At 45.7% G+C, this 288358-nt stretch overlaps 2 protein-coding genes across 2 annotated transcripts; one reads left to right on the forward strand and one right to left on the reverse strand.

The window, feature by feature from the left end:
* Nucleotides 1-2560: 2560 nt before the first annotated feature.
* Polr1A (RNA polymerase I subunit RpI1) lies at nt 2561-236680 on the reverse strand. The gene is made up of 30 exons (XM_084576213.1): nt 236343-236680; nt 214927-215054; nt 213406-213869; nt 210842-211133; nt 206342-206506; nt 196715-196858; nt 166676-166896; nt 163410-163635; nt 158529-158782; nt 149994-150102; nt 144751-144834; nt 143818-143970; nt 116085-116204; nt 110937-111148; nt 97187-97271; nt 91356-91556; nt 91170-91298; nt 90014-90178; nt 83595-83758; nt 71009-71255; nt 70412-70636; nt 64770-64819; nt 61660-61827; nt 56311-56522; nt 43853-44004; nt 38052-38132; nt 35744-35911; nt 28370-28480; nt 14480-14672; nt 2561-2719 (listed from the first exon to the last, which is right to left on the reverse strand). Exons 1-30 carry the CDS (start codon nt 236503-236505, stop codon nt 2601-2603), a joined length of 5205 nt encoding a protein of 1734 aa, XP_084432339.1. The 5' UTR covers nt 236506-236680; the 3' UTR covers nt 2561-2600.
* A 15950-nt stretch (nt 236681-252630) lies between these two features.
* Dph2 (Diphthamide biosynthesis 2) lies at nt 252631-278609 on the forward strand. The gene is made up of 6 exons (XM_084576214.1): nt 252631-252955; nt 253914-254026; nt 262235-262452; nt 267873-268520; nt 271209-271400; nt 278368-278609. The coding sequence occupies exons 1-6, from the start codon at nt 252797-252799 to the stop codon at nt 278523-278525; spliced, it is 1488 nt and encodes a 495-aa protein (XP_084432340.1). The 5' UTR covers nt 252631-252796; the 3' UTR covers nt 278526-278609.
* Nucleotides 278610-288358: the final 9749 nt, after the last annotated feature.

Consider the following 288358-nt stretch of genomic DNA (forward strand, 5'->3'; position numbering starts at 1 on the left):
TTATATGAGGAATGCCTGAGGAAATTGGACAGTAACAGATTGGCAGCTAAAGTATTTAAATACCGACCTAAAAAGCGTTGACTCACAATGGAGGAAAAGAACTAGGAAACTAACCAGTAAGTATGCTGGTCACAAGGACGAAGAAATAAAGAGCGTTAAGCAACAGGTGAAAAACAGAAGGTAAAAAGTGGATAAATTCGATGGAAAAGAAACAGAGTGTGGAATTATACAGAAAGTGGAAAATGCAGATCAGGAAGGAAGATTTCTTTGATAGCTCAAGAGGCAGTGCCCTACTTTTTGAGGCTAGATCAGGGTGGCTTATAACGCGCAGTTACAAAAAGAAATTTAACAATGAAGATGACGCATGTGCTGTATGTAGTAACTTCAGTGAAACAATTGACCATATTATACTCGAATGTAATGGTATCCACCCGGAATTCGATGCAGGCGTAGTCACTCTTCCTGAAGCTCTGGGGTTTAGAGATACCAGTGGCCGGGTGTATAAACCGGCGGTGGAAGGTAGCGAAAGACTGGAAGATTGGTGGCTTAAAAGTAGAAAAGTGATATAATGTTAGTAACGCTAACAAAACTTCAATAAATAGAATGATGGCATAGTTAACCAATCTAAAACAATAATTAAGATATAGGGAAAAAAATGAGCATGATAGCTACTGCTACCACCCCTTTCAAAGGGGACGCTCCATCCTAGCCCCGCACCGCTGCCTCTGTGCTGCTTAGGGCAGTCGGAACTGTTCTCGGACCCCGTGCTCCAGACGGTCACTGCGTTTCGGTGTGGCTAGACGCGGCCTGCAGATGCGACCTGCTTGCGGACTTGGTCTGCGGATAGAAATCTGTGATCATAGCGAAATAATGCTTTCATATTAATAAATCGTCTCTTGCGTGCTGTCGGTCTGATTGTAGTGCTATGTAGTCCGTACTGAGTAGTACAATGTCGAAGAGGAAGACGGACTCTCATTGCTTTGAGCCGGGCTGCCGGAGCGGTTACCCAGCCGCTCCTAAGACAACTCCGTTCGCCGCTTCTAGAGACGATGACCTCAGGAAAAAGTGGGAGCGCACTCTTCATAGGGAGTACAAACCACTGACAGAATATTCAGCGGTTGCGAGCGCCACTTTGAGCACGAATGGATAATGCGGGACTATGTGCACGTGATAAACGGCTCCGAAGTGAGACTTCCTCGTGGAAAACCGTCTCTAGCACTTGGTGCGGTGCCTACACTCCTGCCTATAGTGAACTAGAATATTATCTGCAGGTAAACAAATTTAGCCTGAGAGGAGCATGTAAATAACACATCCACCAACAAACCAAGCATTTCGCACCGCCCCTTCATGGTAGCAGACAACACAGAACGACAAAATTTTTCACCACTGCTGAGCTAAGTTAAGCGACCAGCGACAGGCCCTGGGATGACATCATGATAGGTCAAAGTAGCGGCAACAGGTCTTGGAACGGCATCGGCTCAAGTCAGAGGAGCAGCGGCGACAATTGATGGTGGATGGACAGATGGAAGTGCCTCAGCAACCTGCTCCTGAATAGCCTGCCACAATGCTGGGGCCAAATGGTGTGGCTGCTCTTCAGGGCTAGGAAGTAGGGAAAGCTGACGAGCCACCTCTTTGATAAATGCTTTAATTTGCTGCCGCAACGATGGGTCGTTGTCTGCAGACGTCAGTCCAGCAAACGATTCAACCTGTACGTGGGGCTGATGTGTCAACACCCTCTGCTTGTGCAGCTCCTCGACGCTCTGGCAGAGCATGAAGACTTCAGTGACGGTTTGCAAGTCCCACGCTGACAACATTTGGAAGGCGTCATCATTAATTCCCTTCAAGATATGTTCGATCTTTTCAGCCTCTGACATGTTGGCGATCACACGTTTGCACAGGTCTACGACTTCTTCGATATAGCTTGTAAAGCTTTCGCCGACCTGCTGCGATTGTTCATGCAAGCTCTGCTCGGCGCGCAATTTCGAGACAGCTGGGCGACCAAAGACTTCTCTGAACATTGTTTTAAATGCAGCCCACGTACGGATGTCACTTTCATGGTTGCGGTAAATGTTAGCCACGCCGATGAGGCAAAATATTACGTGATTTAATTTCGTTTCGTCTTGCCATTTATTGTAGAGGCTCACCCATTTGTAAAAATCAAGCCAATCTTCAACATCATGCTCATCGGTACCACTGAAGACAAGCCGGGCCTCACTGGCGAAGGGAGCCGGCACAGATGACAGTTGGACCCACTGGCATGCCTTGATGTTGAACGCTGTCTGTGCGCTACTTCAGGTAGGAAGAATGCGAATACGGAGCTCCAAGGACTAACGTTTCTAACCCGCGACTCCTCCAAATGTAGGATGGGGGTTTATTAGTGGCACTGAGACTCGATCCAGAAGCACAGCAGGAACAGTCAACGTAAAGGTAGGTCCAGCGCACACATCGCAGGCGATACCACAGAAGACAGTGCGCAGAATCTGAATCTTTTCATGTACATCTTCATCTTTACAATATATATGTATGCCTTGCCACAACCTAAAAAGAAAGCAGCCAGCAAAAAGCGAAAACAATCCGTTTATTAGGGCTGTAGCGAGTTGCTAGCGCATACGCAACTTGAAGGCCTGGGGCTGTCTCAGTTGCATGCAGCCTGTGCCCAGGGGCACCACTCGACCGACCACGAGACGGGCAGAGGGCGAGTTCAGGTGATCTTCAGTACCTGCAGTGTCAATGAGGCAAGGGTTAGCTTTTTGTGCATGTTATGGTAAGGTGAGCCAGCTGGGTCACTTTGGCATAAAACACTGGGACCAATTGGAAAGTCCCTGCTTTCAATAGGTTATGACTGAGTCAAAAGAGAAACCAATGGTGTCCAATCGGACTGGCCAACTGCAATGACCTGGACCCAGTTACGACTCGAGATTAATTAGTAAATCACGGTCTCCAATTGGCTACAATTGTGTCATGGTCAAAGCCATCATCATTGTCAGCCTGACTACACCAACTGAAGGGCAAAAGCCTCTCCCATATCCCTCTAAATAACCCAGTCTTGTGCCAGCTCTGTCCTTTGATTCCCTCAACTTCCTAACCTCATCCACCCACTTAACTTTCTGCCAACCCAGCTAAACTTAATTTCCTTTCTTTGAAATCTAGTCTACCATCGTAAGGTACAATCTGTTATTTCACTTTCGCATTACATGACCTGCATATGCCCATTTCTGCTGGATTTCTATTAGAATGTGATTAACCTGCATTTCTCCCCTTACCCATTTGGCACGATTCTCCTTAATGTTACAATTACCATTTTTCGTGCTAAGTCCTGTGTAGTCATCAATTTCAGTTCAACACTTTTTGTTTGCTTCCACATTTCTGCTTCACAGGCGAGTACTGCCAAAATATGGCGGTTATATACTTTCCCCTTTAGGGTTACTAGTAACCTATTGTTCATGATCGCATGGTACTGGCCAAATAAATTCCAGACCATTTGATTCTTTGAATTCATGATTGTTATCTACAGACACTAAGTAGATGGCTGTATTCCCTTATTACTTCCAGCACATTGCTGCCTATTGCAAACTCTCATACACACCATCACCTTTGCCACTTGATTTTTTTCCCATGCTGCTGCAGACTGGAACTACCAAACCAACAACATTGCTGTCATCAGATGCTCAGCTACTTTCATAAAAAAATGTAAGCAATCGCCTTTCAGTGTGTTAACACTTGTTCTTTACAACATTTGTTCCTACCCTTCATGTACCGTATTTATTCGAATCTAGGCCGATAGTTTAAAAAAAAAAACGAGACATAAAACTCTGGCACCGGTTTAGATACAAGGATTTTGTCTCGGGGTCTCATTATATAATAGAAAAAAAAAAGTAGCAGCAGGTGGCACCTTCACGGAACGCAAACAAAAGACAAGTCTTAGCCGACGCCGGCCAAGTACACACAAGCACTGGCTGCCATTTTGGCCTTGTCTTCTCGTGTGCTCGTGTGGTATCCTGGGTGTGTTCCAGGAGTTTTTATATGTGCGGTTCCTTCATCGACACCATGGCACCAAGCAGGCAGTGTCACTTTACCGCCACCTTCAAGCGGAAAGTTATACTCGCTGCAGAAGAATCGTCAAATCATCAAGCCAGGTGGGACTTCAGTGTGGATGAAAAGAATGCTCGCCGTTGGAGGAAGCAGCGTGATGAAATATTTGCTTGCACTGAACGAGAAAGGAGCCCAGCGATAAGTCAGTGATGACGACGACTGAGCAGGATAATGTAAATAAATGTCGTTTGCGTACTGTACTTCTTGTTCGCAGTTTTTTCTGTCGGCCCACAATCGAGGTAAGTTTTTTTTTTTTTTTTCTGTGGACTTTCGGGTCTCGGCTTAGAATCGTGGCCGGCCTAGATTCGAGTAAATACGGTAATACCCCTCAGAAGGTCTTTAACGGGAAGCTGAAATATTTTTTGCAGAAAATGAGTTCTGTGCGGCATTTTTAGTTGTTGTTGTGGCTGTAGGAAGAAAGAAAAGAAAATGCACGGGCCTGCTACTGGCTCTGTAGCTGAGCCACCTGCGCTGCCTCGTGCAGACAGAAGAGAGAAAGTAGAGAAGAAAGAAAAAGAAGAGGGAGAGAAAGACGCACGCCACAACAGCCGTTGTCCACCACCGAAGCGGTGGCGGATGCAATGACGGCAACATTTTATAGTCTTTTGTCCGCAGAAATGGCAGAAATGAACGCAAACAGCAGTTTCTACAAGAAAACAAGCACCAGCGGGTCCGCCCTCCAAGCAAATGCCGCTGTTGTCCGTAATTGACCAGGCCCATCATGAAGTCATTCGCGGTATGCCAGGCCAGCACAGGCGGTGTTGCTGCATGCGCGTTACTTCAGGTGACTTGATAGCTCGATTTAAACTGTTCTTGATTATTCGAACAATGTAAAACACCTTGGACACTTACCGCCTGCGTTTGAGCAACCAGCAGTTCCAAAAAAAAAAAAAAAAAAAGAAACGCCGTTACGAAAGACGTTGTGGAGTACGTTGACAGCAAAAGTAGTGAGCACATTTGTGCGAGTTGAAAAGCGCAAGAGCTGGTCCGCTTTACAACTGCCCTTTACACAGTTCAGTTCAGTCGTTCAGTCGTGTCTGACTCTTCGTGACCCTATGGACCATGTCACGCCACGCCCTCCGGTCTCTCACTATCTTCCCAACATCACATAACTTCATCTGCAGTGCCTCGAGGATGCCATCTAACCATCGCATTCGCTGCCTACCCCTTCTCCGGCGACCCTCAACCTTTCCCAACATCAAATCTTTCTCCAGCGACTCCTCTCTTCTCATCAGAGCCTTTTACACACTAAAGCTCATTTCAGTAGCAACAAAAGGAATAGGCATTGTATATGATGCAATCCTAGTCCACAGCGCACTTATACAACCTTTGAGTATCACCTAACGGATCAGCGACTAATGCGCACATACTACAGCTGCAGCCCGTCCTGTGACGTCTTTGGAGCTTAGTTGGCGTGGTGTGCTGTTCAACGCAACGCCGAAAATGGTCCAGCTTCAGCCGCACTGTGAAATGAGACAGGTTCGCAGCACCTGTAGCACCAGATGAAGCGAGATTACCGGAACGGTGCCGGCAGTGAGCACGACAGATGGACGCTCTGGCCGAGCGCACTCCCTGGTCGTCGCTAGGCCTATATTATTTCGCATCGGCCCAACAGCAGACGACGCTTGGAAATTGAGCAGCACTGTAGTAAACAGGCTACTCGCAGAACTGCCTACTGTATATCACACTGTCTCACAATGAAATGAAGATATTAATTCCGGAGCCGCCTTAGCAGAGGAGCTAAATAATGTATACTAGATCAGATGAACCGTGACGCACTGCGGCAACTGCCGCTAGACAGCTGTCAAGAGAAACTTGCTTGTATCACAGTTATCACTCCTACCAACATCTAAGTATGGGTCAGCGATCCTCAATAGGGGTTAATCTTTGACATTCCATTATTTCTGGGCTCATAAACAATAAACTTGAGCATGCTTTCTTGATGCTAGTGCAAGGGATCCACGAACAGCTTGCAGCAGGTGTGGCCGGCGCGGCATATGGAGGCAATGCTGTCTTCGGACGATACTTCAGCACGCTGTTGTCGCGCGAGCAGCACGGCATTGCAGACACTGCATTATTTACGACTATTGTAAATGCAGCTTCGTTCTACCGGTATCCTTAGTTAAGTGTAACGACAGTAAAGTCAGCTGTGCAACAACGGTATTAACCTAATTAGGTGAGGGAACAATAAAAGAACGGCACCGGGCTTCAGTTGTGCTGATTTAATTGGGATCTGCAGTGGCAGCAATCGCTGCCAAGATTCGATGATCGTCATCGGCATAAAAATCATCCGGGCAAAACACAGCTGAGTTTTTCCTTTCATGACAGGGACCCACTGCGCTGAAAGTTTCTTATCCTATCGGAAACTATACAGTACTATGTCGCCTGGAGCACTAATGTTCGCACAACGGAAAGTCGTGCTGACAGCTACAAGTCACTTCAAGCACTCACAAGAATGTTTGTTTTAAGTGATACGAGGAAAATATTTTTCGAACGTTGAATGACGTTTATTTTACAATTGAGTAAAAGAGGCTCACAGTCAGAGGACACCAAAGGGCGCAGCGCACTACTCCACAACAGCTGCGTATTTGCTGGTTGACCCGGTGTAATCTTTTAACATGCAGAACCTTCAGTACAGAACGACCGAACTGGAGAAAACAAATGGCACTAATAGCAGACTGCGCTGATCCGTCGATCACTAAAGAGTGGGGTGGAGCGAAGGCAGCATGCAAAATGCGCAGTTGGCCTAGTCAGCCAGCCTGCATTCCACGATTGACGTCACATCCGCCTGTTCCCCAGTTTTGGCACCCCGCCCCCGCCACTCCTGGCGTGCCCGCGGCGCGTTTTTAACAAGCGATTTCGCCTTTTATTATCGACAAAATTCAGAAAAGATTGACACAGATGATTGTAAAGCCCCTTCTTCTTAATCACCGAACTTTATCAATTTGAAAACCGTTTCAGCTTCCTTTTAAGGCAATAAAATGAAAGAAATTAAAGAGCTGCTGTTCTTTTTCAAGGCTGTTAAGCATTACTTACCGTATTTACTCGAATCTAACGCGCCCTCGATTGTAACGCGCACCCGTTTTTCGTGACCCCCACCCCCGAAAAAAAAAAAAAACTCCGATTGTAACGCGCACCCGTTCTCCGCGAAAAAGAGTACCGCGCACCTAACGCTTTCATACAGCAATACAACTTTGTCTCGTTTGGAAAAGCAAATATTTAATCTCGGTGCACTAAAAAACACACACACAAAATGAAACGGCTTATCTTGCCAAGATTGTCACTATGCCGGCACAAGGTTCACTCGTCGTCGCTGTCAGACAACTCCTTGTCACTGCTGACGGACCAAAGCATCTCATCCTCGGTGCCGTCCATGGCATTCGATATGCCACATTTTTTAAAGGCCTTGATGACCATGGCAGACGGTATCGTGCACCACGCATCTTTCTGTTGCTGGGAGTGAATTCATGGCAGCCACTCACAAGCCATTCGGTGTAGAGCACCCGAATCCTATCTTTCACTGGCTTGTTCAAGCAAACATCGAGCGGCTGGAGCTGCGATGTCATGCCACCTGGTATCACGACAAGGTCGGTGTTGCACGCAGCGAGCTTGTCCTTGATGCGTTGGTTGAGATGGCACTTGAAAGCGCCGAGCACAAGCATCGCACGCAGGCCCAAACTGCCGCCGGGTCTCTTGCGCCAGACGTTATCGATCCAGTCGGCGACCAAGTCCGTTGTCATCCAACCTTTTTCATTGGCGTGCACAATCACGCCACTCGGAAACGCGATTCCTTTCGGGAGCGTCTTGCGCCTGAATATGAGATACGGGGGCAGCTTGTGTCCATCCGCGGTGCAACAAAGCATTGCGGTGACGCGTGTTTTTTCGTGGCTGGAAGACAACACGCGCACTTGCTTCGCCCCCTTCTTTTCAACGGTTGTGGTGGCAGGCATGTCAAAGTACAGCGGTGTCTGATCGGCATTTCCAATCTGGCCGAGGTGGTAGCCGTACTTGCGGCGCAAACTTAGAACGAACCGCTGAAAACTGTGCAGCTTTTCTTCGTACTCTTCAGGCAACTTCTGACATATCCCTGTCCGCCTTCGAAGAGAAAAGCCTTTTCTCTTCATAAAATTAGACAGCCAGCACCTGCTCGCTTTAAAGTCGCTCCGCGTTAGCCCTGTTTGTAGGGCTGCCTGCATCGCCCGGACTTTGAGCAGGTCCGTCGTCACTGGCCGCTGCGCCGCTCGCTGCTCTAGAACATATTCTGCGAGCCGCTCTTCTATTTCGGTGAACCGGCCCTGCTTCGGTCCACTGAAACCTTTTCGTGTAGCCTTGCTGCCGAAAATCTTTTCCTTCTGCTTGCGCCAGTCCCGCACGCATGTTTCCGGAACTCCGAATGCGCGTGATGCGGCCCGATTTCCGTCCGTCTCTGCACACACGATTACTTTCCTTTTAAATGCGGCATCATGATGAACTCGACGAATCTTCGGCACGTCCATACTGGTCGGTCAATCGCAGAAAACGGGTAGGCTAACCAAAGCACATGTACCAAAGCACACGAAGGACGCTACTGCAGCTAGGCATAGACAGCTAGACCAGCTAGTAGGCTCGAAGTGCATACCAGGTGGCCATTTTGAAATGCCGATGGCGATATGATATCGGAGATTTAGGGTCGTACTCGATTCTAACGCGCACCCAATTTTTGGACACGATATATCGGAAAAAAGGTGCGCGTTAGATTCGAGTAAATACGGTAAGTCTTCTGCATATTAAATTTTGGGCCTACTATAGACAAGTTGGCCCGTGACATCAGTGGATATGTAGCAGTGCTGGAGACAGCAGCGACTTTTGTGATGTAGGCAAAATGCTGAGTTGTCTGCATTCGATGTGCGGTGCTTGCTGTGTATATGCGCATAACTCCAGAAACTCCAGCAAGCTGTGGTGTGGTTGGTTGAACTGAGAGGCACAAAAAAGAAAACAACATTTGCTTTTACAAGTTTCTGCGGTCGAATAGAGATGACAGCAATGGGTAGCGACGTGGAGCGTAACAGTAGATCTTCGAATTTTTTTTAAATACCTCTGCAGATGGTCAAATTACTTTATTGCGGATTTTGAAAGTACAAAATGAGTAAAATCAGGGCAAGGTTGTAAAACAATATTAGGAACTGCATTCTGGAGCCAACATTTCTCCACACTGCAAACTCTGGAACCTCAGGAAACTCAGTAAACAAGGAGAGTGGGAATACCTCATGAGTGTCAATGATAAACAAGCTAATAGCACCCCTAATAAAGATGGAAATCAGTTTCTGTGGCCCCTGCACAGGAGTGGCCATAAAGATAAAAATCCAACTTCCCTGCCTCCCTTGCAATCACTGTGGAGAAGTGAAACCATGCAAGGCCACTGCCAACTAGGGGACACCTGGAGCTAGGAATCAGTTCTGTTTATCCCCTGCACCAAAGCGCCCACAAAGATACAAATCAAGTTTCGTGGGCCTCTGTCAGGCACGGAACTTGAGGAGAGTAGATGGCTAGTATTTCTTATACCTTCAGCTTTACCGCTTTAATGTCACTGTACATTAAACCTATTCCCCAGCCTATTGTGCTGCATCAGCGTCCTTCTCTGTGGCAGCAACAGCGCGGCATACCCTAGCCGAGCTGTTGCTGCCACGGAGAAGGAGGCTGATGCAGCACTCTGTCTGGCAATGTTACCTGGGGAATTGGAGAACAACTCTCCAGGCATAAAACAAAACATTTTTTAGCACAAGAGATATGCATGCTTTGAAATTTTCACACGTGTGATACAGTTTCTAAGGCAGTGTCGCTTTGTGCAGTGTAGGCCCACTGCATTTTTGTCTACACCCCCAAGTCGCTGAGGGCAGTGTCACCTTTGTTTACAAACATGATGCTTCTCTATACCATTAACCATTCTGTGCAGCTCCGTCACCTGAGTTACTCAGCAAGGCAATGTCATCGGCATATCTAAGATTACTGAGGTCTCCTCCATCAACAGTCATCTCTACATGTTCCCAATCTAGCTCTCTGAATACTTCTGCTAGGCAAACAATGAACAATACAATCAAACCCGGATATATCGAACCCGGATATATCGAATTTTGGTTATATCGAACTCACGGAATATCCCCTTGAAAATCCCATGCAAAAGTATAGGAAAGCCGCGTCATATATCGGACTCAATTTCACCGGTCGTTCGATATATCGAACTCCGCACCACGCACTGGAAAGTGTGCCTTCCCCAAAGATGATCGCATCACCCTCAGCTGTTTGCCACGTGATGTTCTCAAGCCACGCGCGGAAGGAATGAGAGGGGACAGTTCGGCGACGGCTGGTCTAGGGCAGGGCCGCGCCCATTTCTCAAAGGCGTGCGTATCTGCGTTATTGTTTCCCGCGCGCCAGCACGTAACGTTTGCAAGCCGTGTGCGTGAATGAACCAGAGAGAGCCGGTGGGAACGAGAGGGGAAAAACGCGATAGAGCGAAGCGCAAGGGTGTGACCATTCCATTGCCGAGCTATCTCTCCCCTTCCTCTCTTCCGGCCTTCGTTCGCAGTAGCACGCACTACGCATGCGCCAAGCCAGCTCAGCCTTTTTTCAGACATAACGTCGGACGCTTTCTCCAGCGCATGTTGCAAACCCTCTGCGCGCCGCGGCTAACATGGCTATGGGGCCGGCGGACGTTAAGAAGCAGCAGATCTCTCTCTCTCTCTATATCTTTTTTTTTTTTGCTAGAGTCGTTCATTCTTATAATTGTGCTGTACGCGCGGCGTAGCATAAGATATGGTGGCTGCGGGAAGTTAAGAAGCAGCAGTTTTTTTTTCTTTCTTTCTTTCTTTTTTTTTTGTGGGAGTCGTTTCTTGCATGTATGAGTCAACGAAAGCATGCGGTCAGCTGCGATCATGACACCGGCTTTTAGCATTTTTCGCTTCAAACAGCATTTAACTATCACGCTTTCCAATTATTTTGTGGCAGTGGACTATGCCCGCCCCAAGCACGGCGTGATAAATCGAACCAGGCTTGTGCAATCAGCCATAAGTTCGCTCCTCGCCACCGCAGGAGTGTGGATGAGACGACTGAAACGGAGTGACTCGCGCCATCGACATGCAAGCGAAAACGCCTCGCCGCGGCGACACAGAAGCCTTGTTTTGAGCTGCCGCGGTGGCTCGAGCGGCGAGAGGGACACAGTTCCAAGTTGGAAATTTTTCGCTCTGTCGCTGCCGCTTGTCGCTGAGATAGCTCAATCGCTTGTGAGCGAGCTGGCCTTAACGCTTTTTTTTTTGTTTTGTTTTCCAAATTCTTGGGTGCAAAAGTAGAGGGTGGGTTCATTATACCAGTGGGTTGATTACGCGACAAATACGGTATCGTTTTTTCGCATCGTAAGTGCCGTCCCAGGCTGATTTCTGTATATCGAATTATCAATATATTGAACTATTTCGCGATCCCCTTCGAGTTCGATATATCCTGGTTCTACTGTAGTAGAAAAATTGTGCCTCCTTGCCTAACACCTTTCCTAATGGGTATTTTATTATTTTCTTTATAAAAGACTATGGTTGCTGTTCAACCACTGTAGATATCTCCCAGTAACTTCACGCATGGCTTATGTACACCCTGGTTTTGCAATGTCCGAATGACTGCTGAGGTTTCAATTGACTCAAATGCTTTCTTGTAATCGATGAATGCTATGTATAAGGGCTTATGATATGAGGAATTATGACTAGCAGTTTACTGTTATAGTTCAAGAGGAAAGTATACAACAGTTGCACCTTATCTGTATATTTACTAATGGTGCTGAAACGTGGAGGCTTATAAAAAGGGTTCTACTTATTTTGAGGACAACGCAGAGGGCTATGGAACGAAAAATGGTAGGCATGCAGAGTGGGGTCAAAGAAATAATCGAGTTAATGACATTCTAGTGGAAATCAAGAAGAAGGAATGAGCATTAACAGGACATGTGCAATGAGCAGATAACCGACTGTCGCTAGCTTCATTCACCTACCGTATTTACACGATTGTAAGTCGACCCCTTTTCTAAAATTCGAAAATCCGAAGTTGGGGGGGTCGACTTACAATCGAAACCAAGCATGGCACTGTTAACAAAAGCAAGACAAAAAGCATATCATGGAGGCTATGGCGAATTTGTTTGCTCTACGCCTTTAAGTGCAACGTTCAGCTACTGTGTGTGCTTCTCGGGAATAATCTTTTTTTCTCAACATTTAATGCGCAGCACAAACTGCAGCAGCGGGAGTGTCGACAGTTTACGGAAGAGCTGCTGTTAGAATCGTGGCGACGCTCTCTTTTGGCACATTAGTCGTGTCGGGCCACGTGAAACGGCGGCACTTCAAGAGTGTCGATGGTTAATGGAAGAGCCGACATCGATCATTCGTTGAGTTCGCGCTTATTGCGCGTTCACACTTTTGCCTTTAAGACTGGCTACATGCTTTGTCACGAGCTCTCCAGTCCAAAAAGCATTCAGTGCTTGTTCCGTGCAGCGTTAAAGGAGGCAGCTATCATTTATGCTGAAGCAAAAACTGTGCTGTGGCCGCAAGTTCGAAGCTTCTAAACGGGTAATGTGGGTGTGGCGGTGGCAATGATACAAAATTTTCAAACTGTGATGCCAAGCGAAAATGCTTCCAAGGGATACAGTTGGTATGCCATCCAGAGCTGCAGGCCAAGCTTGTCGCGTATATCACCGAAATACATGATTTGAAGTGAAGACGAGTTGTACAGCCAGGAAATAAATCTTCGTTGTCGAGCGCATCCACCACGGTAAAATGAACCTACTTCATTAAAGGGACAAAACACTGGTCAAAATATGTCATGAGATTATGGTGGAGATGAAAAGACCTTGCCTCATATAGTACAGCTCAAGCACACTACAGTATCAAAGAAAAGAGGCTGTACAATTTCAATTTGACATTGAAAATCGCATAAAAACAACTGAGGCACTACCTTGCGCAGAAACCCTACTACTTTCACTGTAGGACCCCACATGAATACATCTCAGCAAAATATCGCCAGTTTTCATAAGTGCACACTGGTCTTTTTTCTTCTAGGAGTGCTTTTCATAAGTTATTACATTTTGCACTCTCTATACTACGTCCTGAAATAAAAGCCACTCCTCCTATCGCATCACGGGAGGCATGGTTACAGCTTTTGCCAAGAGGCGATATAGTGCTTTGAATTCCATGGACGAAGCGATAATGCCCACTTAATACTTTCGTCGACAAGGAGTACGTTATTGTGCTGTAACAGCCTTGGGAGTGGAAGCTGGAAAAGACACTACTCTATGCTAAACAAATGTCTAATTACTGTCTGGCGAGTGAAATCTATATTTGTTTTCGATACGTGTTTTTTGTCGACCACCAGTCGTCATTGTGGTAGCGGCTCATGGTTTCCAGCATCAGACTACATAAAAACAGGCGCATGCACTGATAAAAAAATTATCAGTAAAACATTTTTACAGCATTTCTACCAAAGCCACTATGGAAATGAGCATTTTAGATGAAAATCTTTCCATTGCGACAAAAAAAATTTATTGCCTAAATTCAGTGTTCAGTCCCTTTAAGAGAAAAATTGATGTCAGGTTGAAGGGATGGTTCAATATATAAGGAAGGGTCGACATATATTTTTCTTTTTTTTGCGAGTCGTCCATCCTTCCACCCATCAATTATTAAAGAAAGCATGTGGTCAGCCGCATTACTACACCTGCTTTTAGAATCGTTCACTCCAAAAGGCATTTGCTGCTATCATACTTCCAATAATTTTGTAGCAGTGGAGGCACCCATCCCAATCGCTGCGTGATAAAGACAACATACTGAAAACCAAGCTTGTGCAATCGGATGAGCCAAGCAATCCACTTTAACACCTGCGCCCCCCCTCTTAATGTGAATGGGAGAAAGGCAATGAAGCCTGATCCCTGACCCCTCTGACGAAAGCATGTATTCGCAATCCAGTAGGCATATAAGTGTTGTCCTTGTGGGTGTGCTTCACGCATGTGAGGGGCATGAAAGCTGCCAAACTTTGGTGTAGACTGAGGGACAGCGGACAGGCGACACAGTGCGTAGCGAATTCTGTAAACGCTTGCATCCTATTGTTTTTGTCTTTGCACATACTCAATGATTCTTTTTGTTCTGTTTTCAGATAATCGGGGCCAGAGGCCTGGCTATCTCTCAACCTCGAGGGCCGCTTGGAGTAGAAGTTCAAGTGAAGGGGCGCTTGTGAACATGGCCGAGTGAGTTGCACGTCAGCTGAGAGTTCAGCACATAAAACTTGCTGGGGCACCACCTACTCTCTTTTTAAATTTGGCCCTCACATTTCATGATCCTTGCATTGTTCCAAGCACCCTTGACGTGACCAGGGACAAGGGGAGAGTACGTACCGGCGAGCGTAGCAGACTTGAGGAAGTTCATGGTGGTCTCAAACGTCATCTGCTGCAGGGGAGATGCATTGTTCTCCATGGCGATGCGGTTGCATGCCCGATAGCTGCCGTCGAAGGTCATGTAGTCGGCCACAAGCAGCAGGTGCCGCGGGTCCACCTCGATGCCATACACAGCGAAGACATTGGCCACCTCCTGCACACACCAGCAAAACGGGGCCAAGTTGGTAGTACTAGCTGTGCGTTTTGTGACAGGGATAGCGACAGCCGCAACGTTCAGGAGTGAGAGAGAGGAGTCAGGGAATGAACTCCAGTTACCCCAATTCAAACCAAAAAAAAAAATGCAGGCATGTACTTTACGGCTGCCGCAACCTGCGAGACGTGCTTGTGATTACTCCAGCTTGGGCAACAAGCCAATGAAAGGATTAGGAGCGAAGGGGTGAGGGGCCAGTGTCGTGGCAACAGCCAGCCAGGCTCTTACGTGCAGCTTTGTGTGCGTCTTTGTCACATTCGCTGTGGCTGTTATGTTCTGTCTCATTGCACCACTCACTTCTATGGCAGCGTCTGGTTGCAAATGTTGGTTTGGATTTATTTTTCATTCTGGAGGATTAAATTACAGCATCAGTCTCAATTCTGGAGACAGCAATCAGCAGTTTTCGTGAGAGGGCATGGCCTTCAATATATACAGCAAAGGCAAAATAACCACTGGTCTGCAAACAGAGGTTTTTGAAACCAAACAATAAAACATAAGACAGGCCAAATGATGATTCATTGTGGAACGCGCTTTAAACAGTTATTGCTAGGATTTGCGTCAAAACATGTTGGCAGGCTGCTTGGTGAAACATCTTCCAAAGGAACAGCTCAAACAGACACACTAAACAAGAAGAGCAACAAACACAGCGCTGACAAGAAAATGAGTTTTCTGCTTCCTCAATCAAAATAATAATAATAAACATAGGCACAAAAAGCAAACAAAAAAAAGTTAAGAAAGAGAGGGTAAAATAGAAAGAAAAAAAAGTAAGAAAAAAGTAAATCCTGACAACAAGCAAACAGAGTACAGTCAGCAGGGATTAACAGTCCCCCAAAAGTGACAACTGTTTTTGTAGCAGCATACTAATCAAGAGGTGCTGACACATGCATTTTCCGGTTTCCATATTTTGAGAGCGTCAATTATCACCCTCGCAGTCTTTTGAGCATGCGTTTGTTATACTATTCTTTGGTTTGAGGAAACAAACTGTCAGTATCTAGTCAGCGCTGTGTTTGTCACTTTCCTTGTCTAGTGTGTCTGCCTGTGTTTGCGCTGTACTTTAGAAGATGCTAGGCTTGAAAGTCGTTTGATAACTCTTATAGCTGCGCTTTGTCAATTCCGAGAGATGTAGTTTGCTGTTTCTGGGCCGTTTGACACAGTCGTTACCTGCCATCAAAGAAAATAAATAATCTTGCCTTTGTCTCCATGACAGGTGATAGGGGAGCACGTGTAACCCCCCTAGAAAAAGAAAACCAAAGCATAAAGAGCTCGTGCCAAAGGTGCAACACAACCTTGACAGAGGTTCCAAGTTTGCAGTAGAGACTCGCGTCTACCAGCTGCTGGGTATGGTTCATAGCGCCTCAAGAAGAGTGGCTGAAAAGAACAAGGCTATAGAAGAAGGAGGGCAAACACCACACCACCTCTGACTGTATTTTCATCCTCAGCTGTCCTGCCCAGCAGTCATGGTGCTCAGTTCGCTTCGCGCACGCCCATTCCCAAACCTCGTCTTCCTCCTCCTCAGTCCACTTGCAGATGCCTGCGCCAATCTGCAACAAGGCTACATGCCTAACAGAAGGAGTGGAGTGCCCCAAGTCGTACGCCAAGCCAAGAAGAAATGTTGTCAATGTAGAAAGAATCACTGAATTCCTGAGAATGATTTGACTCTACAAGCTTCTGACAAAACAGGAAGGTTTGTTGTGATAAGAAGACAAGAGCATTGATGAAAAGCACCAAAAGCAAAGGAAAAAAAACTTCAACATAACTAATATTGTAACGTAACGTTACAGAGAAGGCTCTCTGGCACTCTGGCACCGAAGAACACCAATAGCCAGTCAAGGCAGCACAAAAGCGCAGCACCGTATTGCTTCGTCGTCTTTTTCCGAATCGCCTGTTCCAATCTTCGTCGTCTATGAATGGCATGTGTCATTGCCCCCCTTCTTGGCAGCATCGCCTCGATGCTGCAAATGCTGCTTGATGCGATGAGCTGACATAGTATGCTAGTTTGGTATGGGATACCACAGCACAAAACGGGGCGCCATCAGTCTGAAGATTAGTCAGCGGGGCGATCGTGGTAGGGTTTCATCCGGACAACGTGCACAACATCAGTGAACTGGCGTCGTCTGCGGCTTGAGGGATCTTGGGTCGCGGATTCAACTTCATAAGTAACGTCGCTGAGGCGGCGAAGGACACGGTATGGGCCGAAGTACCGACGCAGCAATTTTTCAGAGAGTCCACGATGACGAACGGGCGTCCAAATCCAGACATAGTCTCCAGGCTCGTAGGCAGCGAAGCGCCGTCCCTTGTTGTAACGATCAGCGTCTAGTTGCTGTTGTAGGTATATGCGCTGTCTTGCCAGCTGCCGCGCTTCTTCCGCACGCTGAGTAAAACTAGCAATGTCCAGGTCAAGCTCATGTTCGTCGTCGGTGTATACGGGCAGCATTGTATCCAGTGGAGTGGTCACTCGACGGCCGAAGACAAGCTCGAAGGGTGTGAGCCGCGTCGTCTCCTGAAGTGCCGTATTATATGCGAACGTGGCATATGGGAGGATTTGATCCCAGGTCTTATGCTCTATATCCACGTACATAGACAGCATGTCGGCCAGAGTTCTGTTTAGCCGTTCCACCAAGCCATTAGTTTGCGGGTGGTATGCCGTGGCCCGTCTATGGTTAGTATGTGTAAGGTTCAACACAGCCTTAGTCAGGCGGGCCGTAAAAGCTGCCCCGCGGTCGGTAATGATAACAGCCGGAGCGCCATGACGCAACACGATGTCGTGGACAAAAAACTCGGCTACTTCGGTGGCAGTTCCATTTGTGAGCGACGCGGTTTCAGCATATCGGGTCAAGTAGTCTGTCGCGACAACAATCCAACGCTTTCCATTAGTTGACTTCGGGAAAGGACCAAGAAGATCCATTCCCACTTGTTGGAATGGAGTTTGCGGTGGAGCGATCGGCTGAAGAAATCCAGCTGGTTTCACGGGTGGAGTCTTTCGGCGTTGACAGTCACGGCAGGTTTTAACGTAGGATCGTACTGAAGGTAATAATTTCGGCCAATAGTATTTATCCCGAATTCTTGCAAGCGTACGACTAACTCCCAAGTGGCCGGCGGACGGTTCGTCGTGACAAGCACTCAAGATGTCAGGCCGTAGGTGCGTAGGTACTACGAGTAGAAATGTCTCTCTTGATCTTTCAAAATTGCGCTTGTAGAGAACTCCACTTCGTAAAGCGTATGACTGCAAGCCACGACGAAAAACAAGCGGTACTCTACCACCGCGTCCTTCCAGATAATCGATGAGCGGCGCCAGCTCCGGGTCCTTGCGTTGAAGGTCAGCCATATGGGATTGAGTAATGGCCCCAATAAAGAGAAACTCGTCGGCGTTTTCTACTGCGGTGGAGTCCAATGGCGCGCGTGACAAGCAATCCGCATCTTGGTGTTTATGTCCCGACTTATAGACAACAGTAACGTCATACTCTTGAAGACGGAGGCTCCAACGAGCTAAGCGTCCAGACGGGTCTTTAAGGCTTGCCAGCCAGCACAAGGAATGATGGTCGCTGACAACACGGAAGGGTCGTCCGTACAAATATGGTCGAAACTTGCTGATGGCCCAGATTACCGCAAGGCACTCCTTCTCCGTTGTCGAATAGTTCGCCTCTGACCGTGAGAGTGTTTGGCTCGCGTAGGCGATAACCCGTTCTACTCCGCCTTGCCACTGAATGAGTACCGCGCCGAGGCCAACGTTGCTGGCATCAGTATGTACGTCTGTGGCGGCGTCTTCATCGAAATGGGCGAGTATTGGGGGTTTGTGTAGGCGGCTTCTAAGCTCCTGGAAGGCTTGCTCTTGATCGTCTCCCCACAGGAAGGGTATGTCATCTCTGGTTAGTGCTGTCAGTGGTTCAGCTATCTTAGAAAAATCTTGGACGAAGCGTCGATAGTACGAACAAAGACCTAGAAATCGTCGAAGTGCCTTTTTGTCGGTAGGGCGTGGAAAATTTGACACTGCGGTAGTCTTCTCGGGATCAGGGAGAACGCCCTGTGCACTGACAACATGGCCGAGGAAGCGTAGTTCTTTGAAAGCAAAGTGGCATTTCTCAGGCTTGATCGTTAGTTGCGCGCCTTTGAGTGCTTGAAGCACGATGCGCAACCTGTCCAAGTGTTGCTCGAAAGTAGGCGAGAAAATAACAACATCATCTAAGTACACCAAGCACGACTGCCACTTGAGACCTGATAAAACCGTGTCCATCATACGTTGGAACGTGGCCGGTGCAGAGCAAAGACCGAACGGAAGCACCTTAAACTCGTATAGGCCGTCGGGCGTCACAAATGCAGTCTTCTCTCTGTCTCTCTGATCCACTTCAATTTGCCAGTATCCGCTTTTGAGGTCTAATGAGGAGAAGTACCTGGCATCGCGTAGTCGGTCGAGGCCATCATCAATCCTGGGCAGCGGATAGACGTCCTTTTTGGTCACGTTATTTAACTTTCGGTAATCGACACAGAATCTCAAGGTGCCATCTTTCTTTTTGACAAGGACCACTGGCGACGCCCATGGGCTTGTCGAAGGCTGGATCACGTCGTCCGCAAGCATTTCATCCACTTGCGTTTTAATGGCGTCACGTTCCTTAGGAGAAACCCGGTACGGGCGCTGGCATACCGGTAACGTGGTCTCATCGGTGATGATGCGGTGCTTGGCGACAGGAGTACGACCGACCTTCGAGCCTGTGGCGAAGCAGTCTGCGAAATCGCTCAGAAGAGCCGAGAGAAGATTCCTTTGATCGGGCTTCAAGTCGGGGCTAATTTTAACGGTTTGCAGAGCATGACAGTGTGCGGCCTCTTCTTTAGGGTTCGTTCCGGCGGTGCATAAATGAGGTAAGGCAGTAACATCGTGAAGGACGGCAACAGCCGTGTCCTTGGCGAGATGCCGCATCTCCTTAGCAAAATTTGTCAGGAGGACAGTAGCACAACTGTTCTGGAGTTGTACGAGTCCTCGAGCAACAGCTAATTCCTTCTCGAGTAGTAGCGGAAGGTGCCCATCCGCGATGCCCTCATAATCGTGGAACAAATCATGCTTTACAAGAACCAGCACACTAGAACGTGCCGGAACCCTCACGTCATCGTCAACTATACGCAAAACGTTCAGACCCGGATCTTCGTTTTCAATGCGCGCCACGGCTCGTTTCGTCGAAAAGGAAACACGCGCTTCTTTCAGGTCAATGACAGCGCCGTTGGTCTGCAGGAAGTCTAGACCAAGGATCAAGTCTTTCGAACACTCAGGAAGCACGATAAATTCTCCGACATATACAAAACCACGGATGCCGACCCGCGCTGTGCACTTGCCTGCAGGTTCAATCAAATGACTTCCCGCCGTACGAATTTTCGGGCCGGACCAATTTGTCAAAACTTTCTTCAATTCTCGGGCGAGACCACGGCTCATTACAGAATAATCGGCACCAGTGTCGAGTAACGCGGTGACATCCACTCCATCAATCGTTACACACAAATCGGAGGTAGTATGCCGGATGCTGTCGCTACCTGACACAAGTGAAATCTCGTCGGGTCGGCCTGACGATGACGGAGGATCTTCACATTTCCCGACATCAGCGACCCTGCCTCCGAAGGCCGCTGGTATTAGTTTTCCCGACCAGGGCTGGGAGAGCGGCGTCGGGAAGAGTGGGGACTTGTCGAACGGTTGCTCGTCGGGGACGTAGACCGCCGCTCTTGGTAACCGGATGTGACGGGGTACTGTCGCGCTGCAAGGTCGCTTGCAATCTCAGTAGGCCGTTCTGCATTCCGAGGGTAGGGGCCCTCCGAGGCGAAACCCCGCATGTTGACGCGGCGGTACGGGCACGCCCGGTAAAGGTGACCGGCTTCACCGCAATGATAGCACAGGGGCCGACGATCCCGGGGCTGCCATACTTGACTTTTACGGGGTGGCTGGTAGATTGGCGGAGGGGAGTAGCGAGGCTGCATGCGGCTCCATGCGAGGTGCTCCATGCGGGGACCCTGCGGCTCCATTGCTGGAGCTGCAGCGTTGATACTATGGTCTGGCGGTGGAGCCTTACTCAGGACGGACGCGTAGGTGGGCCTCGCGTCAAACGTCTGGTGAGGAACGCGCTGCTGGGGAACAACGTCAGCAACTTGCTGAGCTGCCATACGCACCTCGTCCCGGACGACTTCAGCCAATGAAGGAAAAGATGCTGTGTTGCAAGGCATCCGGAGCGCTTGCAGTTCCTCCCGCACGACAGAACGGATCAGATTGCGTAGTGAGTCCATGTCACTGCCGACATGTACAGGGGGTGCGTCGGACCTAATGATGTTCACGTCACGGTTGTACTGACGGGCTCGGTGTTGCAGCGTTGTCTCCATGGTCGCTGCCTCGCTGAGAAACTCCGCCACAGTGCGTGGTGGACTGCGTACCAGTCCCGCGAAAAGTTCTTGTTTAACGCCCGCATCAGGTGACGCAGTTTCTTATCTTCTGGCATTTGTGGGTCTGCACGGTTGAAAAGGCGTGTCATGTCCTCAAAGAACATACGCACGCTCTCGTTCTGGCGCTGAATGCGCGAGTGTAGCGCAGCTTCTGCTCGCTCCCGGCGGTCGGCGCTAGGAAACGTGGCTTTGAAATCACGACAGAAGGCTGCCCAGGATGGGAAGGAAGCCTCATGGTTTTCAAACCATGTCCGTGCAGACTCTTCAAGAGCGAAGTACACGTTGTGGAGCTTACGCTCATCAGTCCACCCGTTGTAACGAGCAACTCGCTCGTAGTTCTCAAGCCAGTCCTCGCCGTCCTCGAACATGTCGCCATGAAAAGAGGGGGGTGTTCTCGGCTGATGACACAGAATGTGGGTGGGAAGCCCGCTCTCAGATGTCATTGCAGCAGGTTGTACGGCCGTCTGAGGGTGCGTCGTCCTGGTAGCGGCCGGAAGGGGTCCGAATTCAGGGGGCTCTCCACGTAGGCGGCGGCCGAGGCGTTGATGTACAGGGGTAAGCTCCGTATTGACCGGTTGATTATGCAGGACTGGATCGATACCTGGCTATTCCTCCACCAGATTTGTAACGTAACGTTACAGAGAAGGCTCTCTGGCACTCTGGCACCGAAGAACACCAATAGCCAGTCAAGGCAGCACAAAAGCGCAGCACCGTATTGCTTCGTCGTCTTTTTCCGAATCGCCCGTTCCAATCTTCGTCGTCTATGAATGGCATGTGTCAATATTGAGTTTTTGTGTTTATTTTGAAAGCATCGAGGCGATGTCTTTTTAAGGGGGGAGTAATGCCGCAAGTGATTCAATCTTTATTTGCTGTTTTACTGTTGCGAAAGCAATACTACTCTAGGTTTCAAGCCTTCAGCATAGCACGGGCGCACCCACATGACGCTGTGACGTCACACCCCATGTGACACTAGGGTGAGAGCTGGGCTACCAACTCAAGCGGTTGACGTAGTGCGGTCACAGTCACGGTGCAGCACGTGACGTCACACCTCACATGACACAAAAGCGGTCGGCGTGGTACGCTAGAGGCGCAGCTGGTGCTCACGTGATACCTGACGTCAGGCATGTTCGTACGGCTTGGTTAAAGTGGGGCTTCATATGTGGACTGGCAGGAGCTGCCAACCTGGGTCTCTCGTTTCACATGGGACGGTTATGTCAGAATCAGCCTGCTAGGACCCTGGCATTCACGTTACCCCTATAGGCCACTAAGGAACGTTCATATGGCTTGGTTAAAGCGGGGCTTTATATGTGGGCTGAGGAAGGAGAAAAGAGAAGAAGAAGAACGCTCGGTCACCTGCAGCTAATGCTTTCGCTTAATATTTGGTTCCCCCTTCATGGATCACTGCCTTGTCGTGGCGGAGGGGCTTGCGAAACTCGATGAAGTCGTGAGCTCTGCTGTGTAGGGCCACCCAAGATAGACAGGTCACGGCAGAGAGTTCTGACAAAATGTGATTCACTGGAGAAGGTAATGGCAACCCACTCCAGTATTTCCTGCCAAGAAAACCCTATGGCCAGTCACAATACCATTATCGATATAGCGCCGGAAAATGAGCCCCCAGGTTGGAAGGCGTCCCACATGTTACTGGAGATGAACAAAGGGCGGTTCCTAGTAGCTCCAGGACGAATGAAGCAGCTGGGCTAAAGCCAAAAGGACGCTCAGTTGTGGATGTGTCGGGAAGCGACCGGAAAGTCCGATGTTGCAAGGAGATATATCACATAGCAACATGGAATGTAAGATCTATGACGCAAGGTAAACTGGATATCGTCAAGCGAGAAATGGACAGATTGAAAATTGATATCTTGGGTATCAGCGAGCTCAAGTGGACCGGAATGGGAGAATTTAACTCCGGCGACCATTATGTCTTTTATTGTGGGCACGAATCCAAGAGAAGGAATGGGGTCGCTTTCATAGTAAACAGAAGAATGGGCAAAGCAGTGCTAGGGTACAACCCCAAAAACGACCGAATGATTTCACTTCGGATCCAAGGTCACCCTTTCAACATAACAGTTATCCAAGTCTATGCACCGACCACTGCTGCTGAAGAAGCTGACGTTGAGAGATTTTATGCGGACCTACAATGCCTTTTAGACCGCACCCCATCATCAGACGTCGTTTTTCTCATAGGAGACTGGAATGCTAAGGTCGGGAGTGAAGAAATATCCGGAATTACAGGCAAGTTCGGTCTTGGTGAGCCAAATGAAGCTGGGCAGAGGCTAGTAGAGTTCTGTCAAGAAAACAACCTGACCATAGCGAATACTCATTTTCAACAGCACAAGAGGCGCCTGTACACATGGATTTCACCGGACGGTCTGTACAGGAATCAGATCGATTATATTATTTGCCGGCAGAGATGGAGAAGCGCTATACAAGCAGTAAAAACAAGGCCTGGGGCCGATTGTGGCACCGATCATCAGCTTCTTGTTGCCAAAATTAAGCTTCGATTGAGGAAAACGCAGAAAACTAGAAGGCCTTTCAGGTATGATCTGGATCAGATTCCATTAGAATATGCTGTGGAAGTGAGCAATCGATTTCAAGAATTAGATCTAGAAGACAAAGAGCCCGAAGAGATGTGGACTGATGTTCGTGATATAATACAAGAAGTTGCTACTAAGGTAGTTCCAAAGCAAAAGAAATGCAAAAAAGCAAACTGGTTATCTGAAGAGGCTTTGCAAATAGCTGAGGAAAGGAGGATGGCAAAAGGTATGGGGGAAAGAGAAAGATACAAGGTTCTCAATGCGGATTTTCAGAAAATAGCAAGGAGAGATAAGAATGCCTTCTTGAACATACAGTGTCAAGCAGTTGAGGACAACAGCCAATTAAGGAACACAAGAGCTCTGTATAAGACAATCAAAGATATCAAAGGAAGCTTCTGTGCTAAGCTGGGCGTGATAAAGGACAAACGAGGCAAGGACCTCACTGAAGCCTCAGAGATAAAGAAGAGGTGGCAGGAATACACAGAAGAACTGTACAAGAAGGACCCGGATGTGCAAACCCAACATAGGACGGTTGTGATTACTGATCTCGAGCCGGGCATCCTGAAGAGTGAAGTTGAATGGGCCTTAGCCAGCCTTGCTAAGAACAAAGCTAGCGGAATTGATGGTATTCCAGCTGAGTTGCTTCAAAACCTCAACCACGACGCTGTTAACACACTGCATACATTATGTCAAAAGATTTGGACAACCCTGCAGTGGCCACAGGATTGGAGGAGGTCAGTTTACATCCCCATTCCAAAGAAAGGCAGTGCCAAAGATTGTTCCAACTACCGCACGATCGCGCTTATTTCGCATGCTAGCAAGGTGATGTTAAAAATCCTGCAAGGTAGGCTGCAGCAGTATGTGGATCGGGAGCTTCCGGACGTGCAAGCTGGGTTTCGCAAGGGCAGAGGAACTAGAGACCAAATTGCCAACCTTCGCTGGATCATGGAAAAAGCAAGAGAGTTCCAGAAACCCATTTACTTCTGCTTTATTGATTATGCGAAAGCGTTTGACTGCGTAGATCACAGCAGATTGTGGCAAGCTCTCCAAGAGATGGGAGTTCCAATTCACCTCATCTGTCTCCTCAGGAACCTTTATGAAGGGCAAGAGGCCACAGTCAGAACTGGGCATGGTCTTACTGATTGGTTTCCGATTGAGAAAGGGGTGAGGCAAGGCTGCATACTGTCGCCCTGCCTATTTAACCTATATGCAGAGTGCATCATGAGGAAGGCCGGTCTGGACGAGTCTTCAGCTGGAGTGAAGATCGCTGGAAAACGCATCAACAACCTTAGATATGCGGATGATACCACTTTAATGGCAGAAAGTGAATTGGATCTCAAGAGACTTCTGAAGCGCGTACAAGAAGAGAGTGAGAAGTTTGGGCTTAAACTGAACATTAAAAAGACGAAGATCATGGCGTCTTGCCCTATCAAGTCCTGGAGCATCAATGGACAAGAAGTGGAAGCTGTGACAGATTTTCTGTTCTTGGGCGCCAAGATTACCTCGGAAGGAGACTGCAGCCATGAAATTAGGAGACGCCTGCTTCTGGGAAAGAGAGCAATGGTTAGCCTTGACCGCCTAGTAAAGAGCAGAGACATTAGTCTGCCAACCAAGATTTGTATAACCCGTGCTATGGTCTTTCCAGTTGTGATGTATGGATGCGAGAGTTGGACTGTGAAAAAGGCTGACCGCCGAAGAATTGACGCGTTTGAATTGTGGTGCTGGCGAAGACTCTTAAGAGTTCCTTGGACTGCCAGAAGATCAAATCAGTCGATATTGTCGACCATAAACCCTGACTGCTCATTGGAGGGTCAAATTCTAAAGTTAAAGCTCAGCTACTTTGGTCATCTGATGAGAAGAGAGGAGTCGCTGGAGAAAGATTTGATGTTGGGAAAGGTTGAGGGTCGCCGGAGAAGGGGTAGGCAGCGATCGCGATGGTTAGATGGCATTCTCGAGGCATTGCAGATGAAGCTATGTGATGTTAAGAAGATAGTGAAAGACCGGAAAGCGTGGCGTGACATGGTCCATAGGGTCACGAAGAGTCGGACACGACTGAACGCCTGAACTGAACTGAATATTTGGTTCAGCAGCGTTGAACCCTTGCAATTTTTTTTTCAACAGCCACCGGCATGTGACCTTACCACTGTGATTCTAGCGCATAGATCAATTCTGTGGTCCTTGTTTGTTCATGCTCGTTGTCGCGATATGCTGCTTTATCATTTTCTTTGTTGCGCAAGATAAGGAGAGATTTATCCCGAAGGTTCCGGCCATTCACGTGAGTTTCTACAATGTCCCAGTTTGTGCTAGTCACCATTTGCAGCTTTATCTAGATACTTCCTCGCCGTCTATAAGTTGAGTGTTTGTCGGTGTGACAGAGTTAGTAATACGACGAACAGCAAGCACGTTTGCTGCTAATGCTGCCACCGAGTTGTTCAGTTAGTTTTAGAGCACAAGTCAATGCAACAAAGAATTTATTCCAGTGAACCTAAAGCCTCCTCATTGGTCGTCAACAAATTTTCACCAATACGTGACAATATGCAAGGAAAATGGCTTGAGAAAATCAAGCGGACAGGGTGCGTCTATGTGACATGTATGCGACAGACCTTAAAGTACCTTGAAAAAGAAGTTAGAGAAGGCATTGAGCTCGTTTTGAAACTATTTTTTTCGACAGAAACGCATAAAGTAGGTAACCCATTTGGGATGATATTTGAGGACAAGCAAATGTGGCAAAGGCCAACTTCAAGGTACATAAAGTCACATTTGTCAAAACTGAGGACAGAAGGCTCATATGTTGTCGAAGGGTCAAATAATGTGTTTTTAAAAGAAAAATTACATGCTTGTCTGCTGATGTAAACATGTATTTTAATAGCACAGACAGCCATCAGACAGTTTTAGAAAAGTGTACTAAATGATTTGGTTGCTGAGAGTTACAAAATTAGTGCAGAAAAAGCATGGGGAAAATCTGAACGTCTGCTGTTAGGATATATCTAAAAACTCTGTATGTAAAACTACGTGGCAAAATGTTTTGTATCGGCTTTTGTACTGCACCAGTTTTATGTCTAAAGGGAACCGCATATTGAAGACAGGGTTGGAACAACTGAGCATTTTAGTACGTGTTTTCACTTATGTGAGTGATTTCTTGCTGTGCTTTCTGGTAGAACAAAATTGGAACAATTAACTCCCCTGAAACACTGAAACTGTTTAAAAAAGTATTAAAGGAGTATAGTTTATCTGCAACCTGAAAAAGTCTAAGATAAGATTTTCAATGTGAAAATTTTTCACACATTCCAATAGACAATGCTGAAAGGAATACCTGCTGGTTTTACACAACAAAAGGTGGAAAAGGTTTCCTCTCTCTACGACTCTGACCATTTCAAACTTGCCTGTTGAAAGAAGCACGATGCAAAGGGTTCAGGAATAATGCCACCACAAGATTGAGGACAACTTGGCTGTGCAAATAGAAAGACTGAAGAAAAGCGGTCAGTAGCAGAAAAAGCACTAAAAAAAATAACACGAGGTAAAGCCACAAAACCGGAAAATGAGAAGAAGCGTCCCATTTCTTTACTGCGTATACAAAAGACATCCTGAAGATAAATCAACAAACGGTTGAGCAAACACTCGAGAAATTGTGGGCTGACTATGCAGCCAGGAGAATGTGTCAGTCTGCATATCACTAGTTACAAGCCCATTGCAATTACAGCATGACTGTGAGCTTGACGGTCTCACCACACTACTGCGATGCAAAGGTCTTGTTGCCAGCCTCCAGACCATGCAATGCGTTCCCGGCAAATACCTTGTTGCAAAAGCAATTATATCTATGAGAAATGGTGGGCCACATTGCAAACTAGTCAGAACTCGTTTTAGTGAGTTTTAGTGAGATGCCGTTAGCCGTGGTGCTTTAAATATATGCTGAAAACATTTTTCCCTGATTTCTAAAAACTGCCCTTTGACACATTCAGTATTTTGGACAACTGATACCTCTGGTTCTTTAGAATCTGTTATGTGAAAATGTACAACAGTAAAAATTTGGTGTAAATTTAGCCTATATAGAGGAGAAGTGTGCCTAAGAGGGGTGTACCCTCATTAAACTTAATTTTATCTTTAGTTGAAAGTTGCCAGGGATATCGTAGTGCCTCAAGCCAAAGCTATCATTCTTTAGTAATGTGGAGCTGAAGGTATAAGGACACAGAAGCCATATTTTTTTTCCAATTCTAAATTATTTTTCTTGTTCTGCCTCGTTCTTATTGTCCAATTGACATACTGCGACCACAAAGTTCAGTGGGTTGCTAGATCTGTAAAGAAAAAATTGCCAACTGCTTTCAGCAATGTACTCTTTACATATACTAGTATCTACCCATACATTAAAAATGAAATTCTGATGACCCCTTTTTTTTTTTACTGTTTTGTGTAGACAACAGCAAGAAATTTCTAATGTTTTGGGAACTTATTGACCTACAAGGTAAATGGCTGCATATTTGCAATAAGCAGAGGAAGCTTATCATCTCTATTCAGTTTCATTAAATTTAGACTGTAAACGAAGGAAGTCTTTCTAAACGCCACATTAAAGTAAAAGCACACGGCATCAATTCAGCCCCCAGTATCCCAAGCACAGCTAAGTGCGATGATGGGGTGTCGCATGCTACTTTGACACCTAATGCAAGGGGGAGTTAGTGACGAAGACAGTAAGCCACTCACTCTGGCAATGGCTGTTCTGGCAGCTTCAATGCCAAACGTTTGGGCCACCGTGTGGATGTCATTGCTGTAGATGCGCTTGAGATCTATCACCTCCCCATGTTGGAACATTTCCTGAAAGGATAAGAAAGATGAGGTCAGCATGGCATCACACGGACAGAGAAGGGGGAGGGCTCCCTAATGAAGCAGTCATGCAGAAGGTGCTGTCATGCTTCCCTGCATTGGGTGCAGAAAAAAAGTACATGAATGGAACATATTTAGTCACCATTTCATCAGGGTGAGGAGGCTATATACTATTACAAAAAGATTCCAACATGGGGAAACAGACATTGCCTTGCATGGTGCTGCTGCCAAGGGACCTAAAACAGAGCTGTGGCAGCCTCAGTGAGCTGTGCTCAGTTGCGAACACAATGTGCTGTGACTTTTCGAAGGGGCCACAGTTGGGGACTGTTTGCTTCATCTAAGCAATGCCCGCATGTGTAGTTGGGGAAGATTTGATCTGAATTTGATCCTTGTTGATCAACACAAAATCGAAAGCACTCCACACACTGGAAGGGCACAATATTGAAGGTGCCTCGACTGTGTCTCAACTCTTGAACTGCCTGGAAGGCGCATGACAAGCCTTGAATCGTGGGTCCAAGAACATAGGCTGCTCGATCAGACTCTGCAAGGCTTTTAGCGAAAATATGGTTGCCACCGGTAGAACCACTTTATAGATGTCTGATAATTAAATGCTTACTTACTAAACACATCTTGTTGCCTAACGAAAAAGAAAAAAATACTTTAAAATGCCTTTGATCTCTCTCTTATCACCTCTGCATGCCATTTTTTCAGTTAAAAGAATTTTTGTTTACACCTTGTACCTCTTAAGCATGAGTGTAATGTGGCTATGAGTACAACAGAGTTTGATTTCATGTGAAAACTGAAGCCTTACATGAACACGGTGTTGTCTTCCATTGTGTCTGCCTTCTAGAAGGCAATAGATGAGAAATGCGCGTAGCAGTCAAGCACTGCAAAATTGCACACGCCGCACCTCCAGTTCTTTGCTTCGTGTTGCACAGTGCTGCAAATGTTCGATCATTTCCTCCCTTCCCCATTTCTCACTGCACTTGTACTCTGTTTACTTTCTGAAATAACTGCACCGCTTTCTTCTCATGCTTATAGACAGCTTTTTTTTTTTTTTCCTACGCGCTACATGCTTTTTCTCACGGCTCCAAGATCTATGTAAAGCTGGATCCTCCTGAGTGCTGCTAAGCAAAGGGGTAAAGCAGTTTAATAAAAAAAAAAAAAAAAAAAGACACTCGCTGTTTTTCTTTTTTTCCCCGAAAAAAAAAAAAGAGCAAAATAATAATAATTTACCTCGCAATTCTAGGTAGTGTGCGTGCAGCAATGTCATTTTGTGGGAAGTCGCCATCGCGGACAGATGCACTTTACTATAACCAATTTTTACCAAAAAATTGTCTTTAGTTTAAAGGTAGAAAATGTGCAGTCGTCTATGAAAGATTAACTAGGACTTCAGTTTCACTTTACTATGCCGGGTTCTGCTGTATACAATCAACGGCAGTGCCAGGCAAGGCAAGACAGAGTGGGATGGCTTCTTTGATCTGAACCAACAGTGAAAGCACAACACGAAGCCCCGCCAGTCTTTCTTTGTGCTGCAGGACCGTGCTCATAAGGTCTCTTCGATATTGCTTGCACTGCCTGCACCAGTTCTGAAAAGTGCTGCAGCGGTGCCAGGCGTTCATGTGAGTGTGCAGTGCCAGTTCCGACTCTGGCGTACTACGGCAGCTGCCAAAACGAGTACGTGAGTGTAGGACTCTGCAACCTAGCAGACGCGTGCGCGCAGTATATACATTTCAATTTCATGCATCACGTCCAATTTTGTGACAGTGACGTTGACTGCGACCAAATGACTGATGTATGCGTGACTGCACGATCGTTATATCGGTCTGCAAAGATGCCATTCATTCGCATGGGTATGAGAGAATTAATGTTGTAAGCAGTTGCCACGAGTACATATTAGTTTAAATGCCTAATGAGATGCTTGACTGGTTCAGCAGTATAAATCCAAGGAATTCCAGTCTTCTGTCCAAAAGCACTGCTGCCGAAAAGACACACGTACCTCATTGCACAGTGTGTCGAACGTCTATGTACAGCCCAGCCCACTCTGGCAGTTGATGAGGAGCAAACTAGGTGGCCTCGCTTTAGGCGACGAACTCAGTAGTCACTTGCTGTCATACTGATAACGTTTCCCGAATATGTGAGCTGTGATAGAACGATACCACTGCGCAAACTGTGGCATGGAAGCACAAGCTAGTAAACAAAGAGAGCTTTAACCACTTGTGCTTTGGACTTGTATTTGGTAGCCATAGTTCGCAACGGCTATCGTCCATGTTGATGTTTCTGTTGGCCTGATTCTGTTAGCAGTCTTCTCTCCACCGACACACCCATTCCTCCTTTGACATTTCTACTAGACCTTCAAGAATTTTGCTCAGGTATGGTGCTCACTTCAGGATCAGCTGGATGAAAGTCAGCCATATTAGATCGCTGCCAAATATATAAAAACTTCAGAATATTCAGCAGTGTTCAAAGATTCGAAAATTTTTGGTACACTATGTCTAGTACTTTTAAAACAGTCGAACCCGGATATATCGAACTCGAAGGGGATCGCGAAATAGTTCGATATATTGATAATTCGATATACAGAAATCGGCTTGTGACGACACTTACGATGTGAAAAAATGATACCGTATTTGTCACGTAATCAACCCACTCGCATAATATACCCACCCTCCACTTTTGCACCCGAGAATTTGGAAAAAAAAAAAAAAGCGTTAAGGCCAGCTCCCTCACATGCAAGCGATTGAGCGATCTTAGCGACGATGCGGCAGCGACATAGTGAAAATTTGCAAACTTGGAACTGCGTCCCTCTCGCCGCTCGAGCCACCGCGGCAGCTCAAAACAAGGTTTCTGTGTCGCCGCGGCAGAAATCAGAAATCGCGAGCATTTTCGCTTGCATGTCGATGGCGCGCGTCCCTCCGTTTCGGTCCTCTCATCCACAGCTCATTTCTTGGCAGCGTGCCAAGATGCTGCGCAGCGATAACGTCAGGGCGCGTTTATCTTTTGATAGCTCCTGCGGTGACGGGGAGCGAACTTGGCAGAGTGCCCGTGATGGCTTGATTGCACAAGCTTGGTTCGATTTATCACGCCGCACTTGGAGCGAGCATCATGATCGCAGCAGCTGACCGTGCGCTTTCGCTGATTCATACATGCAAGGATAAACGACTCCCGCCAAATAAAAAAAAAAAAAAAAGAAAAAGCCCTGTCGCTTCTTAACGTCCGCAGCTGCCATATAAAAATGGATGACTCGCAAAAAAGAGAGAGAGCCACATCAGCTGCCGCGCGCAACACACGCTAAAGCGTCCAACTTCTGTCTAAAAACGGGCTGAGCTGGCTTGGCGCATGCGTAGCGCGTGCTGAAGGAGAGAGATAACTCGGCAAAAGAATGGGCACACCCATGCACATGGCTTGCAAACGTCATGTGCTGGTGCGCGGGAAACGATAACTGCGCATGCCTTTGGGGAATGGGCGCGGCGCTGCCCAGACCAGCCGTCGCCGAACTGTCCCCTCATTCCTTCCACGCGTGGCTTGAAAACGTCACGCGGCAAACGGCCAAGGGTGATGCGATCGTGTTTGGGGAAGGCCCACTTTCTACTGCGTGGTGCGGAGTTCGATATATCAACGACTGGTGAAATTGAGTTCGATATATGATGCGGCTTTCCTATACTTTTACATGGGATTTTCAAGGGGATATTCCGCAAGTTCGATATAACCAAAATTCGATATATCCGGATTCGATATAACCGGGTTCGACTGTATTCGTGAAACTCCAAATACCAATTTTTTGAATTGAATAAGAGTCATGTCGCAAAATTATCTGGTTCGTATTTGCAATTCTGAATATTTGCATGCTCCTAATATGCAACTATAAATCACAATACAACCAAGTCTGCAAAAACTGCCTCTTACTGCACTGAAAGTAGTCTCCTAACATGTGAATGACCTTTTAAAACATGTTAGGTGCACGCAAATAAAAAAAAGCCTCGTTTAGAGCGAGACTAACCTGCTAGTTGTATGCAATATTTGCTGCAAAAAACGATGTTCCACATCATTCGCATGTCCATAATGATTGCAATGTATCTTTCAAATAACCAAATTTTTTTATAATCCTCAGCACATTTGCTATGTTTTCAATGTAAAACTATTTCAGGATTATCAATTTCATAATAACGTACGTATCTTATTTCTTCTTCTATAATCTAGGAACACCAGTATTACGAACGCAGCTAAATTAACAGCGCCGCAGCTCGCAACTCACGCGTGAAACAGAAACCGCTGTTTCTATGTGTATGGTCCGTGGGCTGTAGCTATCATCATCGGCACATCTAGTGCCAACTCCTAGCCCCCCACAAAGCTGTGGTTTATTATACAGTAGCCAGCATGCCTGGCCGCCTGCCTTTTTTCTTCCTGTGTTGTGTGCCGTTCGCCACTCGATCGCTCAGGCCATTCGTGCACGCGGGACTTTTTTTGTTTTGTCGCGGATTATCTTATTGGAAAGTTTGTGCGACGTATCTTATTTCTTCTTCTATAATCTAGGAACACCAGTATTACGAACGCAGCTAAATTAACAGCGCCGCAGCTCGCAACTCACGCGTGAAACAGAAACCGCTGTTTCTATGTGTATGGTCCGTGGGCTGTAGCTATCATCATCGGCACATCTAGTGCCAACTCCTAGCCCCCCACAAAGCTGTGGTTTATTATACAGTAGCCAGCATGCCTGGCCGCCTGCCTTTTTTCTTCCTGTGTTGTGTGCCGTTCGCCACTCGATCGCTCAGGCCATTCGTGCACGCGGGACTTTTTTTGTTTTGTCGCGGATTATCTTATTGGAAAGTTTGTGCGAGATGAGACGATGACTGCAGCCAGCGAAGTGCCAAAAAGATAGGAACGCAGCTTTCCCTGCAAGAAATCGATACAGGAAAAAAGCGTATTGGCCTCTGCAGACAGCTAGCATTGCCCCATCGACTGCCGCGATCATTTTAAAAGACCGAGACAGTATTTTCAAACTTCAGAGAGCACTGATGATAAGATCACATCGAACTTTGACGTTTTTTTTTGCACATGAACAAAGTCCCTACTTTAATCGCTCTGTGCAATCACGCACCCGATGAGGAGGTGCGCAAAGTGGAAGATGTATTTACTGTAGTGGTGTGATGTAGTGCGTGGTAGTTTGCTGCACGCGGCAGAAGAAAAATAATTGATTTCTTTAAATAAATCAGGTTTGGATTCCTGCAACAGTTTTATTTGAGGCTTTGCTTGTCTACACACGTGTCTACTGGCAAGGAACGTTATTTTCATACCTAGGTTTGACCACTGACTTATAATCGCAGATTTCTCATTACAATATTTCAAAATAACGAATAATTTTTTTGCGGTTCCGAGAGATTCGTTATATTGAGATTTGACTGTACACCACATGGTTTCCTTGTCCTCGTTTGCAATGTAACAAAGGAAGCTATGTTCGGTCAGATGACAGGAAATTCAGTGTCACCCCATTTACCACCATGAGTGGTATGGCTATCAGCCAGGGGAGCCACGCACACACCTGTGCAATTTACAGTCGCCAAATGATTTTTCAGATGCTCGATTTTCTGGACCTGCCTAATTACTTGGACACTGCCATAGCACTGTCAGGCGCTCCATAGACTCCATGTATAACACCGGCCTAAATTTAGGACGTTTGAAACTTTTCTTGTTTAATTATCCGGACTTGTTCTTTGGGTTGCAGGTCAAAAGTTATGAAAAACTGCCATAACATGGCTGCCATTTTGTTTTTCCGCAACCTTGAACCCACGTTGAACACAAATGCATATGGATATCCTTTCAGTAGCAGGCACAAATTGCCGCGATTCTCTTTGCAGCCGCTGCAACAGCGCACGCCGCTTGCTGGATTCGAGCGGCGGCAGCACGTGCCGCTTGAGTCCAGCCGTGCCAGCTATGCTCGCAGCTACATGCAAGCCGTGACGTATAGTCATGTGACAGAAGCATGCTCGCGTTGGCTGGCCCGTACTCCGTGAGGCGGAGCTCTGTCGTCACCCCACCTCTGCCAGATGCCGGCACGATGGAGGTGACGGCAATCACGGAGGCACAAGTCTGACTGCAGATGGTGATGCGCAAGGACAGAGGGAAAAAAAAATGCGCGCCTGTATAGTGTACTGAGAAGCACCTCGCCCGCCATCGACTGACAACAGATGCTGGTTTTACTTCATTTTGCAATATACAGGTGTCCCAACTAAGCATGACATCTGAGAGAGCTTTGCATTCAAATCCAGATGGTTGCTAGAGCTTGTGAGAAATCACCACGCTTTTTTTTTCTTTCCTTGGAAGCCAACACAGTCAACGATGACTTCCACTGCTCCTGTGATGAAAGCCGCTACTGTCTCCCCTCCTCTCTTCCCTTTTTTTCATGCGGGAGGAAAAAACAAAAGGCCCTTACGTAGAGTCACGTGAAAGCAGCGAGGCTCCGCCCAACTGGTTTGCCCGTCAGCGCCTCTTTGGACATCGTCTGCTATTAACTACCACTGCGCAGTTTTCTCACAGAAAGACTGATGGTTTGTCAAGCTGGTCAGTAAGCGATGTTTTTAGTATGAATTTGTTTTTCCGAACTGCTTATCTGAAGGTATGAAAAATTTGTCGGCCACTGTATTCGACAGAGGGAAAAATTGGTGTGCTTTAAAGCCGATAAATAACCCCAGCATAGGGCCCAAATTTCTGCGAAAGACAGTGCTCAGCAAAGACTTGCGACACCTAAGTGTCATAGATGTTTGTGGGCACAAAATTCGTTTCTGGCTGTACTATGCACCACACTTAAAAGCAGCCTTTCATCGCGCATGCCAATCAGCCCACTGACTGAGATATGCCAACCGTGCCAATCGGCATCAGAACTTGGCCAAGACAACAGTGGCTCACAGGTGTCACATAAACAGCGCATGGTCTTTTTGCATGCTATTTCAGCAAAAATCGCAAGCTAGAAGTAAACCTTGTGGAAAGCAAGCAGGACATCACACGAGGCCTGGTTCATAGACTGCACTGTGTGATTTTTTGTTTACAACTACGCTTAATTGTTATACAAATAATTGTTCAGAACTTCTAGGGACGTTGCTAAATGTGCTCATTCTGAAGTTGCCTCCTATAAATGCCAAACTTTTCACTAACTGAATTAAAATTTACCTAAACCAACCATTAATCCCTTTGCACCCCTGCGTAATACTTGGTTGCTCTGTGTTGTTACCCTCCCAGGTACAAAGAAAAAGGGCTCACCACAAAGTTGACACCTTCGGTGCGAAGCATCTTGCCGCAGCCCGATTTATCCTGGGTGTCCTTGACAAGGAAGGCCCGTGCAATGTGGGGCACTGCATGGAACACAGCCCGGGCCGACTCTTCTTCCACCAGGGAGGCCAGGTCAAATCGGCTCCCTTCTAGGGCTAGCTGCAGAGCAAAGACAATCGAGTCAAACTACTACTTGTCTGCATGGGCTACGAGGCACACCACCCGGGGTTCTGTGAAGTGCATGGACATCACACAGTACATGGACTGTTTACCTCTTCAATATCACATGCACTACCGAATGTACTGATTTAGTTTAATTATTCAGATTTGTCAACAATGCTGTTAGACATGAGTGGGCATAACCATCACAAACAATCGGCCCTTTTCTGCCATGGAAGGTGGCCTCCTGGCTGTAATTGGATGGTCTAGCTTTTTGCACAAAAATGAACAAGAACATATTAGTACTGTACAAACTTTAAAGACACTACTCACGCTTTATCACTACAGTAAAAGCATGTTAGTGACAACTTCAAGAGACCAGAAAGAAGTCTGAATTATGCAAAGTTCAAATTATCGAATGACCCCCCCCCCCCCCAATGAAATGGACAAGCACCCAAAAGTGCCAGTAAATTTATTTGCTGCAAAACTGGGGAATGGTTGCCTGCTTTTAGAATGTTAGCTCTGCTACTGCCAATTGTGAAGATCACCTGATGCCAGGATTTATTGTTGTTCTCCTCTAAAGTGATGGAATCCTCAGGTGCCATGGAGGCGCTCGCTTCTTTTTTTTCATCCGACAACTTGCGCACACAAGTTTCTGCCAACAAACATCAGCACCATCGTTGCTGTATATATGATTGGTTGCATAATAATGATGATGATGATGATGATGAAGCATGACCACAGCCAAGAGTCCATGTTGAAGCACTTAAAAATTTTGTATATTTTAAGGCCTTGGGAGACAAATACACCACTGCTTTGAACAAGCTTGAAACTGCAGTCATAGAATGCGCGCTGAAAAGGCACACAACGATGACCGACGTTTTTTTTTTTTTTTTCCAATAAATTTTTCTTTTAATTGATGCCAATTTTTGTATGTGGTCCACATATCACAAACTTCTACATAGAATGAACAAGTTCTGCATAACGCTCATGTTCGTTATAAGCGGGCTTGACTGCATTCCAGAATTGCATAAAGCCTTTGCATAGCACAGCAGAAAAGGGCAAAATAAGCACTGTTTTTCATCCATCAAATTTTGATTCCAGAATGTAACAAGCATGCTTATTCTTCTCACCCGTTTTTGCACCAGCGAAATTTACGAGACAACGAAAAAAATTTCTTTCCCTGGTGGCTTCATTATTGCAAGGTTCGACTGTATGCAAGCCACATTTTCAAGAGTAAAACAGTACAGCCTCTTATATATTCTGAAAATTTTTGATTACCTTTTCTTTTTATAGTCATGGTTTTCTAAACATTTTAATTTTTTTTTGTTTTTCAAAACTTCGCACTATCAAATTTTTTTCTTGTTATGCCTAATGCTTAACTTTCACCTTACCATGACCCCTGCGCATCGTCAGCCGGCTACCGATATACTCGTACGACAGTATTGCAGCCTTCTGGGTTGTTTATGGATATGCTGTGCCATTTCACATACTATAACTAAACAACTTATGTTTAGGTGTAGTTCTCGGATTGTTTTCTTGCGGCGACTTTTTTTGAACATGCCTCGAAGATACGGAACATCTATAATTGTGCTAACAATGATTTCCACACCAATTTTGGAGTCTTACGGACATGCTGTGTTATCTCCAATGTAATCAGACAACTGATGTTTCATTTTCAATGTTTCAAAGTTGGACGCGTGTTGCGCTGCCATCCCGCCGAAAACTACAAAACAAGGTGCAACTGCGGGACAAAGCGGGGGTATGCACAGCACATTGTTACGAAATTTTTTGCTGTGTTGTGTTATTTCAAACACCCAGTTATCATAAATTTTTTTTTTTGCAATCCCACTGACTTGGAATTAACGATGTTTTACTGTGCATATAAGGGGTGAAAAGAAAGCAGAGACGAACAAAACAAAACGAATATGCATGCAATACATCAGAAAAAGTTATCATACTTCTTTTTTTTTTTCCAATCCCACTAATTTAAATTAACGATGTGTTACTGTGCATATCAGGGGTGAAAAGAAAGCAGACGAACAAAACGAAACGAATATGCATGCGATGCATCAGAAAAAAATTATTTCCCAAAGCAGGTCAACTGCCAAATCTGTGGAGAAGAGCCAGAAAAGCTGACCTGGAATGTGAAGGTGCACCACTCCTCCTTGGCGTCGTCATAGTCATACTCCAGCACCCAGCTGTTGTACTTCACCACCGCCTGTTGCAAAGGCCAACAGACACACAGACCATCCTTGAGTTGCTTTCAAGTGTAATTGCGTATTCACAGACCACCACACAAGTTTGGTTTAATCATAGCAAATAAAATACTGCTGCATTTTCGGTGTAATGCAATTTCCTGGCTTGGAATAAATGCAAAGAAATAAAAATAAATAATGTGCAATGCAAGCTCAAGGAGGTGAGTGGGAAATGAACGGGCATGGAAAATTGAAATTTACTAAGTTAAATCTCGTTTCAAGAGACACTGTTATAAGAGACACTCGGTTATAAGAGACAACGTTTTCCTATGTCTGCCATGTTAACAACACTGCATACAACAGACATGGTTACAAGAGACACTCGGTTACTAAGGACAACTTTTTCAGGTCCATGGAGCAAATTCTTCGCTATTTAGAAGAGACACAACCCAGGTGTGCTCATGCAATGCACCTGAAGCGTACCAACTCGTACATGATGCTCTTCAGATTCCCTTAGCTAAATTCTGTTCCATATCAGTGTCCTTTTTGTTGTATATGACAGGAACTGAGGAGTGTTTCCCCATGATTGTAAAGTCAAAACGGCATTGCATTACTGTTACCTAAGAAGCAAATCAAAATGCATGAATGACATCCAGCATTTTTAACTCCTCACTGTTAAAATTTGATCACAAGGTGAAAGCTTAGAATCCTGATGTCTTTCTCTTTGTGAATCATCTGAGGGTGATGAGCCTGTAAGCATCTGAGGTTGACAAGCATGTAAGAGTGCCTCAAAGGTATTAGAACAACAGGAAGGCTTGCAAAGTGAAGTGCTTTACCTCCAGAATTTGGGAAGGAATACACTCTGCACTCACAAAAATACATACTAGTATGAATAACTTCTTTAAGCTTTCCTGAACAATTTCCTGTTAATGCATGTGAATGCATTTACATACTAATGTGCAGTAAACTGATCAACACAGTGATTTTAGAATTTTTGGTTGCAAGAGACCTTGCTTACAAGAGACATGTTTTTCGGGTCCCTTGAGTGTCTCTTGTAACATGGTTTTACTGTATACGAAAATCGAATATTACCCAAAACAGGCTCCAGAGGGTTGCAAATTAAATGTACTTGGCACAGAAATTACTTTTATTACTGCAAATTGAATAACCTGTCATTCTGTGCAGGACTCTTTTTTTCTCAATGTCCAAGGCAAGCTTTACTGAAACTATTTTTCACCATTTAGCTCCGCACCCCATCAACGATGTGCAGGCTGAGCATGCTGCCACAAACTGCTCCCTGCACGTACAGCGTAACGGTAGATCACAAATCAGCAATGCATGGGCCATGCACCGTTCCGCATTGCGCGTTGCACGCACAGAGCGACTAGCAATCATAGAGTCAAGGATGTGTTGGTGGTGTGTCGCTGCTAACTGCTTGCAGTGCGTGTCATGAGACTGGCGATCAAGTTATTATTTTATTTCAGAGCAGTGTGCTAAAGCACTTCCTGCAGCACATGCAGAGCAACAGGAGATCGCAACGTTGGTGATGTCCTTTGCCACGAGCCTAACCTGCTGCTTGCGCATACAGCGTGACAGGCGAATATGATGGGGACAACGTCTGAGCACTCTGAATGAGGAATTTTATGAGCTTGCATCACAGGGATTGTACTGTATCACAGGGATTGTCTAAGTTGTTTGTGATGCCAGTACAGAGCAGTGTGCAGTTTACTTCGGGAAACGTAAGCTTTGCTCTGTCAAGATTAATGTTCTGGTATGCGAAGAATCTTCTTACATATTTTGCTGAACTTACATATTTTGCTTTTAGATGGGAAGCGCCGCAAGAAGAAGCCTTCGACGAACTTAAGCGCTGCCTGCACTGCCCTCCGGTACTTGGCCACTTTGATGAAAACGGCGAGACCGAAATTCATGCTGACGCGAGCATTGTGGGTCTAGGAGCCATTCTCGTCCAGAAGAGTGCCAGACAGGAGAAAGCAATTGCCTACGCTAGCAGGTCACTCAAAAAAGCCGAAGTCAATTACTCAACGACCGAGAAGGAGTGCCTCGTGATCATCTGGGTCACTTCTAAGTTTCGTCTATACCTATACGGTCGACCATTCAAGGTGGTAAGCGACCACCACGCGCTCTGCTGGCTGGCTAATTTGGAAGACCCCTCCAGCCGCCTTGCCCAATGGAGCCTACGACTTCAAGAATTTGACGTGACAGTAGTCTATAAGTCGGGCCGCAAGCATTCCGACGTAGACTGCTTATCCCGCGCTCCCATTGACACTCCCCCGAAAGACGATGACGACGACGCCTTTCTGGGGCCAGTACGCGCCAGCAGTTTTGCACAACAGCGATCAGATCCTCAGCTGAAAGACCTAGCCGATTACTTGGAAGGCAAGACCGCTTTCCCTCCTGGTGTGTTTAGGTGTCAGTTATCGTCATTCGCCTTAAGCAATGACGTCCTTGTAAAGAACTTCACTCCCAACAAGACCGATCTGCAGGTAACCCGCTACGTCGAAGCAAAAGCACTGCCCAATGGTACTGCGGCAGAAGTCGCTAAGTTTTTTGTTGAACAAATACCTTTGCGACACGGCACCCACGCAGTGCTCATCACGGACAGGGGAACGGCATTTACAGCAGAGCTGACGCAAGCCATTCTGGAATACAGTTATACAAGCCATCGACGAACTACTGCGTACCATCCCACGACAAATGGACTTATAGAGCGTCTCAACAAAACTATTGCGGACATGATTGCAATGTACATCGACGCCGAACACAAGACACCATTCTACCCTACGTCATCTTCGCTTATAATACCGCCGTCCGGGAGACAACCAGGTCGACCCCGTTCAGCCTTGTGTATGGCAGGGAGCCCACGACGACGCTTGACGCAATGCTGCCATACGTAACCGATGAGGAGAACCTGAACGTCGCCCCCTACCTTCAACTTGCAGAGGAAGCCCTAAGACTCGCCCAAATGCCCATAAAAGATCAGCAACGAACCAACGCCTGACGTTACAACAATGACGCGATGCTGAGTACAAGCTGGGAGATCAAGTCTGGGTTTGCATGCTGATTTGCTGCCGTGGACTGAGTGAAAAGCTTTTACGCCAATACTTCGGCCCGTACAAGGTGCTTCGCCGACTAGGACAATTGAACTACGAGGTCGTCCCCAATGGTGCGGCAGCATCGCAGCGGTGCCGAGTGCATCCAGAAATTGTGCATGTTGTACGCCTTAAGCCATATCATGCGCGCTAAAGGCTATTCATGTTTGCTTTGCAATGTTTATGTTACTTCATGTCTGTTTATTTTGAAACAAACATAAGGGGGGAGTAATGCCGCAAACTGTTTAAATATTTATTTGTTCCTGTTCGACAGCCACTGGCATGCATCCTTATCATTGTGATTCTGGCGCGCTTATCAATTCTGTATCCCGTGTTTGTTCATGCTCGTTGTCGCAATACGACGTGTTATCATTTTCTTTGTTGCGCCGAGATCTGTCTCGAAGATTCCGATCACTCGCGTATGTTTCTACAATGTTCCAGGTTGTGCTAGTGGCAGTTTGCGACGTTATCTAGATTGTTCTGAGCAGCCTTTAAATTGAGCATTGACGAGTGCGACGGGCATTCTTAGTTCGACGATTGATGAGCACGTTTGTTGCTATCACCACCACCGCCAAGTTGCTTAGTTCTTTTGCGGGCGCAAGTCAGCCCAATAAAGAGTTTCTTCAAATCACCGACTCTTCATTTGTGCCATCGACCTTGTCACCACCACGTGACAATATCGAACGACTCGGTGAAATTGAATTCAATATACGACGCAGCTTTCCTATACTTTTACATGGGATTTTCAAGGAGATATTTCGCGAGTTCGATATAACCAAAATTAGAATTATCCGGGTTCAACTGTATCTGAAAATCACACTAATATTGCGATGAGGTCTTGTACTGTTCGTGCATGCACAAAATCTACTGGCTTCATCACATTTTAAGTACCTACAAGGTGCAACCAGATTTATCTGGAATAATCGCAGCCACATCTCACTGCTTCCTCAATGTCCCCGTTGGTTTTGCTGTCTTGTCTCGAAGATGCCCAGCAAACGTTTATTGAGCACCGTCAAGAGTGGCAGTCGCTCTGTACTTCGATAACTGTCAAGAACTTTGTTGCTGTCGCCACCTCCCAGGATATGTTTCTTTGTGAGGGGGCAAGTACCATATTTTCCTGTGTAAAAGAAGCGTTTTATGACAAGAATTTCGGTAGTGTGTCCTATACAACGGTGTGTCTTAGGCATATTTTATATTTTTTGTTTCGTGAAATGTTGATAGGTGGACTTTATCGTGAAACAGTAGCGGTAGCAACTTCTTCCAAGCTGTAGCGCACACAAGACGAGGGACTGAGAACGAGAGTACACACACAGCGCTAACTTCCAACAACTTTATTTGGAAAAAGAAAAACCGGCACCTCTATATATACACAGTACATCGTCGTGATCTCACAAGTCATGCACGGAATCAGCAGGAACGAAGGTAATCTATTTCTTTCTTTGAAAGATTAACAGAGGGGGTACTCACGCATGCACTTCCTAATCTGGCTATCTTTTCCGCTTCAATTATTTCTCGGGTGCGCCTATCCTTACTTTTCCCGACAACAAAACACTTGTCAAGGAGCGGCATACAATCTTTGCAGGTCAGTGTGTTACTAGTTGTCCATCTCTATTTTTAACATTGCGATTATGCTCACGTAAAGATGATAGAGATGGACATTAGTAGCACATTGTAACACCTGCAAAGTTTGTGCGCCGCTCCTTGACAAGTGTTTTGTTGTCAGGAAAAGTAAGGATAGGCGCACCCAAGAAATAATCGAAGCGGAAAAGATAGCCAGATTAGGAAGTGCATGCTTGAGTACCCCCTCTGCTAATCTTTCAAAAAAAGAAATAGATCACCTTCGTTCCTGCTGATTCCGTGCATGACTTGTGAGATCACGACGATGTACTGTGTATATATAGAGGTGCCGTTTTTTTTTTTTTTTGTTTTGTTTTTGTTTTTCCAAATAAAGTTGTTGGAAGTTAGAGCTGTGTGTGTCCTCTCGTTCTCAGTCCCTCGTCTTGTGTGCGCTACAGCTTGGAAGTATGAACCAACAAGCCCAAATTTCGACATTATTGAAGCAACTTCTTCATTTACATTACCATTGAGGTGCACCTTATACAAGGCTACGTCTTATACAAAGGTGCACCTTGTACACCGAAAAACATGGCACCGGTTAAGGTTAGGAGCCAGCAGTGCTCTTTCTTCCTATAAGTGTCAACTGGCAGTCTGGTTTTCTGCAAGTCAGCTGATTATAAAAATCAGCTGGAATGCCCTTCTTTTGTTCTTTCATTTTTCATCTCACTGGCTTCTAACTGCTGATCTTGTGACTGCACCATTACCCATTTGCCACTTTATGCATGCGTGACAGGATCCTTGCCTGGGCCCAACTTTCTTTACTGCGATGGTTGATTTGAATATTTTTTGCAGTCTAGGGGCGTGCAAATATTTGAAATTTTAAAAAGAAATCAAAGGTGCTTGTTATTCGATTCATATTCGAAAAATGGTATTCGATATACATAAAATCTGTTTGATGGGATTTCTTTACTGCGCACTGCATGACTAGCAATAACATGTGGCGCTCGAGGAAGCAGTAGGAGTGAGTTGGGAACACCCAAAGTCCGCCCAGTGTGCACACAGTGGAAGCCACTTACGAATATCCTCGTCTGCCTGAGCTTCTCGGCCTCCTCTGAGCGAAACACCTCCTGGACAGAGGCGAGGATATCCTCGGAAGTCATGTCAGCGGTGCCCGCCTGTGTGGCACCTGCTGCTGTGTTCTCTTCCCCACCCAGTAGCTCTTCGTCATCTGCAAGGAGAGTAGACACATTCCTACAAGGAAAGGCCTCGGCCTGCAAGCTTGGCAGCACACCAAGATGCTGCAGTACAAAGGACTTCCTTAGAATAATACCTGCAACACCAAAGGAACACTCATTTGGGCTAGACACGTCAGAAACATCAGACTGCCCTTTTCATAGATTCTATCATTCACCTCTCAATCATTCCAATATCACCCCTATGCATCGTCACTCAGTCCATGTAAACAATCTAGAAGCTGTCCATTCCCCTTGAGCATCTACATCTGCACAGATGAAGTCTTTTGTTGAAACACTGGAACGGTTTGCCTGCCGAAGCTTTGATTCATCGCGAATGTACGAGTTTCAACTCAATCATTGGAGAAATAACGTTCCCCTCTTGTAAGCACAACCCTCATGTACTGCCCTTTGTGGGCCCTTGGGGTACTAATAAATAAATAAATAAATAAATAAATAAATAAAAAATGGCAGGTAAAGACGAAAAAAATACAACTCGGGACAAGCACCAACTTCTAACTTTATCTGCTTGGAAGCCAGCGAATATATTTATGTAACAGAGGCACGCACACAAAGAGAGACCAAATGGTTCAACACAAGAAGACATCACAGAAGTGTCACTTGTTTGCACAGTTTTTTCCTTTCTTTCTTATGCTTTGCTGACTGTGCCTTATTACTAAGTTTTTAAATGGAAAGGAAGTTCTGAAAGTAAAAGCGATAGTTTTTAAAAATATCAAGTGACTTGATCTACATGGATGCTGTAAGCACGGTGTTAAGACAGCTTTACTGAGAATGGGCGAAGTCTGTTTTCCACATATAGATTCCTATGAGGGCGCAATGTTTAGATCCTATGCGATGAGCAGGTGTGTTGGTGGTACGCACCATGGGCACACAAGGAGCTACTGCCTTACCTTTCAGCTCAGTATAAAGGGGTAAGGCGCGCCGCAGCTAGCCTTTCCTCTAGTCTTCGCTGATGAAGCCGTGTTGCCCTCCCATGCAGGCCAGTTTTGATAATCCATTTGAACGGCAAGGCTCCCATATTCTGCCATCAGAGTTATTGCTGAGGCCTTCCTGTGCGTCACATTTCAGAGGAGCAAACAAAGCAATTCCCCGTGTCGACATGATTGCTCATGGAAGCAAACGAAGGAAAGAAGAGCTGGTGGTGGTGGTCAGGTACCACTGATAATGGCCTCCGTGAGCAAATTGGGCAAATACTGGTCACTAAAAGAAGTGAGACGCACACATCTAGGGCTGCATTGCGCAACATGCATACATTCACTCCGTTAATGGCCTGCATTGCAAAAAATGCGTTTTGTAAGCATAAGAGACGAAAGGATGTTGCAGGTGATACTTCTGTGATACCTTGAACGGTTTGGACTTTCTGCATGTGTCCTACTGCTGGCTTCCCAGAGAGCAAAGTTACATGAACTTGGCCTTATCCTGTGTCACTTTTCCTGCATTCGTCTTTGTGGGTGCTATTCTTTCCTGCAGTACTAAACGTGATTCTAAAGAAATCAGGCCAATTCCACAATGCTGATAACGCTCAGACATTCGCCTTACATGCTCTTAGCCATTCTAAGACTTTTTCAGAGTCTGATAATTGAGATATAGCTGGGGAGCCATTAAAAACTTGCTTAGAATGTGCACACTCAGCAGTATATATTTAGGATGGTGTATTTAGGACCTAGACTAGAGTGAAGTTTTCAACCTAACAAATGACACATGTAGTCACAGTGCTAAGCATTGGTGCCAAAACCAAGTGAATGGACCAAATGTTACTTGGACAAGGGAATAAGTGCCTATTAGGTCGTTCATTCATCATGACACATTGCTGGGCAAGTTGATTCCTGGCAACATAAAGGTATGTTGACATTGTGCTTGCCCCGTCTTGTCTCCTCTCCTGATAGTCTCGCTCTGCGCGACCTACATTTCCAAACTCATTTATCCCTTGTGCTTGTCTTGCACAAATAATGCCCTTGCCTCGCGTGTTAGTCGGAATTTGCACAGCAACAGCACATAGTACTAGGGTGCGGTATTCCTCTGCACATAAAGATGCAAGGATGCAGCGAGCATTCGTTCGGTGGCAGTTTCAACAAATTGCCATATGCTTCGAAGCAGGTCAATAAAATGACCTTAGGAGAGGCTGAGCCTCAGGATGCCTTTCCATTGGTGCTATGTCCATGGCACACCCTGTGTAGCACATTCTAGTACTGGTGACCTTTCAAGGCTTGGTTCCAAAGTGGCCCCAAATGGTGCATCTCTAGGACAACAACAAGAGGAAGAGCTGTGAGGCCCCACAGTGGTGCATCATGACTACATGGTTGATTGTAGTGAATGAAGCTCCTACGAAAACCTGGATCAGATACAAGCCAACAGCGTTAATAGTATCACAGCCTGCTATTCTTGCAGCCTGCAAAATGGGCCGACCAGCCTGGTGGGTCCTTCTATTTAAAGTGTCTTGGGGTGTCTCTCACTATGATGGTGCACCAGAGGCACTCCTATGGTGCTGCTGCTCACACAATGGGAACTGTCCGTTTCCCCCCCACAGCAACAACCCCTCCCCCCCCCACCCGTAACTGGTGGCCATATGCTAACTGAGAAATAAAAAATGAAATTCCCCTGGGTGGGAGATTCCAACTGTGCCCCCACTGGAACTGGAGGTCCACCACACTGAAACAATGTGCCAGGAGACCGTAACTTTGGCTATGCTCAATTTGTCTTCTCGGGATCGTAAAACAGAGCATCTTTTAGCACATTCCGACTGGTTTCTAGCTCCATGACTCTAAAGAGTTTGTTTCAATGGGTGATTTCGATTCAGCCTGGAAGGCGATGAGCCCAGTTCTCGTGAATTCAATTGTGAGACACTTCAGATCCCCGAATGGAATGTGTCATTAATTAGTACACAATCAATTCGTCAATAAAACGTAAAGCCAGCCCGCATGGCCACATTGTGCGCAGTGTGGCTGCTGAGAATGTAGTGGCACTGATTCATTTTCCAGCCTCTGGAGGGTGACAGCGCTGCCACCAATGCAGTACTTCAACTCCACTAAAACCAATATGCAAGGGCTAAGCAAGCACCACGACATCGTGAGCCTGCCACGATGCCCCTTCGGGGCCTGGCTCACAACACAAAGGTCCCAGGTTCAATTCCCTACTCACCTCAGTTTTCCTTTTATAGTAGAGCCCCTTTATAGTAAAGTCACTGGGACCAGTAAACATCTTCACTAATATAAGGGTCTTTACTATAACAGTTGTTGGTGATGGCATAGTCCTGAAGATGCTGCCTGGTAATTAAACGGCTACTTACTAAATATCTCTTGTTGCTTAAAAAGCCCTCTAAAACACCTTTTAACTTTTTCATATTGTCTCTTCATGCCATAGTTATGAGACTTTTTGTTTACATCATGTGGAAGTACCTCTTAAGCATGAGTGCAACTTGGCTACGAATACAACCGAGTTGGATTTCAATTCAATTCAATTGTTTATTTCCATAAAATATATGAAGGAGGCCAAGGGAAAAAAATGCAGCTTTAGGGGTTCTTGGCTCCTTTACAAGCAACAGTGAAGGAGCGATGGATGCACAATCCCCATGCATGATTTCATGTGAAAACCAAAGCCTTGCATGTACACAGTGTCATCTTCCTTCCACTGTTTCTGTCACTTAAACGGCAGTAGATGAGAAATGCGTGCGGCAGGCAAGTGCTGCAAATCCGCACACGCCTTGCCCCTTGCCACCGCTTCTTCGTGCTTAAAATGTTCAGCCGTTTCGTCCCTTCCTTATTTCTCGCTGCACTTTTACTCTCGTTTAATTTCTGAATGGACCGCGCTGCCTTCCATGCTTGTAGACAACTTTAATTTTGTTTTTGTCCCCTACTCGCTGCATGCTTTCCCTCAAGGCTCCAAGGCCTATGAAAGTTGGCTTCTCCTGAGTGCTGCTAAGCGCAGTGGTAAAGCCATTAATAAAAAAAAAAATGCTTGGTGTTTTCTTTTTTTTTTTTATTTGCCTCGCAATTCTAGGTAGCGCACGTGCGGCGATGTCATTTCATGGGAGGTCATCGCCTCGGCCAGATACACTTCCAATTTTTACTAAAATTGTCTTTACTATAAAGGAGAAATGTACAGTCCTCTATGGAAGTTGAACTGGGACTTCAATTTCACTTTATCATATCCGAGTTTGTGCAGCGGTGGCGTAGCGGTAGAACATCCGCCTCGCATGCAAGAGGACCGGGGTTCAAATCCCGGTGCTGCGCAATTCTCCACCGGATAAAAAAAAAAAAAAAAAAAAATCCGCGTGTCGATGGAATTGCATACACAGGTTTGGGGTGCGACCTGATGCCGGTGAACACCTCCGGCAACGCACTCCCTCACCAGAACAGGAGTTGGCCACCCTGGTGCAGTAATTGGCCACAACCTCCTATGATAAGCTCCATAAAACCCCGGCCCTCAGTCACCAGCGGCTGCGGAACAACTGACCACGGCGGCAGTCAGACCTGTGACGCAGCAGGGGGTGCTAAAAAAGCCTGGCTCCGCTGGACAGGCCGCCATTGGAAACTGACCCTGGCAACGTTTAATGCTAGAACCCTAGCTAGTGAAGCTAGTTTAGCAGTGCTGTTAGAGGAACTAGAGGGCATGAAATGGGATGTCATAGGGCTTAGTGAGGTTAGGAGGCCGAATGAGGCATATACTGTACTGAAGGATGGGCATGTACTGTGTTATCGAGGTTTACCGGAGAGGCGACAACTAGGAGTAGGTTTCCTTGTCAATAAGTATATAGCGGGTAATATAGATGAATTTTATAGTATTAATGAGAGGGTTGCAGGCATCGTAATTAGGCTTAATAAGCGGTATAAACTGAAGGTTGTACAGGCCTATGCACCTACATGTAGTTATGATGACCAGGCAGTTGAAAGCTTCTATGAAGATGTAGAATCGGCAATGCGAAAAGTAAAAATGCAGTATACTGTACTAATGGGCGACTTCAATGCCAAGGTAGGGAAAAAACAGGCAGGAGACAAGGCAGTAGGTGACTATGGCATTGGTTCTAGGAATAGCAGGGGGGAGTTACTAGTTGAGTTTGCAGAGCGCAATAACTTACGAATCATGAATACCTTCTTCAGCAAACGGAAGAACCGGAAATGGACATGGAAAAGTCCTAACGGAGAGACTAAAAATGAAATCGACTTCATAATGTGTTCAACCCCCGCCATTGTGCAGGATGTAGAGGTAATCGGGAAAGTGCGATGCAGTGACCACAGGATGGTGAGGTCCCGAATTAGCCTAAATCTGAAGAAGGAACGCAATAGATTAGTAAGAAAGAAACCCATCAACGAATTAGCGGTGAGGGGGAGGGCAGAGGAGTTCAGGATCTCGCTACAGAATAGGTATTCAGCTCTAACTGAGGATGGCGACACTACCCTAGAGGCAAGGAACAATAATTTCAGAAATATCATTACTGAGTGCGCGGTAGAAGTAGGCGGTAGAATAGTTAGAGAGGATACCGGTAAGCTGTCTAAGGAGACGAAAGATTTGATTAAGAAACGCCAGAGTATGAAAGCTTCCAATCCAACAGACCAGATCGAATTGGCCGAGATATCAAAGCTAATCAATAAGCGCAAGGTGGCCGACATAAGGAAGTATAACATGGACAAAATTGAGCATGCTGTAAAAAACAAGGGAAGCCTTAAAGCGGCAAAGAAGAAATAGGGCATAGGCAAAAACCAGATGTATGCGATAAGGGACAAGGCGGGCAACGTCATCACTAATATGGACAAGATAGTCAAAGTAGCCGAGGAGTTCTATACAGATCTCTACAGTAGCCAAAGTAGTCAGGATCGTAATGAGATTGGCGGTAGGGAAAAACAGTCAGACGTTCCACCAGTGACGAAGGACGAGGTCAAGAAAGCACTAGAAACTATGAAAAGGGGAAAATCAGCTGGAGAGGATCAGATAACTACAGATTTGCTGAAGGACGGGGGGGATATCGTGCTAGAAAAACTGGCCACCCTGTATACGCAGTGCCTGGTGTCATCGACGGTACCGGAACCATGGAAGAACGCAAACATTATCCTCATTCACAAGAAAGGGGACTCTAAGGACCTTAAAAATTACAGACCAATCAGCTTACTGTCTGTTACGTATAAGGTATTTACTAAGGCAATCACTAATAGAATCAGGACAACCTTAGACTGCAATCAAGCAAAGGATCAAGCAGGGTTTCGGAAACGGTACTCTACTATCGATCATATCCATACCATCAATCAGGTGATAAAAAATGCTCGGAATATAACCAGCCCTTATACATAGCATTCATTGATTACGAAAAAGCATTTGACTCAGTTGAAACCTCGGCGGTGATGCAGGCATTGCGAAATCAGGGGGTAGACGAGCCGTACGTGAAAGTGCTGGAAGATATATATAGTGGCTGCACAGCAACCATAGTTTTGCATAAAGAAAGTAACAAAATTCCCATAAAGAAAGGTGTTAGGCAAGGAGACACAATCTCCTCAGTACTATTCACAGCTTGTTTAGAGGAAGTATTCAGAAACTTGGAATGGGAGCAGTTAGGGATAAGGGTAGATGGAGAATACCTCAGTAATCTGTGATTTGCTGATGACACTGCCTTGCTAAGCAACTAGGTGGATGAACAGCAAATAATGATTGATGACCTAGACAGAAAAAGTAGAAAGGTAGGCTTGAAAATCAATATGCAGAAGACTAAGGTAATGTTCAACAGCCTCGGGAAGGAACAGCAGTTTACATTAGGTAGCGAAATACTGGAAGTAGTAGGCGAATATGTCTACTTAGGACAGGTAGTAACCGCAGATCCGGACCATGAAAAGGAAATAAGAAGAATAAGATTGGGATGGAGCGCATTTGGCAAGCACTCGCAGATTATGTCTAGCAGCTTACCGGTATCACTCAAGAGGAAAGTATACAACAGTTGCATCTTGCCTGTACTCACCTATGGGGCTGAAACGTGGAGGCTAACCAAGAGAGTTCTACTTAAGTTGAGGACAACCCAGAGGGCTATGGAACGAAAAATGGTAGGGGTAACATTAAGAGATAGAAAGCGTGCAGAGTGGGTCAGAGAAATAACTCAAGTTACCGACATTCTAGTGGAAATTAAGAAGAAGAAATGGACATGGGCAGGACATGTAATGAGAAGAGAGGATAACCGATGGTCACTGAGGGTAACAAACTGGATTCCAAGGGAAGGAAAGCGTAGCAGGGGGCGGCAGAAAGTTAGGTGGGCGGATGAGATTAAGAAGTTTGCAGGGGTCAAGTGGATGCAGCTAGCACAGAACCGGGTTAAGTGGAGAAATATGGGAGAGGCCTTCGCCCTGCAGTGGGTATAATCAGACTGATGATGATGATGATGATGATTATATCCGAGTTTACTATTGTGGGGTTCTACTCAGTGATTTTCTTTCTTTCAAGACACACTGCAAAGGCGGTTATGTGACATCATGATCTGTCGAGTCACCACGTGTCCACCAATTGGAGATCATCATCAGGCTCCCGGAACTTACGGCCAACGAGTGCTCTAATAGTATCACACAGAAAATTGGATGTGCATTGCTCATCACACTGTGCTCTCGGTTATCGCATGTATGTTCAGTAAGTATGGTCACAGGCAACCTTTGCAAGTGATTCCATCGTTGTGACTTTGATCTTTACAATGGTGAATTTGTAAGTGGAAAGGAATTGGGGTACGTTCTGCCCAACTGTAGTCTGCCAATCACTGATTTTACCTGTTGTCAAACAATGTACACATAATTTTGACGAATGCGAATCAGCTGGTTGAACAATTTTCTCACAGAAAATCCTGTTGCCTTGTATGCCTCTTGGAGTGCATGCGTGATATCCTGTGCTAGGAATTTTTTTAATGAGCCAAATAAGGGGTGTGATGCTGCTGCATGCATGTGATACATTTATATTTTTCAGCATATCTCGAAGCATATTAGTCTTTTCACAGCACAAAACATTGGCTGGGGCTTAGCTATAGTTAAGCCTGGTAGGTTGCGAAAGCAATAAATCTCGGCTACGCCCTAGCACGGCTTGTGGTTCTTCACTGGTGAACGAACTGACAGAGTCAGCTTCGCTGTTCAGAGTATCCATCATGCTCCAGTCTGGATTATCGTCAGATGAGTAGGATTCACGAGAAGGTCGACGCGCTCTCCTAGCTGCATCTTGAACACGCTGTCGAGCGAGATGCTCTGCAGTTTATCTCTCTCCGTAGCTCGCCGTTCCTTTCTAGCAGCAGCGAGGCGACGTGTCTTCTCTTGTGGAGGCATAGCGACTGACTTGGCAGACGGTGAACGCGAGTATATACCCCCGGCTCCGCCCCGTACCTCTCTATTGTGACGTCAAAGTGAGCGCAGCGCCTACAACAGAAGGAAAGCAATGCGCCGCGTTTTCATGCGTGGCTACCGGCCGCCGCTACGAGACGACTCAACTTGCTAGCCCGTCTCTCGCTTCTGGTATGATGTCAGAGGTCTAGCACGCAGCGCCTCTAGCGGGAGGAGCACGGCGCACCATGGTACCGGCCCCCGCTACGCGGCGACTCGACTTGGTAGCCCGACTCTTACCGTGGTATGACGTCAGAGGTCATTCCAAAGGTCAAACGTGGCTACCGGCCGCCGTTACGCGAAAGGCTGTTCATGAGCGTAGTATTGCTTTCGCAATAAAACATAGAAGACTACACACTCGCATAATGCATGAGGGCGTGTGTCTGCCCGAGTGCGCGATAAAAATAAAAAAAGAACGAACACATCATAACTGGTGAGCGACACTGCTTCACCGGCTACCTAGCAAGCACAGCCGAGCATTAATGCCATGGAGAGCAGTTGTGGTTCTGAGCTACTGCGCCTAGCTTCTCTCTACATTGTCTGTTTTGCACTGTTTTAATTATACGACTTACTATTATTGGCTATGATCGCCTTACTACTTCTAGTCCTGAACATTTGAGTCTGGCTACAGTAAAACCTCGACAATTCGCACTCAGTTTATTCAAAACACCCAATAATCCGAAGCGGCGGCTTACACCAGCCTAGTTAATCTGAAAATTTTGGTGGTTATGTGGAAATGTCAGATCCAAATTTCATTGCAAACTTAGTGAAGCAACGATCAATTACTGCTATAGCAAACTATTCTCAATCTTCTCTGAGTTTCATATATCCAGGATCAACTGTATTTCAATGCAGTGATTCCCTACCAGGTTAGGTTAGCATGAAAACTACAGTAGACTCCCGTTAAGACGAACTCGCTTAAGATGAACTCTCGGTTAAGATGAACAGTGGAGGTCGTTTCGCATCGCGCCGGCTGTCTTGGTACGACCTCGGGAAAGGACGAAACAGAGCGCAGAGAGGAAGAGAGAGAGAGAAAAAAAAAGAGCATGCGCAGCCCGGCCAGCAAAACTAGCGAAACGCGGGAAAAAAAACGGTGAGAAGAAAAAGCAGCCAATGACGTTTCCCAATGGTGATCACATGATAGTGTCGTCATGCCAGTGCTACCGAGCTCCGCGCCTTTGCTGATCGCCAACGACGCCTACTACGCAGTGCACAGATCAATTGTTCGTGACGGGTGTGCGCGTCGTGTCCCGCAATTTTCTACCAGGCTGTACGCTGTCACCTCGTGGTGTGCGCTGTTTGTTTTCATGCGCGCCGTGTTCGCCGTGTTGCTACTATGGCTAGTCGGCCAACAACTCGAAAAAAGCCGCTTGAGCTTCGTGAGAAGGCCGAAGTTTTGACCGAAGTTCGCGCCGGCCGGCTTTTAAAGACTGAAATAGCGCGCAAGTTCAGCATCGCGAAAAGTACCGTGAGCGGTATCGTGAAGGACGAAGTGCAGATTACCAGTGTTTTGGAAGATAGTGAGTTTGCGCCGAAGCGGAAGAGGATGCGCACAGCTATGCACAAAGACCTTGAAGACGTTCTGCTTGCCTGGGTGAAGAGAGCGCGCAGTGTAATCATTAGTCCAATAAATGCTTGTATTGCAGTTTATTTTCCTGAAAGGCCATTTTATTCATTTGTTCTCATACAGTACGAGGTATTTGGACACACTCTGCATGCTCAAACATCATTTTTGGAAGCACTCCTGATTAGACGACCTTTTGATAAGACGAACAATTTTCATGGTCCCTTGGAGTTCGTCTTAAAGGGAGTCTACTGTATTTACATCCACGGTGGTGCCTTTCATGGTAGCCATCAAGTGATGGCGGCCAATAGGCAGTTAGTGGTGACAGTGGTGCCCTCTTCCCGGGCAGTGTGATTACAGTCCATTTTATAAAGAAATCCCACTTTCAGACTGCATGGAGCCTGAAATATATTGTGCATGTGTACACATTCCTTTCAGGTGCGTGACAGTTCCTCGATAAGTCTCTTATACACTGTGCAGGTCATAATAATTGGAGTCGGACACCTTGGCCGGCTACTAAGGATAATGAAGTGACTGCAATTTTCGAGTTACATACACGGTGGTATGAAATTCAGCTCTAACAAAAACAATTGTGAAAACTATTTTTTCGCATGCAACACAGTTAAATCTGATTATAATGAAAAAGAAAAATGAGTATGCTATTTCATTACACCCACGTTTTCGTTATATGCAGTTTTTGTGTGAAGATTCAAAACAACACATGCATAATGGAAGCCAAAATAACCCTCATTATTCAAAGAAATCAGCAGAAGCTTTGCGCAATTGCGCTGCTTGTGCGACTGCCGTAACCGCCTCTGCAACTGCGAGTAAGGTGGGGAAAATGGGTGAGGTGCAGCATGCATAGTTATGCTGTGACAACAAAATCTAGAAAGACCACTTTTTCACTCTCGTTCCCACTGTCGGTCCGGCTACCACTACTGCCACAAAATTCTTTGCGGGTGCGAGAGCTGTTGGCGCTGAAATCTCGTAAACAAACGCACAATGGTGATGAGCACGCACTGTTCCTCTCGTGTCTTCTCTCTTGGATGTCCTACTATTTCTTGCTGCTCTTCAGCATGGAGTACCATGTGGTACGATGTTTCAAAAGCAAAAGCAACAGAGGATGCTGTGCCCACCATACAGATAGATGGGCCAATGGCACAGGAGCAATGCACACTGTTAGATGCTCTTACATCAGTTCACGTTTTATTGTGATGCAACTTTCACATGGCTCGGCCAAATTTCTGAAAATTCATATAATCCTTCAACTAACCCGGTCCTGCCCTAGCTGCACCCACTTGACCACCGTAGACGTCTCAACCGCATCTGCTCGCCTACCTTTCTGCCACCCCCTGCAATGGTTTCTTTACCTTAGAATCCAATTTGTTACCCTTAGCGACCACTGGCTATTCTCTCTTTACACTACATGTCCTGCCCATTTCTTCTTGTTGATTTCCATATGAATGTCCTTAACTGTAATTCACTGACCCATTCTGCATGCTTCCTATTTCTTATTGTTACACCTACCATTTTCCATTCAATAGTTCTCTGCACTGTCCTCAACTTAATTACGATGCCTGCTATTGCAGATTCACACGCATCTGCAAGCGAAACGAAGAGGAATAGGAGGTTTGGGGACTGGGGGCGTGCGGTAGAGACTGAGCGCCATGTTGTGGTATTGATAGCAGGGGACAGCCGGGGATGAAACGCGGTTCAGAGGCGTCCTGGTGTCCGCCCTGCTTCTTCTATACCTACCACCCTCTCATTAATGTTATAGAACTCATCTTTGTTGCCAGCTAATGCTTACTGACAAGGTATGTTACTCCTAGTTCCCATCGCACTGGTAAACCTCGATAACACCGCACATTCGCCCTCCAGTACAGTATATGCCTCATTCGGCCTCCTAACCTCACTAAGCTATATATGATATCCCATTTCATGCCCGCTAGTTCCTCAAAGAGTGCTGCTAAACTAGCCTCATTAGCCAAGGTTCTAGAGTTAAAAGTTGTCAGGATCAGTTTCCAATGGCAGCCTGTCCAGAGACAGAGATTCTTAGCACCCTTTGCTGCGTTGCAGGCCTGACCGCTGCCGTGGTCAGTTGCTTCGCAGCCACTGGGGACTGAGGGCCAGGGGTTTGTTGGAGCATTCATAGGAAATTGACTGTGCACTGATTCATTAACGACAAAACTCACACTGTCAATGGAGCATGCCTAGCCTGGATGCGAAACCATTGTACATAAAAGCATGCTAAGACCTACGGTCTGTGAAACAGTTGGAGAGTGCCACAGTTATACTGTATAGGCTTGCTTTGGTTTGGCTTGAGTGCTTCAGCAAATGCACACCATAAAAATTACTCATCTTTTGGAAGGGGAACAAGCAACTGCACCCACCCGACTGGAAGGCCAGACGCTCTTCCTCTTCGGCCTCCTCGTACTCCCGCTCCTGGGTGTGGCGGGTGGCAGCCTGGCAGGCCACAGTGTCCCCATCACCTTCTTCCCCCTCGTCCGAACTCTCGGCCAAATCGTCTGCTGGCCGAGACGACGGCTCCCCACTTTCTGCGGCCTCGCCTCGCCGCTCACGGCTCTTGGCCACACGGGTCATCCTATGACAAGGCAGCTGGTCATGATATCCTTTTGGGAAAACAAACCAACCGGAGCCAGCCAAGGCCACAAGTGTATTTAGGCCCCGGGGGAGTAAGCTTCTTAACAAGACTAGAGGCAGTTTGTTTCCTGTCACGTACACAGTCGTCAGAAATAGTAACACCAGTAATGGCAACATACTCGGATTTACCCAAGTAATGGTGTAATGATTGCATTTCACAAGGCGCTAGGAATTGTGGGAAAAAAAAAAAATGATGGAGGACGATGCTTACGGTCTCACAAAATATTACCACAAAAACCAAGATATAGGTCAGACTAGAATTTAGGCTGACCTCTCAACTTAGCAATTCTAAACATGCAAAAAAAAAAAAGAAGACATGACTGAATGCCAAAAGCAGGAAAAGGCATCGTTATCATGAAATGAAATTATTTTTTCGAAGTACCGTACGACTGATTATCCGACAGCAATAATGAGACAACATGGCATTCAGACACTGCAAATTAAAAGAAAAATACAACGGCTGAAATTTCTTTTTCTTAAAAATAACCTCCTCGCCCTCACTCCTGAGCCTTATGTAACACCAATGGCAGCACGCCGAACACGTCATCATCATGCTGACTCTCCGACACCCTATAATGCCAGAACTAACATTTTTAAATATTCTTTTTTCCCACACACTATAACTGATTGGAATAATTTACTTCAGTCGCTACTAAACAGTACTGATTCCATTGGCCATTTGAATTACTGATTTCATTTTCTTGAGAATTAGTAATTCCTCCAATTGATCTTTGTGTTATATTCCTTCTCATTGCTTAAACTGTACTGATGGCTCATTTGTACATTTATTCTTCGCTTTTTGTTCTGGGAATGGTTTTGTTACAAGATCGAGTGTTCTTTTTACCTATTTTGTTCTCGCAGCTGGTAGGCTGCATTGGTATTATGTACACTATTAATTTGGTCCTTTTTTTTCTTACGTCTGCTGATGTAATCACTCTGTATTTTGTATGCCCCTCCTGCGTGGGCCGCAACGAGGCCTGCTGAATTGTATAAATAAATAAATAAAATATAAATAAATGGGTCTCAAGTGACTGCACACTGCTGACACTATTTATTTTAATTTAAAATGAAGTACAATTGTACAGTACAGGTGTTACAAGGCTACGGGTCGTCCAAGTAGTCTGAACTCAAGTCGGATGACTCACACTCTCACATGTGGTACTGCATTGGAACCACATATACTACAGACAGGCTGCAGCAGTCACAGCCAGTTGGCAACGGTTGTTTCCCACCATCTATCCACAGCAAAGCTTGCACAGCTCGATCATTACATGGGCACAACGTCCGCCTGTTTGCGCTGTTGATTTCAGCTGTCCACTATTATAAGACTCCCGTAATTTTTCAAAAATTGACCAGTACCTATGTAAGATGGGGATCATCGTGGCTTCTTTAAAAAAGTTCGAACTACATTCAGGTTTTGATGGTACCTGTGCATTTACTAAATAGAAAAAAAAAAAATATGAGTAAATGAATATTGAAATTTTTAAATATGAGTTGAATATGAATATGGGGGGAAAATGCCTCTAAATACTAAATCGATGATCTGATCAAAAAAAAAAAAAAAAACTACGAAAAATTGAAAAATAGCACACACTGTTTGTCTTGCTTATTTTAGAATTCACACTGTATTGTTAAACAAAATTAAAATAGAATTTCAAAGAAGTGTATAACTGAAAAATCTAGTATAAATTTTATACAGGATTCTATAGCCGGTTTCTATACAGAAAGGAGCTGCATGAAATCAGTTCGAGCTGTTATACTGGTGATGAATACAGTAAACTCTCATTAATTCGGTCTTATAGGGTAATGACAACAATTTTGGAATCCAGTCGAACCTCGTTATAACGAACACGGATACAGCGAATTATCGGATATAACGAAGTAAAAGCAAAGTTTGGCTGGCTGTGCTGTATTTCTATGGGAGTTCTTTCTATCTGTATAACGAAATGAAAAACTGAAAATTTGACACTAAATCGGTTATAACGAAGCATATTTCGTATTCACACGACTCAAAATTCGCAAAGAAGCAAAAAAAAAAAAAATTTTCTAAACGCTAAATTTCGGTTTTATCAATCGCCTCCACCTAAAATGTGTTTGAATCACCCGCGCTTTCGCACACCACGCCATCTAGGGACCGCGAGTGAATCTAGCATCAACGGCTGCCAGGCATGTGACCTGCACGTGATCGAACCACTGCCCGCGTGCCCTTGCCCCTACTTTTTGCCGACCCGCGCGTGTGCTCACTTTCCTCGAGGTCATGCTGTCGTCTTGCAGCATGGCGGCGCAGTCGACAATAAGAAATTGCTTTGTTGATGCTGGCCTAGCCCCATCCACCAGCGAGACTGAGCCCAACAACGCCCACGATTCTGAAGGTGAAGTGGACAATTTCGACGAGACGACATGGTGTCAACTGGCGGTTCTGAATGTTACGTTCGAGGACTTTATTGCTGCCGATGACAACTTGGCTGTGGCGCCCGAATTGACCGACCAAGAAATTGTCGATCAGCTGCTTCCTACAGATGATGCTACGAGCAGCGATGAGAGAAGAAGAAGGCACAGAGCGAGCTCTCAGCAGCACCGAGGCCGCCGATATGGCGAGGAAATTGAGAACCTACCTGTGGCCAAATCAGCTGACATTGGGAAAGCGCTGCACAGTGTCGATTTCGTTGAGAAATTTATTCTATCGAATAGTGTGAAGTGCCGCCAAATGAAGATTACGTCGTTTTTTAAATAAATCAGTTCTGCGTGGCCAAAATCCCGATTTGTGTGCTCATTTTTGCTTGGCAGTGCAAAATGAAAGGTAAGGTTTCGTGTGCTTATACCACGCTTTAAAAAAAAAAAATGCTTTTTTTTCAGCTCTGTGCTTTCCATTTTAGGGTAACCTTTACTTGGGTTTATGAACAGAATTTTTTTTTTGTAGGAATTTGTGTGTACTTTTACAACGAATATCGGATATAACGAACAAATTTCCGCGCAAAATGAGACTTCGTTATAACGAGGTTTGACTGTATAAACTGTTCATTGAATCTTATTCCCAATGTGCCAAGCAACTAAACCTCAATGTTTCAGCTCCATCGAAGCTGCAGATATCTTTAAAACTAGTACTTTCATTTCTTCGTGAACAGCTTGGACATAAACTGATGCCGCGCCATCTGCTGCATGTTTTGAGCACGAGCAGCGTCAACCGCAGTTATGCGAAGCTGATGTGGCGGACCAAACAGTACTCACGCCACTAACCACTGTTACCGCAAGCTGTTTTTCGATCTCTGTTAGCACTTTTAACCTAGGTAATAGCGCGGCACCTGTGGGCAGGATTAGATCAGGAGCAAGTCGGCGTCCGAGTACGAAAGCCGCCTGGGCTGGCCTGCTTAAACAACGTAAACACTGCACATTGAAACTTATCTCAAAGCAACACACAAAATGCGCATAGAGTGCCGTCCGACAGTGCTTTTGTACAATCTTTGAGTACCACCCGACAGCGCAGCAGCGTGGGTGCGCCATGTTACAAGGCATCCAATTATGGCGCTCTAGCCCAATACCCCATCCCATCTTAGCAACATCGTATGCTGCTCGTTGTAAGGCCCAAGTCTGGCCCCAGTCGCATTATGAAAGTAGACGACAAGCTCACGAGGCTTACAGCACAGGATACTACAAGCTTACAGCAATGGTGCCACCCACGAGCGTGGCGGATGACGGCGCTCAGGCATTCTGCTTCTCTCCAAACGTCGCTATGCCTACATTGCTTAGCATCGAAGCCACAGCAGACGGCACTCTGTAAGTGATCAGCGAGGTATTTTAGTAAAAGGGCCACTAGACATTTGAAACACACTCTCAACCCCATTTCCCTCAATACAAATTGAGGGAAATAATTATTTTTGGCAATGCCTTAGCAGCGGAGCTAGTGTACAAGAACACCACCACACTGGCGGAATGCTGTAAGCAAAAACTACCATCGTATGGTTCAACATTTCTCAAAAAGCATTTATTTTTTATATTCCCTTTTCTGGGGCCTAAAATAATAATGAGAAAAATTAATTTTAGCATGCTTTTCTAACACAAGCGCTAGGGATCTGCCATATCGCTGGCGCGGACGGCATGCAGAAGGCTCGAAGGGCACGGGCGGCGCGGCAGTGTTTACGACGGTGGGGCAGTGTTGCCACGGGCGATGGCGGCAGCCGCACTGGAGGTGGATGTGTGGGCAAGAAGCAAATTGCGCTTCACTACAGTCTGTGTTCCGCTTACAGAAACATGATGAGTACACATTGGGTGTCATGCTGGTCTTTGAGCAAGCACGAACCCAGCTTATCGGTGCCGGCACAACAGCAGATGATACGGAGTCAGTCTGTGACGTCCCGAATCATCTCAACATGACGGTCGCAGTCAGTGGGAGGAGCTTCGTTGTCTCAGCTTGTCACTTCATTTCAAACAAAGAATGAGTCTAGGGCTCTCAAATTTCGGAAATAAAATATTAAGGTTCAGCATTATCTGCCTGACTATAAAACTGCAATATATTGAATGACTGTGGCGTGACTGCTTTAAAAATATGTCCGAATAAACAGTAACCTTGACCTATCGAATGGGCCTGAAAAAATTGCCAAAGATAATTTGCATCACTTTAATTTACCTGATGAAAACCTGCGTAATGGTTGTAGCAGCCAACATAAAACCAAAGCGAGAATGACGTTTCTTCCTCGCTTCATCAAGTCCTTTGCTTTGTGCATATTGTCGGGGGGAAAGTCTTTTTTTCAAAAGCAAATATCCCTCTTCATAACTGCCCTGTCGCTTTTTGGGGATGGTAATCTGCACAGTCCACGTGGCCAAGCATTGTGGTGAAGCACGCAGTAGGGAAAAACTGCGGGGAATTAGAAAGGTATCGGTGTATACGACAATTTCCAAATATATTAGAAAAATTCCAAAGAATAGTTTTTCAAATACAAATCAAATAACAAACATATTCGATTAATATTTGAATATTTGCACACCTGTAAATAAAACAGATGCTACATAGACCAGAAAAAGCCACATGGGGTCACAGTTACAGCAGCAGTAGCAGCAGAAGCAGCAGCAGCTCAGCTCACCTCTCGGAGGAGATCTCCTCCATGCGGCGCTTGATGGCGTCAATGAGCCGCCTCAGGAACGTCGTCTCCATGTAACGCAGGATGCGAGCTGGCGTGGCATGCAGTGCCTTGCGGTAGGCCCGTCGTGGCAGGAACTGGAAATGGACCCGGTACCGTCGAAAGCGCTCCCTGGGTGGCACATGACACACCATTTGTAGGGACCACTTCATCCTCCACAGGAACACCGGGGAAACATATTTTCATACTTGGCTTGGCTTGTGTTGGGTCATAAACACAGATTCAATGGCAACAACACATTTTTTCTCAAAGTTGACTGCCCAAAAATGATTTGCCAATTAACATACAACCATGCATTTATGCTAAATTCAGCAAAGAAGAAGCAAAAGAATCCTCCACGGGAAGACGTTAATTTTCACAGAGCACAGTGGCAGCCTCTAATTAGATCTAGCTACCTCATTGCAGCACAACGACGTCTACAAGACAGAACCCACATTTCCAGCTGGATGCAAGACTAGGCAAATATCACATCTCCCTGATATTCCACCTAGGGGTGTGCGCCGTACCAATTTCGACTGGCAGCCGCTTGGTGGTCATATCTAGCCAGTGGTGTGGCACCAAATATTTTATCGCCCGCATTGCATGGTCATTTTCCAGTGGCAGCAGCGGAGTCAGTGACGTGGAAAATGAAACCAGAAACCTAAAAAGGTGTTTCACTACATCCTTGCTTGTAAATGTCACTTGGTTAAAATTCTGGGCTGCTTATACAGATGACTAAGAAGAGTACAGCATATGGGGGTTGAAAATGGAAGAGAAATGAAAAACTTCCAACTTTTGCAAAGTCATTCCTTGAACTGTTGATCAATCGAAATAATGAAACAATCCAGGCTGGGCAATAAGTGAAATCATCTACTCTTAATATAAACCCACCCTTTGCTTAAATAATAACCTTCAGACCTTTGTTTTCAAGAAGAAAAGCGACTCAAAGTACTCTCAGCGGTTTTTTTTTTTCGGAGCAGGTGAAGATTTTTTTTCATATGTTGATACTGTAGAACACAAATTGTCTTGTTTCGATCCCCAGGTTAAATGAATGAAATATAGAATAAAAATTCATGCTTTGCTTGAGTGCAGTTATTTGTGACAAAACATTTTCTTGAATTAAAAAAAAATGCACTTCAGCAGTGTAATAACGTATCACCTACGTAACTGAGTGGGTGCCGATCAGATCGAGTTTGATTTAGAAACTCTATAGGTACAAATTGCTGCTTTGAGGTTAATAAGAACATGCGTGCAAGGTGTGCTTGTGAGCCAGGAATAGCTAAAACTTTTCGCCAGATCCAAGAGTCATTTTTGCCATGGCAAAATTTTAACATGTTGTTGGCATTGTTCTGTCTTCCTTTGTTTAATTTCGTCACTGTGTTGGTCCATCACTCCCCTCCATGACAAAATGTATAATGATCATATTCTAGGCTTGAGACAGGGAAAAACTTAACAAAGGCACCAGAAAAGATTAAGCTCAAGTGGAACTGAAAAAATAATATACAGTCGAACCTCGATATAACGAAGTCCTACTTGCAGCTAAAAATTTCATTAAATCGCGAATTTCGTTACATCGAGGTTGCTATGTTTTAGCTGCCCAAATGAAGTAACAGGTTCGTGGAACACTGCTGGGAACATGTAAATTACGAATTCATGAAATAAGCAAGAAATTCTAGCAATAATAACGCTAACAAGGGCACCAGAAATTAGTTTGTATAACAGGAGCCCATAATGAGTGATAACAAATGGACGTGAATGCATAATTTTTCTCTGCGTGCACAAAGAGCGAGCGCAGTGCCTAGTACTCAAAGTCGCCGCCAGATGTCGCTATTGGTATCATCATCATCCAACATTTTAAAACGGAGACAAGAGGTAATAGGAGTCCCTAGATCAGCTGATCTAGAGACTTTAACGGGGACGCTGTCGTATTATAGTGAACTTGCTTCGTCGTATATCTGTATCGCCCACACCGACGCGGCTACCTTGGGTGCGGCATTCATTGTTCAGGCTTCAAGTACGTGTGCCATATTTACTTGCATAAGGACCCACCTCACTGTTTTGCCGCTGAGAACTTAAAAAAAAAAAAAAAAAGTTAGTGCGTCTCTCCGTTTCGCGCCGCCGCTGTTCAGTATATTTATTGGCAGCGCGCCAAGATGCTGCGCAGTGAGAACAGCACGGTGTGACTCTTAGCGTTAGCTTTAGAGATGGCAAGGAGGTGAGGGGTGTGAACTTGGCAGAGTGCAAGTGGCTTTGAGAGGTGTGCCTGCGGTCCTGCTTGGCTCGTTCTGTAGCGTAAGCCTGGTTTTCAGTAAAGTATGCTTGCTTTATCTGCTTTATCACGCAGCGATGGGGTGGGCGCTGTCTGTTACCACATAATCATTGGAACATGCGACAGCAGCAAGCACTTTTTGAAGGGAACGATGCAAAGAGCCGGTATTAATGATTGCGGCTGACCACGTGCTTTCTTTGATGACTGATGGCTGGGATGGAGGACTTGTAAAAAAAAAAGGATCTCAACTTTTCCCGCGTATTGAACCCTCGCCTTAAACTCACGCAGATTTTCCTTGAAAAAAAAAAAAAGTGGGTTCATTATGCGAGTAAACACGATATTTCCGGCTAGCGCTTTTTCGTTCTGACCGGCCAGTTATGCCATGGCATAACGCATCCTAAAACTTCTGAATCGCGGGTTCTGTATGCACATGACGAATTTTGTTTCGCTCGCAAATTTCAGACTGCCGGAAAAATTGCGTGTAAAAGGGCAGATGTAAAATGCAGTGTGTCAATCACACTAATAAAAAGTAAGCCACAGAAGTCTGCATTGCAACATTCATTTTTGTGACTGATGACCGTTATAACTAATATTCAAAGTAACCTATACCTTTTGAAATAGCAGTGGTGGCTAAAGTTAGGATTGCCTGGGTAGCCAGAGCATTATCGATTCAAAAGCTATGAGCTTAAGGTAGCTTGGTGCAACTTTCATTGGGACAATGAAGCTAATCTGGTTTGGCACAAGGGCAGTGTCACTGATATTATGTTACCTCAAGAGAGTCAAAGCAGACGAAAGCACCACTCACGATTTTCCCCTGACGTGCAGCATCTCTGTGACCGTCACTTTCTCCAGTACCTGAGAGGAGGAGGAGGAAAAGGGGACCATGAACACCAAATTGGCCACCCTGGTGTCTTCACAGCTGGGATGGAGGACAAGTAAGTGTTCCCGTATGGGGAGCAGACATGAAAGCAGCCCCCTTCACAGAACAGCCTGACAGGGGTTGGCAGGAAGGGCTCGTGCTGGCATAAGTCCAATCCTAACACGCAGAAACACATTGGACCCATAAAAAATTTACTTTGTATTACAGGCACTTCCAGCCATGCAGGAGGGCATAAATCACACAAAACACAAAGAATTTAAAATAAATGCACTGCAAGATAACAACCCAAACATTGAAATAGAACCACAATGATGCCGCAACAGACTGGACAGTAGGGGTGTGTGAATACTCAAATAACAGGTTACAAATCAAATAAAATGCTCTCGAATTATTACTCAGTATTCAGATTACCAAGCAGTCGATAAGTTTTGTAACAGGCTCAGTGCCAGTGCAGGGCAGAAGAGGTACTGTAAAATCTCGTTAATTCAACCCTTGTTAATTTAAAATTCCATAATTCGAACAAGAAAAGCGAATCCGGCAGACGGCTATGCAAATATCGAAAGTCGGACGCTCGTTAATCCAAATGTGGGGTCACATCGAGGCGTGACCCATAAAGACAGTAATTGTGCAAATAGACCTTCCCGACATGAATTGCTTGGAAGAGTGCTACCCACACACCTTAGGCATGCACTCTGTAGCAGGTGCAATGGCTATCAGAAGCCCCCCATGGCCGAAATACAGCCCAGGAGCATAGTGCTGCGAACCATCCAAATCTATTTGTTGCTTTTTCAACATCTGCCGGCATGCAGCCTTATCACTGTGATTCTAATGCACGTATCGATTATGTACTCGTTGTTTGTTCATGCTAGTTATCGCAAGACGCGGCTTTATCATTTCCTTTGTTGCAGAAGATGCTTCGAGTGTATCTAAAAAAATTCCAGGCATGCACGTGTGCTTCTACAATGTTCCAGGGTATGCTAGGCACTGTTCACAGTTTTATTTAGATCTTTCATCATCGCTTTTAAATTGAGCGCTGGCGAGCGAAACTGGCATTCTTTGTTCGATGACCTGCGAGCACGATTGCTGTTATCACCGCTGCCAAATCGCTCAGTTCGTTTGCGGGCTCAAGTCAGCACAATAAAACGTTTCTTTACTGCACTCTCAGACTCTTCATCTGTTGTTATCGGCCTTGTCAGCACTACGCGACAACAGTTTAAGCTTCACTTCTCATAAAGCCATCCCGCAGCTGCCATTTGCATTGACCAGCTGCAGTGTTTGGACACTGCTTCGTGCGTGACTGGTATTTTAGTTCTACTATTTTGGGATCATGCTATGCTATTCCAACACTTGCACATATTTTCTTCTCTTAGACCCACGTGCTTCCTCTGTGCTTCAAGCACAATGAACCGCCACGTTTTGAGGATACTTCACCACGCATACATTACTGCACAGCCTCTGTGGTGAAACATCCTCAGAATGCGATCGGGTTATTTGCAAAGAGGCACCACTACTACTGCATCACACTGTGAAGAGGGCTGCGGAAGCTGTGATGATTCTGGTCCGCATTCTCAATTGTGTGTGCAAAAAAGAAAACCATGCTAATTTTGTTGTTGCTTAGTTTTCATCTCAAATGTATAGACGTCCATATTCCAGGAATTCATTAGATAAAGATTACAGTGATGCAAATGAATCTGGTATGTTTTTTAAGGACGTTTGATAATGCAAACTTTCAGATAATTTGAACATTGTTCCCGGTCTCTTGAAGGCTGAATGAAGGCGCCTTGAAGGCACTGCGCATAAAGTTAAACCTCTATGTAAAGAACCTCTATGTAGCGAATTCCTCGATATTACGAAGTTTTTCAATTCCCCAACGCCGCCCACATTGAAGTGCATGTATTTCAAAACTGCACGTAATGAACATGTTGCGGCGGTTGACCTTGATATAATGAACTCGGGGCATCGACTGTCTATTAGCTAGCACCAACAGCGGAGCACACTGCTGACGCGAGGCAGTCAGTTCCCTTGGCCAACGGTGGTGAGCGAGCGCGCGCAGTGGCGGCGCCAACGCGCGCCCCCTCCCTTAGACTGATTCCTCCTCCACCCCCACTTCCCCAATGCATTGTAGGCCCACCGCGTGAGCCGCAGAGGAGGTGAGGGCTGTTACTGCAGTCATGCCGCGCTATCAGCACGATTCCAAAACATTTCATCGCTTCTGTGACTTAGAATAGTTCCGATTTACTGTAAACACTTTCAAGGTGGTTTTCTTTACATCAATTCTTAACCTCGTTTTCATTCTACATTGTTCTTATGGGTCCTCCCGCGAAATCTGCATGTAACAAAAAATCGCGGTCATTTTACAATTTCATTATAATCAGGTTTAACTGTATTTGTCATGTTGAACAAAGTTCAATATTCGATTTAATATTTAATCATTCTTTTTTATTTGGTTCGATAGTTTCTTCAGCATTCACACACCCCTATTGAACAATTACTGAGCAATGTTTACAGTTAAACCTCTATGTAATGAGCCTCCATGTAGCAAATGCCTCAATATTACGAAGTTTTTCAATTCTCCAACGCTGCCCCCATTGAAGTGAATGTATTTGAAAACTCCATGTGACGAACATGTCGCAGTGGTTCACCTTAATGTAACGAACTCGCGGCGCCAATTGTCTCTTAACTAGTGCTGAGTTAATGGAAATTTGGCAGAACCCCGCAAGTTTTAAGATAATAAAACACGAACTGAAGTGAGAGGAACGCTTACTATAGCAACGAGTGACTGCAGTTGATACAACACACCGTGTTTCAGATGCAGCAGTCTCTGCTGCTTTCGCTGTCGGAACATGGCACTACAATAGTTCATGCTTAAAAGCTGCAAAAAAACAAAAAACAAAAAAGACATGGGGCAAGCAGCCCGCGTCCATCGCTGTCACGTGGTTGCTCGCGGGCTTCCACGCGTCGGTAGCGGGAACAGCGGCGCACACTGGCGACGCGAGACAGAGGCGGTTTCCATGGGCAACAGTGGTGGGCGAGCACGCAGCATGGTGAGCGGGGCGTAGGGGGCTGGCGGTGGCGGCGCCAACGTGCGAGCTCTCCCGAAGACCGATTCCTCCTCCATCCCCTTTCCCCGCTCTCTCGCAGACGCGTCACACGAGCCGCAGAGGAGGTGGAGGCTGCCGCCGCAGTCTCGCAAAACATCCGCTTCTATGACTTCAAATAATTCTGATTTACTGTAAACACCTTCAAGGCGTTTTCCCTTACAACAATTCTTAATCTGATTTTCATTCTACATTGTCCTTTTGGGTCTTCACGTGCAAACTGCATCTAACGAAAACTTGAAAGTAACGAAAAATCTCGGACATTTTACAATTTCGTTATAACCATGTTTATAACTGTATTTCCGAAAATCTCTCAGTACTGGTGTTGTGTCATTACGAAAGCAGCGCCATGGTGAAATTTTTGGAGGGTGGCAGAAATCTCTAAGAATGCCATCAGGCAGTAAACACTACTGCTACACTGATTATAAAATGCAGAATATTATTTGTCCCCATTTGTGCTATAAATGCACTCGCTTTCATTATGCGGGAGGAGTCTATGCTGAAGCCACGGTGCCTTTGGGCCATTTTGGTGGTTATGACACCGTGCCTAAGATAGGGACCCCGTGTTTGCCCAAATTGGTGCCTTGGACGATGTGCCACATATGCGACTGCTCCAGCTGCAGTGCAAACATACCAACAACGTGTAGTTCTGTTGGGAGAACCATCGTCACTTTGCCGGTTACACAGCAGTGCACCAAAATGGGCATGCACAGGGCAGGTAGTGCGCAGAGAGGACAACTGGTGGTCGCATAGGGCAACAAACTGGATTCCAAGGGAAGGAAAGCGTAGCAGGGCGCAGCAGAAAATTCGGTGGGCGGATGAGGTTAAGAAGTTCGCAGGGGTAAAATTGATGCAGCTAGCACAGGACCGGGTTATTTGTAGGAGTAAGGGTGTACCTTTGCCCTGAAGTGGGTATAGTGAGGCTGATGATGATGATGAAGATGCACCAAAATAAGGAAAATAAATGTTAGCACGATGCTCATCCGTAGCACACAAGTGAAACTAGTGTGCACCCATGCCGGCAGATATTGCTGCACACCACTGTCCAGGTCTAACGTGCTCCGTACTGAAACCGCACCGAAAGTGCTTTGGAACTAGCCAGCACTAATGAGGTCTCCAAAGGAATGGATGTTTTTTTCCTGCACAAAATGGCATGCTTCTTGGATGTTTTGGCCACTTTGTAAAAAAAGTGGCATGTAGGTAGTCTTCCCACCTAGTCTAACATTCAATGGAACACCACCTGGTCAGGGTGAAGCATTATTAACATAACCAAGCAGGGGTCAGTAACCCAATATTCATACAGTGAAAGCTCGTTAATTCGAACCTCGATAATTCGAATTTTCGGATAATTCGAACTACACTACTTGGTCCGGCCAAGCTCCAGAGAGATCTGTGTATAAAAAAGCCCGTTAATTCGAACGCGAGTCGGTTCCGCTACGGATAATTCGAACTACGCGCCGCCGCGTCTGGGCGGCTTGGCGCACATCACGCGGCAAAAAAAAAAAAAAAAAAAAAAATCTCCGCGATCGGTAGGCATGAGGCTGCGCACATCCAAAACGGGGACAGAATAAGGAACCAGGTAAAACCACGGAAGAGTGGGTAAAACTTAAATGGCGCCATGACCGGCGTGGCGGCCGGCGGCTTTTGAAGGGAGGGGACGTGGCCGCGGCAAGGTCAGTGCATGGCCGCGCGGCGGCGGCTGCCTGCTCTCTCTTCTGCGCAACCTCCGTAGCTCGCAACTAAATACTCGTTAATTCCAACCCTGTTAATTTGGAAATAGAGATAAGTACTGTCGGCGCGGTCCCAGCCAATGCCCATAAAAGGCTATGATCTCGGACGGGCACTATGGGTTAAACTTTTTTTTTTTTTTTTTTTTGCGATAGCGATCCATCCTTCCACCCATCAGTCGTCAATGGAAGCACGCAAGTCAGCCGCGATCATGACGCCGGCTTTCAGCACCGTTCGCTCCGATGATTGGAGTGGCAGTAGACGGCGCCGCCCGCCCAAGTCGCTCATAGCATGATAAAGCGAACATACTGAAAAGGAGGCTTGCACAACCGGATAAGTGCTGGCACTTTGCCAAGTTTGCTTTCCTCCCCCCTGCCCGAGCTAAAGTCAAAAGATAAACACGCCGTTATCGCCGCGCAGCATCTTGGCGCACTGCCAAGAAATGTGTTGCGGACCGTGAAGACGCGGAACAGAGGGACGCGTTGACTGCCGCCTTTATTATTATTATTATTTTTTTTTTTCAGATTCGTAGACACAAATCGGGGCTGGGTGGGTCCATTATGCGAGCGAGTTCGTTACACGACTAAATATGGTACATTTACCGTAGTACAAACGGTTTTGGTCAGTTTTTTCGAGGCCATTCGATAATTCGAACATCGGATAATTTGAACTTTTTTCCCGGTCCCGTGAAGTTCGAATTAACGAGCTTTTACTGTATGTTAATAAAGTATTCCCACCTACCTGTGAGAGGTTGACCGAGCTGATGCGGACACGAAGCTCCTCCGCTCGCTGCTCAGCATCCGGCCGTGGCAGCAGGTGTAGATCCATGGTGGGCGTCGCAATATTGGCACTGGCCACCATGAGGATCTCCCGCATCCGTGGGATCCCCAAGGTCACATTCATCTCGCCACGTCCAGCAAAGTGGAATGTGTTGAGTGTCATTTGTGTCGAAGGCTCCCCGATGCTCTGGGGATGCAAAGGGGAAGGAGTGCGCTTCAGGAACTGCTTGCCCTGAGGTGGCACACATCTGCTGCCAAAACTGCCATGAGAAGAAAATGGCATCCACAACACTGTGCAGAAATGCCAGGAAGATGAAGTTTCGTAAGTAGTTGACTTAAAGTCCAGCCAAAAGCACAGGCTTTACTATGAAATCCCTTTCTATGCAGATTTATTCTTCAGCTAAAGAATTAATTTTAGGCTTGTGCAGATATTAGAAACATGTGAGCCCTCTGCAGAATGGTCTGATCTGAATGAGTAGTACATAAATTTATACATCGCAAGAACATAGTACTTCCGGAATGCTCATTTGGAGTGGAAAAGTTGTCCGGGAGTACGCACCTGAGCAGCCAGGAGGCCCACAGGCTCCCCGGGATCACAGATGGCCTGCATGTTACGCATGTAGACCATGTTGCGGAAGTCATCTGCTGGGATGCCCCCTTCCGCCGAGTCCAGGAGGCCATGGGGATTCCGCATCACGTAGTCCTCGATGAGGGCGTCCAGCCGCTCGGACACAGCACCCAGATGGACATCGCTCCTCATCTTGGAGCAGACAGGGTCAGCAGGCTTCACAACAGACCTGTTCAGCCTGCGGAGGAAATGCCACAAAGTTGTCAACTTCACAAAAAAAATAATAAAAGGACTTTTCCATCTAAAAGGAATGATCATAATCGGAGAATCGGGCAAAAGAAAAAAATATTCCATAACCAATGCATTCCGAGGCCTATTTTTTTCTGCACATCACCAGCCAATGATGTTGCCAATCATTGTTGCTATTGTAGTCAATCTTGGATATATTAAACACGAAGGGGATTGCGAAATAGTTCTGTATATTAATAATTCGACATACAGAACACGCCAGCAGACGAGCCCAGAAGCGTGAATACTATAGTGTACCCATAATGGCTGCGCTGCGCTCTTTCCAGCAGCCACGTGCTAGCCACCATGCTTAGCACTTTCCTCTCCGCGCTTATTCCCATTGACAGCCTGCTATCAATGGTTTCACGATTCGAATTTTCCTGCTCTCGAAGTGCTTCTTGACAAGTGGCATCATAGAGTGGGAAATAGAGGAACCCTTTTTTCAGCTTTGATTTTGACTTTATTTTTTCCATTGTGCCGCGCCCGTCCAGGTGGTCTCCGGAGTCAGGTGATCGGCGCTCCTTGCTTACATCACGGCATCAACGTCACGTGTTCATGTTGCGCGGAAACGGGGTGTTTCTGCAGAAGTTGACATATCAGAGAGCTCATTTTTGGATGTGAACAGAAGCAGTGGTTACTCGGAAGACGAATTCAGCTCTTCAGACTTCAGTATTGACAGCGAAACTACATCAAACTGACCCAGAACGTCGACAGCCATGCCCTGATAAGTTTTGCTTTCGTTCCTGATATGTTCCGCTCTTGCTGCGCGCTGATCGGAAGAGATCATTGTTCTGAAGGTCACAACTGCTATCAGCAGGGTGACGTCTTTTGGGCAGTATTACTTGCCGTCGGCAGCGCAGAGAGTCGTGTTTTCTACTAGAGGACAGCCAGGGGTCGACCTCAGTGTAGTCGACCTCGACTACCGTTTTCTTTCTTAGCCCAGCGAATATTTTAAACAGAAAGCTAGAATTTGCTGCAATGCTGCTTTTGTCCCTGTTGTAGAAAAACAAATCTTTTAAAATTTTTTTTATTTGTGTCAAGAAACTGATGTTTCTGATGTGTTGGCACGTTTTTATTTAACTGCAATTCTTGCAGATTTTTTTTTTTCATCACTTATTCAATAAATATGCTGATTGTCACTAATACCATTGTCAAGAGGAATTCCTCCTCTACAATTTGATACTAGACACTCCTGTACCAAGCAAGTCTTAGAAAAAAAATATATTATTAACACCACCCAAAAACACCACCCCTCTTGGGGCACTTGGGTATGGACAAGGCACGTGTGCGCTCAGATCGCTGTGCATTACATGCACACTAGCATGCCATGCTCTCTTCCCTACTTAGTGGCGAGGGCGCCAAGGTCATGAGACAATGTGTGCTTATTTGCGAATTCCACAACCTAAAGAGGGCGCCACTTGAAATCCAATATGATATGGCTAATTGGCAGCAGCACAGCACTGGCAGAGGCTGCATTAAAATTAATGTACAGGTGTACTATTTTGTCAGGAAAGCTCTCAATGTAGGCTCCGTTCTGCTGTCAAAGAACAAGCATTGTGCGTGTATGCATTTCAAGTGCAGTAGAAACCAGCCGACGAAGGAGTGACTGATCTGGTATGCAAAGAATGCAACTACTGAAGACATAGATCGGCAAGTGCATGTTGTACTGAGGTTGCTCTAATCGTGGCAAGAAAGGCAGCAGACACACATGCGCCGTGAGCAACAGGAATACCGAGAACATTTACGGTTTTTATCCTATTCATGATACTGGTGGACGCCCGCATCTCAACATCAGTACATGTTCATACAACTGTAGGCGTACGTTCACCTCATATTCAGTGGCCCTGCTTTTCCCTTGATTTCAGAATATATGTCATCGCACCCTGTTGCCTAGACAAGCGAAATGCACAGAATTGTGTCTGGAAGGTGGCAACGATGCTCTACAAGACTCATTTCAGCTTATGCTTATTTCTTTTGGAGCACCACTGGTAGGCATCGATTTTGAGTGACATGACAAGCCCTGACGAAAGTTTTTTACAGCTGTGATCACTTGATAATCAGAGTAATTCTGTCTTTATAACGAGAAAAGCGACAACTTCCTGGGTACTACAAAGGCTACTACTAGCTAGGAATGTCGCCCCAAGTCACCATAAAATTCAGCACATATTCTGAATTTTGTGCACATGCAGTACAGCTACTGGTTGCAAGCATTGCACGCAAGGAATCACGCAGGAAATCTCCAATTGATTTCGTACGGAGTACCTATACAGTCCTTGCAGCACCAGCAGGTGATAAAAATGTTACACTTCAAGGATAATTTATAGGTTTATGCGAATATTCGAATCTTTCGAATATCAAAGCGAATAATGTCGTATCGATTCAGGTGTTGAATTGAATATCAGTATTCGGAAATTCAAATATTTTCAAAGTTTCAAAGGTTGAGCCTGTAGGAACATGTACAGCCTTTGTCAAAATTTTAGAGCCCAGAGCGTTTGCTTTGAAGCTGTATGTTAAGGCTTCTCTAACAATCGTGGAAGTCCTAGCCATTGGAGAGGGTAGGACAAAAAGTTTTCTTGCCTTCAGCAAGTTTGGAAACCTGAGAATGCCTTACAAGCCACATGGAATGGCTCAGAAGCAGACCCCTGGGCTCTAAACTTTTGACAAAGACTGTACCTTTAACTAGGGCTATGAAAGAGTTGTAATCATTAAATATACTGAAAGTGGCAAGTGGCGACATGTAGAATCGTGCTATGAGTTTTGAAACTATACTTTTACCCTTTGATAGCAATCAAACAGCAGGGTCCGGGTGCTTTAAGGAGTATTAGTCCCTCGTGGTAGCGCTGAACTAATGTTGTAAGATATAGACTGCAAGTTCGGAAAATGTAATCAAAACTAGTCTACAATGCATCTTCTATGTAAACAACTTGTGGAATTTGTCGTGGTACCATTGGACTGCGCTCAGATAGACTAGACTCCTAAAGCACGCTTGCCCGAAATTAGAAAACCGACTCCAAATTGTCACTTCACACGGTGTCCGGCCATTCCTGAATCACAGAAGCTCGTTAATCTGCTCAAATATTTTCGCAAGCATACCGAGGAGGATGCAGTAACGTGGAGCGAAAACCACAGCAGAAAACCAAGAAACAACTTCCTGGTTGTGGCCATATTAAGTGATGCGCTCGAGGCCCAGTCGGCCGAAGGCTTTCTGTATAATATACATGAAGAAATCATAATTGCATATCGATCGATTATTGCTTTTTCATGCTCGTTACGTATTAAAATGTGTTTGAAGACTTATTTTGGCGAATGGGATATCCTCTGCACAATCAGTAAAGCTGCTTGAGCGTTTGCGCATCATCACTATCATCAGTCCCCAACGTAGTTAGGCAGCTAGACCGCGTACATTTCTTTGTTGTCACTGTTAAGTCGAGTATTGGTTCCGTTGTGTCGTGTTTATTCTCCTGCTTTTCTTAACCAGTGCGAGCACGACTAAACCATGAATGAACCACATTCGAAGTTGTGCTATAGTGCGATCTGAGATTTTTACGACCGTGGACTGAAAGACGCGGAATGTGACAAGTGCAAAATGAACCTGAAGACTCTGACTGGCACTACCACGACTCTGGTAAATCACTTAAAGTGCCATCCAGAACAACTCAAGTGGGTTTGAAAAGATGCAGAGTGCCCAGAGTGACAAAAAAGGCAAGTGATGTGAAGAAGCGTGAAGCAAGTGTTTTGGTACCTGGAGCTTTCAGGGCAGTGCTCAAAAGCGACAGCGCACTAGTCAAGTTGCTGACAAAGAAAACGGCTTTGTTCCTTGTGACAGGCCTTCCTCCATACTCGGTTGTGGAAAAACCAGGGTTTGTTGCATTGATGCAGGCTGCTGCTCCAAAGTACCAGCTACCGTCCAGGACCATGTTTTCCCAGAGTGTTGTGCCGGAACTATACTCCAAGGAAGTGTACCGAATCAAAGGCGAGCTGCGACATCATTTTCAGAATGGAGTTTAGAGTTCGCTGACAACGGACAGCTATATTTCGCTGACGTGCCACATGCAGGATGAAAACTTCGAACTGCACAATTTCAACCTTTGCTGCAAGCACATGCCTCAAGGCCACACGGCGGACAACTTGAAAAATGCTCTGCTAGAACTTGCTGCCGAACGGGATCTGCCACAGGATATTCCTGTTTATATTGTCACCGACAATAGATAAATAATAATAATAATAATTGGTTCACAGGAAAGGAAAGGCGCAGTATCTGTCACACTTGTTTTTGTGGACACCTGAGCCACGCCGTAAGGGAAGGAAGGAAGGTGGGAGATAAAGTGGAAAGAAAGAGACAGGAGCCGTAGTGGAGGGCTATGGAGTGATTTCGACCACCTGGGGATTTTAACGCGTGCTGACATCGCACAGCACACAGATGCCTCTTCGTTTCGCATGGAAACGCAGCCGCTGCGGCCGGGTTCAAACCTGAGTACTCCGGCACAGTAGTTGGGCGTCTTACCACTGCACCACCCCAGCAGGGCCCGACAATAGATGGAATTTCGTTTCAGTGGTGACGGGGACACCGTAGAGGGGACTTCAGTGCTTAGCGAATACACTGCAGTTGTGAATCACTGATGCCAAGAAGCAAAGATCCCACTTGGAGGCGCTTTGCCCCAAGGCGCGAGCAGTTGTTGGACATTACAAGAGGAGTGCTGTAGCTAGAACATGCCTCAAGGATGTACAAGCCAGTATGGGAACAGAACTACTGGAGGTCATCCAAGACGTTATGACACGGTGGAACAGCGAATGAAATGATGACACGGCTCCTGAGGCTGCACCCAGAAATTTCCTCGGACTTGTCCAAACGATAATAATAATTGGTTCACAAGAAAGCAAAGGTGCAGTATCTGTCACACTTGTTCTGTGGACAACCGCACCATAGAGGGAGGGAGGAATGTAGGAGTGAAAGTGGAAAGAGAGAAATAGGAGCTGTGGCAGAGGCTACAGGGTATAATTAAAACCAACTGAGGATCTTTAACGTGCACTAACACTGCACAGCACACGGATGCCTCTTCGTTTCACCTCCATCGAAATGCAGCTGCTAGAACTCCGCCACAGTAGTCCGGCGTCTTACAACTGTACCACCGCACACGATTGATAATTTGTCATCAACCGAGTGGTGCCTAATGGATGCAGTGACATTAGTGTTGAAATGTGTAGAAGAAGCCACTAGGGAGAAGTTGCATTGCATGCAACTTCTGACACAGAAGCAGCACGATGGTGACGAAGATGCCATATTTGTGAGAAACATGGTCCAGAACATGAAGACCCGATTTGTGGATATAAAAATGCAAATCCCATATGCTTTGAGCATGGTCTTGGGATCCCCGGTTCAAGTGAGTGTGCTACAGTCTTTCTAGTGAGGCACAGCGGCTGAAGGATCAGGTGTGTTCAGCAGGAGAGAAAAGTCTTCCATTGGAGGAAGATGTGGAGTACAGCATTACTGCATCGGCACCAGCTACAGACAGTGATGTGTGGAGTGTTTTTAGAGCTTTGGCCTCGACCAGCACTGTGAACACTGCATCAAGACGGACACTGCAAAAGTTAGAAGGCTACCTGCACTCAGCTCTAAGGCCTAAACAGAAAACCCATACCTCTGGTGGAGAACCACCGGCAAGGAAACTTATCCACTGTTGGCAAAAGTTGCTCAACTGTACATTGGAATACTACCAGCAACACAGGTGTCCAGTGAAAGGCTGTTTTCAGCATCTCGAAATGTTGTCACCACGAGGAGGGAGCTCCTGCTTCCTGACATGTTTTTACATTGCACCATGCAGTGAGCATCTTGGCCGAAGAGCATGCAGGAGTCTCAATCAATATTCCAGACTATTCTACTAGTGGTGCTTTCCTTTCATTTTAACTATCTTGTGAATTCCGAAAACTACGAGTTCCAGTATGAATTAAATATATTTTTTTTTACAATTGTGTTTGCTTCGCTTAGAAAATATTGGAACAGAATGACTATCAGCGTCGTATTTGCTTGGAAATTCACTATTCGCACATGTCTAGTAGTTTATAATTTACATCAGTCAATGTCACTGCTCACTAGTGATGCACTATATGAAATAATTGAAGCTAAATTGCAACAAAAATCTGTCACAGCCTAGGTACAAAGTTTTTCAATGCTAACCTTTGTTATGAAGGAGATCATAAGTAGCAAAGGCAAACAGTGACGATTAAAGGAAGACGAAAACCACAAGCAGCTCTAGTCATGTAATTTCCGTATTCAGTCTTTGTGCCAGTTCTTTCACGCTGATTTAAATGTTCATGATGTCTATAATCGACTTGCAACACGAAGATATTAAGGAACATACAATCTTAAGAAAAATGTGTATGCAGGTTCATGTTGTCTTTGGCTGCAAAGTTCGAGTGCTGCGCAAAGGAACGAAGATTTTAGACTCGGAAACTGCATTTTTTGTTTAACTACACGCATACGTGGACGTGATAATAATTTGTGGCTGCGTCAGAAACAGCACTTGAAAGAGAATGGCAAGCTAAAAGCAGTACGTAATGAGACAAGCAGCGTAGAAGTAGGGCAGCAGGTGCCATGTTAAGCCTGGTGCCAGCGGTTCTAGAGGTAGCCGCGTGGCAGCGACACCGTATGAGCAACTAACGAATTAGGTAGGGCGGTGGAGAGAAGGCAGTTCACTCTCTTAGTTTCCCACTTGGCTTCTCATGCACCCACTGACCATCTAAACTGCCAGCGCCATTTACCGGTGCTCCAAGAAAACAACATCATCATCATCATCAGCCTGACTATACCCACTGCAGGGCGAAGGCCTCCCCTATATTTCTGCAATTAACCCGGTTCTGTGCTAACTGCATCCACTTCACCCCTGCAAACTTCTTAACCTCATCCGCCCATCTAACTTTCTGCAGCCCCCTGCTACGCTTCCCTTCTCTTGGAATCCAGTTTGTTACCCTAAGCGACCATCGGTTATCCTCTCTTCGCACTACATGTCCTGCCCATGCCCATTTCTTCTTCTTAATTTCCACTACAATGTCAGTAACGAGTTAATTCTCTGACCCACTCTGCACGCTTCCTATCTCTTAATGTTACCAATACCATTTTTCGTTCCATAGCTCTGTGCGTTGTCCTTAACTTAAGTACAATCCTCTTGGATAGCCTCCACGTTTCAGCCCCATAAGTGAGTACAGGTAAGATGCAACCTCCTGAGTGACACTGGTAAGCTGCTAGTCACAATCTGCGAGTGCTTGCCAAATGCCCTCCATCCCAATCTTGTTATTCTCGTTATTTCCTTTTCATGGTCCGGATCTGCGGTTACTACCTGTCCTAAGTAGACATATTCGCTTACCACTTCCAGTGCTTCGCTACCCAACGTAAACTGCTGTTCCTTCCCGAGGCTGTTGAACATTAGCTTAGTATTCTGCATATTGATTTTCTATCCTACCTTTTCTACTTTTCCTGTCTAGGTCATCAATCATTCTTTGCAGTTCATCTCCTGAGTTACTTAGCAAGGCAATGTCATCAGCAAATCGCAGGTTACTAAGGTATTCTCCATCTACCCTTATCCCTAACTGCTCCCATTCCAAGTCAGAATACTTCCCTCTAAGCAAGCTGTGAATAGTACTGGGGAGATGTTATACTTCCTTATATCGGGCACCATGCGCTTATTGATTAGCTTTGATATCTCTGCCAATTCTATCTGGTCTGTTGGATTGGAAGCTTTCATACTCTGGCGTGTCTTAATAAAGTCTTCTTAGACAGCATACTGGTATCCTCTCTAGCTATCCTACCGCCTACTTCTACAGCGCACTCAGTAATGATATCTCTGAAATTATTGTTTATTGCTTCTAGGGTAATATCATCATCCTCAGTTAGAGCTGAATATCTATTCTGTACCGAGATCCTGAACTCTTCTGCCCTCCCCCTCACCGCTAATTCGTTGATGGGTTTCTTTCTTACTAATCTGCTGTGTTCCTTCTTCAGATTTAGACTAATTCGGGACCTTACGATCCTGTTGTCACTGCATCGCACTTTCCCGATTACCTCTAAATCTTGCATGATGGCGGGGGTTGAACACAGTATGAAGTCAATTTCATTTTTAGTCTCCCCGTTACGACTTTTCCATGTCCATTTCTGGTTCTTCCGTTTGCTGAAGAACATATTCATGATTCTTAAGTTATTGCATTCTGCAAACTCAACTAGTAACTCCGCTCTGCTATTCCTAGAACCAATGCCATAGGCACCTACTGCCTGGTCTCCTGCCTGCTTTTTTCCTACCTTAGCATTGAAGTCGCCCATTAGTACAGTATACTGCGTCTTTTTGCCAATTCTATATCTTCGTAGAAGCTTTTAACTGCCTGGTCATCATAACTATATGTAGGTGCATAGGCCTGTACAACCTTCAGTTTATACCGCCTATTAGGCCTAATTACGATGCCTGCCAACCTCTCATTAATAATATAGAATTCATTTATATTACCCGCTATATACGTATTGACAAAGAAACCTACTCCTAGTTCTCGCCTCTCCGGTAAACCTTGATAACACAGTACATGCCCATCTTTCAGTTCAGTATATGCCTCATTCGGCCTCCTAACCTCACTAAGCCCTGAAATGGGATGTCATACATTCCATTTCATGCCCACTTATTCCTCTAACAGCACTGCTATACTAGCTTCACTAGCTAGGGTTCTAGCGTTAAACGTTGCCAGAGTAAGTTTCTAATGGCGGCCTGTCCAGCGGAGACAGGAATTCTTAGCACCCCCTGCTGTGTCACAGGTCTGACCACCGCCATGGTCAGTTGTTCCGTAGCCACTGCTGATTGAGGGCTGGCGTTTTACAGGACTAATCATGGGAGGTTGCGGCCAATTACTGCACCAGGGTGGCCAACTCCTGTTCTGGTGAGGAAGTGCGTTGCCGGAGGTGTTCACCGGCATCCGGTCGCACCCAAAACCTGTTTATGCAATTCCATCGACATGCGGATTTTATTTTATTTTTCAATTTTTTTTTCTTATCCGGTGGAGAATTGTGAGGCACCGGGATTCGAGCTCCGGTCCTCTTGCATGCGAGGTGGATGTTATACCGGTACGCCATAACTGCCAGAAAACAATCTGGCAATTGTCACCATCGCCTGCTGGGAAGGCAGCACCGTTCACAGACACCTAGTCTATTCTTCCACCATGATGTTGACATCACCATCCAGGATCGGGGGCCAGAGTAGATAGCAGAAAAACTGGCTTTTGAAGGCAGAGCTTGCGAGAGCTTTGATTTGTATTTTTGCTCCTTTCTAGCGCATGCATAGCTGTAGTTGTTTGCACAGATTATCTCCAATCGCTGGTCGATGCTTTGAGCTAGTTTGTTTAAAATGCCATATCCTGGTCAGTGCTCATTAAAAAGCTGACCAGTTTTCATTAAATGTCTGGCACTGTTATAAGACTTAGGCAAAAAAATTCATTGCAGGAACGTGTTACCTTTATTCGGCATATTTTGAATTACTACTGAAAGTAATCAGAGAATCCTACCCTTGATGGCGGTGTTCGAATGTTTTTGTCGGCAGCATCTTATAAAAAAGTGCAGCCTCGTCAAGGTTGTAAACGTCGTCTGCACCGTACTCGCTAAGCAGCGGCGCCAATGTGTGGTTTCTCCAATCCTCGACAACGCTCTCGTTAGTGCTGCCGCTCTCACCACAGACGGTGAGAAAGGTTAAATTATTGCGTTCTTTAAAACGGCAAAACCATCCATTGCTGCACTTAAATTCCTCGTGCCCAAGTTGTAGAGCTAGGTCGTTGGCCTTCTCCCGCAGTAGCGTTCCATTGATGGGAAGGTGGGCAGCGTTTGCTTTCTGCAGCCAGCGAAGCAGAGCAGCTTCCACATCCTGATACGTGGGAGCCCGCACTCGTGACCGCTTCGAAGAATAGGTCTTGCCGTAAGCCTCTAGTATTTTTGACTTGTTGCTCAATATTGTGGACAACGTCGAGAGCGGCACGCCATGCCTTTTGGCCAACTCGGTCTTCGATCTTGCCTGCTTCCTGGATCAAGCAGAACTTCTGCTGCAGCGTTAAAGTCTTGTACTTTGGCATTTCTGCACTGCTACGGTCACAAAGCTAGCACTTCTGCACAGTCCCGCCCAAAAAAACGGCACAGTAGCCGACACCTAAACACAGCGCACAACACAAAGAAATGGCGCAGGCGAGACCGGCGCGGCGGTGGTGGTGGCGTACTTGCAGCGTCGGAGGCACAGGGGAAGAGTGGGCGAAGCACACCAAGGGATGGAGTGGGGGCGAGGTCACGTGATAAAAACCGGTATGCCCGCCGTGTTGCAGTGAAGCACGTCTTCTCCTCTGCAGGCGCGTGTTTCGGCGGTGCGCGAGGCGCACTGTGGACCGATTTTTGTGCAGAGAGTGCTCCGGCTGGGGCGCTTCGCCTATAAATCAGCACCATTACTATGTGGCTTTGCCTCGCGGCTCCGTAGGGCCGTCGTTTTGCCGCGTTTGCGGCGAAACATAGATCAGGCATTGCCGCATAGCAGTCCAAATTTTCGAATTAACCGGGCTGGCGCAGGCCGCCTGTTCGAATTATCCGGCCAAATTTACATTGGAAAATACGGGACCGCAGAAAACCTTCGAATTATCCGGGATTTCGAATTAACCGAGTTCGAATTATCGAGGTTGTACTGTATTTCCTCCCCATCAGTGGGCACAGGTTTGCATGCGAGGTGGCTGTGCAGCAGAAAAATCACATCATTAGGTTCCATTGTCAGCTGCACTGTGAAGTGATATATTGGCAGCTCTCATTGAAGCAGGACCTCGCTGTGAAAGTTGTTAATTGGCCTGCTGACGGGGAATCAGGAATATTATTAGCTACAGCAAAATGTTCAATGTAGTGTGACCTGACTGGAGCTAGCTCAAGCTATTTGTGTTGATCTTAAAGAAGTACCATATTTACTCGCGTATAATGCATACAACCCGCACCCCTACCTTTGAATTCAATGAAAAAAAAAAAGCCCTCGCGTATAACTCGCACGTCTATGTGGAAAAAAAAAAAAAAAAAAAAGAGCACTAGAAAGATGCAGCTACACTCTGTGGTCATTTCATTTTCAGAACATTTATTGAAATGATCGTCACAATGTGACTGGTTATCGAATTCTCAATCGTCACCGCTCTCACTACTGCCATCCGAGGCTTCTTCGCCACTCTCACAGACGTAGTCGACCTTGGAATCATCCAAGCTGTTACTGATGGCACATTTTTTGAAGCTCTTACGCACAAAGTTGGCTGGTATCGCTTTCCACCTGAGACAGCAAATAGCTGTGCTCCTTCCGAAGTACGATGACATATCGTTAAAAGATCAACAATTTTTCCTCATAAGCATCAGGAAGCCACTGGCACATTATTGTTCGTCGTCGCATCGAAAATCCGTGTTGTGCCATAAAGCGCTGATGCCATCCACGGTTTGCTCACAAGCATCAGGAAGCCGCTGGCACAGTATTGTTCGTCGTCGCATCGAAAATCCATGTCGTGCCATAAAGCGCTAAAGCCATCCACAGCTTGCACGAAACTCGCGTGGCATGTTCATTTCCCGGGCCAGCTTCAGGGCTTCCATTTGAACCTTCCCTGTCGAAACAGTGGGGCCACGACTCCTCTGCTCCTCAGTGAACTTGACCAGCTACGTCTTGAGGTGGGGGTACTAGCCAGTCTTCGGACCACAAAACGCTTGCCTGTCCCTGTTCATTTTAAAACTCTCTTTTTTCTTCCTCCAGCCGCAAATACACAACTCGTCGACGTCATGTTGTTTTGCTGCAGCTCTGTTGCCAGTTTCTTTGGTAGTGGCTATAGTTTTTAGCTTCTCTTTCACTGTGAAGGACTGCCGCCAAGCCGCATTCATGGTGCCAAAACAAAGCAGGCCAACAGTGCAAACTGGGATGACTAGGTGTTAAAACAGCACCTGACAAAAGGCCCAACAACAGCTGGCTGAACAAAGAGTGACCAATGGTGTGGAGAATAAGCAGACAATGCTGTGAATCTGGATTTGGCTATGCTTTTTGTTTGCTCCTTATCGGCTTGCCAAGCGTCGATAACAATGGGGATGGCGGACTACACAGTGGAGCCCACGCATTGCCGTGTAGCCGAGTACCGCCCTTCCCCCGCACCCCCGGAAAATATTCGCACATAACCCGCACCCCCACTTTTTAAGAGCATTGTTTGAAATTTTGGTGCAGGTTATACGAGAGTAAATATGATACAAGCTACTTGATGCACTAGCTTGCTTGACACTCACTTGTGGCGCGCCCTCTCATCCATGCCGAAGTAGGCTTCCATGAGGGCCTGCCGAGCCTCGGGGACGCGGCTGCACTGTTCCCGGCCCTCCGCCTCCTGAGAGAAAACGGTGAATGCACTCTGCCGACGGGCGGCAGAGCCTGCCTTCTTCCTCCACTTGCGCACCTGTAATTAAGAGACACCTCATAAAAAAAATATCAACCTATGCTTCCCCACACTCCGTTCAAGCAGACCCTGACCAGAATGGCAAAGTAGCCAGACCTCAAGGCCAATCCACATGCAGAAACTGTGTGTGTCAAAAGACCAATTCTCAGAAAACATGAGAACATTCGGTCGATCTCCTATATATAGAAAAATTCACTCAAGACACACTGTTTCGCATGTACCTCAGTCAATAAGAGAGGCAGGTCTAAAAAACTGCCATTTTTATAGAACTCAGCTTTCTCCTTTTTGACAGTTTTAGTAATGTGTCGTTGGTCACATAAAGGAATGTCTAGGGCCAGAAATATTCAGGAAATTATTAAAAAAAGCTAGTTCGTGCTCTGTTAGCAATTATCCTCTCGGGCTACCTTTACTGATTGTTTTTATGTAGCTAATCATCATCATCACCATCAGCCAAACTATACAACTGCAAAGCGGATGTCCCTCCCTATTCCTCCAATTGACCCAGTTCTGTGCTAGCTGCATCCACATGACCCCGCAAACTTCTCAACCTCATCAGACCCCCTAACTTTCTGTTACCCCTTGCCACATTTTCCTTCCCTTGAAACCTTATTTCTTACCTTCAGCAACCATCGGTTACCCTGTCCTCGCACTACATGTCCTGCCTCCTGTGTAGCATATATAAGGACGCATCTACCATGCTCATATATTTCTTTTAAGGGGCAATCCTGTCGAGACAAACTTTTGATAAGAGGAGTAAAGTTTCTGCTCCCTTCACACTCATCTCAAAGGAAGTCTATTGTACAGTCGAACCCGGATATATCGAATTTTGGTTATATCGAACTCACAGAATATCCCCTTGAAAATCCCATGTTTTAACATGGGATTTTCCGCGTCATATATCGAACTCAATTTCACCGGTCGTTCGATATATCGAACTCCGCACCACGCACTGGAAAGTGTGCCCTTCCCAAAGATGATCGGCCGTTCGCCACGTGACGTTTTCAAGCCACGCGCGGAAGTAATGAGAGGGTACAGTTCGGCTAGGGCAGCGCCGCGCCCATTCCCTCAAGGCGCGCGCATTTGCGGTTATTGTTTCCCGAGCGCCAGCACGTGACGTTTACAAGCCATGTGCGTGAATGAACCAGAGAGAACCGGTGGGAACGAGAGGGGAAAAACGCGACAGAGCGAAGCGCAAGGGTGTGCCCATTCTTTTGCCGAGCTATCTCCCTCCTTCCTCTTTCCCGGCCTTCGTTCGCAGTAGCACGCGCTACACATGCGCCAAGCCAGCTCAGCCCGTTTTCAGACAGAACGTCGGACGCTTTCTCCAGCGTATGTGTGTTGCGAACCCTCTGCGAGTGGCGGCTGACGTGGCTATAGCGCCTGCGGAAGTTAAAAAGCGGCAAATTTTTTTTTTTTTTTTTTTCGAGAGTCATCTATTTATATCGTTGTGCTTTACGCACGGCGTAGCATAAGATAAAACGTTACGAAGCGGCATTATTTTTTTTTTTTTCTTGCGGGAGTCGTTTATCTTTACATGTATGAATCAACGAAAGCACGCGGTCAGCTGCAATGATGACACCGGCTTTTAGCATTTATCGTTTCAAACAGCATTTGCAGCTACTGTATTACGCTTTGCAATGATTTTGTGGCAGTGGACTACGCCCTCCCCTAAGTGCGGCGTGATAAATCAAACCAGGCTTGTGCAATTAGGCCATCACAGGCAGTCTGCCAAGTTCGCTCCCCGCCGCAGCAGGAGCTATCAAAAGATAAACACGCCGCGACGTTATCGCTGCGCAGCATCTTGGCACGCTGCCAAGAAATGAGCTGTGGATGAGACGACCGAAACGGAGTGCGACATGCAAGCGAAAACGCTGCCGATTTCTGCTGCGGCGACACAGAAACCTTGTTTTGAGCTGCCGCGGTGGCTCGAACGGCAGAGGGACGCAGTTCCGACAAGTTGGCAATCTTTTGCTCTGTCGCTGCTGCTCGTCGCTGAGATCGCTCAATCACTTGCATGTGAGTGAGCTGGCCTTAACACTTTTTTTTTTTTTTTTCGAAATTCTCGAGTGCAAAAGTGGAGGGTGGGTTCATTATGCGAGCGAGTTGATTACGCGACAAATACGGTATCGTTTTTTCGCATCGTAAGTGCCGTCCCAAGCCGATTTCTGTATATCAAATTATCGATATATAGAACTATTTCGCGATCCCCTTCGAGTTCGATATATCCGGGTTCGACTGTATACAGCTGAACGCCACGCCGTTATAAGAGGATGTAACAGACAATCGTGTTGGCCGCCCTATGGTTGGCTGCTCTAGGACTTTCATTAAATGGACCTCTTTTTCAACAAACATTGGATGCAGAAGACAGTTGGCCATAAAGGACAAATTAGCCTTAAAGTTTAGTATACTCAGTCTTGCTTGTAACAGACATTTTAAAGGGACACTAAAGACAAAAATGAAGTGGGCTTGCATCGATAGAGTGCCAGTTCCTGGTTACAAAAAATCCACTCTTACTGAAAACAGAGCTGTTATAAGGTAGTAAAGAGGAAGAACAGGAATACAGGTATCGCCGCCACAGCCGAAACGGCCGAGGCTCACAACTACAAATCACATGACGTGCAAGAGATCCCAAATGCGAATTACGTTGACCGTTTGAATGCGGTAGTCGGTTTTGTCTCGAATATGAAAACATGCTTTTATCCCATGTAAACGATGACGAAAAGATGAAAAGACAATGTAAATTTTGCAAGGCAAATATAAAAATATAGTCATTTTGTCCGCTTATCGGTAGATGCCGCTAGTCTCTCAGCTAACAGGGCGCTACAGGCGTCCACTTCAGTTTCGGTTATGTTCCGGCTCAGGCATTTCATGTGTGCTCGGATAGTTTGGTTTGGGCCTGCGGCACCTGAAATACGAGCTCGGAGCAGCAGATGCGCCTACCCTAAGTGTGTATCGAATGAAGATCATGACTCGGCACGCACCTGCGAAGTATTCTCCGCTCCCTGCGCGCCAGCAATCACAGAGTCTTCTCTCGCGTCATAGTGTGCGTCATCCTACCCTACTACGTAGTAGGAGAAAATAGTTTGAATTCAATATGCGGGAACAAAAAAAAAAAAACAACTTCTTATCGCAATATCTCGGCAATAATTTTATTTTTTGCAGCCGGATATGCGGTGACAGTGTCGCCAAATGCCGTTTATAAGATTTTGACAGCATATTTAGTGTCTTTAGTGTCCCTTTAGCACTACATACGGCACCATCCGTCGCCGGGTTCAGTAACAGCGACAGTGAAAACAAAAGAAGAGAGACACACCTGTGCCGTCATTATTAATTATAACTTCAGCAAACAAAGAGCAGGTCAATCAGCTATGAAATGACTAAAAGAAGCGCTTGCAGTGGGAATGCAATGGAAAGAAGCTCTCCAGGCTTGCGACGAAGAGCACACGTGCGACTGCATATGCGAGCATATTTGAGAGCACGCAGTGGGTTCTCCAATTAATGAAACTTCCTATAGGTTTTGTGCCCACTAGTCTGAAGAATATAGCTAAAAAATTGTCTATTGCATTGCATTTCAGTATGAGCAACAAATCTATCTGATAAATGCAATGAAAGTGCTCTGCTGGTGCCGCTGATGTAAACAAGTAATTGTGTCTATAGAAAGCAAGACACAGCCAAGCCAAGACCAAAATAAACGGCATAAAAACAAAAGTGGTTCTGCTCTGACGAGAACAGAGGACAAATACACTGCCCTGGTTGCTATTCAACCAGTTGCAACTCCACTCAGAAACGCCTAGTTTGTTTTTATTCCTTTTTCGTCTCAGTAGCGACATTCACAGACTTGTTACTCACAGCCGCTGTTAACCTACAAGCATACAAACAAGCATACATTTCCAAGGGATATTTCTGCTATTGATGTGTTATAGTTTTGGCTGCTTCTAGCACCTCAGTGGTAGGCTGGTTACTTTTACGATTTCGTGGAGCTTTTTTGACTGGAATTCTTGTAGTGTTACCAGACGCATAGCTTAGTTGTGAATCACTAGTTGTGGTGCCACATCACATCGCAATCGCACTTTGAAATTGCTGCAAACATAGTTTGCCAACGTATACACAGCGTTGGCACATCGGCCATGAGGCTCTTGGCCTCATTTTCAAGCCGGGAGAGGCCCTGTTGAACAGCATCAATGCAGCCATGAAGCAGACCAAGATTTACAACTATTTCAGCAGTAAATAAATGTAAGAAAGTTGCAAAGTGTGGTCAGTGTGGTAGTCCACCACGCAAATGCAATACATGATAGCTATAATAACACTTTTGCAAAATGATGTATACTTCTTTTTTTGCATATTTTAGCCGTAGGATGCCTGTGGCGAAATAAGGTCTAGTTAGAAAATGTAGACGTGGTACCGTAACCATGTTAACATATTAGACAAAAACTACTCCCCGGTGCATGTCCCTTACAAAGGGGTTTTATTGATGAAATTTTCATTCACCTAGCGCCAATACGAACTGTGCTGCAAACTGTTTGCAGAGTGTGCAAGTCCTACCTCTGGCAGCTGTACAGCCCACCTGTAATGGGACAACTCAGGGCCTCTACTGCCACCAAGAAGAAAGGGAAGAGGGAGAAAAAAAAATGGAAGATGCAGGGGTGGACAGTAAACAAGGTGCTGTGTAAGGAAAGCATGAACCAATGTGCTGCCTCCGCTGTGGGGCCTCAGGAACACTTGGCAGCAGCTTAGCCGCAGGATCGCTTTATCCATGACTAGTAATCATGGGCGCTGGGGTGGTGCACTTCTTCACCCACATCTGCTTTGACCGACTCTGCATACTTCGTCTGCTTCAGCAGATAGCTCTTAATAACAAGCCACACAGCTTCTTTAGGAGCAGAAGCAGGCTCGAGCATTTTGGAGCAGCTTTGGAGCAATGAAATTAGAATTTTGAGTATTTGATTTATGCTTTGGAACAAATTTCTAAGGCCAAATGCCTTTGACAATTGCAGTTTTCTCTTTCTAAAATATAAAATCTCCAATCTGATTCCTTTTTATGCAAGTTCAATGCCCTTACAACTTTGCACTTCTCTTTGACAAGACAAACGGCCAAAGCATGTAGAGATATATAACACAGGCTGACCTTAGCAACAACTTGGAACAGACTAGCAGCAAACGGAACATTTGCAGGCGCCTCGTCTGACCTAAAGCGTTGGCCTATTTTGACTTGATAGATTAAAATGTCGAGTCTACCACTTCAATGCGCTCAAGCAGTGCCACAAATTTAGAGTTCAGATAAATGGTCACAACATTTGCACTCTATACTGTATCCTTTTCAATCCTATGTCTGTGCTGATAAATTCCTTAGTGCTGGTCAGTAGTGTCTTCAGGAAAGATAGGTGACAGTGAGGCCTTTTGATCCATCAGCTCTTTTTACTTCACTGATGCCTACCAAGAGTTATTCTTTGCTTTAGCAATGCTGGGCTTCATTTTTAACCTCTTGGCATAGGGCCTGTATGGTTTCTCAACACTCTTGAGAAGCTTCCTAGTCATTGCCACCTTTGGCGTGCCATCCCATAAAGCTTATAATTGAAAAAAAAAAAAAACAGACTCGATGGTGAATTCTTGTTTTCACAGCAGAACGATTAGAATTACACTCCTGTAGTTTTTGCTGTCATACAAATTTCCTAATGGCTCACAGTAGTTTGCGCTATCTGCTTCGCTTGCTGCTCTCACTTCTCTCTTGCACAGAGATTCAAAAGGCTAAGAGGAGGTGCTATATCAGATGAACAGTGAATTTCTTTTTCGCATTTAATTCAGTCCAATTGCTTGTGGCTCATGCTAAATTTACTGCGAACAAATATTTATTATGCTCCATGCTTCCCTCCCTTACTAAAATTTTATTTCTATTAAGCTCAGTGCAAGATGCATTATATTTTTGCCCCTGGTGCTGCGACATTGTTTCCTTATTCTGCTAAATTAGATCACAGAACATTGAGGCCGCCAGTTTGGAGCAGTTTTGGACCAATATTGCATTCTGGAGCAGGATGGAGCAGGAAAAGCAGTTTGGAGCAGAATGGAGCAAATGGAGCAGCACTTCCACTCCTGCTTCTTTCACAGAGTAAACCAGTCCTTGCCTGCATGACCTGTAACGAACTCATTCAGCAGTGGTTGTGAATCGAAGCCTGTTGTAACAGCGAGTGGATTCTACCCATGTCCTCTAGAGCAGTCTGCTGTGAACAGCGCAGCATAGCTTACAGCCAAGACACTCACCGCTCTCTGGGCCCTGTGAAGCTGGTGGCTATCGGTGGCGCTCTGGCAACGCTCAATGTCCTCGCGGTTGATGAGAGCCTGCGCATTCTTGATGAGCACAGGGAACTGGCTGGGCTTGAGCATCTGCATCTTGAGCACGTCCAGGCCATCCTCCCCATACTGGAACTGCACCATTAGTAGGCCGATGGCCAATTCAGAATAGGTTCAATGCAAGCTCACACACTTTAATAGCCTTCTCGTCAACTTTCCTTGTCAGTAATTAGCTCCTTAACTGACCTCTTACTGCAACAGGCATTAGTAACGATGAATAAAAATCTGATTATCATTTGCACATGATTTCACTACTTTCCTCTCCTGCCATTTTATGTCAAACAGCCCAGACTTTATGCTGGACAGTCTCAGATTGCTTTAACAAAAATCATGGCCTATTGTGTCACTGTTCTACTCTAGATAGTTTTCGGCAAAAAAAATCTTGAATTGTGGCCCCCATTTTAAGTCTACAGTTTACAGGAAAGCCTAACAAAAGAATTTGTGAAAAATGAAATTTCTCATATAATGCCATGCAGAGCTTTTAAGGAAAGTGAAAGAGTCCATACTGCCCCTTCAAACATAGCAACCTCATAAGGATTTTCTTTATTTCTGCACAAATAAAGAATGCAGTTAACTAAAACTTCCAGGTGGACTGTTTGGTTCATTACTAAGGGTACGTGAATAGTGGTTTCTCGGCTCGAAGCGAATAGTAAAAGCTGCTCAATAATTTCAAAGTGAATAAAACAAACCTTAGAAATGTAGAATTATTGCTTATACCGACCACTCAGAATATCCTCTTTAAAATCCCATGCAAAAGTATAGCCGTGCTGTTCAGATTTATCAAACTCCTGTTCAGCAGAACATTTGATATCTCTAACTCTGTGTTGTGCCCAGCCATGGGTACTTCTGCCAATGGTGCCCCACAACCACTTTTCAAGCGTGGAGTCAGGCTGGTTGTCCAGCCTTGGGCACTAACCTTGCTTATTCTCTATGCGCTGTCCTACAGAGTGTAACACAGCCACGTGCCACGTAGCTGGATAAATGATGCCGCTGTAAGGTTATTGTACAGCTGACAGCAGGAGATGAGCACCACTGTGGAGAGCGAGAGGAAAGGCAGCCGGCATACCTGGATGACGCTGCCGTCGCTGTCCCTGACTGTCTGGTCGTAGCAGACCATGAGCCCCTCCAGGTGCTTGATGAGGCAGCGCTGCAGGTAACCACTGCGGCTTGTCTTGACGGCTGTGTCCACCAGACCCTGCAGCAGTAGGCCTTGTAGGGACAGATGGTCCCTACCTGGGGCCACCACACTTACCTCGCGTCCAGCCATGCAGTGGAAGAAGTACTCCTGGGGACGGATGCCCGTCAGGAAGCGGCCGTCCACAAACCCCCCCGCTCGAGGCGATGTGTCGTAGTGCCGGAAGGAGGGCAGCGTGCGCCCACTCAGCATGAGCGGCACCCGCCGACCCTCCAGCTCAATCTGTCCCAGTAGGCACGAGATCTGCATGCAGTTCACCTGCACGTGGCCACCGACACCTTGTCATTGAGAGGGGAGGGTATGGGCTAGAACTGCACAAAACTTTGCACGCTAGATATGTCTTCTGCAATCTGTAATCATAACAGAATTGGTAGCATTATTAAAAATTTTCTTACAAAACCTAGAGTGTATACAGTGAGATCTCGTTGATACGGTTCTGCTTAATATGTTTTTTGGATAATACGATTTTTTTTTTTCCATTCCTGGCCAATGCCTTTCATACAGCTAATAAGATCTTATTTTCACATGAGTTCAGATCCCAGGATAACAAAAACGTGAGAAAATCGCCTGGTTTTGAAACTCGTTCCAAGAGGCAGTGAAAAAGTGCTAGCTGGAAAGAAGGGGGAAGAGGGAATGAGTAGCCAAACCTCCTGGCTGGTGTTTCAGTACTATCTGCTCAAATAATGAATTTCAACTCCCATTTTTGTCTTGAGAACTTGCTGCTTTTTTTTTTCTTCAAATTTTTCGAGCAGGTGCCTCCTTAGTACTATCCTCCCCGTTCCAGAGTCACAGCCTGCAGCACTGACCTTGGCAGCCTGCCAAGAGGCTGTTGCCCACACAGATGCAAATAACATTTCTCTGCTTTTATTTTTGATGGTACTCCTGTAGGGATGATGCTCTCAACAAAGTTGGCTCAGTGCCAAGTTTTAGGTGCCCTTTGCGGGTTTATTCAGTATTTATTTATTTATTTCATACTTACTGCCAGCCTTGAAGAAGGCCATAGGCAGGAATGGGACATACAGTATGAAAGAAAAAGATATGCAGCAGGAAAAAAGACGTCACAAGGCGCAAATGAAGCAGACAATCGGACATAGTCCACTCGTTTGCACCAACAGTCAACACGAGTATACTGTGCTGAATGACCTGAACATGCTTACACCGTCCAATGGCAAATACAACAACCAGGCATAAAATAAAAGCTAGAAGAAAAAGAAAATGATGGGGAAAAACAGATATGTGAAACACCTGTAGGCAAATGGCTATAGATGATCAAACAGTAACAGTTCACGCCAAGTGACTAAGAATCTTTCTTCAAGTTTCTAACGAAGGACTCGGTAGTAGGGCATTCCGCAGTTTCGGCTGGAAATGTATTCCACTCATTAAGTGTTTGGGGGAAAAAAAGAGTTCTCAAAGGTATTGGTTTTGCAGCAATATTCTTTCAATTCTTTTAATGGTTTCTGCACATGGTCCACTAAGTAACCGGCTTGATATAAAGATTTTTGTCTGTACCAAGCTAACAAGCTAACTGTAATAAATAGCATAGTGGTTGAAACAACGAGAAGACACACATGAAGAGAAGCACAAGTCTTCTACTGCACACAAGAAAAGAAGTCCTGTGTGCAAATCGTGCAAAAAAAAAAAAAAAATCGAATCGAACAGGTTTGTTATTAGGTTTGTATTTAAAATACAGTGAAAGCTCAATAATTTGAACATCGATAATTCTAATTTTCGGATAATTCGAACTACACTACTAGGTCTGGCCAAGCTCCATAGTGATTTGTGTATAAAAAAGCCTATTGATTCGAATGCGAGTCGGTTCCACTACGGATAATTTGAACTACGTGCCACCGCGTCTCGGTGGCTTGGCGCACAGCACGTGGCCAAAAAAAGAAAGAAAAAGACACCTCCGCAAAAAAGTGGCATAGTTAGAAGCTGGGCATGTCTAAAATGGGGACAGAAGGTGAAACCAGGTAAAGCTTCAGGTAAAACTATGGAAAAGTGGGTAACTATAGAAAAGTTTGTAAAGCCTAGATGGCGAGTGAGGGGTTGGCGGCCGTGGCGGTGGCTGCCTGCTCTCTCTTCTGCATTGCCTCCAAAACTTGCTACTAAATATTCATTAATTCAGACCCTGTCAATTCCGAAATACGGATAAGCACTGTTGGTGCAGTCCCAGCCAACCCCATTGAAAGGCTATGACTTAGTACGGGCGCTACGAGTTGTAATAAAAACTTTTTTTATTGCAAGAGTCGTCCATCCTTTCACCCATTAGCCATCAACGAAAGCACATGGTCAGCTGTGATCATGATGCCAGCCTTTAGCATCGCTCGCTTCAAAAGGCGTTTGCTGCTATGGCGCGTTGCAGTCATTGAGTGGCATGAGTAGAGGGCGCGCCCCAATCACTCATGGCTTGATAAAGGGAGCGTACCGAAAACGAGGCTTGCACAACCCAACCGGACAAGCGCTGACACTCTGCCAAATTCACTTCCTTCCATTGCTAGACTAGCGCTAAAAAGGCAAACACACCGTGAATCACTGCGCAGCACCTTGGCGTACTGCCAAGAAATGCGTTTCGGACCGTGACAGCGCGAAACAGAGGGACGCGCTAACTACTGAAGCCTTCCTTTTTATTCAAATCTTTAGGCAAGAATTGAGAGTGGGTGGGTTCATTACGCGAGTGGATTCGTTATGCGAGTAAACACAATAAATTTACCGTAATGCAAATTGTTTTCCAGACAATTCGATAATTCCAACATTGGATAACAGAGATTTTTAGTATAGCGTACGATAAACGCCAGCAAATTATGGGATGCTACTCCATGTGTTGCATCGGCGCTTTTAGTTGGCCGTACGAAAGCGCGAACACAAACTACGGTGGCGACATCTAGGTTTAAAATAAAAAACACATTCAAGCTTTTTTTTTTTACTCCCAAGCCAAAACTAGCCAAGTCGCATCGGGATTTTGGCCAGTTTCGTTGCTGCGGCAGCTTCGTTGTACTCCCCAACATTGGTATTACCATGTTGAATATTTTTACCTTGTATTGCCATCATGGTGAGTACCGGCCTCCTTTCAGCCCTGTACTGCCAAGCATATTTTTACGGATACACACGTGTAAGCAGTCAAGCCAAGGCGATCCGCTTCATGGCATTGCTACAGTGGCTAGAAGCATTGCCATGCCAACAAAGCAACGCTACTCTTCAGGCTTAGGGACTGCGCTGCCGCCGTTCAAAATAAAAAACAAAGCAAATTATTCACTAAATATTTGAGCTGAATGCTACACGAGGCAAAGCGAAGACCCCGTGTGCCGTTATAGGCGGCAGCGCAGCGCGCCCAAAAACGCGGTAACAAAGACAAATTCACTCTGAAGCGGGCGATCTTGTCAATGCTAATCTCCCATCGTAGGTGAGGGCTGGGCACGATAAACTCAAGTTTCGGCGTACGCTGGCCGATCGTACGCAAGAGCTCGGTCTCGGGTACCGTATAGCGCATGCCCAGTGCGCGTCAAGATATTTTTGGCGTGCGCTATTCCTCTGCGTGTGTCTGTGTACGCTATACTAAATGTCTCTAATAATTTGAATTCCCACCCTCCCCCCACCCCCCGCGCCCCCGGTTCCGTGAAGTTCAAATTACTGTAGTGACAATTTTCGAAGATTCGAAAATTAGCGAATACACCAAAAAATTTTCGAAATCACCACAATTCCACTGCACTGTATGCCTCACTGCAATGCTTGAGTGCGTGGACTGTGTAGGGAAGTATTTTTTGCAGGGGGACCTTCCTTCCCTTTAGTGAAGAGAGCCTTTCCGGCAGTGCGAGCAGAGTGAAGCACTTCAGGAAGCCAGGAAAAAGCATCGTTCGCACTTTGGCTTTACCTAATATGCAGTTATCCACATAAAATACCCTATGGCTTTTTGCACTACGCCTGAGCACTATCAGTTGCTGACGTTAGCTTAAGGCAATTTATTGACCCTTGCAAGCATTTTTGCAAGACTGTGCCATCCCGGAGTTCTCGCCTTTTTGAAAGTATAACAAGGTTCAGTTTGGACACTAGTTGTTCATAGTTAAGTAGTATCGCCTACCCATATATCTATAGCAAAAGATACGGATAAACCGCCTTTGGCACGCTCGATCATTGCGCACTGTACAGATGACAAAAAGTTTCATACAACCCTTGAGAATAAATTTTGGCTGAATAAGGAAACATCAGGAAACACATACAGTGCATAAGGAAACACTCTTTAGATTTGAATGGTTTTTTTAAGGTCTCTCATGCAGGATAACTTCATGTTGAGGCCCCTTTCGGCCTAGTCCTGACCGAGCATATTTCTAGTGATTGGCCATGGAGTGTGCAGTGTGCTGTTCTTCCTTCTAAAGACTGTCATGACAATAAAGGCATTTTGCCTTCGACCGATGAGCACCATATTTTTCGCACAAAGATAGTGGTGGTGTCAGGCGATAACATCTATAGCAACATAATTTATTGCGCAACTCTTTTCTTAATTCTGCTGAGAACCAATGAGGGTAACTAGCACATCTTCATATTCTTTTAGGGATGTAAGTACCCATTCCAGTTGCAATAATGTTGGTGACCTTCCCAGCTGCTTTACAGAAACAGGTTTCAGAAAAAAGTGTTGCGCCAGTTAGCATTTTCCAAACATCTGTACAGTCCTAAGCATTGATGTAGTAGAACAGACTTCTACTATGCATTTTGTTCCGTATAACAGCAGTTTCTACAACCACTTTGAAATGAGGAAGCCAGTTATCAAAGGTGACGAGACAGTGGCGTTTGTTAGAAACACATCGAGCAGGACTCCTTTGGTGCTTACAAGGTAACTTTTTGAGTTCCGCAAAACATATGAATTCGAGCAGGTGGTTTGCTTTTTGGCGAACCTGTGCTTTTAGAAGCACATAGCCCAGTAGACTAGTTTAAACCTGGCAGATTAAAATTGCCCATGATGTATACGATGTATTTATTAATAAAGTTATTGGATGCATTAGCATTCAATGCTCATTTTATTTAGGCACAGCTGGATACACACTGCACAGAGGCACTTCAAGTGACTGCCCAGATAGCACCACCCGGGCCTTAAATGCATGGTGCACTGTCAAACTCTCCAATGCATGAAAATAGAGAGCACTCATAATGAAAAGCAGATTTCATTTTGTTTTTATGGTTTCACACCACCCCACAAGAACACCGGCTACAGCTCGTGCATAAGTCAATGTTAATCAGCTTGTTGCTGGTCTTTCTTTTTATGCCAACAGCGGTTAGCGTGGGAACCTACCCTTATTGCTTGCGTGCTTGGAGCATAGAGAAGTTAGCTAGCCGAGACAAAGCAAGCCAAGTAAGAAAGAAGGGAACGGTGTTCATTTGTAGTCCAGTTTGGACAGCCAGGTCTCCTGCTCCTCCAGTGCACCCTTGTTATGCATTAGGCAATGGGACAATGCTGCATGCTTCACTGCTATCAGGTTGCTCCTTATTTTCAGCAAATAAAATTTGTATAACAGGCATGACACTCGGCATCCTTTAGTGGGCTACTCAGTAATTTCAAATTTTCTACCCGCACAAACCAGCTTTCATGGTCCTTGCCGCTCTCTGCCTCCATCCACCATTCATATAATCGGCCAATAATTTTGCCAATTAATTGCACTGTCACAATGTGCAATTTTGTTCAGCACTGCTCCCTCAGGTTTTTTTCATCTTCTGCATATCTTACACAACACTTCCTGCTGGGGAAGAAACACTGGCTTGCAGTGTCTCAAATAGGTCAGGCCTGCTCTTCTCCCAGTTAGGAAGTCTCAAGGGACCAGAACAGCTGCCCTGTGCACACAATTGATGGCCAGTATATTGCCACAGAAGAAAAATGAGGCTTCCACTCCATGCAAACTCACCATGCCTCCCTTGGCCCCAGACTGGACCATCAGCTGAAGGTTGTTGGCTGGAAAGTTCTTCCACAGGCCGTCAGGGATACAGGCCCTGGGCGAGGAGAGAGTACAAAGGGCTGCCTCAACCCCAGATGTTATATTACTAATTATTAATACTGCACAGTTGCTTGACTCCCCTGTCAGTGCACGTCTGCCAGCTAATGAAGACTGGAAGATGAGAGACGCACAGTGCATCTTCCCTCCCCCTCTTCTCCACACACAAACTAGCTGGCAAGAAAACACATGTACGAAGAACTTGACAACACTTGACACAGACGAGGCTGCTGCTGCTGATGCTTGTTGTGGTGGCCGCCACCCTAAAGGCGTGTTCAATTCTGCAATTCTGCAAGCTCGCATTGCAGTCAGCATGGTGCACTAAACGATACATTCTCAGTAATGAATATCTCTTATCAAAGTTTGCATTGCACACAAAAAGTATTGTCACGTAGTAGTGACAATGCTGTTGGCAACAAATAAGGAGGCTCGAAAGTCACTGGAATAAACTCATCATAAGGCTGGCTTGCACTCGCAAAAGAATTAAGTAATCGGTGGCGGCGATAGCAACAAGGGTGCTCGGCAGTCGTCGATCTACGAAAGTTTCACTCATTAGCGCTCAATTTAAAGGCGGCGAAGAAAGAACTAGATAAAACTACGCACGGTGACTAGCATGCCCTGGAACACTGTAGATGCACACACACGTGGCTCGGATCTTCCGAGATACATTTCGAAGCATCTTCTGCAACAAAGAAAACGATAAAGCCACGTCTGTCTTGCAATAACAAGCATAAACAAGAAAAGAGTACCTAATTGATCTGTGCACTACATTCACAGTGGTAAGGCTGCATGCCGGCGGCTGCTTATTTTCAAATGGCTCGCGGCAGTATGTTAAAGAAAGGTTGATGCCCGCGATGGACCGTGGAGCCCAGGAGACGACAGGTGACTGCGGACAATCCTTTCAGAAGGTGAACTCGAAGCTAGATCTCGGGCACCCCAGAAACATCACAGTCTCATTTGATGGCTTGTGGATGACATGTGGTCATTCCCCGCACCTTCTTGAACTGGCTCAGTTATTGAGCTTTTCACTGGAGTTGTGGTCGATTATCTCCTGCTAAGCCATTTCCACACCATGTGTAAACAAGGCCCAAAAGATACTGACCCAATGTACCCAGTCTGCAAAGTCAGTCAGTTCAGTCGTTCAGTCGAGTTTGACTCTTCGTGACCCTATGGACCATACCACGCCACGCTTTCAGGTCTCTCACTATCTTCGTAACATCACATAACTTCATCTGCAGCGCCTCGAAGATGACATCTAACCATCGCATTCACTGCCTACCCCTTCTCCGGTGATCCTCAACCTTTCCCAACATCAAATCTTTCTCCAGCGACTCCTCTCTTCTCATCAGATGACCAAAGTAGCTGAGCTTTAACTTGAGAATTTGATCCTCCAATGAGCAGTCAGGGTTTATGGTCGACAATATTGATTGATTTGATCTTCTGGCAGTCCAAGAAACTCTCAAGAGTCTTCGCCAGCACCACAATTCAAACACGTCAATTCTTAGGCGGTCAGCTTTCTTCATAGTCCAACTCTCGCATCCATACATCACAACTGGAAAGACCATAGCACGAGTTATACGGATCTTGGTTGGCAGTCTAATGTCTCTGCTCTTTACTAGGCGGTCAAGGCTAGCCATGGTTCTCTTTTAAAGAAGCAGGCGTCTCCTAATTTCATGGCTGCAGTCTCCTTCCGGGGTAATCTTGGAGCCCAAGAAGAGAAAATCTGTCACAGCTTCCACTCCTTGTCCCTTGATGCTCCAGGACTTGATAGGGTAAGATGCCATGATCTTTGTCTTTTTAATGTTCAGTTTAAGCCCAAACTTCTTACTTCTTGTACGCGCATCAAAAGTCTCTTGAGTTCCACTTCACTTTCTGCCATTAAAGTGGTATCATCCGCATATCTAAGGTTGTTGATACGTTTTCCAGTAATCTTCACTCCAGCTGAAGACTCGTCCAAACCGGCCTACCTCATGATGCACTCAGCATATAGGTTAAATATGCAGGGCGACAGTATGCAGCCTTGTCTCACTCCTTTCTCAATCAGAAACCAATCAGTAAGACCATGCCCAGTTCTGACTGTGGCCTCTTGCTCTTCATATAGGTTCCTGAGGAGACAGATGAGGTGAATTGGAACTCCCATCTCTTGGAGAGCTTACCACAATCTGCTGTGATCTACGCAGTCAAACGCTTTCGCATAATCAATAAAGCAGAAGAAGATGGGTTTCTGGAACTCTCTTGCTTTTTCCATGATCCAGCGAAGGTTGGCAATCTGGTCTTTAGTTCCTCTGCCCATGCGAAACCCAGCTTGCACGTCCGGAAGCTCCCGATCCCTATACTGCTGCAGCCTACCTTGGAGGATTTTCAACATCACCTTGCTAGCATGCGAAATAAGCACGATCGTGCAGTAGTTGGAACAATCTTTGGCACTGCCTTTCTTTAGAATGGGGATGTAAACTGACCTCTGCCAATCCTGTGGTCACTGCAGGGTTGTCCAAATTTGCTGTCATAATGTATACCGAACGTTAAGAGCATCATGATTGAGGTTTTGAAGCAACTCTGCTGGAATGCCATCAATTCCGCTAGCTTTGTTCTTAGCAAGGCTGGCTAAGGCCCATTCAACTTCACTCTTCAGGATGCCCGGCTCAAGATCAGTAATCACAACCGTCTTATGTTAGGTTTGCACATCCGGGTCCTTCTTGTACAGTTCTTCTGTGTAATTCCTGCCACCTCTTCTTTATCTCTGAGGCTTCAGTGAGGTCCCTGTCTCGTTTGTCCTTTATCACGCCCACCTTAGCACAGAAGCTTCCTTTGATATCTTTGATTGTCTTATACAGAGCTCTTGCGTTCCTCAATTGGCTGTTGTCCTTAACTGCTTGGCACTGTATGTTCAGGAAGGCATTCTTATCTCTCCTTGCTATTTTCTGAAAATCGCATTGAGAACCTTGTATTTTTCTCTTTCCCCCATAACTTTTACCATCCTCCTTTCCTCAGCTATTTGCCAAGCCTCTTCAGATAACCAGATTGCTTTCTTGCATTTCTTTTGCTGTGGAACTACCTTAGTAGCAACTTCTTGTATTATATCACGAACATCAGTCCACATCTCTTCAGGCTTTCTGTCGTCTAGATCCAATTATTGAAATCGATTCCTCACTTCCACCGCATATTCTGATGGAATTTGATCCAGATCATACCTGAAGGGCCTTCTAGTTTTCTGTGTTTTCCTCAATCGAAGCTTAAATTTGGCAACAAGAAGCCGATGATCGATGCCACGATAGGCCCCAGGCCTTGTTTTTACTGCTTGTATAGCGCTTCTCCATCTCTGCCGGCAAAGAATATAATCAATCTGATTCCTGTACAGACCATCCGGTGAAGTCCATGTGTACAGGCCCCTCTTGTGCTGTTGAAAATGAGTATTCACTATGGTCAGGTTGTTTTCTTGACAAAACTCTACTAGCCTCTGCCCAGCTTCATTTGGCTCACCAAGACCGAACTTGCCTGTAATTCCGGATATTTCTTCACTCCCCACCTTAGCATTCCAGTCTCCTATGAGACAAAGGACGTCTGATGATGGAGTGCGGTCTAAAATGCATGACAGGTCAGCATAAAATCTCTCAACATCAGCTTCTTCAGCAGCAGTGGTTGGTGCACAGACTTGGATAACTGTTATGTTGAAAGGGTGACCTTGAATCCGAAGTAAAATCACTTGGTCGTTTTTGGGGTTGTGCTCTAGCACTGCTTTGTCCCTTCTTCTGTTTACTATGAGAGCGACCCCATTCCTTCTCCTGGATTCGTGCCCACAATAAAAGACATAATGGTCGTTTAACAAAGCTTGAAATTGGGCTAAATGGTGCATTGCTTGACTAAAGATAAAGCGCACAGGGAACACACACAAGAGAAGTAGACACAGGACACGCGCTAAATGCATATGCATAGCGAGTGTCCTGTGTCTGCTTCTTTTGTGTGTGTTTCCTGTGCGCTTTATCTTTAGACATAATGGTCGCCAAAATTAAATTCTCCCATTCCGGTCCACTCGAGCTAGCTGATACCAAGATATCAATGTTCAATCTGTCCATTTCTCGATTGACAACATCCAGTTTACCTTGCGTCACAGATGTTACATTCCATGTTGCTATGTGATATATCTCCTTGCAACATCGGACTTTCCGGTCGCTTCCCGACACATCCACAACTGAGCGTCCTTTTGGCTTTAGCCCAGCCGCTTCATTCGTCCTGGAGCTACTAGGAATCGCCCTTTGTTCATCCCCAGTAACATGTGGGACGCCTTCCAACCTGGGGGGCTCATCTTCCAGCGCCATATCATTAATGGTATTGTGACTGGCCATAGGGTTTTCTTGGCAGGAAATACTGGAGTGGGTTGCCATTACCTTCTCCAGTGAATCACATTTTGTCAGAACTCTCTGCCGTGACCTGTCTATCTTGGGTGGCCCTACACAGCAGAGCTCACGACTTCATCGAGCTTTGCAAGCCCCTCCGCCACGACAAGGCAGTGATCCATGCAAAACAAAGCCACATATGCCAGAAGAACGCCTACAAGAAGGCTAGCAAAATGGTTTTGTCTCATTCAAGCAGTTCCTACAACCACACAATCTACGGTACACAACCACACTCTCTGATGGGGACAGCTGCCCCTTCCTTGTTTTGAACGACGCAGAATGCTATGCTTATGACAACCTGCCGATCCGGCAGGGGGCGTTTTGTCACTTGCATTAATAAATGTGTTGCGGCCGGCCCAGTCAGTTGGGCATCTGCACACAACAATTGAACATAGTCACATAAAGGAAAGGTTAATAGCGCAACAAAAAGACACTCACAAAAAGGCAGAAATAGACACACGGGACAGGCGCTGACTTCAACTTCTTTCTCGGAACACCACATACATATAAACTTTTTCAACATCCGAATGCTCCCACAAAGTCAGCAACATATGCATAGCAATTTTAGGTCTTCCCTACCTAGCAACATTTAACAGTCGACCTTCACAACTATACAGCAAGAGACAATTCACTGATACATTTTGAACCAAGTCTTTTTATACAAGAGACGTCTAGCAGCTCACGGTCAAGATTATCCCTGCTCCTGCCTAAAATCTTAATTTCTTTGAAGTTCGGTTCACATTTTATCTTGAAATCGCACAATTTGCAATGGGCAATGTGTCAACGATAGGGCTGCAGAACATAAGCGCTCTCTAAATAACAATCACAATTTAAATCTAGTATCTGTTCATTGCAAATTGTGATTTCAAGACAAAATGTGAACCGAACTTTAAAGAAATTAAGGTTTTAGGCAGGAGCAGGGGTAATCTTGCCCATGAGCTGCTAGAAGCCTCATATATAAAAAGATCTCTCCCACTGTATAGTTGAGAAGGTCGACTGTTAAATGTTGTTAGGTAGGGAAGACCTAAAATTGCTATGCATATGTTGCTGACCTTGTGGGAGCATTTGGATGTTGAAGAACAAGTTTGTATGTGGTGTTCCGAGAAAGACATTGGAGTCAGCATCTGTCCTGTGTGTCCATTTTTGCCTATTTGTGAGTGTCTTTTTGTTGCGCTATTAACCTTTCCTTTATGTGACTATGCACCAACTAGCCCAGCAATCAGTTTCAATTGAACATGGTTGCATCACTCCTTGGACGTGACACAGAAGTCTATGGATCAGTAGCAATTACCAAAGAAGAAAGCATAAACTATGCACAGAAGCATATGGGAATAGACCTGCGCCATGTGGTCAGAAAACAGTGAGGTTCTGGTAGAGATACCTTTAGTGGGAAAGGAAAGCTTACAGCAGAACTCATCTGTATTGTAAATTGAGCTCCTACTAGGCATGGTCTAAAGTTGCACACTGCTGATGTGGACGCCCCACAAAGGGCTGTGATGGCCACCTACCATCATGTTGCCTACAACCACAGCCTATGTCCAAAAGGCCCTCAGTTCAGCGCAAGCACAATTCTGCACTAGCCAGAGGTGAGACCATGCCACGTCACTGACACAACTCGTCACTTCATGTTTATAATGCTTAGGGGGCTGTCTATGAAAGGCTTTCTGAAATGAGGAGTTCAACAAGCAAAAGCCCAGAGGCGCGTAGGGAATGCTATGCCTCACTCTCAACTGGCCAGGCTGCTGTGGCTCAGGCTGTGAAGAAGTTTCATGCAGGCAGTGAAAGAACTGCTGGACGCATTCTGAAAGAGCTGAACCTGACCTCCAGGCATAGGTCGGCAAAATCATGCGTGCTCACTCAGGCTCACTCAGAAAAATTTGGTCCATCTGCGGGCACACTCTCACTCAGACTCACAAGGCCCGAACTCACTCACAATCATGACCTCAAACTCACGCAAGCTGACGACTCCCTCAGGCTCACTCAGACTCATGAACTCACAATCACGCATGATGACGATTCACTTGGGCTCACTCAGACTCATAACTAATCTGAGCTCACTCACTTATCTCGACTCACTCATTTTTTATTCATAACTCATCCGCGCTCACTCACTTCGACTCACGACTCATCTGAGCTTGTATCGGTAGGCGGAAGGTAGTAAAAAAAAAAGAAAAAATGCGGGAAATAAATAGAAAAAAATGTGTAACATTACATGATTAGACTGTTTTCTTCAGCATTGAATCAGTTGAAAGGTTACAGGAAAAGGAAAAAATATGGTAGGGATTATCCCTTTTAAGCTGATTATAGTATGAAAGCTTGGTCTTTTTAGCTATCATCATCATCATCAGCCTGATTATACCCACTGCGAGGCGAAGGCCTCTCCCATATTTCTCCACTTAACCCGGTTCTGTGCTAGCTGCATCCACTTGACCCCTGCGAACTTCTTAATCTCATCCGCCCACCTAACTTTCTGCCGCCCCCTGCTACGCTTTCCTTCCCTTGGAATCCAGTTTGTTACCCTCAGCGACCATCGGTTATCCTCTCTTCGCACTACATGTCCTGCCCATGTCCATTTCTTCTTCTTAATTTCTACTAGAATGTCGGTAACTTGAGTTATTTCTCTGACCCACTCTGCACGCTTTCTATCTCTTAATGTTACCCCTACCATTTTTCGTTCCATAGCCCTCTGGGTTGTCCTCAACTTAAGTAGAACTCTCTTGGTTAGCCTCCACATTTCAGCCCTATAGGTGAGTACAGGCAAGATGCAACTGTTGTATACTTTCCTCTTGAGTGATACCGGTAAGCTGCTAGTCATAATCTGCGAGTGCTTACCAAATGCGCTCCATCCCACTCTTATTCTTCTTGTTATTTCCTTTTCATGGTCTGGATCTGCGGTTACTACCTGTCCTAAGTAGACATATTCGCCTACTACTTCCAGTATTTCGCTACCTAATGTAAACTGCTGTTCTTTCCCGAGGCTGTTGAACATTACCTTAGTCTTCTGCATATTGATTTTCAAGCCTACCTTTCTACTTTTCCTGTCTAGGTCATCAATCATTATTTGCAGTTCATCCCCCAAGTTGCTTAGCAAGGCAATGTCATCAGCAAATTGCAGATTACTGAGGTATTCTCCATCTACCCTTATCCCTAACTGCTCCCATTCCAAGTCTCTGAATACTTCCTCTAAACAAGCTGTGAATAGTACTGGGGAGATTGTGTCTCCTTGCCTAACACCTTTCTTTATAGGAATTTTGTTACTTTCTTTATGCAGAACTATGGTTGCTGTGCAGCCACTATATATATATCTTCCAGCACTTTCACGTACGGCTCGTCTACCCCCTGATTTCGCAATGCCTGCATCACCGCCGAGGTTTCAACTGAGTCAAATGCTTTTTCGTAATCAATGAATGCTATGAAGCTATAGCATGGGCCAAATTTTTTATATGGCTATAGCCGATTTGGGGGTTGCCGTCTTGTCGAGCACAGTCAATAATGGTTGGATACCAATTATAAAGATGAAACTTCGAAGGCGGCCTGGGCCAAATTTTGGAAATGGTCATGCTCAACTTTAAAAGTAACCATAGTGTCGAGGATGGTCAATGCAATTAGGAACTGATCACTTTTGATGTAAATTGGCCAAAATCAAATTTCTAGGGGTTGGTAAACTGTGTGTGACCCAAACCAAAATTTGGAGGTCACCATCGTGTTCGCTGTAATCTAATTATGTTGTCCATTCATTTTAGTCCGAAATAAGCTCATGTCAATCTACTCGGGTGAGGGGACCAAATTTGAAGATGGGCCCGATCAAATTTGGAGGTCGCCATCTTGTTTGCCATAGTCATATTAAATTGGACAGTTTTTTGCCCAAATCAGTCGAGGTGAAATTTCGGTGGTGAGTGGGCAAAATATAAGGCGGCCCTGGAGGTCACCATCGTGGTCGCCGTAGGTGAATTATCTTGGACAGGTTTTGGACCAAATCGATCGAAGCTAAATTTCAGCTATACCGGAATGCGTTTAAATTACCCACGTACGTAGCCACGTATTTGTGACCTCCTCAAACAGCCTACCCAATTAGAGCAATGGCACACAAAAAGAAATATCAGAAAAGATTCTTGGTGTGTGGTGGTGAGCCTGTGATTTCTTTCGCAATAAGAAACAGCATTCAACATGTGGTTACACAATGGTCTCTTCGAACTTAGCCTGATATTATTAGCTATGCACAGCTAGCTTGGCTCGTTCGCATCACTGTGCACCAATGAGCAGCTAACCCGTGAAATCATTTGTGAGATATTCCGAAGTAAATAAACAGCAAAGGAAGAACTATACAGCCACCGCAATACAACACACCAACAAGAACAAATGTTCGATTAACCTGCATTAATTGCCACAGTCCAAATAATTGCGTAACAAAAAACAACGAAATTGCTCTACATCAGCTCACCAAGGAGCTTATTCATTATTAGAATTACACAGGCAATTCGAGTCCTAATTCGAGTCACTAATTAGATCCTAAGGATCTAATTAGTGACTTGTGCCCATTACTCACTCGATCACTTCACATCATGATCCTTCAACCTCTGAGCAAGAATTCATTTGATTTCATAGGAACTTTCTAGGTCGGACTCGGCAAGACTCAGATCATAATCTGAATGTGAGTTCAGACTCTCTCATGACTCAGATCATAATCGAAATGTGAGTCCGGACTCGCGACTCAGATCATGATCTGAATGTGAATCCGGACTCACTCAAACTCAGATCATAATTTGAGTGCCAGTCCGGACTCACGGCTCAGATCACGATCTGAGTGTGAGTCCGGACTCACTCACGACTCAGATCATGATCTGAGTGTGAGCCTGAGTGAGCCGACTCATAAGTGAGTCCGCCGATCTACGCCTCCAGGCCCTGGAAAACCAAACGCATGCTGGAGAAAGAGAAGCAAAGGAAAGCTGCATGTGCATAGAAACATAATTCCACAGAAAATGTGCAGTGCATGCTAAAATGCCTTTTTAATGCTAGAATGCTAGTAAGCTATCTGACTAGTATATCGTGGGAGGCTATCGGCAGCTTTCTAAGGTCACTGAATGGATAATCGTAGTTTTTCAATAAACAGCACTCTGCTAGTTTTTCTCATTTTTCTCACAATATGAATTGTAGATTGTGAGCAGGGCTGGGCAAGATACTTCAAAAAGTATCTTCGATACCGATAAGTGATACCTTGAAAGATTGTATTTCCGATACCGATACCAAACCGAAATTTATTTCCGATACAGATACTCGATGCTTTACTTCGATAATTCAATACAGCTCTGAAATCCCAATATGATAGAGGCGGTAATATTAGTGAAGCTGGAAAATTTTACCATGCTTTCTAGAATTTTCAGTGGTACGAACATCGCAGTTGCTGTTTCTACGAAAGGGCTTAAACGGATCCAACTGCATGGATTTATTGAAGCTCCGCCATCTGGGCAGCTGGTCTTGTCATACCTTCACATTGAATTGAAGCCATGGTTACAAAGATACTACCGTTGAAAGTCAAGCTAGTTGGTCAGACGACATGATGCACCATGCAGCAGAGTAGGCAACGACACACAGGAGAGGCACACATACACATAAACAAGGCAGCATTGTCCTTGTCTATGTGTATGTGTCCCTCTCCTATGTGTCGTCGCCTACTCTGCTGCATGGTGCATCATGGTTACAAAGCTTTCACAGCAACCTAGCGAACAATTTCTTTAAGCTAGTGTTCTTCATACGAACCACCCTGTGAGCACTTGGCTACATACAATGAAATCTGAAACTTCTTTTGCTGCTTTCCATTTCATACACTACACGTTACTGACCCAATGGCCCTCTCCATTTTCTTTGCTATAAGGCTCAGTGCTGCGTGCGCTTGGGGAACTGAGCAGGTATTTTGATATTAGTGCGATAGCACACTTTTGAAGCGCATATTCTGAGTTAAAAGCTAGAAGATAACAAAAATAAAATGGCTGAACTTTTTTTATCAGTTCCGAAATAGTCCCGAGATATGGGCGTTCTGTAAGCGAAGCAAATAAGAAAAGTCTATATATAATTCGACGAGCACGCTGCACTGTTACATTTGATGAAGGGGCCCTTTACCAGAAGATAAAAATAACCCCCCTCCCCCACCCCTCCCCATATCCCATATCCCCATCCCCCGGACACCAAGAGTGCTGCCGTAACTTAGCCGGCATAACCCACTTCGGTATCCCCTCCTCAAGAATACCCCATAGGAATTAGAAGAAGAAGAAGCCGCGTCGACTCGAGGATCTTGAAGGTACAATAAAGTCAAGACTGACTAGCGTCTCTTGAGAATTTAGTCTGGTTTAGATAAAAGAAAGAATTGTTCTTTTTACGAGAGTGTGCCTTAATTTTTTAGACGTAATACAGTCGAACCCGGATATATCGAATTTTGGTTATATCAAATTCACGGAATATCCCCTTGAAAATCCCATGTAAAAGTATAGGAAAGCCGCGTCATATATCGAACTCAATTTCCCCGGTCGTTCGATATATCGAACTCCGCACGACGCACTGGAAAGTGTGCCTTTCCCAAAGACGATCGCATCACCCTCGGCCGTTTGCCGCGTGACGTTTTCAAGCCACGCGTGGAAGGAATGAGAGGGGACAGCGGCTAGGGCAGCGCCGCGCTCATTCCCTAAAGGCGCGCGCATGCGGTTATCGTTTCCCGTGCACCAGCACGTGACGTTTGCAAGCCATATGCATGAATGAACCAGAGAGAACCGGTGGGAACGAGAGGGGAAAACGCGACAGAGCGAAGCGCAAGGGTGTGCCCATCCTTTTGCCGAGCTATCTCTCTCCTTCTTATTTCCCGGCTTTCGTTCGCAGTAGCACGCGCTATGCATGCGCCAAGCCAGCTCAGCCCGTTTTCAGACAGAACATCGGACGCTTTCTCCAGCGTATGTTGCGACCGCTGACGTGGCTATGGCACCTGCGGAAGTTAAGAAACGACAGATCTACCTTCTTTTTTTTTTTTGCGAGTCCTTTATTTTTATCGTGCTGTACGCGCGGCGTAGCGTAAGATATAGCGTTACGAAGCGGATTCTTTTTTTTTTTTTTTTTGGCGGGATTCGTTTATCCTTGCATGTATAAATCAATGAAACCACGCGGTCAGCTGCGATCATGACACCGGCTTTTAGCATTTTTCACTTCAAACAGCATTTGCAGCTACTGCATCACGCTTTCCAATGATTTTGTGGCAGTGGACTCCGCCCGCCCCAAGCGCGATGTGATAAATTGAACCAGGCTTGTGCAATCAAGCCATCACGGGCACTCTGCCAAGTTCGCTCCCCGTCACCGCAGGAGCTATCAAAAGATAAACACACCGTCACGTTATCGCTGCGCAGCATCTTGGCACGCTGCCAAGAAATGAGCTGTGGATGAGATGACCGAAACGAAGTGCGACATGCAAGCGAAAATGCTGGCGATTTCTGCCACGGCGACACAGAAACCTTGCTTTGAGCTGCCGCGGTGGCTCGAACGGTAGAGGGACACAGTTCCAACAAGATGGAAATTTTTTGCTCTGTCGCTGCCGCTCGTCGCCGAGATCGCTTAATCGCTTGCATGTGAGCGAGCTGGCCTTAACGCTTTTTTTTCTTTTTTTGCAAATTCTCGAGTGCAAAAGTGGAGGGCGGGTTCATTATGCGACTGAGTTGATTACGCGACAAATACGGTATCGTTTTTTCGCTTCGTAAGGGCCGTCCCAAGCCGATTTCTGTATATCGAATTATCAATATATCAAACTATTTCGCGATCCCCTTCGAGTTCGATATATCCGGGTTCGACTGTAGCTTTTACAGAAAAAGCCTAGTGGAAGCCTCTTCCCGGCGCAGTTAGAAAGAAAGGTGTTTGTTTCGAATCAAACGCAGCTAGAACAAGAGCGCTGCCTTAGACGCTCTTGTTCTAGCCACCAAGCCGACATGCGAAGCTCAAGGGTCTGGAGAGCTGCTTGGTAAGAATCACATGCCTCAGAGACAGACAAGGAGGCGGATTGCAGAGGGTGGGAGAGCGGCTAGGGATGAAGTGCGTGTGGTCCCTACTCCCTGTTCGTCTTCTTTGGTGTTTCTTTGTCAATTTTGTTCTTTTTTCTGCGTGTCTGTTAACGGCTTAGCAGCTTCGTGGTAAGCACTAGGTACTCACAAGTAAACAACCTCATGAGCACCTATTTGCCATTCCTCCTTCAGTTTTAAAGAAAGAGAATAGGGATAGATTGAAGGTAAGAAAACGGGGCGATTGAAGGAAACTTCAAGCAGGAAGGAAATCAGGATGCACTGCATGCAAAGATGCCTCCCGGCTTGTACTAGCGCCTGAGCAAGCACCGTCAACCAAATGTCTAACACACAGTGGTTTCAATATTTTGCGGAGTATCGAGTATCGTTAAAATACACTATACATCAAAAATGTATTTTCGTTACCGATACTTTCATTTTCAGCACTTGATACCTGATACCTATACACAAAATGTATTTAAATATAGTATCAAAGATACATGTATCTTCGATACTGCCCATGACTGGTTGTGAGCAAATTTAAAAGTGAAGTATCTCAGCATCTACAGCAGAAAGAAACAATTTTTTTTTAGCAAGTAGCTAGCTAAGTGATCCAATTGAGGCAAACAAATTTTTTTATGACCTAGGTCTCAATTGCATGTTAGTCAAAATTTTTTGCACACATCTGATTGTGCAGTAAAATCAGTAACAATGGTAAATACAATGCCGTTTTAACCTTGCGTTCAATTTTTTTACAATTGAAATCGTGTGCCATTTATGAGATTTTATGCTTTACTTTCCCCCTTCGTTCAGTTCAATTTTATTCTTTTACTGTTCTAGTGAACAATAGGGAGATCAAGAAATTTTTTAAGGATGTGCAATTTCATAAGTTTGGTAGAAATAAAACATTTTTCTCCAGAAGCAGTGTCCTCCATTATAACCTTCAAGTCTGTGAGGGATGCCACAGTGGAGGGCTCCGGTTCTGCGTGCAGTTCATGGGTGCCTTGCACTACGCCTCTACTAATATGAAGCTAGGCTCAAGCTTGCATATTTCAGTTCCATAGCTAAGCATAAGTAACCACTTGCCCACTGTGGCAGGTAAAAAATAAGGAAGAAAAATTGTGCTATGGCAAGCAAAAATTTCCACAAAAAATACAGAGAGAATTCATTTTTTGCATAGTTGTAAAGTAAGGATGCAATTATTAGCAACTCCTATGTACTACCAAGTTAATGCTGACTCACTTGTTAATCTGGTTGTTGACATCGTCAGTGACCGATTTCATGGTGGCATCAAGCTGCTTCATGAGGCGGTCTGTGCGTGCGGTGTGGGCGGCCCGGAGCTTTTCTTCCAGCTGCTGCTGCTCCTCCTCATCCTGTAACCCCAGGGCTTGGAGGGCTACCGTGTCTCCCTGCCCACGGGCCTTCTTCATGATGCGCCGCCGCTTGCGGTTGGCCTGGACCACACACAGGAGGCAAACGCACCAGCATTCGCTCTCCACAACACTACCCCTTAGCACAACAGTTTCAAAACCAATGAGGGGTGCTCCAAACCAAGCACGCTGCACAGAGTGTTCTGTACTTATCTATATGGGATACAAAAAATTTCTCTAGCACAAACTGCAGGACGATTTGGCTTCAAATGCTGATCACTAAGTAGCTTGCGATGATTCACCTTTTTCAATAGAAAATTTACTATTGTAACTTACCTGCATTTTCTGGAAGTGGTGAAACGCTGCAGTCAGCTGTGACAGAAGTTTTCATCACAACAAGCGAACCAACTGATATGACAGGCTGCTCCATCAGGTGAACTGCGGGGCCCACCCCTGTCTTGTTCGGGACATTTGACTACATTGCAGTTCGCCAGATGGCACAGTCTATAAAACAGGCTTCTGCGCTTGTTTTGACGGAAAGGTCTGCCACAGCTGCATTTTTTTACCTGACTGAGCGTTAAAGAGGGGCACAGTGTTTAAATTACAAACCAACAATGGACAAAAAATTCAATTTTTAAAAATTGTTGCGTCAACATGTATACCTCATTTTCTATGCATACATTGCAAAAATGTTCACAGTCTTGAAATGACAACTGACACTGTATCACCCAAATTCTAAGCATGTCCTGAATTTACAAAGATACCTAGAGCAATGCGATCTCAGAATAACTGCTTGAGGGGTGAGTTGGTGCTGCACAGTACCCAGAAATGCGGCGCAACGAACACTGTTAGTGTTAGTGTTGTACTGGGATGATTGTGCTATTAACTTTCATTGTTGGCTAGACATCTGCTTGGCAAAGAAGAGGTGTGTGAAGAAAATGTACTTAGGTGTAGAAGAGGAAGTTGTGGCTGAGTGGTGAAGTGGAAGTGCATGTTCAGTTTCATTGTAAATAAATGAATAAATATTACAGTTGGTAGCGTGCGCCTGTGTTGTGTTTTCTATTAACGTGATTGTGTTCGTTCCGCCGCATTTCTTAGTACTAAGTAATGCAATCAAAATCGAAAAAGCCTTTTGCCCATTTTGTTAATTCTGCATTCTTTTGTAATTCTGCCAGGGGAAAAACAAGCGACACAAAACACTGCTGTTGAGGCAGTTATACGAAAATGTGTCGTATAATTATAGAGAAAATGAAGAGATCTTGCCTCCTATTGCTCACATTGAACACTCCAATATCCAAGATATTGGGATGCCCTTTTAATATGGCAATGAACATTGCATAAAACCCACAGCAGTGCTATCCTGTAGTGAAACCCTGGCTTTACAGTCGAGTCCACTTATAACGATACCGGTTTTAACAATATATCGGTTACAACAATGAAAACCTGCTGTATGTTTTCTATGGTAAAATAATCCGCTTACTACGATGCCCCCTTGCCACGTTACCGGTTATAACAATGAAGTCTGGCTCCTGTGTTCTCGTGCCAGAAGGTAATGGAATGCAAAATACTGAGAAGAAAAAAAAAGAAAGAAATTCCAGCTGCTGCACCCTCCCCGCCGCGTGCTCATACAATAGAACCTGTTTTTTGGCCTTCTTCGCATTGTAAGCCATGCGCGCCTTTCTCCCGCTGCCCTTCCACCCCTTGAAACACAAATGGACTGCGCCCATAGCTCTGCGCTGTGCCACCCTCCGAAACACAAATGTACTTCACCAATACTCCGACAGCGCTGACCCGCTGATCTGCTCACTCGCCCGCTCGCCCCTCATTTTGCGCAGTTCTGCAAGCGAATTTGGTTGTTTGCGCAAGCTGATTGTGTCGAAGTCGTTCCTGGCCACGCGGCTTTTCCGTCTCGTTTGAATCACCGCCGAAAAGGAAGATGGCTGATCCATCCGCTGATTATCGGACGACGTTGCCGGTGAAAAGAAAGCACACGGCTATCGATTTGGAGACGAAGTGCAGTATCATAAAAGAGTACGCACTATCGCAACCAACGGTGTCGACGATCATCCGCTCCGCTGAGAAGTTCTACAAAGAAAAGTCCTCGCTTGACAGTGGGCGCAAACACGTTCGACAAAGCACCTGATGACGACAGTGATGACGACGACAGCGACGATGGCTCAATGTTGTTCTCGCAAGAGGCCCTGATGTTGATTCAGTCTCCCTGGGGCTTTGTTTTCACGAGGGACCTTCCGCTGCACTACGTGGTGTACCTAGATGCCATGGAGAAGGATGTCGACACGCTTCGCGTGAGGCAAGCAAGGTTAACGGACATGGGGTTTTCTCGTGCAAGCCAGTGAGATGTACGTGGTGAGATGCTTGTGGTGATTTCCACCCAGGGGCCTGCGTGCCCCAGTCTCCTCTGCTTTTAAATAAAAGTTTCGTCTCTCTCTCTTCACCCCAGCGTCACTTCGGGATTTCCCAAGCTGAGGGGCAGCCGCGGCAACCTTCTCATATTTTTACAAGACCCCTTTCGAGGCCACCAAAACGATGTCCCGGCGGAGCTCGAATGTCACTTGCCGTCCGTGACCCCTCTCTGCAGCTGTTATGCTTTTTTCATGCAAACCGTTTATAACAATTATTGGTTATAACAATGGAAATTTCGTGGCACTTGAGTATTGTTATAAGTGGATTCGACTGTATTAGAGTAGTTTACCAAATGACCATGTCTTGGAAAAATACTGCCGATTTTCTTAAGTATATCGAGTGTATTATTCTTTTCCTTTCAAATTATCATGTTCTTTTTTTATATATATTTTACACTCTTTTTAGTGCACTACTTTCGAATCACTGGTGATGTTCTGTTAGCTTTGAACTACAGTAAAAGATCATTCATTCGAACTTCACGGGACCGGAAAGAAAGTTCGAATTATCGAAAGGCCTCGAAAAATCTGACAAGAACAATTTGGCGTAATGAACCCAAGCTCATAGTGAACTCAACCCTCACTATTGCCGCTGAGAAGAGGAAAAGAAGTGCTGGTCGTTAGTGCGTCCCTCCATTTCGAGCAGTCTCCATCGCAGCCCACAGCTCATTTCTTGGCAGTGAGCAAGGTGCTGTGCCGCAGTAACATGCATGGTGGTGCATGTATCTTTTGACATTAGTTCTAGCGGCTGGGGGTGAGAGGGGGAGGCAGGGGGAATTAGCACAGTTCCAACGGCCTTGACTCCTTCCTCTAACTAGGTTATGTGGGAGTGGCAGCAACAGCGAGGCTAAATTTTTGTCTGGGATGCCAAGTGAAGAGGCTTCAGCAAACCGCAGTCGGGACGCTTTCTAGAGTTGGAAGACAAGCTTTCAGTGCATATCACCGAAATATGTGATCGATAAATTTTTGTTGCGGAGAGCGTCTACAAGTATGCTTCTCTCTTTTTTTTCTGGACATGCGATTTGGGAGTGGGGATCGACTTGCATTCGAATCAACTTACAATCGCGTAAACATGGTAAGCTTCTCCCATTGGGTTGTGGGTCATGCACAGGTACTGGTCCCAGAGCTTGAGCGCTACCTGGACCGTATTTCCTCGAAAAGCGTGTGCCACTCTCTGCAGGTGTTTCTGTGTCTCAGTGCGTGTCTGGTTTGTATCTATGAGCGCCAGGAAGAAGTGCCCCGTGTTTTTGCCAGACATATGCTTAGCGGCAACATTCGGAGAAAAAAAAAATCCATGTGCCTATGAATGCAATAAAGGCAGCTCAGGCCACTGACAAAATAAGCAGTAAAAGAACAGTGAGCAGAAGAGAAGAAAAAAAAAAGCACTGGACAGGACAAAGCACGCGACCGCACTGTGTGGGTAGGTCTGCTGTGTTTTATTGCTCTTTATAACTAGCGAGTCTAAAACAGTATCAAGACCACCAAGATGATGCTGTGTCCACACAAAGCTTTGGCTTTCACAAAGAATCAACTCACATTGCATTAATGGAAATACAGTACTTCCACTATGGCATTGAAAACATAATAATATAAAATGAGATTATAGAAGATAAAAAAATATGCAAAGACAAGACAAGAAGTGGATGGAAGGTAATTCTGACATGTATGTTTAGTAAGCAGCCAGTTATTTACCAGACAGCCTCCTCAGAACCATGTCATCACCAACAACTGATATATAACAAAGACAATAATATGGTAAGGATTTCTGCTGGTCCGAGCGGCTTCCCTACTGCACGCACTATTGTCGTTATGGTACCTGCAGCTGTAAAAATGTAGTTTCTTATATAAAAAATTATTACCAAAAAATGACTTGCTGCATAGCTGACCAAACATAATGCCTCTATAGCACATGGTCAATTCAATGGGTTTCGGAGCTTATTTCTCTCTCTCCATTAAAGAAAGGGGGCCATGGTACCTTCGCGCAGTCTTTGCTTAGGCTTGAAGGTGGCCTTGCTTTACTATGGAGACGAAGCATAGAAACCCATTCCTTGAGATCCATCCTCTACATCCCACTTTCCTCCTACTGCAGACTCAATACATGTATAAATCTTCCTATTTCTTCAGTTTTTTTTTTTTTTTTTTTTTTTTTCTTACAAAAGCTAATCTTGCATTTCCCCTGCATGCATCTATCTACCTTCCGTGATTGCTGCCCGCAAAATCAGCCCTTGCACTGCAATGCTGGTGGTTATTGCAATCAAGTGAAAGTGGTATTGTAAAATGATGTTTTTTCTTTCACATTGGCATACCAAAGTACACAAACAGCACAAACCTCATGCAGATCTAACCATAAACAGAGCAGCTTAAGGAGGCATCTTCACCCAGTGGCATTTGCTGTTAAGTTGCTTTGATACATTAGCAGTCACCAAACAAATTTATAAGGCTTACAAGACTTGCATATCCTCGATGATCAGTACAGTTTTAACAGAATCCATTATGCTCGAGGCCTCCACACTGCCCTACAGCGCTCTGCCCTAAACAGAAGCCCATTCCGTGGGCAGGGGTAACTTGGTGCACCCAACAAAAATGCGCAGCGTGCTTACCTTGTCAGTGACGAGGATGTCCTCAATGCCAAGCGTGAATCCCGCAAAGATCTGCAGGTAGTGGGTGAAGAGCCGGGCAAAAGCGCTCAGCACCAGACTGGATGTGGCACCCCCGTACAGCTGGGGAGAAGAAGAGAGAGCTGGGGATCAGAAATACTATGCAGCCACACTCAGGTGGACTCTTCTTTCAAAAGGTTAGCACCAAAACATTGGCTACAAAAGTTGCCCCGACGGAGGGCTCCAGATGTGGCTTTCAGCACAAACCACTACATTTGTTGACGCACCTGAATGAACTTTCTCAGCCCTATACACACAATGACTGGTATTTTGGGCACTGTATGAAAACCGAAAAATGTCCAAAAATTCAAATTTCACTGGAAAAATCAGTTTGCACCACCTTCCAATTGACAGTATGGTAGAGAACAGGCTCAGCACATTCTTTACACAGACAGCAGACGGCGACCTCTTCCATGATCATGGCATTTGGTGGCTGTACTGCTGTTGGCCCATCGCAGATGAAATTAACTCTGAGGTCTAATCTTTATATATGGCGCTGATCAGACCTGATGGCTAATTTCAGAGGCCTTTCACATCCCTGGATACGGTGACCATGCGTCAGACAGCCATCGGTGGCTCTTTTACAATAGGAAAGGCCTTTCTTAACCAGTGACGGATTCAGATAGCTCCCGAGAAGTTGATCTCATGATCATGATAGTGCCGCAATCGATTGTTGTGTCGTTGCTTACTCTGCCCCTTTACACTGCTGCTTTTTTCTCAATAACTTATATGCTGTTATATAGTGGGAACTTGGAATGCATTGCAGTTGTTTGCAATGCTGACCAAAAAGTTATGACTACTGAAGCATGCATTGACATGTGTGTCCCTTCCCTCAGTTGCTCCGCTAGGCAACACAACAATCTGGTAACGAGGACATACAAGGATGCCTTCCATCATATTTTCATAGCGCATGCCTTTCCTTCGAGCACTCCAGCTATGCCTTTATGGATATGGCTCTCTGAGAATTTCCTTCTCGCATCTTGAGCAACAGCCTGCACACTACTGCCGAGCCCTTCACTGCTTAGGCCTGGAACTGATTTTCAGTGCTGTCCCACAGTCATGAAATTCACTAGAGATCTCCGAAAATGCTTCAGCCACACAAGACCATGCCAAGGAATCCAAGCAAGGCACTGTGCCAGAACATGCAACATCCAGCCTGGAAGGCATCACGTCCACAAGCACTGCAAAGAATCACTTGCACCATGGTAAATTTATTTGGTGAAGGTGGGCAATGGTTGCCTCCTTTTGCAATGACAAGAACTCAACAGTGACTATATTTTTGTACTTCCATATTGTGTGCACATGTGAGGAGTGCAAAAAGGAACTACTTCAAAATGGCCTCCCTGGCATCCCTCACAGTGACAGTGAAGGTGGCTGTGTCAGTGCGAAGGGGCTCTGCTGCACAACGCACAAATGGCTATGGGTTAACGGATGGTTTGGGCTCAAGGAAAATGCGCAGCACCGACTATCACCACTCAAAATTACATGCAGCAGAGTTCAATTGTGCAGCCGATAGCTGCCATCACTGTGAGCTAGTGCAAAGGACATAAAAGCTAAACTGGAACTAAGTAGCTGGCCTGGTCTCCGAGAGGAGGCAGCCCATTGTCACACCTGCTGTTGCACACAGCTCAGAAGTGTGCGGTCAGTTGAATTTGCGACATTAAAAGCATTGAAAAAGAGATGGGAAATGAAAGACGGCAGCATAGCCACAGGAGACTGGGCAAAAGATCAAACACCCAGCAGCAATGGCATGGTGGTGACAGCAGCTCAGCTGCATACCTGGCATGAGTTGGAGACATTGCTGTGCTAAGTGACCTCTCTCTTCCACCCTGTTGCCTTTCAAATAAAGTCGACACATCCGTTGCGTGTGTTTTTACCGTGCAGTTTCCTTTTTTTTTGTTCCCAATCCCCGGCTGTGCTTGCCTAGAAAAGCCAAGGTCACAATCGCGTTATAATAGCAACTTTTTTTCTTTCATTCCTTTTTGTGAAGACTCATGTGCCAGGAATGCACCCTTGATTCCGTAAGCACTTTTGATTCCAATTCATTCCACTGCTCTTAGTGCTCTCCTGTGCACTCTCATCCTTGTTGAGCTGCACTAATAATCTGCACAAATCATGCCACACCTAATGCAATAGACTGCCTCTTAGATTCAATACAACAGTCGTCCAGGGTTGGAATAACTGCAAGAAAAGCACCTATTGGACTAGGAATAAAATGAGCTCGAGACCTAAATAGTCAAACCAGCTCACATTACGCTATGTGAAAATGCTACAGGGTCTAATCTTATTTCACTGTCATTTTTCTCACTGTATCTCATCCAACAATGGTTATATTGTTTTGTGTTTCTTTTTTTTAAGGCAAAGCCTTATTTGGCTATGCGAAAATGTGTTCTCAAAAAAGTGGAAGCAAAATATGGAAGCAAAATGTAACGTACGATATGATGTCGCATTAAGACGAGACAGGCAGCCAAGAATGTGCATGCATTGACAAGTGGTATATAAATGGCGTGTCATGCCTAGTAATGTCATATCAGTCACTACAGTTTGCAATGAGTCATAGTTGCTTGTCATAAGTCAGTCAGGTCAGATATCCAATGTGCATGACTATGAACTTTTCAGTCATGACACTCAAAAGTCTAGAAAAAAGATGAGTCAGGAAATTCAAAAGTGCAAGTCATTACATTTAAAAGTATTGAGTCATGACACAAAATTGCTGAATCATGACACTCAAAAATGGCAAGTCATGACATCGGGAGCTACTAAAAAGCAGCCAACACATATGCTTTCACATTTCTCCAATGCAGATTTGTGCAGTTCTCTCAAAGTTTTTTCCGATTTTTGCTTTGCACTCTGCTCCAACACTTTGCGAGTGTCAAGCAGGCTCTTGGGGCACTCATATTGTTACGCGATGAGGAAAACGAAGTGTTTCCTTCTCTTGCATCGCAGAAGGGACAAGGTGATGACGAAGAAGCGGGACTGGTTCCGTGTTGCTGCTTACTGCTATGCCACTTGAGGCTGTTGTAAATACACTGTAAATACATCGAGTTTCCACGTAACATCCCGGCGTCAGCCGGCGCACGACGGAACTCCACAGCGGCCGCCTGCTTTCCTGCCCAACGGTGCCTCAAAATACCGTCCCCACACCAACGGGGGCCTTGCCATCGGTCATCCTCGCCCACCCGCGCGATCCTGGCAGTTTCATTGGTACCGGCACTACGGACGTGGACGAATGGATACGAAAGTACGAACATCTGAGCACCTATAATCGCTGGGACCCGACCCTCATGCTAGCGAATGTTGTTTTTTACCTCGAGGGCACTGCGCTAGCCTGGTATAAAACTCATGATGACCAGCTTAACAGTTGGGATACTTGCAAAGAGAAGCTCCGCGAACTCTTTGCAATACCCCTTGGTCGAGAGCTTGCTGCACAGCGAACCCTCGAGACCCGCCTCCAGACAGCTACCGAATCATACCTGGCCTACATCTAGGACGTCCTCACCCTTTGCCACAAAGTAGATCCCAACATGTCGGAGTCCGCCAAAGTTGGCCATGTCGTGAAGGGCATCGCAGACGATACATTTAATCTGCTTGTGTACAAGGACTGCAACACAGTTGACGCCATCATCAAAGAATGCCGCCGTTTTGAAGACGCCAAAAGTCGTCGCATAGCCCATTCATTCGCTCGTCTTCCAAATACTGCTCCAACTTCTTCGTGTCAAGATTTGCCGTCCCAACACCAGCCAACGTCGACCCAAAATGTAACCCGTATCATCCGTCGCGAACTCGAGGCCATCGCTCCCGCTACCTTGCCGCCACATTTGACCGACGGTCACCACCCGGACGTTCCCCTAATTCAGGCCGTTGTCCGCCAAGAGCTCGCCATATTGGGACTCAACTACGTTGCTGCTGTCAGCCCGCTCCCTGTCGCCGACGTTCGCGCAGTTTACCTTGGTCGACCTTCTTATGACACCGACGTTCGCACAGCTTATCCTGGCCGGCTTGCTTATAACCCCGACGTTCGCAACCTTTACTCTGGCCGACCTGCCTATGCTGCCCGCGTCGACGTAATCCAGACGAATGGCGCACATCCGATAACTGGTCTATTTGTTTTGCTTGCTCCTGCGTCTGCCATATCGCCCGTCATTGTCGAAATCGTTAGTTCCAGCCACAAAGGTCCCGCCTTCCGCCCTCATCTATCTACGATGACCGCTCACGTCCCTTCTCACCTCGTCACGACCTTTCAAGCACAGCCGCTGATACCGAGTCTTCATGCCTCAACCGATCACCCTCGCCCCACCGTCGTCAGTCCCGTTCGCCCCAACGCCGTCGCTTTTCATATCCCAGTCCATATGGCCGCTCCCCGATGGAAAACTAGGCGCTGCAGCGTCTAGAAGTGATGCTGCAGTAGAAACCACGATCTCAAATCCTCGTCTAGCTCTTCGTACGCGCCGTAATTTGCTCACCATGCTCGTGGATGGTACAGCCGTTCAAGCCCTCATTGACACCAGTGCGCAAGTTTCTGTCATGAGCCCAGAACTCCGTTCTCGCTTGCGAAAAGTGCTGACCCCTGCCCCTATACAGGTTGCGCGTGTTGCAGACGGAGCAACGTCAAAGGTCACTGGCTTGTGCTCTGCCCGCGTAACGATTTCTGGCCGCCATACTACTGTCCTCTTCACAGTTCTGCAGCATTGTCCTCACGACATCATTTTGGCCTCGACTTTCTTTCTGACCATGCAGCCATCACAGACTGTGCCACAAGCGTAGTTGAACTTGACCTCCCCTCTCCTTTCGACCCACCCTCTCCTGTTCTGCACCGCCTTTGTAGTGTCGACTTTGTCTGCCTGCCACCTGAAGCCGCAACTTATGTTACATTTTGCTCTGTACCCTCTATTCCCGATGGACACTATATTGTTACCCCAGCCCCTGATGCTCCCCTAACCCAAAGCGTTGCCCTTGCTCGTACCGTCGTCACAATGACCGCGAACCAAACATGCCTCCCTGTTTTGAACTTTGCGTCGCAAATCCAGCCCTTCCCGCAAGGCATCTCGCTCCCCACTCTGTGCCCTGTGAATGAATGTGTTATCTCCGTTGTGGCCACCGGTTCAACGCCCTCCTCTGACTGTTCTTTATCTGAAGCTTCCAATCTCCAAGACTATGCCAAGATGATAAATCCGGACCTTTCTCCTCCACAAGCTCATGCACTCTGCAGTTTGCTGGTATCTTTCAGAGACATTTTTGATTTCGATCAAAGCCCATTGTCTCTAACCACTCTTGTGCAACATCGCATAAACACCGGCGGTGCTGCTCCTGTTCATCGCTGCCCTTATCGCGTATCCGGTGCAGGACACCAGGTGATCCAAAGCGAGGTTGATAAGATGCTCGCTCAAGACATCATCGAACCCTCGACGAGCCCGTGGGCATCCCCAGTCGTTCTGGTTAAAAAGAAAAACGGCAGCTGGCGCTTTTGAGCCGATTATCGCCATCTCAACAGTATCACTAAAAAAAGACGTCTACCCTCTTCCCAGAATCGATGATGCCTTAAATTGCCTCCATGGAGCTAAATACTTTTCTTCCATCGATTTACGGTCCGGGTATTGGCAGATCGCTGTTGACGAGCAGGACCGTTAAAAAACCGCCTTTGTCACACCAGACGGCTTGTACCACTTTAAAGTCATGCCGTTTGGTCTCTGCAATGCACCGGCGACCTTTGAGTGATGGACTCCCTTCTACGCGGATTTAAATGGACAACCTGCCTGTGCTACCTCGACGACGTCGTCATTTTCTCGCCGTGCTTTTCTTCGCACCTTGAACACCACACCAGTATTCTCAATGTACTCCGTACGGCCGGCCTTCAGCTAATTTATCGAAATGCCAGTTTGGTACCAGCCAACTCACCATTCTTGGACACATGGTTGATGCCTCCGGAGTGCGACCTGATCCGCCAAAAATTCACGCCATCAAAGACTTTCCACGTCCCCAGTCTTGATCTGCGCAGCTTTGTCAGCCTCTGCTCTTACTTTCGCCGCTTTATCAAAGATTTTGCCGTATCGCTCGTCCTCTCACCGACCTACTTAAGAAAGACACCGCTTTCATGTGGGGCCCTGACCAGCACAGTGCGTTTTCAACGCTTATAAGCTTACTGACGTCTCCCCCTATCTTGGCTCAATTCAATCCCTCAGCTTCCACTGAAGTTCGAACAGACGCCTGCGGATATGGGATCGGTGCAGTGCTGGCTCAACGCCAACATGGCAATGACCGCGTCATCGCATATGCTAGCCGCCTTCTCTCCAACGCCGAACGCAATTATATGATTACTGAGCGCGAGTGTCTCGCCCTTGTATGGGCGGTCGCTAAATTCCGACCTTACTTATTCGGCTGTCCATTCTCAGTTGTAACCAACCATCATGAACTTTGTTGGTTGTCATCTCTGAGAGATCCCTCCGGCCGTCTTGGTCGTTGGGCTTTGCGCCTTCAAGAATAGTCCTACAACGTCGTCTACAAGTCGGGGCGCCTTCATCAAGATGCTGACTGTTTGTCTCGCTATCCTGTAAAGCCCCCTGATCTCAGTGACACAGAGGCAATTCCCTGCGTCTTCGCCCTCTCCAATCTCGCCAACATAGCAGGCGAGCAGCGCAATGACCAATCTTTAAGATCCATCATTGAAGGCCTGACATCTGGAAGAACAGATTCTTCTCTGCAACGTTTTGTTGTACAGGATGGAGTGCTCTACCGCCGTAACTTTCATAATGACGGTCCTCCCCTCCTCTTGGTGGTTCCCAAAAAGCTCTGCTGCTCTGTTATTGTTGTACAGGATGGAGTGCTCTACCGCCGTAACTTTCATAATGACGGTCCTCCCCTCCTCTTGGTGGTTCCCAAAAAGCTCTGCTGCTCTGTTATTGAAGAACACCACGACCTGCCCACCTCTTGTGCTGTTGAAAATGGGTGTTCGCTATGGTCAGGTTATTTTCTTGACAAAACTCTACTAGCCTCTGCCCAGCTTCATTTGCCTCACCGAGACCGAACTTGCCTGTAATTCAGGATATTTCTTCACTCTCCAACTTAGCATTCCAGTCTCCAATGAGAAAAAGGACGTCTGATGAGGGAGTGCGGTCTGAAAGGCATTGCAGGTCAGCATAAAATCTCTCAACATCAGCTTCTTCAGCAGTAGTGGTTGGTGCATAGACTTGGATAACTGTTATGTTGAAAGGCTGACCTTGGTTCAGAAGTGAAATCATTCGGTGGTTTTTGGGGTTGTACCCTAGCACTGCTTTGCCCATTCTTCTGTTTACTATGAGAGCGACCCCATTCCTTTTCCTGGATTCGCGCCCACAATAAAAGACATAATGGTAGCCGGAATTAAATTCTCCCATTCCAGTCCACTTGAGCTCGCTGATACCCAAGATATCAATGTTCAATCTGTCCATTTCTCGCTTGACGACATTCAGTTTACCTTGCGTCATAGATCTTACATTTCATGCTGCTATGTGATATTCCTCCTTGCAACATCGGACTTTCCGGTCGCTTCCCAACACATCCACAACTGAGCGTCCTTTTGGCTTTAGCCCAGCCGCTTTATTCGTCCTGGAGCTACTAGGAATCGCCCTTTGTTCATCCCCAGTAACATGTGGGACGATTTCCAACTTGGCGGGCTCATCTTCCAGCGCCATATCATTAATGCTATTGTGACTGGTCATAGGGTTTTCTTGGCAGGAAATACTGGAGTGGGTTGCCATTATCTTCTCCAGTGAATCACATTTTGTCAGAACTCTCTGCCGTGACCTGCGTATCTTGGGTGGCCCTACACAGCAGAGCTCACGACTTCATCGAGTCTCGCAAGCCCCTCCGCCACGACAAGGCAGTGATCCATGAAGGCAAGAGGCGCCTGTACACATGGACTTCACCGGACAGTCTGTACAGGAATCACATTGATTATATTCTTTGCCGGCAGAGATGGAGAAGTGCTATACAAGCAGTAAAAACAAGGCCTGGGGCCGATTGTGGCACCAATCATCAGCTTCTTGTTGCCAAATTTAAGCTTCTATTGAGGAAAACGCAGAAAACTAGAAGGCCTTTGAGGTATGGTCTGGATCATATTCCATCAGAATATGCTGTTGAAGTGAGGAATCGATTTCAAGAATTAAATCTAGAAGACCGAGAGCCTGAAGAGATGTGGACTGATGTGCGTGATATAATACAAGAAGTTGCTACTAAGGTAGTTCCAAAGCAAAAGAAACGCAAGAAAGCCAACTGGTTATCTGAAGAGGCTTTGCAAATAGCTGAGGAAAGGAGGATGGCAAAAGTTATGGGGGAAAAAGAAAGATACAAGGCTATCAATGCGGATTTTCAGAAAATCGCAAGCAGAGATAAGAATGCCTCCCTGAACATACAGTGCCAAGCATTTGAGGACAACAGCCTATTGAGGAACACAAGAGCTCTGTATAAGACAATCAAAGATATCAAAGGAAGCTTCTGTGCTAAGCTGGGCGTGATAAAGGACAAACGAGGCAGGGACCTCACGGAAGCCTCAGAGATAAAGAAGAGGTGGCAGGAATACACAGAAGAACTGTACAAGAAGGACCTGGATGTGCAAACCCAACATAAGATGGCTGTGATTACTGATCTCGAGCCGGGCATCCTGAAAAGAGAAGTTGAATGGGCCTTAGCCAGCCTTGCTAAGAACAAAGCTAGCGAAATTAATGGCATTCCAGCTGAGTTGCTTCAAAACCTCATCCATGACGATGCTGTTAACGTACTGTATACATTATGCCAGCAAATTTGGACAACCCTGCAGTGGCCACAGGATTGGAGGAGGTCAGTTTACATCCCTATTCCAAAGAAAGGCAGTGCCAACGATTGTTCCAACTACCGCATGATCGCGCTTGATTCGCATGCTAGCATCATCATCATCAGCAGCAGCAGCAGCCTGATTATACCCACTGCAGGGCGAAGGCCTCTCCCATATTTCTCTACTTAACCCAGTTCTGTGCTACCTGCATCCACTTTACTCCTGCGAACTTCTTAATCTCATCCGCCCACCTAACTTTCTGCCACCCCCTGCTACACTTTCCTTCCCCTAGAATACAGTTTGCTACCCTCAGCGACCATCGGTTATCCTCTCTTCGTACTACATGTCCTGCCCATGTCCATTTCTTCTTCTTAATTTCCACTAGAATGTCGGTAACTTGAGTTATTTCTCTGACCCACTCTGCACTCTTTCTATCTCTTAATGTTACCCCTACCATTTTTCGTTCCATAGCCCTCTGGGTTGTCCTCAACTTAAGGTGGCGGTCCCACTCCAGCGGGGAAGAGACGACATTGGTGATATTCATACCCCCTCTGCGCCTCACTCGTTTAGTTTATAAATGTAACTTTAATATATTTGTAAAGTTTATTTCCTCTCCTTTCTAGTGGTGCATTTGGTTTATAAATGGCTGCAACGACGTTTAAGCTGTAAAGGAAAACGCAAAGGTAAGAAACGGCTTTTTAGCTCTACTTGTCTTGGGAAAAGCAAAATTGTGCAACATCTTTTGCACCCAGAAAAAAAACGTTCGAGGGGTTTTCAGACTAGATGTTAATGAACAAAGTTAAGCATTTTTATTACTGTGTATCGCATAGTTTATTAGCCACGTGCCTGTGAAAAGTGTATAAAATAGGTAATTATACATACAATAACTTTCCAGATATGCATTCTGCTGCGGAGATTTTTTGCCCAGTTGGAGGACGTACATAGTTCGCTTTTTCCTGAAAATATCATTTGTCTGCTTCATTTAGTGTAAAAGTTATTTGTGATCAAACTTAGAGTTTTTTGTAAAATGGCTAAAAGTATATGCTAAACTGTTCAAGTAATAAGCTTTTATCTGTGCTGAAATTTCCCGTGGAAAAACTTTACACCTTGCTGTCAGAGGATAAGCATCGGTTTTGTTCTACGACTCTCGAGGAATGTGCACTGTCAGGGTGATTTCAGCTAATTTTTTCGTGGTTCACTTGAAGCGCGCGAGCTCTTCATGGAGTATTTTAAGCATGTTTGAAATGCTCCATGGCTTGTTTGTTTCTGGCGAATATAATTTGAAGGTTCGGGCTTTCGTTCCTTTATTCAACCGCTAACAATTATCAACTACAAAGTGTACAAAAAGCGAATAATAGTGGAATAACAGAGCCACGTATAATAAATGTAGTAGGTAGCCCCATCTATGAAATTTTATGTACACTAAAATATTGCAGTTCAGAAAAATTACGAGGATGGCGCCACAAACACCCTGAATCGAGGGATATTTATGAGAGGGTATCGTGCTTCTACGTTTTCCCTCTGCTCTTTCCTTTCCATCGGGCGAGAGAGGTTGACACTGGCGAGTCGGGTCGAGTGGTCGGGTCGAACTGAGGTGCAGGTGCTTCGCGCATGCGCAGTAGCGCTACTTGAAAATGGTCCCTTGACAAATGTACACTTGCTTGCTTTGAGATTTATTTATCGCCTCGAATTAAGTGTGTCATACTGTTTGTGTGCCGAAACGTTGCCAGCTAAGGCTCTCGCGCGTGCAGCTGAGGTGCGCCCCGGCTACAATGAACACTGTACCCTGGCGAACGAAACGTGCTTCTTATCCAGTACAAGTAGTGGCCTTCGTTATCGTTTCTAGCTTTTTTAGTAACACACATGATATATGCTTGTGTTTGGCAAAAGCAGGCATCTTTCTGCTCATGGGGCTGCCTCGCTCGAGAAGCGAATAGCCGCTAACATGGGGAAAGTCAAGAGTTTGACGGAAGCCCGTCTGGTCGGGATGGGACATGACGAAAAATAAAAGACACCGACCGAAAGATGGAATGACGTTTCGGCTCCAAGGCTCCAAGGAATGACGTTTCGGCTCCAAGTGAACAAGGCTCCCGTGTGGGAGCCGAAACGTCATTCCATCTTTCTTCTTTTGGTCGGTGTCGTTTATTTTTCGTCATAACATGGGGAAACCGATGAACAAAGGAGGCCTCTTTCCTTCCTCAGAAACGAGTAAGCGGAATGAGCAATTCAAAGAACAGTGCTGTCATAATTTCAACCGAGTAGCTAGAGATACATCCAGACAACGCGAAATCTCTGCATTCTTATTATCGAGTCAGTCTTACACTCGTTAGAGGGTCGGTATCATACAAACCCTCAAAGGAAAAATAAAACTTGATGCCATGGAAATTATCAAATGAGGATAAGAGGTTACGTGCCACATAAATTTATTGCATGATATGAAGATTTTACGAGTTCAGAACAAAGGTAGAAACGGTAAAAGAAATACTAAAATTCTGCTTCGCTCTGCACACATGATAAAGAATGCATCGGCTGCTAAAGCGTAGTTTATTCCCAACTGCATTGCTGTTTGTTTATTTTCCATATCTTAGGCAAGACAGGAAAAACAAATGTTACAAAAGTGTGAATAAATTTGACTTTGCCGCCGCAGCCGAGGGACGAAAAAAAATGGTTGGCAGGGTCGTAGTTGCTTGTAGTCTTGGATAAAGCCCCTCTTGGGGCGCCCCTCGCGCCGCGCTTTTATCGCAAACAACGGCACGGCGCTGGACAAAGAAGAATTTGGCACTAAGCGTTTCAGTGCAAGTAGCGAAAAAAAAAAAGCAGTTCGAACCCGAACGCTGTCGGAGCTGGTTATTCCTCGTCTTAGCTCCGCCACAAAGCTATCTTCAGATGTTCATGGTGTTAGCACATATTGTGAGGGTGTGGAATTTAGACTTTTTTTTTTTTCAGTGGCAAGAAGAAAAAATATCTTCCCCTTTCTACGATAAAATGAATAGTAGGGCTCGGAACTATAACACTGCATAAATTAATATAATATAATTTCAAAGAGCGTCTCCCTAGGAGAAATTGCACGCATACTTGCACTCTCTGCCACTTTACTGGTACAGATAAAATGTTTCGAAAGTCTGCCAAGTGCAACTTGAAAACCTGAACATGCACAAGCATGCCTCTTCAACCTTCCCACTGAAGTTCCTATATAGCGCAAGCAGTGCAGGTTCCAAAGAAAAGGAGAAAAAATGATGTAGTGGGCGGCCGAAGATAATCACCAGCGTTTCAGTCATGTTTCTTTTTTTTTTTTTTTTCGAATGTTGTGTTCCGGTGATGATAGTAAAGGTAACGTGCCGCAGTAGCTGCCGGGGACTTTTTCGGTGAATGGGCAAGTAGAAAACAGACATGTGAAGCTTCTTCAATACAAAAATGTAATGTTGAATCGGGTTTTGTCACTGCGTTTCCGTCATTCCTTTCACTAAAAATCGAAAAGAAAAAAAAAACAAACGATGAGGCTCAACGCTGCTGAACCGAATGTCGAGCTTTAGCTCAAATGAGAGAAACCACTGTAATAAAGAGTTCGACGAAATGCAGTCTGATCAGGTGGTGGCATAAAAAAATATACAGGGTCACTGACCAAGTCAAAGTTTCATGAAAACGTACTAACGTTTCGGAAGCCCTACAGCTTCGTTGTGCACAATGGATAAATCAGACAAAAAGCGTTCGTTTATATCTTCTTCAAATACTTTGACTTGATCAGTGGCCCTATATATATATATATATATATATATATATATATATATATATATATATATATATATATATATGCACACACACGCACACGCTCACACACACACACACACACACACGTGCGCGCGCGCGCGCTCGAGCGAATAAATAAAATAAGGACTCTGTGGAGCCTCCAATTGGGAGTGGGGAAGTGGCCACCATAAGAGCCTACAAAACTGTCCCCGTTAGGTCCTTTCTTCTGGCAACCTTCCTTTACAACCCCCTCTCCCCTTCCCCCATTTCCCACATAGTTTAGTGTGAATGCACCTCCTCAGTGCCGAAGAGAACATGAATACATGCCGGCCTCCTGCGCGATACACAGCCTCTTGGTGGATTTCACATCTATTTCGCAATATCGATTCATCTCAAAAGGAAAAAATGGGCAATCATTCACTTATTTGCACATTGTAACTTACCAGCTCTAGTTTCCAAGATTGGACAAGCAGGAACAAAAAATAAACAAGGGCGACTGTTGAGTGAAGTTCAGCTAATTATAGCTACATTATCATATTTGTAATCACGTTTGATAAAGCAAATTTCTATATCTATGGCATCAACAATAGGGAGGTTTAGAATATGGTACCCCTACCGCTTAGGGGGACAGGGTAATAGCGCGGGTGACAGTAGAAGCACAATTCTCTATTATAGTGCGCACGCTCCGCTATTACTCTATTCCACTTACGGAATGGGTCGCCGTATTCTAAAGCTCGCTAATGATCACTCGATTGCACAGCCCTAAAGACGAGGATCACAAGAACACAAGACAGGCGCCGACTTCAACTAAGGTTCATTGACGAAGTCTGCAGAAATAATGCCATTCGCTTTTCCTTTTCACTCGTACTAAGATTGCACTGTGCAATCATGTTGACACCCTGTTTTATTTGTGTTCAGTCAAGCTAGCCTACTGCAGTCCAGTCCAACCCCCTCACGCTCGGCAGGTAGAAGCAATCGGGTTCCTGGCTCTACAGCAGAAACTATACTTCGTCTCACAAGATATCTGCAGCACTGCGAAAGGCAGAGGAGCCCTTTCAATTGTGCTCCTAAGTGCCTCTAGCCTATGGGCACTACTAGCCTATGGGCACTATAATAGAGAATTGTGCTCCTACTGTCATCCCCGCCAATTTGGGGGGGGGGGGGGGGGGGGCGAGAGGCGCTTAGGAGCACAATTGCCTATTGTACGCCTGATCCTGGTTGGACCAGCTGGGGTGCCTCTGCCTTTCCCTGTGCTGCAAAAATCTTGTCAGACGAAGTATAGGCAAGAGAGGGAAGGCTCTTGTCCCATTTTTGGGGCGCGTATTGTTCGAAGTAGTGGTGTGGTGGGGTGAAGAGGGGAGTTCAATGGGGCAGCCCGTGCTGCGCAGGATGGGGATAAAAGTCCTCCCCTTCTCTGCCTGGACACTGATGTGGAGCCGCAAAAACTTTTCGAAGTCCGCGCAACAACACAAGAAAAGCCTTCAGGCAGCGCAAGTCGATCGGGCTGGATGGCTGGGTACTCAATTCCTCAGTCATGGATTAGTGGCGTAGCCTGGTGGCAGAATCTGAACTACATCCAAGATGGCGACCGTGGAACCGCCACCTTAAGTAGACCTCTCTTGGTTAGCCTCCACGTTTCAGCGCCATAGGTGAGTACAGGCAAGATGCAACTGTTGTATACTTTCCTCTTGAGCGATACCGGTAAGCTGCTAGTCACAATCTGCGAGTGCTTGCCAAATGCGCTCCATCCCAATCTTATTCTTCTTGTTATTTCCTTTTCTGCATACTGATTTTCAGGCCTACCTTTCTACTTTTTCTGTCTAGGTCATCAATCATTATTTGCAGTTCATCCCCCGAGTTGCTTAGCAAGGCAATGTCATCAGCAAATCGCAGATTACTGAGGTATTCTCCATCTATCCTTATCCCTAACTGCTCCCCTTCCAAGTCTCTGAATACTTCCTCTAAGCAAGCTGTGAATAGTCCTGGGGAGATGGTGTCTCCTTGCATGACACCTCTCTTAATGGGAATTTTGTTACTTTCTTTATGCAGAAATATGGTTGCTGTGCAGCCACTATATATATCTTCCAGCACTTTCACGTACGGCTCGTCTACCCCCTGATTTCGCAATGCCTGCATCACCACCGAGGTTTCAACTGAGTCAAATGCTTTTTCGTAATTAATGAATGCTATGTATAAGGGCTGGTTATATTCCGAGCATTTTTCTATCACCTGATTGATGGTATGGATATGATCGATAGTAGAGTACCGTTTCCGAAACCCTGCTTGATCCTTTGCTTGATTGCAGTCTAAGGTTGTCCTGATTCTATTAGCGATTACCTTAGTCAATACCTTATACGTAACAGACAGTAAGCTGATTGGTCTGTAATTTTTAAGGTCCTTAGAGTCCCCTTTCTGTTGAATGAGGATAACGTTTGCATTCTTCCATGGTTCCGGTACCGTCGATGACACCAGGCACTGCGTATACAGAGTGGCCAGTTTTTCTAGCACGATATCCCCCCCGTCCTTCAGCAAATTTGTAGTTATCTGATCCTCTCCAGCTGATTTCCCCCTTTTCATAGTTTCTAGTGCTTTCTTGACCTTGTCCTTCGTCACTGGTGGAACGTCTGACTGTTTTTTCCTACCGCCAATCTCATTACGGTCCTGACTACTTTGGCTACTGTAGAGATCTGTATAGAACTCCTCGGCTACTTTGACTATCTTGTCCATATTAGCGATGACGGTGCCCGCCTTGTCCCTTATCGCATACATCTGGTTTTTGCCTATGCCCAATTTCTTCTTTACCGCTTTAAGGCTTCCCCCGCTCTTTAGAGCCTGCTCAATTTTCTCCATGGTATACTTCCTTATATCGGCCACCTTGCGCTTATTGATTAGCTTTGATATCTCGACCAATTCCATCCGGTCTGTTAGACTGGAAGCTTTCATACTCTGGCGTTTCTTAATCAAATCTTTCGTCTCCTTAGACAGCTTACCGGTATCCTCTCTAACTATCCTACCGCCTACTTCTACCGCGCACTCAGTAATGATATTTCTGAAATTATTGTTCCTTGCCTCTAGGGTAGTGTCGCCATCCTCAGTTAGAGCTGAATACCTATTCTGTAGCGAGATCCTGAACTCCTCTGCCCTCCCCCTCACCGCTAATTCGTTGATGGGTTTCTTTCTTACTAATCTATTGCGTTCCTTCTTCAGATTTAGGCTAATTCGGGACCTCACCATCCTGTGGTCACTGCATCGCACTTTCCCGATTACCTCTACATCCTGCACAATGGCGGGGGTTGAACACATTATGAAGTCGATTTCATTTTTAGTCTCTCTGTTAGGACTTTTCCATGTCCATTTGCGGTTCTTCCGTTTGCTGAAGAAGGTATTCATGATGCGTAAGCTATTGCGCTCTGCAAACTCAACTAGTAACTCCCCCCTGCTATTCCTAGAACCAATGCCATAGTCACCTACTGCCTTGTCTCCTGCCTGTTTTTTCTCTACCTTGGCATTGAAGTCGCCCATTAGTACAGTATACTGCGTCTTTACTTTTAGCATTGCCGATTCTATATCTTCATAGAAGCCTTCAACTGCCTGGTCATCATAACTACATGTAGATGCATAGGCCTGTACAACCTTCAGTTTATACCGCTTATTAAGCCTAATTACGATGCCTGCAACCCTCTCATTAATACTATAGAATTCATCTATACAGTCGAACCCGGTTATATCGAACCCGGATATATCGAATTTTGGTTATATCGAACTCACGGAATATCCCCTTGAAAGTCCTATGTAAAAGTATAGGAAAGCCGCGTCATATATCGAACTCAATTTCGCCGGTCGTTCGATATATCGAACTCCGCACCACGCACTGAAAGTGTGCCTTCCCCAAAGACGATCGCATCACCCTTGGCCGTTTGCCGCGTGACGTTTTCAAGCCACGCGCGGAAGGAATGAGAGGGGACAGTTCTGGACAGTGCCACGCCCATTCCCCAAAGGTGCGCGCATCTGCAGTTATCGTTTTCCGCGCGCCAACACATGACGTTTGCAAGCCATGTGCGTGGGTGTGCCCATTCTTTGCCGAGCTCTCTCCTTCAGCACGCGCTACGCATGCGCCAAGCCAGCTCAGCTCGTTTTCAGACAGGTGTCAAACGCTTTCTCCAGCGTGTGTTGCGAACCCTCTGCGCGCAGCGGCTGACGTGACTATGGCGCCTGCGGACGTTAAAAAGCGGCAGCTCTCTGGGTTTTTTTTTTTTTTTTTTTTTTTTGCGAGTTATCATTTATCGTGCTGTTCGGACATTAAGAAGCAGCAAGTTTTTTTTTTTTTTTTTTTGCGGGATTCATTTATCCTTGCATGTATGAATCGACGAAAGCACGCGGTCAGCTGCTGCGATCATGACGCCCGCCCCAAGCGCGGCGTGATAAATCGAACCAGGCTTGTACAATCAAGCCATCACGGGCACTCTGCCAAGTTCACTCACCGCCACCGCAGGAGCTATCAAAAGATAAACGCGCCCCGACGTTATCGCTGTGCAGCATCCTTGCACGCTGCCAAGAAATGAGCTGTGGATGAGACGACCAAAACGGAGTGCGACATGCAAGCGAAAACACTGGCGATTTCTGCCGCGGCGACACAGAAACCTTGTTTTGAGCTGCCGCGGTGTGCTGGCACAGTTCCATGGCGCCTGCGAACGTTAAGAAGCGGCAGCTCTTTCTGTGTTTTTTTTTTCTTTTGCGAGGGTCATTCTTTCTTATCGTTGTGCTGTACGCGCGACATAGCGTAAGATATGGCGGATGCGGACGTTAAGAAGCGGCGGCATTTTTTTTTTTTTTTGGCGGGAGCCGTTTATCTTTGCATGTATGAATCAACGAGCACGCAGTCAGCTGCTGCGATCATGACGCCCGCCCCAAGCGCGGCGTGATAAATCGAACCAGGCTTGTGCAATCACGGGCACTCTGCCAAGTTCGCTCCCCACCACCGGAGGAGCTATAAAAAGATAAACGCGCCCTGACGTTATCGCTGCCCAACATCTTGGCATGCTGCCAAGAAATGAGCTGTGGATGCGACGACCGAAACGGAGTGATGCGCGCCATCGACATGCAAGCGAAAACGCTCGCGATTTTCCGCCGCAGCGACACAGAAACCTTGTATTGAACTGTCTTGGTGGCTTGAGCGGCGAGAGGGACGCAGTTCCAACAAGTGAAATTTTTCGCTCTGTCGCTGCCGCTCGTCGCTGAGATCGCTCAATCGCTTGCATGTGAGCGAGCTGGTCCTAACGCTTTTTTTTTTTTTTTCAAATTCTCGGGTGCAAAAGTGGAGAGTGGATTCATTATGCGAGTGGGTTGATTACGCGGCAAATACGGTATCGTTTTTTCGCATCGTAAGTGCCGTCACAGGCCAATTTCTGTATATCGAATTATCTATATATCGAACTTTTTCGCGATCCTCTTCGAGTTCGATATATCCGGGTTCGACTGTATTACCCGCTATATACTTATTGACAAGGAAACCTACTCCTAGTTGTCGCCTCTCTGGTAAACCTCGATAACACAGTACATGCCCATCCTTCAGTACAGTATATGCCTCGTTCGGCCTCCTAACCTCACTAAGCCATCTGACATCCCATTTCATACCTTCTAGTTCCTGTAAGAGCACTGCTAAAGTAGCTTCACTAGCTAGGGTTCTAGCATTAAACGTTGCCAGGGTCAGTTTCCAATGGTGGCCTGTCCAGTGGAGCCAGGCTTTCTTAGCACCTCCTGCTGCGTCACAGGTCTGACCGCCGCCGTGGTCAGTTGTTCCGCAGCCGCTGGTGACTGAGGGCCGGGGTTTTATGGAGCTTTTCATAGGAGGTTGTGGCCAATTACTGCACCAGGGTGGCCAACTCCTGTTCTGGTGAGGCAGTGCATTGCCGGAGGTGTTCACCGGCATCAGGTCGCACCCTAAGCCTGTTTATGCAATTCCATCGACACACGGATTTCTTTTTTTTTTTTTCATCCGGTGGAGGATTGCGCCGCACCGGGATTTGAACCCCGGTCCTCTTGCATGCGAGGCAGATGTTCTACCGCTACGCCACCGCTGCTAGTAAGGTGATGTTGAAAATCCTCCAAGGTAGGCTGCAGCAGTACGTGAATCGGGAGCTTCCAGACGTGCAAGCTGGGTTTCGCAAGGACAGAGGAACTAGAGACCAGATTGCCAACCTTAGCTGTATCATGGAAAAAGCAAGAGGGTTCCAAAAACCCATCTACTTCTGCTTTATTGATTATGCGAAAGCGTTTGGCTGCATAGATCACAGCAGATTGTGGCAAGCTCTCCAAGAGATGGGAGCTCCAAATCATCTCATCTATCTCCTCAGGAACCTGTATGAAGGGCAAGAGGTCATAGTCAGAACTGGGCATGGTCATACTGATTGGTTTCCGATTGAGAAAGGAGTGAGACAAGGCTGCATACTGTCGCCCTGCCTATTTAACCTATATGCTGAGTGCATCATGAGGAAAGCCAGTCTGGACGAGTCTTCAGCTGGAGTGAAGGTTGCTGGGAAACGTATCAACAACCTTAGATATGCGGATGATACCACTTTAATGGCAGGAAGTGAAGTGGAACTCAAGAGACTTCTGATGCGCGTACAAGAAGAGAGTGAGAAGTTTGGGCTTAAACTGAACATTAAAAAGACAAAGATCATGGTGTCTTGCCCCATCAAGTCCTGGAGCATCAAGGGACAAGAAGTGGAAGCTGTGACAGATTTTCTCTTCTTGGGCTCCAAGATAACCCCGGAAGGAAACTGCAGCCATGAAATTAGGAGACGCCTACTTCTGGGAAAGAAAGCCATGGCTAGCCTTGACCACCTAGTAAAAAACAGAGACATTAGTCTGTCAACCAAGGTCCGTATAACTCATGCTATGGTATTTCCAGTTGTGATGTATGGATGCGAGAGTTGGACTGTGAAGAAGGCTGACCGCCGAAGAATTGACGCGTTTAAATTGTGGTGCTGGCGGAGAATCTTGAGAGTTCCTTGGACGGCCAGAAGATCAAATCAGTCGAAATAGTTGACCATAAACCCTGACTGCTCATTGGAGGGTCAAATTCTAAAGTTAAAGCTCAGCTACTTTGGTCATCTGATGAGAAGAGAGGAGTCGCTGGAGAAAGATTTGATGTTGGGAAAGGTTGAGGGTCGCCGGAGAAGGGGTAGGCAGCGAACGCGATGGTTAGATGGCATCCTCGAGGCGCTGCAGATGAAGTTATGTGATGTTAGGAAGATAGTGAGAGACCGTAAGGCGTGGCGTGATATAGTCCATAGGGTCACCTGGCCATCTCGGTGTGTCTCGCATTTACGACCGGGTACGGCGTCGTTTTTTTTGGCCAGGACTATACCGCAGCATCCGGCACTACATCGCAGCCTGCAACACGTGTCAGCGTAGGAAAAAACTATCGCGGCCACCAGCTAGCCGTCTCCAACCTTTTGACGTGCCCCTGGAACCATTTTAGCGTGTTGGGCTTTACCTTCTTGGCCCCTTCCCGACGTCACGGTCGGGTCACAAATGGATCGCAGTGGCAACCGATTATGCAACACGCTATGCCATCACACGAGTTTTACACACGAGCTGCGCTACGGATGTCACTGACTTTCTTCTACACAGTGTCATTCTCCATCATGGCGCTCCTCGTCGATTAATCACCGACCGCGGCCGCTACTTTTTGTCTCGAGTTGTTGAAGACATCCTGCGCTCATGTTCTACGAAGCATAAGCTCACGATCGCGTACCATCCCCAAACCAACGGCCTTACCAAGCGCTTCAACCCCACTCTTACGGACATGTTATCCCTGTATGTATCACCTGATCACCAAGACTGGGACCTCGCTCTTCCATATGTGACCTTTGCTTACAATTCTTCCAAGCACGACACGACTGGATAATCAACCTTCTTCCTGCTCTTTGGCAGGCACCCCGCTTTAACTTTGGACACACTGGTTCTTCCTGCTGGCCGCCCCATAACTACCTACGCAAGTGACGCCATTGCGCAAGCCACGGAAGCGCGCCATGTAGCCAGTAGTCGGCTCCTCACCTCTCAGACCTCTCAGACCTCTCAGAAGTCTGCCTATGATAGGCGACATCGCCACGTAACTTATGACCCTGGGTCACTGGTTCTTTTATGGTCTCCTGCACGCCGCATCGGTCTCTTTGAGAAACTTTTGTCCCCCTATAGGGAACCGGCGCTGGAGTTTTCAGCGTACTGCCAGCGCCGTCTAGTGGTCATCGCGCCACTATCTTGGTAGGACGGCTGAGACTACCACGGCTCGAGGCGCTGAAGAGCGGCTAATTTACCGCGAAACCAAAAGCATGCTGCTGCGTTTAGAAGCACTCGGTTACGATAAAAATATCGCCCTGTATTCCATTCCACCGCAGTCGCCCAAGCCACAGTGACGGTAGAACTGAGCTGGATTCAGGAGACTGGATGAGTACGGAAGATTGTCGAGTTTCTCGTTTGAGCGCTACTTATTATGCTTCATAACGTGGCTTCTCCTGCCATAGCGTACATATAAAGTTTTGTTTATTCGCTTTTATCATTTGCGCAGTTCGATGATAACGTGTTGTGAAGGGCGCCTTTTAGAGCGGACCTGAGCTTGAGGTTCACCCGCGAGCATCGGATCGTTGAGCGTTGGCACTTGAGTGGGGCCGTTGCAAGATGGACGGCAACTCAAAGTCGACAAAGGCTGAAAGTAAGTGGCATCCTGGTGTGCGTATTGCGATCATCTAGAGATGAAAAACTGAGAGAGTTAACCACCTAACCGAATACGCAGTATTTTGTCGGAAGTGCAAGGAGTCGAGTAATGCCATAACCGGCATGCTTTCAGGCTTCCTGATTTAGACTGTCGCAAATCCCTAGTATCCCTTCAAAAACTTCCCAATTGGTCAGTAAGTGAGCGGGGTTTTAAAAACAACTCCCCAATTAGAGAATTAATTTATTCGTTGTTTACTTCGAATAAAAGATGTATAGCTTCAGAAGCACAGAAAGCACTTTTTGCGTTTAAGTTGAATATTTTAGTTTGATGACTGACGTATCGCTGAAAACATTCGTGCAATTATAGCACACGTACAAATCTATAGGTAGATAGTCTTCATGGTCAATCCAAAACAACTTGCGTATTGTAAATATCACACTGTACGATCTAGCTTCTTCAGGATGAATAATTGTTGTATGGCACGTATGCTACTAAGTCACCATGATTGCTCGAGTCTTTTATTTGGGCATGAAATACATCGATCTTTCTATTGAAATCGATCGGGATCGGCGTATCGGGTCTAAATACGCCGATCTCTAGTCGCAGTCGGAGGTGTGGGAGGTACGTCAATGTATTGCCTGCTGAAATTTTCATTCTGTGCAGGGAGCAAAGTGTAGCAACTTTGTTGTTTAAAGTTCGCGCAGGTTTTTTTTTATTACCCTTCACTGATACTAACACCACCCTTCGATTCAGTTCAAACTTGTCTCTTAAGATAGAGAGTGCGGGTTTAGACTAAAAAGATTTAAAGTATTGCAACTCTCCACCACACTCTAGCATTGTAGGGCACCGATAATGTCCACTCAACATTTATGAATGGAACGATTGTGGCCACTTAACTATTTTCAGTCCTAGCAGTGTGAGCCTTTTAGATCCATGCTTCGCAGCGGGTGTTATTCACTTCGAGGAATGAGCAAAATACACTTAAACCATCAATTGCTAGTCGTTCGCTGTCGTTACCAGGCAAGTATCGAAACGTGACTGCAGGCATTAGTTTCTCTATGATGCGTTTAACAGCCTTGCCTTATATAAGTACCTAAAATTAAGTGCCTCGTGACACACTAGACACGTTATTGGTCGACAAATTTTCTCATCATGAAGCTGTTGAATCATTACTGTTTCCCAAAAGGGCAATTGGTAAGTACATGCACGCGTTCAATGCACCGCGCTCCGCATTCCCAAATCCTGGCGAATGTTACCGGAGAACGCGTGGCCGACGAAGTGGCGTGGTTGCATAACATTATAGCAGGGCGGTCATTTAATTTTGGTGTGATATATTTACCTTCCACTAGTGATGCTTCAACACAGGAAAATCTTATTTGCCAGAAAGCGCGCACATACTTCACAGTGCAGGGTAGCTCAACTTTGCAAATGCCCCATAGCAAGAAATAGAAAAGAAAGACTGAACTCACGAGAAACTTTTCAAACCTGCGGGTAGCGACATTATAGCTTAAATACAGAGCCACAAAATTCAAGTGCTACAAAATTTCCATTGTTATAACCGATAATTGTTATAAACGGTTAGCACGAAAGAAAGCATAATAACTGCAGAGAGGCGTTATGGACGGCAAGTGACATGCGAGCTTCGCCGCGACATCGTTTTGGTGGCCCCGAAAGGGGTCTTGTAAAAAATACGAGAAGGTTACCGCGGCTGCCCCTCAGCTTGAGAAATCCCGAAGTAACACTGGGGTGAAGAGAGAGAGAGCAAGACGAAAGTTTTATTTAAAAGCAGAGGAGATTGGAGCACGCAGGCCCCTGGGGTGAAATCGCCACAAGCATCTCACCACGTACATACATCTCACTGGCTTGCACGAAAAAACCCCATGTCCGTTAACCTTGCTTGCCTCACGCGAAGCGTGTCGACATCCTTCTCCATGGCATCTAGGTACACCACGTAGTGCAGCTGAAGGTCCCTCGCGAAAACAAAGCCCCAGAGGGACTGAATCAACTGCAGGGCCTCTTGCAAGAACAACATTGAGGCAGCCTGTCCTACCGCGTCGTTGTCGCTGTCATTGTCAGGCGCCTTGTCGAACGTGTTTGTGCCCACTGTCAAGCGGGGACTTTTCCCTGTCAAACTTATCAGAAGAGCGGATGATCGTTGACACCGTCGGTTGCGATAGTGTGTACTCCTTCGTGATACTGCACTTCGCCTCCAAATCGATAGCCGTGCGCTTTTTTTTCACCGGCGACGTCGTCCGATAATCAGCGGATGGATCAGCCATCTTACGTTTCGGCGGCGATACAAACAAAACGAGGAAACCACGTGGCCAGGAACGACTTCGACGCAATCAACTTGCACAAACAACCAAATCCGTTTGCAGAACTGCGCAAAATGAGGGGCGGGCGGGTGAGTGAGCAGCTCAGTGGATCAGCGCTGTCGGCGCGTTGGCGAAGTCCATTTGTGTTTCGGAGGGTGGCGCAGCGCAGAGCTATGGGCGCAGTCCATTTGTGTACCGAGGGGTGGAAGGGCAGCGGGAAAAAGGCGCACGTGGCTTACAATGCGGAGAAGGCCAGAAAACAGGTTCTATTGTATGAGCGCGCGGCAGGGAGGGTGCAGCAGCTGGAATTTTTCTTTTTTTTTCTTTTCAAGGATTTCGCATTTAGCTACCTTTTGGCACAAGCACTCAGGAGCCAGACTTCCTTGTTATAACCGATAATGTGGCTAAGGGGCATTGTAGTAAGCGGGTTATTTTACCATAGAAAACATACAAAAATGGGCGGTACATCAGGTTGTCATTGTTGTAACCGATACATTGTTAAAACCACTATTGTTATAAGTGGACTCGACTGTATTGCAACGGCGGCACGGCTCGTAGCCAAGTTGACAGGCAGCCGAGGAGGTCAGGTTGTGCCTTTAATTTAATCAAAAAGGAAATTCCAAGTTCTTCAAAGCATTAACTCTGCGATAAAAGCATTACGCACGAAATAGAAAGCTCTCAATCCGCCGATGGGCATAGCCACGAATGACGAGCGACGTACTCCGTCCTACTATACGCTTCATTTTGAAACCAGGTGGCGCTGGGTGTATGATTTTAAGCGCGCCCCCTGGGCAGCGCAGGTTCCCTATAGTGGCCCTTATAGTTCCCTATAGTGGTTTGCCAAGTCACTGACGTGACTTATGAACTTGCCCCTCTTGTGCCCGCATCCTCCTCCTCTCGCCCCACTACTGATATTGTCCATGTTTCGTGCCTGAAGCCATATGAACTGATGCCTTCTTTGTCAGATTAGCGCCGGAATGACGCTTACACAGCCGGGGGGTCATGTTACGCGATGAGGAAGACGAAGTGTTTCCTTCTCTTGCCTCGCGGAAGGGACAAGGTGATGAAGAAGTGGGACTGGTTCCGTGTTGCTGCTTGCTGCTATGCCACTTGAGGCTGTTGTAAATACACTGTAAATACAGTACAACCTCGATAATTCGAACTCGGTTAATTCGAAATCCCGGATAATTCGAAGGTTTTCTGCAGTCTCGTATTTTCCAATGTAAATTTGGCCAGATAATTCGAACAGGCGGCCTGCGCCAGCCCGGTTAATTCGAAAATTTGGACTGCTATGCGGCAATGCCTGATCCATGTTTCGCCGCAAACCCGGCGAAACGACGGCCCTACGGAGCCGCGAGGCAAAGCCACATAGTAATGGTGATGATTTATAGGCGAAGCGCCCCAGCCGGAGCACTCTCCGCACAAAAATCGGTCCACAGTGCGCCTTGCGCACCGCCGAAACACGCGCCTGCAGAGGAGAAGACGTGCTTCACTGCAACACGGCGGGCATACCGGTTTTTATCACGTGACCTCGCCCCCACTCCATCCCTTGGTGTGCTTCGCCCACTCTTCCCCCGTGCCTCCGACGCTGCAAGTACGCCACCACCACCGCCGCGCTGGTCTCGCCTGCGACATTTCTTTGTGTTGTGCGCTGTGGTTAGGGGTCGGCTTCTGTGCCGTTTTTTTTGGGCGGGACTGTGCAGAAGTGCTAGCTTTGTGACCGTAGCAGTGCAGAAATGCCAAAGTACAAGACTTTAACGCTGCAGCAGAAGTTCTGCTTGATCCAGGAAGCAGGCAAGAGCGCTTGTTCGAAGGCTGAGTTGGCCAAAAGGCATGGCGTGCCCCTCTCGACGTTGTCCACAATATTGAGCAACAAGTCAAAAATACTAAAGGCTTACGGCAAGACCTATTCTTCGAAGCGGTCATGAGTGCGGGCTCCCACGTATCAAGATGTGGAAGCTGCTCTGCTTCGCTGGCTGCAGAAAGCAAACGCTGCCCACCTTCCCGTCAATGGAACGCTACTGCGGGAGAAGGCCAACGACTTATCTCTACAACTTGAGCACGAGGAATTTAAGTGCAGCAATGGATGGATTTGCCGTTTTAAAGAACGCAATAATTTCACCTTTCTCACCGTCTGTGGTGAGAGCGGCAGCACTAACGAGAGCGTTGTCGAGGATTGGAGAAACCACACATTGGCGCCGCTGCTTAGCGAGTACGGTGCAGACGACGTTTACAACCTTGACGAGGCTGCACTCTTTTATAAGATGCTGCCAACAAAAACATTCGCAGTGAAGAACACCGCCATCAAGGGTAGGAAACAGGCCAAGGACAGGATTACTGTGCTGTTCGGCGCAAACATGTGCGGTAAACACAAGCTGCCGCTACTGGTCGTCGGGAAGACGAGGAAGCCTCGCTGCTTCAAAAATGCACGGCTGCCGCCAAAGGATGAACTCGTCTACAGGCACAATAAGAAAGCCTGGATGACAGGTGCAATATTTGAAGAGTATGTGCGGCAACTTGACCGCAAGTTCGCGGCCACGGGCAGGAATGTCCTATTTGTCGTCGACAACTGCCCGGCACATGGCGACATCCCACATCTCCAGGCCATCAGGATGGTATTTTTACCTCCGAACACCACTTCGATCTGACAGCCGATGGACCAAGGCGTCATTCACCACACTAGGAAGATTTATCGGTACCACCTGCTCAAGCGCATGCTCCTTTGCTACGACAATGGCAAGGAGTACTCCATCGACCTCCTCGGAGCCATATGCCTCATGGTGTACGCTTGGAAACAAGTGGAGCCCACATTGATCAGGTGGTGTTTTGAACACGCTGGTTTTTCCAGTGAAAGCACTGTTGATGCCGGTGCAGACCACCCATGTACTACTACTCTTGACGAAGAAGGAGCAGAGTATTGCGACCGCATCAATGCGCTCTGCGCAGAGGATGAGTCCAACGCAGTCGGCTTCGCCGAGTATATCAACATTGAGAGCGAAGAGCAGACTGGCTACTCTGACTTGGAGAGTGAGATCACTGCTGGTATGAACATGCGTGATGACAGCGACGATAGCGACGACGACACCGACGAGCCTCCCCGAGCACCTGCTCTTGGTGAAGTTATCGGATCGCTGAACGTTATCCGCAGTTTTGTTGAGTGCCGCAGTGGAAGTTCAGAGATGTTTCGTCTATTTGACCAACTCGAGAGCATGACCTTAGGAGCCGCAAACTACCGGACGTAGCAAACCAGCATCTCTGATTACTTTCAGTAGTAATTCAAAATATGCCGAATAAAGGTAACACGTTCCTGCAACGAATTTTTTTGCCTAAGTCTTATTTCTTGGTGTGTTCGGTTAATTCAAAAACCCGCTTAATTCGAAGATTTCTCGCGGTCCTGATGATTTCGAATTAACGAGGTTGTACTGTACATCGAGTTTCCACGTAACAATATCTTGCCCATATGCAGCATAGCTGCTGCTCACTCTAAGAGCAGGCACACCATACGCCTTTCCATGAGCCGTAGGCAATGCACACAGCATTAACCTCTGCACACTGATAATGCGCATTGCGATGCTGTGTAGCTCGGATTTTCATGCCCTGTGCTAATAACCAGGTGCGCCCTGTGTGTACGCGTCATCTGTCTGTTGGAGATAGCGCGCGGCCAGCGTAAAACCCAAGCAAAGCTGAGATTTGACTATGCGAGGTCTCCGCCAGCGCAAGTGATAGCTTCCCCCCAAAGAAGCATGCTCCCACAGGACAGTATTTCCGTAGTTCTCTGCAATGAAACGTGGAAGCCATTTTGTCAGGGTGAGCATTCTTGTGTAGAAGTATGATACTCTTTTTTTCTTTCCTCCACAGCACTGACAGGAGCCTCGTGAGTGCCATTACGTGAGGTGGCCATGGTCTTTGCAAAAAGTTCGCCTTAATCGAAGGAAATGCGAGACAGTTATATGAATGTTTGCTTACGTTCAGTCCCATGAGAAAAGAACCAAGTGATCTCACAGTGCTGTTCATCTCGACTGAATTCTACACAAGAGGAGCCTTCTTTGTCCACTACAGGCCTTCCCATACAGCCTGTGCCACACAGAGGGATGATGAGTGCCTGCCTACCTCGTAGCAGACGTGCACCAGACCAAACTGGGTGGGTCCGTAGTGGGCCTTGTCAAGAACACCGCAGAGCAGTTCGCCCTGGTGGATGATCACCTCCGCCTCTGTCATGCAGCTCCCCCCTGCACCAGGAGGAGCCGTGGCAGAGGACCAAGCCTGCAGAGAGAGAAAGAGGTGTGGCTCTACAGTGTGCATTATTTCACCAGGCACAGGGTGCAGCACCCACTGAATGCTTTGTGCTAAGTCTGTTTGTTATTTAGAAACCTGCAGAAGAACTTAAACTGCTCCCAGCTTAGTTTAAGAGCATGCGTTGTTGGGCCAGTCAGACCATCATTGCAAAAAAAAAAGGCTACTGTGCACAAAAAGAGACAGACACAAGCACTTGCTATGTTCCCTTCTTGTCCATTTCTTTTTGTGCGCAGTACCCCCCTTTTATTTACTACTTCCTGCTTAGTCACTTGAAGCATCCAACACAATACAAAGGTGTACCAAGTGCTGAATCACTGGAGAGTCAAAACTGGCTCCCAGTAATGCCCCCCCCCCCCCCCCTTCAATCAAAGAAAAAAAAACGTCCATGCACAGATGGTAAGTGCATTATTTGCAGCTACAGCTGGATAAAAATACCCCCCCCCCCCCCCTAAAAAAAAAATTTACGCTGCTGCAACAAAGAGCTTTTCACACAATTCCACTATGATCTAGCAGCATTTAATCAAATCTATCTGGTCAGTACTACACCCTGCCCAGAGATCAGTTATCAGGCCCTTGTGTGTGAGCAATCCCGAATGGGTGCTTAACAAGGGCTGTCTCCAGGCATTGGTGGTGACAAAGCACGACCGCTCGCTGTCCCCTCTGTCCTTCCCTCCCTCCCATAAGTGCAAGGTACGGCCTCCCAGGATGCCTCCGCCGACCAGGCCTGCAGATGCAGCGCTCACTTGCCTTGGCTGGAATCTTGGCCTTGCCTTCAACGGTGGGAGCCGGTTTGCCCGGTGGGATGCAGTTCAGTAAAACAGTGGACAGCACCTACAAGGGAAAGCACCACAGCACATCAGTCAGCAGCCAGAGGATGGCATGCTTTCCCAGGCTGGGAGGAGGGGACGGTGCACACAACCGATAGTAATCGATGAATAAACTGCAAGGTTGGAAGCAGGCTCAAGCATTTCGGAGTAGCTCAGGGAGCAGTTATAATTCTGTTTTGGAGAAGTTTTGAGGAAATAAAATGATTTTTACAGAATTTTAATTGTGTTAAGAAACATATTTCCGGGGTAAAACACCTGCAATAACCCCGATATTCTATTCCTCACAAACAAGAAACACAATTTGATTCCATTTTATTCAACACTCAAATGCTTTCCTGACTATGCAAGCACCTCTGCAAAGACAAGGTAAAGAGTAAAAATGTGTGAAAATGAAATGCTTGCTTGTGCACTTCCCAGTTTGGATCGGTTTTTAGGTTCAACATCCCAAAGCGACTCAGGCTATGAGAGATGCCATAGTCCGTTCAGTCGTTCAGTCGTGTCCGACTCTTCGTGACCCTATGGACCATATCATGCCAAGCTTTCCGGTCTCTCACTATCTTCCTAAGACCACATACCTTCATCTGCAGTGCCTCGAGGATGCCATCTAACCATCGCCTTCGCTGCCTACACCTTCTCAGGTGGCCCTCAACCTTTCCCAAGATCAAATCTTTCTCCAGCGACTCCTATCAGATGACCAAGTAGCTGAGCTTTAACTTTAGAATTTGACCCTCCAATGAGCAGTCAGGGTTTATGATCGACAATATCGACTGATTTGATCTTCTGGCCGTCCAAGGAACTCTCAAGAGTCTCCGCCAGCACCGCAATTCAAACGCGTCAATTCTTCGGCGGTCAGCCTTCTTCACAGTCCAACTCTCGCATCCATACATCCCAACTGGAAAGACCATAGCACGAGTTATACGGATCTTGGTTGGCAGTGTAATGTCTCTGCTCTTTACTAGGCGGTCAAGGCTAGCCATGGCTCTCTTTCACAGAAGCAGGCGTCTCCTAATTTCATGGCTGCAGTCTCCTTCCGAGGTAATCTTCGAGCCCCAGAAGAGAAAATCTGTCGCAGCTTTCACTTCTTGTCCCTTGATACTTCAGGACTTGATAGGGCAAGACGTCATGATCTTTGTCTTTTTAATGCTCAGTTTAAACCCAAACTTCTCACTCTCTTCTTGTATGCGCATCAGAAGCCTCTTGAGTTCCACTTCACTTCCTGCCATTAAAGTGGTATCATCCGCATATCTAAGGTTGTTGATACGTTTCCCAGCAACCTTCACTCCAGCTGAAGACTTGTCCAGACCGGCCTTCCTCATGATGCACTCTGCATATAGGTTAAATAGGCAAGGCGACCGTATGCAGCCTTGCCTCACTCCTTTCTCAATCGGAAACCAATCAGTAAGACCATGCCCAGTTCTGACTGTGGCCTCTTGCCCTTCATACAGGCTCCTGAGGAGACAGATGAGGTAAATTGGAACTTCCATCTCTTGGAGAGCTTGCCACAATCTGCTGTGATCTATGCAGTCAAACGCTTTTGCATAATCAATAAAGCAGAAGTAGATGGGTTTCTGGAACTCTCTTGCTTTTTCCATGATCCAGCGAAGGTTGGCAATTTGGTCCCTGGTTCCTCTGCCCTTGCGAAACCCAGCTTGCACGTCCGGAAGCTCCCGATCCACATACTGCTGCAGCCTACCTTGGAGGATTTTCAACATCACTTTGCTAGCATGCGAAATAAGCACGATCGTGCGGTAGTTGGAACAATCTTTGGCCCTGCCTTTCTTTGGAATGGGGATGTAAACTGACCTCCTCCAATCCTGTGGCCACTGCAGGGTTGTCCAAGTCTTCTGACATAATGTATGCAGAATGTCAACAGCGTCATGGTTGAGGTTTTGAAGCAACTCAGCTGGAATACCATCAGTTCCGCTAGCTTTGTTCTTAGCAAGGCTGGCTAAGGCCCATTCAACTTCACACTTCAGGATGCCCGGCTCGAGATCAGTAACCACAACCGTCTTATGTTGGGTTTGCACATCCGAGTCCTTCGTGTACAGTTCTTCTGAGTATTCCTGCCACCTCTTCTTTATCTCTGAGGCTTCAGTGAGGTCCTTGCCTCGTTTGTCCATTATCACGCCCAGCTTAGCACAGAAGCTTCCTTTGATATCTTTGATTGTCTTATACAGAGCTCTTGTGTTCCTTAATTGGCTGTTGTCCTCAACTGCTTGGCACTTTGGCACTGTATGTTCAGGAAGGCATTCTTAACTCTCCTTGCTATTTTCTGAAAAAGCTTCCTTTGATATCTTTGATTGTCTTATACAGAGCTCTTGTGTTCCTTAATTGGCTGTTGTCCTCAACTGCTTGGCACTTTGGCACTGTATGTTCAGGAAGGCATTCTTATCTCTCCTTGCTATTTTCTGAAAATCCGCATTGAGAACCTTGTATCTTTCTCTTTCCCCCATACCTTTCGCAGTCTTCCTTTCCTCAGCTATTTGCAAAGCCTTTTCAGATAACCAGTTTGCTTTCTTGCATTTTTTTTGCTTTGGAACTACCTTAGTAGCAACGTGTTGTATTATATATCACGAACATCAGTTCACATCTCTTCAGGCTCTCTGTCTTCTAGATCTAATTCTTGAAATCGATTCCTCACTTCCACAGCATATTCTGATGGAATTTGATCCAGATCATACCTGAAAGGCCTGCTAGTTTTCTGCGTTTTCCTCAATCGAAGCTTAAATTTGGCAACAAGAAGCTAATGATCGGTGCCAATATCGGCCCCAAGCCTTTTTTTTACTGCTTGTATAGCGCTTCTCCATCTCTGCCGGCAAAGAACATAATCAATCTGATTCCTGTACAGACCGTCCGGTGAAATCCATGTGTACAGGTGCCTCTTGTGCTGTTGAAAATGAGTATTCGCTATGGTCAGGTTGTTTTTTTAACAAAACACTACTAGCCTCATCCCAGCTTCATTAATGAAGCCTAATTAGATAATTTCTTAAAGGGGCGATGACAGGGGTGTTTGACGTATTGCCGTTTTATACTTCTATGAATAATATGCAGGTCTGTGATTCTACTTTCAAAGTTTTAGTGCCTATCGCGCGACGCATATTACAAAAAAACGCAATAGAAATTGGAATTGGGAAGCTCCTCCCACCAAGAGCAACCGCCATTTTGAAATGCTCGTGTGACGTCACAGAAGATATGCAGCGGAGCATCGTCTGCAATGCAGGCTGTAAGGTCAAAGGGCACGTCTTTCCTTTTTTTTTTTTTTTTTTTTTTGGTTGATTGACGCAGTGGTCATCCCTAATGCAGAAGTGTTTGATGAAGATGTTACCGCACGAAGGCGATATAGAGTAAGGCATGTTTTCTACAGCATAAGGTGATAAGGCATAGCCACAGTCAATGACCTGCACGGTTATAGGTTCCTTAGCTCATCGGCGCACTGATTTTTCGCATTACATCGGCGACGCCGCCAGCACAGCCAACGGTCACCTATCACCGTAGTGTGAGGTTTTCAGCCCCACGACGCTGACGAAACTTATCAGCGGACGGTCATCGAATCTGTTTTGGTCGGACGGGAGGCCGATTGAGAACTTGACAACCAATGAGTGAACGGCCTGAACAGCTGTGCTTGTCTGTAGCTACAAAAAGGAAAAACAAGAAGCTACACTTTATATGTTCTCCCTTGTCATCAGCAACGACCTTGGCCAGAAATGTTAGTCGGCGCAGAACTGCCGGCTCGTTCAGCGACGGGTAGGCCTAGTGCGAGTATGCGGGGTTCGGGTCTAGAGTTTCGCCGATAATGAAGTGCGCATTCACGAGCTTTAGCGGTTGCATGCAGCCATCGAATGTGCATGAAGTTATGGGTTGACTTTTTTAGACGACAAGAGTGCAGGGATAGGGCGTTCAGCTCTAAGGACAGTATTCTGAGCCCTGAAAACTTTATTGGGAGGACTGGCGGTCCAGAGCCAAGGAGGCCCAAACCTCACCATGGCAATCAGTTGGGATGCCCTGAAAAGGTCTGTTGGGTGTGACGCTCGAGCGGTTGGCTGCTCATGTCTTTGCGATGACCGTAGGTTCCGCGCTTTGCACGCACGATAAAGTTGTCTAACATCTTCACATCCCCAATCATGAACTCGGTATCAGCATTGCATTCCCTGCTGATGCCAGGGAAGTGAAACTCATGCTGGGTCACCCACTTTCCTGACAGAATGGATTTTGCACCGATCTCGTAACACAGTGCACCAGCTCCGGCGAGAGTAGCATATGGCAGCATCAACACGAAGTGTACCGTCATCTTGGATGAAATTTGTACTGTAATTTGAATGTGCGGTGTCATCACTGGACAGCGTGGTTGATGTTCCCTGCATATACAACAGGTCTGGCACTGGCTATAACGCAGGTACCAAAGGCACGCTGAGGCCAACACCTTCAGATGTTTGTTCCATACCAGTTTTTTACGGCTTCCAAAGGTTCGTTGCGTGCATGGTTACAATCTACTGTTTTCTGGCATCTTGATCATAAGGAAAAATTCAGCCCAAAGCGGTGCGTTGAGAAACATAAGCACAAACGCAAAAACGCATGAGCGGCAACCATGGGAAACAAAATGACATGCCAGTCACGCCAGACAATGGGAGGCACAGAATGGCGTGCTTTCCAAGCGCACCATGTGAGAGCCAACAAAAGACCCATAAAACGGCCTTCGGAAAACCAGCGCGGGCAGCCACTGCACTTGAGCAATGCCATTTTGAGTTAGCGCAAATTGCGCACAAAGAAAACAGCTTCACAACTAGCCCAAGATGATGGCAATCAGCCGGCTGCAGTGCCCGAGCATACACCGGATTTTGAACAAATTTTATTTTTCTTTTTTTTTTTTGGGGGGGGGGGGGGGGGGGGGGGCACTTAGCGGCTGCTATGATGCTTTTGAAAGCTGATTTTATAGCATTTACTCACTGATTTCAGTGTTAATTTGAGTGCGGGAGGTCAAAAGGATAAACATTCCAATATGGCTTTTTCTCAAAATTGATTTTGTGACCATTTTTAGCCATTCTAAAATCTGTGCCTCCACTTAAGTCAAATAGTTGAGAAAGTGATCACATATTTCAATTCAGCACATAAAACTGAACAACTTTGACCCCAAATAGCAAGAACAGAAGCTCTTAAAACACGTGCCTGCTTGCCCGTCCACAGCAGCTGGGGTTTGTGTATGGCTGGTGGCAGGAGCTTGATGGCCACCTTCACGAAGGCCAGGGCCCCAAACACCAGCTGGTTGTAGTCCTCCCTGCATACACACACCATTTAACAGCATGCTATTACAGTAATGCCAACTGCCTTTCCTTGCCAACACCACTTTGCTATTTTATCACACAGAAAACTATTAAACCAGGTCACTCAACGATTCCTTGAAATAGTGTATGATCAAACAGGGACAGGCAAATCAACTGTAGAAGAGCCAACTTCTACAATTGCATCACACAAGAGGACAACATCAGTATTTGCATACGTTCTCAACACTGATGTAATGTTCCAGTAAATAATAGTATTAATAGACCTGCAGTTTGGGCTTGTCGGTCAATTAGCATGGCTAGGAGAAGAAACATAAAAGGACAAGGACGAACTCAAACTCAGGCAAGAGAGGAGCTGAACTACTGCCAACAACTTGTTGATAACTAGGGTAAGAGTGCAGGCTAGTTGGTGTTCCAAGATGTATTTATACCAGCACAACCCAGCAAAAAGCATGAAGCAGACACAAGCACTTGTATGTCTATTTGTCTTTGTCGTATCTTTTGCTTTGTTACGCTGGTATGCATCATCATCAACCTGTTGAGAGCAACCAGCAGCTTCGAAATGCCAGCCAACACCTGCGTGACACTGAATAAAAAGAGCAAAAAGCAGCAGTGGAAACTGAAGTCAAATCAAAACAACACTGCAAATGACAGAACTATGGAGCATCTTCCACGTGCACAGCCAAGAGTTTGGAATGGAGGGGTGCAAACCATTCCACAACAGCCCGGGCAGATTCCGATGTCCCATTTTGACACGACCCAATACCCACAAGAAGCACTAGAAGCACTAGAAGCAGCTGACACTGCGAGCCAATCAAAAGTCACAACTTTAGTCACACGCATTGGGAGAACTATAAGCGCATGTCTCGCACAATTTTTTTTCCTCTATTTTCCAGCCTGAGGGCTCACTCTTGGTCGCCAAGTGCAATATGAAAATAGCCTGAGTTGCAGTCTTTCTAACGAGACAAAAAAGATGCCGGCGAAGCATGCACAAGAGATCAAAGCTCAGTATGATTTGACCTCAATTTAAAGGGCCAAGCAGCAGATTTACAACTTTGGTGCACTCCAGCATAAAAATTCAGTGATATTTTTCTACTGAAAATCACAGATTGCTGCAAAAGCATCTCAGGATTGCAAAATGAAGAGAATGAGATTCCTTTTTCTTGATCACCTTTGGGCCATAAAGAGCCACGTCCTAACTTAATGTGCAGTGATATCAAACAGCACAGGGGAGCCTTGATTTTTAAACTTCATCAAAATATGACCGCCATGGCCTTGGCAGTCGAGTGCCTTGGCCACTACGACATTGCAGCAAGGATTGAACAACAACAAAAAAATATGTTAAATACCCTACATGCATCTTTCAAAAAGATTAAAGTACTCAAGCAACTTGACCATGCATAGATAAGGCCCAGAATGGCTCCCCTTTTGCAGCCGGCCTCAAGAGGCCAGTTCTGTTCAGTAGAGGTCGTGGTTTGAAGCCTCATCAGTGGAAGAAATATGATGGTAGGTGCAAATCCCCACCTTCTGCATTGCCTCTACATCTTCGCTGAGAGAATGCAAAGCCCAGACATAATATGAGCTTAATTCTGTTACAAGGCATCCTGTGAGTTTATCGTTCCTTCTAATGTTCCCTGTACCCTTGTGCTTGGATAACAAAGTCCAAAGGGGCATTTCCAGATATTTTTGCACGTGCTTGATACAGCCTTCCTTCTGTACTTTGATATATCCGTACACGTCTGCCTCTTGCACAGCAACAAGAGCCTGAATATCGCTATCAAAAAGCACTGTGGCATAGCCAAGGCCATCCTTCCTTAGACTTTTCAACAAGTATAGACCGTTTACAGCGAGTAGTTCAACTCTTCCCTAACAGGTGGCGCCACCAGGACGGCCGTCATTGCTGGCCTTCGGAACGCATCCAGTATCTTGTGTAAGAATACCAGCTGACTTTTAAACAGCGCTGCTTTGATGCAGGTGTCATCTGTCTTATCGAAGTATTCTGCGAGGAGGTAAAGCTAATGACCCTGTTGTTTATTGGCGGAAGAACAGAAGACGCTTTCTACATAAGGTGCACATCATGGCCTAGGCAACCGTTTTTCTGGGAGATGTATCACGAGTTCATGCTCTTTTCTGGGACAAGAAAGCGCCTGTGAATTGAAGAGAATGGCTATACCTCACGCCCCAGCTCGTTTTAGCACCGGCAGTGGCCATGGCAATGCGAGAACGACCCTGACGTTTTCTCTGCTTTGGATATTGAATCTTTGCACTGCTGCCGAGTTTTTTTCGCAGGGCATTAAGAGGTACCTTGACGTTGCTATTAATGTCTATGCAGTTATACGAATTGATTGCGCAGAGAAGGAAAGTTAGTGTGGGCATGTAAGTGAATCTGTTTACTTTCATTAGGTACTATTCCCCAGGATATGCGGGATCGAATCTCGGCCTCGGCGGCTGCTTTTCGCTGGTGCCAAAAACCCAGGCACCCGTGTTTTGTGCGATATCAGTGCACATTAAAGAACCCCAAGGAGAGGGGAATTTCCGCAGTCCTCCACTCATAGCCTGAGTCACTTTGGGACGTAACACCGCACAAACAAAACCAAACTTTAATTAGACAAGTACTGCTGAAATACATGTAATAACTGCTGCTTTTATGAAACTAATGCACGGGCCAAATGATGAAATTTACCATGATAAGATTTTTTTATATCCCCGCTTGCTTGGGCTGCGTACTGTGCGTTCTGAATTCCGGTGCAGTTTCCAGTCACCTTCGCCCGAGCGCGGGTGAACGCCGCTGAGCGCCTGATGCGGCCTTCAAGCAGCGTAATAGTCTTTTGAAGCCAGGACGTTTACAGGAGATAAATTATATCCTATCAATTGTCGGGGATTGCACGCGCGTCCATATTGAGCAGTAAGTATTGTGCACAATGTTAAATGAACATTCATAATGCGTCTCAGCCAGCATAGTCTGAGCATGCGTTCGCCCTTTGCGCAAGAAAATTAAAAAAATAAGTTTGAGGGAATAATCAGTTTGTAATATATTCAGCTTTACAGAAAGTCACGTTTTCCACAAAGAGCACTAGAGAGGGAATTGATAAAAAAAGCAAAAAAAAAAAAGAGTCGACGGCTGATGGGTTTGTCGAAACGTTCTAGCCAATGCAGACATTTAGGAGGACGCAATAAATGAACTACGTGGTTAAATTAAACATTTTTTTAGCACCTACACATACTATAGACATTCACATGAAGTTTATTGCCTGTCTACAAGCTCGTTGCCCCCAGCGATAGCGGGTACGCTGCACCGTGCAGCCGAGTACTAGCGCGCCGAAAGCCGTCAAACCAGAAGGCCTGAAGGCCAGCGATGGCGGAAGGGTCACATGATCAAATATGGCAGCGCCCATGCGCTCGCGCTGTAAAGGGTCTCTAAGGGCTGCCTGAACCTTCATCTCTCCAGCCTTTTGTCCTGTGTTTTCTTGACATAGGTGTCCGGCCTTCCAGGACTGATTAAGATGGACCTTCTTTTGGCCCTCGTTCACAGCTGGCACACAAGTAGCAGAATACAACGCAGTCAGGCACAAGTCTAGTAAATTGTTCAATGATAGTGCCCACGCATATACGTATGCAACATGTGGCCCTGCATCATCTAGTATGTGCTGTCGTAATTTGAGGACGCAGCCATTTCCAAGGTCTAATTCACTATACAGTTCTCAAACCAGTACAGCGCACTCCTGCATCACTTTTTTGGCTTCACAAGCTGCTGCAAGCATCAACTGCTTCTTCACGTAGTCTTGGCAAGCTTCAGTATGTAGATGGCGGTGCGAAATGTTCGGTGTTGTCATTCAAGCTGTTGTTCAGAGCATTATGTTGTTTCCCGGTGCTCTACATTGCATGGGCAGCCAGCACAATCACTACAAAAAGATTGACTTCCTAATCGCCGCATACCCGCAGTGAACTCCATGCTGACGAGGTGCCGTGCAGTTTTCACACTGGAAAACAAGTTTCACGGCGAGGCCACGTTCTTGGTCACCTTTTTCAACACTAACGTCACTGCCACACATTTTACATTTCATGAGTTACAATAAAATGTTCAGTGATTCCAAACTAACAATTGTGAATCTTGCTTTTTTTGAGTGGGCAGTCTGCTTGCGCTACCGGAAGGCAGGTAAATAAAAGTGCTCTAGAACTGCAAAACAAATAGGAAACCGACACATACATTGTACACGTGCATGAAAAATCTGTTGGCTAGCAGATGACGTGAGCCCGCATTCACACTAAGTAGGATTCACCACTTTACCACAAGGTGGCAGCTATGCTCAATCTTGCCGCTCACAGTGTAAGGGTGTCTAACAAACTGATGTTTCCAAATTCCCTGAGTTTTCCAGGTTTTCCCTGAGTGCATTTGTAAAATTCCCTGAGTGACACTTTATTTTATGCTAAAACGGCCTGACACATTGCTGCCTGATGCTATCCCTCTCCAGTAAGCTTGTTAAGGTGGCGGTTCCACGGTCGCCATCTTGAGAGTAGTTCAGATTCTGCCACCAGGCTACACCACTAATCCATGACTGAGAAATTGAGCACCCAGCGCTCCCGACCTGCGCTGCCTGAAGGCTTTTCTTTTGTTGATGCCTGCGCTTTCAAAGATTTTTGTGGAATTCCATTTTTGTGGAATTCCAGTGCAATTATTCCATTACGGAGCGTGAATGCCTCGCACTTGTTTGGGTGTTGACCAAATTCCGTCCTTATTTGTTTGGACGGCCCTTCAGTGTAGTGACGGCTTGCTGCACCCTGTGAAGACCCCGACAGCTCCGTTTGATCAAGTAGGCATTAACCTCATAGGTCCGTTTCCGAAGTCCGTGGACGAAAATCGCTGGACTGTAATCTGCGTAGACTATCTCACACGTTACTGTGAAACCGCCGCTCTTATATCTGCTACGGCGCATCAGGTGTCGCTTTTCTTGTTCCACTCAGTCATCTTACGACACGGGCCACCACGAATTGTCATCACTGATCGGGACCGACAATTCACTGCTGATGTTGTTGAAGAGCTCATGCGTTTATGCACCGTAATTTTCCGACACTCGACGCCATACCATCCCCAGACAAATGGCTTGACTGAGCGCGTCAACAAATGCTTATTAACATGCTAGCCATGTATGTGGACGCAGGGCATAAGAACTGGGACACCATACTACCCTTCATCACGTATGCGTTTAATACCGCCACGCATGAGACGACCAGGCACAGTCCATTTTTCCTGCTCTACGCCAGACCGCCACGCTACTCCCTGGATACTATCCTGCCCTTCACAAGCCGTGAAGACCCCTGCCTGGCTGAGACCCTCTGTCTCGCCGAAGAAAGAAGCTCGGAGTCGCCCGATTAGGTCTGATGCTTCACAAGAACGTTCTAAAGTGCGATACGATGCCAGTCACTGGCGGGTCACATACTCTGTAGGTGATTTAGTCTGGCTGTGGCGTCCAATTCGGCGCCGTGGCTTACATCAAAAACTCTTGGCCCACTATGACGGCCCATATGTGGTTGTCAAACGCATTAGTGATTTAACTTATGCAATAGCCCGCCTGACAGCATCGGGTCGTCAGTCTGCCAAAACCGAACTATGTCATGTTGCCCGCTTGAAGCCGTGTCAGCCTCGCACACTCACGAACACGCCCAGAGGAGAAATGTCACGCCACTGACGACGAGGAAGAATTGTGCTGGTCTGGGAGAAGAACAGGAGAAAGCGTTTGTGCCTGGGGGCTAGTAGGCTTCACCTTATCCCTGATCCCATTGCCATATCACTGTAAATAAACACCCCTTTGCTATTTCACCGTAACAATATGATCACCGAAATCAATCTCTAGTATAGATAAGAGGTGTTGCACGCCTCTGCTGGAGTCGTGCCATGGACTCAGAGGAAGAGCAACTGAGCAGCTTTGCTCGTTACAGTCGTGGGTCGGCTGCATCTGATGACCCGGTGGGCATTGCGTTGCAAGGTGAAAGTTTGCGGAGGAAAAGAAAAAGGGCTAAAGCCAAAAGAGAGGCGGGAATGCCTGAACAACGCGTGAGCATCTTGCGAAACGCCTCCGCGACAATGCTGCATGGCGTGAACGATGTGCAGCACAGATGGCCCATCAACAGCAACAACGACTGATGAAGAACAGCAGGGACCCAACTTGCACTGATTTAATATGTAACCATGATTCAGCTATCGCTTCTCACTAGGTTTAACCAAAGCTAAACCACAGCCAATTTTCGCTCATGTGCTGTGTACCCTGCTTCTAAGCAAGCGAACAATTGCAGTAATCAAATGTTTCACCCCTATGCCCCTAAGGCACTGCAAAATGGCCACAATGTTTCTCCTCATGAAGTCATGTTTCCACGGGAACGGGCATTTCGTATGTTGGCTAGCTGGCTTTTTTTGATACTTCGCTCCTTTTTCCCAAGACACTGCAGGAAAGCAACTGTGGCAGGTGATCGCCGTTGATCAATTTTTCATGTCGTGAGCGATCATTTGCACATGTCTAGCTGATCACAAAACATATTAATACTACGACCGCAATTTGTTGAAATTTTGAACGTAGTGACCAGGAAATTATGTTATCCTGGAATGCATTAACAGAGAGAAAAATAGTGTTACTCTACAAGAGCCGTTTTACTGCCTGCGATTTTGGGTGTATGAAATGGGAAATCGCATGAACCGAGAATGTATCAACGAGCTTCCACTGTATTTTACGATTTTTCGCTTCTTCGCTATAATATGACTCTAGTGTGCCCATTTTAACTTTTGTTCACATTTTATCAGTATGCAGTTAATGGGATGGCTGGCTGGTCTCCCCATCATCATCATCATCAACAACAACCAGATTATGCCCACTGCAGGGCGAAGGCCTCTCCCATTGACCCAATTGACCCAGCCCTCTACTAGCTGCATCCATGTGACCCCTGCGAACTTCTTAACCTCATCCGCCCACCTAACTTTCTGCCTCCCTCTGCTACACTTTCCTTCCCTTGGTATCCAATTTGTTACCCTTCACGACTATCGGTTATCTCCTCCTCGCACTACATGCCCTGCCCATGACCATTTCTTCTTGATTTCCGCTAGAATGTCAGTAACTGCAGTTATTTCTTTTTTCATGGAGGCCTTTCCCTGTGGCCATGTGCCATGCGCCAAGCCACTCAAGCAAGCGACGTGCAATCAATGATCAATAGAGGAACCGACTAGCTAGTCATTCGAATTCACTGGCTTTTGTTCATAGACTACTAAGAATACTGGCTGGATTGAGTACTAAAATTTGAAATTATAAGGTTAATATTGAGGTTTGAGTTAATGAGCTTTTACAGGAGTTTTGATGTGAAAGGGATAAGGCATTTTTGCTCCTAATCTAGAGCTCCAAATCCCTTGGGGTTGAACGTGGTGCTTTCTCTGTAGAATTTAGGTGTGGTTTAAACTGCTACGATTCTCTTCGATGCTCGAATCCTCATAAGCTGCCTAACCATACAATGCCGGGCACATGGTAGCACTCAGAGTAAGCTGATGGTGCTACTGCTCCTGGCAAGGGCGCACTTTGCTGTGGCACTCTGTGATGTTCACTGAAAAGTGCCATCACTACAGCAGGTTTTGTGGAAAGATGCTGTGGTGTTATCAGCGCACAGTATTTTGGTGTAGTACTGAGGACAAAATCAAAGTGAGGAATTCGCACAGAAAATGCTTTAGAAAAAAAAAGAAACCGAAACGACGAAAGTGGGGGATTCGGGTGGACAAGGTTCATGATGTTAGAGGGAGCATAGGCAAGTGAATAAGGTATAATGGGGGCAAAGCCCTCATACAAGCAGTAAGTCTTTAAGCAAGCCCCAAACAAACCCCCAAAACTCTCTGCAGTGCTAAACGCGCCTTTCCCGATAGAAGACTGATGGAATATGAGAGCATCCTCTTACAAATAGGGTGGTGGCAGTTGCCATTATGCACGAGTTTAGTTGTTTTTTTTTTCTTTTTTTTTTCCACAGAGTGGCGCCCTCTATGCACAGAAGCATCGGTTACATAAGCACTAGTTTGTGCCGCAGCAGACGGAGGGCACCCCGGGTACAGAGTTGTGCGAAGGTGTCACATAAGCAACCAAGTTGTGCAATGAAGCCAAACGTCGCCTTTGCAGGAGTCGAGCAGCCGACTGAAAATCAGTCGATAAATAATGATTTCGGCTATATATAAAAGTGAGTCACTGTGGCTACAGCTCGCACACTGCGCGGCATGCCGTACCCACGATGGATGATGCAATGCAGCCGGAGTGCCCTTCGGGTTGACTTCACGGTGTTACATGGTTGCTTGGCGGAGAAAGAAAAGGAACGCGGAACTCTGGCAAAGCCTATGTAGTAACTCTAGCTGCCAATACAAATGCCTCCTTCAGCACCTGAGGTGAGGATCCTGGGTGCCTACCTGGTGAAGAAGCGTCCCTGCATGGTGAGCAGGGAGCCCCCGATGACGTGGTCCTGAATGAGGCCGCTGAGTGGGGTGCCATCCTTGGGCACCAGGTACTGGCGGTTGACCGTGGCCACCTGCGCAGCCTCTGCCTGTGCCAGAGGGCTCTGGGGTAGGTGGGCGTTCATCTCATCCCCATCAAAGTCGGCGTTGTAGCACTTGCAGTTGGCATAGTGCAGACGCAAAGTGCGCTCCCCAGGCAGCACACGGGCCTGTGGAGGGAAGGAAGGGCTTTTCACACAAAAATAGCCATGGCACACTGTCTGGCTCTCCTTGAAATACTCTCTTTGGCAAAAACAAATTGCCACAAAGGTATGTATGCATGTTCTGTGCTCTTCATTACGTAACAGCAAACTTCAAAAACAGAGATCCCTGAGAAGCGCTGCTGAGGTTTTTTATGAGCAGTAAGGATGCCATGTTTCTAAGAAAATCACAAATAAAATTCCCAAAACCCTTCCACATGTATATAACCCATAAAATTACTCCCAGCAAACATCGTTTCTATGACAGTCATTCTCCAGCTCTTCATGTAATGACAGTAAAAAACCTATAAAAGGCGATCGCGAAGTAGTTCGATATACAGAAAACGGCTGTACTGAGTTTGACTACTTGGAAGCAGCTAACTGTTGATCATATATAAAAAAAAAAAAAAGAATGAGAAGGGTTCAATGCTGCTCAGCCGAATGTGGAGCAAAAGCATAAGCTGTGGGTGATGATGATGATGGCCTCTATCAAAATGGCACAAACGGGTGACTGAGCATTCTTTTTATTCTTGCTCATCTTCTTCTTCCTACCCGATGAGGTGTTGCATAAAGTAGAAGGGGTGTGTGCTGTAGTGGTGTAATGTAGTGCGCAGTCATGTTTTCTGCACGAGAAAGAAGATAATACAGTAAAAGCTCGTCGTTAATTCGAACTTCATGGGACCAAGAAAAAAATTCGAATTATCGAATGGCCTCGAAAAAAACTGACCAGAACCATTTGTATTACAGTAAATGTACTGTATTTAGTCGCGTAACGAACTCGCTCGCATAATGAACCCACCCAGCCCCGATTTGTGCCTACGAATCAGAAAAAAAATAAATATAAAGGCGGCAGTCGCTAGCCCCCTCCGTTTCGCGGCGCCATCACGGTCCACAACACATTTCTTGGTAGTGCGCCAAGATGCTGCGCAGCGATAACACCGTGTTTATCTTTTGACTTTAGCTCCGGCAGGGGGGAGGGAAGCGAACTTGGCAAAGTTCCAGCGCTTATCCGGTTGTGCAAGCCTCCTTTTCGGTACTTTCACTTTATCATGCTATGAACGACTGAGGCGGGCGCCTTCTACTGCCACTCCGATCATCGGAACGAACGGTGCTAAAAGCCAGCCCCATGATCGTGGCTGACTCGCGTGCTTCTGTTGATGACTGATGGGTGGAAGGATGAATGGCTATCGCAAAAAAAAAAAAAAAAGTTTAACCCATAGTGCCCGTCCGAGATCATAGCCTTTTATGGGCGTTGGCTGGGACAGCGCCGACAGCACTTATCCCTATTTCCAAATTAACAGGGTTGGAATTAATGAGTATTTAGTTGCGAGCTATGGAGGTTGCGCAGAAGAGAGAGCATGCAGCCGCCGCCGCGCGGCCATGCACTGACATTGCCACGGCCGCCGCGCCGGTCATGGCACTATTTAAGTTTAACCCACATCTTCCATGGTTTTACCTAGTTCCATCTTCTGCCCCCGTTTTGGACGTGCGCAGCCTCTAATTATGCCTTCCGATCGCAAAGGTGTTTCTTTGCTTTTTTTTTTTTTTTTTTTTTTTTTTTTGCGCGTGTGATGTGCGCCAAGCAGCCCAGACGCGTAGTTTGAATTATCTGTAGCGGAACCGACTCGCGTTCGAATTAAGGGGGGACGCGGGTCTTAAACTGGTCAAAAATGGGCGAAAAATTGATTTTGAGAAAAATGCATTTTCGGAATGTCTGTACCTTTGAGCACTAGCCTTCAAAATATCAACAGTGAATTCGATCGGGAAATGCGGTAAAATCGACTTTTAAAACGCCACGGGAGCCTCGAAATGGCCAAAAAAGGGGTGAAAATTGTTCGAACTTCCCGCGCGCGCCGCGGGTGAAGCAGCCGGCTGGCCGCCGCCATCTTGGACTAGTTTTGAAGCTTGTTTCTTTGTGCGCATTTTGCGACATCTCCAAATGACGTCGCTCAAACAGAACGACCACCGTCGCGGGTTTTCCGAAAGCCGTTTCCGGTCCGCTGATTGGCTGGAGCGCGCGCTCGCGAAGCGAGCCCCTCGTCTCGCGCTTCCCATTGGCCAGCGCGACTGACGCCATTTTTTTTGTTTGTTTGTTTTTAACGTTCTTCGTCGCGGCTGCTGCTTCGCTCGTTTATGATGCGCTTTCGCGATCGTTATCAGTCGTTCCCGCAGCCGCCCGGTGCTGGTCTTTAGACGTAGCTCGGTAGACGTTGCCGTATCAGGAGTGTATTGAAAACGGAAGCGCCTAGCGAGTGCTCGTCGAAGAACGAGTGCGGCGGCGCGCTGCCAGGGTCGCGCGGCGTGTTCTCGACCTAGCTGCAGCACGTCCGGCGGCATATAATCGTTTGCGAGCGGTTCAGAGGCATCAAAGATAGCATCGATAGATTTAACTGTTCAGCTGATACTCATGGTCCTCACCGACGCTACCACTTCGTTGCTTTTTTATCGCGTCGCTTCAGACGACAGGCGAGCCTGACATCGCGCCGTTGCCCGCGTTCATTTTCCGCGGACGACTTCGGGTTTTTTTTTTTTTTTTTTTTTTTTTTTTTTTTTTTTTTTTTTTGCAGATTGTCTAAGTAATCGCGTCGCTGCGCTCAAGGGGTGTGAAAGTTCGAGCTTTAGCTCCAGCAAGGGACTCCGCGTGCGGCCCTGCATGCGCTGTACAGCAAAGTAGCAAAGTTTCATTCTGCAACATTAGCCAATTTATTAGGTCATTCCAGTATGCCGCTGTGCTTCAGCCTTAAACTTTGTGCAGGTTTATTAATATTGCAAGACCGTTTTATCGTAATTTTGAGTATCTGTTTGCCTTGAAGGGCACTGCCACAGGCATATGAAGTTGTAAATAAAGCTTCTCCCGCTGGTTCTAGTGGCGGTATATTTAGACTTTGTGGCAAGCTTTTACCAGTATTTGGGGAGGGTACTGTTATATGTTTAGTATATAGCCTTCCTCATAAAGAACAAAGCCTCACAACGATTCCATTTATATTACCATAGCTGCAGTGTAGCAAAAGTTAAAGGTTGTCTCAAAATGCAAATACGTTTTTCTCAGTGCTGTTTCTGGACACTGCACTCAGCCTTACTGTGCTTTTTCTCTACATTGTCGCCGAGTGACAATGACAAATTTAGCACCACTGCAGTCATATTGAAAAGATCAGGGGGTGATCCAACACTTACATCACTCTAGCGAGATTTTTTCAAATTGCCATTAAAACAATATTGCATGTCAAAAAATTTTGCTGATTTCCTAATGGCATACACTACCTTGGCCATGGGTAATGGTGATATTTTCAGTTTTAGTTGACATATTCAAAATTCAAAGACAGTTTTGGAAATGGGAAGAGCATGACATTTTTGGTGAGAAATATCACAGTGAGGCTACTGATTGTTCAAGTTATATGTGGTCAAACTTCAAATGCCGTTTTCTCAGTTTCATATTTTTGGTCGATCTCTACAGTCTTACGCAGGGTTTTGATAACTTCTTTTTAGTTCACACAAATAACTTTGGTACCATTTTCTTCAGAGAGAAATGAAGTACCCGATGACATTTTTAGTTTTTTAGTTTAGGCAATGGATAAATGTCAATTTGAGATTAGCTTAATGAGTTCGTTTCAAATAATGCAGCCTTTTACTCTCACCATAATATGTGAGAATGACATGCCTTTTTGAGGAAAACGAAGGATGTCATCGGGTATGGGAAGACTTTGGCTATCAATCTATGTAATTAAAAGCAACGAAATGCAATGAGAAAGTTCATTAAAGCTGCGTAAGAAATTCACTAATTATGCTCTGGACTTTGTTGGATAACTTTTGATCTAATACCACCAGCTCAATTATAATTACATTTTTGAAATCAGGAGAGAAAACCACATCTGTGTGCAAAGTTTCGTGAGATTCTAGCCATAACTAAAAAAGTTAGTTTTAAGACCCTCGTCCCCCCTTAAAGGGCTTTATTATACACAGATCTCTATGGAGCTTGGCTGGACGAAGTAGTGTAGTTCGAATTATCTGAAAACTCGAATTATCGAAGTTCGAATTAACGAGCTTTCACTGTAATTGATTTCGTTAAATAAATCAACTTTAAAGTTAGTGCAACATTTTCATTTGAGATTTTGCTTGTCTACACACATGCCTACTGCCAAGGTAGGTCATTTTCATACCTAGATCTGACCACTGGCTTATAATAGCAGATTTTTCATTACAGCAATATTTCAAAATAACGAATGATTTTTTCTACGGTCTCACGGGATTCGTTATATCGATATTTGACTGTATCTGAATTTTAACAACACCAAACACGTTCAGCTGCAAAGATGATGCCTAATGCTGTTAGCAAAAAATAAGCTGCCATATTGTTACAATTTTTGTTTATCATTGACATAAAATAAGCCTGACATTCATCCCTTGGGGAGTTGCCACGTGGCAGCGCCGCTGCACACATCAAGGACAGGCTTTTGCGTGTGACACTGTCAAACTGAAGTTCGCAACAACCAAAGTTAACTCCGCTTAACCATGTTTAGGCTAGCTGTGTAACTAGGGTGCTACAGTACTACGTAGTACTGCGTAGTACTAGGGTGCGACAGTACTGGTATGCTGTCACCTTGTGTGCCATGATGCTGGGCTTGTGGAGCGTGGGCTGCCGGTTGAGTAGCAGCATGTCCCCGGACCGTAGGTGGCGATGCACAGTCTTGCAACGCTGCAGCAGGGGCTGCTGAGGGGCGGCTTCGGCTGGTGTCAGCAGCTGCTTGGCTACCGCCTCCCGCCGGGTGCGGTTGTTCGGGTCCAGCCGCATCACCACACCATCCTCGCGCTCCACCAGCAGTGCCCTGGGTGGTCATTGCACACAAGCACTGACACACTCGCAGCATCACAATTTCTCCGCCCACAAATATGCACGCACAGTTTTATTGTCCTTGAACGTTCAGAAATTATTAAAGTTGTTGTGGGCTAGCTGTTGCAAGAAAGGAAAAAATCACACAGAGCAGGCTCATAACTTTTGTTTTTCCAAAAGTGGGGACGCACCCACTAACAACTTCACCAGATGATTTTTCACAGCTTGTGGGATTTGGGCTTACCACTGTCACCTTTTGCGCAGCTGCCGCCCGCTCCCCCGTTGTTCTCCTCTTTCCCTTTCTCCTGCCTCAAACAGCGAAGAGACGTCCAGACAACTTGTCACTGTCGTTCAGCCACAGCTCCACCCAAGCGTCACAGTGGCTTTTCTCAATGGCGCCTTTTGGTGGGAACACCGCATCGCTTCGACGGCCACACTCATGCGACAGTCTGGGCAAGGTCTAGAGAGAAACCCCTCTGAGACATCGCAAGGTGCATATTTTACTATTCTTGCCCACCAGCCTCTGTCTGCGCAAGCCAGTATGTGCTAGAGCTCACCCACTCCGGCTCATGCCCAAGAGCACAGCTCGAGCCTGTCAATCGGTGTCCAGCAATTGACGACAAACTTTGCATTGACTGCCCATTCTTTCTCAAAGAGGCCCTTGGCCACCGTGAGAAAGATCAGAGCACTCCATGGCATGCTTGCAGAACGCACTTTTTGCACGCAGCAGAGCCTCGTTCCTTGCGCGGCCCCAGGTCTTCCAAGATGCGGTGACTGAGTGTTTGTGTGTCGTTGGAGGGCAGCATTCAATAAACATCTCCTTTGTGAACTTGGAGGCTTGTGTCATTGCAGCAAATCACTCACCTCTCTACTGAGGTTGAGTGCGCGCTGTGGTGTTTCAATGTGCACGTGACGACAGCTGATTGGAGCCTCGGCTAGTGCACACTTGAACCTGTGGCAGCTGGTGCCCTGTGTCCGCGTAGCAACCACAACCTTCAGAACCCCTTTTCTTATCAGTTTGCTCCCCCTTCCCCACCATTCCTGTATATCCCTCGCTTCACGAGCTGCACATGTAATGCAGGATGGTGAGCTTCTGCAATGCAGCATTGGCTCGTATGAGCTTTCCCTCACATCTACTGCACTGCAAGATCATCAGACTTCCTGTAGAATACAATGATGGAGGCAGTGTTGCCAAGTTGGCGGTTTTCCTGCTAAATTTAGTAGGCTTTCGCACCTTTTAGGAGGAAAACGTTTTGTATTGCGCGAAGCGGGAGTTATAGTGGTTTTTGGACCTGTTGACTTTTTCTTTAGTAGTTTTCGGTGGTCCCACAATTTGTCCTTAGAATACTCTATGTTTTCAAAACTACAATTTTTTCAAGTAAACCGTTGCTGTGAGTACACGACATTTTAGATGTGAAGGTGGCGAATATCGAAACAAGTCCACTAGGCCTTGAATCAATTTATATGGCTTTTTTTTTTTTTTTTTGCACAATCGGCATGCTTACTGTTGCCAGGCATAAAATAAGACCATTGGATTGGTACCTGTAAAATACATGCAGAGGCTTGGAAAAAGATGGCATGGGGGACCATAAGTTTCGAGACTGGGTACTTGTTGCAAATAAACACTCTCTCTTAAGTAATTCATGAGTCTGCCATAAGAGAAGTAGCTGTCATTCAACTGCAATAGGAAAAGCCTACACTCGTCAGCTGGAACAACCTTGTAAACACAACTTCATTGACATGAAACGAAGAAAAAGTATACGGATGCTTCCGACAAAAATCTCTTCAAGCTGGCCTATTTAGCTCTATGCTGATGCTGCTCTGTTAAAACGCAGGGTTTGGTGTATGTTCAGTAATCACGCATTATCAAATATAAACAGGAAACCTAACATGAATGAATGAATCCCATAATTACTATTCGAGCCGGACTCCTAAGGTAGAGTAAATGCAGCTCAGGCTGCTAACTACTCGCAAGTGTAGTTCAGAAGAACGGAACGACAGGGAGGTGTACTTTGGCAGTACCGATAGAATCCTGCCCAGAATCAGTGGCAGTAGAAGGCAGAGTGCTCGACAAACCAAGTTAAAACAAGTGAGGTCTTAATGCCAGTGAATGTGCTTGCAGTAAGAATTTAATTGTACTCAGAAACAAAGAAGTGCTCTTGAAACTGCAATTTCAGCCTATAGACCTTTTCACGACCCTTGGAGAAACCTGTTTGACTGGGCTGAGAACCAGGTATGGGGGGAGAATCCGCAGCTTTTTCCTGTGTTATGAGCACAGCCCAGTCTCTAATATGGCAGCACCCTTTGGCCAATTTTGAAAACGTCTATAGAAGGTGGACCAGATGTTCCTGAGAATTACACAATTCGTAGTCCAAAATTTCAAGTCTAAGGAAGAACAGATGCCTTTCTTATATTTATAGCAATATTTACACTGTTTACAGACGTAATAGCAGAATTATATGTCTAAACACTATTATGAAATTTAAAATTCAGCACTTCTTTAGCAGGTTTTTTTAGAGCCTCGTGCTGCAAGATTTCAATTTTTGAGTTGGCAAGAAAGACAGGTGAAAAACAGCCACATCAAACCAAATGTGGCACAGGTCTGCCCATTCCTCTATGCTCCACATTGCGTGCGTCTCTTCTCACCAGTATTGTTGGCGGCCATTCATTTTCATCGCCAGCACCCCACGTTGGTTTTATTCAAACATTTTTAACCCGAGCCAACCGTAGACTCTATCAGCAAATAGCGTGGTGTGTCAAGAGTGAGTTACTCCAACTAGCAAGCAGTTTGGATATGTCTGGCCGAGGGTTCAGATGAACAAGAATCTTGAGGTCATTCCAAGAATATAGGAGGTTCAACTAGTGCGAATTCAAAAAGCAAAAATGCAATGCGAATAAATCGAATAAAATGTGCAATTTGCAAATCATTTCCAACAGCCACCATTGTACTGAAAGTCATCACGGGTGAATTGGAATAAATTTCAAGGAAGGAGAGTGTCCATATGGTTGTGAGATGGATGAGAGAAGAGACCCACCCTGGGTACACATCTGGGCCGTTGATGACTGCCCTCCGCAGCTCAGCAATGTTGCGCTCTGTGACTGGCTCAGGGTAGGACAGACGGGTGGCAAACACCATGGGCACCCCGATCTCCTCCACGTCGATGTAGGGGTCCGGCGAGATGACTGAGCGGGCCGCATAGTTGACGCGCTTGCCCATCATGTGCTTGCGGAAGAGGCCTTCCTTCTTCTCTAGAATCTGACAAAAAGAGAACGGGGCAGAATGGGCAAGAGAGAACAAAGCTGCCAGAAGAAACTGGAACGGGCGAGTTATAGTGACTCCAAGCTCAAAGGATGACACGAGCTCTGTTATGTATGGTACAATTACACCGTCCTTTGTCACCAAGGTGATGTAGCAGGGGTGAATGTAACCACTACCAGAACATATGTCGAACAGGCTGAAAACACAAGAATCCTCAGACTTCACAATCACAGCCAAGGAAACAATATTACAACCTTGGCAAAGTTAGCGACCTGCAGAGACCAAGTGGGTCGAGTAACCAGCAGATGAACCACAGGAGAACAGGAATGCTAGAAAATGACAATCTACATCGAGTACAGGACCTTGTAATCAGCATGACTGACTATAAAGCGACTTCTCCATCTAGAAGTCCATAATACAATTAGCCAAATAGTCCAAACTGATCCTCTCCCGAGACAGGGATGAAACCCGATATATCTCCACATCCCACCGTGTGCACCAGAGAGGAGAAGGTAGACCTTCCAAAAATGTAAAAAGCTTGGACACACAAAATATAATTTTGGCTCGTAGTGTTAAACAGTTTGGCATCATTTTTCTTCAACCTCACACAGAACAGACATGTAGAATGACTATAAAAGCTGGCCGTGCACTAAATATCAAGCCCAATTTCAGGGCTGCTCCTCGTGATGTTAAGGAAGCTTTATATTTTACTATTGTCCACTCCATCCTAAAATATGCTGCCATAGTCTGGAACCCTAATTCTGCCGCACTTATATATTGATTAGAAGCTCAGAATAACAGCTCATGGGGTGAGCTGGCCCATGATGCCCAGAACAGCAGCGCAACGAAGACAGCAGGGAGAGAGAAACACAACGGTGCACACTACAAACTGTAATACAAAAGGAACCTGAACTTCCTCCACACCCAAACACAACTTCCTCTTCTACTCTCAGGTACTACATCACACTCGCACACTACTTCTTTCCTAAGCAGATATATCTGGCCAACAATGAATGTTAGCCACCCTCACATTCAAGGTAGCGTCCAAGCAACTATTACAAGTCCAAGTACCCCACTCACATCCTCCAAACAATACAATCACAACATCTGGCACTTAAACACAAACTAAAAACCACCACACATCGCTCGCAACAACTCATAAGCAGCCTTAGAGAAATGGACTTGAATTCGTTGCTTGGTAGAGTATAACATTTATTGCTGGCCAGACATATCTGCTTGGAAAAGAAGTGTGAGAGTGTGATGTACTTGAAGGTAGAGGAAGTTGTGCTTGGGTGTGAAGGAGGAAGTTCGAGTTTTTCTGTATTACAGTTGGTAGTACACACCGGTGTTGAGTTTCTCGTTTCGTGTTGTTTTCGTCGCGCCACTGCTCTGGATAATTGGAAGAAAATTGGGCTGCAAATTTTGTGACTAATTTCTGGCAATATGCTCGTAAACTTATAAAAGCACCTGTTTTTCTTGCCTGTTGTATTGTCTCGGTTGTGCTTTTGTGTACTTAGGCATATATTAATACACCAAATAGCACGGGAAAAGATTTTAGTTGATTGTGATTTTCTTCTAAAACTGCCTACGAAAATGGAAGAAAGGAACAGGCCAAACGGACGAGACGTGTAGGAAGGCGAGACAGACACATGAGCTGACTAGCAACCAAATGGTTTCATGCGAGACAAGTAGCAATATATAGCAGACAGCCAAAGCGCCTAAAAATCAAATTACGACACAATCATGGTCCTGATATCACATCAGTTCGGTTCAGTCATTCAGTCGTGTCCGACTCTTCGTGACCCTATGGACCATGTCACGCCACGCTTTCCGGTCTCTCGCTATCTTCCTAACATCACATAACTTCATCTGCAGTGCCTCAAGGATGCCATCTAACCATCGCGTTTGCTGCCTACCCCTTCTCCGGTGGCCCTCAACCTTTCCCAACATCAAATCTTTCTCCAGCGACTCCTGTCTTCTCATCAGATGACCAAAGTAGCTGAGCTTTAACTTTAGAATTTCACCTTCCAATGAGCAGTCAGGGTTTATGGTCGACAATATCGACTGATTTGATCTTCTGGCAGTCCAAGGAACTCTCAAGAGTCTTCGCCAGCACCGCAATTCAAACGCGTCAATTCTTCGGCGGTCAGCCTTTTTCACAGTCCAACTCTCGCATCCATACATCACAACTAGAAAGACCATAGCACGAGTTATACGGATCTTGGTTGGCAGACTAATGTCTCTGCTCTTTACTAGGTGCTCAAGGCTAACCATTGCTCTCTTTCCCAGAAGCAGGCGTCTCCTAATTTCATGGCTGCAGTCTCCTTCCAAGGTAATCTTAGAGCCCAAGAAGAGAAAATCTGTCAAAGCATCCACTTCTTGTCCATTGATGCTCCTGGACTTGATAGGGCAAGACGCCATGATCTTTGTCATTTTAATGTTCAGTTTAAGCCCAAACTTCTCACTCTCTTCTTGTACGTGCATCAGAAGTCTCTTGAGTTCCACTTCACTTTCTGCCATTAAAGTGGTATCATCCGCATATCTAAGGTTGTTGATACGTTTTCCAGCAATCTTCACTCCAGCTGAAGACTCGTCCAGACCGACATTCCTCATGATGCACTCTGCATATAGGTTAAATAGGCAGGGCGACAGTATGCAGCCTTGCCTCACTCCTTTCTCAATCGGAAGCCAATCAGTAAGACCATGCCCAGTTCTGACTGTGGCCTCTTGCCCTTCATACAGGTTCCTGAGGAGACAGATGAGGTGAATTGGAACTCCCATCTCTTGGAGAGCTTGCCACAATCTGCTGTAATCTACGCAGTCAAACGCTTTCGCATAATCAATAAAGCAGAAGTAGATGGGTTTCTGGAACTCTCTTGCTTTTTCCATGATCCAGCGAAGGTTGGCAATTTGGTCTCTAGTTCCTCTGCCCTTGCGAAACGCAGCTTGCACGTCCGGAAGCTCCCGACCCACATACTGCTGCAGCCTACCTTGGAGGAGTTTCAACATCATCTTGCTAGCATGCGAAATAAGCGCGATAGTGCAGTAGTTGGAACAATCTTTGGCACTGCCTTTCTTTGGAATGGGGATGTAAACTGACCTCCTCCAATCCTGTGGCCACTGCAGGGTTGTCCAAATCTTCTGACATAATGTATGCAGAATGTTAACAGCGTCATGGTTGAGGTTTCGAAGCAACTCAGCTGGAATGCCATCAATTCCGCTAGCTTTGTTCTTAGCAAGGCTGGCTAAGGCCCATTCAACTTCACTCTTCAGGATGCCCGGCTCGAGATCAGTAATCACAACCGTCTTATGTTGGGTTTGCACATTCGGGTCCTTCTTGTACAGTTCTTCTCTGTATTCCTGCCACCTCTTCTTTATCTCTGAGGCTTCAGTGAGGTCCTTGCCTCGTTTGTCCTTTATCACGCCCAGCTTAGCACAGAAGCTTCCTTTGATATCTTTGATTGTCTTATACAGAGCTCTTGTGTTCCTTAATTGGCTGTTGTCCTCAGCTGCTTGGCACTGTATGTTCAGGAAGGCATTCTTATCTCTCCTTGCTATTTTCTGAAAATCCGCATTGAGAACCCTGTATCTTTCTCTTTCCCCCATAACGTTTGCCATCCTCCTTTCCTCAGCTACTTGCAAAGCCTCTTCAGGTAACCAGTTTGCTTTCTTGCATTTCTTTTGCTTTGGAACTACCTTAGTAGCAACTTCTTGTATTATATCACGAACGTCAGTCCACATCTCTTCGGGCTCTCTGACTTCTAGATCTAATTCTTGAAATCGATTCCTCACTTCCACAGCATATTCTAATGGAATTTGATCCAGATCATACCTGAAAGGCCTTCTAGTTTTCTGCGTTTTCCTCAATCGAAGCTTAATTTTGGCAACAAGAAGCTGATGATCGGTGCCACAATCGGCCCCAGACCTTGTTTTTACTGCTTGTATAGCGCTTCTCCATCTCTGCCGGCAAAGAATATAATCGATCTGATTCTTGTACAGACCGTCCGGTGAAGTCCATGTGTACAGGCGCCTCTTGTGCTGTTGAAAATGAGTATTCACGTGTGACACGTGTGTCAGCCAACCGTCCGTTGCTCTATTCCCACAAGAGCTCACATATCTCAATCGCGGACAGTTTTGATAATTGCTATGTGATATCAGAACCATGATTGTGTCGTAATTTGATTTTTATGCGCTTGGGCTGTCTGCTATATATTGCTACTTGTCTCGCAATAAACCATTTGGTTGCTAGTCAGCTCATGTGTCTGTCTCGCCTTCCTACACGTCCCGTCCGTTTGAGCTGTTCCTTCCTTCCGTTCAACATGAACCAACCAGCCCGACAAAGCCCTCTTCTTGCCAACGAAAGACCACAGTTGCAAAATTAGTGAAACAGCATGCTGTCACACATCCGTGTATGAATCGTCTGATGTGCAAGCATGGAGGAGAAAAGTTGGTGGTGGCTTAGCTTGGTTAAGCCTGGATATCAGAAGCGAAAAGGTTCGGCGATGCCATGTCTTAGCTTGTGGTTCCTTGGAGTAGTTGTGGCTTACCTTGTTGTCCACAGTTGCACCTTATAGATATTCCATGGCTTATCATCACGGTGAAACATTGATTACAGCTGTAAATCACATAAGATTAAACTTTATTCCAATTCCACATCATCATCACCGTTACACTTCTGTATCGACATAAACACAGCCCGATGATCCGTATAGTAACATGCAGCTGTTTCCACAATTTTGACACAGTATTCAGACTTTGCACTTGGTGATGCCTCTCAGCCAAATTCCAAGCCGCTACTTCAGCATCGTCTTCCATAATGAATGCCCCTTACTTTCCTCTCAGAGCGCTCCTATATACATACCGAGAGAGTAGCGCGGCGGCGGTTGTAGCGGCAGCGACGGCTCCGACCACCTGCGCCTCTCCTGTGACGTCACGTAGTTTATGCATGCGCAGCTGTGGCTTTTTCTAACGACGGAGCACACGCGAGACTCAGAGTTGACTAGCCTAATGAAGCTTTTCGCTTCAAAAATAATTCCACACCTGCCTAGAGCCCCAAAAAGCACCTGCTGCCAACTGAATTCATTTCACAATGCACCGGGTGTCCCAACTAAACACGACCTCTCCGAGAGAGCTTTACGTTGTTTGGACCAGACAGGTGCTGAAGCTCACGAGACAGTATCACTAGGTCTTTTTTTTTTAACGAATGGACACAGCAGACAATTTCCACCGCTCCAGCGGAAACAGCTGCCACATTCTTTTTTTCATGCGGGATAAAAAAAAATGGAAGCAGCAAGGTTCCAGGCGAATTGGTTTGCCGGTGTCCAGCACCTATTTGTTTGAACATCAAGCTGCTCTGACCATTGCATGGTTCCCCTGCTGTCGCTGCTGCTCCGAAATAGAGACCGGCTGTGAGAATGAGCAGATTGACATAGAAACAGACTGAACAGTTTTTCAAGCCGCTTGGTAAATGGAGTTATGTTTTTAGTGTGAATTCGTTTTTTCGGGCTGCTTGGTTTTCCGAATGTTTTATCGACCCCTTAAGGGTCTGAAAAATCGGTCGGCAACTGTACGTTTTAGACATGATAATAAGCATCCAACTCAACCAAATCCATGTTTCCAAAAAAAAACGTTAATAAAGTGACATCAAAGTCAAAAGCACAACAAGCATCTCAGCTTTCATATAAAATTAGGCTTTAATTGCACATCGTCACACATTATCTACCTTCTAGAATGCCAGGGACACTAATTCAATGAGACAGGGCCATCAATGAGCGTAAGGTTAAATGGTCACCATGCATATGCAGGAGAAAACCACTCAAAAGCAGTTCCCATCATTTCAATCAGACTGGCCATAAAATTGATGAAATTAAATTATCTATTCTTCTCCAATCAGGTTTTAAACCTTCAAGAAACAGAAAATGCCGACAACTATTCCTAATCAATAAATTTAAAACACTTCCACCAGCAGAAATAAAGTTCTTGGAAGGATAATCAAAATTTACGAAATACAGTCAAACCTCTATATAACGAATTTCAATGTAACGAAATTCACGATGTAACTTATTTTTTTTATTTCCCAATCTCTGCCCCAGTGAAAACCAAGTATATATTTTTTTTTTTTCGATTTAACAAAGTAATTTTATGCAATACTTTCGATCTAACGAAGTCCTCGCACATCGCATGCATGTACCAACAGCCACACACCGCATTCTACATTTGCCCTTTTACACGCCAATTTTGCCAACAGTCTGGAATCGGCGAGCGAAACAAAATGATGACAAGAGCATACTGCTGCCCCATCTGATGTGCGCATACAAAACCCGCGGTGCGTAAGTTTTAGGACGCATCATGACATGACATCACTGGTCAGTCAGAACGACAAAGCAGTAACCAGAAATAGCACAATTACTCGCGTAATGCACCCCCATTTTTTTTTTTAAACGAAGACCGGCGTAAGTTTGAGGGGAGGGATTAATATGTGGGAAAAGCTGAGATTCTTTTTTTTTTAAAGTTGGCCATCCTTCCAGCTATCAATTATCAAAGAAAGCATGCAGTCAACTGCGATCGTGACGCTGGCTTTTAGCATCGTTCACTTCAATCGATGTTTGCTGCTATCCTACACATACCAATAATTTTGAGGTAGTTGACGGCGCCCACCCCAATCGCTGCATAATAAAGCCTGGCAACTCTTTTCCGCTATGCTTTAAATGAATTAGTAATGTCATGCAGATTCCAAATCAAAAAGAATTACAGGAATGGGTGCACTAGAACCAGTGTTATCAAGGAATGAGTTTTCAAAATACAAGCAAACCAAAAATCGCCCTCAACTCAATTTTCCCGATCTTTCGCTTTCCCACTTCACTCACCAGATGACTACAAGCATGGCACCAATTGAAACAGCCTATATAAGCATGTCACTACAACATTGCGGAAGATGGCTTCTCATGGTTTCCTGTTCGCTGTAACACGTTCTTGCGAAATTTGAGTACCTTTCTTCCATAGCTAAGATAGCATGGGCGCCTTGCAGAAATAGAATGAGGAGCAAAGATACAAGTGGGGAAGAAACATTCCTTTGTCACCATGCATCCCCAAATATTGTGGTTTTCTTGTGAGCCCACTCTTTGACTGCCTTTTGAGTCTACCTGCAGGCCTCCTACAATAGCGAGTAGCGAGGTTGCAAGGTCAAATTCTTTCCAGCATAGCTTTGGCTGCATAGCCACAGGTATCTGTCCATGTGTAGTCAAAGTCTGTCATGAAAAGTAATAATCGGTGCCTCTGTTGGTGCTTTTTGAGTCACCTGCTTAGCAGTGCTCTTGTGTAAATCAAACATGTTGGATTCACTGACCTAATACAGGATACAACAACGCGATATAACAAATTTTTTCCTATTGGACACAATTTTCAGTGCATTTATTATTTATTAGGTCGTCAATTGCGCACCTATTGCTGTCATAGCCACTGCAAAGAACCACCCTGCACGTCGACAATTAAAATATTAAATACCAAAATATGCGTGTTACGACTGGTGGTAATAGTGTCGGCAGAACTCAAGAATTGTAACGAGCAAGCAAAACGATGCACTCAAATTATGTTGCAGGACCCCTTTAAGACCGCTGGCACTCTGCCAAGGTCGCGCCTCCCCACTCACCCCCTTACCAGAGCTAACCCCAAGAGACACATCGTGATGTTCTTACTGCGCAGTATCTTGGCACGCTGCCAAGAAATACACTCTGCACATCGACGGCGCAGAACGGAGGGATGCGATAAGGACTAGCATTTTTTTCCCCAAAAATCTCACCATCAAAAGCAAAAGGTGGGCTCTTATGCAAGTGAATATGATATGCGTACGCGCACGTGAGGCCTGCACAAAAAAATTGACGCGCCCAAAGTAGCCGTGTGGGCAATACAAACGTAAAACCTCGTTACAAGAGACACTCAAGGGACCCGAAAAAGATGTCTCTTGTAAGCAAGGTCTCTTGTAACCAAAAATTCTAAAAGCACTGTACGGATCAGTTTATTGCACATCAGCATATAAATGCATTCACATGCATTAACATGGAATTGTCCAGCAAAGCTTATAAAAGTTATTCATACTAGTATGTATTTTTGTGAGTGCAGAGTGTGTTCCTTCCCAAATTCTGGAGGTAAAGCACTTCACTTTGCAAGCCTTATTGTTGCTCTAATACCTTTGAAGCACTCTTACATGCTCGTCACCCTCAGATATTGACACTTTTCCTCTGAAATGTCCTCGTAGTCATCCTCTATGGCACATGTGCCATTTACTTGCGTGAGAATTGCACAGTCTGTAAGCTCTTCGGAAGCACATAAAATTCGCATCTGCAGATACGAATTTCTCAAAAGATTCTAGTACCTCAGCAGTTTCTTGTATGCTCACCCAAGCTTCATTTTCAAGGAAGCTTTCCACAGTATCCATACACTGGCCCTCTTACATCATGTCACCACATTTAAAGCCTGCTTGTATAAAACAGTTTTTCACAACTTCACTTCTCAGGCCATTTCAGACACCTGAAATCACCTGAACAACAAACTTCGCATCAATTACTATTGTACAGTCTTGCTGCCCGTCGAGCTACAGGCGTTCTACCAACCTTGTTTTGTACAGCAACTTGACAGAGTGCATAATGCCTTTGTCTATTGATTGAAAGTAGGGTGTAGAGTTTGGAGGGAAAAAAATTCCAGATAACTGAAATCACCTGAACAGCAAACTTCGCATCAATTACTATTCTACCGTCTTGCTGCCCTTCGAGCAACAGGCGTTCTACCAATCTTGTTTTGTACAGCAACTTGACAGAGTGCATGGTCTATTGGTTGAAGTAGGGTGTGGAGTTTGGAGGGAAAAAGTAACTTCGGCGGCTTTGAGCATGAGAACATTGGTGCTGCATGAAGCATTGTCCACAAAGAGAAAGGCATCGGTATTCTGCGCTTTCATCTTGTGATCAAATTTTAACAGCGAGGAGTTAAATATTCTGGATGTCATTCATGCATTTTGATTTCCTTCAAAGGCGACAGTAATGCGATGCCAGTGGCTGAAACAATGGGGTTGTTTTGACTTCCCAATAATGCGGAAGCACTCATTCTCAGTTCCTGACATGTACAACAAAAAGGATGCTGATATGGAACAGAATTTAGCTAGGGGAATCTGAAGTGCATCATTTATGAGTTGGTACGCTTCAGCTGCATTGTATGAGCACACCTGGGTTGTGTCTCTTCTAATAGTGAAGAATTTATTCCAGGGACCTGAAAAAATCCTTAGTAACCGAGTGTCTCTTGTAACCATGTCTCTTGTATGCAATGTTGTTAACATGGCAGACATAGGAAAACCAACCAAAACATTTTTAATGCCTCTTATAATCGAGTGTCTCTTGTAACAGTGTCTCCTGTAACGAGATTTAACTACTAATATAGTTCGCCATAATATGACAGCGCCCCGATAAAGCGCCGAGACTAGCTGATCTAGGACTCTTGTTTCTGAAAACATTAGATGATGATGATGATACTAGTGGCAGCTTTGAATACTAAGCGCTCCGCTGGATCTTAGCAAACACGGAGAACAATGACGAGCTTGCGTCCGTTTGCTATCACTCATTATGTTCGTGATATAGAAAAGAACATAGGGTGCCCGTGTTAGCACTATTATTGCAAGAATTTCTCCGTTATTTCATGAATTCATAATTTACGAAATTTACAGTGAAAGCTCGTTAATTCGAACCTGAATCATTCAAATTTTTGAATAATTCGAACTACACTACTTAGTCCGACCAAGCTCCATAGAGATCTATGTACAAAAAAGCCCATTAATTCAAACACGAGTTGGTTCCCCAACAGATAATTCGAACAATGCGCTGCTGCATATGGGCGGCTTGGCGCACAACACGTGGCAAAAAAAAAAAAAAAAATCCCTCAGAGAAAGAGTGCCGTAGTTAGAGGCTCCGTGCTTCCAAAACAGGGACAGAAGATGAAACCAGATAGAACCATGGAAGAGTGGGTAAAGCCTAAATGGCGCCATGACAGGCGCGGTGGCGCCGGAGGGTAGGGGTTGGCGGCCGCAGCTGCCTGCTCTCTCATCGTCCACCCTTTCATTCATTGGCTGTCAACGAGAGCAGGTGGTCGGCCATGGTCATGACGTAGGCTTTTAGCATCGTCCGCTTCAAAAGGCGTTTATTGCGTGTGTTAATACACAGCACCCGCCCCAATCGCCTATGGCATGATAAAGCGAACGAACTGAAAACGAGGCTTACACAACCGGACAAGCACTGGCACTCTGCCAAGTTCGCTTCCCCCCTTGCTAGAGCCATCAAAAGAAAGCACATCACTATGTTATCGCTGCGCAGCATCTTGGTGCACTGGCAAGAAATGTGTTGTGGACTGTGACGGTGCAAAACGGAGAGATGCATTAACAGCTGACGCATTTTTTTTTCGAATTCTAAGGTGAAAATTGCGAGTGGGTGGGTTCATTATACAAGTGGGCTCTATACGCGAGTAAATATGGTAAATTTACCGTAATGCAGATGGCTCTTGTCAGTTTTTTGAGGCCATTCGATAATTCGAACATCAGATAATGCAAACTTTTTTCCCGGTCCCGTGAAGCTAGAATTAACGAGTTTTTACTGTACTTTATCTGGGCTGCTAAAACATGGGAATGGATACCGAAATTCGCTACTTAGCGAAATTTGGGCTGTAATTAGGAATTTGTTATATCGAGGTTCGACTGCATATTCCTTCTGCATCATAATTATTCTGGAAGACATCACATGCATTGTGAATCTTACACTTTTTCTACAGCATTTGTTCCCCCCTACTACAGCATGACTTCAATGTGTTTTCCAAAAAAATTTTTCCTTCACTTTTTCTTTTTCCTTTCTTAATACTCTGTTTCCATTTTGCATGCGTGACATACATTCATTTCTTTTCCGATTCTCCCCCTACTTTTATATTTTCCCCCTCTTTTTTATATTTATTTTTTTGCTGTCACCACTCCTGCACTGCTCCCTAAGAATCTACTGCATATGCATTTCTTCCATGTCCCCAAACTGCCTCACGTTTTATCACCCTTTCATTTCTTGCGCTAATCCCAAGCAACCACCAATGTTCACCGGATGTCCATGCTACATCCGAATATCCTTCGCCGAAAACACTTCCGTCAGATGTACATACACAATCCGGTTTCGTACGTTCGTATCCATACATGCGCTGGATGTACGAACTATGTCCACTTTCTAAGTCCACATAAGAGACGAACGTGTACGTTCAAACAATGTACGGGCAACGATATTTGCAGGCTCAATATGGGTGTACGCTTTTTTTGCATTGTGTGTTGTTGTGTTGTGTTGGGTTTAATGGCGCATAAGCAGCTCAGGCTATCATGCGCCAAGCACAAGGTTGTAAATGGCGTACACTATTTATTCTACAGTTTCCGTAAAACATTTGCTTCCTTTAAAAAGCTAAAAACACATGATAGATCGACAAGTCCGCTTTCACCTAAAATCAAAGCTGGATGGAAAGGAATGTGTTCATTATAAAATCGAGTAAAATACTTTTTCCTTAGCATTTCAAATCTTGTGCATGAAAGCAAAACGTGGTTTATGGTGAGTTGCTGTCCGCATTCTTCACACAAAGGTTTGTTTTCTTTTCTCAACAAAAAATTGTGCGTCATATGCGTGTGGCCAATGCGGAGACGGCATAAAATCACTTCTATAAAACGTTCTTGATTGCGACATGATTTCCATTCCCCTAAAGTGGGCTTCACCAACTGCAGTTTATTATTTACCTCCTTACTCCATGATGACTGCCATTCGTCCTTTAGTTTGTTGTGCACCAGCATCATACAGTCTCTGTATGGCATGTCTATGTTCTTTATTCGTTTTCCATGGGCCTGGGCAGCGCAAAAGTCTGCTCTCTCATTGCCTCCAATGCCGACATGACTCGGGACCCAACAAAACGTTATTTTATGTCCTCGAGCAGAGGCTGTTGATATGTTGTGTATGATTTCTCCGAGTAGTGGTACAACTGCATTTTTGTGGTGAAGGGCTGTGAGAACACTTAAGGAGTCTGTGTATATAATACTGTTTGTAATGTTCTCCTTTACTATTTTGCTTACAGCCACTGCCAGAGCATAACATTCAGCTGTAAAAATACTTGCACACTGAGGTAATCTCACAGTTTTTTCCCATTTTCCATGCACTATTGCACTTCCTACGTGTTTTGTTGTCTTGGATCCATCTGTGTAAAATTGTGTGCAATTGTCATACTTTCCTTTAAGAGCTAGAAATTCTTGCAGGATGTGTTCAGGTGGTGTTTTATGTTTAGAAAACTGAGTTAGTGTGAAATCGCACACAACAGGAAGGCTGTACCATGGTGGCAGTGAATTTTGTCTTGATGCAATATTGGGGAGGGCGTTTAGTATTCCTAATTCTTTGCATTTATCCTCAAATCGAAGTAACAAGGGTTTGATTGACTGAGGCCTATTTTTGGACAATATTCTGGAGGCACATTTAGTGACAATGGGGTAGCATATATGTTTTGGTAGGGAGCGTATTTTCAGGATATATGAAAATGTGAGCATGGTCCTTCTAAGTTCTAGGGATGGTTCGTTGGTGTCTACATAAAGGCTTGCGATAGGTGATGTCCTATAAGCACCAGTAGAAAGACGCAAGCCTGAATTATGTACAGGGTCCAAGCGCTTCAAATATGAAGGTCTTGCTGATCCGTATACAATGCAGCCATAGTCTAGGCAAGAGCGAATGACTGTGCGGTAGATGTGTAAAAGGCACGTCCGGTCAGACCCCCAGTGTTTGCGTGAGAGGACTTTGAGTATATTCAGAGATTTGGAAGCTTTCTTTTTCAGGACGTTTATGTGAGGAAGAAAAGAGAGCTTCCTATCAAATGTTAAACCTAGAAATTTGTGTTCGTGTTTTACTGGTAGTGTGATTTCATTTAGGTAGATGGTGGGGTCAGTGTGCAGTCCTCGTCTAAGAGAAAAGAGAACAGCCACAGACTTTTGCGTGGAAAACTTGAAACCATTTTTATCTGCCCATGATGCCAGCTTATTTACAGTTAGCTGAATCTGCCTCTCACATGTAGTTACGTTTGATGATGTGCACGCAATTTGCAAATCGTCTACGTAAACTGAATACATAATGGATTTCGGTATTACTTTAGCTATAGAGTTCATTTTTACTATGAAAAGCGTGGTACTTAAAATGCACCCTTGGGGCACTCCAGTTTCTTGTGTGAAGTTTTTAGAAAGTACGGAACCAAGACGTACTTGGAAGGATCGATTATGTAGAAAGTCAGCTAGACATTTTAGCATCCTGCCGCGAATTCCAAGCTCTCCCAAATCTCGCAGGATCCCAAACCTCCATGTGGTGTCGTAGGCTTTTTCAAGGTCAAAAAAGACGGCAAGGCAGTGTTGCTTATGTAGAAACGCTTCTCGAACTGTATTTTCGAGGCGGACAAGGTGGTCAGTAGTGGAACATGTTTTCCTGAAGCCACACTGGTGAGTGTCAAGCAGTTTTTGGGATTCGAGGACAAACATCAATCTTATATTTAGAATACTTTCAAAGCACTTTGCAAGACAGCTCGTCAGGGCTATTGGCCTGTAACTACCTGGAGAATTTGGAGACTTTCCAGGCTTCAAAAGTGGCACTACAATGGCCTTCTTCCAGGACTCAGGAATTTTTCCGGATATCCAGATTTTGTTAAACAGTTTTAACAATGCTTCTACAGAGGTTTCTGATAAATGGGCTAACATTTCGTAGTGCACATCATCAGGTCCTGGTGCAGTGTGTTTGCCAGCTGACAGTACTCTATGTATTTCTTCTAGTGTAATTAAAGCATTAAAAGGTTCATTCATGCTACCAGTCATTGGGAGTTTTTGTTTTTCAACTGTTGATTTATACTTTAAAAAAGATTGTGTATAGTGCGTAGAGCTTGAAACTGCAGCAAAATATTCTCCCAATATGTCTGCTTGTTCCTCTATACTGGTTTGTGCACCAGAGGTTGTGAAAAATGGAACTGTGAAGGGGGAGTACTTTCCATCTAGTTTATGTACTTTTTCCCACATGTCCTTGGATGTAACTGAGCTGTTGATAGAAGATACATACCTCTGCCATGATTGCTTTTCAGCTGTGCGGCGGATACACCGAGCTTTAGACTTTGCCTTCTTGAAATTTATCAGGTTTTCATGTGTTGGGTAGCGGCGTAAAATTCCCTATGCTTTATTTTGTTCCTTTTTTGCCTTTCTACATTCTTGCGTATACCATGCTTTACGATTTTGTCTCACCACACCGGAAGTCCGTGGAATGGCTAGGTAAGCGGCGGCAATAATACATGCTGTGAAAATTTCATTTAATTTATCCACATCAGAACTGTCCGAAAAGATTTCTTCTAGGGCAGCTTCCTCGCGGAAGAGCGCCCAGTCGGCCAAATTTAGCTTCCAGCGCCGTGGTTTTGTTAGGGTGATTGATGGTGATGATGCTAGGCTGATAATGACTGGAAGATGATCGCTTCCATAGGGGTTGTCAAGGACGTCCCATTTAAAATCGGTAAAAACACTTGGTGAACAAAAAGACAAATCTAGGCAGCTGAATTTGCCAGTGCTTGGAGAGCAGTATGTGTGTTTCCCCGTATTTAACAAACAGACATTGTTGCACAGAATAAAACTTTCTAAAACCTGCCCTCTGACGTCGGTTTGTCTGCTTCCCCAAAAATAGGAGTGAGCATTAAAATCCCCAACTAAAAGATATGGCTCTGGTAGTTGTATTAAAAGAGTTTCTAAGTCATGAAGTGTAACGGTTAGATGAGGATCAATGTAAATGGAGCATATTGTTATGGCTTTAAAATGGAGCACTGTGACTGCAACTGCTTCGTATGTGGTTTTAAGGTCGATTTTTCGGGTTGGAAAACCACCTTGGACCACAATAGCAGTGCCGCCTGAGAGTCTGCTTGGGTTCTGTCGATCGCAACGAAAGACTTGATGCTTTTTAAGGATGTTTTTATTCTGTGGTCCAAGGTTTGTCTCCTGGAGACACAATGCGACTGGGGAAAAAGAACCTAATATATCTGTTATGTCAGTGTAATTGTTTAAAAGTCCACGACAGTTCCAGTGAACTAAAAATGCCATAGTAAAATATTAGTTGAGGATGGTTTAAAAACCTAGGCAGTTGGGTCCTTTGGACCTGTTATTGGGACTTTGTCCCTTCGTTTTCGCTCGAGAGAGCTTTGCCGCCGCTGACGCGGCGGCGAGGAGGGAGATGTGTCCATCACATCCTCAGATGTGTTGGACGTTCGTGCAGAAGGCACGGGTGCACTTGTTTTAGGCCTTGCTCCTTGGGACAAAGCCTTCGGGCCCGCTGACCTGGGGGTCAGCGCAGCCTGTTTTGGGGGTAGTGGAGCAGCACCAGCTACTTCCACCAGGGGCGCGGATGGCACCACCCCAGACTCATTTTTCGTTGCCTGGGTAGGTGCTGAAGACTCCTGTGGTGCCGCGCCCTGCTGCGCCACAGAGGAATAGGAAGGGTGTTGGATTGAATATCGTTTGCGTGCTTCGGTGAACGTGATGTTTTCTGTTACCTTTAGAGTGATTATGTCCTTTTCAGTCTTCCACACCGGACAGCTACGCGAATAAGCAGGATGGTTGCCCTGACAGTTTGCACAGAGATGGGGTTGAGCTTGACAGTCATCGGTTTGGTGCTCATGTGCAGCACACTTTGCACAAGTGAGTCGGCCTCGGCAGCTCTGGGCACCGTGACCGTACTTCTGGCAGTTAAAGCAACGTTGTGGGTTCGGAATGTATGGTCTCAGGTTGAGTTTTGTGTACCCCACCTCCACAGACTCGGGGAGTACGCTCAGTGCAAAGGTAAGGACAAAGTGTTTAGTTTCGATTTCTTTGTTGTCACGTCTTATTTTTATTCGGTATACATTTGTCACGTGTTGCTCTTTCAGCCCTTCCAGCAACTCCTCCTCTGTCATGTACTTTAAATCTTGGTCAGAAAGAACACCGCGAACAGTATTCAAAGAACGATGTGGGCTAATCACAACAGGAATGTCACCAAAGCGCTGACTCCTGAGAGTTTCTCATACTGATGATGATATAAAAGTTCCAACAGCAGGTCTCCATTTGCAAGCTTCTTGATTTTTTAACCCTTGCCTATAGCTTCAGTCAGTGTCTTTGCAACAATGAACGGTGAGGCTTGTCTTGCTGTCTTTTCTGAGTGCTCACTATGAACTACATGAAAGTGTGGGAAGGTGCTCTTCGTTTTCAAAAAGAACTGGGCAGTTTGGTCGGTGCGCCCTCGTTTCGAAGGAGGGCGATCAGTTGAAGAAGAAGAGGAAGCCATAAAAAAGGTATATTGTTCGGCTGCGGTGCCAGCCACCCACCATGGAGCCCAACGAGGGGACGGGACAGGAATTGGCAATCAAGTCCTGCCCACGCCAGCTGTACACCGTAACTATAACCCAATATGGCGTAACTCAGGGTGGTTAGCCACACAAGGTTAACCCTCGCCGCCTGGAAGTAGGAAGAAACGAAGAAAGGTAAGAGAAGACAGGAAAGTTGTAAGAGAGGGGATAGGAAAGTGAAAGATGGAGGGGAGGACAGGAAAAGGCGACTGCCGATTTCCCCCGGGTGGGTCAGCCCGGAGGTGCCGTCTGTGGGAAGCGTGGGCCAAAGTGGTGTGTTGCCTCCGCCGAGGGGCCTTAAAGGTCCAAAACACTCGGCATCGGCTCAACCACCAGGATCCCCTTTTCCCCAGACACGGCGATGCCACGCACGGCTAAGCGTGGGTGCCCGGGGTCCGTGGTATCGCGCAGCACACGCAAACATCTGCTTTAACAGATGCCCCCTGCGGGGGCTTTTTTTGCACTGGAATAATTTTCTGCCGCGCATCAAAACTGTTTTTCTATATTATGTCACTGTTGCATCGATAGGTGGGTGACAATGAGGACTAGATTGTATATTACATTTTTGATGCATTTTATTTTTGCTAAAAAGCAGTTTGAATGGAGTTGCTATTAAAGGCAATGACAAAATATTTAGGTTCTGCATCTGTAGCCTTGGAACAACTGTTTCAAAACTTTCTTGTGCGACAAAAAAAAAAAATATTTGCTTTTATTTTTGCCTACATCTCACAAGTTTCGATTTCATTTCCCGTTTGGATCCAAGCCAAGTTTGTTTTGCAGGAAAGCCAAAGAGGGGTTAGCGCGGCGTGGTGTGTGATCGACGTAGAGTTTGAGTGCACAGCAAATGCCTTTGCAGGCATCCTGTGTTGGAATACCATCGCTTCTGACTTGTTCGAAACCTCAGCAGCTGTCTTCAGTTCGTAGGTAAGCTAACAATATCTCAAATTTCTTCTACTCTAGGTGGCGAGAATGAAGCGGACGGGTGAAGTACGTCTGGAGTCCTCGTGCTCCTAGCAGGAAGGCGTGAAGGTTGTCCGTGACCATCCAGGGCCTGATGATGCAGAACGTATAGCCTCTCTCGGTGCCAAGACCGCGGTGTGCGATTCCCTTTGGAACGCATCCTATGCGAGTTGCCACTGTCTTCTAACCAAACACCACGGATCTAGATTTGAGAGTCAATAAATACTTCTGGCTGTGGGCAGCAGCACCAGCCAGTACCGGATCCACGCAGATGGCAGTACCGTAAAAACCCGCGTATAATACGAGTTTTTTTTCCAACTTTCAGCGTTCCAAATTTCCGCCTCGTATTATTTGCGGATCCCAACCAAAATGTCAAAGTTTTGCGAGAAGTTTTGGTTTCGTTGTTGCCGCGTGGCTACGGCTTGGCTTTGTTATCGATGTGCGGCTACGGCTTGGCTTCGTTGCCCTAACGTGGCCGCACCCCGCAGTGGCCACGACGTCGAGGTGTCGTCTCTTTGTTGTTGAGTCGTCGAGTGCGCACAGCATCAGCGCATGTGCTCTCGTGCAAACCACGGTTCGCGAAAAAGTGCACGCTTTTTTCTTTAAGTGAACGAGCAGGATGCCAGGGTCTCGGAAACAGTACTCGGCTGCTTTTAAGAGAAAGGTGATTTTAGTTGCTGAAAACATCGGCAACAGTGCGGCCGGGAGGCAGTTTGGCGTCACCGAGGGAAGCATTCGCGGATGGCGACGACAGAAAGAAGCCCTTTTCGCGTGCAAGGGAATGCGAAGAAGCTTTCGCGGGCCAAAGAATGGCGCATTCCCGGAAATTGAACTCGCTCTGACGGAGTTCGTACGAGAACAGCGAGCATCGCATCTAGCTGTGAGCGTAGAGCTTATGCAAGCAAAAGCTAGGGAGCTTGCAAGGGAAAAGGGAATTCCGAGCTCCGCCTTCAAAGCAAGCAAGCACTGGATACATCGCTATATGTGCCGTGCTGGATTCTCGCTACGCCGGCGAACCTCGATTTCACAAAAGCTGCCCGAATCCTTCGAAGAGCTGCTGGTGGCTTTTCAGCGCCACGTGATTTCTTTGCGAAAGACCAAAAACTTTCAGCTGGGGCAAATAGGCAATGCTGACCAGACGCCGGTTTACCTGGACATGCCATCGCCCCTCACCGTCCATGAGAAAGGCTCTAAAGTTTGTATCCGGTCTACTGGAAACGAGAAGACGCGGGTTACAGTCATGCTATCGTGCACGGCAGACGGCCGCAAGCTCCCGCCCTATGTCATCTTCAAGCGCAAGACAATGCCGAAAGGTGAGGAGCTGCCGAAGAATGTCATCGTGAGATGCCACGAAAAAGGTTGGATGAACGAGGATCTTGTCCTCGACTGGGTGAAGTCAGTGTGGTGCAAACGGCCCGGTGCACTGTTGTCCTTTCCATCCATCCTCGTGCTGGACGCGTTTCGTTGCCATTTGGCCGACTCGGTGAAAAGGCTGCTAAGCGACTGCCGCACAGAACTTGTTGTGATTCCGGGTGGGATGACCTCACAACTTCAGCCTCTCGACGTTTGTGTCAACAAACCCTTCAAGGACGCAGTCAAGCGATGCTACGCGGAATGGATGCGGTCAGGTGAGCCTGCAGTGACGCCGGCCGGGCGGCTGAAGCGAGCATCGCCAGCCACGCTGTGCAAATGGATTGTGGACGCGTGGGCAAGCATCCCAGAGGAGCTTGTGCGCCGTTCGTTTAAGAAGTGCGGCATCTCAAACGCCCTCGATGGCACAGAAGATGAGTACCTGTGGGATGATTTGTCCGACAAAGAAATTTCCGAGGAAAGCGCTGCTGAAGATGAAAGTGATTGAAGTGTGAGGTCCGATTTCAATAAATGTCTTGTTTTTTCTCTCTCGTATTATATGCGGTAAAAACTTTTTTTTTCCATTTCGCGTCTCCAGAATTTCACCTCGTATTATATTCGGGTTCGTATTATACGCGGGTTTTTACGGTATTCGCCGGCATGGGCTGATACCGGACACTTGGTAACACGGCCAGAATGGCTTCAACGGTGTCGAGACTGCGGCCAGGGGCAGGCCGTAGCAACGGGTCGACTGGCTATCATTCGGTCGCATCTGCTTGCCGTTCCAGCTTTCCTCATCCTTCCCGACCATGCTAGGACGTTCCCCGTAAGCAACGCGCGCTGGTAAGGCTTGCTCGGCATGAGAAATATGCTAGACTAGTGCCATCTGCAACATCCTATAGTGACATCAGCTGTAGTCGCAACAAAACCTATGAAAGGACCACGGGCAAAGGCAAGCAAGCCAAAGAATTCCCAACAAGTCCGGATCGCCACCCTCAACGTTGGATCCCTGACCGGCTGTTCACAAGAACTAGCTGAGCTGTTAAAATGACACCACATCCACACTGCTGCAATCCAAGAGACCAAATGGAAGGGATCCAGGTCGAAAGAGACTGGCGAAGGCTACAAGCTTATCTACCATGGCGAAAGCAACTCAAGAAATGGATAGTTAGTTAGTTATATGTGGTTTTATAGCACATAAGCAACAGTGGCTATCATGTGCCAAACACACAAGGTTAGATAATCTTTCAGATAGGTTAGATAATCTGTCAGAGGTTAGATAGTCTGTCTAAGGTTATGATACTTATATTTGATTTAAAACATTGGTTTTCTTCATAAATGCGCGAACAATAGAAATATTGACAAATGCTTGTCCTCCTAAAAGCAATGCAGGGTGAAATGGAATGTGTTCCTTGTAAAATACAGTAAAATATTTTTTCCTGTTCTCTTCCAGTTGTGTGCATGAGATTAAAATATGATTAACTGTGAGCTCCTGTCCACACATTTCACACACAGGTTTGTCTTTTTTTGTTAGTAGGAAGTTATGGGTGATGTGTGTGTGACCTATGCGTAAGAGATATAGAAAACTCAAGAAATGGAGTCGCCCTCGTGGTATGCTCCGAACTTCGAAACAAAGTCGCTGAGGTATGTACATCGCTACTCCGACCGCATCATGGGCACTTTCATAGACTTTGAGTCTATCAGGATACATGTGTTATCCGCATATGCTCCCCAAACTGGCTGTGATGAATCCGAAAAAGATTCATTCTGGGAACGCCTGTAAGCCTGTTTGATATCACCACCAACTGTCCGCTGGATGACGATGTCATCATCTGCGGTGATTTGAATGGTCACAATGGCAAGAGCCGCGATGGGTACCACCGCTGCCAGGGTGGCAATGGTTTCGACGAACGCAATTCAGACTCTGTCTCATCTGTCTCACTCTCTGCGAAAAAAAGAGCTGACTGATAAATGCTGTTGAGCGTATCAAGTGATCGAAACTAATTCAGCACTCGAACCGATTGTATGCTTCTGTTGACTACCCTCTAATATGCAATAACCGGTATGAGGCTTGGCAGGCTTTCTACGCATCAGTTATCTCCCCAGCCAAAAGCCTGCTTGGCACATGTAAACTGGGAGCGAGCTACTGCAACAAGTTATCGTGGCTATGGAACGAGGATGTGAAGGAAAATGTCACTGCAAAAAAGGCAACTCACAACCGTTGGAGAGATGAACAGACAGAGGCCAACCTCGAGAACCACCGTTAAGCTAAGAACAACTCCAAGTGTGCAGTAGCCATCGCCAGAAGCAATCACTATAACAAGCTGATAATCAAGCTGATGAAAAATGGCTTTATCGTTTCACTGAGCACCGAGCAAGAGTGGCCAAAGACATAGAGCCTCACTAATTGTGCATCAAAGATCAAGATGGCTCACAGCTGACCAATTGCCGGCTGATATTCAAAAGGTGGCATGAACACTTTAATCTCATTTCAAATGAAGAATTTCCCCACCCGTCTATTCTCAAGAGCCTCCCGGTCTACAATCCCACCGATGCTATCTTGGAGACTGAAGTCAAAGTAGCTATCCCTGCTATGAAATTGAATAAAGCGATAAGATCGGACGATATCCCAGCAGTTTTGGAAATCTATGAGAGACACCAACAAGCCCTGGCGTGCAGTGGCTCACGAGCTTGTGAATGGATGCCCACAATGTGGCAAAAAAGCATCACTGTAGCCGTATATAAAAATAAAGGGGATCCTACTACAGTAGAATCTCGTTGATACGATTCCCACGGGCTCCGACAATAAAAGTGTATTATCTGAAAATCGTATTATCCAAAACGGACTCCAAAAGATCGCGAATAATACATACTTGGCACAGAACTTGCTTTTATTAAAGCACGTTAAAATAATCTGTCACTTTGCGTTGCACTTTTTGCTTTTCGAGATCCTGCAGAAAGCTTTTTTGGAACTCGTAGAAACGAGTAGCAGTTTCCTCACTCAGCTCCGCAGACGCGACAAAGCCACGAAGCCCGTCCAAAGCTTGGAGTGCACCGTCAGTATTTAATGGCCGACGATCGCCGCTGCAATCTCCGGCGTCTTGGTTGTCATCGTCGTTGCTCTCCTCTTCAGCGGTAACATCTGCAATAATGTCTTGGACGGTGCGCAATTCGCATGTCGCCAGTTGGTCGTCCGCCGACACAAACTCTTCCGGCGACACGCTGACATCGAGGTCACCCCAGTCCGGGATGTCAATCTCTGCGCTGTCAGCTCCATGTTCCTCCGTATCGCCAGATGCACAAAAAAAGCCACACTTCTTGAAGCAGTTGGCGATGGTGTCGGGTTTGACGCGATCTCATGACATCGCTAGAAAATGAATGGCATCAAGAAGATCCACCTTCAAGCTGGCATCTTTCCGGTCAATCTTGGCCAAAAAGCGTCTGACCAACAAGCTCCTAAAATGAAATTTCACATTTCTAATGATTCCTGCATCTAGGGGCTGCAAGTGGCTGGTGCAGTTGGGCGGCAGGAAAATTACTCTGACGTTTTGCAGCCACGAAGTATCGACAGGGTGCGCGGCACAATTGTCGAGAAATAGAAGAATTCTACGGTTCTCGGCACGCATCCGGGCATCCAGATGGGTGAGGAGCTCTGTGAAAAGGGCTCCGGTCATCCATGCCTTCCTATTCGCTTTGTAAACGACAGGAAGGCGTGGGTTACGCGAGAAGCAGCGTGGCTTCCAGAACTTGCCAATGATGGTAGGCTTGAGCTTCTCGGTTCCATCAGCATTGCAGCACAACAATACGGTGACTCTTTCTTTGCTTTTTTTTCCACCTTGACACGTCTCACCTTTCATACTGAGACTTTTCTCGGGCTGGAGGTTGATGAACAACCCAGCTTCATCTGCTTGAACACGTCCCTTGGCTGGTATTGAGCAATCACCGCCGGCAGAGTCGAAAGCCAGTTGGAGACCTGATCTTGGTCGGCAGACTTCCCTTCGCCGCAAACGGTTTTATACGACAGGCCATGTCGTGTTTTAAAACGATGGAGCCACCCGCCCGAAGCTTTAAAATCTTCAATGCCCAACGAGAGTGCAATCTCATCAGCTTTCTCGCGAACAACTGTCCCGTCCACGTTCACGCCCGCCGGCCTTACTTCCCTGAACCACGCCAGTAGAACCTCTTCCATCTTGCCATGCTGGGCGCCCCTTGTTTGCTTCACGCCGGCGCCGAAGACTTGAATGTTTTTCCGAATTTCTTCTCACTTGCCGACGATCGTGTTCAGCGTGGAGACAGGCAAACAAAGTTCGCGTGCCAGGTCGACATGTTTCTTCTGCGGATTGTCGTCGACATTTACGAGAATATCAAGTTTTTCTTTCAGCGATAACGCTTTACGCTTCCTAGACATGGTGAAGCGCACGGGTGAAACGCGGCACCAAAACAAAAACGATAAGTGCGAAGTGCAAGCTGAACGCTCGGAAAACCAAAATGGCAACGAGAAATGGCAAACACAAAGCCAACAAAGCCTACAGCATCGTCAATGCATGCGCCAATCGCTGCTTCTTGGTCACGTGATTTTACCGTGATTACTATGTCTTAGGATAGATGGCGCTAAAAACCTTCGGTGCGCTTCGGCGCTTTTGTTCACGGCCGGTCTCGAGGGAGAGCGCTCTCTCCCTCGAGACCGGCCGTAATTTGTTGTGCGAGCTTGGGAAAATGGCTCCCAGAGGCCGCCACACTGCTGCAGACGCTGTGCTGAGGCACGGCCGGACTCGAGCCGAGCCGAGCCGAGCCAGGCCAAGCCTCGAGCATACGAAGCGCATGTCGTCGCGTGTTCAGTCCGCCGTGCCTGTAGTTTCGCTCGATGCGATAATTTCAGTAGCTCTGCCCACCCGCTGCAAAGGACTGGCTCTGATGTTATCATCATAGTTGGAGAGATGTGATTCCTACACGTGTCTAGCAAAGGTCATGTCCAACATCGAAAATCGGCCACGAGCACTAGGGGAGTTAGACCACTGCAGCTACTGTCAGATCCCGCTAGGACACTTTTGCTGCCTCCTGGCGCGAAAATCGAAACTGCGCGAGATTTACGGAAGACGTTTCCACGATCGTATTATCCAAACCGACGTGGAAATACGATCGTATTAGCCGTACAAAAATGCATTACCTCTATAGGGCATCGGCCGGGAACGAAAAAAAAAACGTATTATGCCGAAAAGCGTATTTAGCCGAATCGTGTCAACGAGATTTCACTGTAACTGTAGAAACTATCAACCCATCCGCCTCCTGTCCCACACGATGAAGATTTTCGAGAGGATCCTTGACGCTTGAACTTGGGAGATTGTCAGCATACGACCAAACCAATGCGGGTTTATGCGCGACACTGGTACGACCGACGTTATTTTCGCTGCCCGTCAGCTGATGGAACGACACCGAGAATTGAAACGCAAGCCCCTTCACGTATCCTTTCTTGATCTGGAAAAAATGTTCGAGAGAGTCCCCCCACAGACTGATTCGACTGGCACTGCGCCTTCATGGTGTCCCCGAGTCGCTCATGCGCCTTTTCATGGTAATGTACGATACCACTGGTAGTCGCGTGAGATGCCCAGCTAGACTCTCAGACAGCTTCCCGATCACTGTTGGTGTCCAGCAGGGCTCTGCACTGTCCCCTCTGATATTTGCCCTGGTGATGGACACCACTACTTGTGACCTACAGAGGGACATGCCATGAACATTGCTATATGCGGACAACGTTATGCTCGCATCATGTACAGTGGTTTTCAAAAATACACGGCCCATGGCTTCAGTACGCGGAGCGGCTGCCGGGCCGCACCGCGGCGCTGCTATCTTTGCTCGGCGCTCGGCGTGAGGGTGCCATATGTGACGATAGCTATCTCCCTCCCTCTCGCGCTGTCAAGTAACACGCCTTCTGAACACTTAGTGCGGCGTTCGTCTGTTTGTTTCGCCGCTGCCGCTCGCTACGAAAGAGGGCGTCTGGACACTGGATGTTCGCAGGATCTTCGGATCATCTGGAGGAGTGTGCGGGCAGGTCTGCCTTCTCCCCGCAATATTTGCATTTGGGCCTCCAGATGACGCAAATACAGTGCCAACAATTGAGGAGTGGGAGGATGCCCTATCCAGCTCTGGACTAGAGGCCCAACGAGCCCTCGTGACACGGGCGTGGATAGCAGCGGCAGCCGCTGGAGTCCTGACTAGGGACCCCCCCCCTACACACCCCCCTCCCCTATCTCTACTCAATAAAGTTTTTCACTCACTCACTCAGCATCGCCGGTCTCGGCGCTGACTACGTGGGAGATTGGCACGCGTTTGCAAATACTGGCGCCCTGCTACCTTGCTCCAACATACGTTCATAGGGGGGCGTGCATCGAGACGCGAAAAACGAGTTCCGTGGCTCTCTCGCCGCGCTGTTATGCGGACTTATGTCCACGAAGCGCTAAGATGCCGCGCTCTGCAGTGGCGAGATCTTGCTTCTCAGTCCGCTTCTCTTGTGCAGTTGTGGCGAAACTCAGTATGACTTTTCTAGAAAATATTACTCTCCTCAATGCAAACTCTTCGAAAGAAGAAATACCAAGTCTAATGGGAACAAGTGTTCTACCATTAGTATACTTGCACTGGACAAATCGGAGATCTTAAACATCTACTGTGAATTATCTCAGTGTGAATAAATTTGAACATTATGCTACATTTAATGATATATCATTAGATAGCTTACGTCAAGTACAATTACACTGTACTAACTATTGGTACTAATGAGTTGTCACTAATTTATAAATTGCGAATAAATATTTTGCTACACCTTCAAGTCATAAATTGTTGGATAGTAATTGAGCTGGACTAGCTAATAGTACTTTTCAAATAATTAACGCCCTCTTTTTAATTGTCACTATATATATAATATGCATGGTTGGAAAACTTATATAAAGTATTATATCATGTAAATAATGGGAGGCGTTAATTAATTATCACTAATTTGTTAATTGTGAATAAATATATATATATTACACTGCAACCTCAAGTTACATATCATTGGATAGCTTATGTCGAGTATCATTGCACACAACTAATATTATGGGTTAATTATTTATTGCTAATTTGTTATCGCCATAGACATAGTTCGCCACAATACACCAGATTTAGCCTAATTCAGAGCAAGATACTGTAATCCTTACTGATCTTTCGTGATAGTGGGGTAAAATTATACACAACATAGACTATTCAAATATATATAACTTGAACATTTAGCATGGCACTCAATGTTCAATTGCAATGAACAATTTAGCGATAATTAAGTAACACCCATTATCAATTCTGTGCAATAATACTCGGCATAAGCTATCCAATGATATATAAATTCAGGTTGTAGCTTAACATATATATTTAATCGCAATTAACAAATTAGCCCCAAATAATTAACCCCTAATATTAGTTCTGTGCAATAATACTCGATATAAGCTATTTAATGATACGTAACTTGAGGTACTGGTGCAACATATATATTTAATCGCAATTAACAAATTAGCTATAATAGTTTAGCGCCTACAATCATTATTTGCTACAATTTTTCATACAAGTTTTCCAATCATGCATGACGTCATGGTGTAGCATATTTCATACTTAGTTGCAAATAACAAAAGAGCGATGGTTAATGAAAAGTACAACTAGCTAGTCCAGTGCATTTATACTCTGTATAGCTATCCAACAATTCATGACTTGAAGGTATAGCGAAATATTTAATCGCGAACTACAAATTAGTGACAACTCATTAATACAAACAATTAGTACAATGTTATCATACTTTACAAGCTATCCAGTGATATATCATTAAATGCAGCATGATGTTCAAATTTATTCCCCCTGACATAATTCACAGTAGACGTTTAAGGTCTCCGATTTGTCAAGTGCAACTATACTAGACAAAATGGCCAATGGTAGAACATTTGTTCCCATTAAACTTGGTATTATTTCTTGTTTCGAAGAGTTTGCATTGAGGAGAGCAGACTTTTTTAAAAACGTCATACTGAGTTTCGCCACAACTACACAAGAGAAGTGGGCTGAGTAGCAAGGCCTCGCCAGTGCAGAGCGCGGAATCTGAATGCTCCGTGGACATAGGTCCGATAACAGCGCGGCAAGAGAGAGGCACGACACTCGTTTTTCGCGTCTCGATGCACGTACGGCGATGAACGTATGTTGGAGGAAGGTAGCGGACCACCAATATTTGCAAACGCGCGCCGAGACCGGTGATGCAAATATCCAGAGTCCAGACGCCCTCTTTCGTAGCGAGCGGCAGCGGCGAAACCATGAGGAAGAAAGGCGAAACGGACGAACGCCGCACATAGAGTTCCGAAGGCGTGTTACTTCACAGCGCGAGAGGGAGGGAGAAAGCTGTCGTCACATAGGGCACCCTCGTACCGAGCGCCGGGCAGAGATAGCAGCGCCGCGGTGCGGCCCGGCAGCCGCTCCGCGGGTTGAAGCCGTGGGCCGTGTATTTTTGAAAACCACTGTACACTGCAAGACCTGCAGGAGTGGACGCAGGTGTGATCGACTTGCCACATAAAGGCTGAGATTAAATCTCAAGGAGACTGAGTACCTGGAAACGAGCCCGAAGCCAGGCATCATCTACGTCAACGGCTGCCCACTGCCAAAGAATGCCTGCTTCCGATACCTTGGATCCCACCAGCATACCAATGAATCCATGAGCTGCGACGTCAGAATGCGCATCAGCGGAGCGTGGCTGAAATGGCATGAAATGTCGGGAGTGCTTTGTGATCGTAGCCTTCCCAGACTACTATGATCAAAGATTTACAAAACAGTTGTATGTCCAGTAGCGTTATACTCCACGGAATGCTGGCCATCCACCGTGGCCGCCGAGAACAAGTTGCAGAGTGCGGAGATGAAAATGCTCTGCTAGATGGATGGCTCCACCCTGGTGGATCGGCAATGCAACGAGGACATTCAATGTCGATGGGGTGTTGGGCCGATTTTTGATAAAATGCGGGAAAGTCGCCTGCGCTGGTACGGACACGTCCGCCCTGCGAGCGATGAAACCGTGGCAGCAACTGCTTTCAACTTTAAATGCTTGCCTAACCCAATTTGCACCATTCAGGCGCCTGGAACCGCGTTCTGTGCCCTCGGAAACAACCCAGAAGGAAGCGTGCAGCGTAGCAATACAGTATTTCAATGCACAGGCATTTTGATAGGCAAAAAGTGGCTTTGCAAATTTATTGTCAATCTTCTCTAAAGTGCCTTTTGACCCAACTGTCCTGCTTGCAGAAAGCGTAGCACGGCAATGGCTTGATGGATTTTTATGAGATTTGTTGCATTATATTCTGCGGTAATTTCTTTTGCAGGGACATTCCCATATATCCAAAATATGGTGTCATTCTTTTACTTTTTAGCTATTTTGAAATGGTGACACCGAGCACATTATGCAAGCATGGATGTAATGTTCTGTGTAAAAAAATGTCAAGCTCATAAAAATATTTGGGGAATGTCACTGCATAAACCATTCATATGGCTAAAATATAAGACCAACTATGGGCTCCTACCACGTTTTTTTGTCACGTCAGGCTTTCTGTAAGTTTGGTAAACAGTGATGCAAATATAAAATTTTAATGCTAAAACTACTGGAAATATCTTAATGAAACTTTGTAATTGGCCATCACCGAGTGCATCGGGGCAGGGCATATCCGTGCGACTGCGCGATTGCATGAGCCGAGCTTTCTGTGCGTCTGGAGACATCCGTTCGTTGGAGCCATACAGCGTCAAAGCATAAGTGCAATATCCTTGTCGCTTTCATCACCGCTTCCGTTTCTTTGCCTTTCGGACGGACCGCACGGTGCGCTGATACTTTTCGAGAAGAGCTTTGCCAACCCGGTCCTCGCTTTGTCTGATTTGCCGCCGATCGCTTTTTTTTCTGGATAGGAGGCTTGCGTTCGTGCTTCCCGCACGCATACTTCGTCCTATACTTCTGCACCGTGCCGCTGCATCGCTGGCACACAAACGAAGCCTCGCGTAACCGTGGGGGTGATGAAAAATGCAGAACGGCAGCCGCGGATTCACTAACTACTGAGCAGTTGACAAAAGCGTGTGCGAATGAGGCGGGAGCAAATGCCGCGAGCAATGGCGTGCTTTCCTGCAGCCACTCAGAGAGCGTGCTGAGCGCCACGTGACTGGCGTAACCAATCAGCGCCTAGAAGTAGCTCTGCGAAGCCTTTGTGTTTTTTACTTTAGTGCGTTTACATTTTGTCGTAGACATGAGGCTTTGACGAGAGGACTACTGCGGTGAAACAGGCTTTCCAGTGGTACTAAAATTTTGGCAATCGGCGCCCCGGCCGCGGAGTCATTAGCTCGGAAATCGACCATTTTCGCAGACATTTCGCCCAATTTTTTGCTACCAGAGGTCACGAAAACAACTTTTAGGCTCACTTTGAGGCTGTTTACAGCGGAATTTTTTTGCAATGTGATTGAACAGGCCTTGTAGATTCCGAATCTGATCTTGTCTAAAATTTGATTTTTCGCGAAATTTTCGCGATTTGATCTACAGGTTCAGTGGCCGGGTCTCTCAACCACTGAGCCACCAATGCGGACGCTTTTAGTTGTTATAACCAAATGTGAACACTAACTCTTCCCAGCTAACAGGGATGTTTTTCCAGGTGGCGAGCCAGTGCAATCCAAGCCGCCAGCCAATGGAGAGGGCAAGGAGGACACGTGCTCACTCAGCGCAGGAAGTGAAACAATAGACTTGGTGTTGGACTCAGAGTGAGCAAGACCACCTGTTGTAACCTTCCATCTTGTGTAGCTAAAATTTAAAATAAACACAACTGATTTGGTTACCCTGAAGAGTTAAACCTCTGCCATTTTTTTTTTCCTTTTAGGACCACCAGTTCCCACTTCAGAGAAACCCATTTCAGTGAAACATTCATTTATTCCGTACCCTACTCCCCTCCTCTACTTTTCTTCGTCACGAACAAAAGCGTATATAGACCCCGATAATGACGAGTGTTCTGCAGTCTGCAGCAGACATCCATAACTTGCCGTTCCTTTCCCATATGCTGCCGCTCCTCACCTGTTTGATGCCGGGAGTGCCCTTGCTGCTGTTGAGACGGTCGAGCTCACTGTCCACCACCACGTTGACAGCCACCTGCAGCGCATGCCAGGCCATGTGCATCTTGGTCTCCAGATCCTTGCCCACCAGCTTGCTCACCAGTTGCTGCACAAACATAGCCGTGGGTAAGAAGCAAAGCCAAATATCTGCGCTCCAGTTGGAACAACTCATCCATCAAGGTCTGGTGACAAGGGGAAGGGGCAATGGCACTGCATCACTAGGTTCTGTGCTGCCCCCCCTGTTCTGCCATGTGAACCAGCAGCTAATTCTAATGCAAAAACAGCTACCGAAAGCACCACCACTTGGGAGCCAAGGAGCAAAGAACATAAATTGAACAACACCTACACTCTGTCAAAACTGCAAATCGCCATCATCTTATTTGTGCATTACATGCAACACAAGTTGCAACATGCAGCAACCAACCAGAGCTGGTTCAGTGGTCCACACCAGGCAGCAGCCACTCGGAATCCGCCTTTTGCACAAGGATGCGGTGCCACCATACAAGAGCCATTAGGAGAAAAACTGGGTGGATTAGCAGACAACACTCACACAGTGCATAACGCTACACTGATGCAAAGAAAAAGTACAGTGGAAGATGAATGTAGGACAAGTAACCAACAAAGGCATATTCTATGTAAGTATGTGATCACAACCACAACTAAAAAGAAAAACCGGGCTGAAGTGAGTGGTGTAACTTGAGAAACATAGTGCGGGAACAAAGGAGGAAAATGACAAGAAAGGGCAAGCATCAACTTTTAACACAGCAGTTACTGCCGATCAACAGCACATACAGTACAACCTCGATATAACGAATACGCATATAACGAATTATTGAATATAGCGAACTCTACCGAAATATTTTTGTCAAACACATGTATTTTTAACTTCCCATAGCGAACGTGGTTTGGCATAAAACGGATATTACGAACTTCGCGACGCCAAGCACTACCTCACTTTGATAGCAGGAGGCAGGCTTCGTTACACTACATGTGTGTTATGCGGCGCAGCAAACGTTCAAGATTACCTCGCAGGCGCTGACAGCGCCACAGATGCCACGACGGCATTGGGAGTTAACAGCCGAAGAAATCTATGGCCTCCGAGATTACCCCCGCGCGCCTGTTTGTGCGCACGGAAGTGATCTCAGAGGCCATAAGAAATCGTTCGCATCTCACAATCGCCGACAGCGCCGCTTCAGCAGCGACGGCAGCGGCACGATCGAATGTTGTTTTTTGCCTTTTTGTATGGAGGAAGGAAACAACTTGCTCTTTTGATTTTTGCGCCATTCGCGTTTTTTGGTTTTAGTGTTAGCAGCGGCGTGGCCATCGAAAGCCGGTTGTGGGCCGTCGTAGCGTTCGGCGGAGGCTGCTTCGGTCGCCATGCCGAGTGTGGTGCGCGGGTGTGCGTAGTGCTGTGATGGCGGTGAACGTGAAAAAAAGAGCAGAACTGACGTTAAAGACCAAGCTCAAGATAAAGGCAGTTTACAAGAAGAGACTGATTGACACTCTTCTCGTGAAGCTTCTTATGAAGCAGGACTTGAAGATCGACTTGCTGGGAGCATTAAAGTGGCATGGGACAGCATGAAAGGCGAAACGATTGCCAACTGCTTTCGGCACGCAGCTTTTGTTCCAGCAGAGGCCCGCGCATCAAGTGACGATGGGGACGAAGCAGAAGCAGAGCTCCGCGAGCTCGATGAGGTGACATGCCCACAACAATGACTGTAGAGGACTTTGTAGGCGGCAACGACATCGCGGCGACCACGGCTGTACTGACGGACGCCGAAATCGCTGTGGAAGTTTCTGAACATCCCGCAGACGAAGCTCAGGCTGACCGTGCAAATGAAGAGAACATTCCGACTTCACAAGAAGCGCTTGCTGCATTGGATTTACTGCGCCGCCACTACAGTGCTATTGAGAGCAGTGGGTTTACCCTTGTTGAGCGTTTTCAAACTGTGGAACAGGGCGTGATACGGAACGCGATCAACACAAAAAAGCAGGCCGCGATAATGCAGTTCTTTGCGCGTAAATAAACGGACGTGACCCAAGAAGGCACCCTCCAAGTTGCTGTGCCTTCTCTGATTGAATTTTGCTGCTCTTGCATGGATTTTCTACGAAATTTTATATTACGAATTATGGATAGAGCGAACTATTTTCCGATTTTTTAACTGTTCGTTATAATGAGGTTTCACTGTATACACATGCAAGTGCTGAAGCTGAGAAGGACATAAAAACTGCTGACAAACTGCCACATGCCGGTACGGCATGAAATCAAGCTTCTTTTTCTTTGCTGATAATACCACAGATGGCCTACCGATGCACTAATCTCCCGCAGGTGCCATCTTAGGAGCTTCCATAATTTCTCTAGTCAGGTTATTGCAATGTTGACACAAAGGAAGACTAGGTGGTTTTGAATTGAGTTTTTTGCAATGGGCAGCCAGATGGCCGTCTGTGTCAATGTTACAAACTCTTCTGCTGTGCTCTTGAAGAAACACATTCAAACATCTGCTAGTTTAGAATGTGTAGTGCCTTCCACAGGAGAGTGCAATTTAGTGCCCCTCCTGCAGGGCATGTAGGCATCTCTATGTTTAATTGTGCACTCCAGTTTCTGCCTTCACAGAGGGCAACTCTTTTTGCACCACCTTCCCGCCAGAATGTTGCTCTACCTTCCTTATATTGCAGGAAACCGTAAGCAAACAGGGAATCATAGCTATCTTTATTTTCTTTCTTTTTCTTCTATCTTCCTATCCTATATGTATAACATATATACATACGTATTGTTATGTCAATTACACTGCGCCGCGCGGCGTTGCGCATAAGAAAGAGAAGGACGAAGTGGATGCGCGAGGACTGGTTCTGAGACAAGCCTTACTCAGACTGTGCCTAGCTTTCATGCATCGCCCGTATATTTTGTAAATAATAAACCCATTTCCCCGTAACAACCTGGTGAAGGTGCGGGGTGATCCTGGACCGTACCAAACATCGACGAAGCAGACGCTTGACCGAGCTCCTGCCTGACCTAACAGCCATGGAAAGCCACAACGAAGAAGGTCACTCTTCGCGCTCAACTGGAGCTGTTTTTGATTCAGGCCGTGAGCATCAAGTACTGTTTACCTTCTGGCCGCATCAACGTGAGCCCAGAACATTTTCTGGTCCCGCCGATGAGGGTGACGAAGACTGGCTGACACATTATAAACGTGTCAGCAAATGTGTCGGCCATGCAACTCGCAAACGTGGTCTTCTTTCTAGCCGGCACAGCGCTGCTGGGGTTTGACAACCATGAAGACAAACTTCCTACTTGGGGACAAGTTTATGGAAGAGATAAACTGTTTCGGAGACTCCACATCAAAAAGATGCAAGGCAGAACAAATCCTTTCCCAATGAGCACAGTTGCCAGGAGAGACCTGCACGACATATATCAAGGAAGTCCCGAAGCTCTGCCGCATTGCTAATAGACGCATGTCCGAAGAAGACAAGGTTGGCCATCTCTTAGAAGGATTCGCAGAAGATATTTATCATTTCTTTATCATAAAAAAAACTCTAGCCAGTACTTCGGACGTTATCCAGTACTACCATATTATTCAAGCTTTAAAAATGCGCCACATTTTACTCAAATTTGGACGCCTCTCCAATGTCCCAACAATGGCCAGCTTGACTACACTGTCCACGACAATCTCGCCTTTCTGGTCCGCAGAGTTGAGAGTGAAGAGCTGGCCAAGTACCTGTAAGGCGCCGATGCGTGACCTGTGTACTCAGAATATGCAGTTCAGCCACAGCATGCTGAACACCCAGCCTCGTGGGCGTGGCAACCAGAACTTCCGCGCTACTCCTACAGCAACGAGTGTGCCTCTGCACCTCTGACCACCCACTTTCCTCCACATTCGAACGTGTCATGCAGCTTCCATTGTCTCTCAACCACCGTTGAATTACTCCGGCTACAGCATCTACGCTTATCATGAATCGCCCGTTTGTTATAACTGCGGCCGCCGCGGGCATATCGCACAGTTTTGTCAGCGCCAGTGACGGCAGACCTCACGTTCTTGGGCAGATTTTTGGGACAACCACAACATCGAATGGAATCAAGCTCGCCAACAACTGTCTCGTCCAGGCGCCTTTCGCAGTGGCTCTCCCACTTCGGATCATAGCTTCACACCACCACCCCCGTGCCGACAACAGTCCTCGTCACCACGTCGATGCTCGCCTACACCATCGCCAGGAAACTAGCAGGAGCGGCTGATGGAGGCGAAGTCGCGGAATGGTCATCTTCACCAATTCCTCTGCCTGCTATGATGTTGAAGAACAAAGTGCATGTTACTGTAAATGGTCTAAATATGTTTTCTTTAATAGATACTGGTGCCACAATTTGCATAATGAATCTCAGTTTTAAAAATCACCTTGGACCGACGTAATGTTTGCTTGGGGCCGAAGTGGCAGCTTTCGCGGTGTTGGGGGAGAACATTTGCATCCTGTGGGTCTCTGCTGCGTGTCAGTTGTCATTGCTGGGGAAATGTTTTGAGTTGGAATTTGCAGCTTTAGCATGAGCCACACATGATGTTATTCTCGGCATTGATTTTCTGCGCGATTGTGGAGCAACGATCGATTGCACAGCAGGTGAAATTTCTCTGCGCTGCAATATTCTGTCTTCTTTTTTAGAGGGCACACCTACCTCTAGGGACGGCGCATTTTATGTCTCAAACGATGTAGTGTTACCTTCTATGGCTGCAATGTTCGTGCCTGTTCACAGCTTTGCCGAGCGAACAGGCACCCACTCTGTGTTTGTTGAAGCTGACATGAACAATGCAGCAAAGAAAAATTTACTAAAGCCCCGTGCCGTCGTCGAGGTCGTAGATGGTTGTGCCCTCATGTGGACTGTGAACATTTCATCAGAACCTGTTTGTTTACCATCCGGCTAAATTTCCGGCTACATCCAGCTACATCAAGTTGGCTACACTTGACGGCTACGAGGACCTTACTATTAGGTCTGTGTCTCCTCATCCACACCAGCGGGTGGATTCTGACAACAAAGCGCATATAACCCAGATGATAAACAAATCGCTTTCGTCATCCGACTAGCACGAGTTATACGAAGTTCTGCCACCTTACGCCTCTGTGTTTGACTTTGCTCAAGAAGATTTTCTGTTCCGCCACATTCACGTATGTCACATAAGATCTACAATGGTGATGCGATCCCGATCAGACAAAAGCCCTACCGAGTATCGTCAGTCGAGCACAAAGCAATTAACGAACAAGTCCAGGACATGTTGAAGAAAGGTGTTATAAGGAAATCCTCCAGTCCTTGGGCAGCCTTTGTCATCTTGGTGAAGAAGGACAACTCGTGGAGATTTTTTGTTGACTATCGTCATTTAAACACAGTTACAAAGAAGGACGTTTACCCTCTTCCATGAATCGATGATGCCATAGGTTGTCTTCAATCCGCTTCTTATTTCTCGTCAGTAGATCTGCGGTCTGGCTACTGGCAGATCCCGATGCATCCGTCGTATCAAGAAAAGTCAGCTTTTGTGACATCTGACAGACTTTACGAATTTAACATGATGGCCTTTGGACTGTGCAATGCACCAGCGACATTCGAACAATTTATGGACGCAATTCTGCGTGGTTTAAAATGGAAGATATGCATGTGCTACCTAGATGACGTCATCATCTATGGAAGGACATTTTGGGAGCATAATCAGTGACTTAGTCTTGTGCTGGACTGTATTCGAAACACCGGACAAATTTTGAGCTCTAAAAGGTGTCCCTTCGGTGAACGGCAGACCTTGCTGCTTGAATATTTAGTGGATCAGGAAGGTATTCGGCTCGACTTCCAAAAGATTCTGCTGTGCGAGACTTTTCAAAACATAAAACATTTGAGAAGCCTTCTGGGCTATGTTCATATTTTTGCCCGTTTCATTCAAGGATTCGCCAAATTGCTCATCCGCTCACTTCCCTGCTGCAAAAAGACGCTCCGTTTGTTTGGTCCACAGAATGCGAGTCATCGTTCCGACAGCTGAAGTTTCTGCTCACATCTGGTCCGGTTTTAAGCCATTTCGATCCAGCTGCTACCACCGAGGTTCACACCGATGAGAGCGACGTGGGCGTCAGTGCAGTTCTCATCCAGCTTTAGAATGGCGCCCAACATGTTATCGCGCACGCAAGCCGAATTTTAACGAAAGCAGAACGCAACTACACAAAGACAGAAATTGAGTGTCTCGCTGTCATCTTCGCTGTTACCAAGTTCCGCCCCTATTTGTACGGCCACCACTTCAACGTAATTACTGGCCACCAATCCGTGTTGGCTTGTTGGCCTGCACGACACCTCTGGTCGACTAGCTCGCTGGGCATTACGTCTACAGGAATATAAATTTTCCGTGTCCTTCGCTGTTACCAAGTTCCGCCCCTATTTGTACGGCCACCACTTCAACGTAATTACTGGCCACCAATCCGTGTTGGCTTGTTGGCCTGCACGACACCTCTGGTCGACTAGCTCGCTGGGCATTACGTCTACAGGAATATAAATTTTCCGTGTCCTATGAGAATAGTCACCGCCACTCTGACGCTGACTGTTTGTACCAATTTCCTCTTCCGTGCATGGCAGTCGGTGAAGATGATCTAGAGTCTAGATTCTAGACGACTGCCTGGCGCCTGTAACTGAAACATTACTAGGCCATGTAAAGATGTCAAAACCACGCACCTACTCCGTTGTTTGATAAGGCGTGCAAGTCAGCATATACCCCTTTTGTTATTTGAGATGATCTAATCTTCAAAAACAGCTACTGAACTGATGGTGCCCGTCTACTGCTTGTTATCCCGGGTTCTCTTCTCAATACCGTCCTGCATGCGCTGCATGCCGACATCACTTCAGATCATCTTGGTTTTGCCCGCACTCTCGCGAGGGTCTGAGAAAGATTTTATTGGTCAAGGCTGTACATGACAACGAAGCACTATGCAGCAAGTTGTGTCCCTTACAAACGTCTGAAGCGAAGCACCAGGCCACCGGCTGGCCTTCTTCAACTTGTCAAGCCCTCTAGGTCGCCTTTCGAGAAACTTGGGATTGATCTGATTGGTCCTTTCCCCAAATCGTCAGACGGCCGTCGCTGGATTATCATAGCTGTTGACTATTTGACCACTAAAGCAAACATATTTACACCATTTACAGTAACATCCATTTTGTCCTTCTCTTTCACATGCGCAACACCGCACGGCGCAGCGTAATTGACGTAAGAATATATGCAAGCGATGTGCAGTATTGAAACTTTGAAACATGAATCGAATAAAAATATGAGAAAAAAATGCCTGCAAACACTGAATCAAATATTGAATATCTCATCAACCAAAAAAAAAAAAAAAAAGAAGAAGAAGAAGAAGAAGAAGAAGATGCCAAAAATAGCAACCATTGTAAATCTTGTTCATTTCTGTACATATGTGTGTATGCCTGTGTGAGCAAATGAACCCACTCCTGTAAAAATCCCTGATTGGGATTGACAGTATCCCAAAATAAACAAATAAATTTCAGAATTCATATACTATTTACAAATAAAATAATGCTACAACTTTGCACAAATGTATACCCTATTGAACACTCCAGTATGAATTATTAGAGAATCTGGTATACAAGTTGGATAGAAAAACAGCGCGAAAGACGAACACCACAGCAAAGGAACACAAGACGAGCGCTGACTCACAACTGAAAGTTTATTAAAGAGGGAAAACAATATATGGAAAAAAGGACAAGACTAAACACGACGTTCCACCAACTCGCTTGTTTGGCTGTAGTGTTGGTATACAAGTTTTCTCTACAGGAAGGATCCTTGCATGAAACTGGGTGTAGCTGCCATTTTGGTGTTGAATACAGTAAACGCTTGTTAATTTGGCCTTCAAGGAACCAGAAAAAAAGATGTCTGAATAAATTGAAAGTTCGAATTATTGATTGAACACAAAAAAAAACTTCCAGGAAACATTTCCATCATAGTAATTTTACCTGAACATCTGCATGATGGTTGTCTGCATTTGAGATCGAACCGAAGTGAAAAGGATGTTTTTTTCCCAGTTTAGTGAAGTGCTTCACTTTGCCTATACTGTCGGGAAGGCCTTCTTCTCAAAAGGAAAGGTCTTCACAAAAAACCACTGTGGCGTTTTGAGGATGCTTTGCTGTACATTACACACCGTCAAGCACTGTACTGAAGAAGGTGGTTCGGTGAAACTGTGATAAATTCAAAAATTTTCGGTGCCGTTAGTAATTTCTAATATTTCAAAAATTCCTAATATCAGATTTTTAATACAAATCATCAAAAAGTAAACTCATTCAATTCATATTCGAAATTTTTAATATTTGCACACCCCTAGTAAAAAAGTAAAATTTCCAGTTTTTTCCGTGCTTTGAGGAGCAAATCGATACGACTGGCCATTCCCGTCTACTATCACAAAATCGTTGGATTGCTCCATGAAACAGCAAACACCTTCGGGAATGAGTGATGCTAAAAGCTGTGCTTAAAGACAGATAGATTGACAGATTAAATGATACTACTATAAAGCTTCAACTCTAACAAATAAAATGTCAGAACTTTCCAATGACTATGGTTTGGTTTGGTTTCGCTTGATCTAGAGGACTTAATGTACCAAAGTGGCTCAGACAGTAGGCATCAACTAAATGGAGGTCCCCAGAAATTTTTAACCACCTGGTGTTCAACAAAGTGCACTGACATCGCACAGCACACGGGCACCCTCCATTGCAAAATGGCCGCAGCTGAGACTCAATCCCGCATCCTTAGGTGCAGCAGTCGAGCGCCCTAACCCCTCCAACACTGTGGCAGGGTCACCCAATGACTATGGACAACTGTCAGGAACTGATAATGACGATTTTTTTGGTGAAAGACTGAGCAATGGTTGCCTGATCATCAGCGCTTCATTGCAAACAACTTGTCAGGAGCAGCAAAGCAGACTTGCAGTAAAACTGCAAGGGCCTCTTGCACCTGTAGCTTGCCCTGGTGGTCTGGCTGCCAAAGATGACAACAACATGCCCAGTTGCCGAAGATGGTGCCCCCAACTTGCTGCTAAGCGTGAGCAAACCAGGAATTGATGATGCAGAGTCGGTGACATACTGCGCTGCTCCTTCCTGGCTTCGCGACGCCTGTTTAAGCACATTTGCGGAGACCATACTCTGACTCTGTCTGGTATTCTTCTCCACACACCCTTCACACTGCAAAGTGGTGGAGCTGCACCACAACTGTCACACTCTTTACAAGAGGCAATGCAGCATGTAAGGAAGCTGTGCCGCAGAAATAGCAAACGGCATGTGACGAGTTCACAGCTTTGATACACTGGGAGAATCAAGCAGACAGAAGTGAAGGGAATGCCTCAGAAGTGCCTAAGCCAAAAGAAAAAAAAAAAAAAAGAAAAAAGAAAACATCTGAGCCAGTGGAAAAGAAAACATCTGAACATCTGAAAACATCTGAGCCAGTCATATCAAAAATGCACTTTCAGCTGGAAATTGGCGTCTGACCTTTTCCGTGCCCCAGAAATAGGGAAACACTTTTGGCAAATGCACTTTTTTTTCATCCACGACATGCATAACAATCCCAGCATAACAATCCCTCACCTGCAGCCTATCCAGCTCCATCTGGTCCTCTGTGGGCGGTGGTTCTTTGCTGGCTTTGTGTGCCAACAGTCGGAGCACCGCCTTGAGGCTGTCACAGCACTGCAGCACTTTGGAGAGGCCGACCGTCTGCGGGTGCTCATACTTGCGGCCATGAAGGAAGTTCATCTGCGTTGCCATGGCAAAATGAGACCACTGGGTGTCCTCTAAGAGTTGAGCCAATTGCCCAATGATGCACTGGCCTTGGTTCGATCTCACTGCAAAATCTGCGCAAATCTCCAGCCCATGCAAGTGGGAACACAGGACGGAGGGTCATTCCTTCTTCCCTCCACCCACTGCCACCCAAATTTCCTTCCTACACATGTTCTTGGTAACCCTCTGCCTCGGTGCACCCCTGAAGACACACAAGGGGGCCAAGGTGAAGGGAATAATGAATGACCTGCAGATGCTGCACACTTGACATGGGAGGGGGTCAGAGGTAGTTTCAACCAAGCCATTATGGCTGGCATACCACAAATCATGCCAATGCCCATTCTCGGCAGGATGCATGTAGCTCAGTGGACCGAAAGAACAACCCCACTGCTCCTCTGTGTGCTGCCAGCCACCTTCACTATGAAAACTGCCATTAACCCGGCTTACCAATACACCTATGGGGCTGAAACGTGGAGGCTAACCAAGAGAATTCTACTTAAGTTGAGGACAACCCAGAGGGCTATGGAACGAAAAATGGTAGGGGTAACATTAAGAGATAGAAAGCGTGCAGAGTGGGTCAGAGAAATAACTCAAGTTACCAACATTCTAGTAGAAATTAAGAAGAAGAAATGGACGTGGGCAGGACATGTAGTGCGAAGAGAGGATAACCAATGGTCGCTGAGGGTAACAAACTGGATTCCAAGGGAAGGAAAGCGTACCAGGGGGCGGCAGAAAGTTAGGTGGGCGGATGAGATTAAGAAGTTCGCAGGGGTCAAGTGGATGCAGCTAGCACAGAACCGGGTAAAGTGGAGAAATACGGGAGAGGCCTTCGCCCTGCAGTGAGTATAATCAGGCTGATGATGATGATGACTAATACACACTGGCAGCCACATTCCCTGGGGACCAGCAGTAATGAAAACTGACCCCCCGACCCACAGGGAGAGTGCACCATTTCAACTATCGTGACCTCCTGGCAATTCCCAATTCCTACAGAAGCACTGAAGCTGCTGAGAAGGATCTCCTTGTGGTCCACAGTTTCTGGGATGTTACAAGTTAATGGTTTGTACGTAATGACCATTTCTTGAGTGCTCAGATTCTATCTTTCATGAAGAGCTGCTAATTATAGTGAAGCTTTTTTTTCAAAAAGGAGAACTACAGCGCCATGCCCCGAGTGACATGTTTTTAGACCGCTGTGGCTCATCCATTGTTTACTGCAAATGTTTTCCTTACACAGAAGACAGTTTAAAATATATATATGAAAGAAAGCATGCCTTTTGCTCAGGAAAACTTGTTATTAAACATTAGACATTGTGGAGAAGAATTCTACACTAGACTCTTAAGATAAGATGAACTAGGACGCTAAATGAGATGAAATCTGAACTCTGTGATAAAATAAACAATGTGATACTATTCGTTGGTTTCCCATAGGAACCAACGTAAAAGAAATAGATTCACTCAAGATGAACTGTTTTTGTCTCCTTCAGTTAACTCCCCCCTTCGGTAAAGATTAAAATGAGCCAATAGCAGATGAAGAGAAATTGTGCGTCACAATTACTGCAGACAAGTTTTGTCCAACTATAGTAGGATGATATGACTTGGTTTCATGCTCTGTCTACAACTTACTTCCTGCATAATTCAATATATGTTCCACTGTGTAATTATCCTCTCTATGAAAGGCAATTTTATTGATTGTTCTATGTCACATATACATGAACAACATGCCCCATGCTCACAATTTCTTTTAGGGGCATTTCTTTTAAGACAAACTTCTAATAAGAGGAACAAATTTTCTGGTCCCTGATGTTCGTCTTAAAGGGAGTCTATTGTCTATATAAACGACTTAGAGTCATCAAGAAGTGCATACATATTCTTCTACTTTCTAGTGAGTTACCTTTATGAATACAGTCGAATCCGGATATATCGAACTCGAAGGGGATCGCGAAATAGTTCGATATATCGATAATTCGATATACAGAAATCGGCTTGTGACGGCACTTACGATGCGAAAAAACGATACTGTATTTGTCGCGTAATCAACTCACTCGCATAATGAACCCACCCTCCACTTTTGCACCGGAAAATTTGAAAAAAAAAATAAAAAATGTGTTAAGGCCAGCTCGCTGACATGCAAGCGACTGAGCGATCTCAGCGACGAGTGGCAGAGACAGAGCGAAAATTTTCAAACTTGTTGGTGCGTCCCTCTCGCCGCTCGAGCTACCGCGGCAGCTTAAAACAAGGTTTCTGTGTCGCCGCAGCGGCAGAAAAATCGCGAGCATTTTCGCTTGCACTTCGATGGCGCGCTTCAGTCCGTTTCGGTCGTCTCATCCACAGCTCATTGGCAGCATGCCAAGATGCTGCGCAGCGATAACGTCAGGGTGCGTTTATCTTTTGATAGCTCCTGCGGTGGCGGGGAGCGAACTTGGCAGAGTGCCCGTGATGGCTTGATTGCACAAGCCTGGTTTGATTTATCACGCCGCGCTTGGGGCAGGCGTCGTGATCGCAGCAGCTGACCGCGTGCTTTCGCTGATTCATACATGCAAGGACAAACGATTAAAAAGAATAAATAAAATAAACATCCCCGCAAAAAGAAAAAAACCCTGCCGCTTCCTAACGTCCGCAGCCGCCCATATCTTACTCTACGCCGCGCGTACAGCACAACTATAAAAAAAAAAATGACTCGCAAAAAAGAAAAAAAAAGAGCTGCCGCTTCTTAACATCCGCAAGGCACCATAGCCACGTCTGCCGCTGCGCCGCCGCACATAGAGGGTTCGCAACACACGCTGGAGAAAGCGTCTGACGTCTGTCTGAAAACAGGCTGAGCTGGCTTGGCGCATGCGTTGCGCGTGCTGAAGGAGAGAGATAGCTCAGCAAAAGAACGGGCACACCCACGCACATGGCTTGCAAACGTCATGTGTTGGCGCGCGGTAAACGATAACTGCAGATGCGCGTGCCTTTGGGGAATGGGCGCGGCGCTGCTCAGACCAGCCGTCGCTGAACTGTCCCCTCTCATTCCTTCCGCGCATGGCTTGAAAACGTCACGCGGCAGACGGCCAAGGGTGATGCGATCGTCTTTGGGGAAGGCACACTTTCCAGTGCGTGGTGCGAAGTTCGATATATCGAACGACCAGTGAAATTGAGTTCAATATATGACGCGGCTTTTCTATACTTTTAAATGGGATTTTCAAGGGGATATTTCGTGAGTTCGATATAACCAAAATTCGATATATCAGGGTTCGATATAACCGGGTTCGACTGTATATAATTATTTAACATTAAACAACACATAAAAAAAAAACCTACATTTCCTTGTTGTCAGTGTCTAATTAGGATATCTTATTTTGGCATATTTTATTCTTAAAAGTGAGAATTTTGAATCCAAACGCATATCTGAAATCGGCATTCTATAATCATCCACATGCTAAAACATGCTAAGTTTTCACAAGATATGCTGACGAATAAAAAATGATGCAACACTGATGCGGCAATGAATATGTAGTGTCAGCTCACTGAAACTACCCATTGATGGCACTCGCGTTGCTTATCATGATGGCGTAAACTGCCCTCTATTTAAGTAGCCATTCGAGCCCACTTCCACTCTCTGTTTCTAGTCGTTTCTTCACGAAGCTGCTTATAAATCGTCAGAGGCTGCCTGGTATTGGTGATGCTGAGTAGACACATGCAGTACAACATTTGGCTCTCTTTACATAGCTGTGGCTGATGAACGATAAATGCAACTGTTTAGAGAGCTCATTCAAGTGACGTCATGCAGCTCTATAGGCAACCATGCAAGGCAGTACACAACAGCAGTGAAAGAGGTGTTTACGGCATTTGTTGATGGCTGCGGTGGCGAAATCTGAGCTCTAGCTGCGGGGGCTGTGAAGGGGACGAGGCAGAAAGTCGCAGTTCGCAGGTGCACAAAGAGCGAGCATCGCGCAGGTGTGTGAAGCCGACTTACTCAAATCTCCCAGCACCTAGCAGACCGGTACCACAAGGTCACATTGTGGCATAACGCGACAAATAATGCTAGCAGTATAGCTCAGATTTTCATGATCCTCAACCCCCTTTAAGGGGTACCTTAAGTGTCCCAAAAAGTTTTCACAGCAAAAGTGCATACACTGCCATTATTGGCTGAATGTGTTCCCTTTCACAGCGAACGCATCTGTACATCCTCCTGTCACACGTGACAAAGGCAGAAAACACTAAATCAAATTGAGCAGCAGATGAATTTGGACAAAGAACAGAGAAACAGAACAGGTGCTGAAATTTGTCTGATTTATCAGTAATTACGGTACTCAAATTCGATTCACCCACCGGCCGAAAGCGGGTCGGAGGAACCACAAGTGCCTCCAGGAAGAACATGTCGACGGGGCTCTCGTGCGACTGTGATGCCAGGGCCAGCACGCCAAACATGTGTTGCAACAGAGGCCGCTCGTGTTCCCACAGCTGGCGCAGGTGGGCACGGGCTTCCACTGGTGTCAGGTAGGAGAGGGCACCGCCCTCCGCTTCCTCCTTCTTCTTCTGCCTCTCCTGCTCCTCCTGCTCCTCTTCCAGGACCAGATCAAGCTCTTCCTCCTCGCCCCCAAAGCCACTGTAGCTACTACGCCTGCACCACACCAGAAAACCATTCATGCGAGCAGGCACCTCAGGAGTAACAGTAAAGGAGCTGAGTAGTGATGAGAGGGGACACCACGTGAAAGGCCAGCCAGAAAAACAGCGTTGGATATGTTTGCGCACAAGAGCTTGTTATACCATTTTAAGTGGCCCATCTGCCCTCTTCCCCCCTATGGCTACTACTACACTGGAATGACGTCCCCTAAATCGCCTGAGTCCGCATTCTAAGTTTACGCCATTATAAGTGTCGCTATCTCACTGACCTCGAGCCATCTGACCGATGGAAACCACCAGAACTAGGAGTGGTGGCCATTAAATTGACATCCAATTCCAGCATTTCCGCCAATCAGATGACTCGAGGTCAGGGAGACAGTGACACTTTCGATAATGATGCAAACTCGGAATACGGACCTTGTAGAGATGCCACTCAATACCTCTCATCAAGTACTTTGCTTTTATAAGATTCTTTTGCATTATGAAAGCGTTGTTTGCTGTAATAATGAAAAATCTGCTATCACGTGACGTTTTCGGAGTCCAAGCCCAGAAACCTGAAGAACACCAAGCACACTCTTGTAACAAGCAAAAATGCTTTAAAAAAAACAAAGCAGCTTAGGCTCTACCTCTTGCAGACCTGTCATGAACGAAATAATATTCATGATATTTTTCAAGAAATGCTATTTTGCCTCCTCGTGGGTACTCACCGTCGAAATACAAGAAAGGAGTGCGGTGAGTACACCCAAAAACGCAAAGTCTCATACATAATTAAAACAGTGCCAAACAGACAATAGAAAGAAAGGCCAGGCGAAAACAGAAGAACTCCATTTTTTCTGCATATGGCCAGTTTACACAGCAAGCTCAAGATCATAACCTTTAAATGGCATTAGCATTCTGCTGTGTTTGTTAAACAGCTGGTGAAACAGTGTCACAAGACTTCACCCCTTGCAGCAGGCTGCAATGGCTGAAGAAGGCAGTTCAGCATAAAACCATCAAATTCCCATAAGAAACTGAGTCAGACAAGGAGACACAATCTCTCGAGTACTATTCAAAGCTTGCTCAGAAGAAGTATTCAGACTTGGAATGGGAACAGTTATGGATACCGGTAGATGGAGAATACCTCAGTAATCTGCGGTTCGTTGATGACACTGCCATGCTAAGTAACTCTGGGGATGATCTGCAAAGATTGATTGATGACCTAGACAAGAATAGCAGGAAGGTAGGCCTAAAAGTCAATACTCAGAAGACTAAGGTAATGTTTACTAGCCAAGGGTAGGCAAATATGTCTACTGAGGACAGATAATAACCACAGATCCGGACCATGAAATGGAAATAACTAGAAGAATAAGATTAGGATAGAGCACATCTGCCAGGTACTCGCAGATTATGACTAACAGCTTAGTGGTATCACTCAAGAGGAAAGTACAATAGTTGCATCTTACCTGCACTCACCTATGAGGCTGAAACGTGGAGGCTAACGAAGAGGGTTTTACTTAAGTTGAAGCCAACGCACAGAGACATGGAGTGGAAAATGGTGGGTGTAACGTTAAGAAATAGGAAGCGTGCAGAGTGGGTCAGAGAAATAACTCGAGTTAGTGACATTCAAGTGTAAATCAAGAAGAAGAAATGGGCATGGGCAGGACATGTAGTATGAAGAAAGGATAACTGATGGTCGTTTAGGGTAACAAATTGGATTCTAAGGGAAGGAAAGTGTAGCACGGGGTGGCAGAAATTAGGTGAGTGGATGAGGTTAGCAAGTTTGCAGGGGTCATGTGGATGCAGCTAGCACAGGACTGGGTTAATTGGAGGAGAATGGATCTTTGCCCTGGAGTGGGTATAGTGCGGGTGATGATGATTATGATGATATGTTCCACCTCAGCACCAAGGCCTGATATGTGCTTCTGCCTGAACAATAGCTTCACTAAATGAAACAAAGCCAAGGCCACAATGTGCTCCCGATGACCTTCAAACTGCTTTGTGGTCAAGCTGGAATTTAAGCAACAACCACTTTGGGTGGCTATGTTCCCACCAAAGGTCAAGGCCAAGGTCAATTGATGTGGAAAGTAGCTTAATGTGTCAGCAGCTTCGTGGAGAGACACATGATTGCTAACATCAATCTCGAGCATATATAGAGGTGCACTGCACTCCTCGGCCGGAGCTATCACTTTACACTAGGTTTAGCCGAAGCTAAACCACAGCCAATTTTTTCAATGGCAGGTATACAAGTTCCCTCCATCTGAAGCAGAGAGTGGATAAGCTGTCAAACCCACCTCACGGGCATGGAGACCGGCGGCTTCACCACGGGGCGGATTTTACTGGTGTACACGAAGCGGCTGTTGTTGTGGATAGACATGGCCCGGCGCAGCTCACCACAGTGGGGGCACTTGCGTGGCCCCCCCATCAGGTGCTCGCGGATGAACGTCTTCACCAGGCGCTGGCGGCACTCCACCACATTCTTTACGTCCGCGGCACGACGTGCCTCGGTCACATCGCCCACTCCGTCCACGACAGACGCCACACATTGCTCGATGCGCCGCTGCAGGGTTGATCCAATGGCCCCCCGGTGTTTGGCACGGTCGTCATCGCTGGCCAGTATCTCATTGGCAATGTCCTGAAGCTCCTGAACAGCAGCCACTGCACCATACTGTAGAACCTGCAGCTGCGCCAGTGTCACCTGGCAGGCAACAGGAGGAGACCGGAGACGATGGCAGGCGAGGCAGCTGCCACGTACCAACTGCAGGGAGAGCACACGAGAGATAGCGATTCTTTTTTTGTACTTCACACCCTTCCAAAAGGATGCCTTAGCCAACAGGAGAAAGCAAATTTCAACCAATCATCCGGATGGCAAGAAATTGAAAAGGCGGAACAGGATAGCGTTCCTGAGCAGCCACAAGGCTCATGTGTCAGGTTGAAAACACAACCCCACTTATTATTTATCCACCACCCACAGCGCCAGCTTACAGCATCAGAGGTGGCTGAAGGAAACAAGACAAGGTGGTGAAGACAGAGACAAGTGATAAAACAGAACCTTGCAAGTGTGCTCGACTTAATCATAGCTATGTGCAAACATGTGATACATTAGCCAGCCTGTCTGGTTTGCAACAAGTTCATTTGAATTTTATTTATGCGATCTAGACATGATGTCATGCAGTTAAAACTCAAAATGTCATGCTGGAACTAAATAGCTACCACTTGTGGTTTCGGCATTTTCACCAATCAGATGACTCGAGGTCAGGGAGATGGCAACACTTTGGGTAACAACACAGCCAGAATACAGACCGTGGCTCGATACATCTTTGAGTGAAATAAACGACTTGCACCACCGATGTAACTGTGCACCATCACGACAATATGACACCACACACAAGCCATTCATTTATGTGTAGCACGGCGGCCACACTCTGTAAATGCAGTAAAAGAAGACTAGTGCAAAGTCTGCTTGCAGATCAAGCACTCCATGTGGATAACTGTCAGTGTCGTAAACTGCACAAATGCAAAACCCCCTCTTACATATGTTATAAAAGAACTTCAGTCAAATGCACTTTCTGCATTCCTCAAGCATCTTTTTTCAGCTGTTAGGCCAAAATCCCTGAAGATGTTATTGAAAATGGAATGAACTGCTCAGTTCTGAGCTATTGCCAAATTAAAAAATGTTAGTCATTACTCACTAATCCAGTACTGGACACACCCAATTCAAGTAAAACCTGCTCAACATGACCCCAAGGAATGTAATATTAGAAACTTGTTCCCAAGAGAACCACTGGAGACAGAAAGCATGCTTGAAGAATGACCTGGTAAAGGGTCCTGACAAAGACTGGGTTGAACACAAGCAGGGGCATTCGGATGTAGCCAATGTGCCCTGGACAGTGGGTGAAGCCAAGGCCACACGTGGCACACACCTCGTCACGGTCACTGGGACCTGCATACAGTGCCAGCACAAGTAATCAACACAGAGGCAGCACTGCAACACTGAAAAGTGGCTGCAACACAAACATCATCATGTGCTAAATATAGGCTCCCTATTTTGAAACAAAAATGGCTCAGCAACACTCATGGAATAGCAGGCTTTCCATCTTTATCATTTGAAGCTGTTTCCTCAATGTGAAACTATCTGTAGTATACTAAAGGGACACATTTCGTCATGTGCGAGAAGGAAACGGCGACTGCACCAGGCAGCATCCATTTCTACGGACCTCTGTTTGGATGGGACCTATTTTTTGCATGGAGTTAGCTGACGGACGAAGCTTGACGCCAGGTGACATCACTAAATACTTCACGTGTTCAATAAATTGAAGAGTACTTATTTTTGTTTCACTTCACTTCACTTTATTACCTTAAAGAGCCCACGTTGGGGGTATTACATAAGGCATGGGGAAATACAAATTATTTGGTTTTAGTGACATCATTGAAATAGTTGCATAAATTGTTTAGAAACTTGACGGGCCGGGGATGGCAGCTACGTTGTAGGAAAGGCCGTTCCAGTCCACCGCAGTGCGAAGAAAAAAAGGATGCGAAAAAGGTGATGATGCAAGCCTGTTGACAAGACACTTGGAGAGAATGGCTGGTGTGGTGAGATATGCGCGTTAAGGGGGTGATGTAAGGTGGTTGGCAAAGTGAACTATAAAATAACTTGTGAAACACACAAAGAGAGGCAACGCGATGACGAGCAAGATTTGATACACCTGATTGTACTTTAGGTGACAATACACTGATGTGACATTTTTTGTCACAAATGTAAATATGCTGTGCTGTTTTCTTTCATTCTTTTATATTTTCTGAATTTCATGCTGCAATCATTTTTCATGGTATTCACTGGCCCTGCTGATATTTCATGTTGTGCAGTTATACTGAGTTTTTCAACGGACTGAATTATGTAGGTTAAGAAAGACGATGTTTGTAACTTTTGCTTGAAATCGCAGTCTGAATTTTGGATGCACCGATATTGTAATCACTAACACCCCACTTTCAACAGCACAAGAGGTGCCTGTACACATGGACTTCACCGGGCGGTCTGTACAGGAATCAGATTGATTATATTCTTTGCCGGCAGAGATGGAGGAGCGCTATACAAGCAGTAAAAACAAGGCCTGGGGCCGATTGTGGCACCGATCATCAGCTTCTTGTTGCCAAATTTAAGCTTCGATTGAGGAAAACGCAGAAAACTAGAAGGCCTTTCAGGTATGATCTGGATCAAATTCTATCAGAATATGCTGTGGAAGTGAGGAATTGATTTCAAGAATTAGATCTAGAATACAAAGAGCCTGAAGAGATGTGGACTGATGTTCGTGATATAATACAAGAAGTGGCTACTAAGGTAGTTCCAAAGCAAAAGAAATGCAAGAAAGCAAACTGGTTATCTGAAGAGCTGTCAAAAATTTTAAGCGCAACAGATACGACACACAGACAAGATAGAACAGGACTTGCGCTACTTGCAACACTTTATTGGAGTGAACGAACAGCAGCAAAGATATCAAAGGAAGCTTCTGTGCTAAGCTGGGCGTGATAAAGGGCAAACGAGGCAGGGACCTCACTGAAGCCTCAGAGATAAAGAAGAGGTGGCAGGAATACACAGAACTGTACAAGAAGGACCCGGATGTGCAGACCCAACATAAGACGGTTGTGATTACAGATCTCGAGCCGGGCATCCTGAAGAGTGAAGTTGAATGGGTCTTAGCAAGCCTTGCTAAGAACAAAGCTAGCGGAATTGATGAATTCCAGCTGAATTGCTTCAAAACCTCAACCATGACGCTGTTAACGTTCTGTATGCATTATGTCAGCAAATTTGGACAACCCTGCAGTGGCCACAGGATTAGAGGAGGTCAGTTTACATCCTCATTCCAAAGAAAGGCAGTGCCAAAGACTGTTCCAACTACCGCACGATCACGCTTATTTCGCATGCTAGCAAGGTGATGTTGAAAATCCTCCAAGGTAGGCTGCAGCAGTATGTGGATCGGGAGCTTCCGGACGCGCAAGCTGAGTTTCACAAGGGCAGAGAAACTAGAGACCAGATTGCCAACCTTCGCTGGATCATGGAAAAAAGCAAGAGAGTTCCAGAAACCCATCTACTTCTGCTTTATTGATCATGCGAAAGCGTTTGACTGCGTAGATCACAGCAGACTGTGGCAAGCTCTCCAAGAGACAGGAGTTCCAATTCACCTCATCTGTCTCCTCAGGAACCTGTATGAAGGGCAAGAGGCCACAGTCAGAACTGGGCATGGTCTTACTGATTGGTTTCCGATTGAGAAAGAAGTGAGACAAGGCTGCATACTGTCACCAGCCTATTTAACCTATATGCTGAGTGCATCATGAGGAAGGCCGGTCTGGACGAGTCTTCAGCTGGAGTGAAGATTGCTGGGAAACGTATCGACAACCTTAGATATGCCGATAATACCACTTTAATGGCAGAAAGTGAAGTGAAACTCAGGAGACTTCTGATGCGCGTACAAGAAGAGAGTGAGAAGTTTGGGCTTAAACCGAAAAAGACAAAGATCATGGCATCTTGCCCTATCAAGTCCTGGAGCATCAAGGGACAAGTGGAAACTGTGACCGATTTTCTCTTCTTGGGCTCCAAGATTAACCCGGACAGAGACTGCAGCCATGAAATTAGGAGACGCCTGCTTCTGGGAAAGAGAGCCATGGCTAGCCTTGACCGCCTAGTAAAGAGCAGAGACCAGAGGCCAACCAAGATCCGTATAGCTCGTGCTATGGTCTTCCCAGTTGTGATGTATGGATGCGAGAGTTGGACTGTAAAGAAGGCTGACTGCTGAAGAATTGACGCGTTTGAATTGTGGCGCTGGCGGAGACTCTTGAGAGTTCCTTGAACTGCCAAAAGATCAAATCAGTCGATATTGTCGACCATAAACCCTGACTGCTCATTGGAGGGTCAAATTCTAAAGTTAAAGCTCAGCTACTTTGGTCATCTGATGAGAAGAGAGGAGTCGCTGGAGAAAGATTTGATGTTGGGAAAGGTTGAGGGTCACCGGAGAAGGGGTAGGCAGCGAACGCGATGGTTAGATGGCATCCTCGAGGCGCTGCAGATGAAGTTATGTGATGTTAGGAAGATAGTGAGAGACCACGGCGTGATATGGTTCATAGGGTCACGAAGACTCGGACACGACTGAACGACTGAACTGAACTGAATACCCAAGAAAGTAGCAGGTGAATCAGCAAGAAAGTAGCAAGTGAATTAACGTTCACTTTTTGTCTCAGGTCCCTCGTTTCTCCTTGAAATGGAAATAAACTTCAAACTTCAAACATAAATAAGCGAAATGAATGAACCTTGTTACATGCTTTTGAACTGAATCAAGTGTGTTGATAAGATATGCTTGTTATTCTAGCTTTGGTCTAATATGTGATTTGTACGCAAGAACATTCCGAGGTGCATGTCGCAGATGATGCTTCAAAAATCCCAGTGATCGGTTGGTGGATTTGAAAATCTTTATTACGTGTGTGTACCAGGAGAGATGCGGGTGATGCCTAAGTATTTTTATGAGTGTACAGATTCAAGGTGGTTACTAACAAATGAGTATGTGAATGAAGTGGTATGGATCATGTGGCTATTTGTATGAGTGTACAGATTCAAGGTGGATGCTAGCAACTGAGTATGTGAATGAAGTTGTATGGATTATGTGGCTATGTTAATACTATGTCTAGAGTTTTGTTTATTATTTGTTTATGCCGCGTCCAAAGCACTGTTAGACAGTTTCTGTGGTTTCTGTCTAGGAACACTGGAGCTAGCCGAGTCAAGCACATGGCTTGCCAAGTGGCCAAGGCAAGTGGCCATGTAAATAACATGAACGATGGTAGTTGTAGCGAGATCCTCTACAGAATCATAGTCTCTTTTGCACTCCAATGCCTTGTGCTGCATTCTTATAATGAGTACCCTGTGCTCACTCAGCGGCGGCTGGCTGTGACTCCTGCATGGAATGGGGCAGGTATACCAATATGCAGTATCAATAACAGTGAAAAAAAAAATTGGTTACGCTACATGAAGATATCCCATTCATATTCTTTGTAGCAACACAGATTGCATTCGAAGTGAAGGCGGGTAAAGAGAAGCATCAGTGCAAGGTGCAAGTCAGAAATTAAATACTGTTCAGTGCATGGATTCTGAATGTTCGCATATCATATATAGCAATAGCAGGTAGTTTTCATGATGTGCGTGATTAAATGCAAATGATGAAGGAGGCATTAACTCGGGATTTCTTGAGGCATGAAGTACTTGCACAGGGAAAGCCGACAGTTATTGGTGCTCGCAGATTGCAGTGAAGAAGGTTCTTAGCATTCCTTGAATGCGGTGTCGTGAAGCCAAGTGCGCATGAATGTCGTACAAACTTGCATGAGCACTTACTACTACATAAACTCAAATTGTTCTTGTGAGCCTTCTAACTCGGTACGTGACATCATTTACATTCGGAATTCACTTATGTTGTGGTACTCTGCTCTGGGCACTTGAAAAGGGCAGTTGACGGCATAACATTTGCACACCCACTGCTTTTATCATGCGACTGATTGCCAGGATGATCAAAGCATTATCGTAATGAAGAACCACAGGTAAATCACAGCACAAAATAAGTTGACAAAAGGCTGTCAAAATTAGTTTATAGTCATCATGATCATCAGTCAGGCTATACTCACTACAGGGCAAAGGCCACTCCCGCTTTCTTCCAATTAACCTAGTCCTCTACTAGCTGCACCCCCTTGACCCCTGCAAAATTCTAAACCTCATCCGTCCACCTAACTTTCTGCCGCCCCCTGCTACGCTTTCCTTCCCTTGCAATCCAATTTGTTACCCTAAGTGACCATCGGTTGTCCTTTCTACGCAATACATGCCCTGCCAATGCCCATTTCTTCTTCTTGACTTTGACTCGAATGTCATTAACTTGAGTTATTTCTCTGACCCACTTGCACGCTTACTATACCTTAACGTTACCCCTACCATTCTCCATTCCCTGGCTCTCTGTGTTGTACTCAACTTAAGTAGAACCCTTTTAGTCAGCCTCTCGTGTCAAGTAACTAAGAGCTTTAAGCTATATGCATATGTAGAATGTAAAGTATGCACCTTCTCTTTGCCGTTGCCTCGAGTAAGCCCCAGTCTGATGAAGCTATTGAATGTGGCTTTATACAGATTTGACTAACTGACTGTCATTTCACAGTGAGGCAGCCAGGCAGCCAGGCAGCAACAGGTTAAAATAAAATCTGTGCGTAACCCTTTCGTGAACCAAAATTCATATACACATGCTCTAGGCACTGAGTTATTGAGTAGGCATTAATAAATTCTTTACACAGTGAGTTGGGTGCCCGTTCTAAATTTTCAGACCCTTTATATTGAATACATTGTACCTCATCCAGAGTATACCACCCTCGTCAGCAAATATCTAGCTTTGAATGCAGGACCCCTTCTCCCCTGGTGGTTTCTCTGAGTACAGTGTTAATATTTATGAATGAATATGAGCACAGTGAAATATAGCTTAGGTTTCTTCTGATAACTGAATGAGCACTCCATGGCATTTCACGATTCATTGAGGATGGCGCAAAGCTGCATGGTGGCCGATACTAGCCAGATGACATATCGGTGAAGCCTGCAGTACCGACTCTCATTGAGGGAACAGCCATAGACAGCCCATTTTAAGTAAATGTCTAAATTTTCATTTTGTAAATCTAATTTTGCAGATTTCTCACTTAGCCATGTGATAAAAATTAGGTATAAAAGCATGCTTTTAGAGAGGATGACTTCACGCTAGTAAGTTTGCACAACAGTTTTTACAATAGCACTACTTTGTAGCCACTATTTGTTTGTTCACACATCCTTGTCTCTGGTGCAACATTCTTATGTACGGGTCAGTAGTTCCTAGTTCTCAAAGAGCAGCAAGGCTACCATTGTCATGTATACCAGAGCACATAACACTGGTTTAACTGCTTATCATGCCACCTAGATTTCCACCTGAAAGTAAGGTCTGCCAAGTGGTCCAACTTATCTGTTTTTGGCAACCGGTGCTAAATTTTTCGCCATCAACCATACCTCAAAAGAGTAGCATCAGTTTTCATGTTTTTATAGTTTCCCTGAATCAACAATGCTCACACACTGTTCACAGGTTATTTATTGCACTAGAATTTTACAAGGGGTCCTTGAGTGAAGGTGCTGCACACACATGGGGCCAAGTATTTTAAGGGCACATAATGAAAAACACACAAATTTAAGCAGGAACACTCAAGATAAAACCAACATAATGTACAAAAAAAATGCAAAAATATTAAGCGCTTTTGCACAAAACAAAAAGTAGTTTTTACAGTAACTCATAATGCAATGATCACCTATAACGCACATAATATGGCAACATGTTATTTTTTATTTACTAATTTACTTTTTTTGTGGAATGCCACGGTGCATATATGGACCTGCCAAAGCCAATAGAGGACTTGTGGGGCAGTGTCTGGCCACATGAGACAAAGCAGAGAACACGATGCAGTCCGTGTAATAAGTCAAGTAAAACTAGAGAATACGCAGGACGAAAAAGAAGGAGAAGAAAAAAAAGTCAAGTATACAAATGTACGACAACAGGTTGCACATTCTTCTGACTGCTTGAAGAAAACAAGTCGGCAAGTCATTCAGAACCCTTGGCTCATAAAAAGCATGGACATGTTCTGTTCCCCATATCTGTAGGCAAACTGAAACTCACATAGTTGTGAATGACACATGGGGAGACATAATAATGCAGCAAACATTCTCCACATTGCATGCTTAATAAAAGCAGGTGGCCGGTTGTGCAGATACTCCGAGATGTCACTTTGGCATTATCGGTAAGAAGACGACAGGCTCATCACTTTCCTTTGATGCTGATGCTGCCCGTCTGGCAAAAACTGCTTGACAAGCATGGAGAGGTGCATTGTTAAAAACTCTCTGCCATGCCTGTTTTTCAGGTTGTACTGTTTCAAGATTTTACTTTGTGCTTCAGTGCCAATGTTGTCAACACTAAGTCCAAAGCTAATCTGTGCATCTAATCTTTTTATCTTGCCAATACTGAGATCACTCCATGTCTTCCTCAGAGGCTGCGCATTGGCTATTATTTGCAGCAGCAGGAGGGCACTGTCTTTTGCAGCAATGCAGCTCTCGAACCTGTTTAGCCACCTTACCACCTAGCCTGACCTCAGGTAAAATCCCACTTGCTATTTTGATCTGGCTTTGGGGGAAATAGCTTTTAACAGCACTAATCTTCGCTTGACAGTAATCAATCGTACAGTATTCTGGACTGAAGGTGGGACACACTTCAAGGGCCTCTGTGATGCAGGAACCCGTTTCAAACTGCGTTATAAAGAAACCTGCCCACATGTGGCCATCTTTACTATAATGAAAAAGAGAGGCAAAGCGCAATCAGTTGTTCTGTCAATTGCATCTAGGAAAGAAACTGATTGTCCATATTTTACCAGTATTTCTTCCATAAATTTTGACTGACAATAAAAGAGGAGCGTCTCTTCACATTTTCTCCAAAACATCATCACTGATTGACTGATTGATTGATTGATTGATTGATTGATTGATTGATTGATTGATTGATTGATTGATTGATTGATTGATTGATTGATTGATTGATTGATTGATTGAAAACATGTTTATTCCACTGGAAGGTCTAGCGATTGGCTGTTTTTTTCTGGTACTGTCTGTAGAAGAACTTGCTATTTGGCTCCTCTCTGCAATATTTATCAATCAAATCCTTTGCACTTTCTTGATCAAAGCAGCTGAATCTGTCTTTGCGAAGAGTGGCCGGAGCATGGTTGTGGATGTCTTCATATGGAGGGAAGAAAGTTCTGCAGCTTCTTGATGGTTTGTTCTTCCCTCCAAACACGATGCCTTGCACATAATATTCGAGGCACGTCTTCACCACTTCCACAAAAGTGACACCCTCGCAAACAAGGTCCCAAACTAGTGCAGACACATCTTTGTTTAGAGTTTGGCTGAAGCCTGCCATCTCGCTGAATTCATGAGCATGGTGCGCAACTATCGGCAAAACTGTCACATAGATGTGCTGCCCTACTTTCCTCTTGTTATGAGGCACTTGCTCCTCAAGTTCTTTTATTCTTGCTGCCTTCAGCTGCAAAGACTTTCCAATGCCTGCGTTTTGAGGGATGTCAATTTGGAATACAAGCAGTGCAGTGAACATGTAAAATAATGATCAAGGAACAAGAGTTCCCTCTTCAATTTGAAAAAGGTCCCCTGCTGCAATTAAACATAAAAATGGCAACAAAAGAGGTCACTGGGCAGTACGCAAGTCAAAGAAATGTGATTAAGCACAAATCTGTGTTCATGCTCTTGTTGCCGGTGGTATCAGCAGGGATTTGCTCATTCCGCTTAGTATATCTGGTTAACTGATTACAAGCTTGTGGTACAAAAAAGCTTTATTACTGCAAGTAAAGGAAGTAAAAGAAATCAAATCTTATTTGTGTTCCTTTTCTGCAGTACTGCTAAATAGAGGCAAACAAATGATTACAGCAAAACACTTGGCAAGTATATGCAAACCTAAGAATGCCTGCCGATTGTGTGCTGCAGCACAAACAGTGAAAATCTTGCTTCTTCAACACTAATTGACTTCAGGTACTGTCTGTCTGATGCATTATCCTACTGTGTGGTTACAAAAACAGTCATAACATCTACTTATAAGGCAAAGCATAAGCACTATGCCTTAACGAAAAATTGACCAAATTCAGTCTGAATAAAAGCACATAGCTAAACTTACAGAGATATAAAGAAGGAAAGGCTAACAGCTTAGAGATGTGGCATATCATTCAATAAAAGCTGCCACTGCTTCTCCCTCTTTTAAATATTTTGAGGTTTCAGTAATGCATGATGTTGTGAAACCCTAGGCTGTAGAAGGGCTAAGAATACAAAAGCATGTGCACAGAAACTTTGACAACTCTATTGGTCAAAATGTCTGAAATATTTGCCTGAAAATGGAATGTTGCAAGTTCTGAATTCTATATTTATTCTTATGTCTTTCTGACACTGGCATAAGCCTCGTGCTTCACTACATTGATCAATGCATTATGTAAGCAATGGCCAACCTTGAAGTCAGGGTAGACATGGACCAACTTAAGGTGCATGCTTGCATGCACCCTTTTTTCTTCGATCTTTGAAGCTTTATCCTTTTTTTTTTTTTTTTCAAAGGCTTCACCAGGCAACGCTCTGCCTAAATGCACAGCCACATGTGAGAATTATCATCGGTGCATGGCAATGAAATGCAGTACATAACTAAGTGCAGCTTTCATGTTTCATGTTTCCTTCATGTTTCAGCTTTCAAAGGGTTTTCTACGTTTGGCTGGAGAATATTTAAAAAAATTCCTCTCTCCAAACTACGACGCATTTGCAACCGAAAATTGCACACAAATTAGTGCCACATTATGGTGCGTGTAGATTTAGAGATGCTCGAACATAGCCATTTACCTTGCCTGCCAGAAGGATTGCAGAAACGGCTGTTAACATACTCCCATTTACTTTCTAAAAAGCAAGACAAGTGGCAAATTTAACAGGCAATGTCAGCTGCTGGCACCAAGCATCCTCCATCTCTCAGATTATGTGCTCCTCTTTGCATTGGCTACTGCTCTGCCAAGCCCGCAGTGCACTCTTTGAAATTTGCTCTTGACTTGCTATTCTATAAACGAAACAGTCGACAGCGGTTTCTAAAAACTTCCAGACTGCCCAAGAATTTGTTCATATTAGGGCACTTATCAAGTGAAACAGACTGTAATTTGCTATCATGAATATATTATTAAGCGCAAAGCGACCGAACGATGCGTTGCACTAAATAATATACTCGTGATGTCAGAACACCAACTAGCCCAACAATTAACTCTCTTAATGTAATTTGCTACTCTGCATGAAGTAATTGGCTGCAAATTAGTCAGTAGTTTGGAGACAGGAATTTTTGATAATCTCCCAGTCATTGAAATCCTGTACATGCCGAGCAATGACCATTGCGCATAGTAATGAATGCTCCAGCTTCACCTTTAGCTCATTATTCTTTAGTCAGCAATCCTGCATGCTCATCAGAAGCTATGTTAAAGGGAGACTAAAGACACCCAAATATGCTATCAAAATCTAATAAACAGCCTTTGGCGACACTGTCGCCGCATATCCAGCAGCAAAAAAATCGAATTATTGCTGAGATATTGCTATAAGACGTTGAGGATTTTTCTGTTCCCACCGGTCGAATTCAAACTGTTTTCTCCAACTACGTAGCAGGGTAGGATGACGCACACTCTGACACAAGAGGAGACTCCGTGATTGCTGACGAGCAGGGAGTGGAGAATACTTCACAAGTGTGTGCAGAGTCATGATCTTCATTCGATACGCACTTAGGGTAGGCGCATCTACTGCTCTGAGCTCGTATTTCAGGTGCCCCAGACCCAAACCAAACTATTAGAGCACACATGAAGTGCCTGAGCTGGAACATATCAGAAACTGAAGTGGATGCCTGTAGCGCCGCCAAGTATATTTTGTATTTGCCTTGCAACATTTACGTCGTCTTTTTTGTCTTTTTGCCATCGTTTACGTGCGATAAAGGCACGTTATCATATTCGAGACAAAACCTACTACCTCATTCAAACGATCAATGTAATTTGCATTTGTCAGCCTCCAGGATCCCTTGCGCGCCACGTGATTTGTAATTGGGAGCCTCAGCCGTTTCGGTTGTGGCGGTGATACCTGTATTCCTGTTCTTCCTTTATACTACCTTATAACAGCTCTATTTTCAGTAAGAGTGGCTTTTTTATAACCAGGAACTGGCATTCTATCAATGCAAGCCCACTTTATTTTTCTCTTTAGCGTCCCTTTAAGAAGGTCCATTAAGTGATGATTCCAACAGCATTGCAAAGAATGGTGCTTGAAATATTTGTATTTCAAGCACAACTGTTTGGAATGCTGCCACCTTTGCTCAAAGACCTCAGCTATTTCAATCATTATATTTATTTTTTCCAAAGATGGTTGTGTTGTAAATACTGCAAATACTGCCCAGACTTTCAATTGCTTACCTAGAGGTATTGATGCACCTTGCTTGTACTCACAAATTCATCATCATCATCAGCCTGACTATGCCCATTGCAGGGTGAAGACCTCCCCCATATTCCTCCAATTAACCCGGTCCTGTGCTAGCTGCATCCACTAGACCCCTGCGAACTGCTTAACCTCATCCACCCACCTAACTTTCCGCTGCCCCCTGCTACGCTTTCCTTCCCTTGGAATCCAGTTTGTTGCCCTAAGTGACCATCGGTTATCCTCTTTTCGCACTACATGCCCTGCCAAGGCCCATTTCTTCTTCTTGATTTCCTTGATTTCTTGACTTGAATTATTTCTCTGACCCACTCTGCACGTTTCCTATTTTTTAACGTTATCCCTACCATTTTTCTTTTCATAGCCCCCTATGTTGTCCTCAACTTAAGTAGAACCCTCTTTGTTAGCCTCCACGTTTCAGCCCCATAGGTGAGTACAGGTAAGATGTAACTGTTGTATTCTGGCGGCCTGCCAAGACTGAAGTGCGGTGGCCTACACGAGGCATCTGGTAGTACTCAGCAAAAGCCAAGCAGTTGTAAGAGGAATGACTGTAGAGGTGAAGAAATGTTCCTCTTTGTGCACTAAACTGAAGAGTACAACGTGATTTCGAAAGGACGTGCTACACAATGCTCATGGCACGTGGTGACGTGTGATCAAGTGTGGATCTTGACACATTCGCTATGGATCGTGATGCAGTGATAGGTGCCAATGAAAGCATGCCATCTTGATGGCGCCAATGTGAAGTAGAAGATGCTACACAGCATTGAGAGTCTGAACTGGAATGCAAGGATGGAGCAAAGCACTGCTGCTGCGTGTTCATGGCTTGTCAGCGCTGTTGTATTTGCTGCTGTTCTGTTGAGAAGGTTGCGAAGATCAAGGCAATATAAATACTTAGGCTTGTATACCACCCCAACTATGTGATGGCATTGGCATGTTGATTATGTTTCTGCCAAGGCTTGCGAAATGTTGGGTTTTCTGCATGCAAGAATGTTCCCGCAAGATTCTAGAGATCTACTTTTTAAAGCTTACATTAGGTCCATGCTGAAATATGTATGTACTGTATGGGATCCGCAGACAAATGTAGATAAGCTCAAATTATAGTTCAGAACTTGGCTGCCTGCTATGTTTCAGGAAATTATAGTAAACAAACTAGCATGACCAGCGTAAAACAGAAATTACAACAGGAACCAATTGAAGTGAGAAGAAGAAAGCTGAGGCCAAAGTTTTTTCCCAGTATATATCACCAAAGAACTGCTATTCCTAGGGACAAGTACATTTTCTGTCCACACTATAGATCCGAGAGAATTGATTATGATTATAAAGTGCGGGAATTCACAGCGAGAACCGACTTGTTTAAATCGTCGTTTTTTCCACACACTGTTCGAGAATGGAACTCCCTGTCTTCATCCTGTGTTCATATATCTGACAATGAAGTGTTTGCATTGTCTTTGTAACTGTTTTTTTCTTATGCTTTGTAGAACAGTACTTCCCCACTCTAATGCCACATGTGGCGCTGTGGGTAAAAGAATAAATAAATAAATAAATTGGAAGGAACAGTACAGGCTCTGTTTAGCATGCGCAGCGAGCTCTAAACACCAGGAGCCCTAGGTGATGAAGGGAGGTTGTGGGATGGCATGCTTGAGGTGAAGACATGCCGAGGCGGCGAGGCAAGAGACCCTGTGTGAACTTCCGACATAGGCACAGCTTGACAACTGAATGATAGCAGCAGTGCCACAGCAGCTTGCTGTTGTGATGACGTGGCTGAAATCAACGGTGTAGGTCTTTGGAAGGCTCGAGAAGCAGCAAGAAGTGGGGTGCTTTCGATGGCGTGTTTTGCTGCAGGGGCTCCAAGGTCGGAGTTGGCCAGTCTGGGAAGGGTAGTTTTCGATAGAAGGCTTGAAATATAGAGGACCGTATACTGAGGTTCCAGTGCAAGTGGCACGGAAAGTAAAGTGCTAAGTTCGGACGACGGAGAGGTAAGGTATGGAGAACTTGAGAGCATTGACGTGGTCTCAGCCTCGAACGATACTTGACTCCATAGTGGTTCAAGACGGCTGCCCCCAGATCACTGTATAGAGTCGAACTTGATGAGGGTGCGACTTCTTGAAAGTAACTCGAGGGGAAGGGTGCAAAGTAGCATGTCGCGCTTAACGGTTTGCTTGGTTATACCGCGCAGGCATAAGAAAGCCTCAAACTATTACCACCAAGTACTGACACTGCTAGCACCAAAGGGAGATGCGGTGGGTTCAATTGGGGCCCCGCTCATATCATCGCAGCACAGAGGTTGCAGATAATGGTGTACTCGCCGGCTTCGAAGTGGTAGCCAGCGTAATACCGCCAGATTGTGGTACTTCACCATGGCCGACGTGAGACAGTGTGGAGTTGCGTAGCCAATGCCGAGTCACCAAATCTATCGGAGCTAAGATGAGGAAGAACCAACCGTGACAGTGTTGCAGTTAGAACTGACATATTTTATTTGCACTGCCCACGCTGCCACACCTCATGCCACCTTCTTCCTTGTCCGGTGCCATGCCGTAGCTCGAGACCTAGCATGGCTTTGCCCTGCAGTGGCAGCTGATGATGATAAATCTTAGGTTCTAAATTGGCTCAAATTTCTTCTGTGACTTAAGTGAGCAGAAAATTTTGGCAGTCCTGTTTCACAGGTTGAGTTTTGATTCTTTAAACACCTAATTTTAGGGTATGTTATATAAAAGGTGGGAATGTACTGGAAACGCTAACAAACATCAACGATTATTTGACATTTAAGATGATAAGGTCCCCGATGTGTTGTAAAATGATAGTGAGAATGTACGAGCACAGATGAAATTGCCTGTGGTACATCATGGTATGAAAAAACTTTCCTTTCCTCCTCTCTTAAAAAAATTATAGGGGGTATAAGCATGACTTGAACCTCGTTATGCAAGCAAAAGGTCTTTTAAGCATGGTTTTGCGTGGTGTTGTGAGGTGTACAGAACTTGAATTAGAGGGACGCTCAAGTTTCATCTGAAGAGCAGACGCGATAACGCCTCTAACGCTGCCTTTTCATTGCACAGTTTTCAAAATATTTTTTGTTTAGGATGGTTTCTGGGGTATGGAAGGTGCAGTATCTGCCTCAGCTTTCGGTGAGCGAGCACCGACTTAAGTTCAAGGTCATTCAGTCCAAGTGAGGAGAAAAAAAATCTGTTGCACCTTGTGCAACAGGGCTTATACTCTAAAAAATTGGACCACAGAAAGTTTATCACTGGACTCCCATTCGCAAGCTGTAAATATAAAGTGTATTATTTTCTTAGGTTACAATAACGTTTCAACCATGACAGCTGAGCTTGCTAAGGGACTATCTAGTCAATGATTAAAACGAAAATTAGCAATGATAGAGAAAAACAAAGGTGTGGTAACTGTTCCTCGCACGATGGATCTGGGCTCTGGAACCTTAGATTTCCGCCATACTTTCTGTCCCTCCCTTGCTTTTTTCACTACTTCCTCCAACACTCCCCCCCCCCCCCCCCCCCCCCCCGGCAGTACGATTTCATGGCGTAACGAGAAGTGTGTCGTGCAGTTACTGTGCTGCTTCCCTTCGCAAAAACAAACTGCTTTTTCATGTACCATTACCACATGTCATAAGGCAACAGATAAAGCAAGTGTACACATAACTAGATTTGTTGCCGTACCAATGCTGAGTAACTAAATTTATCCTGTGAAACAAACCTGAAAGAAAAAGAAAAAAGGCTGTTAAAATATTTGCGACTCACAGCTAATGAACTTGGTGTGTACTAGTAAAATTATACGTCAATGTGAGTAGTGCACAAGCGACTCTCTGGGCGCCTGTCCTGTTTATTCGTCTGTGCCTATTCGAGCTGTCAATTATTAGTATGTATTCAAACCAACAAGCCCAATTCAAGACTCTAGTTCTCTGGGACAGCCCACCATCTAAAGATTGGTGAATACAAAACCCCGAGTGCAAGAATTATTGCACATATGCATTAACGCATATGTTTCACTTCATGGGATAATTAACCGATGAGTGCATATCTAGCTTCTGAAATTCATAGGGCACAGGCATTTTATCTCATAGCGAAAAACAACCTGTAGCTTTGCCTCTATCTTCAAAAGGCTGACAAGTTTTATACGCATATATTTTGTGGAATGATTTATTCAAGATGAAAGGCATTATATATAACACACGTGTATGCATGTCTGTGTGCCCATGCTTCATAATGTAATTAGCAAAATATACTTGAAATTTCTATACAGCACTCACACGTCCCAGAATAGTGATCCCTTGGCAACGCCGTCGAAAACTATACACTTCTTCTCGAATGCTTGAAATTCTTGGTCAGCCCGCAAATAGCCAGTCTACTTGTCGCCAATTCTCTTCAGATCCTGAAGGCATTCCTTCATGATCGTAACTTGTTGGTTGCCCGCCGCAGAATCCATCATATATTTAACTTTTGCTCAAAGTGCGATAGCCATACGGAGGACTTGAAAGTTTTTCCTCCGTGCAGATGCCTGTGAATGATGTCACATGGATGATTTCAGGAAAAAGTATATATAATATGGGGAAGAGAAGGGTTTTTTTTATCTTTTTAATTGCATGTGAGAACGGCATGAGGGAAATTTCCGAAACTTCTGTTTTTCCAGCGTGTGCAGCAAATAGAAACAAGCGCGCACACCTGCGGATGTGGTCATGCGGATGTTTCCGGAAAAAAAAAAGGAAGAAGGTTCCGCGCGAGCGGCAAAGCACACTGAGCACGGATGGATCTGTTAGTTTGCTTCTCACCCCCCCCCCCTCCCCTTTTTTTTTAAATTCCGAAATGCGTTCGTCTTTTTGTTTCTTTCTGTGATGTCAAGCTCCACCCATTGGCTCACTCCGTGAAAAACAATGGGTCCCCATTTGAAGAGTCAGTTCTGTTTTCTATACACGAACTGATCATGTCACTCTGCTAAGCAGGGATTCCAAATGTTGCAGAAGTCACTGACTGGCTACAAACAATGCCAGAGGTCTAAGTAAAAATTTTGCCAAGCAGTTATTCACAAATGTGGAGACTACCACAACCATGGCTCAAGGGGCGATACAGTTAGTGTTCGAAGACAATTCGTTCCACTCACAGATTCTTCTTTGAAAAATAGACAACACCCCAGTCTTGGAGGTGACCTCTCACACCTCGGTCTACAAGGTGGTGTGACATATAACTAGAGGTCGGATTTTGCATTCAAGTGTGCAGTTTTTGGAATTTGGTTTCCGCCAAATAAAAGTCAGTATTCTTGGCATGTAACAAACAGGTGCATATATAGGCACAGGTGTGCCTATTAAACACAAGTTACACGCAGTCAATGTTGAAAATTTTTTATATATAGCAAAGCCCGCAGCATGATATGACAGTCGAATCAGTAGTGCAGTTCTGCATTTTCAGCTCCTGCTCCACTAGCTTACAAACCTCTGCAGACCAAGCACCAGCACCTCGCCAGCTGATAGCTAAGCATTGTTTGTTACCGGCTTAGAGCAGATGGCAGGTTAACAAGTCCATTATCAGTGATGCAAAAAAGTGTCATGATCTCACTAGTAGCAATGGCTGAGAGATTGCAACTGTCACTTGCATCGCTTACATCAACATGCAGACTTTGTGACTCCTTGCTCACTTGCACAAGCATGCCAGCCCAAATGTAAAGTCAACCTCATTTTCATAAGCAATTAAGCATCCACTTGCGTTTTCGTCTACAGTCGGTCTCATTTATGGTACTTTAACTTTAACAATTCCTTACACAAGTACAGCTCCAAGTACCATCATTTTTTGTGTGTTAACTCTATAGAAAAACTTGATGCTGACAAAACAAACTCTAAATAATAGTTCCCACACAGGAATGTCACAATGAATAACCCAAACAGATCAGCCGTTGATTATAAACTCTCTGTGTGAATATGTTTGTTGTAAATCCACAACACAAAATGGGGGGCTAAATTGTGGGCCTTTTACCATTTTCTCTCTATCACTTTCCTTTGTCTTGCATCACCGGTGAGTACCAAACTATGTGCATATTCAAGAATGTACCCAATATTCATCATCCTCAGCCCGACTATACCCACTGCAAGGCAAAGGCCTCTCACATATTCCTCCAATTAACCCAGTCCTGTGCGAGCTGCATTTACTTGACCCCTGCGAACTTCTTAACCTCATCCGCCCACCTAATTTTTTCTGTCGCCCCCTGCTACGCTTTCCTTCCCTTGGAATCCAGTTTGTTGCCCTAAGCGTCCATCGATTATCCTTTCTTCGCGCTACATGTCCTGCCCATGCCCATTTCTTCTTCTTGATTTCCATTACAATGTATGTGACTTGAGTTATTTCTCTGACCCACTCTGTATGTTTCCTTAGCATTATCCCTACCATTTTTCTTTCCATAGCCCTCTGCATTGTCCTCAACTTAAGTAGAACCCCCTTTGTTAGCTTCCACGTTTCAGCCCCATAATTAAGTACAGGTAAGATGAAACTGTCGTATACTTTCCTCTTGAGCGATACCGGTAAGCTGATAATCTAAATATGGGAGTGCTTGCCTAAATGCGCTCCATCCCAGTCTTATTCTACTCGTTATTTCCCTTTCATGGTCCGGATCTGCGGTTACTACCTGTCCTAAATAGATATATTCGCCTACTACTTCCAGTGCTTTGCTACCTAACGTAAACTGCTGTTCCTTCCCTAGGCTATTGAACATTACCTTAGTCTTCTGCATATTGATTTTCAAGCCTACTCTTTTACTTTTCCTATCAAAGGCATCAATAATTCTTTGCAATTCATCCCCTGAGTTACTTAGCAAGGCAATGTCATCAGCAAATCGCAGGTTACCAAGGTATTCTCCATCTACTCTTATCCCTAACTGCTCCCATTCCAAGTCTCTGAATACAAAATATTGATCTCTAACAACAAATTTTCAGTGGGTAAAAAAGGAGTTGTGAGGTATTTGGATGCAAAAAGTCAACAGCTTTCCTAGCTCTCAAAGCAACAACCACCCAGTCCCTGCTACCTTAGCTCAGACACAGAATAATGCCCAGTTATTTCCACTCAAAACTAAATTTACAGCTATGGGGTTAAAAGGAGAGATCTGCGCTCGTGGCACAAAAACACATGGAAGAGGCCAATGATGGTAACTTCTTCCGCTCAGAGGTGAAATAACAGCCAAATAGGAAGAACCACAAGAAAGAAAACACAATGTAAGGCTGAGCCATGTTTTCATGTCGTGTTCTCCTTGTGGGAATGGTTACATTTTACAAGTTTTTGCCAAATCTTTCCACTATGCTTGCACTCCTGTAAAACCTTCTTGAAAAAGGTGCAAAATGGGTTTAGCACGAGAAAGAAGACGCGGCATTTAAGAAGGCCAAAGATGCTTTGTGCCCAGCTTATTCCGCCGTTGGAGTTGATGTTGGAATGCGATGCTTCACCTTACGGTGTCGGTGCTGCCCTTTTCCACCAAATAAATGGTGAGGACAGGCCAATTGGCCTCCGATCACGGACGCTCACCTCAGCTGAGAGAAACTACTCCCAAAGTGAGCGAGAGGCTTTAGCCCTGGTGTTTGGCGTGACACAGTTTAGCGATTACCTGTTGGGACGTGAGTTCACGCTTGTAACGAACCACCGCTCCTTGTTAGGTCTACTCCGACAGGATCGTCAAACTTCTGTCATGGCTGCCGCCCGAATTCAGCACTGGGCGCTTTTGCTAGGGGCATACAGCTACAAGCTCATTTGTAAACCTGGCAAACAAATGCTAATTTCTGACGCTCTAAGCCGTTTGCCTCAATCGCTGCAGAAGCCGCAAGTGGAAACAGAAGATCTGTCGGAAATGGTGCTCATAATCGACGAATGGGACCAACCAGCGGTTTCTCACCAAGAGATTCAAGCGCTCGCAGCAGCTGACGATTTTTTGAAAGAGATATGCAGGTACATGACTAACGGATGGCCCTCCGTCGTAGAAGGTGACAGCAGGGAAGTGGTGAAGTTCCGGAAAAGAAGACATGAGTTGTCTGTGGAGAAGGGGCTGTTGTACTGGGGGCATCGTGTAGTGATACCAAGTGCGGTGCGTGAGAAACTGTTGAAGATGCTGCACATGTCTCATCAGGGTGCGTCTACCATGAAGACAAGGGTGAGGGCTAAGTTTTGGTAGCCCGGTTTAGATCAAGATATTTGTAGATTGGTCTCGGATTGTCGAAGCTGTGTGCAGGCTTCACCCATGCCACCTAGGAATCCTGTCAGCTGGCCGATTTCAAGAGAGAGGTGGTCACGGCTGCATGCAGACTATGCGGGGCCAATTGGAAACAAGATGTTGTTGGTAATTGTCGATGCACGCAGCAATTAGATAGAAGCCATTCCAGTATCTCGAGCAATCGCTAAAGCCACTGTCGATTGCATGAGGTTTGGATTGCCCTGCACCATAGTTACCAACAACGGTATACCCTTTACTGGGTTAGAGTTTGCGGTATTCCTACGGAAAAATGGAATCGAGCATATTCGTACCCCACCTTATCACCCCCAGAGCAATGGTCTTGCAGAACGGGCCATAAGAACAGTCAAGGAGGGTTTGAAGAAAATGCCGGGCGTGGAGTTGACAACTGCTTTGGCAAGAATTCTTTGTAACTACAGAAATTTACCACTAGCTTCAGGCTCTACTCCGTCCGAACTTCTTCTGGGATACCGTTTGCGTACAAAATTAGATATGTATTTTCCTCCCAGGAACTACGAAATGCTCAAGCATCCAGAGACTGATTCCACCAGTTGGTACTTCACCCCGGGAAACGCAGTCTATGTGCGCAACTACAGCGCAGGAGAAAAGTGCACACCAGGCAAAGTGAAATCGACGAGTAGTGCCCATCTAGTCACTGTGGCTGCTGAGGACGGAGTCGTTCGACGTCACGTTGACCAGATCTGAGAACGCTCATCAGACACCGACGGAAGCAGAAAAGTATCAAGTCCCGCAGAATCGCCTCCTACGACCTTAGGGTCCCGACAGACGAGGCCCACGACCTTCCCGAAGGTCCTGTTCTTGAGCTACGCCAGTCAACAAAACAAGAAAGCCAGTGGACCACTACGGCTATTAGGGGAAGGAAATGCTGCAAACAATGCTGCAGATAACCAGCGCATGCGTCGATGGTCCCTTTTTGCTCCTTCCCCTCCTTTCTTTTCTTCTCTATATATTTCCGAGCCGGAAATAAAGCGTCGTCTTTTCGCTCTGCGAATCTGCCTGGTTATCATCGCGTAGCTGCCGGCCTGTGGCCGGTAGAACGAAACACCTTGTGGTGTTTTCCGCTTGCCTGTTGTCTCCCTGTTGGCACGAACCAACTAGATCACGTCCAGATCCACCTGAAGCTTTCTCTTGCTTAATGTGATGTTTCATTCAAAGCTACATTTTGATTGCCCCTGTCAAGGTCGTGTTGGAGAATGTGCACTCCACCCACGCCTTGTATTTCCCTGTATAGTAACGGCAACAAATAGGTTTATACATAATAAAAAAAAACCCTTCCATGTCCAGCAGGTAGAGGCCCATCCAAAGAATGCATTGTGCTGCAACAGCTGCAGTGTTGGCACAGCATAATGACTGGCCGCAACACTATGACAATGCGCCCCAGGGAAAACAGATATTACATTTGTACATAAGTAGTTTTGAACGCTTCTTTACTGCTTCGAGCAGTTAGAGCGGGAACTCTCCCAGAAGCAATATTCCCTCACTACATCACAACATTGTGGTTTCACTATGGGTACGAAATTTTCTTGAAGTAGCCGATAACTGTACTTCAAGAGTCTAATTTTTATTTTATTTTTTTCACCGCAATTGAAAGCTTGTTGCTTTAAAGTTTGCTGAAAAAGAAAAAAAGAAAAGAAAAGTTTACCAAGAATTTTTCAATCAGTTCATGCGCATGTTTTTATGTAGCCCGACGCTAGGAATTATTATTAGTGAGCGCGATGAAAATTTTGCATCAGCGGAAGTTTTTAGTACAGAGTAGCGCTAATTTCGATCGGCACAATACACTAGCCACGCTAATCGCTCTTGTCCTATGCATCGTTGCTGCTCTGCTTCGGCATCCAACACCACAAAGAAAGTGCCTGCCAATACCGACAGACCTCGCCTCACGTGGCTGCGAGGTGAGACCCGTAGAGTACAGTGTGACACCTGTCAGATCAGACTCACCGAGCAAGGCATCGTGAAGTCCACCTTTTGTCGGGTGTCCCACGATGTCAAAGGTTTCGGCGCAGGTTACTTCGAGCACGCCTTGGCGCAGCAGCTCTTCGGTGCTGAACACACTAAAGCTCACGCTGTCCACGTAACGGTAAGGGATTTTATCGAAATCCATTGTTGAGTGTCTGGTCGCTCAGCGTTCAAAGTCGTCAAACGCGGACAAAACACAGCTAACACAACTTCTAGCTCCGCGCCACCGGGAGCACATGGCACACCATGCCCGCGGGATGCGTTCGTATGATATAAGGTCCGTTCATTTCACCTGCACTACGTGAACTGGTTCACGTGGTGCTGCACTTCACCATTCGTTTCAGCGATGCAAGATGGCGCCCTCTGTACCACGCCGTTCGTTTCAAAAAGTGCAGGCGTCGTGCACATAGAGTTTCTTACTCTTACCTAGAGGGAAAGCTGTGCTGCCGTCTATGGGCGTTTACATGGAGTTTCCAGACGGCCAGTTCAGCCACCATGGGCGCTCAAAGCATCATGGGCCGGTGAGCAACCGAGTGCAGAACTACAACTTTTGGCCAAAACTAATGCAAAGATAAACGTTGTTCTACCGTAAATAATGTCCTAAGATTGAATATTGTGACTGTAAATTACAAAAAGAGAGAGAAACAGCATGTTTGTGTGATATTTATCCAATATAAGCGATGGCTCTTTCTCCTATTGGCTTAGTTTTGAGCAGCACAAATACCAATATTTGACACTTAATAGGCAAACTTTGAAATAAAAAAATGTTATGAAAATATTTATCGTTGCGCCATCACTTAAGGAAGTTTTTAGTGGCATTTCGGGAAACAGAAACCATTTATTGGCGACGTCTGCTTTTGCGCCTTCGCTACTATGGCTTTCGCGGTCTATGTACGCACCTTCAGATGATGATGATAACGAAAAAAACCATTGCAGTAACGCCACTCCACGTACTCGAGAAAAACCGACTGTCCATCCAGCAACAAGTAGCACACCGGCCCATGATTCTTAGCGCGCCCATGGTGGCTGAAGTGCAGCGCCCTCAGCTTTCCCTCTAGTTAGTGTAAGGAACTCTATGGTCGTGCAGGTCGAGTTCACGAAAAGTTCAGCAAAACTGTGCACCTCCTCAGCGATCAGTTCCGAAATGGTGCAGCTGCAGCCGCCGCATGAAAGCAGACGACAGTTTGCGCTATGATGGCTTGCGACAGTGAAGCAATATTCCACTGGTCAACGAGAACGGTGCCTGTGTTTGCCAAAGTCTACCAGATGAGCACGTGCATACGTTATGGTAATTCATGCTGACTTCAATCGTGATCGAAGTTTGTTTGCGCTTCGTGCCAGCTGCCGCATGGTGCGCATACACATATACATCGATCGGGGCTGGTTTGTGTCAACGCTTTATTGCGATATGCTGTTTGAAAATTGATCGTTATTCGGCATGTTGGTGCCGGTTGATGTGAATGGCAATATATATAATTCACAGATAGCTATATCCGACCACATACGGTCGGCTTTTGTACATATATGCATCGCATATTCATGAATGAATGAATCCTATCGTCTGTGTATATATGCCGCTCAGATCAACGGCGCTAATCATCCCAAGCATGAAAATTTTCAAGTAGCACATCACATTATAAAGTCTTGTGCAAATGCATATATATGCACCTTTTGCAGCAGCCGGCGATCGAAGCGCACATGGTCATGATTGAAATAATAATCAGCGTGCATCATACCGCATGCGTGTGTCGGCTTTTTAAGTACGCGCGTAGCCGATAACTTGGCGAACTCGATCGTGTTCTCGTTGACAAGTGCCGTTTATTACAAAGCACAGGCCGAAAGCATTGAGGCTGGATATAATGTCAAAACTTTGTTGTCATGTGCTATTTGAAAATTCATCAAATTAACCGGAACGTTGGCGTCGGCTGACGCGATGTTGCACACAGCCGGCCGCAGCTTGTTGGCGACGCCAAGGCTAGCAGACGGCCCGGCCTGCACTCTACCATTCGTTTATAAGTAGTTGGTGCCGATGCTGCACCTGAACTGCTGGAACTGGCTCTGCACGTATGCAGCACCGCCGCAGAACTTTACCGAACTGGTGCAAAGAGTGCAGCTGTTTCGAACGGATCTTACACTTGGCTGCAAAGTTGTGTATCGTTGAGTAGGTGAACAGAGTCCAATTAGTTTATTCTACTTTAGGGCCATTTTTTTAACCTACACCAGTTAAAAAGTTTCTGCACTGGTGTAGGTTAAAAAAATGGTCCTTTTATCTAAAGTTTTCTGTCATTAGTACGCGTTCTCGTTCAACTTCGATTTGGCTTGCACTGGCTGCACTAGTTCTGAAAAGTGCTGCAGCGGTGCCAGGTGGTCACGTGAGCATGCAGTGCCAGTTCCGACACTGGTGTGCGGCGCCAGCTGCCAAAACGATGGACTCTGCAACCTAGCAGACGCGTGCGCGCATCATGCATCGCGTGCTGTAAAATGATCACGTCCAGTTTCGAAGCCAGCTGCCGTAGGCCTACAGCGCTCGATCGGAAAGTGACGACGACTAAAAGTGACACCAATTGACCAAATACGTGCGACTGTGCACGATCGTTATATCGGACGGTCTGCGAAGGGGCCATTCATGCGCCTGGGTACGAGAGAATTAATGTTGTAAGCAGTTGCCACGAGTACTAGTTTAAATAATTAAGACTGCCTAACAAGACGCTTGATTGGTTTCCACGAACTTACTTCTGTCCAAAAGCACTAGCTGACACACGTATGTTTGTACCTCATTGCGCTCTCAGACATTCTATGCTCCGTAGGCGACAAGTTTGATGTCGCATAGTCGCTGCGCAAGCTGTCTTGTGGCACACACACTTGGCACGACAGAAACTCGATCGATCGCAACTGATTTCTGTTCGCATCCACCCGTCTTCCGAGGTCACAACGCGATAAAAGAAAAAAAAATACTACATAGGACAACGCGCGCGAAGATGCCGTATCGGGGCCACGTACCACATATGTGGCCACAACTCCAATACCGCTCCTCCATCAACAAAATGCCAATCACCAGCATGCAGCCCAACTACCTTGTATACGCAACCATTTGCGGATCCGTTAGCAGCGAACCGTCCGGGTTCTGAAGGAGACGGACTTTACAAAAGCTATGCAGAACGATGCGCAGCGTCGTCTGCTCTTGGCCAAGCGGAGCGTACGCCTTGCTGCACTTTTTTCTGCACCTCTTCTGGAGCGAGTGCAGAGTGAGCGAGAACTCGTGCAGAACTAGCCCTGCACCTTGACAAAACGAGGAGAGAAGTGCAGACGGCGCGCGCGGCCGGTGCTGCATTACTTGAACTAGTGGAGCTGGTGCAGGCAAATCGAAGAGAATGGTTGTTCTATGATAGTGTAAGCAGTGGATTTCCACTGGTCGGTACGGAGCACGTTTTCTTGCTCCGGGACGACGATTTCGATTTCCACTGGTCGACCAAGATAGGTTGCGCGTATTCCGCTGGGGCCCGATCCTCGACATTCGCCTTTTCGGCCATGTTGTGACGTACCCGTGACGTGTAAATTGGGGCGGCGCTAAAACGCGTATAAACAGAAATTGATGACAAAATTTAAAAAACAAGGAAAAAAGTTACAAAAAATAACGCCGTCGTCTGCTACTTGGCGCCGATTACAAAAATGCCAACGCTGCGATGCCAAGAAGCTAAAGGGTCGGTGCGAACAGTGTTTACGCTGCATACACGCGTCGCGCGGCAGGGCAAGGCTGAGGAGATAGTGAGATACTTACGTATACGTTGCGGCTGTACTGTACTATTATAGTAACGGTAGTTGCGACCACAGTGCATCATAGTACACACGCTGTCGGATGTCCAGCAGCAGCTAGGCTGAACGAACGGCGGTACTCGACGCAAACCCCACAAACAGCCGGTCGTCAGGTGTGAGCGATGCCTCACCTGAGATGCCTGCGTGTGGCTAGCTGTGCGTCTTTCATTTATGGACTTAGTCGCGCAGAGAAATCGGCGAGTATCAGGATTAAAGAATTTGTTCACGAATACTGAGAATTGGAAGCGCCCAACAGATTTTCGGGCTGCAGTTGCCTCTAGAGAAGAGACGCACCTGTCCGACGACAACGCTGGCCTTCTCAGGGTATCACTGCCGTTGGAAACTGCCTGCGGCAGCCCACCGTTTCCATCGTGTTAGCAAGTCTGCTACGGGTATACGTGTCGGCTTCAGTGGCGTAGCGTGCGGATATCGGCCCGGTGGAGCGGCGTAGTGAAAACACGCATAGTGGAGAGCTCGATTAGGCCATATATCTGGCGATCTTAGCATGCGCTGACATCGGACCACCTTTAGCGTGTCCATCGAAATGCGATCGTCGTAGCTGGGCTACGCACATATTGCGGGTCAGAGAGCCGAGCGTCTATAATCATTACTGAGCCATCGCGGCGGGGACGTTTTCACGCAGCCGCAAAAATAAGCAGATAAGATTTTCTGGCAGCAATGAAAATGCAATAAAAAGCGTATCCAGATGCCCACTGGCAGCAACAGGTTAGCTTTCACGCTGATGGCATTTAATGTGTCCTGAATTAGACATAGCACGCTGTATGCACATTTCACCGCATGCAGAGTGTCACTGTGTTGTGGCAGATGTATTAATTACCTCGTTAAAATAAAAAAAATAATAAAAAACTGTCGGTATTATCCTGCTTGGTTTCTGAGCATGTTGCATAAAAACACTTTATAAAAGTAGCAACGCTGCTCGTCTGATGCAGGTGCACATCACACCACAATGTCCCAAGAGAAACAAAATTTGTCATGTACAGCCTATCTTTGCTGCTGTTTACCAGTTTTGCACTTGCAATAGCATCCGGCACTTTCTTTCAGTGCAGCAAGATTCCTCAGAGGAGAGAAGGGTGATGAGGTCAGCTAGAGAAATGCCTTCACATATACTATTTGACGATCAGGAAGTGAAGGAACAGACATGAAGAGTGAATATGATATATGATGCCTAATTACAATGAGCTAGATGCAGTATGGAAACCATTTTCTTGAAGCAATTGTCAATTGAATGTAGCATTCATGCACACATTAACCAGTGCACATGCTACACAAAACCCGAACCTGTCTCTGAGTGAAGCAAGGGAGCCAAAGGGGAAAACAAGCGTGACTTTAAGGACACCGTAAGTAAAAAGTAACAGCAACAAAAAAGAAAAACAGAAGCATGCACGGGGACAATATTAGACAAAAAGAGGCATGAATTGCAAGGCTGATGTGGCCTGCAGCACATCAGGGTGGTGTTCTGGATTTTTTGGCAAAGGTTCATTAATGCCAGGTGATAATACTGTATGATTTGTATTGGCTTTGCCATCCCCTGTGTGCTCTTCCAGCAATGCATAATGTCCAACGTGCAACTGCCTATCATCCACTCTCTACACTCTGACTCAAAAACATGCTCAAATGAACCTCACCTGAATACAGGCATAAATATGGGAATAAAGCATGAAATTTACTTTTTCGACATTCTGATTGCATATCATTGGAAAACTAAACATGATTTAAATGAGCGTATGATTTGCAGCTAGTGTGTCTTGTATGCATGGTTTTTCCAACAGGTTGCAGTATAGCTTCTGTCCTTTATTTTGGTAAAACATGCACACTTTAAGAGACCTGCTACTCACGTAACACATTCCCTGTAGCTTCAACAGCTCGTCGTTGACTAACAATTGGTGTATCATTTGCTTTCGGGACTTTTTGGCATTTTTTTTTACATGCACCTGACATGAAGCCTTGCTTATAAGAAAACTGAAAATTAGAATATACAAAACAATACAAAATTTATTTACAGCACTCCACACTCTACAATACACAGCCTAAAAAATGAAAGGCTGTCACACATTCAAGTAATTACAGTATTGTACTTGTACAGCTCATCGCCATATCTGAAAGGTGGCACGGCCTTGGAGACCAAAGAAGAGAAATTAGTTATACAAAGCAAGGGAACACAAGATAGGGTCAAAAACCCATTCTCCAAGTGTTTGGCCCAAGATAACCCCAGCACCAGCAAAGCAAGCACCCACTGTTTTACCAAAGAGTACCCAACACCACTGAGGATTGGTCCCCAAATGCTCAAACCACTAGGCTGCAACTACAGTCAAGGGATGCTATGCGTTCCGCAATATTACCAGTATCAAAGATTATGGAACTCAATGTCATTTAAATGGTAGTCGGCACTTTGGAAAGAGCAAGTATTCCGATTCTGTTATGGACAGGGCAAAGGTAGTTATAGTGTGTGTAAGAATGATTTTACCTGTGCATAAATGCCTGCCACACCTAGAATGTTCCCTTTATGCAGTCTACCAAAAAGCAGAAATGTTTGTCTCAGGAAGACAAGCCTTAAGCATTATTTCAGCAAGTCACTCAAGGTGACGGCTATCAGGCAAACCAGCACAGCACTTGAAAACTTCATGCTCTAAAAACAATTGTGGGGACACGCAAGCTCAGCATTTACCGCTATGACACAACAGCTTTTATGGCTCCTGTCTGCAGACTCTCATTCGTGTGAATCGACTTTGCTACTGCTAACACCTAGTATTTATTCTATGATACATATCAGTAGCGTATACCTGTAAGTTATCCAATTATGTGGAAGACCACTTGTCTAGATACCTATAAAGCCCACTCTAACCAAGCTGTACGGATGTGGTTCCATGGCCTAAGGGTTGCCTGTCTTATTACCCAAAGATCCTGCAAGGTTTATCACCTCACACATTCATCTCAAAGGTGAAGCCAGAGACATCACACTGAGTACTCGGCCATGTCACCTGTCTGAAATGTGCCCAAGATTTTCCCCTCACAACGTCACATTTTGTGCAGAAAAGAGGCTTTAACGTTGCTGCATCAAAAAAAAAGCAAGAAGCCAATAGCTGAACATCTACGCTACATTAGGCTCTGCTGGCTCGCAAGACATTTGACCACAGTGCCAACAGCCAAGTTATAGATGCAGCTGTGGCAGAGGCTGTACCACAGAAACAACAGACGAATGTGGTCAAGATAAAATGAAATCGCTTTGTTCACAAATTCTTCAATACATCATGAAAAAGAATGGCTCACTTATGGATAGTATGACGTCTACTGTGTTCAATAGGATTGTACCTTCAGGAAGTTATCTTTTGAATGCAATCTTAAGAATATATTGTGGTGTTCAATTTAGGCTGTACACATAGCAGACGTGCAAAATATGGAACACATTCTGAGGGTTAAATGCAGAGAGGATTGCTGAAGCTGATATAATAGGAAAGCATAGGGATACTAGATAACGTAGAAAACAAATGTGACAATAGGATAGGTGTAAGTGAAACTAGTGCAGCTGTCACTTATGAGAGCAAAAAGTTATACAACTCAGTGCTAGCACAATGGTACAAAATGTTGAAAAGTGATGATGAAACAAGTGTCCTTGAAAGTGCTTCCACATAAATGAGATGAAAGTGATTGGCATAAAATGTATGCCCCTTCCTTAAAATTCTCAATTTAAAGCTCACAAAGAACAATGAAGATAAGGCTACAAAAGCAACTAACAGAAAAAAAATAATGAAGCAGTTATACACAGCTGCAATCATTCGATAAACATCTCGAGTGATGAAGCCATGCTTCAGTGGCTTAGAGCATGAATATGTGAGCTTTACCAACCCTCTTTTAACATATGTGAGTGCCGGAGGGCATGTGGCAGCAGCAAGAATGTGTCAAGAAGCAACTGGCCCAGATAGCAGCCTCATAATAGGGGTATGGAAGGTCTACACACAACGCTATCATGGAGGGAGACATTTTATGGAACAAGATATGTAGCAATGCACAAAAGGAGCAAAGCATTTTGTAGAGCTGCAGTCAAAAATTTATGAAGGACAACCTTATCAAAAAGTTTTTATTTCATTCCTGCGCTTGTGCATCATTATTGTGACTATGTGTTATATAGTGAAACATGAAATGCCAAGCAATTTATCTCGTACACAAATGAATGCATTCTTTCCCTTGCAAAGCCACCTTCAAGAACTTTTTCCAGTGGGTGCACATGCACATCAATATCACCTAGTTACAAAACAGAGAAGTCAATAGTTGCCTTTGTGAAAAAACTGAAGAATATAAAAATGTTCATTGATAGCCGAGCCACACAAATGATGCAGAGGTTAAACAGGTTATCTGGGATCTTGATTAACATCACTACAAAGCATCAGTAATTGCAGTGCAAAATGAAACTGGCAAATTTTGCAATAGTGGAATATAAAATTGCCAAAATGGGTTGACAAGTTGGCGGGGGCCTCATTTTCCGTGCATACAACAATGAAAGACAATGACCACCAAATAGACGCACAAATTATCCTTGGGAAAACTAGTTGATTGCTGTTCATCTACATTCAGCATATGAAGGAAGCAATAGAAAACAAGCATAAAGGCAACCAAATACAAAGAAGCACAGCTCGCTTCACTCTGCAGTTTGTGGAAAAACACAGTGGGCACCTGACGTTTCACCCTAGTAGCACACAAGATAGGTGTAACGAAATGGACTCTGCTATAGAAAACAACTGCAGACACATCCACCAGGGTGCACGTATGTCAAATATTCTCACTGAAGTAGTACATCGCAGACTGCCTGCTTGCCACAAACACCAAAGTGAATTGTGAACTATTGGTGCACGCACGTCCTACTCAGAATGGCACTTCTGGAGGTAGAAGGAGAACGTTTTTGTACCTTCCTGTGTTTCATTGACATGAAGCACTTAATAAAATACGCACTGAGTTTAAGCGGAACACAAAAAAGCAAAGTATACAACAAAGAATGACAGCTCTCAGCAAGGGCCACAGCACTTGTAGAAGAATACACTCAGTATGTCTACAGATGGTAGACAAAAAATTATAGCACCAAAGAAAGGTTTGGTTTGGTTTGTGGGGTTTAACGTCCCAAAGCGACTCAGGCTATGAGAGACGCCGTAGTGGAGGGCTCCGGAAATTTCGACCACCTGGGGTTCTTTAACGTGCACTGACATCGCACAGCACACGGGTGCTTTGCTTTTCGCCTCCATTGAAAAGTGGCCGCCGAGGCCGGGATTCGATCCCGCGTCTTTGGGAACAATAGTCGAGCGCCGTAACCACTGCGCCACCCCAAAGCTGAACTTGGTTCGTGCACATGCTATCCACAAAATGTACACCAAAGAGATGGTTATATCTCAAAACCACAGAAAAAATTAAGACTTGGACGGCTTTTCAGCAGTATGCTATCGAACATGAAGCAGTAAGAATGTGCACATTGATCACTTGTGGCATATATCAAAATCATGACAGCGAGTGAAAATCTCAAGTGCAGGTGATCAAGTTGTTCCTGTCCGAGTTAATATAAATGTTGCACGTCCTCTTCCTTGTACTTGTTGATGTTCCTGCTGCGATTACCATTTGCAGGTGGCGTCAATGTCATGTGATCTGCACACACTACAAGCTGTAACGATCTTCAAAAAGAGCTGTCCATCTGCATAGCACTTCACATCTGATGTGGCCGTCCAGGGACAAGGCGTGGCCTCCCAGATTATACAAGCCTAGCAGAGAGGTTAATGATGTTGAATATGGCCCCAGGACTTCTCACCACATGATGACTCAGATCGGAAGTGCTGCAACGGCTGCACAAGGTCCACACGATCACCTGCAAATGTTTAGTGCCTAAATTATATGCGAATAAAATATCAAACACGCATGGCACAGGAACATTCAAAATCATCAATGCTGCAAGCTAAGCTGCGGTAAAGTGTAATCTATGAATGCAAGAAATGGTCAGTGCAATACCTAAGTGAACCATTTCCGTAACAGGTAAAGACGGGTTGGTGGCGGAAATTGTAGTGCGAAGGTTAACTTTTTCTATTTTGCAACTAAAGGAACGACTTATATCAGGCGATTTCACATGTCTTTCCTTTCTCGGTCGTCGAAACCATTAGCCAAGAAATCTTGACAACTACGAGCACACTCAGTTTTTTTTTTTTTTTAATTTTATTTTATTTATTTCAAAATACTGCAGGCCAATATTTTGGCCCAGGCAGGAGTGGATATACAAGGCATTAAAACAACAAATAATAAAAATCAAAACACGGGATTAGAGATTTTCGCCGCATGCGTCCTGTAAGTATTCCTTTAATCTTCAGTCATTTCCCGCCTGTGTACAACTTGAATGCGAATGACGATGTATGAACAGTCACCTTTGCAGGTTTTCCTATTGCGCTTACCTCTGTGATGCTCGACGTGCTGCAGCATTTCCAGCAGATTGACTGCGTTGCCTTGCTGGTCGACACCCATCGAGAAGCCCGACACATTCCAGGAGCTCGTTGCTCGGCCGAACGAATACATTTCGTGCCATCCTACATCAGAGGCGTTCACCACTGCCGATTCCACCCGAAAAACCAGTAGCTCAACAGTTCAACACTCCGAGCGCAGGGCAATTCTCGCCTCGGAGCTTGCAAAGCCGCCACACTACACTCCTCAGATCTGCCTGTACTGACCAGCTATCTTTCAAGACAATTTGACAGCATTGCTGTGCTGCAGCAAATCCTCGATCACTACTTGCAGACGACGAACGGCACGAAGACCACTCGTAAGCGTACCTTCCTCCATGGCCGCCGCCATTGCTGGGTTATTATAACCGCGCAGACCAATAATTTCTTACCATGGGAAGAAAGGGTTTGAAATAAGAAAGCAGTTAGCGCCGTCACGCGGCCGCACGCTTCTGCCCCCATTAGAGATTGTCTCAAACGTCCTTTATTTCATACGCGCTCATAATTTGCCTTTCTATTCCGTTTAAAAAGCCATACAAGGTGTATATAAAGTTATCCTTTTACTTTTAATAACAAGCTAAGAAACTACGGTAGGCTAACGGCTGCATAAATCAGCTTGCATGTCGCCATAGTCTCATTAGCATAATTCGGGCACCTCGCCACTTGGCGAAATTATGGCGGCCAAACGTCAGCATTTTCGGTAATGGCGGCACGTCAGTTACGTCATGACGCGTCAATTTGACGTGATCTAAATATGCTTGCGTATCACGTGTTTCACGTGACATAGCTCCAGCCAATCAAATTTGAGCATCCGCTCCTTCCCAGTATGCCATTATTTTCATCACATTGGTTAATCGAGCGTAAGTGTTCTCCAAACCACCATCAGTAACTTTGCTTCCACTCCAAAATCATTCGTATTTGTCATCCAGGCAACAAGGATAGCTCCGGTTGAAATCAATTTTCACGGCTACGTCATTTTGACGTAACCGCTAAAAGTGCTTGCCTCAACTGATGGTTTCGCGCCACAAGTTTGAAGCACGTGACTCTTTTCTGAGCCAATCAGAAAGACAATATGGCGCCGCCAGGGGAAGGCGAATATCGAGGATCGGGCCCCTGGTCGTTTCGGGCAGCTCGGGCCGCTCCAGCTCGATCCGCCGACCGAAGTCGGATCTCGCCGGAAGTCCTAGTCGCTGACGCGGTCACTTCCGGATGCTGCTGGATTCTTCTGGCTGTTTTTGACCGTTTCAGCGACATCGGCAGAGGACACTGTATGTCACCGTTTTTTGCGCGAATATGTCGAAGTGCGTCTATCGAAAAACGTCTGCAGCGTTAAAAAAAATGAGAAAGCAACTTGTTGAGTGCCGCACTCCTGCCTATTTATCAACCGCAAACATTTTGGCGCTGGGATGCGGCTACAACTTTCGAAACCGGCTCAACTTTACTTCCGCCGCGCGCTCTACACGTTCCGCTGGTCGACCAAGGCTGGTTCGCTCTGTGGCGCTTTAGGTCGGCTCGGGCGCCCAGCTCCGATCGACCAGTGGAAATCGCCGGTGCAAGGACTATAAAAACAGTAAAAACCCGTATAAGAAAAAAGATTGTCAAATATCTTATTTTTTGTTTTCTATTACTTTTGGCTGAAGCCTTTGACAATTCCTTCGTTAAAGCTTGTCCTTGTACTAGAGTCCCTAGAAGTATTTGCTAGTCTGCCGTCCGAGCGGGGTTCCCTATAGAACCGGTTGGCCGCTTCCCGGATGAAAGCGCAGGGGGCGCTGTACGCATTCGGAGCGTGGTCGCGTTGTGTACGTGGTGCTGTGGCGGTTGTGCCGTACTGCGAATCTGCGCCAAGGTCAATGTACAACTGGTCGCGCAACTCGGAAGAAAACGCGTGCAGCTGCCTACTGCCAGCGGCATCAACTCGATGATGAGGGCTCCTGCGAACTGTGAGGCAAATTACTAACGCACAGAAAATAAGATCTGCCGAATTCCAAAGAACTAGAAAGCAAACATAATATTCGCGCTCAGGAATGAATGCAGTTTTTGTTTCTTGCGTAAGAAAATCGTGTCACATTTTTAATAATATTTTAACTTGTTTCTAACGGCCTCTCTCGGCCACTTATTATCCGCTGCGTAGTTGCCCAAAGCTCAGAAATGGCTCAGACCAAAGCTTTTTTCATCCGCTTTGGTTGCGTCATCGGCCCCGGTTCAAGGTTCATCGTTGCGTGCTGCGTACAGAGTGGGTTATCTGTACCAAACAGTCAGTATTTCATTCTGCTGGTTGTGGTAGAGCTTTACAGCAAGGCGAAGACTGTGTGTGCTCGATGAGAAACTGATTGCCGCTGCATGTGCGCATTTCCGGACGATGGGACAATGCTGCGTCACAGCTCGGCGGCTTGGTTCGGCCTCCCAGGCACGTCGCAAAAGTGGTGGCTTGTTTTACGGATACACGTCTGCATGAGCGGCGTATCGCTGCATGTTTTAATTGAGCGGTGAAGGTGAGATTTTATTGCCCCCAAGACGCGTGTCGCATTGCTCAAAGCCTTCCGTTCCGCTGCCTTTGCTGCGTGTTTTGCTTACTGCGTCGTATTACCGCACCAACGTTCGCTGAACGTGCTTTAGCTGTTGTTGCAGTGATGTTCCTATTGTCAATGGGATCTTTCTCTTGAACATGTTAAATGCTTAAGTTGTAAATTTGTAACCTCACATTGACTCCTTTCAGTGGCAAATGAAGCGCGAGTAAAATATGGGAATCATGAACAGGGCGAGATTTATTGGAGCGAAGCTATATCGTAGATATTTTCACTTCTGAGACGCAATAACTTCTAAATACTAGCAATCCCAATTTGAATTGCTTACCTAAGCTCTTACAGGTTGGCGTTCTAGCGCTAGCGTTAGTTATTCCGTTCGTTTGTTTTTGTTGTTCTTTGACGCTGATATGTACTTTGTTAGCAAGATCTTTTACCCTTTTATAATCTCACCGCGTCTCGTTTGGAGACCTACGTTCAGGTCATTTTGTTATCACGAGGATTTCATGAAGACCGTGACGAATGAGCGGTGGTCGCTCTCCTACACTTATTTTTCATTGTCGTGAAGCGTCTATGTAAGTTATCGTGAATTAATAAAGCCTGGCTTTCTATGCAGCACAGCTTAACTCATTTATGCCCTTAGTGAAATGCCTCAAGCCATGTGGTTCTATCCATGTGCTTGCCGAAATCACTTGAAGGCCCTTGTTCACAAACGTGCCCGAAGAAATAAGCCCCAGAATGCGTTTACATGACGCGCGACGAAAGACTAGGCTAACGACGACGGAGGCAGAACGATGCTATGATAAGGTGGTTAAAGATGCCGTAACATTTCAGTTAACGTAAAACGACAGTAGAAATCCATGTCAAGTAAAGTTGACTGAACAGTTACGGTGTCCATTTTTCTGCCTTATCCGAGCATCGTTCTGCCTCCGTCGTTGTTGGCCTTGTTTTTCGTTCATAAGTAAAAAAACAATCAAATTCCCCGCCAAAAGTACGTCACTGTGACGTCACATGCAACGTCACGTGTTTGTTGTGCCTCACAGTTCGCAGGGGGCGCTGGGAAACTAAAGCCTCGCTCAGAGTCGACACGCAGGCTTCTATGGGAGTTACGCTACCATTTGTTCTTCTACCATGTCTGCGCCGCGCTGATCCGTTGGTAGCGTGGCAAGGCTCGTACACCACGCGCACTTTTTTTTCGCTCGCGAGCCGGAATGTGCGCAAATTAGCTAGCATGTGTGCAAGTGTGCCTTTTTTATGGATATGTGATCGCGTCATGTCCAGAAAACGGGGTAAGCGTGATAGCACGTGTTTCTTGCCCGGGTGCAAGACCGGGTAGCGCTCGTGCAAGATGAAATATGTTCTCTCTTCAGGACACCGAAATACGCAGGGAAGAGGCAAGAGTGGGAGCGCAACATCAAGCGCGGCGGCAAAGGCAATAACATTGTTTATTGTCTCAGCTAGGGCATAAAGGAATATGCAAAACGAAAATTAAAAGGTGTAATAAATGAAAGAAAATAGGCTGGCTGTGTTCTAATAAAATTCAAGAGAGAACGATGATAAGGCCCTTGCGTGCAAGCAATGTACGAAGATGGGTTGCTCGGTGAAATGCCCACTGCCGTCAGGTGCCGATATTGTCGGCTTCAGTGGCGGGCAAACCCACAAGTGGTGAATATCTTCCTCATTATTTTGTGAGTTGCAGACAGGAAATCCTGGACGTTGATTTAAATATCGGTATATATAAATATCGGATGATCCGGATCGGGGTTGCCCTCATATTACTGTAACACGAATAAGCTAGTGTCGACGTTTGTGAGCGACACTTCAAACCCTGCTTTATTGAGCGAAGTTTTAAGACAGGTAAAGGTAATTGAGATTCCACGGGATGTTACGCAACTCACGAAGGATGCCATCTCAACGCTGTTTCCTGACACTCCAAAATACTTGTTGAAACCCTTGCCTCTCAAGAGAAAGGAGCGCAACTTGTACGAGCAAAAACAGTCAGCAGGGAGACCTGCAGAGAAAGAACAAAAGTGCACTGATCCTGAAGCATCAGTGAAGCCAGTTGAAGAATACAGCGGTGGTGGATCGTGTGATGTGAGCCTGCTCCAGGAATGCAGAAAGCTGCATGCCACCGCCACTGGGGACAAATGTCGATCTTTCTGACGTTGAACAATGAACATTCGCCTAGTGCCACTCAAGCGAGGTCGAATCTCCGGAGTTGCCATCGGCGAGTTCTGTTCCATCGCAGTGGTGAAGCTGCCATGAATGCTGCTGTGTGCATTCGAGGAAACAAAGTCAAGGAGATAGCTGTAAAGTCGACAGAAGAGGTAATTAATTTTAATCAGGAGATTGCGAAACTCAGCTTGTGTCCTGGCAGCGGATTGAAGCCTATTGCCAAGACCTTTCCCTCCTACAATGGGCGTTACTTAATTTGCGACGAACTGTACCATTATGTCTGATGCAACATGCATATAGCCTGCAAATACTTGCGAAAGTTAACTCAGAACACCCTGTCAAGAAGAAGAAAAAATTAAGAAACAGACTTCTATGTCTCGAGCAGTTTGTCGTACGAAGGACAAGGTGGCAAAGCTGGTAAAAGCTCTCGGTGAAATGAAAATGAACACCTTCAAGGACAGAGTTTGAAAGAAGTGTTAGTGCCCTTCCTCTCAACTAACAGCTGGCTGCTAAAATATGTTTTAGAGGTTGCAAAACGGAAGTCAACAAAAGTGATGGCATATTCTGATGAGTGCACTACTAGGCTTCCTAAGTACCAATGCCTATCAGCAGTTTGCCTGAAGCGTGGTGCAATTTGAAGGGCTCGGGTTCCCATCTTGCGTGCTTTAATTGTGCATGCATCCGAAAGTTTCTAGTTCTACATACGTGTTATAACTTAGCTAAACGTCCGAAGAAGTTAAGATGAAACTATAGCGTGAATGAAAACGCCGGCGACAGCGCTCTGTTGCTCGCACACATGGTCCTTGGAGCCTAGAATTCTAGTATAGTTCTCCATGCAAGCGCAATTGTTTGCACAAAATCCTGAGAAGTCTTCATTACAATACGGCACGGCGGTAGCTTCAGCAGGATAATAGGGTATAAAAAGCAGCTTCGTTTCTACATCGGCTCGGGCATGCGCGCAAAACTTCGCTCACGAAAAAAAAAAAAAGTCGCATCCGTGGTTATGCCAACAACTCGGCTGCGAATTCAATATTACGACTAAACTGAAATCAAAGACAAGAGCGGCATCGCATGTACAAGGCACCTGACAATGAGCATGCAGCGAATGCATTTCGAAGCGCACGGGCGCGCGCGTCGTCTGCTCCGTCAGCAGTGGCGCACTCCGGTTCACCGCAGCGCCACCGCGGCGATCATTCAGCGGCAGCCCCCGCCGCGGCCGGCGGACGACAGACTAGCAATATTTCTAGGGACCCTACTTGTACCTACTTCTGCCATGCTTGCTTGCACCACGTGCTCGTTTGTTTACAGCGCGGTGGCATGGTCGCATGGTCCACAACCTGCTTTGCTTAGGATGTGGCACAATCTTTGAACATGCTTTTGAACCGTTAACTCTGAACCTGTGAACTGTAGCGTGAATAATAATATCATCGAATGCTTAATTGTCATGGCATTAGCTTTTAGTAGTAGTGAACATGCTGCGATTGAACGCACCGTCGATGTGTCGGCTGACGCTGTTAACCCAACGGAAGACAATTCTGAGCTCGAGTTCAAGTACGAGATTCAGCGCTGCGTATCTTGGATCTGCGACAATGACTTTCGAAAGGTAAAGACCTTGAAACTAAATTAATACAGTTAATTGGGCTTATAACGCGAGCAGACGAAAAGCAAAACAACACTGACCGGCAGCTGATCGAAGGGGTAATGGGGGAAAAAGAAAACGCAGCCAGAATAAAAAAGATAACAAATCATGCATGTGTCTCCAGACATGTCCCCTGCTACCCATGCTACCCAATTCTTGGCCGATCCCCCTCTGTGGGTATGTGCCATAAGTTAATTGGACAACAACATGTCCCCTCTCACTCGCAGACCACTCGGCGGATAGATGTCACACGCGTGCTTATTTATTCTTGTGAATATGACGGGGCTCCGGAACCTCTCACCGAAACAAAATTGTTTTTTCAAGCAAGTGCTTTAACCCTCGCTGCATTTATTGGGGTGCTTGATTAGATTTGAGGATGAAATTTAGCCCCGAGACCGCCTGTGTACCGAACATTTTCCAGTTTCCGAGCCAGTTTTCTCAATGTAGAGCGGGAGCTGTCCACTCTGGCCGTTCCGACTGAATGTCCCGACTGAAAATTTAAAGTGGTTTGCCAGTCTCGCCAAAGAGATATCCAGCACTCTTGGAACTACGTTTGATATCAGGGCACTCATCATTGAGTGCTCCAGAGGGAGATGCAAGTCCAAACCTGTTTTGTTTAAAAATTTTGAAGACATCTACAGTGCACCTGTATCCATACTTGTCAACAGATACCTGATCTTGGCCGATCAGTGTATCGGCTCAAGCACAGGCCTGGCTCTGCCTGGACCCCTAAAAAAATCTGCCATACCCATTGTGGCCTGTCCTATAGGCCTGTTCCACACTTTTTGTTGGGCTCGAGGCCATGCAGTGCTCTAATCTTTGTCGACATGACTAGGACGTGATGATCCCACACACACACACAAAATAGAGAATGTTGGCATTCGGTGAGCAAGACCTGCGCTCATGCTGTCTATTGTTGCAGGTGGCCTTGCAGTTCCCAGATGAAATGCTGGCTGACTCAGTCCGAGTAACACTGGCACTTGGGCGTGGCACTGATGCTGAACTGTTTATTCTTGGCGACACATCTTATGGAAGGTATGCACTGCATTCAGAGGGGAGGTCTCGGTAAGAGCAGTGATGAATGCCGGCTGCTTCCCATCTCCCCCTCCATTGTGTGAAGTGAAACTAGTGGGCAGCGGAATGTGGAAGTTCCACTCTGAGATGTACTTTGCCCTCATGGTGAAAAAAAAAAAAAAAAAAAGATTCATGTATCTCATTTCTCTAGGGTTCCTTATAAGGAAGGCAGCTTCCACATGGCTTAAATGGCTGTGGCTCTCAGACTTGCTTCTCATTTACTTTGCCTGAGCATTAAAACCATGAATGGGCAGGAAATGAAAAAGAAGAAAAAAAAGCGATAGACAACATTTTACACACTTGATCATTTAGTAAAAACTAGTCTCGCTGATTCATAATACACGCAGTGCCAGTGGTGCTGGGGAGTTGACCGCAGAAAAGCATAGGCAGCAATGAACCACCTGCAGCAGGATTACCTTAAACTGCACTGGGACCATGTTAGTAGAGCCCTGTGTGCACCTGTGCAACTTATCCGAGATGAAATTTCTGCCCACCAGCAAGTGCTTGTCGCATGGTTGTGAGTTCCAGTCTCGCCCATGGTTGGAGGTAAAATGCAAAAACGCCTATGCCCTCTGCAATGTAGGCGCATGTTAAAGAGCCCAAGGTGGTCTTCAATCTAAACTGAAAAAAAAAAAAATAATAAATAAAAGAAGAAGAAGATGCAAGTGCACTGAATTGCGTAAATGTTGCATAGAACAAAGTGGTGGCATAGAGGTACAGCATCCACCTCGCATGCAAGAGGACATACTCAGTGCTAACCAAGGAAGTCGACCTTAGCGTAGAGGCAGTAAACAATAATTTCAGAGATATCATCACTGAGTGCGCGGTAGAAGTAGGCAGTAGAATTGTTAGAGAGCATACTGATAAACTTTCTAAGGAAACGAAAGATTTGCTTAAGAAACGCCAAAGTATGAAAGCCTCAAACCCAACAGACCGGGCAGAACTGGCAGAGATATCAAAGCTAATCAATACGCGTAAATTGGCCGACATAAGAAAGTATAACATGGGGAAAATTGAGCATGCTCTAAAGAATGGTCTTAGCCTATAGCGGTAAAGAGGAAGTTAGGCATAGGGACAAGGCAGGCAGTGTCATTACTAACATGGGCAAAACAATCAAGGTAGCCAAAGAGTTTTATACGGATCTCTGCGGTAGCCATAGTAGTCAGGACAAAAATGAAATTGGCTGTAATAAAGAGCAATCACACGTTCAGCCAGTAACAAAGAAGGAGGTTAAGAAAGCCTTAGAAGCTATGAAAAGGGGGAAAACAGTTGGGGAGGATCAGGTAACTTGATGAATTAACAGCGCTAAAAACGAGGACGAAGAGCAAGAAGCAAACAGGACGGGTGCTGACTCACAACTGAAATTTATTGAATAAAACAAAATAAAAACCCACGCCAAGCCGCACTAAACTGCACACTAAACAAATACCAAGTCATGACGACCCAGCACACGTGCCATGTTCAAGAAATCCAACCTCATTATCGGTTAAAGCGGTTGATGGGTCATTGACACATTCTTCACCTAATCGAATTATATGTCTGGCCTCAATGATTTCCCGGTTAATCTGTGCCCAATGGGCATCCAAAATATGTGTCTGTGGAAGAAAAGGATGACAGCCATCACACCCTTTAAAATGTGCAACCAGATTAGAGCCTCTACCAATCTGTAATGATCTCTCATGCTCTTGTAACCGAACATTCCTACAGCTGCTCGTTTGACTCGCGTACACTTTATTACAAGATAACGAAATCCTGTATACCACTCCCATTTTACATAGAACATAGGAATACTCATGCTTCACCTGACACGTATTTCATTCCTGGACCTTTTTCGCTGCTTTGTTATTAATTATGCTACATATTTTTGATAGTTTATTTGCTGCTGAGAAAACTACACGAACATCATACCTTCTGACCACATTTTTCAAATTGTGTAATTGATCATGCACATATGGCAGGGCCACATATCTTTTTGTATCTCTCTGTCCAGCCCTCTCCTGCTCCCGTGAACCTGTGCACGACCGTTTTACTATTTTGATCAGTTTATCACATGTTCTTTATAGGACGTGAACAGGAAATCCTGCGTTCGCTAACCTAGATAGTTGTTCATTAAAGCTGGTTCGCATACTATGAAAGCATGATTTTGACAGGACTGCCCCCAGGCTGGACACAGTGATGCCACCTTTTACAAACTTAGAATGTTGCGACCCTAATCTAGCAGCGGCTTTGCGCTCCTAGGCGAATACCGCCAACAAACATGATGTGCACAAAACTTCAAGGTGAGGTCTAGAAAGCGCAGTTCATTCTCTAAAGACATATTTTGGATGCCCATCTCAGCACAGATTAACCAGGAAATCACTGAGGCCAGGCATATCATGCGATTAGGTGAAGAATGTGTCAGTGACCCGTCAATCGCATCAAAAAAGTGATGAAGTTGGATTTCTTGAACTTAACATTTCTCATGACTTGGTATTTTTCAGGACTTGGTGTCGTCATGACTTGGTATTTGAATAGTGTGTGGTTTAGTATGGCTTGGCTTGGGCTTTTATTCTGTGTTTTATTCAATAAACTTCAGTTGAAGTCAACGCCCGTCCTGTTTGCTTCTTGCTCTTCTTCCTCGATCATGTCACCATACCAACTAGCCCAGGTGTCTCTTCTATCAGGTAACTACAGATTTGTTGAAGGACGAAGGGGATATCATGCTAGAAAAACTGGTATATGCAATGTCCGATGACGTCGAAAATACCTGAATCATGGAGGAACGCTAAAAATTATATTAATTCATAACAAAGGGGATGCTAAGGACACAAAAAATTTCAGACCAATCAGCTTACTATCAGTTACTTACAAGGTATTTACCGAGGTAATCGCTAATAGGATCAGGACAACCTTAGACTTTAATCAACCAAAAGACCAAGCAGGATTTCGGGAAGGGTACTCTACCATCAGTCATACCCGCACTATAAACTGGGTGATAGAAAAGTGCTTGAAATATAACCAGCCCCTATACTTATTAATGATTGACTGCGAGAAAGCATTTGATTCGGTCGAAACCTCAGCGGTCATTCAGGCATTGCGAGATCAGGGTGTAGGTGAGCCATATATGAAAGTACTGGAAAATATCTATAGTAGCTGCACAGGAAAGTGATAAAATTCCAATTAAGAAAGGTGTTAGGCAAGGAGACACAATCTCCCCAGTGCTATTTACAGCTTGCTTAGAGAGAGTATTCAAAGGCATGGAATGGGAGCAGTTAGACATCGGGGTCGATGGAGATTATCTCAGTAATTTGTGATTCGCTGATGACATTGCCTTGTTAAGTAGCTCTGGGGACCAAGTGCAACTAATGATAAATGATTGAGGCAGGAGAAGCAGAAAGGTAGGCTTAAATATTTATAGTATGCAGAAGACTAAGATAATGCTGAACAGTCTAGGAAAGGAACAGCAGTTTAGCATAGGTAGCAAAGCCTCGGGAGTGGTAAACAAATCTACTTAGGACAGGTATTGACCGCAGATCCGGACCATGAAAAGGAAATAATTAGGAGAATAAGATTGGGATGGAGCGCATTCGGAAAGTACTCAAACATTATGACTAGCAGCTTACCGGTATCACTCAAGAGGGAAGTGTATAACAATTTTGTTCTACCGGTACTGACCTATGAGGCTGAGACGTAGATGTTAACGAAAAGGGTTGTACTTACGTTGAGGACGACGCAGAGGGCGATGGAATGGAAAATGGTAGGTGTAACATTAAGAGATATTAAGCGTGCAGAGTGGGTCAGAGAAATAGCTCAAGTTACTGACGTTCTAGTCAAAATCAAGGAGAAATGGGCATGGGCAGGGCTTGTAGCGTGTAGAAAGGACAACCAATGGTCGCTTAGGGTAACAAGTTACAAATTGGATACGAAGGGAAGGAAAGCATAGCAGGGGGCGACAGAAAGTTAGGTGTGCAGATGAGGTTAAGAAGTTCGCAGGGTTAAAGTGGACGCAGCTAGCACAGGACCAGGTTAATTGGAGGAGTATGGGGGAGGCCTTCACCCTGCCGTGGGTATAGTGCCGCTGATGATGATGATGATGCACAGAATTGCTTTTTCAAAATGGGTTTTAACTTGACATGCATCTTGTAGCTAGCTGACTGTCACTGAGCAGCTGTTATGGTATACCATTTGATTAAGTAGCCCAGCCGTGCATTTTGATGTACCTTGCCTGCCTCTGTAGGCTTCACGTGGTCACCAGTTCCCTGGTGGAGCATGTTTCCTCTGTTGCTAGTCAAGGCGCTTATATTTTTTGCCAAGGTTTGCTTATACTCAAAACCACTGGCCTTATTACTTTGTGGAGGCTCTTCTCTAATGCAGTCGCAGCCAAGACCAGTCATTGTAATCACTTCCAGAAAGGGGTAATTGAAAATGGAGCCTTTATTGCACTTTTCATCGAGTAAGTTGGCAATGAAAATCAAGTCAGGTTATCATTTTTTGAAAATGGATGTTGGCTAGTTTTCCTCTTCACTCTTTTGCAACCTTACAGTGGCTATTTTTCTTCTGCTTTCCGCCCTCTTCTAAGAATTTTTAAGGTGTGCAACGGGGTAGCTCTGGGACTGTCTTACCTGGCTCCATCTGTAGCATAGCGTTCACCCACAGCAAGCACACCGCGCGCCTTCCCATATGCCATAAACAATACACATAGCACCAATATCTGGCTCTGCACCATGATAATGCGTGTGGTGGTGCCGTGTAAATTGCAGATGCAGCCCCAGAGGCTTCCAGCCGCAAATCAACCAGAAGGCACACCTTTGCACATACACTGCTTATAGTCTACAGCATCTGGCACATGAAGCAGCCATGATGCCGAGATGTCACCAGATCTTTGCTGATGCAACACAATGCTGCCCCACCTCTTCTGCACTGCCAAGACAGCATCACCCCTGTGATGATGTGTGAAACTCTTCTCTCCTCCTTGCACAGAAGCATGTTGTAAATTTTCTTTATGCGAAACCGTTTCTTGGCTCATGAGTGGCACGAACAGGGATTATGGAGAGAGCATGTCCGCACAGGTTGTCAGCAGAGAAAAAACATTGCTGCGACTGGATTTCAATCCTGTGCCAGAACAAATGGATCAGCTTCCCTCTTCAGGCATGAGAGCACTATACTATCGTCGCAGCTGATCACACCTTGTGTAAAACTTCAACACACTCTCGTGTTCTGCAGTAAACATTGTCGTCTTGATGAAGTTCCCACTGCAACATGCTCTCGCAATGTGCAGTCAACATCGTCATCTTCTTGAAGTTACGCCTCTGTCACTCCTTCATTTAACTTGGGTGATTAGGCCACACACTTGTGCCATCTGGCTTAGTGCAGCCAATGTCCGCTAGCATAGTGTCGGGTGAATCTGCCTGACACAACTTGCAAGGCATTACTGTGCCTAAGTAGACTTAAGGACACCCCTTAAATTTATATGATAATATATATGATAATTATATGTAATATCTATATTATATTACACTCCAGCCCACTTATAACGAACTTGATCATCACGCGGCATTTGTTCGTTGTATCCAAAGTTCGTAGTAAGTGGACCACCTATAATACGGGCAACAAGAGCGAGCGAAACAAAAGTTAACTTATTTTTGAAAAAAGTCTGTCATGCATGTCTGCTTCTTCAAAGCTGATCGCATCACTGCCATTTCTAATTTTTTCAGCGCGGTAATATGTTCATCACCAAGGCCTCTGCTGCACACGAGTTCCTTAAGCGACACGATGTAACCAATTGCGGTTGAAGCGTTCACAGCAACTGGCGGTAGAGCAGCACCCTCATCATCGTCCTCGTCGGTCTCTGGGCAGTCAGGAAGGGCTCGCACTTCACGCACAATAGCTTTGTCAGTGCATGGTTCCACAATGTCGGCGTCGTCATCAGCAGAAACGAAATCGGCCCAGGCAACGTCAGGTCCGGCCAGCCGCGTGTCAACGGCGCGTTGCCACAAGTCCTCGTGTGACCGGTAGAGCCATCCATTGCCTGGGCTGAAATCGGGAAAGTCCAAAAGGAAGGTGAAGTCTTTAGCCTTGGAGAGCATCAGCAGTTCACTGATCGGAACGTTGCGAGACCGGGCGTCAGCGAACCACTTCAGCAGTGCGTCCTCAACGTCCGCGTAGGTTGCCTTCCGAAGGCGCTTTCTAGTCGTTGGGTCAGCATTCACGGTAGCACCAAGAATCTTTCGACGGTCCGTACTTTTTGACCAGTTCGCAGTTTTTTGCATCTTGAGAAGTTCATTAACAATGGCCATCTTCATTGCGATGTCGACAGCTTTCCTTTTAGCACCTAAAGAGGTTGGCGTACAGTCCTTCATCGCACCAGGCGCAAGTCAAGCCCTTGGGCTCGCGCGTTGAGGCAGCCTTCAACTCCCCGATCTGGGAAAGGCACGGATGCGGCAACGATGTCAACGCAGTGCCATTGCACAGAAATAATCGACGGCGCAATGCCCTCAGCGCGGGGTGGCAACGGAGCAACAAATGGAGAACCGGTTTGAGCCGGTAGAGCAGGCGCCTGACTTTCCGGATTGGCCGACGCAGATCACGTGGATGCATCACAGCGACGCGGGCGGCGCCACTTTCTCTTTCGTCACCGCGCGCACTTTTTCGTTTTCATTTTTCAACACGCGCTTTTTCTTTTTTTACTTTATTTTACCCGCAAAGGAGCGCTGGGGGACGCTTTGTGCGCTCTGTGTTCGTGTCGTGTCAGGCGAACACAAAGTGCGCGAAATTCGCCTGCCGCGGGTTCGCAGTCGAGCGAAACCGTGCCAAACACCGCCGGCTCAGTCAACTACGGAGGCCCGACAGCTTCGCGTTCGCTCTAACCGAGTGTTGAGGCCACAACAGTTCGTTCTACGTGAGACACTGTGCCATCGCCCAATATATATTTTGACGGTAGCACCGCCCTCGTTCGTACTAAGCGAGCGTTCGTTATATCTGCGGCTGTTATAAGTGGGCTGGACTGTATTTATATGCTATTTTTATTTATAATAGGTTTGGGCACATGTCGTCACTTCTTGCAAAAGCTCAGCTTTTTACCCTAAGCGAAAGAAACTGTGCCTAAAAGTTTTGTTTCACTCGATCAACGGTCATTATTGAGAAGGCGTTTCACATATAATTTCTTTTTCTACTGGATATTCCAGAAGATAAAGGCACATGCTAACGATAACTCCGTACTCCACTTGCAATAACTGCTTCAAGCATTCTTTCTTTCCCAGGACTATTACTGGATGGAATAAGCTAGACAACGAGACTGTTTTGCTACCATGCCTCAGTGTGTGACCCTAAGCGTTACAGTGTTTCTATTTGCCATGATTTATTTTGTTTCAGTTGTTGCTTTGTATTGAACTTCGTATGCCTGTCTCCTATCTTGTCTGCTTGTTGCCTATAATATTATGCACCATATTTTATCCAAACCTGCTAAAATCTCATATGGTATTGCAATATTTGTAAATAAAAATAAATAAAATTTTGACAGTGGCGTCGCCATGGGATTGTCATGGTTCATGGTCGCTGCGAAAGTTCATCATAACTGAAGCAGCAAACAAACGTAGGGGAAGTGAGAGGCATCGTTATGAGATACACAAGAAGGGAGCCAACAGCCACTGATACAAATGAAAGCATAATATAATGTACTTGCGGAGATAATTGATAAGCAAGTAGAAGAATAAAACTACCACCTTCCACCAATGGCATGTGGTTGGTTCTTTTTAAATTTTATTTCCTAGCCAGTCGTCTCCATGATTACATTTTACGCTTTTCTTTGTGTCAGTGGCTGTTGGATCTCTTCCTGCGTATAATAATCGAAGTACACACGAAACAGCAGATGACTTTTACATAAATTCGTGTAGGCAACCAACAAAGTTTTCCAGATTGTTCTTCTTTTCTTGGGCAACTTATTGTGCTGTATAGTCTTGATATTGTATCTGTAACAACCCTGCTTAGTAAAATAACCTTTGGTTGCATCTGCTCCATTCCTGCAAATATTCAAACTTTCATCGACAATGCCTGGCGACATCTCACAGCTAGTGAGAAATTGGGAGTGGATGAGCTGAAATAATTGATGACTGACCATTGCCATGCACTAAATGAAGTGGCCATCACCTTGGTCTAGTGTACCTATATTTATCTGCGATGGCATGTCTGCAGTTGCTGTGTGGACGAAGTGGCTGCTGAGCATGTGGCGGCCGATGCCATCATCCACTTTGGCCACTCGTGCCTGAGTGTGCCATCAAGGCTTCCCGTGCTGCTGGTCTTTGGACGGTCGCCATGCGTCACACAAGGATTGGGGGCGCTGCAGGATTTCTTTCCCGACCCAGACACCCGGATAGCAGTGCTGTTTGACACACAGTATGAACACTGCAGGGGTACGTATGTATGGCTCAAAAAACCACCATGACAGAGCATGCAGCTCCAATGGTTTGTGGTTACAACAGGCAGCAGCTGTCCTAGGAGAAATAGGTGTCACTCATAGGTGTCACGCATGTGAGCATGTGACAAGCTAAGGCAACTCAATGGCAAAGCAGATATCAATAGTGACAAGTTGTATGGCAACAGCTATTGCCACCACAGCTTTGTTGACGAAACTGGCTGTGCATTGAGTGTAGCTGTAACCAGGAGTGGACCCAAGGGAAGAGGGCAGTTTTTGGCAACGCACTGATTGCTTTTGCCAGCCGAAGCATGTACAGGACAGAAAGCAGGAACCACCTGGAGTTTAGCCATGTCCATCAAGTACCTGTGAAGTCTTGTCAGATAGCCGAACAGTGCAACCAAAACTGGAAGGAGCCCATGCAGGTCAAGGATGGATGGATGAAAACAACTTTATTTAATAAAAAAAAAAAAAGTCTTCCAGGGTGGTCTCCTACTAGTCCAGGAGTCCACGGGCTTTGGCTTCACATAGAGCCCGATCGACCAGCCATTTCTGACCGGCGGGTTGAGCTGTCCGCAAAGCAGCCTCCCAGGAAGAAAAGGTGGGATGGGGGATGGGGGGCACTGCCTGGGGGGAAGACATTCCCACAGGTAGTGGAAAAGTGAGGATTTTGGCTCGCCACAGGTGTCGCAGTTAGGGGGCAAGCAAGGGTGAAGGCATGAGAGACGGTAGGGGGAAATGAAACAATTCGTCTGCAATTGTCGCCATGTAGCACTGGATAAGGGTGACAAGGTGCTGTGGGGTGGTGGTAGTGTCATGCGCTTGTGTTTGTAGAATGTGGTGATTTGGTGGCATGTAGAAAGGACCGATGCGGCCTCCTGCGCGGAGTTGGGTGCCTGATCATCCGGGGCTCGGGTAGAGAGTTCTCGAGCCAGCGCATGAACGCGCTCATTACCGGGGATCGAGGCATGCCCTGGGATCCACGTTAGATTAACCGTTCGGTCGAGAGAGGTGGCGGTGGTAAGAATATGATGCGCGGCCGGTGTCGCCACGCCGTTTAGGTAGTGGCGGTATGCCGCCTGAGAATCTGTACAAATTTCGGTAATAGCTTCGTCAATGGCTGAATGGGCAAGCGCGAGTGCGATGGCGGCTCCTTCCGCTTCTGCAGGCGAATTAGTTCGAATAGTGGCGGCGGCCCCCACTCTGCCATCTTCGTAGGCAGCGACTGCAGTGAAAAATCCAACTTTAGAATTCCCTGCCGCGTCGACATAGAGGATATCAGAGCGGTTGCGGTATCTTTTGGTGTAATAGCTGGCTCTAACTTTCCGTCTTCCCTGATAAAGGCAAGCGCCCATGTTGCGTGGTAGGGGCTTCTGGTATATGTGATCCTGCGTGCCCGGAGAGATCATGAAAGGTGTAGCACTTGCTGAGGTGGCGATGGGTGGATTGAGACGGAGTTGTCGCAGTAGGCATCGTCCTGTTTCCGTGCGACTCAGGCGGACTAATTGGTTGGTGCGTTGAGCTTCTATTAATTCGTTCACTGTATTGTGAGTACCAGTGGCCAGCAGACGTTCTGTGCTAACCGTCCGTGGAAGACGTAGGGCGGAGGTTACGGCCATGCGTATTAGAATGTCCGCCTGCTCTATTTGGCGCTGAGTGAGTATATGATATGGGAGGTGGTATGTGATTCGGCTAATGATTAACGCATTGGTCATATTGAGGGTTTCGCGTTCCGACAGCCCATGGTTGCGCGCAGCCACACGCCTGATTAGTCCAGCAACCTGCTTAGTCTGTCTTTGCAAGAGTTGAAGGGTGGCGGTTGCATCAAGTGCGTTGTTAATGAGAAGGCCGAGAATCTTCATCTGAGACACAATGGGCACTGGGTTTCCGTACATGTGAAGTTCAATGGGGGGATCACCGGGTAAGGGTTTAAGCTGCATTAGTTCCGGTTTAGTTGGGGAGCATCGGAGGCCTGTGTTTTCTAGATAGGTGGTGGTGATGTCTATGGCAGACTGCAAGATACCCTGGGCTGTTCCAAGGGATCCGCTTGTTGTCCAGAGGGTTATATCATCTGCATATAAGGCTGTGTGGAGCTCTGGGATAGCAGCAAGGGCCTTTGCTAATGGCGCTAGGGCAACGTTAAAAAGTAGCGGTGATAGGACCGCCCCTTGAGGTGTTCCGCGGTTAGGCAGGGGGAAAGGCTGGGAGGCAATATCCCCAAGGTAAAGTTGTGCCGTGCGGCCCTGATGAAAGGCCCGAACATACTGCCATATGCGCGTGCCGCAGCCCGTGGTGGCTAATGTCGTCAGGATATGGTCATGGCTTATCGTGTCGAATGCCTTGTGAATATCCAGGGCCAGTATGGCGCGCGTAGAGGCTGTACGGCGCTTAGTGTGTAAGAGAGACTCTTTAAGGGCGAGAAGTACGTCTTGTGCCGAGAGGTTTAGGCGGAATCCAAATTGAACATGGGAGAGAAAGCCTGTTGCTTCTAGGAACGGTTGCAGACGATTGAGAATGACATGCTCGAAGAGCTTGCCGACACAACTCGTTAAGGATATAGGGCGCAGGTTTTGAAGAGTGAGGGATTTGCCCGGTTTGGGTATAAATCGCATGCTGGCGTGGGTCCAGGTTGATGGGAGCGTCCCAGCGTGCCAGTGGTTATTAAAGAGTTCTGTGAGTTTCTGGAGAGAGACTTCGTCCAGATTGAGTAATGCCTTGTACGTTATGCCGTCCGGTCCTGGCGCCGTGGAGCGGCGAATCTTAAGGAGTGCTCGGCGAACGTCACTTAAGGTGATGTCAGCATCAAGTTCGGAGTTAGGCAGTGGTGGATTTAGTGGATCTGCTGACTGAAGGGATATGGGTATATAGGTGTCCCGTAGTTGACCAATTACGTCGGTGCCTTTTTGGAGTTCTAGCTGTATCAGACGTTGTGTGTTTACTTGTGTCTGTGCTTTAGTGGTTGTTGGATCTAAAAGAGCGCGTAGGAGGGCCCACGTGCGTTTAGTGCTTAATGTACCCTTGAGGTCGTTACAAAAGGTTGCCCAGTTTGCACGGGCTAAGGTGTTGGCGTATTCTTCTGCCTCATGAGTGAGAGCGGCTATGCGGAGTCTCAATTTACAATTGTGTCGCTGGTGACGCCAGCGTTTGAGAAGTCCCTGTCGGGCCTCCCATAGATGAGCCAGGTGCGGATCAACCTGCGGTGCAGTAGGAGTATTGTTAATGCGTTTGCTGTTCACCCGGATGGCCTCCACCAGGCGGTCTGTCCAGTCGGTGACAGTAGGGACTTCGATAGAGTCAGCTGCCAAGTATGAGCGCAATTTATCCCAGTCGGTGAGAAGGTGTGTGCGAGGGCTGAAAATCTTGGAATCGTTAGCGATAGTAGTGGACACTGGGAAGTGGTCACTCCCAAGGCTGTCTTGTAGCACCATATGAGATTTAACAATTAAATTTGGTGAGGCCCATGTGAGGTCCGGCGTGGTATCACGAGTGACACTTGTGCCGATGCGAGTAGGTACAGTGGGGTTTGTGATCAGGCCGAGGTTGTGATCAGCCATTGCGGTAGATATTAGGTTACCTTTGGGTGCGTCTGAGGTGTATCCCCATTGCGTGTGGCGTGCATTAAAGTCCCCCACCACAAGGAGTTGTGAGGGGCAAAAGGAGCCCAGGATTCCCGGAATAGATCTGCCTTTATCTTTAGGGTTGCTGTATATGTTAATAATTGTGAGGCTGCTTGTTTGCCCGCGTGAGCTGTGCTCTGTCGCGGTATATTGAGTGTCTTTACTGTCAGGCGTGCTTGTCGGTGTGCGGTCTAGCACCGGCATTGATGCGAGTGTGAGGATTGCCGTACGTGACGTAAGGGCTGCTGTCCGATAACCACGGATATGAATGCGATTTGTTTCCGTCTCTTGCAGAGCGATGACATGCGGGGGATTAGGGGACTCTGCGATATATGCTGCTAGTTGCGCTTGTTTTCTGCGTATGCTGCGGCAGTTTCATTGCCAAATTATTGTTTCTGTTTGCGTAGTGGATTGGCGTCGCTGCCGACGTTTTCGCGTGCTATTGTTCTGTGCCATGTTGCTGAGCTGCAGACGCTGAATGAGAGCAGGCTTCGGGTTGAACTACGCGCTGCTTGCGAGGCAATTCCTGATGGGGTACAAGTTCGAAAAGCTTGTTGATGCCGGCTTCATGTTTGTCCAAGCGTGTGTTGATCGTGGCTTCTATCCTCTCGGTCATGGATTGTATGAGCTGTGCCTGGGCTTGTATGAGCTGTTTCTGCATCGCTCCGATTTGTTCGGCAGCTATGGTGTTGATTATACTAGTAACTTCTGACCGAAATTCGGCGGAACATATATATTGTTTCACTGCCTCTTGAGGTGTAATGGGAAGAATGGGAGGGTTAGGGGTTGGATTGGGTGAAGTAGCGGAGGCTGCTTGGACGGACAACTCACCTTTTTTAGCAGAGCCGGCTCCTTTCTCGGGTGTGGCTTGCCGCGCCGACAGCGCCTCCTGGGTCTCCTTGATGCGAGCTGAGGACTCACTGGCTTTCGACGTAGATGCTTCAGACTCGGGGTCTCGAACGCCAGACACTATGTCACGAACGCCGGATGAGGGACCACGGACGCTAGCTTCTTTAGGTCAAGTCAGCCCTATTGATATAGCGTCTGTGTTGATGTACATGCAGAGTCAGTCGTGGTGACTTCTCCTGTTAGTGAGATGACACAAATACACTACATCTGTCCCTCTACGTAAGGGGCTATTTAGTCACCTTTGAATGTTAAAGCCTATAAACTAAACCAAGCCAATCGATATAGGGGAATTTTTGTGTTCAGATGCTGGATTTTAGAAAATTTGCAAATAAGTGGCTTAATCATATGCTCAAGTACTCCTATCACAGTTTTCAATCTTTGGCATGTCATTTCACATCATTCCTTACCTATGTTTCCTATTATTCCTATCATGGGAACTGATGTTTTTCTTTCATATTGTGCGACCCTGTACATAGGGGCCATCTCTTTGTGGTTTGTGGGCAGCACATAGTTGCTAAAGGCAAATAGAGTTTTCTTTTGTCCCTGCAAACCTCTTAATTATGCAGAAGCCTAATGCTTATTCTTTCTGCGGTTTCAGTATACTTGTAGTGCTGATGATGAAAGGTATTCATTTAATCTGTGCCACAGCTGTTGATGCATTGGCAAGTGCAGTGTCGGCCAGGATGGCATCTGGTGTGCGTTGCTTGAAGCCATCTCTATTCCTCAAGCGTGCACCTGTATTAACAAGTGCAGTATGCCTTGCACCGATTAAAGGTAGCAGCGTCGACAACTGGGCTGGTTGGTGCAAAATAGCTCAATAGCGCCATGGTGCTGATTTCCCACCTATCAATACTGCCGCTTTCAGTGACAAGCATTCAATGCTGTGCTGCAGGTGATGTCTTTGAAAAGATCTCGTCCTTGTTCAGAAAGGCCGTCTGCTCTGAGCTGGTTGTTCCGTCCACCACTCAAATGGATGCCAACAGCACGGGTACTGTCCAGAGGTGTTCTCGAAGAATTCTGCTTCCGGAGAACAGCAGCATTGCCGACTACTCTGTACTGTTTGTTGGACCTGAAAATGCAACACTGACAAATATTGTGCTCACCTTCAGTGAGAGTGCATGCTACTCGTTTGACCCACGTAGCCAGCAGATCCGCAAGGAGACCCTGGCTGTCAACCGTCAACTCATGCGGCGCTACTACCTCATCGAGAGGGCAAAGGATGCCTCCGTGGTGGGGATTCTCGTGGGCACCTTGGGCGTGCGCAGTTACCTGTCAGTGGTTGAGCACCTCAAGAGAGTGATCCGGGCTGCTGGAAAGCGGCCGTACGTCCTCGCTGTCGGCAAGCCCAACGTCGCCAAGCTTGCCAACTTCCAAGAGGTTGATGTGCACGTGCTCATTGCATGCCCAGAGAATGCGCTACTGCTTGACTGCAAGGAGTTCTTCCGACCCATCATAACCCCCTTTGAGCTTGAAGTGGCCCTGAACCCTTCACGGGAGTGGAGCCACAAGTTTTCCACAGCGTTTGACGACATTCTACCCGGTGAGTGGCCTTATCATGCTTCGCACTGAACTAGTAGTTGATGTTCTCTTTGCTTTTTCCTTACCTTAGGAAAAGTGATTAATTTCAATAGGTCTGAGTCAGAAATTTTTCTTACACTATGTACGAGTTTGGAGCGACGTAAAGGACATGGAAACGATTGTGCTTTTTGAAGGCTTTTATTTCAACCCAGATACATGTTACAAATGTTGAAAAAATAATTGCCAAATATAAAAAGTTGAAAACTTGGAAAAATTGTAATAACAAGATAATTTAAATGTTCTAATATGCATAAAATGTTTTAGTTAGAGCAATAATTCTTTTTTTAACTTACATTAAAACTCAGCTCCAAAATATTTCTGACACTATGCGAGCAAAGGCTGTTTCAAGCGTGCAAAGGATTTTCTCTTCAATACAATGTGATATGTTGAAATATAGCGTGATGAATTTCTAACATATAAAGCTTTAACTGAGAATAATTTTGAAGAAGTCAATTACTGTTCTGTAATCACTTGCACTTCAGAATGCAGTAACTTAAATTGCAATCGGTTACTTACTTTCTGTAATGTGCTCAAGACTGAGCATTACCCTCTCTGGCAGTGGAAGCAGGTCACGGCAGCGGACTCGACTATGCCATAACTCTCGGTTATCAGCTTACATAGTTCATTACACGTCAGTTACAATATTACCATGCATAAATACACTCTTTGAAAAGTTAATAGCTAAGAGATTAACAGACTTCACAAAAGAGTATGATACACACACCCCTAGTCAACATGGTTTCTATAAACTTTATTTTGCCAATACAGTGGTACTTTCAGTGGCAGAAATTGTTAGCAGTGTGTTAAACAATAATTAAGTTGCCATAGGCGTATTTCTAAATATAGAAAGAAGGTTTTGACTCAGTAGGTTATAACACTCCTAAACAACTAACTACCCTTGTGTCCTATAAAGCACACAGCCAATTTTATATGCTATTGATGCAGCTTTTTTACACCAATTAACCCAGTCCTGTGCTATCTGCATCCACTTTATCCCCATAAACTTCCTAACCTCGTCTGTTCGCCTAATTTACTGCCGCCCCCTGCTATGCTTTCCTTCCCTTGGAATCCTAGTTCGTTACCTTTGGCGACCAGCTGTTTCCTCTCTTCAGACTAATCTCCTGCCCATGCCCATTTCTTCTTTGATTTCAAGTAGAACATCATTAACTTGAGTTATTTCTCTGACCTACTCTGCCCGCTTCCTATCTCTTAAAGCTACGCCTTCCATTTTCCGTTCCATAGTCCTCTGCGTTGTCCTCAACTTAATTAGAATCGTTTTCGTTAGCCTCCACATTTCAGCCCCATAGGTGAGTACAGGTAAGATGCAACTGTTGTATACTTTCCTCTTGAGCAATACAGGTAAGCTTCTAGTCTTAATCTGAGAGTACTTGCCAAATACACACCATCCCAATCTTATTCTCATAGTTATGTCCTTCTCATGGTCCGGATCTACTGTAACTACCTGTCCTAAGTTGGCATATTCACCTACCACTTCCAGTGCCTCGCTACCTATTGTAGACTGCTGTTCCTTCTGGGAATGTTGAATATTACCATAGTCTTCTGCACGTTAATTTGTGTGTGATCTATTTCAGTGTATTTCATTGTTACTTACATACTGCATCCAGTCAAGGGGCTTCACTCGCACATTGTACCTCACACCGCTCATTACTGTCCAGGAAAGATCATTAAGAATAACAGTATATTGGTACCTTGGCACTTGTCATCGGAATCACTCTTCAGAGACTGTAACGTCATGCATTCCCAAATAATGCACGATTGCAAACCTGCACTTTTGGTGAACACCATTACAAACACATACATCTTGCAATTCTTCCATTCCGATACTACCTTCATGATACAGTAGACACTCTGATAGCAGTAATCTCAATCTACCTAAAACACCCAATGTATACCAATTGCAAACAGTAGCATTTGTCAGTGCTAAAGTTTGGAACATCTTTCATTCAGTATTAAGTCCATCTTGAACATTGCATCTGCTCTAAGAAAAACACCTGCTACGAGAGCAGTTCACCTCCCCCATCTACTGAAATGTTTATATGTTGTTCATATAAGGAACTGCCTAAAAATATTGCATTTTTGTAATGGATCCATAACTAGCCACCGGCTGAAGATCTGGGTGCCTTCATCAACGTGAACTCTGTGTATCTTTTCTGTGCAATAATAAAGAAAATAAAAATAAATGTGGGAGCATTGGTGATCGCATGCTTTGAAGCTGACTTTTCACAGAGAATAACATTTATTTATGTTTATGGATTTATTGGAATCTTGGAGTCTTTTGGCTCAAAGCCCAGAATATTTCTTACTGCAAGAAAGGATGGCTTTTCTTTTTTAGAGCAGCATGGCTGCACTTGGGTGGATGCCTGTGAGCAGTCACTCTGTTACACGCCACCTCGGAAATTTTCCCGAAGCACCAAGCTAGCAGTAGGATCCACCCCCACCAATCTGTTCATTGTGGCAGCAGGGATCCATTTCTGTGACTTCATACTCAGCAACCTTAAAGTAATGCATTTGGAACTAGACATTGACGTTTAATGTTTGGGTTATGTTACACCATTTGTGGGCTTAGCATATCGCTTGCACACGTTCAGCCCCCTCAGTGTGCTTGAGACTCCCCCTTCTCTTCCGACAGGTGGGCCACTGTACCAAGAGCTAGGAGAGGCGCCAACACAGCCCGAGTATGATGTGTCGCTGGTGACAGGCAGGCTCCGCAGCATCGGTGTGGTGTCTGAGGAGGGCGCCATTGAGAGCATCAAGGCCAGCGGCACACTGGTCACTAAGGAGGGCAAGGTGGCTGTGCCTGGACTCCATGTCGCTGCTGCAGGTAATGCACACCTCTCTTATTTCTTGCTGGATTTAGAAAGAATCCGGCAGTCATGGAGGCATAGGATAGCATTACTTTGTTACTTATTCCTGCTGTAAGATGGGGCTTTATTGAAAAGTAATGGGAACGCAGGAACAGCAGCAAAGGCAGTCCACAGTCAGCCTGGCCAAACACTGAGCACATGTGTTGATACCAGTGCCGCTGAAAATAATGTTCGGAATGATCTTGTTTATTTTTCCCGGGGAGAAAGAGGAGCCACTGTAACAACTTACAGCTCGGGTAACATGGCGGGATCATAGTAAAGCTTTAGGTGCTGGATGGAAACTGTCGCTCATCCACACCGGCAGTGATCAGGCATCTCAGGCATCAAACGTTGCACAGTGCAGTGAACAGGAGAAATGCTTTCCAGAACACGATAGGAGCCGTGATACTTGGCAAGCAGTTTTGGGTGCTCGATGGAATTCGGAGCCGCACAAGACTGGCAGAGCATTATGGTGTCGTGTAATGGTTATCGTGGTGGGGTTTCTAATGGTACTACGTTTCGGCCATGAGTGAGCAGGTGATCAGGCAACAGTCCTGTGCATATCAGACTGCTTCAGAAACAGCAGTATAGGCAACCTGCAGTGGCCAGGCAGTGCTAGTGGAGCGCAGCGTTCAGTAATTTGAGACAGCCGGCGTGGTCGAGTTGCATTCGCATTGTACGGCAGGGGTCATGTCGGCTTTTATTTTCTGCTGTTTTAAGGCCATCGAATATGTTGAGAGCTACTTCCAATCACCAATACTGGCGAAAGGACACAGCCTGTTTGAGAATGGTCACATTTAGAATGTGAACAATGTTGATGTCACCGCAAAGTATGCCCTGCTGACGATGGTACAACCGCGCGCACAACATTGAGGCTGGGCTACATGTACGCGAAAACTCGCTCGAGCACGACGGCAGCAAGTGTCGTGAACAGAAATGGTGTGTCGCTTGGCTCGTCGCTCGGATCTGCTGAAATAGAAAATTTCGCTGGTTCGTACTGCTGCTAATTTCACATGCTCTCTTTTTTATTTTCTAGCAATGCAATATTATTGTGCATTGCCGTGGAAATTTCACGCTTTGCACAAACAGTGGTGAATGGCCGAGGATTCAACAAACATCTAATCGCAACCAAAAAATAAAAGGTCACATGTTTACTTGTAAGCGCAAATTAACACGTTAAAATACTTCAATTCTTGCTATTGTTATGACTGTTGCATTTGCAAATAGTTTTGCAGTGTACTATGCCAGCAATACAGAGCGTCATCGCCGTTGCATGTTGCCATCGATTCTTTCTATCGTGAGCATGTATCTTCCCCAATACGCAACGGAGCGAACGATAATCGCTTTCCCTGCTTCACCTCGTCGCGTCGCTCTCTTTCTCGCTTACATGCAACTCGGTCTTTAACGGTCAGAGCTTTTAATTTACCTGTCCTTGTTTGATTACAGTAGCATGATAATTTCCTCGCGGTTTTGATGACGAACACTTGTTCGTGGTGCGCAGCTTTCGACAGGGAGGTTACAGGGAGGCAGATGCAGTTCCCACTACGGACGTCGTGGCGATTGCAAGCACTTCGCGGTTGTAGCATGCGTCGTAAACGAAAACGGGCGAAGATTTTGTACCTCTGTTCCGGAAGCATAGGCCGGCGGACAAGTTGGCACTCAATGACAAAATTACCATACGTGAAGTCATTAGAGTTATGATTTAACTGTTGCTATACTAATGATGGAACGCTCTATCGGCTAGGAAAAGAAACTCTTGAGCAGCTTGAGTAGTCTGTGCAAGAAAAGTTTGGCGCAGAACTATAGAATGAAGTTCCTGCTCCACGTACACGGTCTCATGGGCTTCCACATACTGCAGTTCGACTTGTTCAGCACCTTAACCTTTTCGCTGTCACGAACGTACCGGTACGTTTTCGTGCTTCCCCCCTACAGTGTCACCGACGTACTGGTACTGTACGTTCTCTATCGTGCATTCAAAACTTTGCGCGTGGACAGGCTGCACCATCTAACGAATCTTTCTACAAGTTCGTATTTTCGCCTCGTGTTGTGTTGGTGCATATATACTAAAGAGTATGGAGCGACCACCCCTGCCCCTGCCACCTTCTTTGCTGGAGGGCGCGGTCGCTCTATCGCGCTAAGCGATCATGCGGCGCGCGCTTCGCAATGCGTGTGTGCGGTTACGAGTTCAACGGTTGTTCTGCCATTTGCCGTAGGTTAGCAGATTTTTATTTTTATTCCGTTGGCGTGTCTGCTACGACGCATTACGATCAGGGGCTCGCACTGTTGCCTTTCCTGTAGGTTGACACATAACTTGATTGCTGCTTTGCTTTCGCTTTCTCTTGCCGCGCCCTTGCTTGCGGCTAGTAGCAGCAAAGGAGGTTGTTTTAGCCTCTTTCCCTCCCTCTGTCATCTTGATTTCATAACGTGCCATTTATCTCCGCTGTGTGGGGCACCGAAAGTGCACCCTCTGTGGGTGCGGTTACTTTCGGATGGCTGACCACACGGGACCTTCCACTGCAGACTTTAGCGATGGCTCTTTTGATTATAAATATGTGTCGAGCCCGAATTCGGTCTCTTAAGAAGTATCGAGCAGTTTTTTACTTATGTTATCCTCATCTATCTAATTTATAATCAGGCTTGTAATAATTATGATGTTAATTAACATCTGCAGAACACTGAAATGTGCATATTCCGTTGACTATGTTATTTGTATAGCAATCATAATCAAATATAAATCGCTATGCTCGTTCCCTGAAACCAAGCCGACACTGAGGGTGCATCATGGCCAGAAATGCCCGACAGCGAAAGGGTTAAAAACTAATTTACATATAGTAATTATGCTTGTCCAAATCTGTACTAGAAGTTTTGAGTGTATTTTTGGTTTAAGGTTCCGAATGACATTGCATTAGAGGTGCGGTTGAGAGAGCTCACGGGCATTTTTTTTTTTTTTTTAAAATTTCGCCTCCAATGAAATGTGGCGAGAATTCGATGCGGCGGCTATGCGGTTTTCTTGCTTTTCTGGACTTTACGTTTTTTAAAAGACAGACGTCACTCGATCCTGCACGGGATATACCAGTATGCGCCAAATTTTACAGCACAGAGTGTGTACTGTAAAGAGTGCCCGGCAACCCGAGTCAGAAGTTTGTACCGTTTTCTCCACTCAACCGGCAATCATCTTATTTACCCTTGGCATCTGTATGCCATTGACCCCATTAGCCAATGAATTCAGTTACTTTATTCTCTCACAGCAACATATCCTCTTCTCTTGTCACGTTTCCCAAGTCCCCCCCACAAGCAGTACTCTTTGGTCCCCTGCATGATTGTGGCAGTCTTTCTTGCAGCACCTGTACTTATTTTTATTCTTGTTCGCATCTGTAGCAGTCGAAGCATCGCACGAGATGCTTAAGCCACTAAATAAGTAAATCACACTCACTGGGATAAAAAAACGTGAACGCAAAAGGAGCACAGCGATCACAACATACAGTCGAACCCGGATATATCGAACTCGAAAGGGATCGCGAAATAGTTCGATATATGGATAATTCGATATACAAAAATCGGCTTGTGACGGCACTTACGATGCCAAAAAACGATACCGTATTTGTCGCGTAATCAACCCACTCGCATAATGAACCCACCCTCCACTTTTGCACCAGAGAATTTAAAAAAAAAAAAAAAAGTGTTAAGGCCAGCTCGCTCACATGCAAGCGATTGAGCGATCTCAGCGACGAGCGCACAGAGCAAAAAATTTCATGGAACTGCGTCCCTCTCGCTGCTCGAGCCACCGCGGCAGCTCAAAACAAGGTTTCTGTGCCGCCGTGGCAGAAATCGCGAGCGTTTTCGCTTGCATGTCGATGGCACGCGCGTCACTCCGTTTCGGTCCTCTCATCCACAGCTCATTTCTTGGCGGCTTTCCAAGATGCTGCGCAGCGTGATAACGTCGGGGCGTGTTTATCTTTTGATAGCTCCTGCGGTGGCGGGGAGCGAACTTGGCAGAGTGCCCGTGAAGGCTTGATTGCACAAGCCTGGTTCAATTTATCGCGCCTCATGATCGCAGCAGCTGACCGCGTGCTTTCGTTGATTCATACATGCAAGGATAAACGACTCCCGCAAAAAAAAAAAAAAAAAAAAAAAAACCTGCCGTTTCTTAACGTCCGAACAGCACAACGATAAGAAAGGATGACTCGCAAAAAAAAAAAGAGATAGAGAGAGAGCGAGCTGCCGCTTTTTAACTCTCCGCAGGCGCCATAGCCACATCAGCCGCCGCGCGCAGAGGGTTCGCAACAAACGCTGCAGAAAACATCCGACGCCTGTCTGAAAACGGCTGAGTTGGCTTGGCGCATGCGTAGCGCGTGCTGAAGGAGAGAGATAGCTCTGCAAAAGGATGGGCACACCTACGCACATGGCTTGCAAACGTCATGTGTTGGCGCGCCGGAAACGATAATTGCAGATGCGCGCCTTTGGGGAATGGGTGCGGCGCTGCCCAGATCAGCCGTCACCGAACTGTCCCCTGTCATTCCTTCCGCGCGTGGCTTGAAAACGTCACGCGGCAAACGGCCAAGGGTGATGCGATCGTCTTTGGGGAAGGCACATTTTCCAGTGCGTGGTGCGAAGTTCGATATATCGAACGACCGGTGAAATTAAGTTCTCGAACGACCGGTGAAATTAAGTTCGATATATGACGCGGCTTTCCTATACTTTTACATGGGGTTTTCAAGGGGATATTCCGCGAGTTCGATATAACCAAAATTCGATATATCCGGGTTCGACTGTATACGGCGTCTGCTCCTGGGCCGCCTTATTGCTAGCTCCCGTCGGCCGCTAGGTGGCGCCACATGTCTCAGCAAACTCTTAGCAAGGTGTCTATACTCCGGTGCTTAAGTTTGGTGAGGAGAATGGTATTGAAGGGTGACAACTGTAAAGGAAGAAAAGAGAAGCCAATAGTGACCTGCATATTGTAAGCCCTTACGAAAGGACAAGATCCCAATTGAAGTGGTTGGATGAGACATGCATAGTGCACGTGTCGCCACGGGTACAGTAAAATCGTCCGGTGAGCCTGTTAGTCTGTGGATGATAGGCTGACCTGGTTCGATCAACTATATTGCACTTGTGCGCAGGGCTTTTACAACTCCATACAAGTTCACTGAACAGTTCATGAGGTGTGCCATGGCAGAAGATGGCTTGCTGCAAAATGAAGGAGCTACATCTTATGCTGTGGTAGATAGAAGAGCAGTGGTTTATGCATACTTTTTCAGGTGATCAATCGTGATGATGGTCTTGCTGGCTGCGGTGTACAGAAACAGTCCCTGTAAATCAATGCTAATGCAGTCAAAGGGCTATGGTGGACAATGTAATGGCTGAAACGCTCTAGTAAAAGGACGATTGGGTGGCTTCCAGCGTTGATACAGGCAAGGTGTTAGCAGACATATTGACACAGTCATGCATGCTTCCCCAGTAGTAACACAGTTGGATCTGGGTGTATGCCTTGAACACTCCCATGTGACCATGGGCCAGCAGGAAATGTTCAGACTTAGCATCTCTGTCATCATCAGTTTGCGAGTGCAACAGGTGTACGCATCTTTGAAATGGAGCAATAGCTGTCATGTTATGGCAAATATGATGGCGGCTGGTAGGCCTGCAACTCCGTACTCGTTTTGGCAGCAGCCACTCAAGTCAGTGTTGCGGCCGCACTTACTCTAGCCGAGCAGGTGCTGTACACTCACAGCACATTTAAGAACTAGTGCTGCCAGTGGAAGCCAAATCAAAAAGACCATTAAAGGATCTGCGCGAAGTGGCTGCTCCTGCCAACTCAGACTTGCAGCTCTCCCACCAATCAGTGCTTGGCCAGGTCACCCGTTTTCGACATTTGCACTCAAGTGCCAACTTTGTGGAGAATGCTGGTGCTTTAATCTGCTGCAATTGCACTTGAATAATACCGATGGTCACCAGTACGAACAGCTTGATACTGTTTGTTTGCACTCTTGCTGTGAGCATATTGAGGCAACCTGGAGTTAAGCAGCAGAAAGCTCTTTTTTTTATCTTCACTGCTTCTGCAAGTGGCCTGATGCAAAGTTCATTGCAAGGACTGCTGTGTACCATCATCTAGCAAGGCTCACCTAGTGCAGCAAATGTGTACAGGGTTGATCACACTGCTCTAGAGTGCTCAAGTGAAATTGCAAAGCAGGTTTCGACTTTTGCCAAATATGGTTGCACTCTAGCCTAGCCACAAGCTAATACGAACCACAGACGCAGTGGAGTTAACGTTTTACTTGCAGCCCATCACACTGCTCGATCACTCCGGGCAAATGTGGCCGACCCCGTGCTTGTTTATTCCAGCAAAAAGAAGCAGAAAATAGGAACTTGGCATCTTTTCAATAAATGAAGACTTTTTTGTGACACCTGAGCTGTCACTGTGCAGGAGGTTGAGTATATTGGCAAGAAATGTGGACAGCATAAAAGTGCATGTGTGTGGCAATGTTCTCCTTGCCAGAATGGGAGACAAGCCACTTGCAAGCAGAAAGTGCCTTTAGTGGACTTCTCAGCTTCATACATGGCACTACCTTTCTGCAAAGCTGGCCATGCACTTTGTCAGGAGTCAAACGTCTTTCAGTGTCCTGCACTTTGTCTTGCAAGCAATGTCAGTGCATGTTAAAGGACCCCAGGCGGACAAAACTTTCGGAGCCCTCCACTATAGCATCTCTCACAGCCTGAGTTTCTTTGGGACGTTAAACCCCATAAACCAAGCACTTTGTCTTGCACTGAGAACTAGGCTGGCACATCCATTCGACAAACAGTGGCTGACCACCACCAGTGAACATTGTAATCGCAGGGTTGAGCAACTGAACATCTAGTCTGTGTTCAGATCAAAGCCTCGAGTGAGGCACAAGTAAGTGACTTCTTCCACATGTGGCACCAAAGAACAGCTGCATTTTATTGCTGTTGCAGGTGAGTATCTGATGCAGCGCACGTGGCAGGGGCTGGATCCTTGTCCTGGCCAGACACCACCTGCGGACGTCACGAGGGGCCAGGTGGGACTGGCTGCTGGATACCAGGGGGAGGGTGATGGACAGAAGCCCTCACCTGCTGCACTGGATGACGCTTGAGCTGCGACTGAACCCCCAAATGCTGCTACAATGGCGGTGCAAAGCGAAAGCCTCTAGTATAAAACTGCTGCCACACACTTGTAATCTGAATTTCAAGGACAGCAAGAAATTTTACATCACAGACACTTCAACTTATCCCTGCCCTCACAGCATCAGCATGAACCTCTTCTTACCAGCTGCAGCCCTGCTGCAAACATGCAGGCATTTTTTTGCCAGCACACATTAAACCTCCACATCTGCAATGCTGCTGACATAAAGGTACTCATCAGTCATCTTCTGGCAGCATCTTTTGTTCTACATAGGGCAATCGCAGCGTGAAATTGCCGCCATAAAGCTTCAAAGCCAGCATCACTGGTGCTGTAAATTATGCACCCTCCACGGAGTTCACATTCAGACCTATCTATTCAAAACAGCTTGTTTGTATATCTAGACAAACGAGAGCATGGGGCTCATCTTGAGACATTCACAAATGCTTAGAGACAAAGTGGACCATTTGTGACCACTGTCCAAACCGTGTGTTGCTTATCCGCTCCCTGCCCTTCATGGTTCCCAACTTGGACTGTTCCCTCCGAGGGGCATTTCCAACAAAACTTTTTAAAAAGCCAGACAAGTCCAAATTTTTCCGCAAAAAAACTACACCAATGTGGGGTAGTGGGCATCATGAAATAGCCGAGCAGCTAGAAAAGGAAAAAAGGCTGTACAGAATTTCAAGAGCCCTTCAATCAACATACTACAAATGAGAGATACTGATGGAAGGAACGTGACTGTGCCTGTGCAAGACGCGTCACAATTGCAGGATGGGTCCACCAGAGTATGTGTGTGGTTCCAGTCGTAGAGCGTGCTGAGGAGCAGTCTGTCCACCGCTTGCATGCTCAGTTTTGCTTTTGGGGCACTACTGTACCTCCATTGTTTTTGCCCCCAGATGCATAAATAAAACATTAGCATGCATGCAGGCAGCAGCAGTACTCTCAAAGCCTATCAACACAGCAGCGTCTCATCTGCCTGAAAACCTTTCCTTGCATTTCTATGCACTGTTTCCACTCTTCAGCACAACTGCTTTAGGCTCGCGCACCACAGTAGTACACAGTTTGTAGTACAGCATGCCAGGTCAAGTTCCCTGAAACAAGGACTTTCTATATCTCCAGTCAAACTTCTAGCAGCATATAATGTCGATCCCAGTGTACTGAACTCTGGAGGGGACCGCAAAATAGTTTAACATATCAGTATACGCAACATGGCAGAAAGCTAGCTTACAAGCATGGTGCAGCCTGCAAGTGTGCTGGGGTGGCGCGCGCATCAAGGCCACAGTGGAAGGTGCTTCAAAACTAGCCACTGCCACACACAACATTCATTTACAGTTTAAGGGACTGCCTTCAGCAGTTAGGCAGCTCGGCCACACAGTCAAATTCAGGTGCATGAAGGCTGGCCTCTCCTAACATGAAGCGTGCCACACGTTCCCATCGTCACAAGAGCTCGGTATGCAAAACATAGTTGCAGGCGCTCACTACTAGTTAGGGCTGAATGGTGTTTTCAAGGGGACGTTTTGAATGTTTATAATAAATGCAGGGGTGGAAGCAGGCTCAAGCATTTTGGAGCAGGTTTGGAAACAGTAATAAAGCCATTTTGGAGAACCGAAACGAGAGCTTTGGAGCATACGAATTATGTTTTGGAGCACGTTTCTAAGGTCAAACGCCTTTGATAATTGCAGTTTTCTTTTTCTGAACTACAAAATCTACAATTAGATTCCTTTTTATGCACGTTCAATGCCTTTCCAACTTCACATTCATCTCTGACAAGACAAACGGCCAAAGCTTGTAAAGATGTGTGTGTGTGTGTGCACGTGCGTGCGTGTGCGTATAACACAGGCTGACCTTAGCAACCACTTGGAACAGACCAGCAGCAGACGGAACACTTGCTTGTGCACTTGATAACTGAACACCTAGTCTGAGCTAACACGTTTACCTATTTTGACATCATGGATTCAAGTGTTGAGTCTACCACTTCGATGCGTTTGAGCAGCAATACCAATTTGGAGTCCAGATGAATGGGCATGATATTTCTGCTCCCTATCTTGTGCATATCTACCTATTTATTTAGAATACAGCTCAAAGCCCCCAAATATGGGGTATTACATGATCAAAGGATCCTATGCCTGGGCTTATCTGATAGATTCCCGAGAATTGGTTATTTTGTCTGCCAAAAAGGTGCCTTCAGACCACAATAACGTGTTTCGATAAGCTTAGCACCAATGCCGCTCCCATACTTTTTGCCTACTGTAGGATCGCAGATGACTGCAGCGCCACCTCGATCACCTTGTTTGTTTGTAAACATGGAGGAGGTCTACAGGGGTGGAAGTGGCTCGAGCATTTTGGAGCAGCTTTGGGACATAGACAGATGGCATTGAAGGGTATATCATCACTAAGCTTTACTTCACTGCCTCCTGTCAATAGTAGTTTATCATTCTTTGTTTGAGCAATGCCTGGGTTCATTTTTAATATCTTGGCAGTAGGCCATATGCCCTTCCAAAACTCTTGAGAAGTTTCCTAGTGACTAACAGCTTTGGCATTCCAACCCATATCGCTTCAAGCACGCTTTTGTCTGGTGTAGGCCTGAAGTGCTTTTCAGGAACAAAGGAGCTCGATGTTGAAGTACTGGCTTGTTTTTATAGTAAAAGCACTACAAAGACTTGTAGAACGAGAGAAAGAAGATTGTTTACACGGTATGAAAGAGCACTGAACAAAGGTATAGGGGGGGAAAGCCTCAGTTCGCAGGTTGAGCCAACTTTTCGACAAGTGGACTTGTCTTCATCTGGACGAAGACAAGTCCACTTGTTGAAATGTTGGCTCGACCTACGAACTGAAGTTTTCCCCCCCTAAACCCTTGTTCAGTGCTCTTTCATACAAAGACTCGTGCACTTTTTGCAGCCGGACAAGTTTCCTAATGGCTCGCGGTTTATGCTATCTGCTTCGTTTGCTACCCTCGCTACTCTCTCCACTGGCAAATCAAAAGTCTGGAAGGCGGTGCTACGTCACATGCATGTGCATTTTTTTTTTTTGCAACTAAAAACTTCAATGACCTGTTAATCATACTAAATTTACTTGCGGACAAATATTTATTATGCTCCATACTTCAATCCGTTACAAAATTTTCATTTGTATTAAGCCCAGTGCACGATGCGTCATATCCTTGCTCCTGGCGCTGTGACATTGTTCCCGTGTAGCATGTCAGCGAAATTTAAATGCCGGCTAAAATATCTGTTCTTCATTAAAGGGTCTCTCTCTCTTCTCCTAAATTTGATGGCAGAACATAAATGCAGCCAGTTTGGAGCAGTTTTGGAGCAGGATGGAGCAGGGAAAGCAGAAGTGCAAAAGGCCGGGCTAGTTGGTACTGCATAATAAAACAGCGCCTGTGTCTTTGTTTCCTTTCCTTCGTGTTTCGTCCCGTTTCTTGCACTGTTTTATGCAGGGAAAGCAGTTTGGAGTGGAATGGAGCAACTGGAGCAGCGCTTCCACTCCTAAACATCACACCCTTTCAAGCTAGAAACTCTCTAAAGCAGGTTTCTGAGCTCAGTAATTCCAGCAAACACATTCATCGGAAGGTTCAAGAGGCTTGAAAGCCTTCTCGGTGCTTGCTGGACCATTCCTTTAGGGACTGACAGCTGAATTTTCGGGCACAAACCTTCTTCGAAAACTATGGAGGGTTTAGCACCCAAAGTGCTGCACATGTTTCACCAAACTTTTTCAGCAGTGGCTTCTTTCTCTGTCCTGAGGCCACCAACGCCAGCAAGGTGTACAGTTAGTGCACAGGAGCCACGGTGATGATTGAAATCTTATGTGGCCCCTGCTAACATAGTAATTAGACAGATCTAGTATAGCACACTGGTCACTGCATTTCCACAATTAAAACCACTGAAGTACATTTTAACATGGTGACCATTTGGGCTAGTTTGCTAGTTTGTGCGAATCTAACACATTGAGCCAGCGAAAGATATTCCAACGCTCTCCCATATACTTCTTTTCTTGAGTTTTGTGTCTTTCGTTGGTTCAATATGCTACACTGTACAATTGGCAAGGGTTTAAAAACGACAGTGCTGCCCTTTGATAGCAACTCGAAGCATTTGAATGGCAACACAAGGGGAGTGCTGCTTTCATCCTTTAGCTAAAAGTGCATAAAAAATATACACTTAAAATAAAAAATTAGACCTCATGCACCTGAAAACACCACTTCACTTGGCATAAGCTTGTTTTAAGCAGTAAAATGGCAGTTTGGGCAAGTTACTTATGCTTTCCTTATAAAACAGCGCGTGGACATGGGACTAAGACAGAGAAAAGACACCGCACTGTGTGTCTTTTCTCAGTCTTTTCTTGTGTCCATGCGCTGTTTTATAAGAAATTGTTTTAAGTGGTTTTCACTGCAACAATTAACAGCACAAACCTTTGTACCTATATTTCATATGCTCAAAATCGTGGGCAGTAAAACATCTTCCATAGAGGTACACTATATTTCTTCCAGGTTAATATGTTCCCGACTAATACAATTTACCAGTTACTACGTTCAAACTTTCGACAAATTGTGGTCGTATAATACGTTTTGCGATCAACCGGACACGTGTTAACGAGCGCTCGCGACATGAAAAACTGATCAGCGGCGCTCAACCGCCACAGTTGCTTTCCTGCAATGCCAGGTGCAAAGGGGCGAAGCACCAAAACATCCGAGGCGCACGTTTCCGTGGAAACGTGACTCCATGAGGAAAAACGCAGTAACTTCTTTGCAGTGCCTTCGGGGCACAGGGGTGAACCATTTGATAGCTACAATTATATGCTTAAATACAAGCGGTTCGGGTATGGGGGAGACTCGGCATGAGCAAAAACGCGATGGCTGTAAGCTGTCGCGATGGCTTCTCCACATGTCACTGGAGTAAAGGGGCGAAGCATCGGAAACAACCAAGCAAGTGATACTGGCTCATCATTGCCTTCTATGAATGGGATTCGCCAGTAAATCTCTTCCATGCTTAGGAAAATGCAAACACAGATTGAATTCTGTGAATGCTAAAAAAGGAGCTGTGCGTACTGGATGTCTATAAATGCTAACCTACACTTTTATGGTGAAAGTCATTGGGCTTTTGAGCGGATAATACTTTTTTTTTTCTGGAATTCTTTAGAAAACGTCTCAGCGAAGTTTCACAGTATCTCCGTCAGGCAGTCTTTCATATGTTGCGGTAGCTTGCTATTCAATGTGTGGGTTAATGGACGCACAAATTAAAAGGTTACTACATATGCAAGCAGCAAAGTGCATTTACGCGAACAAGGATCTCATCTGGCCAACAGGAGCCACTGATGCCAATACCTGGGGCAGAGCTTGAGTATCCCCCAAAATTTTAGCCTCGGCTACTACCTGCCAACCACAACCTGCAAGGACTGGACAAACATCAGCAAAATGGGCTGATCGACTCTGCTCTAGTGAGAGCCTATTATAAAGTGATAAAAGTATGCCGAATTCAGTTTTTGAAATTTGATTCTAACCAAGAAAGGTTAGCATTTTGGCATACAAGGTGTAGTAGCTAGTTGAGAAAAATTAAACCGGAGGTTGAAAATGATGCTCAGAATAAGTTTCTGCGGCCAGGAGACTGGCATGCAAAAAGCGTATAGTACCATCATTCACAACACGCCAAAACAAGGATGCAAAATAGTAATATTTTTCCATTTCGACACTGAGCGTCAGATATACAAAAAGAGTGCTAGGGATTACCAACTTGAGAATTACTGCTTTATTTATAAAGCCCCTAGTGCTGCCCTGCCGGTGTGGCGCAGTAGTTACACTGCTCGACTACCGTTCCCAAGGATGCGGGATCGAATCCTTGCCTCAGCGGCCGCTTTTCCATGGAGGCGAAAAGCAAGGCGTGCTGTGCAATGTCGGTGCCCGTTAAAAAAAACCCAGGTGGTCGAAATTGTCGCAGTCCTCCACTACGGCATCTCTCATACCCTGAGTCGCTTTGGGACGTTAAACCCTACAAACCAACCAAAACCTCTAATGCTCTCTCACTAGTTTTCAGCCTTGCTCAAAGCATGGGTCATTTTGAACTACGCTGAGCACTTCAATGGAAAAATGTCCAAACTGCACAGGTTTCAGGTTACATGTCGCAACTAGCTAGACATTATTATTAATTCCCAGCTTAATTACTAACCACATAACTTGTCATAACGTCACCTGCAAAGAGAAATTTGAGCCTTTGAGCAGCATTAAAAAACTGGCATGTATGTCAGCCATTGGGATGAAACTGAAATATTCAGTCTGCGATCCACATTAAGATATTTCAGAACTGGAAAAAGTACTAAGAGACCTGGGGCCGTATTCTGAGTTTGTGTCGTTATCGAAGTGTCGCTATCTCACATGAACTCAAGTCATCTGATTGATCGAAACGCCGGAACTGGGTGTTGCCACTACGGAACTGAAAGAGGTGGCAACATTATGTTCCGGCGTTTCAAACAATCAGATGACGAGTTCATGTGAGATAGCGACACTTCGATAACAACGCAAACTCGGAATATGGGCCCTGTAGTATATTTTATTCACTAAAAATTGCAAAATACTCATTCTCCTTCAGCTGTAATGGTAGTCAAAGAAATAAGCGCACCATATAAGACACAATTTCTCTATTAATCTTCAAGACAAATTTGGAATCTCCCATCATGCATTATTATAGGAAAACCCAACACAAGCTTAAATGCACGCTTAAATATACTTTGCATAGCTAACCAATATAGATAAGCACATTACCGCAAACATCACTCATTACCTGAAGAGGTGTTTGAAACTAAAAATTTTGCTAACATCCTTGCTAACATTGCAATTCTGTCTCTGATGCACACTTTTGTTTCGTGCTAAGTCTGTCCAATGTGTTATAATTAATTCCCAGCTTTAATTATTCTTTCTCTTGCAATAGTTAAAACTGAGAATTACTATAATGCATTGGGTAGACAGCACAAAACAAAAGTGTGACTAGGCAGGAGTCTTTCCTGCCAATAAGCAACAGGCAAAGTGGTGGTAATCTATAAAAAGGGTGATAAGAATATCCTCTGTAATTTGCAGGCCTACCTCAGTCCTCCCATACTTTTCAAAGGGTATGGAACAAATAATTCTCTTAAAGCTGCAAAAATTTATTAACAAGTATTCATTAATAACTGATTACCAATATGGATTCATGCCCAAAAGATCAGCAGGAAGAAGGAACATGTACTGAACTGTTTTGAAAAAAAGTTACTCATGCTGGCTGTTCTTGTCAATTTCACTAAAGCCTTTGATAATATTAACCACTGTATCCTTTTTTTGCAGACCTAGAACATTATGACATACCAGTCTACTCTTGAACCTTATATATCTAGGCTCGAGATGCCAGTACACAAAAAATGACCACTACTGCTCTGACATACTAGCTATAAGAAAAGGCATGCCTCAGGGACCCCTGCTCTTCAGCATGTATGTAAATAATATTCCCAATGTATAAGACAAAGCTACTTATATCCTGTACGCAGACACCAGCCTTTTCTTTAACCCCAAAATATTCAATCGCTGACACTGCAAACCAAGCTATGTCTGCATTAGACACATGCTCAGTGAACAATACTCCATAAGTAAGGAAAAAAACTGCCACATTATTTTTCAACCCCAAGGGAAAGCAGATGCTGAATCCACCTCCAATTTATTTAGGCTGTGATACCATCAGATAAGTAGAAACATTAAATCTGTTCGCATTCTGTTTACACCGTCAATGACATGAGATGCTATTGTAGGAGCTGTCTCTTTTACCCTTTCTCGGTCTATGGAATTGTCTGCTCTCTTAAAAATGTTTTATCACAAGTCAGGCTGAATCTGTATTACGCATTTGTCTATTAGTCTTTAAAAGTTAGTTTTCTTGCGTGGAGAAATACGACTGTGACAAATATTAACATCCTCTTTGTCCTTTAAAAGAAATGCTGCGTGCCATTGCCTATTTGCATTTGAGTCACCGATTATGCCAATTTTCTATGAAAACAGGGCTGTCTGTGCAGAATTTGTATGACTATAGATTTGCAACTCTTATAAATGAACAATATACAATGATGACAACTATTTTCCCGATGTTCTTACACCTTGCCAATTTTGTCATGACATTAGAAGATGTGACTCATATGCAACCCCACAAATCGGGACCAGTATGGGTTCATTATGCTGACCTCTATATTGCTTCGGTTTCTAAACATATCCTTGTCTGATGAACTTAGTACCATGTCACTGTCTCCAATTCGCAACCTCTATGTCTAGCTGTGTTGTTAATAATAGTAATAATTGGTTCACAGGAAGGGAATGGTGCAGTATGTCACACTTGTTTCAGTGGACACCTGAACTGCGCCTTAAGGAAAGGGAGGAAGGTGGGAGTGAAAGTGAAGAGAGAGGAAGAGGAGCCATAGTGGAGGGCTACGGAGTAATTTCAACCACCTGGGGATCTTCAAATGCAGTTTTTGCCGAGAAAGCTCCATGCCCGAAATACTGTTCGTCATAGTACAAGGATGTACTCCCTATTTTTCTTTTTCTTTCCCTTTATACAGCAGCTTTCATCTTTTTATTTGTTTTAACTTGCACTCCTGAACGGTAGTACCTCAACACGTTTGTATATTTTTTGTGCATTTTTGTGCCACCATCAAGAGGCGGCAAGGATTGTCAAGCATGGTGAAACACTGCTTTTTTTTTCATTGCCTCCGGTTTTTTGTATGATGCAAAAAAGTAAAATAAAAAAAGAACAAGGTGAATCTCAGCACGACAAAGTGAATTTAGGCCTGCGCAGCTGAGACTGTGTAAGCGCAGATCAACTTGCACATCTGCTGCCAAAATATTGAGAGGTGGCAACAATATACCATTCTTCCCTTTACACCACTTCTGGCAATATGTGAGGCCAGTATGTATGTGCAGCTTTCCAAATTTTTATCACTGTCATGCGTTGCATGCGTGTTCTTTCTTGTGGTGTGTTCCGTTCGGCGCAGTTTTACACCAGTTCAAGTATGCACCAACTAGCCCAAGAAACGGTGTTAGTACACTGCACTGATGAATAGGGGCGAAGAAGAATATATATAAATTTTAATACTTTGAAAGGAGAATACTCCGAGCTCAAGCTTTAGCGATACTTATTTTTCCAATTTTCTTTAACACAAAGACAATACATACATGACAATAATGGTACGCTTTAACGACGTGTTTCCACCGCATCGGCCTCATCTTCCGTTTCTTTGACGACTGCAGCCGACGAGCCCTGCTGCTTTCAGCAAGGTCCTTCAAGAAAACCAGCCTTGCCAGGTCTACCTGAAACGTGAGCAAGCAGTGAACACTAGCGCCGCAGAGCAGAATGCGTTACTTTGGTAGCAGTAGAGCCGAGTATTTGGACGATAAATCATTGCTAGAGAGATTAGATTTGACAAACCAGCCGAAAGGGTCGACCATGAATCATTCTAGCTCTGATTTGCTGCATCTATTTCACTGTACTCGTGACTATAGTGCAGCAGGACGAGGACACAATAAGAAATGAACAAACCAAGCGCTGCAGCGTGGCTTTTTGGGCTTGTTTCCAAAACGTAAACAGGCCAGGCTTGACTGAACATAAAGGTTGGACGAAGAAGCGACGAAATATTTTACCTATGTTACGCGCCTACGTTCAAATATTGCAAAAGGGAGGGAGATAGAAACGACAACGCATGCCTTTGTTTAAGAGAACACTAGGCAAATCCAGGCTTGCGTGTAAGTAGCGAAAACCGAGCTCCACATGAATTTGATTTATCTGCATACAACTAAGTTGATCTCAATTG

The sequence above is a fragment of the Amblyomma maculatum genome, chromosome 8, assembly GCF_055883805.1.
Source record: "Amblyomma maculatum isolate TAMU_Amacu chromosome 8, ASM5588380v1, whole genome shotgun sequence".
In the NCBI taxonomy this organism is placed as follows: Eukaryota; Metazoa; Arthropoda; class Arachnida; order Ixodida; family Ixodidae; genus Amblyomma; species Amblyomma maculatum.

Bases quoted from the DNA above. Each gene is read 5' to 3' on its own strand.
- Polr1A (XM_084576213.1), bottom strand. From the start codon at position 236,505: ATGGATTTCGATAAAATCCCTTACCGTTACGTGGACAGCGTGAGCTTT. The intron at 71,256-83,594 runs GTGAGTGTCAAG...TTTCCTCCGCAG, and splicing joins GATGAGAGGGCGCGCCACAA to GCTGAACAGGTCTGTTGTGA. The intron at 35,912-38,051 runs GTCAGCTTTTCT...TTTGCTCTGCAG, and splicing joins GGTGCACCTTCACATTCCAG to CTAGCCCTAGAAGGGAGCCG.
- Dph2 (XM_084576214.1), top strand. From the start codon at position 252,797: ATGGCATTAGCTTTTAGTAGTAGTGAACATGCTGCGATTGAACGCACC. The intron at 262,453-267,872 runs GTACGTATGTAT...GCTGTGCTGCAG, and splicing joins ACAGTATGAACACTGCAGGG to GTGATGTCTTTGAAAAGATC. The intron at 271,401-278,367 runs GTAATGCACACC...TTGCTGTTGCAG, and splicing joins ACTCCATGTCGCTGCTGCAG to GTGAGTATCTGATGCAGCGC.